The sequence below is a fragment of the Chrysemys picta genome, chromosome 6 (assembly GCF_011386835.1).
Source record: "Chrysemys picta bellii isolate R12L10 chromosome 6, ASM1138683v2, whole genome shotgun sequence".
NCBI lineage: Eukaryota > Metazoa > Chordata > Testudines > Emydidae > Chrysemys > Chrysemys picta.
The window spans coordinates 1,655,117-1,908,622 of NC_088796.1; the positions used below are offsets into that span (position 1 = coordinate 1,655,117).

Genomic DNA, 253,506 nt, shown 5'->3' on the forward strand with positions numbered 1-253,506 from the left:
AGGGAATGAACAGAACAGGAAATCGTCAAGTGATCCATCCCCTGTCGCCCATTCCCAGCTCCTGGCAAACAGAGGCTAGGGGCACCATCCTGGCTAATAGCCATTGATGGACTTATCCTCCATGAACTTATCTAGTTCTTTTTTGAATCCGGTTATAGACTTGTGTCGCGGAGTGTGGGGGAGTCAGGGCCCTGCCCCCCTCTTCCTGAGATTCACTGTGACTCTCAACCAGCCAGTAAAGCAGAAGTTTTATTTAAGGACAGGAACACAGTCTCAAGCAGAGCGTGTAGGTACGACCAGACCCCCTCAATTAGGTCCCTCTGGGAGGTTCAGGGAGCTTAGACCCCAGCTTGGGGTTCCCTGCGTTGCACCACCCAGCCCAAACTGAAACTAAACCCAAAACTCCTCCTGCTGCTCCTCCCTTCCTGCTCCCCCCAGCTCCTCCTCTCCTTTATTCAGTCTCCCGGGCAGAAGGTGTTAATTCTCCCCACCCCCGTTCCTGGCTCAGGTTACAGCTAAGGTAGTTTCCTTCAAGGGAAGTCCCACATCCCCACTGCAACCCCCCTGCAACATTCCCAGGTCAAATCTGCCCTGCTCCCTGCTCCGTCACAACTTGGCCTTCACAACATCCTTTGGCAAAGAGTTCCACAGGTTGACTGTGCGTTGTGTGAAGAAATACTTTATTTTGTTTGTTTTAAACCTGCTGGCTATTAGAACATAAGAACGGCTGTACCGAGTCAGACCAAAGGTCCATCTAGCCCAGTATCCTGTTTACCGACCATGGCCAATGCCAGGTGCCCCAGAGGGAGTGGACCTAACAGGCAATGATCAAGTGATCTCTCTCCTGCCATCCATCTCCATCCTCTGACAAACAGAGGCTAGGGACACCATTCCTTACCCAGCCTGGCTAATAGCCATTAATGGACTTAACCACCATGAATTTATCCAGTTCTCTTTTAAATGCTGTTATAGTCCTAGCCTTCACAACCTCCTCAGGTAAGGAGTTCCACAGGTTGACTGTGTGCTGCGTGAAGAAGAACTTCCTTTTATTTGTTTTAAACCTGCTGCCTATTAATTTCATTTGGTGACCCCTAGTTCTTGTATTATGGGAATAAGTAAATAACTTTTCCTTATTCACTTTCTCCACACCACTCATGATTTGATAAACCTCTGTCATATCCCCCCTTAGTCTCCTCTTTTCCAAGCTGAAGAGTCCTAGCCTCTTTAATCTCTCCTCATATGAGACCCATTGCAAACCCCTAATCATTTTAGTTGCCCTTTTCTGAACCTTTTCTAGTGCCAGTATATCTTTTTTGAGATGAGGAGACCACATCTGTACGCAGTATTCGAGATGTGGGCGTACCATCGATTTATATAAGGGCAATAATATATTCTCCGTCTTATTCTCTATCCCCTTTTTAATGATTCCTAACATCCTGTTTGCTTTTTTGACCGCCTCTGCACACTGCGTGGACATCTTCAGAGAACTATCCACGATGACTCCAAGATCTTTTTCCTGACTTGTTGTAGCTAAATTAGCCCCCATCATATTGTATGTATAGTTGGTGTTATTTTTTCCAATGTGCATTACTTTACATTTATCCACATTAAATTTCATTTGCCATTTTGTTGCCCAATCACTTAGTTTTGTGAGATCTTTTTGAAGTTCATCACAGTCTGCTTTGGTCTTAACTATCTTGAGCAGTTTAGTATCATCTGCAAACTTTGCCACCTCACTGTTTACCCCTTTCTCCAGATCATTTATGAATAAGTTGAATAGGATTGGTCCGAGGACTGCCCCATGGGGAACACCACTAGTTACCCTTCTCCATTCTGAGAATTTACCATTAATTCCTACCCTTTGTTCCCTGTCTTTTAACCGGTTCTCACTCCATGAAAGGACCTTCCCTTTTATCCCATGGCAGCTTAATTTACATAAGAGCTTTTGGTGAGGGACCTTGTCAAAGGCTTTCTGGAAATCTAAGTACACTATGTCCACTGGATCCCCCTTGTCCACATGTTTGTTGACCCCTTCAAAGAATTCTAATAGATTAGTAAGACACGATTTCCCTTTACAGAAACCATGTTGACTATTGCTCAACAGTTTGTTTTTCTCTATGTGTCTGACAATTTTATTCTTAACTATTGTTTTGATTAATTTGCCCGGTACTGACGTTAGACTTACCGGTCTGAAATTGCCGGGATCACCTCTAGAGCCCTTTTTAAATATTGGCGTTACATTAGCTAACTTCCAGTCATTGGGTACAGAATCTGATTTAAAGGACAGGTTACAAACCTTAGTTAATAGTTCCGCAACTTCACATTTGAATTATTTCAGAACTCTTGGGTGAATGCCATCTGGTCCCGGTGACTTGTTACTGTTAAGTTTATCAATTAATTCCAAAACCTCCTCTAGTGACACTTCAATCTGTGACCGTTCCTTGGATTTGTCACCTACAAAAGCCGGCTCAGGTTTGAGAATCTCCCTAACATCCTCAGCCGTGAAGACTGAAGCAAAGAATCCATTTAGTTTCTCCGCAATGACTTTATCGTCTTTAAGCGCTTCTTTTGTATCTCGATCATCAAGGGTCCCCACTGGCTGTTTAGCAGGCTTCCTGCTTCTGATGTACTTAAAAAACATTTTGTTATTACCTTTGAAGTTTTTGGCTAGCCGTTCTTCAAACTCCTCTTTGGCTTTTCTTATTACATTCTTGCACTTAATTTGGCAGCATTTATGCTCCTTTCTATTTGCCTCACTAGGATTTGACTTCCACTTTTTGAAGGAAGTCTTTTTATCTCTCACTGCTTCTTTTACATGGTTGTTAAGCCACGGTGGCTCTTTTTTAGTTCTTTTACTGTGTTTCTTAATTTGGGGTCTACATTGAAGTTGGGCCTCTATTATGGTGTCTTTAAAAAGCGCCCATGCAGCTTGCAGGGATTTCACTCTAGTCACTGTACTTTTTAACTTCTGTTTAACTAACCCCCTCATTTTTGCATAGTTCCCCCTTTTGAAATTAAATGCCACAGTGTTGGGCTGTTGAGATGTTCTTCCCACCACAGGGATGTTGAATGCTATTGTATTATGGTCACTATTTCCAAGTGGTCCTGCTATGGTTACCTCTTGGACCAGCTCCTGCGCTCCACTCAGGACTAAATCTAGAATTGCCTCTCCCCTTGTGGGTTCCTGTACCAGCTGCTCCATGAAGCAGTCATTTAAAGTATCGAGACATTTTAACTCTGCATTTCGTCCTGAAGTGACATGTTCCCAGTCAATATGGGGATAATTGAAATCCCCCACTATTATTGGGTTCTTAATTTTGATAGCCTCTCTAATTTCCCTTAGCATTTCATCATCACTATCACCGTCCTGGTCAGGTGGTCGATAATAGATCCCTAATGTTATATTCTTATTAGAGCATGAAATTTCTATCCATAGAGATTCTATGGAACATGTGGATTCACTTAAGATTTTTACTTCATTTGATTCTACATTTTCTTTCACATATAGTTCCCCCCCCCCTCGCACGACCTGTTCTGTCCTTCCGATATATTTTGTACCCCGGAACGATTGTGTCCCATTGATTGCTCTCAGTCCACCAGGTTTCTGTGATGCCTATTATATCAATACCCTCCTTTATCACAAGGCACTCTAGTTCACCCATCTTATTATTTAGACTTCTAGCATTTGTGTACAAGCACTTTAAAAACTTGTCAGTGTTTATTTGTCTGCCCTTTTCTGATGTATCAGACTCTTTTTTATGTGAATGTTTATCATCTGATCTGGCCCATACATTATCCTCCTCCATCCTCTGCTCCTGACTATAACCTGGAGATTCTCTATCATTAGACTCTCCCCTAAGAGAAGTCTCTGCCCGATCCACATGCTCGTCTGTAGCAGTCGGCTTTCCCCCATCTCCTAGTTTAAAAACTGCTCTGCAACCTTTGTAATGTTCAGTGCCAGCAGTCTGGTTCCACTTTGGTTTAGGTGGAGCCCATCTCTCCTGTATAGGCTCCCCCCATCCCAAAAGTTTCCCCAGTTCCTAATGAATGTAAACCCCTCCTCTCTACACCATCGTCTCATCCACGCATTGAGACGCTGAAGCTCTGCCTGCCTACCTGGCCCTGCACGTGGAACTGGGAGCATTTCTGAGAATGCCACCATAGAGGTCCTGGATTTCAGTCTCTTCCCAGCAGCCTAAATTTGGCCTCCAGGACGTCTCTCCTACCCTTCCCTATGTCATTGGTACCTACATGTACCACGACTACCGGCTCCTCCCCAGCACTACACATAAGTCTGTCTAGATGCCTCGAGAGACCCGCAACCTTCGCACCAGGCAGGCAAGTCACCATACGGTTCTCCCGGTCATCACAAACCCGTTTCTAGTGATCGAATCTCCCAATACTAACACCTGCCTTTTCCTAGCAACTGGAGTTCCCTCCCCCGGAGAGGTAACCTCAGTGCGAGAGGTAACCCCAGCACCGTCTGGAAGGAGGGTCCCAACTATGGGAAGGTTTCCCTCTGCTCCCGTTGACTGCTCTGCTTCCCTGGGCCTTTCATCCTCCTCAACAGTGCAGGGGCTGTCTGACCGGAGGTGGGACAATTCTACAGTGTCCCGGAAAGCCTCATCAACACACCTCTCTGCCTCCCTTAGCTCCTCCAGTTCTGCCACCCTGGCCTCCAAAGCCCGTACGTGATCTCTGAGGGCCAGGAGCTCCTTGCACCGAATGCACACATACGCCACCCGCCCACAGGGCAGGTAATCATACATGCTACACTCAGTGCAATAAACTGGATAGCCCCACTCTGTGGCTGGGCTTCTGCCTGCATTGTCTCCTAGTTAATGAAGGGGTTGTTTAAAGCAAGAAGTTTTGAATGTAGTTTGGTTTATAGGTTAAGGGGAATAAAGGGACCTCCGCTCCCTTCCCAAACTCCCTTGCGAAACTCCCTGTTAGCAGCCCCTGGTCGCAAAAGCTCCCTGGTCGCTTGCGCGCTGCTTTATAAAGCCCTGGTCTGTGTGAATGCCCCGCCCACTGATTAAGGCTCAGCCAATTAAGTTCATTGGGTGACCCCTAGTTCGTGCGTCATGAAGATGAGTAAATAACACTTATTTACTTTCTCCACACCAGTCATGATTTTATAGACCTCAATCATATCCCCCCTTAGTCGTCTCTTTTCCAAGCTGAAAAGTCCCAGTCTTATTAATCTCCTCTCAGATGGCAGCTGTTCCATGTCCCTAATCCTTTTTTGTTGCCCTTCTCTGAACCGTTTCCAATTCCAGTATATCTTTTCTGAGATGCCAGATCCACAAGCAGTGTTCAAGCCGTGGGCGTACCATGGATTTATATAGAGGCAATATGATATTTTTTGTCTTGTTGTTTATCGCTTTCCTTGTGGTTCCTAACAGCTTCCCCAGAGCCCTCCTCTAACCTCCTGACTCACCCTGGCCTCTCCCTCACCGGCTCTCCCGGACCTTTCATCACCCCCAGGTGCTGTCCTGCCCTCTTACCTGGGCACAGGGGAGCAGCTGCTCTGCACAGAGAGCTGGCCCGGCTCCATTTTCTGGGGCCGCCCGCCTGTGACTTCTGCATCCCCGTCGGGAGCGGGAGGATGTTCCGTGTGCAGGGATCTCTGCGTAGGACACAGGACTGGCAGGGACCCTGCTGGGTCATCGAGTCCAGCCCCTGCTATCGCAGGCCAGCCCCTCACATAAACCCCAGGCAGAAGCTTACCTACAACTCATTAGGTGGTTTGCCAGGGGGAGGCTGGTCCAGACCCTCCCTCCGCTGACGGTTAGAAACCTTCCTCTGATTTCCAGCCTCAGGTTACCCAGGGCCAGTTTATCCCCCTAGTTCTCAAGCCAGCGTTGTCCTTCCGCTTCAACTGCTCTGGCCTCCTGAGGAGGGAGGGAGGGAGGGAGGGGTGTGTGTGTGTGTGTGTGTGTGTGTGTGTAAAAGGTCTGACAGCGATCCCGGCAAAGTACTGGGCTGGCTGATCTGGGACTCGATTCATAAAGCTGTAACCCTTCTGCCCATCTGAGTTGGCAGCAACAAGGGCCGGGTTCAGTATCTAGGGGTTCCGTTTTAATAACGCAATGTAAAACCGGCTCGAGCCCCCACCCAGTGACCTGGGACAATTACATACCACCCCCTGGGCGCCTCTAGGAGGCAATACTTCCCCTCTCGCAAGCACGGAGTCTGAGTGTAACAGAAAATGTTTAATAACGTGAGGTAAACGACATCAGCATTAAATTGGAAAAACACCACAAACAGGCTTCATGAGCAAAAAACCCACCCCAGCAAATTGGGCTGTGTCCTTTCCCTTTGGTTCTTGAAACCAGCAACCCAAGAATCACCAAAGTCCCAAAAGTCCAACAACCCCAAAGTCTCTTGGGTCCAGCAACCCAAGGATCACCAAAGTCCCCAAAGTCCAACAACCCCCCAAAGTCTCTGTCCCTGGTCAGTGCAGCCCCAGAGTTCAAGCGGGGGGGGGGAGGCACACAGGGTGTTAAGGGGCACCTTACGTGATCCGAGGCCGACCGGCTGCCTCTCTGTGGAGTTCCGCCACAGCCTTCACCACGAGCCGCTCCACTCCACCAGCTGTCCCGTGAGCCGCTCCCGCCGTCCACGAACTGCTCTGGTAGCTGCTCCGCTCTGCTCACCGACCTGTGAGCCGCTCAGCTCTGCTCCACTTCAGCCGTCCCTTGGGCCACTCCCACAAGGCTCCGCTCTGCTCGTTGCTTCTCCAGCCACTCCACCCTGCTCACCGACCTGGGAGTCGCTCAGCTCTGCTCCGCTCCAACCGTCCCCGTGAGGCTCCTCTCTGCTAGCTGCTCCGCTAGCCGCTTAGCAATATAGCTTCAGACTCCCCCACTAGTTAACACGGCCTCAGTGACCTCAGCTCTTAATAACTTCAGCTCTTAACAATTTTAGCTCATAATAGGGGAGCCCCAGTGCTAGTGCACCATTGGCCCAAAGTGAATTCAGCTCAGCAGTCTATAACTAGACTCAAAGTTAACTCTGACATTCAACAATGGAGAGAGGAGGTAGTACAATGGGTGTTTCAAACCCTCAGAGAGGACCCATACTATCAGGTATAAATCCCTGTCCCCATCCTCTCTCACTTCACTGGGTTGTCAAGTATCAGGGGGTAGCCGTGTTAGTCTGTATCTACAAAAACAACAAGCAACATGCATCCGAAGAAGTGAGGTTTTTACTCACAAAAGCTTATACCCAAATAAATCTGTTAGTCTTTAAGGTGCCACCAGACTCCTTGTTGTTTTCACTGGGTTGTGGAACCTATGTCCCTTGTCTAGCGAGTGCTACTTAGGTGATGGTGAGACACTCTGTTATAAAACGGTTTCATTGTCCTTGATTCACAGAATCAGGGTAACAAAACTTTATTCCTCCTGCCCCAAAAACAGAGAAACTGGGGATCCCACACCATCCAAAGTAACCACTTTCAGTTGCTGTTGTTTCATGCCAGGCAGGTGGGTGTGCCTATGCAAACAAGATCAACCCCTGGAGTTCTTTTCCACACTCGCCACAATTCACCACCAGATGTCAGGGAAGAGCTCATCCTGACTCTGCTTACAAAGCAAACAAGGAGGTGTGACGAAGTGGGACTGTTCTTAATGTGGTCCTTGAATGCTGAGTGGGGAGTGTTGGCCTGGGAAGGTTGCAGGGGAGTTTGGCTAGGACGGTCTGCATTGGGGGACGGGAGACTGGCCTCGAGGGAAGACACTGGAGCATGTAACGTGAGAACCCAGGAAGGGGGTTGGAGGCCAGGTGACATCTCTGCCCGGGAAACTGGACAAAGGCTGGGGGAGGAGCCGGGGAGAGGCTGGGGGAGAGACGCGGGAGGGAGTGAGAGTTTTCAGGAGCTGGGTGGTGTAATGGAGGGGAGCCCAGATGGGGCTCTGACCCCCCAATGGGGCTGTGGTGCCCCTGGGACCCCAAGATGGACCTAACTAGGGAGGTCCTGTTGTCTGTACCTGCAAGACCTGTCCTGGACTGTGTTCCTGTCGTCTAAATAAACCTTCTGCTTTACTGGCTGGCTGAGAGTCATGGTGAATCGCAGGAAGCCGGGGGTGCAGGGCCTTGTCTCCCCCCACACTCCATGACAAGGGGATAGCTAAAGGTGTGGGAGAACAAAGAGATCAGGTGACCTCCTGGCCTGGGAAAAAGGCAAAGGCCAGAAAGGAGGGGCTGGAGAGGTTCAGTCTTGGGCTGGCTGGGGAATTGTAGAGAACCCCGAGGTTGGGGGCTAAGTTCCCTACTACCCAGAAGGGCATGGCTAAGGGGGTCCTGTTTATGCCTACAAGCTCTGGTGTGGATTGTGTTCCTGTCATCTAATAAACCTTCTGTTCTAATGCCTGGTTGAGAGTCACAGTGAATCGCAGGAAGCCGGGGGTGCAGGGCCTTGTCTCCCACACACCCCGTGACAACTGGTGGTAGTGGTGGGATCTGTGCAGTAAGTGACTGGGGAGCAGTAAAACCAAGCGGGATTGACGGGGACGAGGTGTGCTGAAGAATCAGCGAGGAACGGTTTCAGAAGGAGGTTAATCCCTGGGAGTGTGTGACCAGAGAGAAGGACTTTTGCAGTAACAGGGTCCCCCTGGGGATTCAAGAAGGGCTGGCACACTAGGGGATCTCCCGAGAAACTGTGGGGAGCAGTGAGCACTCCGGCCTGTGAGAGGCCAGCAGGAAGATGTATGCCAAGTGGCTTAAGAGCGACCTGGTGGAGCTGTGCAAGCAGAGGGGGCTGCGCATTGGGAGGCTCACCAAAGAACAGCTCATTGCCCGGCTGGAGGCGGGAGATCGCGCGAATGAACTGATCCCTGTGTCTCAGGGAAGCAGCCTGGCAAATGCAGCGCAGGCACCAGTGTCTGTCCCAGCTGGGAGTGGTCAGCCGGCTGCTGAGGGCTTCCCGAGACCCCTCCTTCCTATGCCTAGGGGAAGGGTGGGGAGGAGCCCAGCAAATACCAAGGGCGCCGTGACCCCCCCCGGCCAGCAGGGAATCCTCCCGGTGGAGCTCTCCCCCGGCCAGCAGGGAATCCTCCCGGGGCCCCCCATCCCTGGCGCTGAGACGGCTGGAATGGGAGAAGGAGCTAAAACTGAAAGAGCTGGAGTTGAGGCAGCAGGAACTGATGGAAGAGGAAGCAGAACGAGAGAGACAGAGACAGCATGAACTGGAGCTGGCGAGGCTGAGGGGCAGCGAGCCCCCGGCTGCGGTGAGTGAGGGGGGATCCAGGACTGCACGGAGATTTGATAAGGGCGTCCTGGCCCGGCGTAAGGAAGAGGAGGACATAGATGACTTCCTGAATGCCTTTGAGACGGCCTGCGAGCTGCACAGGGTTGACCCGGCAGACAGGCTCCAGTTTCTCACCCCCTTACTGGACCCCAAAGCCGTGGCGATGTACAGCCGAATGAAAGGGGCGGAGAGAGGGGACTATGAACTGTTCAAACAGTCCCACTTCGTCCCAGGAGGGTAACGTCATGAATGCCAAGCAACAGGGGTGGTAGAGGATAGAGCCTGTGCACCTAACTTGATCTCTTTTTCATGAGGTTATTTGGTAGCTAATGGTACCAGTGGTGATGTAACATACTTAGACTTCTCTAGGGCATTTGACTTGGTACCACATGTCACAGAGTCCCCGGGCGATGCTCTGGAACTGCTCCCCATAAAGCCAGTCAGGACTCTGGGGAGCCTCTTCTCCCTCGGAGCAGACTGTCTCCAGGGCAAGAAGCTCACACGGCTTCACCTTCCTGGGTCTGACCTTGGAGCATTCAGCATATGCCCCTCCGTGTGCTTCCCACAGCGAGTCCGCCCAGGCGGGGTCCTGGGGAAGCCAAAGGGTTCTGCACCCCCACTTTGCAGTCAGACGTGACTCTCGGACAGCCAGTAAAACAGAGGTTTATTAGATGACAGGAACATGGTCTAAACCAGAGCTTGTAGGTACAGAGAACAGGACCCCTCAGCCGGGTCCATTTTGCGGGGCAGTGAGCCGGACACCCACGTCTGCACTCACTCCACATCCCCAGCGAGCCCCAAATTGACTCACCCTCCAGCCCCTCCTCCTCTGGGCTTTGTCCCTTCCCCGGGCCAGGAGGTTACCTGATCTCTTTGTTTTCCAACACCATTAGCTATCACCATGCAGGGGGGAAGGGCCCAGGCCATTAGTTGCCAGGAGACAGAGTGTCGGCCACATATGCACACTGGCCCTCCGCTCTGCAACAATTACACCCCCTTATCCCACCACCTAGAGACTTAAAAAATGCACAGGAGAATGAAGCACCCCTACAGTATTCAGAGGAAACATTAAGAACAGTCCCACTTCATCACACCACACGACATATTGATTAAGAAACTAGAACACTACAAAATGAACGCGGCACACATGAAATGGATTAAAAACTGGCTAACTGACTGGTGTCCAAATGTATGCAGTGTTGTAGCTGTTGGTCCCAGGATATTAGAGCATCCAGGTGGGTGAGGTAATATCTGTTATTGGACCAACTTTCGTTGGCGAGAGAGACAAGTTTTCAAGCCACACTGAACTCTTTGTCAGGTCTGGGAAAGGCACTGCCAGGTGAAACAGATTGTTTAGCGCAAGTAGTTAGCACGTATTGTACGGGGCCATTCAGGGTAGAGTGGCCATTAACACCTCTGCACTCATAGGACAAAAAGGGGGGTTAGCGGGTTTAGATTGCGGTAAGAAGCCATAAATCCAGTGTCTGTTCAGTCCATGATTGTTCGTGTCGAGCAGAGTTAGGAATTGAAGCTCCCAGGCTCGACTTTTGAAAGTGTTGTGCAGGTTTCCTTTGAGGATGAGGACTGAAAGGTCAGATAGAGAGTGATCGCTGGGTGAAACGTGTCCACCCACAGGTGAGAGGGTGGTTTTGTCTTTTATCATTTTCCTGTGTGAGTTCATTTGAGAGCCGTAGCGTCTGTCAGGTTTCACCCACAGAGTTGTTACTGGGGCAATTCATGCACTGAACGAGGTACACCACATGTTGTGATAGGTCTGTGTAGACCCATGGATCTCGAAAGGTGTGTTGTGTGGGGTGTTGATCAGTGTAGCATTGGAGATAGGTTGCAGGTTTTGCATCTGTTGTTCTTGCAGGGTCTGGTGCTACTTTGAGTTGGTGTGTCCTAGTGTAGTGGTCCCTCGCTCTAGAGTGGGGAGGGGACCATTTCGCCTCACTACCGGCAGACAGCAAGTAACCGTCTATAGGGGAAACTCTGGCCATCTGGGCGGGGCAGAGCCACAAAGTCTTTAGCCGGCAGCTACCCAGCAATAAGCCGTCTATGGGTGAATCGGCTGTCACCCCAGGGGTGGGGTTGGTGGTGGGGGGTAGGGATGAGCACTGGGTGAGCAGGGATCCATCCGTAACACGCTGACTCACTCTCTGGCAGCAAAACCAGACTAAAGTCCAGTTCCCCTGGGCTACTTCCTACCACAGTCTGGGTGTAGGGCTCCATAGTCCAAAGGTCCTCTGTCTCCTCAGGGTACTCGGCAGTCCCCACAGCTCCTCGGGCATTCGTCTGATGGCGATCCTGGCTGCTCCTCGAGATACTCATCTGTCTCCTCCAGCCACAGGCCACAGCTCCACTCGGGGGCTAGTCCGGGATCCTGTAGAGATCTCCACTGCCTGGAAGAGACGTCTGCTCCCTCCGGTGATCCAGCACCAACTGAGCTCCAGGGCTTCTCCTTTTACACTTCCTGTCCCGCCCTGGGACTTCCAGTCCTGGAGACAGGGCGGATTCAGCTCCGCCACCCGGGGGAGTGCAGTGGTCCCTGCTTTCCAGTTTGGAGGGAGGCCACTCGACCTCACTCCACCTGGTCTGTGGGGAGCTTGTTTCTGATGATGAGCTTGGAGAGGTTGGGGGGTTGTTTGAAGGCCATAAGTGGGGGTTCAAGAAAGATTTATTTCAAGATGGGGTCCCCACTGAATATGGGTTGTAGTTGTTTGATGATACCCCCTATAGGTTCCATTGTGGGGTGGTAGGTGACAACTAGGGGTGTTTGGTCAGAAGGGGTTTTATTTCTGTCTTGAAGTAGGTTCTCTTGGGGTATCTGGATGGCTTGTTCCATGATGTGATCTACTTCTCTGGGGGAGTGTCCTTGTTTGGTGAAGGCAGTTTTGATTGTGTTAAAGTGTATATCCTGGACTTTCTCCTTGGAGCATATTCTGAGGTATGAGAGCCTGGCTGTAGATAACAGGTTTCTTGGTGTGATTGGGGATCTGGGGCTTTCTTGTATGTAGTTGTCTGTAGAGTTCCATTGTTGACGCTGATCATGGTGTTCAAGATGTTGATGCTAGTGTGGGAGTGTCCAAGAGAGAGTTTATTGGATGGGTGTTGGTGGTGGTTGTTGTGGTGGAACTCTATGAGGGGGTTTAAGCCTCTGTCCAGAGGACGAATATATCATTGATTTATCTCAGGTAGATCATTGGTTTCATGGTGCTTTTGTCCAGAAATTCTTCTTCATGTTGGGGAGCCATCCTAGTACCCCTGGATGCTCCCATGGTTTGGACCCAGTGTTCGCTGTTGAATGTAAAATCGTTATGGGCTGGGATGAAATGGATGAGTTTGGTGATGTGTTTGGAGTGATGTGTGAGGGTTGTCCAGTGTCTTGTAAATATTTGAGGCAGGCAGCTATGCTGTCCTTAGGAAGGATGCTGGTGTATAGGGAGCTGACAACCACGGTGGCGAGGATGTTGTTTAATGTTGTGGTGTTTATGGAGGAAGTCTGTTGTGTCTTGGAGGAAGCTGGTGCTTTGTGTGGTCAGTGGTTTGAGGTTGGTTTCTATGAGTCCCAATACTCCGTCAGTCAGTGTGTCGGGGCCAGATACAATGGGTCTGCCGGGGTTCCCTTGTGTGTATCTTGGGAAGCAGGTAGAAGGTCTCTGGTGTGTGTTCATGGGGGATGAGTTTGTAGAGTTTTTCTTGGAGTTGTTTGGAGAAGGATTTAGTGATAGCCTTAAATTCCTGGATAAATTGTGGTGTGGGGTCTTTGAGTTTTTTACAGTAGGTGGTGTTGGAGAGTTGTTGGTTGGCCTTGTTAACAAAGTCATCTTGGTTGAGGGCTACTGTGGCGCCCCCTTTGTGTGCTGCCTTGATCACTATCTGGTGGTTAGATTTCAGGGACTGTGTGGCTGTCTTCTTGGCGGGGGAGAGATTATGGAGGATGGGATTTGATGTTTGTTAAGAATTTTGCAGTCAATGGGATGATGAAAAGTATGATTTCGTTCACTCTGTGGTCTCCAGTCAGATGGTTCTTTTTTCTTATGATTGCCAGCAGGTATGTGGTAACTGTGGGTGGTGTCACCATTGTGGTGAAAGAGTTCTTTGAGGCTGTGACAGAGGAAGAATTCTTCTAGTTCTCCACATTTTAGTACGGCATCAGGTTCTGTGGTGGCTCAGAAGGTCAGTCCCTTGGAGAGTACAGGTTTCAGAGTAGCAGCCGTGTTAGTTTATATCCGCAAAAAGAACAGGAGTACTTGTGGCACCATAGAGACTAACAAATTTATTAGAGCATAAGGTTTCGTGGGCTACAGCCCACTTCTTCGGATCCATATAGAGTGGAACATATATTGAGGAGATATATATACACACATACAGAGAGCATAAACAGGTGGGAGTTGTTTTACCAACTCTGAGAGGCCAATTAAGTAAGAGAAAAATTTTTTTGAAGTGATAATCAAGATAGCTCAGATTATCTTGATTATCACTTCAAAAGTTTTTTTCTCTTATTTAATTGGCCTCTCAGAGTTGGTAAAACAACTCCCACCTGTTCATGCTCTCTGTATGTGTGTATAAATATCTCCTCAATATATGTTCCACGCTATATGCATCCGAAGAAGTGGGCTGTAGCCCACGAAAGCTTATGCTCTAATAAATTTGTTAGTCTCTAAGGTGCCACAAGTACTCCTTTTTTTTGGAGAGTACAAATAATTCAGCTCCCATGAGGAGTAACCTTGATAAACTGATGATGTTCGGGTGTCATGTAGTGTCCATGTGGTGGGTACTGGAGCCATGGTTTCTCCCAGGGGTGGTGTTCTGTGCATTGTGGAGTAGTTGTAGTTGGTTCCACTTTTTGTTGTTGTTGTTGTATGGTTGTCACCAGGGTTTTTTTGATAGTTCATTTGGATTTCTTGTATGATTTCAAGGTAACTTTCCTGTTTTTTTCCTCCAGTGTGTGGGAGCATGAGATAATTTCTTGTTTGAGGTGGTCTCTTTGGGAAGGTGTGAGGTGCAGTGAGTGGTTCCTCAGTTTCTCTGAAGTTCAGCAGATCTGGAGTTGTAGGTAGTGGTCAGAGAGTTATAGATGGTGAAACCTCTGAGGGGGAGGTTTTGTTTCTTGCATTTGCTCAGGAAGTAGATGTCGCTGTTAAGTTTTGCTTCCTTTTACATCGCCAAACTTCTCCATTTCATCCTCACCCATAACAATTTCACATTCAGAGCTGGATTTATGGCTTATTACAACAATCCGTAGCCCCCAGCCCCCTCTTTCTGTCCTATGACTGCAGAGTGTTAATGGGCCACTCTACTCGAATGGTCCCTTTCCACATGCGCTAAATACTTACGTTAAACAATCTGCTCCACCTGGCATTTAGCTGTGTGACGATGCGGCTCTGGCGGGACCCAACTGAGAGTGCCAATTCAGGACAAATTGCTTAAAACAGGGCAGTTACAGCCCAAGGCTGGGGTTTTTCCACCTCTAAGGCAAACCAAACCAGCCAGACTAGGAGGACTTTGGTCTCACCCCACTGGCTAACCACAAGTCACACAAGCAATTCCCTTAGACACTCCAGTTTCCCAGTATCACCACCAGTGCCACTCATTATGGGGACAAATGGTTATGAAAACCAATACTCCAGTAAAAGAAAAAAGGTTCTCTCGATCCCACAGGACCAAGCCCCAGACCCAGGTCAATATACAAATCAGATCTTACCCACAAATCACGCTGTTGCCGATCCTTTAGAATCTAAAATCTAAAGGTTTATTCATAAAAGGAAAAAGATAGAGATGAGAGCTAGAATTGGTTAAATGGAATCAATTACATACAGTAATGGCAAAGTTCTTGGTTCAGGCTTGTAGCAGTGATAGAATAAACTGCAGGTTCACATCAAGTCTCTAGAATACATCCCCAACTGGGATGGGTCATCAGTCCTTTGTTCAGAGCTTCAGTTGTAGCAAAGTCCCTCCAGAGGTATGAAGCAGGATTGAAGACCAAATGGAGATGAGGCATCAGCCTTATATAGTCTTTTCCAGGTGTAAGAACACCTCTTTGTTCTTACTGTGGAAAATTACAGCAAAATGGAGTCTGGAGTCACATGGGCCAGTTCCTGCATACTTTGCTGAGTCTCAAGGCGTATTTGCCTTCTCTCAATGGGTCCATTGTATAGCTGATGGTCCTTAATGGGCCATCAAGCAGGCTAGGCAGAGCTAACACCAGCTTGTCTGGGATGTCACCCAGAAGCATAGCATAAGTTTGAAATACAGACAGTACAGAGCCAATATTCATAACTTCAACTACAAAACTGATACACACATATAGACAGCATAATCATAACCAGTAAACCATAACCTTGTCTTAGACACCTCATTTGACCCCCTTTATACAAGATTTGGTGCCACTACAGGACCTTGGTTGCAACAATGATCTATATGGTCCCAGATTACATCAATAACGTCACAAGCTGTGAGGCTGGAAGCACTTTTCCTAGACCTGAAGAACAGAGCTGTGTGGCTTGGAAGCCAGTCTCTCTCACCAACAGCAGCTGGTCCAATAATTATTATAATAGGTGTCAAAGTGTAATCATAGAATATCAGGGTTGGAAGGGACCTCGGGAGGTCATAGTCCAACCTCCTGCTCAAAGCAGGACCAATCCCAACTAAACCATCCCAGCCAGGGCTTTGTCAAGCCTGACCTTAAAAACCTCTAAGGAAGGAGATTCCACCACCTCCCTAGGTAACCCATTCCAGTGCTTCACCACCCTCCTAGTGAAAAAGTTTTTCCTAATATCCAACCTAGACCTCCCCCACTGCAATTTGAGAACATTACTCCTTGTTCTGTCATCTGCCACCACTGAGAACAGTCTAGATCCATCCTCTTTGGAACCTCCTTTCAGGTAGTTGAAAGCAGCTATCAAATCCCTCCTCATTCTTCTCTTCTGCAGACTAAACAATCCCAGTTCCCTCAGCCTCTCCTCATAAGTCATGTGCTCCAGCCCCCTAATCATTTCCATTACCCTCCACTGGGATCTCTCCAATTTGTCCTCATTCTTCTTGTAGTGTGGGGCCCAAAACTGGACACAATACTCCAGATGTGGCCTCACCAGTGCCGAATAGAGGGGAATAATCACGTCCCTCGATCTGCTGGCAATGCTCCTACTAATGCAGCCCAATATACCGTTAGCCTTCTTGGCAACAAGGGCACACTGCTGACTCATCCAGTTTCTCGTCCACTGTTAACCCCTAGGTCCTTTTCTACAGAACTGCTGCCTAGCCACTCGGTCCCTAGTCTGTAACAGTGCATGGGATTCTTCCATCCTAAGTGCAGGACTCTGCACTTGTCCTTGTTGAACTTCATCAGATTTCTTTTGGCCCAATCATAGAATCATAGAATATCAGGGTTGGAAGGGACCTCAGGAGGTATCTAGTCCAACCCCCTGCTCAAAGCAGGACCAATCCCCAACTAAATCCTCCAATTTGTCTAGGTCACTCTGGACCCTATCCCTACCCTCCAGCGTATCTACCTCTCCCCGCAGCTTAGTGTCATCCGTGAACTTGCTGAGGGCGCAATCCATCCCATCATCCAGATCATTAATGAAGATGTTGAACAAAACCGGCCCCAGGACTGACCCCTGGGGTACTCCACTCGACACTGGCTGCTAACTAGACATGGAGCCATTGATCACTACCCATTGAGCCCGACGATCTAGCCAGCTTTCTATCCACCTTATAGTCCATTCATCCAGCCCATACTTCTTTATCTTGCTGGCAAGAATACTGTGGGAGACAGTATCAAAAGCTTTGCTAAAGTCAAGATATATCACATCTATCGCTTTCCCCCTATCCACAGAGCCAGTTATCTCATTATAGAAGGCAATCAGGTTGGTCAGGCATGACTTGTCCTTGGTGAATCCATGTCGACTGTTCCTGATCACCTTCCTCTCCTCCAAGTGCTTCAAAATGTGAGGACCTGCTCCATGATTTTGCCGGGGACTGAAGTGAGGCTGACCGGTCTGTACTTCCCCAGGTTCTCCTTCTTCCCTTTTTTAAATATGGGCACTATATTTGCCTTTTTCGAATTGTCCGTGACCCCCCCCCCCAGTCGCCACGAATATTCAAAGATAATGGCCAATGGCTCTGGAATCACATCAGCCATTTCCCTCAGATGCATTACATCTGGCCCCATGGACTTGTGCATGTCCAGCTTTTCTAAATAGTCCTTAACCTGTTCTTTCACCACTGAGGGCTGCTCACCTCCTCCCCATACTGTGCTGCCCAGTGCAGCAGTGTGGGAGCTGACCTTGCCTGTGATGACCGAGGCAAAAAAAGCATTGAGTACTTTAGCTTTTTCTACATCATCTGTCACTAGGTTGCCTCCCTTCATTAAGGGTCCCACACTTTCCCTGACCTGTTTCTTGTTGCTAACGTACCTGTAGAAACCCTTCTTGTTACCCTTCACATCCCTCGCTAGCTGCAACTCCAATCGTGCCTTGGCCTTCCTGATTACACCCCTGCATGCTTCAGCTATATTTTTATACTCCTCCCTAGTCATCTGTCCAAATTTCCACTTCTCGTAAGCTTCCTTTTTGTGTTTACGCTCACCAAAGATTTCACTGGTAAGCCAAGCTGGTCGCCTGCCATATTTGCTATTCTTTCTGCACATCGGGATGGTTTGTTCCTGTGCTCTCAATAAGGCTTCTTTAAAATACAGCCAGCTCTCCTGGACTCCTTTCCCCCTCCTATTAGCCTCCCAGGGGATCCTGCCCATCCGTTCCCTGAGGGAGTCAAAGTCTGCTTTTCTGAAGTCCAGGGTCCGTATTTTGCTGCTCTCCTTTCTTTCTTTTATCAGGATCCTGAACTCAACCGTCTTATGGTCACCGCTGCCCAGGTTGCCACCCACTTCTACTTCCCCTACCAATTCTTCTACCAGGAGGCATTCTGTTGAGCATCTGGTTTTGGGTCTGGGCAAAAACAGATAAGGCCCAATCCACTCGGCCCTTCGGAGCTGTCAGTGTCCAGAACCTCCAAGTCTTCTGAAGAACCATCGCTCAGCTGCTGAAAAATTTACAGTAAGAAATAGGTATAAGGCATCTTTGTACCTTTTCAGAACATGATTTTAAAACCTTTTACACCGTGTCTCAAGAGACCCCTTCGTATGCAGCACAATGGGGTTAGTGCGGAGGGCTGGCTGTGCTCACGTCCCCTGACTGCCCCCCGCCCGCCCGGCCCCGCGAACTGGGCATGGGCCAAAGGGACCCAGGAGTCCTGGCCCAGTGATGAGGAGAAGCAGCAGATTGTGTGTTCCCCTCAGAAGTCTGACAGCTCCCAGAGCAGCGAGGTTACAGGACAGGTCTGGAGGCACGCGGTGCCCCAGCACACCCGGAGAGGAACAAGAGCAGCTCTGACAGGAGTTTCTGTCTCCAAGGAGGAAGCTCTTGCACCACATGCAATTTCTGTGTGTTTGGCTGTTTCCTTTCTTTGCTGGTCTCTGTCGCGCTGAGCTCACACAGGAGCTGAGCTGAGAGGCAGAGCGCGTGGGGCTGAGCTCTGCCCTGGGACTGTCTGGAACATGGCCCCGCAGGTATCGGCTCTGGCCCTTCTCCTGGCCCTGCCGCCCCTGCTGTCTGCCCAGAGAGCAACACCGGCCAGGCCCAGCAGCCCCAAGACATCAGGTAGGAGCCGCCTCAGGCTTTGCTGCTCCCCTGTCTGCAGGTGGCTGCCGGGCTTTGCCCTGTCAGTCTTGCTGCAGTTGCCCCGGGAGGGGGCTGCCCTCTGCGTCCGTGCCAGAGCCTGCGGGGCTCAGCACCAAGCGCCCCTCAGAGAGCTGGGGTGAAAGGCAGCTGGGGGTGACACCGGGGCAGGAAACCGTGTTCCCCTCGGGGGGCCCAAGTGAGAGCTGCAGCCATGCGCCTCTCCGGGAAGCAGGTCCCTCCCCTGCAGGGTTGGCGCTTTCACTAGACCTGGAGCGGCGGGGGGTCCTTCCGCTCCAGGTCTTAGGCGGAAATTCAGCGGCGGGTCCTTCACTCGCTCCGGGACCTGCCGCCAAAGTGCCCCGAAGACGCGGAGCGGAAGGACCCCCCGCCGCCGAATGCTCACAGGAGGAGCGCTGCCGCCTAGTGTGGCAAAAACCCTGGCACCAGCAGACAGGTCAGCGTCTGGCTCTGGACTGGGGAGAAGAAGCCCGGGGAAGTGGCCTTCACACTACCCTACAAATAGTATCACCAGTTCCCTGGGGGGCAGGTGTGAGTCCCACACGTGGGGGGCGGGAGGAACCTGTGGGGTTCTGTTTCTCTTCCGCGAATAACTCTGGTACCAGGAGCAGGAGTCCAGCCAGCCCCCCTGCGCTCCCTGCTCCCTCTGAGCCATGCAGACTCCCGTGGAGCCCCCAGCACCGTGGGCTCATTCCTGTAACGAGTTCATTGCGTTCTCAGTGCCCACTGGAGGGGGGGGTACCGGGTATGAGCGATGGGACCATGCAGCAGGGATTCGTTTCCATGGCAGAGGCACGTTGGCACAGGCGCTGTACTGTGGGGCTGGCAGCTTTCTGCACAGAGCACCAGTAACCCCCCCTCTCTGCCGGGGGAGCCTGAGCTCCGAGTAGCCTCAGCAGAACTTGTATTTTTGTATAATTTCCGTGGATAACAGCAATGCTTATTTCTGAGCATTTTTTCAAATTGATTTAAATGTTCACAGTTGTGGGACGTGCGGAAGGAGGGTCGGACAATGTTAAAGCTTTATAACCATTAAAAACAAACTGTCGACGTAGAGAGTAAATATCCTTCAGTCAAACTTTAGTGAGTTCTCCAGCAGCATTTTACTTCCTTTGCCTAGCCCCATGGATGGAAATAGCTCTTCCGCCAGTGTGAGTGCGGTGAAATCAACATCTACTGACACGTATCTATTAAAACCCGCATCCTTCCACGCCTAGCTCGGAGTCGGTGTCCTGCTGGTAAATGACCTGCTGCGATACCCATCTCTGTTCATGGCGGGGACCCTCCCCTTCTGCCGAGGTGCAGCTTTTCATCCTCCCCTCAGCAGGGCAGAGCGACTGCAGGCATGAACCCGGGCAGGGAGCGTGGCTCACGCCAGCCTGGGCAGGCCCAAGCAGAGGTGTCCGGCAGCAGCAAGAAAAACCACAGGGTCCCTGCTCCTTGCGCTTGTCTAACAATCAATGGTTCCAACCGCCCCATGGTGCACAGCGCCCCCTGCTGACAGCACCAGCCTGCAGTTCACAGAACCTGCCTCACAGCAATAGGTGCAAAGGGCTGTAAACCCTACTCAGCCCCCCAATCTCAGGAAGAGTGAGCCTGTGACGGTGCAGTCTATATGGTTTTAAAAAAATATGATGATAAGTGAATATAATGTAACTGGGATATGCTTCATGCAAAAGGTCTCTTGTAAGGTATCATTACAAAGCTTATAATCTACTGAGTGTGATCATCCTATTTGTATAAATGTATCACTCTTGTATCTAAAACTCAAAATATAACATATAACTCTGAGGGCCTATTGTACTTATGCAAAGTGTGGGCCATTAATGGTGGTTTGGAATCTTGATGACTCCTATTAACTACGACAATTGTCTGTAGATGGCTCTGTTTTACTTGCAAGTCTTCCTGTATATGTGTGTGCTGGCAAGTGGGTAATGAAGTCTTGCAGTGACATGTGATCATGTCACCTGAACTGGAATCCATCTTTAACCTGGTGCTTTTCCAGTGGGGGGGAGGGGGATGGAAACCCAGAGGGACAAAGGGTTCCCACCTTATGCAAAAGATATATAAAGGGGTGGAAGAGAACAAAGGGAGGGAGAGAAGAGCCATCATGAAGAATCCCCTAGCTACCATCTGAGCTGGAACAAGAGCTGTACCAGGGGAAAGAATTGTGCCCAGGCCTGGAAGGTGTCCAGTCTGAGAAAAAAACTTACTGAAGCGTCTCTGAGGGTGAGATTATCTGTATTCAGTTTGATTAGACATAGATTTGCGCATTTTATTTTATTTTGCTTGGTGACTTACTTTGTTCTGTCTGGTACTACTTGGAACCACTTAAATCCTACTTTCTGCATTTAAGAAAATCACTTTTTACTTATTAATTTACTCAGAGTATGTATTAATACCTGGGGGAGCAAACAACTGTGCATATCTCTCTATCAGTGTTATAGAGGGCGAACAATTTATGAGTTTACCCTGCATAAGCTTTATACAGGGTAAAACGGATTTATTTGGGTTTTAGACCCCATTGGGAGTTGGGCACCTGAGTGTTAAAGACAGGAACACTTCTGTGAGCTGCTTTCAGTCAAGTCTGCAACTTTGGGGCAAGTAATTCAGACCCTGGGTCTTTGTTGGAGCAGACGGGAGTGTCTGGCTTAGCAAGACAGGGTGCTGGAATCCTGAGCTGACAGGGAAAACAGGAGCAGGGGTAGTCTTGGTACATTAGGTGGCAGCTCCCAAGGGGGTTTCTGTGATCCAACCGATCACAGAGCCATCCCCGGGGATGCAGAGCTAAGGTTTCTGGGAGTCCCCGGGTGACTGCGGCTGAGAACTTGCTTTGCCTGGGATGGGGTGCAGGTAAGAGACTCAGGGGCTGGGTGAGTGACCAGGAGATGGATAGAGGTGTCTGACGTCTCTCTGTGTAGCCCAGGGGTTGTGGTTGTGAACTTGTGAGCTGGCGCTATTCACCTTTAACAAACTTACCCAGTGTGCATTTGATGTGTTACCTGCTTGTCCTGTCCAGCCCTGATTTGCACCTTGGTTTGGATCATGGGTCTGGAAGCTCCCTCCTCTCCCCGCTGGGGCACTTGCAGGTCTCTGGGTTTTGAGCCATGTGTTGGGCAGCAGTTACTGAGACAGTCTGAGAAGCTGCAGAACCCACCAGCCAGAACCCACCCGGGTGGTACCGGCGCTGGGAATGGTCTGGGGGAAGCAAACAGCTCCTGGTGCCCTGTGGAGTTGCGGGGAGGGAAGTAAAGCTGATTAGCAGAAGCGAGGGAGGCCTGGGAACAGGTGGCTGCCCATGAGAATGCTGATGGGGCTGGATTAGTGAAGGTTGGTTGGCGATGCCAGCAGGGGGGTGCTGGCAGGAACTGGCTTGGCCAGTGGGTCTGGGCAGGGCCACAGGGTGTGGCCAAGTCTCCTGTTATCCTGCTGGGGAAGGACAGAAGAGATGTAACAAATCCTGCTGCTCGCATCCTGTGATCCCTGTCAGGGTGTCTTGTGCCCTCAACCCCAGTCCAGGTCGCCCTGGGAGGGCCACAGCCGCACTCAGGGAAGGACGGAGACATTGGGATGCTGTGGGATGGTTTGAGAAACTGAAACATGGGACCTGTGGGGTCCTGCCCTGGCAAATGGGGAAATGCCAAATGTGATTCCTGGCATAACAGAGAGCGCCGGGGTCTGGTGCTGCTGATTGTGACGTTGTGCAGTCTATATGGTTTTATAAAAAACTTGATAATAAGTCAATATAATGTAACTGAGATAGTTTTAGAGAAAATATGGTAATAAGTGAATGTAAGTAACTGGGATATGCCTCATGCAAAAGGTCTCTTGTAAGGTATCATTACAAAGCTTATAATCTACTGAGTGTGATCATCTGATTTGTATAAATGTACCACTCTTGTATCTAAAACTAGAAATATAAAATGTAACTCTGAGGGCCTATTGTAATTGTGTAAAGTGTGGACCATTAATGATGGTTTGGAATCTTGATGACTCCCATTGTCTGCAGATGGGTGTGTTTTACCTGTGAGTCTTCCTGTATATGTGTGTGCTGGCAAGTGAGTAATGAAGTCTTGCAGTGACATGTGATCATGTCACCTGAACTGGAATCCATCTTTAACCTGGTGCTTTTCCAGTGAGGGGGGGTGGAAACCCAGAGAGACAAAGAGTTCCCGCCTTATGCAAAAGATATATTAAGGGGGGAAGAGAACAGAGAGGAGAGAAGAGCCATCATGAAGAATCCCCTAGCTACCACCTGAGCTGCAACAAGAGCTGTACCAGGGGAAAGAATTGTGCCCAGGCCTGGAAGGTGTCCAGTCTGAGAAAAACTTACTGAAACATCTCTGAGGGTGAGATTATCTGTATTTAGTTTGATTAGGCATAGATTTGCGCATTTTATTTTATTTTGCTTGTGACTTACTTTGTTCTGTCTGTTACTACTTTGAACCACTTAAATCCTACTGTCTGTATTTAATAAAATCACTTTCTATTTAGTAATTTACTCAGAGTATATATTAATACCTGGGGGAGCAAACAACTGTGCATATCTCTCTATCAGTGTTATAGAGGGCGAACAATTTATGAGCTTGCCCTGCATAAACTTTATGCAGGGTAAAACGGATTTATCTGGGTTTAGACCCCATTGGGAGTTGGGCAGCTGAGTGCTAAAGACAAGCACACTTCTGGGAGCTGTTTTCAGGTAAACTTGCAGCTTTGGGACAGGAGATTCTGACCCTGGATCTGTGTCTGGAGCCAAACAGGAGTGTCTGGCTCAGCAAGACAGGGTGCTGGAGTCCTGAGCTGGCAGGGAAAACAGAAGCAGGGGTAGTCTTTGCACATCGGGTGGCAGTTCCCAAGGGGGTTTCTGTGATCCAACCCGTCACACCGATATCCTGGGCACAGTGACTGCAACAGCTACAACGAAGATCCACCCCACACCCCTCCCCGGTGTGCCACCCGATATACTGCGGTACCACTGATCCCACCTGTTCCACCAGCCTGGACTCCCTTTGTCACGGAGTCCCCGGGCGATGCTCTGGAACTGCTCCCCACAAAGCCAGTCAGGACTTTGGGGAGCCTCCTCTCCCTTGGAGCAGACGGTCTTCAGGGCAAGAAGCTCCCACGGCTTCACCTCCTGGGTCTGACCTTGGAGCATTCAGCATATGCCCCTCCGTGCACTTCCCACAGCGAGTCCGCCCAGGTGGGGTCCTGGGGAAGCCAGAGGGTCCTGCACCCCCCACTTCGCAGTCAGACGTGACTCTCAGCCAGCCAGTAAAACAGAGGTTTATTAGATGACAGGAACATGGTCTAAAACAGAGCTTGTAGGTCCAGCGAAGGGGATCCCTCAGCTGGTTCCATTCTGGGGCCCAGCGAGCCAGACACCCCCGTCTGCTCTAACTCCTAGTTCCCAGCCAGCCCCTCTTCTGGCCTTTGTCTCTTTCCTGGGCCAGGAGGTCACCTGATCTCTTTGTTCACCTTTAGCTATCCCCTTGCAGGGGGGAAGGGCCCTGGCCATTTAATTAATGGAGATATCTCATCTCCTGGAACGGACCTTAAAAGGTCATTGATTCCAGCCCCCTGCTTTCACTAGCAGGACCAAGTACTGATTTTGCCCCAGATGCCTAAGTGGCCCCCTCAAGGATTGAACTCACAACCCTGGGTTTAGCAGGCCAATGCTCAAACCACTGAGCTATCCCTCCCCCTTACCAAGGAGACAGTGTGTTGGTGATTTATTCACACTGGCCTTTATCCCACCACCTAGAGACTTAAGAAATGCATAGGGGAAACTGAGGCACCCACACAGTATTCAGAGGAAACATTAAGAACAGTCCCACTTCGTCACACCCTCACACTGTCCTGCTGAGCCAGGCGCTCAAGCCTCCTCCAGCTGCAGACAGACACAGACACTGAAATCAGCTCTGCCTGGGAAGGGTTCAGCTAAGGAATTGCCCAGCACGCAAGTGCTCACCCCCTCTGGGATGCAAACCCCAAACTGTATTGTCTGGCGCGGCCCAGAGACCTGCACAGCGCAAGCTCATGAAAATCCAGGGCCGCCCAGAGGATTCAGGGGCCTGGGGCAAAGCAATTTTGGGGGCCCCTTCCATAAAAAAAAGTTGCAATACTATAGAATACTGTATTCTTGTGGGGACCCCTGTGGGGCCCGGGGAAAATCGCCCCACTTGCCCTCCCTTCCCCCCTCCCCCGCAGCCCTGGGAAAAATAAACATTTAAAAACCTTCCGCATCTCAGCACAAACCCAGTTTTGAGAAAGTTTCTTTTCAAGTCTCCTTTACAAGGTATCACTGGTTCTCAGCATCAGCTACTGCTAAAAGGCACTAAAGCTCATTAAAACGGTTGGACAAATATTTTCCATCAAAACTTTTTTTGGATCGAAAACTAGGGGTTTTTAAAAAGCAGAAAAAATCACGGACAATGTCTGCTTTCCTTCCAAATTTGTTGTGTGTTTTTTTTAATTGAAAAGCTGAAATAAGTCTGCCAAAACCTGAACATGGTTTGGGGTTTCAGAAGTGTGTGGCCAAATATTTGCTGCTTGCTGTGTTTGATTGTTTAAAGAAACAATAAAAAAATTCTGCTTAAAAAAATCCAAAGCTTTTGAATTTTTAATGGAGTTAGATGGCTTGCCTCCTTGATCTTCTCTGGCAAAAGCACACACAACAACAGACAGACAAAGACTTTCCTCCCTCCCAGATTTGAAAGTATCTCGTCTCCTTATTGGTCCTGTTGATCAGGTGTCAGCTAGGTTATGTGAGCTTCTTTACCCTTTACAGGTAAAAGAGGAATTAACCCTTAACTGTATGTTTATGACACACTCAAAAAGCTTATCAGATGTCACCGCTCAATCTGATGGGGGCCCTAGTAAGCCAAAGTCCTTCCAGCCCTTCTGGAAGGGTTGTCTCTTTGGGCAGAAGGACTTGTCTGCTTGCTGAATCAAAAGAAGGCCCTGAGTCAGTTTAAATGCAGACTTTTTGTGCCAAACATCCTTTCTTAGTCCGTTGGTCTCTGGAAAACCTAGTTTGAACCGGTTTATGCAAGCGTCCCCAGGCATGGTACCTCCTGGAGGTCTTTACAACCTGAGTGATTCACCTTAAATCACCATCCACTGCTTTTAGTTCCTGGAGGAGCTGTGGTCTCATTCCCCCTCACTCTCCTCCACTGCCCCAAGTTGCATACAGTCCCTGGCCCACAGTGATACATAAACCATTCATAAGCTTAAGACAGTGTGTATCCCCAGAGATACTGCACAAGGTTGCAACATATGTCATAACAACCTCGGATGATATTAGTCTCTTTTGTAGCTGCATCATATTGTCGACACATTCACTTTGTGATTCACTGTAATCCCCAGAGCCTTTCCAGCAGTTCTATTGCCTACCTAGTTATTCCCCATTTTGTAGTTATGCATTTGATTTTTCATTCCTAAGTGTAGTACTTTGCACTTGTTTTTATTGAATTTCATCTGCTGATTTCAGACCAATCCTCCAATTTATCAAGAGTACTTGTGGCACCTTAGAGACTAACAAATTTATTAGAGCATAAGCTTTCGTGGACTACAGCCCACTTCTTCGGATGCATACAGAGTGGAATAAATATTGAGGAGATATATATACACACATACAGAGAGCATGAACAGGTGGGAGTTGTCTTACCAACTCTGAGAGGCCAATTAAGTAAGAGAAAAAAACTTTTGAAGTGATAATCAAGCTAGCCCAGTACAGACAGTTTGATAAGAAGTGTGAGAATACTTACAAGGGGAGATAGAGTCAATGTTTGTAATGGCTCAGCCATTCCCAGTCCTTATTCAATCCTTCGTTGATTGTGTCTAGTTTGCATATCAATTCTAGCTCAGCAGTCTCTCCTTGGAGTCTGTTTTTGAAGTTTTTCTGTTGTAATATAGCCACCCGCAGGTCTGTCATTGAATGGCCAGACAGGTTAAAGTGTTCTCCCACTGGTTTTTGAGTATTATGATTCCTGATGTCAGATTTGTGTCCATTAATTCTTTTGCGTAGAGACTGTCCGGTTTGGCCAATGTACATGGCAGAGGGGCATTGCTGGCACATAATGGCATATATCACATTGGTAGATGTGCAGGTGAACGAGCCCCTGATGGTATGGCTGATGTGATTAGGTCCTATGATGATGTCACTTGAATAGATATGTGGACAGAGTTGGCATCGGGCTTTGTTACAAGGATAGGTTCCTGGGTTAGTGGTTTTGTTCAGTGATGTGTGGTTGCTGGTGAGTATTTGCTTTAGGTTGGGGGGTTGTCTGTAAGCGAGGACAGGTCTGTCTCCCAAGATCTGTGAGAGTAAAGGATCATCTTTCAGGATAGGTTGTAGATCTCTGATGATGCGCTGGAGAGGTTTTAGTTGGGGGCTGAAGGTGACAGCTAGTGGTGTTCTGTTATTTCCTTAGTTGGGCCTGTCTTGTAGGAGGTGACTTCTGGGTACTCGTCTGGCTCTGTCAATCTTTTTTTCACTTCAGCAGGTGGGTATTGTAGTTTTAAGAATGCTTGATAGAGATCTTGTAGGTGCTTGTCTCTACCTGAGGATTGGAGCAAATGCGGTTATATCTTAGAGCTTGGCTGTAGACAATGGATCGTGTGGTGTGTCCTGGATGGAAGCTGGAGGCGTGTAGGTAAATATAGTGGTCAGTAGGTTTCCGGTATAGGGTGGTGTTTATGTAACCATCGCTTATTAGCACAGTAGTGTCCAGGAAATGGACCGCTTGTGTGGATTGATCTAGGCTGAGGTTGATGGTGGGATGGAACTTATTGAAATCATAGTGAAATTCCTCAAGGGCTTCTTTTCCATGGGTCCATATTGTGACGAACTGGGCCTGTTCTTACTGTGGTGTGTGAATGCTGACAGGGGAGTGTGGCTAGGATAGCCTGCATTGGGGGATGGGAGTCTGAGTCTGCCTGAGGGCGAATACCTGAGCGTGTAACATGAGAACCCAGGAAGGGGTTGGAGGCCAGGTGACACCTTGGCCCGGGAAACTGAACAAAGGCTGTGGGAGGGGTCGCTGAAGGCAGAGTGCTGGAAGCGGGCTGGAGAGATGGCTGGGAGGCAGAGATGGCTCTGACCCCCCAAAGGGGGGTGGGCTGGGATGCCCTGGGACCCCAAGCTGGACCTAACTGAGGGGGGCCCTGTTGTCTGTGCCTGCAAGACCTGTCTTGGACTGTATTCCTGTCATCCAAATAAACCTTCTGCTTTACTGGCTGGCTGAGAGTCATGGTGAATCGCAGGAAGCCGGGGGTGCAGGGCCCTGAGTCCCCCAATACTCCGTGACACATATGATGAAGATGTCATCAATGTAGCGCAAGTAGAGGAGGGGCACTAGGGGACGAGAGCTGAGGAAGCGTTGTTCTAAGTCAGCCATAAAAATGTTGGCATACTGTGGAGCCATGCGGGTACCCATAGCAGTGCCGCTGACTTGAAGGTATAAGTTGTCCCCAAATCTGAAGTGGTTGTGGGTGAGGACAAAGTCACAAAGCTCAGCCACCAGGCTTGCTGTGGCCTCATCAGGGATACTGTTTCTGACAGCTTGTAGTCCATCCTCATGTGGAATATTGGTGTAAAGTGCTTCTACATCCATGGTGGCCAGGATGGTGTTTTCAGGAAGAACATCAATGCATTGTAGTTTCCTCAGGAAGTCAGTGGTGTCTCGAAGATAGCTGGGAGTGCTTGTAGCATAGGGTCTGAGGAGAGAGTCCAAATAGCCAGATAATCCTGCTGTCAGAGTGCCAATGCCTGAGATGATGGGGCGTCCAGGGTTTCCGGGTTTATGGATCTTGGGTAGCAGATAGAATACCCCTGGTCGGGGTTCTGGGGGTGTGTCCATGTAGATTTGTTCCCGTACTGTAGCTGGGAGTTTCTTGAGCAGATGGTGTAGTTTCTTTTGGTATTCCTCAGTGGGATCAGAGGACAGTGGCCTGTAGAATGTGGTCTTGGAGAGTTGCCTGGCAGCCTCCTGTTCATAATCTGACCTGTTCATTATGACTACAGCACCTCCTTTGTCAGCCCCTTTGATGATAATGTCAGAGTTGTTTCTGAGGCTGTGGATGGCATTGCGTTCTGTACGGCTGAGGTTATGGGACAAGTGATGTTGTTTGTCCACAATTTCAGCCTGTGCACGTCTGCGGAAACACTTTATGTAGAGGTCCAGTCTGTCATTTCGACCGTCAGGAGGAGTCCACGCAGAGTTCTTCTTCTTGTAGTGTTGGTAGGAGGGTTCCTGTGGGTCAGTGCACTGTTCAGTGGTGCGTTGAAAATATTCCTTGAGTCGGAGACGAGGAAAGTAGGCTTCCAGATCACCGCAGAACTGTATCGTGTTCGTGGGGATGGTGGGACAGAAAGAGAGTCCCCAAGATAGGACAGACTCTTCTGCTGGGCTAAGTGTGTGGTTGGAAAGATTGACAATGTTGTTAGAGGAGTTGAGGGTACCATTGTTATAGCCCCCAGTGGCAGGTATTAGTTTAGATAGCTTACTGTCCTTTTTCCTCTGTAGAGAAGTGAAGTGTGCATTGTAAATGGCTTGTCTCATTCTTGTAAAGTCCAGCCATGTGGAAGTTTGTGTGGAAGGTTGGTATTGTATGAGAGTCTCCAGTTCTGAGAGCTCATTCTTGATCTTCTCCTGTCTGCTGTATAGGATGCTGATCAGGTGGTTCCTCAATTTCTTTGAGAGTGTGTGGCACAGTCTCTCACTGTAGTCAGTGTAGTATGTTGATTGCAATGGATTTTTTACCTTCAGGCCATTTGGTATGCTGTCCATCTGCTTGCATTTGGAGAGGAAGATGATGTGTGTCTGTATCTGTGCAAGTTTTTTGTTGAGGTTGATGGATTTCCACTCCATACGGCTAAATTTAGTGCCTTGCATGGTGTCAAGTATCACGGGGTAGCTGTGTTAGTCTGTATCTACAAAAACAACAAGGAGTCTGGTGGCACCTTAAAGACTAACAGATTTATTTGGGCATAAGCTTTCGTGGGTAAAAATCTGTTAGTCTTTAAGGTGCCACCAGACTCCTTGTTGTTTTTGTAGATACAGACTAACACAGCTACCCCCTGATACATCTTCAAAGACCTATTGTTCTCCCTAATGGTCTATTGACTTGTCCCCAGCTAGGCAGCCAGACTGATTGCATTCTGTCTGGTGAGCGTTCCCCAGGTGCAAATACTTTTGTGGTACAGATATATAGTCCATATTCCTAACTGTAGATACAGAAATGATACATGCACACAAATAGGATAATCCTATTCAGTAAATCATCACCTTTCCAATGATACCTCACGTGTCTTATCTTATGATTATGACACAATCATATCCTAATATTGCTATGAAAAATATGGGAAACAGTGTCACCCCCTGTACCTCAGGGACAGGCCGTGCCGGGTTCAGGAGTAACTGTACCCTGCACTGTACCCTCCTCAGGCCTGGCACTGGGGACACTCCTCCCATCCCTCTATGTCCTGAAGGCAAGGATGCCCTGGCTGGCACGCACCACCCCACAGAGCTCCTTGCTTTGTGTGAGATCTGGGGCTCATCAGGGCAGACGGATTGGGTCAGGTACAGCCTGGGGAGAGGGCCGGGGGAGCTCGTCTGAATCATTCCCTTGGAGGCAGAGTTTGGATAAATAAACCTGGGATCAGCAGAGGAGCTGCAGCCCGGCACCATACATGGGGAGGCCCTGTGCCAGCCCTGGGGCTCCCTTCTCCTGCCTGGCAGCACAGCTCCAAGGACCCACACGACTCGGACCTCCCTTGGGCACGGCAGCTCCCAGCTAGTGATACACTCTGCAGGGCTGGTGGGGGGCGCTGTGCACCCACCCTGACCCTGGACTGTCCCCACCCAGGGCAGACCCAGCCACTCTCTGCTCCCTGCCCACCCAGATCCCACCCCTCCTCCCAGGGACCCTTCTGCAGGGTGCGGGGTGGGGAGGGTCCCTCCTCTCCTGTGCAGGGCAGGGAGCTCTGTGCACGGAGACCCCCCTGCATACACACGTCCGGGTGGGGCTCTGGGCCAGAGATGCAGATAGAGAGGCTCTGATTTACCCCCTGCAGCCTCGAGAAGGCAATGGGGGTGCTCTGGGTTTGCCCCTGGCAGCTAACGGAGGGGGGCCCTTGATAGGAACAAAGTCCCACTGAACTGGATGCTGCTGTCTGCTCCATGCACTCACCTGGCTTGGGTGGATTTCATCCTCTCCCCTCCCTGTCTGGGTGGCAGCTTGTGGGGCAGGGACCTGCGGGTGCAGCGCCTCTCCCTGCTGGAGCTGGGCGGGTCAGTGAGAGGGAGGAATCCAGCCCTGTTCAGGACCAATCTGGGGCCAGGAAACAACCTGCCCCCAGAGCTCCCACAGGGAACTGCTGAGGACGCCCCCCCTGGGGTCTGTCACCTCTGGGTGCTGGGGCCCTTCTCTGACCTGACCAGTACCCCTAACCTGCCCCATCTGCACCCCTGGGGGCACTGGGAGCAGGTGCTGCTGCTTGGGCCCTTCCCGAGACGGTTCCTCAGGCTCCGGGCAGGCCGTGGTGGTGCTAAGGTGGTGACCAGGCTCCGTCTCCAGCCAGGCCTCAGCCTCTCATTCCCCCCGTCACAGACATGTGCAGGAAGGAGGGATCCTGGACCACGAACGTGACGTTTCCCTCCGAGCCGACGGCGTTTTGGGTGAATGACACGGTGCTGGTGACGTGCACTGCGGAGCCCGAATCCGGCCTGTTCCCTGCAAACTGCACAGAGCTGAAGGACCGCAGGGCAGTCTGGGATATCAGTGGAATCAAGTGTCTCAGTGAGTGTGCGGAGACTGATACAACCCCCGCGCCCACTCCCCGGGCATGGGGCCAAACCTCCCCAGCCAGCCCAGGCATGGGGCTGCAGCCAGTAACGGGCAGGAAATGGCCAGGGAAACCGGGCCAGTGATAACCAGCCATTGGAGCCAGTGACGTGATGCCGGGGGTGGGAGACCTGGGGGTGGGAGTTCTGGGAGGCCGTGACAATGGGCAGAGAAAGGGGGACCCCACTCCCTCAGTCTGCCGAGAAACTGTTGTACTTGAAGTACTGCACAGGATCTTTTCAGGGGGAATAAGGCAAAACGCCACATTTATTAGTAATACATGTATTCATTAACACTGTATTATATGCATGTAACCCTTCTGCCCATCTAAGTTGGCAGCAACAAGGGCCGGGTTCTGTATCTAGGGGTTCCGTTTCAATAACACAATGCAAAACCGGCTCGAGCCCCCACCCAGTGACCTGGGACAATTACATACCACCCCCTGGGCACCTCTAAGAGGCAATACTTCCCCTCTCGCAAGCACGGAGTCTGAGTGTAACAGAAAATGTTTAATAACATGAGGTAAACAACATCAGCATTAAATTGGAAAAACACCACAACTAGAGTTCTTAGACCAAACCATGAGCGAAGACCCACCCCAGCAAATTGGGCCGTGTCCTCTCCCGTTGGTTCTTGAAACCAGCGACCCAAGAATCACCAAAGTCCCAAAAGTCCACCAATCCCAAAGTCTCTTGGGTCCAGCAACCCAAGAATCACAAAAGTCCCAAAAGTCCGACAACCCCCCAAAGTCTCTGCCCATGATCAGTGCAGCCCCAGAGTTCAAAAAGGGGGGGGGGTGAGCAGGGTGTTAAGGGGCACCTTACGTGATCCGAGGCCAACCGGCTGCTTCTCCGTGGGGTTCCACCGCAGCCTTCACCACGAACTGCTCCACTCCATCCGCAGTCCCACTCCTGCTGTCCCACGAACTGCTCTGGCAGCTGCTCCGCTCCGCTCACCGACCTGTGAGCCGCTCCGCTCCGCTCACCGACCTGTGAGCCGCGCCGCGCCGCTCCGCTCACCAACCTGTGAGCCACGCCGCTCTGCTCCGCTCACCGACCTGTGAGCCACGCCGCTCTGCTCCGCTCACCGACCTGTGAGCCACTCCGCTCCAGCCGTCCCTTGGGCCGCTCCCACAAGGCTCTGCTCTGCTAGCTGCTCCTCCAGCCGCTCCGCTCCACTCACCCCCGCTAAGCTAAGTTAGCTTAGCAATATAGCTTCAGGCTCCCCCACTAGTTAACACAGCCTCAGTGATCTCAGCTCTTAAATAGCTTTAGCTCTTTTGTGATTTCAGCTAGTAGTAGGGGAGCCCCAGTGCTGGTGCACTATTGGCCCAAAGTGAACTCAGCTCAGCAGTCTGTAACTAGACTCCTAAGGGAATCAAAGTTAGCTCTGACATTCAACAGTGGAGAGAGAAGGTAGTGCAATTGGTATTTCAACCCCCTCAGGGAGGGGCCATACCATCAGGTACAAATACCTGTCCCCATCCTCTCTCAATTCACTGGGTTTTGTAACCCATGCCCCTTGACAAGCAAATGCTACTTAGGTAATGGTGAATGACTCACTTAGTCCTTCTGTCATACAACAGTTCCACTGGCCTTGATTCACAGAATCAGGGTAACAAAACTTTATTCTTCCTGCCCCAATAACAGAGAAACTGGGGATCCCACACCAGCCAAAGTAACCACTTTGAGTTGCTGTGGTTTCATGCCAGGCGAGTGGGTGTGCCTATGCAAACAAGATCAGCCCCTGGAGTTCTTTTCCACACTCGCCATAATTCACCACCAGATGTCAGGGTAGAGCTCATCCTGACTCTGCTTACATCCTCCCCCCAGCCGAAAATTTGTCGTCCCGACAAATCACACTCCCTATTATAACAACTCACTGGTTCCCTCCAAAGGGCCTCAGATAGCCCACTTTAGCTTCCACAAGCCTGTGTGCTAAACATATTGGTTCCTCACTAGTTACCCCAGGTGCATCATAAGTCAACCGTTTTACTGGTCTTATTACCCTGTCTCGTCTATTGAGAATCTCTGTTGCCATGGTGGGCGGGACAGCCTCTTGAACGATGGATGGAGAGGTTTCCTTTGAGGGTCCCTCGGCTACTGGCATAGGCCCCTGCATTTCTAGTTCTAACAGTGGAGGGTCCAAGGTGCCCAGGACATCCTCCACCTGTATGTGTCCACTGTCCAATAACCTGGGTGTGTCAACACATGGGGGTCCCACCAGTGGCTCAGGGGTGTCAGGAATGGGCCTAAATACTTCTGCCATGGGGTTTAGGGTGCGGTAGTCAATACACATCCGGATTTTCCCATTCTTTTTACGGACCACCACAATGGGTGAGGCATATGGGCTGCGGGACTCTGTAATGATGCCATTCGCAGCCAGCTCCTGAAGATGTTGTCGCACATCTTCCATCTCGGAGAGGGCAATCCTCCTAGATCTCTCCCTGAAAGGTCGAGAGTCATGTAGTCTGATGTTGTGCTCTACTCCTTTTGCACATCCCACATCCCACTCATGCAATGAGAACACCTTGGATCTTTCACAAAGTTTCCTCCTCAGGCGATCTTTCCACTCCTCGGACAACGGTGAATCTCCAAAGTCAAACTTTGCAGGGTCTATTGTCGGAACTTGAGTCTCACACTGGGGTTTTACAATTGATTCAGGCTCAAAGAGATCCGCTATCTTTTGTCCTTGCTTCACAACAACATCTTGACTTGTTTCATTAGCAATCAGTATAGTCACCTTTTCCTGGGCTTCAGCAGGTAGGGTTATGACTCCACTGGGGACCAGCACTCCTTCCGGGAGCTCTCCTTCAACTGGCTGCTCTACCATTGCTAATGCCCCTTTACTGCCTTTCAGCCGAGTACTCATGACAAGCACTTCTTGCTCCGTCCTTGCAGGCACTACTAACGGGGTTGTGCCCATGTACTTCAGCGCCCCAATCGGTAGCTCAGATGTCTCCTTTTTAGCACCCTCAATCTTCCTATAGGCTTCAGCACAAAGCGTATGGATCATCAGGGTATTCAGGTACTGGTCCCCAGCCCGTCGTCTGCAGTAATCCGCGAGCACCTTGAAGAGACTGGAGTTGGTCCCTATCAGCACAGACACATCAGAGGTCCCTTTAGGGTCAGGGCATATTAATGCAGCTGTGTCCACCTCTTCTCTTACCCCAGCAACCTCCTCTGGGAATTCCAGGTGCACTATGACATACCCTTGGTAGGGGTATTCATCCATGCTGAGGCCACACAGACCAACGCCAGTCAGTGGCTGTATAGGCAGGTGCCTAAGCATTTGTTGGTAGAATGACTGAAATATAATAGTCACTTGAGATCCAGTGTCAAGCACGGCTTTACACTCCTCCCCTTCAATCTTCACCATGACCTCTGCTCGAGGCCCTATCAGTCCTGCGGGGATCCCAGCTGGACAGTCTTTTCTGGGGGAATCTTCAAATCCTGCAGGCCTGGGTGGTCCCCGTCCCTGGACTCTCTGGCAGCTACCGGATCTCTCCCAACTGATCCTCCGCTTTCCATACACTAAGGAGGGGTTTTCTTCATTATGGCACTTGGCAGCACTGTGTCCATCCTGACCACATCGGTAGCAGAAGAATTGTCCTTTCCCTCTTCGCCCAGATGGGATGGTGGCTCTAAATGCTGACTTCTCCATCGCCACGGTCAGAGGCTCCTTATTCCCGGAAGTCTTAGCTCGGTCAATGGTGCTTTGCAGTTCAGCTATCCGTTCTGTCAGGACCTGCACTTGTTGGGCAAGTTCCTCTGTGGTGCTCACCATCAGTACACTGGCCATTTGCAGTGGTGTTGTGCCGGCTGGCTCCAATGTTTGGGCTTCCCAAAACTCGCTGGCAGCCTGCCTTTCTTCCTCTTCTCTGACCTCCTTTATCAGCTGGGAATAACTTGGGGGATGTTCCCGTCGTTCTCTTAGCCGGAGATGGAGTAGAATCGAGTTCTGATATTGAGCTCCTCTTACAATTTGAGCCAGTCTGGTCCGATCCATCTGTTCAGCAGTCACTGCACCCCTCATGACAGCTCTCTGAAGCAGTCTTTCCAGCCTCTGTATATAGGCTGAAATCTTCTCGCCAATTTGCTGTCGGGAATTAAGGAACTTACAGTAACTGTCTTCAGGGCCCTCTACACTCCCAAAGGTATGATCAAGGGCCTCTAGGCAGTCCTTCACACTGACCCCAGGGTCAATGAGCTTCAGGGTGCGAATCACATCTAATGCTGGGCCACTAAGGCTCTCTATCAGACATCTTCGCTTTTCTGCATCAGGTACGGCCCACTTCTGCAGCATTTCAGTGGTATGCTCCAACCAAGGTTCGAACTCCTCTGCCCCAGCAAATAACCTTAACTCATGACAAGAGTTTGACCTAGCATGGGACAACACAACCTTTTCCAATATTTGCCCCAGTGCTTTTGCCCAATCATTGGCTGAGGCTGTGGCCCCTGAGCTAGAGGCTGCAGGGCCGGGGCCCAACAAACCCGACATATTAGCCATTATACAAACAGTAATTTCCTCAAAATATAACCACAATTGTTTCCCAATGCAGGGGAACACTCAACAGGTGCTTGCGAGGGGTACTGACCCAGGGGATCCCGGACGAGCCCCCCAAAATGTAACCCTTCTGCCCATCTAAGTTGGCAGCAACAAGGGCCGGGTTCTGTATCTAGGGGTTCCGTTTCAATAACACAATGCAAAACCGGCTCGAGCCCCCACCCAGTGACCTGGGACAATTACATACCACCCCCTGGGCACCTCTAAGAGGCAATACTTCCCCTCTCGCAAGCACGGAGTCTGAGTGTAACAGAAAATGTTTAATAACATGAGGTAAACAACATCAGCATTAAATTGGAAAAACACCACAACTAGAGTTCTTAGACCAAACCATGAGCGAAGACCCACCCCAGCAAATTGGGCCGTGTCCTCTCCCGTTGGTTCTTGAAACCAGCGACCCAAGAATCACCAAAGTCCCAAAAGTCCACCAATCCCAAAGTCTCTTGGGTCCAGCAACCCAAGAATCACAAAAGTCCCAAAAGTCCGACAACCCCCCAAAGTCTCTGCCCATGATCAGTGCAGCCCCAGAGTTCAAAAAGGGGGGGGGGTGAGCAGGGTGTTAAGGGGCACCTTACGTGATCCGAGGCCAACCGGCTGCTTCTCCGTGGGGTTCCACCGCAGCCTTCACCACGAACTGCTCCACTCCATCCGCAGTCCCACTCCTGCTGTCCCACGAACTGCTCTGGCAGCTGCTCCGCTCCGCTCACCGACCTGTGAGCCGCTCCGCTCCGCTCACCGACCTGTGAGCCGCGCCGCGCCGCTCCGCTCACCAACCTGTGAGCCACGCCGCGCCACGCCACTCTGCTCCGCTCACCGACCTGTGAGCCACGCCGCGCCACGCCACTCTGCTCCGCGACCTGTGAGCCACACCGCTCTGCTCCGCTCACCGACCTGTGAGCCACTCCGCTCCGCTCCAGCCGTCCCTTGGGCCGCTCCCACAAGGCTCTGCTCTGCTAGCTGCTCCTCCAGCCGCTCCGCTCCACTCACCCCCGCTAAGCTAAGTTAGCTTAGCAATATAGCTTCAGGCTCCCCCCCTAGTTAACACAGCCTCAGTGATCTCAGCTCTTAAATAGCTTTAGCTCTTTTGTGATTTCAGCTAGTAGTAGGGGAGCCCCAGTGCTGGTGCACTATTGGCCCAAAGCGAACTCAGCTCAGCAGTCTGTAACTAGACTCCTAAGGGAATCAAAGTTAGCTCTGACATTCAACAGTGGAGAGAGGAGGTAGTGCAATTGGTATTTCAACCCCCTCAGGGAGGGGCCATACCATCAAGTACAAATACCTGTCCCCATCCTCTCTCAATTCACTGGGTTTTGTAACCCATGCCCCTTGACAAGCAAATGCTACTTAGGTAATGGTGAATGACTCACTCAGTCCTTCTGTCATACAACAGTTCCACTGGCCTTGATTCACAGAATCAGGGTAACAAAACTTTATTCTTCCTGCCCCAATAACAGAGAAACTGGGGATCCCACACCAGCCAAAGTAACCAATTTCAGTTGCTGTGGTTTCATGCCAGGCGAGTGGGTGTGCCTATGCAAACAAGATCAGCCCCTGGAGTTCTTTTCCACACTCGCCATAATTCACCACCAGATGTCAGGGTAGAGCTCATCCTGACTCTGCTTACATGCATATAATATATTACACTTACACTCACACACACACACACACACAAACCCATTCCGTCTTGTTGTTACCAATTAGTTGCTCCCCTTAACTTCACTGGCCAGGTGAGTTAGATGGGGGAGGGGGTGGAGCCGGGCTTCTGCCAATCCGGATCGATGCTCCCATGTTGACAAGACGAGACCCGGGGTCCTCTGCAAGACACCTCACTTTTATAGCAGCTTTCCTCTTATGCAAATCTATACCAGATTCAAACTCTGTGTCTGTGTCCATTGGTCCTTTGTGCTGCTTTCTTTTGAGTGTTGTCCCAATGCTGCAAAGAGGGTGTTTCCAAAAGAAGGTGCTTGCTTCTAACCCCGGAGGCCGTTGGTATGTCTGCTTGTCTTTAATGAGCCCACTTGACACGTTTTATTGTCCTTGGGTCTGGCTCCCAGCCCCTCTCCAACAGTTGAGGCTGTCTGGAGGTGCTGCCTTCCATGCCTTGCTCATCCACACCTCATTCATTCAACAGGGCAATTGATTAAGAGTGGGGGGGGGGAGAGCTCTTGTTCTACTGCTAGCAAAAAGAAATTTTTCTTCTATCTTATTCTATCCTTAGGGGCTATAATATTATACCAAGGGCAATGCAAAGTTTCTAAAGGAGGCTTTGATACAAAGTCCCATGAAAACAGATGTCACACGTGGGTAGACCCACCACAAGGTTATATGAAGAGGCACAATGTAAAGTCATATGAAAATTATCAGAGATTTATCTACAAAACCCCTCACAGGGCTGTCACCGTGGGCCCTCCCCACAAACACAGGCTCCCCCCCAGTGCACACGGCTCCCCACCAGGCCCTGAGGCGGCTGCTGGCGGCTGTGGCCGCGGCCTGGCAGGAGTCTCAGCCGGGCACTGCTGGGCAGCTCGCGAGGAGCGAAGCTCTGAGGCCTGGGAACTGATCCAGTATTTCTCAGGGTGCTTCTTCCAGCACCGCTTCTGAGAGCAGCCAGGCACGGGCCTCCCAGACACGCGGTCCCCTCCCTGCCCCAGACTCGCTCCCCGAGCCTTCCCCGTGGTCACAGGGCTGTTCATGCCGGGCCGGCCCCAGCACCTGTGCGACCCTGGGGCCGGCTCCCCAGAGCCAGGGGCTGTCAGACCGCAGGGCAGACGCGCCCCCACGGCCGCTCTCCGTTTCCTTTCGCAGGGATGTGCAATGACTGGCTGAGGCAGGTGGATTTTGACCCTGCACAGACGGATTTCGGCGTCGGGGCCGAGGGTCGGGTGACCTGTCGTCAGCAGTTCCAGCAGAACTCGTTCAATGTGACGTGCAGAGAGACGGAGTCGGGACGCTTCGAGTGGGATTTGGGAGCACACACGTGTGTCAGTGAGTGTGGGGAGCCGGCCCTGGGGCTGGCCGGGCGCCGTCTGGCCAGGGAGGGCTCCAGCCAGGCTGCTGAGAAGCCGTGGGGAGAGTCCTGCTGCAGTGAGCAGCTTCCCACCCACGGTGTCCCCGGGGGGGGGGGGGGGCAGACACATGGATCTGATCCCGGCCCCTGACCCTGCTCCCCGTGCAGGAGCAGCAGAAACCAGGAACACCGTTCTCCCCACGGCCCAGTGGGGCTGACTGGTCTGCACTCGCCCTCCCCACGGCGGCCCTGAGCGTGTGAACGGAGTAAATGTACCTGAGCACGTGGGGCCTGATCCTGAGAGGGACTGATCCTTGCAGCCCCCCTGCCCCCTGCTCTTGTGGGTGCCCAGCATGGTTCAGACTCAGCCCATAATACTCAGTGGAGTCTGCCTGGTTCCAGTGACCCCCAATACTCTGCTCTCCTTTACCCACAGGAAAATGTAAAATACCCAAAACCTGGGACCCCAGATTGCAGTTTGCCCCCAAGGGGCCTTTCTACTCCCTGGGTGAATCGGTGACGCTGAACTGCTCTGAGGGGTATCGGCCGTCACCCTCTGTGATCGAATGTGTCAGAAATGGGAACCAGCCTGTCTGGAATGAGACAGCCACCTGCCGGGGTAAGTGTGGGACCCCCCGAGTCACCGCGGGCACAGGGGCCGGGCCGGCAGCCAGACTCCGTGACACTTTGGTATCTCCGGAGCCAGGTGGATTCTCACCCCGGAAGCTCTCTGGTTTGTTTTGGCCTCTTAGCCTCTCATATGGGGGCCTAAACCCTGCTGGAATTACAGGGGCCCTGAGCCAGACCCCAACTCCCCACCCCCACAGGCCCTGGGCCCAGGGGCCAATAAGGAACGGCAGGACCAGCCCAGAGTCTCCCTGTCACCAGCGTGTCCGTGTTCCTCGCCTTTCCCCAGCCCTTTGCTGTGCTGGTTTCTCCCGCACTCCCTTTGGCTCATCTCTGCCCCAGGATCACCCGGGGGCGGCCAGCGGCACCTTTCGCCAGAACAGGATTTGCAGAGACTGGACATTTCTTTCCCTCCAGGGATTTGTACGAGGGCAGGAAACTGGCCCCCGTCGGTCTCTGCTGCCTCCACACAGACAGAGTTTGCCGTTGGCGAGTGGGTTCAGGTGACCTGTCGCCCGGAGCAGTACGAGGGGCGCCCGGCTTGGATGCAGTGTACGGAGACGGCTGGGCACGTGGAGTGGGACACGAGCCGTGTGAGCTGTGTGGGTGAGTTCTGCACAGACGGGCGGCCGGACGGGCTGGGGGCAGGATCCAAACCCTGGGACACCGAGAGCCTCCAAGGGGCCCCACGACTTCCTGGGGGCGTCTTTATGTCTTGAGTGTTCAGCTCGGACCTTCTGAAGGGCGTGAAGTGACAGCGACAGCGAGTGTGTGGGGAAAGCAGCCTGCGTGGGGGGGAGTGTGGTGAGGTTCTAGGCTGTGGTGGAGGCGTGTGTGTGTGTGTGTGTGTGCGTGTGTGTGTGTGCGCGCACATCAAGGCAAACCAAACCAGCCAACAAACAGAGAAAACTTTGGTCTCACCCCACTGGCTAATCAGAAGTCACACAAGCAATTCCCTTAGACACTCCAGTTTCCCAGTATCACCACCAGTGCCACTCGTTATGGGGACAAATGGTTATGAAAACCAATACCCCAGTAAAAGAAAAAAGGTTCTCCCGATCCCAAAGGACCAAGCCCCAGACCCAGGTCAATATACAAATCAGATCTTACCCACAAATCACGCTGTTGCCAATCCTTTAGAATCTAAAATCTAAAGGTTTATGCATAAAAGGAAAAAGATAGAGATGAGAGTTAGAATTGGTTAAATGGAATCAATTACATACAGTAGTTGCAAAGTTCATGGCTCAGGGAGGCTGCGGCTTCAGACCCAGCCAGCGAGAGAGAGCAGGTGGCCATCCCTGTCCCAGCTGCTGAGTTCCAGGCCGAGTTGCAGAAAGATCCCTCCTTGCAGAAGATAAGGGACCTGGCTGACCCCATGTGACAATGCGGTTCTGGCGGAACCCAACTGAGAGTGCCAACTCAGGACAAATTGCTCAAATAGGGCAGTTACAGCCCAAGGCTGGGGTTTTTTCCACCTCTAAGGCAAACCAAACCAGCCAGACTAGGAGGCCTTGGGTCTCACCCCACTGGCTAACCGCAAGTCTCACAAGCAATCTCCTTAGACACTCCAGTTTCCCAGTATTCCCACCAGTGCCACCCGTTATGGGGACAAATGGTTATGAAAACCAATATCCCAGTAAAAGAAAAAAGGTTCTCCTGATCCCAAAGGACCAAGCCCCAGACCCAGGTCAATATACAAATCAGGTATTACCCACAAATCACGCTGCTGCCAATCCTTTAGAATCTAAAATCTAAAGGTTTATTCGTAAAAGGAAAAAGATAGAGATGAGAGTTAGGATTGGTTAAATGGAATCAATTACATACAGTAATGGCAAAGTTCTTGGTTCAGGCTTGCAGCAGCGATGGAATAAACTGCAGGTTCAAATCAAGTCTCTGGAATACATCCCCCGCTGGGATGGGTCCTCAGTCCTTTGTTCAAAGCTTCAGCTTGTAGCAAAGTTCCTCCAGAGGTATGAAGCAGGATTGAAGACCAGATGGAGATGAGGCATCAGCCTTATATAGTCTTTTCCAGGTGTAAGAACACCTCTTTGTTCTTACTGTGGAAAATTACAGCAAAATGGAGTCTGGAGTCACATGGGCCAGTCCCTGCATACTTTGCTGAGTCTCAAGGCGTATTTGCCTTCTCTCAATGGGTCCATTGTATAGCTGATGGTCCTTAATGGGCCATCAAGCAGGCTAGGCAGAGCTAACACCAACTTGTCTGGGATGTCACCCAGAAGCATAGCATAAGTTTGCCATACAGACAGTATAGAGCCAATATTCATAACTTCGACTACAAAACTGATACACACATATAGACAGCATAATCATAACGAGTAAACCATAACCTTGTCCTAGACACCCCATTTGACCCCCTTTATACAAGATTTGGGTGCCACTACAGGACCTTGGTTGCAACAATGATCTATACGGTCCCAGTTTATGTCAATAACGTCACACCCCAGTGTGGTACAGACCATGGGAAGAGGTGGCTGGAAAAGGTTCCTGTGGGAGAAGGGGTTCCTGTACCGAGAATGGGCTCCCCCAGGGAAAATGGAGTCAGGGGGAATCAGGAGGCAGCTGGTGGTACCCCAGAAGTATCGCCGCCAGCTGCTGTACCAGGCCCATGACATTCCCCTCTCAGGGCACCAGGGAACCTGGCGTACCCAGCAGAGGCTGCTACGGAGCTTTTACTGGCCTGGGGTCTTTGTTAGTGTCCGACAGTACTGCCGATCCTGTGACCCCTGTCAGAGGGTGAGGAAGGCCTGGGACAAGCCTATTGGGAAAACGGCTTTAGGACCCTTGCCCAACATAGAGGAGCCTTTCCAGACGGCGGCCAGGGTAAAAAGGGGGGCTCTGAACCAAGAGAGCCCGAATCACCAACCTCCAGACTGGAGCGCTGGGAGAAGACCACAGCCCAGTTGGAACCCCAGGGGTATTGGGGTGGGAAAAGGCACGGGCCGCATAAACCTTCCCACATGAGAACTACAAGTGCCACCGAGCACACCCGACCTAAGGGGGGGGCATGAAACTGGAAGGGCCTGGTGTAATTCTCACCAAGGAATGGGAGGGATGTTGGAGCATCCAGGGGAACGTGGGTAGGTTCGAACTTCCCCAGGTCACTGGCTAAAGTGACCCCGCTCAGTTCGGTCTCAAAGGGGGGAGAGATGTGACGAACTGGGACTGTTCTTACTGTGGTCTTTGAATGCTGACAGGGGAGTGTGGCTCGGATAGTCTGCATTGGGGGATGGAAGACTGGCCGAGGGAGAATACCTGAGCATGTAACATGAGAACTCAGGAAGGGGTTAGAGGCCAGGTGACACCTTTGCCCGGGAAACTGAACAAAGGCTGGAGAGAGAGTTCAGAGCTGGCTGGTGACATGGCTGGGAGGCAGACGGGGCTCTGACCTCCCAAGGGGGCTAGGGTGCCCTGGGACCCCAAGATGGACCTAACTGAGGGGGTCCTGTTGTCTGTGCCTGCAAGACCTGTCTTGGACTGTGTTCCTGTCGTCTAAATAAACCTTCTGCTTTACTGGCTGGCTGAGAGTCATGGTGAATCGCAGGAAGCCGGGGGTGCAGGGCCTTGTGTCCCCCCACACTCCGTGACAGGCTGCTACAGAACTTTTACTGGCCTGGGATCTTTACCAACATCTGACAGTACTGCCGATCCTGTGACTCCGTCAGAGAGTGGGGAAGGCCCGGGACAAGCGGAAAGCGAGACCTTTGCCCATCACAGAGGAGCCTTTCCAAAAGGTGGCCATGGACATAGTGGGACCTCTCAGCAAGACGACCCGGTCTGGGAAGAAATACATCCTGGTGGTGGTAGATTTCGCCACCCGCTACCCCGAGGCAGTGCCCTTATTGTTCATCGAAGCGGACACTGTGGCAGATGCGCTGCTGACCATTTTCAGCCAACTGCGGTTTCCCAAGGAAGTCTTAACAGACCAAAGGTCCAACTTCATGTCGGCCCTACTCCGGTGCTTGTGGGAGAAATGTGGGGTCCGGCACAACTGGGCCTCAGCATATCACCCCCAATCCAACGGGCTGCTGGAGAGGTTCAATGGAAGGCTAAAGATGATGCTAAAAACATTTATGAACCAGCACCCGCAGGACTGGGACAAGTACTTACCTCACCTGCTGTTCGCGTACAGGGAGGTACCCCAGGAGTCTGCCGGTTTTTTGCCTTTCGAACTGTTATATGGAAGGCGGGTAAGGGGGCCCCTAGACCTGATGAGAGACGAATGGGAGGGGAAGGCCACTCCTGATGGAGAGTCGGTGGTGGAGTATGTCCTGACTTTCCGGGAAAGACTTGCCGAGCTCATGGGCCTGGCCAGGGAGAATCTGGCCCGAGCCCAGAGGAAGCAGAATCATAGAATCATAGAATCATAGAATATCAGAGTTGGAAGGGACCTCAAGAGGTCATCTAGTCCAACCCCCTGCTCAAAGCAGGACCAATTCCCAGCTAAATCATCCCAGCCAGGGCTTTGTCAAGCCGGGCCTTAAAAACCTCCAAGGAAGGAGACTCCACCACCTCCCTAGGTAACGCATTCCAGTGTTTCACCACCCTCCTAGTGAAATAGTTTTTCCTGATATCCAACCTGGACCTCCCCCACTGCAACTTGAGACCATTGCTCCTTGTTCTGTCGTCTGCCACCACTGGGAACAGCCGAGCTCCATCCTCTTTGGAACCCCCCTTCAGGTAGTTGAAGGCTGCTATCAAATCCCCCCTCATTCTTCTCTTCTGGAGACTAAACAATCCCAGTTCCCTCAGCCTCTCCTCATAAGTCATGTGCTCCAGACCCCTAATCATTTTTGTTGCCCTCCACTGGACTCTTTCCAATTTTTCCACATCCTAGTGTGGGGCCCAAAACTGGACACAGTATTCCAGATGAGGCCTCACCAAAGTCGAATAAAGGGGAACGATCACGTCCCTCGATCTGCTGGCAATGCCCCTACTTATACAGCCCAAAATGCCGTTAGCCTTCTTGGCAACAAGAGCACACTGTTGACTCATATCCAGCTTCTCGTCCACTGTGACTCCTAGGTCCTTTTCTGCAGAACTGCTACCTAGCCATTCGGTCCCTAGTCTGTAGCAGTGCATGGGATTCTTCCGTCCTAAGTGCAGGACTCTGCACTTGTCCTTGTTGAACCTCATCAGGTTTTTTTCAGCCCAATCTTCTAATTTGTCTAGGTCCCTCTGTATCCGATCCCTACCCTCTAGTGTATCTACCACACCTCCTAGTTTAGTGTCATCTGCAAACTTGCTGAGAGTGCAGTCCACACCATCCTCCAGATCATTAATAAAGATATTAAACAAAACCGGCCCCAGGACCGACCCTTGGGGCACTCCGCTTGAAACCGGCTGCCAACTAGACATGGAGCCATTGATCACTACCCGTTGAGCCCGACGATCTAGCCAGCTTTCTATCCACCTTACAGTCCATTCATCCAGCCCATACTTCTTTAATCCAGCCCATACTTCTTTAGGTCTGGTATGACCGCACAGCGCGGGCCCGCGCCTTCGCCACGGGGGATCAGGTGATGGTTCTCATCCCCATGAGGAAAAACAAACTCCAGGCCGCCTGGGAAGGGCCCTTCAAGGTTGTCAAGCAACTAAACGAGGTAAACTATGTGGTGGAGCTGTCGAACCGGGCACACCACCACCGGGTGTCCCATGTGAATATGATGAAGCCATATTATGACAGGGGGATGTGGTGTTGGCCGTGTGTGAACATTGGGAGGAGCAGGGAGATGACCCTTTAGTAGATCTATTCCCTGGGACAAGAGCTGGTTTCCCCCTGGAAGCAATTCCCCTCTCTGATCGGCTAACCCCTGCCCAGCGAGCTGAGATCGGAGGGGTGCTGCATCTGTACCAACAGCTGTTTTCCAACCAGCCTGGACACACTAATCTGACTGTCCACCGGGTGCAGACATGATCGCACCCGCCTATAAAATGCTCCCCCTTCCGAGTCACAGGGAAAACTGCTCAGGACCTGGAAAGAGAGGTCAGGGACATGCTGGCTTGGGGGGTGGTCCAGCCGTCTTCCAGCCCTTGGGCCTAGCCGGTGGTGCTGGTCCCCAAAAAGGACGGGTCGATCCGGTTCTGTGTGGACTATCGGAAGCTCAATGCCATCACTGTAGCCGATGCCTACCCCATGCCCAGGCCTGACGAGCTTCTAGACAAGCTGGGAGGCGCTCGGTACCTTACCACCATGGATCTTACAAAGGGCTATTGGCAAGTGCCACTGGATGCAGATACCAGGCTGACATTGGCCTTTACCACCCCTCTGGGGCTCTATGAGTTCCTGACCCTGCCCTTCAGCCTCAAGGGAGCGCCGGCCACCTTCCAGCGCCTGGTGGATCAGCTACTGAGGGGGATGGAGAGTTTTGCTGTGGTGTATATTGACGACATCTGTGTCTTTAGCCAGACCTGGGAGGACCATGTGTCCCAGGTTAGACAAGTGCTGGACCAACTCCAGGAGGCCGGGCTCACCGTAAAACCTGAGAAGTGCAAGGTGGGGATGGCTGAGGTATCCTACCTAGGTCACTGGGTGGGGAGCGGCTGCCTAAAGCCAGAACCAGCCAAAGTGCAGGTGATCAGAGACTGGCCTGCCCCCCAAACCAAAAAGGAGGTCCAAGCCTTTATTGGGATGGCGAGGTACTATCGAAGGTTCGTGCCCCACTTTAGCTCCATAGCCGCCCCCATCACTGAGCTGTGCAAGAAGGGGAAGCCAGACAAGGTGGTCTGGACCGAGGAGTGCCAGGAGGCTCTCTGGGCGCTGAAGGAGGCTCTGGTCAGTGGCCCAGTTCTGGCAAACCCAGACTTTGACAAGCCCTTTATGGTGTTCACTGATGCCTCAGACAAGGGACTGGGGGCGGTGTTAATGCAGGAGGATGAAAAGGGGGAGAGACACCCCATCGTGTACCTGAGCAAGAAGTTGCTACCCCGGGAGCAGAACTACGCGGCCATCGAGAAGGAATGCCCGGCCATGGTGTGGGCCCTCAAGAAACTAGAGCCATATCTCTTTGGGCGTCACTTCACCGTGCACACCGACCACTCTCCCCTGACCTGGCTGCACCAGATGAAAGGAGCCAACGCCAAGCTCCTGAGGTGGAGCCTGCTCCTGCAGGATTATGACATGGACGTGGTCCATGTGAAGGGAAGTGACAACCTGATAGCGGACGCGTTGTCCCGGAGAGGGGGCCCTGAACTTTCACAGGTCACTGGGCAGAGTGACCCCGCTCAGTTCAGTCTCCAAGGGGGGAGAGATGTGACGGAGCAGGGATCAGGGCAGATTTGACCTGGGAATGTTGCAAGGGGGTTGCATTGGGGATGGGGGACTTCCCTTGAAGGAAGCTACCTGAGCTGTAACCTGAGCCAGGAGGGGGGTGGGAGAAGTGACACCTTCTGCCCGGGAGACTGAACAAAGGAGAGGAGGCGCAGAGGGGAGGGGGGAGAGAGCTGCTGGAGGAGTTTTGGTTTGGTTTCAGTGTGTGCTGGGTGGTGCAATGCAGGGAACCCCGAGCTGGGGTCTAAGCTCCCTAAACCCCCCAGAAGGACTTGATTGAGGGGTTCTGGTTGTACCTACACCCTCTGCTTGGGTCTGTGTTCCTGTCAACCTTCTGTTTTACTGGCTGGCTGAGAGTCACGGTGAATCCCAGGAAGAGGGGTGCAGGATCCTGACTCCCCCACACTCCGTGACAACCACTTAGCTGGTTTGCTGCTGACTGCCTTTTTATAACAGTCAGGCCCACTCAAGGCCCACCTGGAACAAAGCACTCCCAATTCACACTTTTCAAACAAACAAACAAACAAACAAACAAACAAACAAACAAACAAACAAACAAACAAGCACATGGTCAAACTGACAAACTGTCCCCTGCAACAGACACTCAGGTACTCACCAACACAGCCCCCCTAATGCAGCACTTAGCATACCTCCTCTCTGACAGATCCCAGGCAAACTCCCTCTGTTAGCCTCCGCTGTTCGCCGCTGATTCTTGATGTCTGATTTGTGTCCATTTATTCTTTTGCGTAGAGACTATCCAGTTTGGCCAATGTACATGGCAGAGGGACATTGCTGGCACATGATGGCATATATCACATTGGTAGATGTGTATTTTCCACTGCATGCATCCGATGAAGTAGGTTTTAGCCCACGAAAGCTTATGCCCTAATAAATTTGTTAGGCCTGGTCTACACTACGGGTTTAGGTCGACTTTAGCAGCGTTAAATCGAATTAAGCCTGGACACATTCACACGATGAAGCCCTTTCTTTCGACTTAAAGGGCCCTTTAAACCGGTTTCTTTACACCACCTTCGACGAGGGGATTAGCGATAAAATCGGCCTTTGCGGGTCGGAATTGGGGTAGTGTGGACGGAATTCGACGTTATTGGCCTCCGGGAGCTATCCCACAGTGCTTCATTGTGACCGCTCTGGACAGCACTCTCAACTCAGATGCACTGACCAGGTAGACAGGAAAAGACCCGCGAACGTTTGAATTTCATTTCCTGTTTGCCCAGCGTGGAGAGCACAGGTGACCACGCAGAGCTCATCAGCACAGGTAACCGTGATGGAGTCCCAGGATCGTAAAAGAGCTCCAGCATGGACCGAACGGGAGGTATGGGATCTGCTCGCCATATGGGGAGATGAATCAGTGCTAGCTGAACTCCGTAGCAGTAAACGAAATGGCAAAGTATTAGAAAAGGTCTCCAAGGCCATGAAGGACCGAGGCCATAACAGAGACACACAGCAGTGCCGCGTGAAAATTAAGGAGCTATGGCAAGCCTACCACAAAGCCAGAGAGGCAAATGGAAGGTCCGGGGCAGAGCCGCAAACTTGCCGCTTCTACGCGGAGCTGCATGCGATGCTAGGGGTGCAGCCACCACTACCCCAACCGTGTGCTATGACTCCCTCACTGGAGAAACACACAGGGAAGAGGGTTCGGGGAACGAGGAAGATGAGGATGGAGGAAATGTAGGTAGCTCACAGCAGCAAGGAAGCGGAGAAACCGGTTTCCCCAACAGCCAGGATATGTTTGTCACCCTGGACCTGGAACCAGTAACCCCCGAACTCACCCAAGACCCTGAGGGCACACAGGAGACCTCTGGTGAGTGTACCTTTGTAAATATTACACATGGTTTAAAAGCAAGCGTGTTTAATGATTAATGATTACTTTGCCCTGGCAATCGCAGCCAGTACAGCTACTGGAAAAGTCTGTTAACGTGTATGGGGATGGAGCAGAAATCCTCCAGGGACATCTCCAGAAAGCTCTCCTTCATGTACTCCAGGCCAGTAGCACGTAGTCTGGAATCATTGCATAACAAAAGCATGGCAGCGTATGGTCCCGGTGTTTGCTGGCATGCAGACAACATCCATTCCTTATCTCTCTTTGTTATCCTCAGGAGAGTGATATCATTCACCTGGTTGAAATGGGGTGATTTTATTAAGGGGACATTCAGAGGTGCCCATTCCTGCTCTTCTGAACAGAAATGTTCCCCGCTATTAACCACGCGGTGGGGGGAGGGGTGAAGTGATCATCCCAGAGAATCGGGGGGGTGTGTGTGGGGGGGTGGTTTACTTGGGTTTGTGCTGCATGTTAACCCGGAAACCGCAGCCCCTCCTTTTACATTGAAAACCCATTTTAAATGGACAACCCAATTCATCCTTGATATGGGAAATGCGCTGCTGTTTGAAACCATTCCCACATGTTACGAAGGTTAAAAAAGCCAAAACACTGTGGCTTACCATGGCTGCCTGCAAGCCAAAATCTGTTGCCTGGCACTGCGTGAGTGATCTCTCATACCAAACTGGCAGGCAGAGGAAAAATGCGACCTTGTAACGAAAGAGTGTACCCATTGTTCTCTAAAATGTGTCTTTTTTTAACCACCTCTCCCTTCTCCTCCACCAGCTGCAAATGTTTCTCCTTCGCAGAGGCTCGTGAACATTAGAAAGAGAAAACAGAGGACGCGGGACGATATGTTCACGGAGCTCCAGATGTCCTCCCACGCTGATAGAGCACAGCAGAATGCGTGGAGGCAGTCAATGTCGGACATGAGAAAAGCACAATATGAACGAGAGGAGAGGTGGCGGGCTGAATGGCGGGATGAAAAGAGCAAGTGGCGGGCTGAAGATGATAGGTGGCGGCAGCTTGCAGACAGACGGCAAGAGTCAATGCTCCGGCTGCTGGAGCATCAAACTGATATGCTCGAGCGTATGGTTGAGCTGCAGGAAAGGCAGCAGGAGCAGAGACCGCCGCTACAGCCCCTGTTTAACCAACAGCCCTCCTCCCCAAGTTCCATAGCCTCCTCACCCAGATGCCCAAGAACACGGTGGGGGGGCCTCCGGCCACCCAGTCACTCCACCCCAGACAATTGCCTAAGCATCAGAAGGCTGGCCTTCAATAAGACTTAAAGTTTTAAAATGCAGTGTGTCCTTTTCCATCCCTCCTCCCCCACCCATCCCAGGCTACCTTGGCAATTATCCCCCTACTTGTGTGAGGAATTAATAAAGAATGCATGAATGTGAAATAACAATGACTTTATTGCCTCTGCAAGCGGTGCTCGAAGTGGGGAGGGGAGTGTGGGGGTGGTTGGTTTACAGGGAAGTAGAGTGAACCGGGGGGGGGGGGAGGGGTCATCAAGGAGAAACAAACAGAAGTTTCACTCCGTAGCCTGGCCAGTCACAAAACTCGTTTTCAAAGCTTCTCTGATGCGCACCGCGCCCTGCTGTGCTCCTCTTACCGCCCTGGTGTCTGGCTGCGCGTAATCAGCGGCCAGGCGAGTTGCCTCAACCTCCCACCCCGCCATAAATGTCTCCCCCTTACTCTCACAGATATTGTGGAGCGCACAGCAAGCAGCAATAACAATGGGGATATTCTTTTCGCTGAGGTCTGAGCGAGTCAGTAAGCTGCGCCAGCGCGCTTTTAAACGTCCAAATGCACATTCCACCACCATTTGGCACTTGCTCAGCCTGTAGTTGAACAGGTCCTGACTCCTGTCCAGGCTGCCTGTGTACGGCTTCATGAGCCATGGCATTAATGGGTAGGCTGGGTCCCCAAGGATCACGATAGGCATTTCAACATCCCCAACGGTTATTTTCTGGTCCAGGAAGAAAGTCCCTTCCTCCAGCTTTCGAAACAGACCAGAGTGCCTGAAGACGCGAGCATCATGGACCTTTCCCGGCCATCCCACGCTGATGTTGGTGAAACGTCCCTTGTGATCCACCAGGGCTTGCAGCAGCATTGAAAAGTACCCCTTGCGGTTTATGTACTCGGTGGCTTGGTGCTCCGGTGCCAAGATAGGGATATGGGTTCCGTCTATGGCCCCACCACAGTTTGGGAATCCCATTTCAGCAAAACCATCCACTATTGCCTGCACGTTGCCCAGAGTCACTACTCTTGGTATCACCAGGTCTTTCATTGCCCTGGCAACTTGGATCACAGCAGCCCCCACCATAGATTTGCCCACTCCAAATTGATTCCCGACTGACCGGTAGCTGTCTGGCGTTGCAAGCTTCCACAGGGCTATCGCCACTCGCTTCTCAACTGTGAGGGCTGCTCTCATCCTGGTATTCTGGCGCTTCAGGGCAGGGGAAAGCAAGTCACAAAGTTCCATGAAAGTGCCCTTACGCATGTGAAAGTTTCGCAGCCACTGGGAATCGTCCCACACCTGCAGGACGATGCGGTCCCACCAGTCTGTGCTTGTTTCCTGGGCCCAGAATTGGCGTTCCATGCCATGAACCTGCCCCAGTGACACCATGATTTCCACATTGCTGGGGCCTGTGCCTTGTGAGAGGTCTATGTCCATGTCAATTTCCTCATCACTCTCGTCGCCGCGCTGCAATCGCCTCCTCGCCTGGTCCAGGTTTCGCCTTGGCATGTCCTGGCTCTGCATATACTCCAGGACAATGCGCGTGGTGTTCATAGTGCTGATAATTGCCGCGGTGATCTGAGCGGGCTCCATGATCCCAGTGCTAGCTATGGCGCCTGGTCTGAAAAAAGGCGCGAAACTAGTATCTGACAGACCAGGGGAAGGAGGGAGGGAGGGAGGGCGGGCCGAGTGACGACATGACGTACAGGTACAGGGAATTAAAATCAAGAAAGGTGGCTGTGCATCAGGGAGAAACACAAACAACTGACACACAGAATGGTCCCCCCAAAGATTAAACTGAAAACCCTGGGTTTAGCAGGCCGTTGATTTCACGGAGAGAGGGGAAAGCAAATTAATACAGAACAAATCTATTTTTTACATCTTAAGCTGGCAGCTGACGGTGCAGCATGACTGATAGCCTCTGCAGTACGACAACGATGGATACCAGTCGTAATATACCATCGTCTACCAAAAGGCAAGGGGCTGCTGCTGTGTAGCAATGCAGTCCCACGTCTGCCAGTCCCACTTCTGCCAGCACCCAGATCGCCCTCGGCCTCTTCTGGGTGCTTAGCAGACAATACTGGGCAATTGGCAGAAAATAGTATACTATGAGTGATAACCCTCATCATCGAGACAGTAGCATGTCTGCCCAGGTGCCCAGGATTGACAGCCACTGCAGTATGATGACGACGGATACCAGTCACAATATACCATCTTCTACCAAAAGGCAAGGGGCTGGTGCAATGCAGCCCTATGGCTGCCAGCCCCATGGCTATTAGTCATGCTACCCCATCTACCGCCAAAAGGCAGTTAGCAGCTGCTGCTGTGTAGCAATGCAGTCCCACGTCTGCCGGCACCCAGAGGACATATGGTGACGGTGAGCTCAGCTGAGCTGAGCAGGCTCCATGCTTGCCGTGGTATGTTGTCTGCACAGGTAACCCAGGTAAAAAGGTGCGAATCTATTGTCTGCCATTGCTGTGACGGAGGGGGAGGGGCCTGACGACATGTACCCAGAACCTCCCGTGACACTGTTTTGCATCATCCGGGCATTGGGATCTCAACCCAGAATTCCAATGGGCGGTGGAGACTGCAGCAACTGTGGGATAGCTGTGGGATAGCTACCCATAGTGCAATGCTCCGGAAGTCGACGCTAGCCTCGGTACTGTGGAAGTGGTCCACCGACTAGAGCACTTAGAGCATTTTATGTGGGGACACACACAATCGGCTGTATACAACCGATTTCTATAAAACCGGCTTCTATAAATTCGAACTAATTTCGTAGTGTAGACATACCCTTAGTCTCTAAGATGCCACAAGTACTCCTTGTTCTGATACAGACTAACACGGCTACCACTCTGAAACCTATTTCCAGCTGAGATTCAGAAGACAGAGTCTATGGGGAAGGATGATCCCTTACCTGTTGGAGCTTCTTTTGTTTCCCTTCCTGCTTGAAGCTCCTGTGTACTGCTTAAGTGGAAATGAAGCAGAGTGTGCATTCCTTTGTTTGAGACAGACTTGTTTGCCAATCACAGTTTGGAACATGTGTTAAGAACACCACACACTGGAAACTTATAACTTTACATACAACTTTGCCACACACATTTTATCAGGACAATACTGACCCACAAATTATGAGTTTTCAAATGATCCCTTACAAGGCACACCGACAAAGATTATTGCAATAGTGTGTAGGGTTTGGACACAGGCATAGGTGCTGACTTTGGTTTTTGCTGGTGGGTGCTTTTGAAGAGGTGTGTGTGTTTGGGTAGGGTTACCGTATCTAACAAATAAAAAAAGAGGACCCTCCACGGGCCCTGGCCCCGCCCATTTCCCCAGCCCCGCCCCAACTCCGCCCCCTCCTCCCTCCCACTCCCAGCCACGAGGAAAGGGCTGCCCGAACGCTACCGGCTTCACGGTTTGCCAGGCAGCCCCCAGACCCTGCGTCCCCGGCCGGTGCTTCCCCAGCGCAGCTGGAGCCCAGGAGGGGAAGCGCCCAGCCGGGGGCGCAGGGTCTGGAGGCTGCCCGGCAAACCGTGAAGCCGGTAGCACTTGGGCTTCGGGCAGCCCCTATGCCTCCGGACCCTGCGCCCCCAGCCGGGCACTTCCCCTCCCAGGCTCTGGCGGCGCAGGGTCAGGAGGCACGGGGGGCTGCCCGAAGCCGGTAGCGCTCGGCTCTTAAACAGAGCCGAAGAGTCAGGGGAGGAGCAGAGCTGCCGCAGCCGGAGGCTCTGCTCCGCCCCTGACTCTTCGGCTCTGTTTAAGAGCCGAGCTGCCCCAGCGCTACCGGCTTCGGGCAGCCCCCTTGCCTCTGGACCCTGCGCCGCTGGAGCCTGGGAGGGGAAGTGCCCGGCTGGCGGCTGGGGTCCGGAGGCAAGGGGGCTGCCTGAAGCCCATAGCGCTTGGGCAGCTCGGCTCTTAAACAGAGCCGAAGAGTCAGGGGAGGAGCAGAGCCACCGCGGGAGGGGAAGTGCCCGGCCGGCATTTTCCCGGACATGTTCGGCTTTTTGGCAATTCCCCCCGGACGGGGGTTTGAGTGCCGAAAAGCCGGACATGTCCGGGAAAAAGAGGACGTATGGTAACCCTAGTTTGGGGGAAAGGGGGAGAGGGCATTTTGCCAGTTTTGGGGGAGGCTATTTTCAGCATATTTATACACTTCTTTCATATTCTAGTTATTGAATGTGTCTATCATTGGTATCTTTACTATTTTAATAATGATTTAATTGTTATGAACTACATAATTACATTCTCATGAATTACAGTATATGAAAATCATTGCACTCACCTACAAGCTGTCTTCTCACAGTAGCTGTCTGGATGAAACTGTCAGCCATCTTATTTACATGTGGGTTCCCTGGTATTGTCTTGATGCACGTTAAGGACAGTTACATTATTCAGTTGTGTCTGTCCCATTGGTGACGAGATAATTTTTAAGTCTTCTGAAGCAGGAGAAGGAGTTCAGGATGATACAGGCACAGTGAGAAGGATTCTTATAAATTTGCAGTTCTCTGGACACACAGCGCTTCCACAGTACTGCCAACGACTCCGAGATCTTTCTTGGTGGGTCACAGCTAATTTAGACCCCATCATTTTGTATGTATAGTTGGGATTATATTTTGCCATGTGCATTACTTGGCATTTAACACTGAATTTCATCTGCCATTTTGTTGCCCAGTCTGAGTCACCCAGTTCTGTGAGATCCCCTTGTAACTCTTCGCAGTCTGTTTTGGACTTGACTATCCTGAGTAATTTTGTATCATCTGCAAACTTTGCCACCTCACTGTTTACCCCTTTCTCCAGATCATTTATGAATATGTTGACTAGAACTGGGCCCAGTACAGACCCCTGGGGGACACCACTATTTACCTCTCTCCATTCTGAAAACTGACCATTTATTCCTACCCTTTGTTTCCTGTCTTTTAACTGGAGTGCCTGGCAATGTTTTCAGGATCATCTCACAATCTTTAATTTACTTTAATGACAAGCCTTTCGTTATTTTAATCACCCTGCCTCTCTTTATACCCAAGCTCCCTGTCCCAAGGGCAGACGTTGGTAGCAGCACAGAGCTCATCACATTCCACACTCAGGCTCTGGCTCTTCGGTGCTGAGCACCCACTATATTTTTGCTGTGGGTGCTTGAGCCCTGGAGCACCCACAGAGTCAGCGCCTATGGACACAGGGCACATTCTGCCACAAGCACGTTGTTGTCTCATATGGAATTTGTGATCCACTCTAACCCCCAGGTCCGTTTTAGCAGCACTGCCCCTAGCCAGTTATTCCCCAGTGTGTAGCTCTGCATTTGATTTTTCCTTCCCATTTGAAGTGTTTTGCCTTGTCTTTACTGAATTTCATCTTGTTGGATTCAGAGCAGTTCTCCAATGTGTCAAGCTTGTTTTGAATTTTAATCCTGTCCTCCAAGTGCTTCCAACCCCTCCCGGCCTGGTGCCGTTTACAGACTTTATAAACGTACTTTCCACTCCATTATGCAAGTCATTTATGAAAATATGGAATAGTACCAGACACAGGCCTGACCCCTATGGGACCCCACTAGATACAGCTTCTGGGTTTGACAGTGAACCATTGCTAACTCCTCTTTGAGTATGCGCTTTCAACCTGTTCTGCACCCACCATGTAATAATTTCGTGGAGATCACGTTTCCCTAGTTTGTATATGAGAATGGCAGGTGGGACTGTATCAAAGCCTTACTAAGTCCAAGATCTATCAAGTGTACTGCTTCCCCCCGCTGTAGTAGGAAGAGAGCCTGAGATATGAGCCTTTGTATCAGAGGCCTGGTATGAGGCCTGAGCTAAAGCAGTGGCCAAGCTTTGCTGATATAAAGCCAAGTTAGCAAAAGTCAGGCTGTGAGCAAACGTCAGGCTCTGCTCCATTGCAAGTTCACAGAATCTGGCAAGAACAGGGCTGATATTGCAGAAACGCACATTCCTAAAGAGTGCTAGACATAGAGCGCTCACGCAAACACGTTCCTGAAGAGTGGTACCAGAACATCCCAGTGTCCAGGATGGTAGAAAAACATTCCCCAAGGAGAACAGGAACACACTGACCCCTCCTGAAAGATAAGGTCAGGATGACAGGGTGATGGATAGAGATGTTTAATTGAACTAACATGTACAAGGAGCTGGGTGATAACTAGCCATGTCAGGGAGCAGTAACTATGTCAGAGGGGCCGTTTGTAACTAGTTTGTATCGGGGTATGAAGAGGTATCTCTGAGAGACTGTCTTGGTCCAGCCGAGGTGGAAACAGAAAGTCCCGCCATTCACTGAGCTGGTTCATTGTCACGGGCATACATGTATTAAGTGTACCTGTAGAGTCCTCCAGGTGCTATTACCAAGCTTTGTCCACAATAAACCTGGCCGGGTGCCTTCACACCTTAACGGGTCTTGTGGTCATTGAGCGGTTTGCTCAAGGTCAGCTGTGCCAGCTGTCTGTGCAGAGCTGGGGCAGCACACAGAGAGAACACACACACTACCAAACACCTAACAACACCATCCACTAGGCTAGTGACTCTGTTAAAGAAGGAATTTAGGTTGGTTTGGCATGATTTATTCTTGACAAATCCATGCTGACTGTTCCTTACAACCCTGTCATTCTCTAGGTGCTTTAATGGTTTAATAATTTGTTCCAGTATCTTTCCAGGGCCAAAGTCAGGCTGACTGGTCTATAATTCTCAGAGTCCTCTTTGCTCCCCCTTTTAAAGACAGGCCCTGTCTGTCCTTCTCCAGAACTCTGGGACCTCACCCGTCCTCCTGGAGTTCTGTGAGATAATTGCTAACGGTTCTGACACTGCTTCAGCCAGTTCCTTAGCTACCCCAGGGTGAATCATGCTGAGGTCCTAGGGGCTGTTGCCAAGAAGAAGCCCCCCCTGCTCCCCCCACGGGTAGCTGCACTTGGCTGCTGGCTGACGTGGTCCCTGTGTGTAGCTGGGGTACAGCCTGGGATCCTTGGGGTGAAGCTCTATAGAATTACAGAGACCAGGTGGGTGAGGTCCTATATTTTACTGGGCCAATAAGAGGATTGCCTCACGCACCTCGTCTCTCTAATCTCCTGGGACCAACTCGGCTACAGCAACACTGCAAACAGAACGAGAGAAATATTAACTCCGTTATTTGTCTAACTCCCTTCCTGCCTCCCAACCCTCCGCCCCCAGGGTGAGGTTAGATCAGGGGCTGGAGCCACATTCAAAGTTAACGCACAGCCAGGCCATGAAGTGTTCCCTCTGCCCAGCAGGGGAGTTGTGTCTAACGGCTGAAGATGACACAGAGGGAGCCCGTCAGCCTCCCCCCCACACTGAGTTCCCCAGCCCAGCGCCCGGCGTTGAGTCCTGGGGTGGGTGATAAACGAACTAGTCATGATAATAACGGCCCATGGGTGTGAAATCTGTCAGAGACCAGCCAGCCCAGTCCAGGGCCCAGGCCCTGCGGAGGTGACAGCCGGCAGCCTGTGGTGTAGTTACAACACACGTGGCTCCGCCAAGGTGCCCCGAGAGGCCCCTGTTCAAAGCGTGTCTCAGCCCCTCACCCCCGTCTCACTCCTGTGTACAGAAAAGTGTAAAGCTCCAGACACCCGGGACGCCAGGGTCCGGTTCGCCCTCAAGCAGCAGTTTTACAGCGCAGGGGACGCGGTGACATGGAGCTGCCCTGCGGGGCACCGGCCCTCGCAGCCTGACATCAGATGCACTAGACGGGGGAGCCAGAGTGTCTGGAGTGGGACAGCCGCCTGCATTGGTGAGTGTGAGCCCCGGAGTCACCGCGATCACAGGGCTCCGGCGTCCCCCCCTCTAGCACCTCACAGCTCCCGAGTGACCGGCCTTCGCGCCCCCCCCCCTGCCGCTCTCCCGGCCCAGCCCCTGGCGTCCATGTTGGGGCATCTCAGCCTGTGTCCCAGTGAGGGGTGTCCCCTTGTCTCTGGCCCTGGCAGCCTAATACGAGCCTCCCTCTGCCAACACCCCTGTGGTGTAAACCCCGGGCCAGACCCAGCGAGGGGTGAGCGCAGGGGCCAGGGGAGGGGGGGGGCGGGCTCGTCAGTAGCGGAGGAGGGCAGCAGTGAGATCGGCCAGACCCAGCGAGGATTGAGTGCAGGGTGCGGGGGGGAGGGTGTCACTGGTGGAGGAGGGTGTGACGGCGCACGGAGCGGGGCAGATTTGACCTGGGAAGGTTGCAGGGGGGTTACATTGGGGATGGGAAGGAAGCTACCTGAGCTGTAACCTGAGCCAGGAGGGGGGTGGGAGAGGTGACACCTTCTGCCCAGGAGACTGGACAAAGGAGAGGAGGAGCTGGGGGGAGGGGGGAGGGGGCTGCTGGAGGGTTTTTAGTTTCAGTTTGGTGCTGGGTGGTGGAACGCAGGGAACCCCCAGGCTGGGGTCTAAGCTCCCTGAACCCCCCAGAAGGACTTGACTGAGGGGTCCTGGCTGTACCTACAAGCCATTGGCTGCAGTTCCCCGTTCCCGGCCAATGGGAGCTGCTGGGGGCAGTGCCTGAAGCAAGAGCCACACACAGACGCCAGTGCCCCGCTTCCCCCAGGTTCCGGCCGCGCCCTGCCCCCAGTGCGCACCAGGCCAGAGCCGTCCCCCGAGCCCCTTCTGCAGCTGAACCCCCTGCCATACCCTGCACCCCAACCCCCAACTCCCTGCCCTGAGCCCCCTGCCGCACCCTGTACCCTTCCTGCACCCCGACCAACTGCCCTGAGCCCCCTGCGGCACCCTGCACCCCAACCCCCTGCCCTGAACCCCTCTTGCACCCCAACCCACTGCCCTGAGCCCCCCGCAACACCCCTCCTGCACCTTGACCCCCTGCCCTGAATCCCCTGCCACACCCCTCCTGCACCCCGACCCCCTGCCCTGAGCCCCCTGCTGCACCCCGCACCCCTCCTGCACCCCAACCCACTGCCCTGAGCCCCCTGCCACACCGCAAGCCCCTGCCCTAAGTCCCCTGCTGCACCCCTCCTGCACCCCAACCCTCTGCCCTGAGCCCCCTTCCGCACCCCTCCTGAACCCCAAACCCCTGCCCTAAGTCCCCTGCCGCACCACCCCTGCACCCCACACCCCCTGCCCTGAGCCCCCTGCCACACCCATCCTGCACCCCAAACCCCTCCCCTGAGCCCCCTGCCGCACTCCGCACCCCTCCTGCACCCCAACCCCGTCCTGAGCCCCCTGCCACACCCATCCTGCACCCCAACCCCTGCCTTGAGCCCCCTGCCGCACCCCTCCTGCACCCCAACCCACTGCCCTGAGCCTCCTGCCACACCGCAACCCACTGCCCTAAGTCCCCTGCTGCACCCCTCCTGCACCCCAACCCCGTCCTGAGCCCCCTGCTGCACCCCTCCTGCACCCTAATCCCCTGTCCTGAGCCCCCTGCCGCACCCCGCACCCCTCCTGTGCCCCTTGGGGGCAGGGAGGGGGCAGAGTTGGGGTGGGGACTTTGGGGAAGGGGTTGGAATGGGAGCAGGGAAGGGGTGTGAAGAGGCGTGGCAGGGGCGGTACCTCATGGAAGGGGTGGAGAGGGGACAGGGCTGAGGGCGGGGGGGGGGGAGGTGTCAGTAAGGCGGCCCTCGGGCCAATGTACTAGTCCTCATGTGGCCCGCGTGGTCATTTGAGTTTGAGACCCCTGGTCTAGAGGCTGTCTGCAGACTCAGGCAGACATCACCGCATCACTCATGCTCAGGGCACGTTTTCAAGTTCTTCTTTGCAACCCACAGGGCTAGAAGCAGTGTTTTTAATGAGCATTGGGATTGTCGTCACCCCATGACAGGGCCTTGGGCACATGCCTGTGGTGCCTGGGCCTTAAGCCAGCCCTGCCCCAGGGCATGTCTGGCCCCTCTGACAGGGACCCACGCCCTGGGAGCCCAGCAGCACCCCCTGTTTTCAACAGCCCCTCAATCCACTGTGAGTGGCTCTAGGGTAATATTTAAAACTGGACCCTCCAGCAGGAGTGCTGGAACCACCCCCACTCTTCCCCTTCCCCCAAGACCCCACCCCCATTCGCTCACTGCTGTTCCCCTGCCCGGGTTGGGAGGGACTCGCCGGTGGAGCCACCAATGGGAGCCTGATGCAGGTAGGAGGCAGCCCCGGCTGAGGAGGGGCTGGCGCAGGTGGTGACTCAGTACCTCCCTGCCGCTCCCACCCGCAGTCACTGGACTTTGTGTGTCTGGTCAGTGGATATGACTTTCCGGTTGAAAACCAGGCCCCTGGCCACCCTAGTGGTCTCTGAAGTGGGTAGAGCTTGGCTTGTGGGTGGAGCTTAAATAATACAACCACTCCCCACCCCTCGCAGTTCCAGCTCCAGCTCTGATTATCCCCCATTTTACAGAGGGTGAAACTGAGACAGGGAGGTGAAGTGAGGGTTCCCAGGTCACCCAGCGAGTCAGTTGCAGAGCTGGGATCAGAACTCAGAACCTCCTGACTCCCAGCCCCTGAGCTCCCTCCTCTCTGGCAATAGCTTTGTGGGAAACACAGTGTTCCCGAGTGGGCACGTGAGAGCTGTCTACACAGGGTACTGCTCTGATCCTCTACATTATTAGTTTCAGAGTAGCAGCCGTGTTAGTCTGTATCCGCAAAAAGAACAGGAATACTTGTGGCACCTTAGAGACTAACAAATTTATTAGAGCATAAGCTTTCGTGGACTACAGCCCACTTCTTCGGATGCATATAGAATGGAACATATATTGAGGAGATATATATACACACATACAGAGAGCATGAACAGGTGGGAGTTGTCTTACAAGCTATCAGGAACAGTATCCCTGATAATGTCACATCTAACCTGGTGGCTGAACTCTGTGACTTTGTCCTCACCCACAACTATTTCACATTTGGGGACAATATATACCTTCAAGTCAGCGGCACTGCTATGGGTACCCGCATGGCCCCACAGTATGCCAACATTTTTATGGCTGACTTAGAACAACGCTTCCTTAGCTCTCGTCCCCTAACGCCCCTACTCTACTTGCGCTACATTGATGACATCTTCATCATCTGGACCCATGGAAAAGAAGCCCTTGAGGAATTTCACCATGATTTCAATAATTTCCATCCCACCATCAACCTCAGCCTAGATCAATCCACACAAGCGGTCCATTTCCTGGACACTACTGTGCTAATAAGCGATGGTCACATAAACACCACCCTATACCGGAAACCTACTGACCGCTACACTTACCTACACGCCTCCAGCTTCCATCCAGGACACACCACACGATCCATTGTCTACAGCCAAGCTCTAAGATATAACCGCATTTGCTCCAATCCCTCAGATAGAGACAAGCACCTACAAGATCTCTATCAAGCATTCTTAAAACTACAATACCCACCTGCTGAAGTGAAAAAACAGATTGACAGAGCCAGACGAGTACCCAGAAGTCACCTCCTACAAGACAGGCCCAACAAAGAAAATAACAGACCACCACTAGCTGTCACCTTCAGCCCCCAACTAAAACCTCTCCAGCGCATCATCAGAGATCTACAACCTATCCTGAAAGATGATCCTTTACTCTCACAGATCTTGGGAGACAGCCCTGTCCTCGCTTACAGACAACCCCCCAACCTAAAGCAAATACTCACCAGCAACCACACATCACTGAACAAAACCACTAACCCAGGAACCTATCCTTGTAACAAACCCCGATGCCAACTCTGTCCACATATCTATTCAAGTGACATCATCATAGGATCTAATCACATCAGCCATACCATCAGGGGCTCGTTCACCTGCACATCTACCAATGTGATATATGCCATCATGTGCCAGCAATGCCCCTCTGCCATGTACATTGGCCAAACCGGACAGTCTCTACGTAAAAGAATTAATGGACACAAATCTGACATCAGGAATCATAGCATTCAAAAACCAGTGGGAGAACACTTTAACCTGTCTGGCCATTCAATGTCAGACCTGTGGGTGGCTATATTACAACAGAAAAACTTCAAAAACAGACTCCAACGAGAGACTGCTGAGCTGGAATTGATATGCAAACTAGACACAATCAACAAAGGATTGAATAAGGACTGGGAATGGCTGAGCCATTACAAACATTGACTCTATCTCCCCTTGTAAGTATTCTCACACTTCTTATCAAACTGTCTGTACTGGGCTAGCTTGATTATCACTTCAAAAGTTTTTTTCTCTTACTTAATTGGCCTCTCAGAGTTGGTAAGACAACTCCCACCTGTTCATGCTCTCTGTATGTGTGTATATATATCTCCTCAATATTTATTCCACTCTATATGCATCCGAAGAAGTGGGCTGTAGCCCACGAAAGCTTATGCTCTAATAAATTTGTTAGTCTCTAAGGTGCCACAAGTACTCCTGTTCTTTTTACATTATTAGTGATTGTTATTTGTGATAACTCTGCGTGATCTCCCAGCTGCACGGGCCTTTCTCGCTGCCCCGTCCTATTGCAAACTCACGTCTCGTGCTGTCTGCTCCCCCCGACTCTCAGCCGTTCCTGCTCCCCCGTAGCTGTGCTACAGGTTATTCTCCCCAGCTGCATTAGCTGCATTTCCCAGGTCAACTTTCCTGCTATTTCCAGCCCACGTGTTAATCTCTGCAGATCCCTTTGGCTCATTCTGTTCTCAGCCCCTCCCTACTTAATGGCACCTGTGAATTCCCTTGTGTATGGTCTGTTCTCGCCCTCTCCCCCCTCCTACGTTGCCGTTTCTCACTCTCCTGGTGCCTGAGTGTCTGCTCTGGCCACAGAAACCCGGGATTAAACCAGTGGGTCGGATCCTCCAGCAGCTCGTGGCCATGAAGCGGGTGTGCCCAGCCCCAAAAACGTCGCACGCTGCGAGGGGCCCGTCCCGGGGAGCAGAGCCAGCACAGAGGGCTCGGTTCCAGTGCCCTCCCGGTGGCAGGGCAGGGGCAGGGGCACAGCCGGAGGACAGGGGCGTGGCTGGGAGGCCCCACGCCTGCACCGGTTCCCAGCTGCAGGTCCAAACCCTCGGAGCTGAACCAGTTTGATCCCTGGATGGAATCTCCTGTGTGCAGCCAGCCAGGGCCGGGCCCAGCGCCTGCGGTCAGTTGCACTAACAGGTCCCATGCACCCAGAGGGGAGTCACCGGGTCCCTAGCGGGACACCCGGGGCTTAGACCCGGAACCCCTCACTGTGCGGCTGGCGCCCCGAGGGATGTTACTGTCATGTGGGCGTCAGGGGAGCCGTGTGGTTGGCATCCTCTGTGGCCTTCACGCCAACACCCCCTCCCCTGCACTCTCAGACCTGGCCCAGCCAGGGCACGGTGGGGGCTGGCTGGAAGCCTGGGGCCTGCACCTAATTCACAGCAACTAGAGATGAAATAGATATAAAATCCGTTAATTAAATGCACCCTGATTATTAACAGAGAGGTACGGCCCAGGGAGACTCCAATGCTGGCACCTGTAGTCTCCATGGGCTGCGTCCCTGTCTCGCTGCAGCCTGCATGTCCCCTGGGACAGGGAGCTCCAGATCCCAGCTCCCTCAAAGGGTTGTGTCCTGCTTGGCTGCCGAGCGATGGAGGTACTCACGGGAGCACGGGGGGTGTTTGCAAAGGGGGTGAGTTTGCCTGGAAGAAAAGGGTTGCTGGGTTTGGCCTCTCACCCCACTGAGTGTGGGGAGCAGGGGCTGTTTGACTGGAAGCCTTTGCAGAGCTCTGTGCGTCCGGAAGGGGCAGGAAAGTAACCCTCATGCTGGTGCTTATTCTCTAGTGATCCCCCGGATCATCCCAGGGGCCCTGGAGGTTTCACCCACCACCATCAAACTGCGCTGGACTTGTGAGCCCCCCGAATCCTGCCAGGGCAGCTGGAAGATACGGGCCCAATGCCGGCTGGATGGACCCCGGTCGGGACCCTGCTGGAGACGAGGGCTCACCAGCGAGCAGCCGTTACAGGGACGGGACGGAACAGTAACGTGCAGCTCCCTGCACCCCTTCACCTCCTACAGAGTCACCATCTCTGGGGGCCACCCAGCGACCAGACCATCCAGCACTGTCCTTTATACCCAGCGGGTCACCACGAGTGAAGCAGGTAGGGGAGGGGGGAGTCACCCCGTGGCTGTGAATCCTGGGCTCGGTGCTGAGCATGGGGGCACGCTCTGCAACTCAACCCGCCTGTCCGAGCAAGTGACCAGGCTTAGCTGGTGATCGGGGCCCTGCCTGGGGGCAGAAGGGGGGGCTCAGGAGAAAGGGGTGTGGGGCTCCCCAGAACAAACAGAGTCCCCCAACCCCATCTCCCTCCCCATCTCCCCAGACAGGCCTGTGGGGTGAGCCTGGAACCTGAGCCTCGGGGGTGGGGGTGGATCCCATGGGGAGTTCGGGGCGCTGAAGGCCCAGGAGTGGGACGGTTGGCAGAGGACCCACTAGCTGTCCTAGCCCAGCTGGTCGGCTGCCCACCTTCCCAGCAATCCGTCCATCCAGTCCAGTCCAGGTACCCAGCCCCTCACAGTGGTGTCTGAGCCCCTCGTGCAGCCGGAGCAGGGACAGGAGCTCTGTGTCTCTGCTGCCGGGGACTGCCGGGGAGGAGCTGTAGGACGCTGCCAGCTCCTCGTGCCCAGCCAGGCAGCACTGCCCAGGAGAGGTGGCAGGGCCTAGCCCTCGCCCTCCTGCTGCAGGGACCGCCCAGAGCGCTGACCCCTGTGCCGGGAGCCCCCTCCCAGTGCTCTGCACACGGGGCTCGTCCCCGGGCCCGGTCAGTGACCTGCGATTCCTTCGCTTTCAGCCCCAGACCAACCCGAGATCGAGCCACTGGATCCCAGCACCAAAACCCTCAGGTGGAAGCCGCTGCCGCCCTGCAAAGGGGCAATCGTTGGGTACCAGGTACCGGGGCAAGCGACTCGCAGGGCAGTCTCTGGAGGGCGTCTCAGCCCGGGGCACGGTCTGAGTGGGCAGGGACAGCGAGAGAGGGAGGGAGCATCAGGGGGCATCGTCCAGGTGTCATTATCCATCTCTACTGCCCCTCCCGGAGCGCCGAGCCCTGCCCCAGAGCGAGGGGCACCTCACCCCCACTCTCCAGCTCCTCCCTGACCCTCCCTGAGCTTTCCCCCTTTATGGCCAGTTGGGAGATTAAAACTACCCAATCCCTCCTGTCTGCAGCATTGCATACATCTAGCTGCGTGCCCCTGTGCTGCGTGCTCCGCCCCGGCTCCTGCCCGGAGCAGCATGCGGCTCCGTGCCCCTGTGCTCCGGGCTCTGACCTGTTAGTCTTTGCTGCGATCCAGGGAGTTGCTTTTCACCTGTAATCCCTGTCTGGGTTGGGCCTCGGTCGCTGCCAAGGGGCCGTCTCTCCTAGGAGACCCTGGGGTGGATAAGCTCAGCTGAGGCGCTGGAGTGGGCGCTCCCCAAGGGGATGGGGCCAGGGCATTCTCCCTGAGGGGTCCTTGGCTCTGGAACTCACTGCCCCCGTGTCCACCCCAGCCCACATGGTGTAGACTCTGTGGGGGCCCAGCTGCTCCAGCTGGGGGGGAGAGGGGGAGGGCTCCGGTGGAGCTGAGGGAGGCCGCTCAGATCTCCTGATGCTCATCGACCCGGGTCCAGGCCAGTGTTCGGAGCAGAGCCGGCCCTTGTCGTGGTGACTGAGGGTCTCGTAGCAATGGCAGCGCCCGGGGCCACACGGGTACCCCTCGATGTCTGGCTGCCTCCCCTGTCGCTGGCTCCTCAGGGGTTGCTGGGCTGGCTCGGCGGTCCCTGCTGGGAGCTCCCAGAGGGTAAATGGCTCGTAGGCCAGGGGCACTCGGGTGGGGTTCCCTGCCTGCCTCCCCAGGAGGCTGGTGGGGGCGAGGGAGCAGGCAGCCTGCAGGTGACGCTCGGCTCTGGGTTTTCATCTCCGCTGACCGGCTGAGCTAGAGCCCCTGGGGTAACAGCAGGCGGTGCTGGCAGGATGTTCTCTGGCAGGGCCCTCTGGCTCTGGGATCCCTCCCACCTCCGGTCCACAACAGTCCCGGCTCCTTTCTTCCCCTGGGCTGGGTACAGCCAGGCCGGGGTGTGGGCGTTCGGTACGTGCCGCTGGCTGGCCGGGCGAGCTCGGGACCTGTGTCGGGCACTGTATGCTGAACGGAAAGACAAGCACCCGTTCAGCAGCGCTCTGTTTGCACTCGGCCCCGTCAGCACCTGTGGGGCTGTGGTCGGCTCCTCGGGGGCTGGGCCTGGGGTGCTGGGGGGGCCCAGCTAAACACAGCGAAAGCGATAACAGCCCCGAGCCAGAGCCGGTGCGGGAGGGTTCCGGGCCAGCGGCTCCTGGGTAACATTGACCCCGGTCCAGCCTAGCACTTCCCCGGGGACACTGACAAATGGGGGACCCCTGTGACGGGGAGTGGCCCTGGGCATTCACCTACCTGAGCGGTGCCCGTCCTGCTGCCCAGGTGGCCGTGCCAGCTGCTGCAGAGGAAGGAGAAAGTCCCCGGTGCTGCTGGGCTGGGCAGCTCTGCCGTGCTGTGGGGGAGGGCGGTGAAGTCCCTGCTGGCACAGGGGGGCTCAGGCAATCCCCAGCAGCGTGGGGCTTGTGCCCTATGTATCAGGCGGGGCTGGGGGTCAGAATGGCTCCTCTCCAGAGCCACCTTCCTTTCTCTAGCTGAACATCACGGCCAGGAGAGAGTACGACAGCGATTTCCTCGAGGTCGAGGAGCTGCGGGTGAATCAGTCGGTCACCAAGTACCTGCTGCAGCCCTGGAGACACGGGACCAACTACTCGGTGACAATCCAGGGCCTCACGGCTGCCGGCCTTGGGCAGGCGTCACGCTGGGACTTTGAAACCAACTTCTTTGGTAAGGGCCTCCCTGCTCTAGGATGAGTCTGAGGGGGCTGAGGGGCTGAGGACCAGGGCACGGACCAAAAGCAACTCCCAGAGCTCTCTGCCAGGCACAGCACGGGCAGGAGCAGGGGGGTTTATGCCCAGACAGCCTGGCAGTGCATCTCCAGCACCACTCTCTTGGCGGCAAGAAAACCAGTGTGTGGTGGGTGGGACATTGGGGCATCTGTGAGCATGTTGAATGTCAGTGAGAGCCGCGCCAGCACAGGAAGGGGCGCGGTGCTCCCCATCTGGGGGTTCAGGGAGAGCCTTCGAGGCCCAGCTGACGTTTAGTTGGGTGGGTATGAAAGTGGGCCACTAGCGCTGCCTATTATTAAGGTTGCCCATCACTTCCCATTGTAAGACCCTATTTTCAGTTGGTTACAACTTTAACAACCTAACGGTTTTGGCTGAAGTTTCACATAGTGGGTGTCTGCCACAGACTGAATCTTTGGGGAAAGTTTCAGCTAAGATGGTTGAGGATGGAGGGATAGCTCAGTGGTTTGAGCATTGGCCTGCTAAACCCAGGGTTGTGAGTTCAATCCTTGAGGGGGCCACTTAAGGATCTGGGGCAAAATCAGTACTTGGTCCTGCTAGTGAAGGCAGGGGGCTGGACTCCATGACCTTTCAAGGTCCCTTCCAGCTCTAGGAGATAGGACATCTCCATTAATTTATCACCAGGGTCTGATGAAATGCATCCTAGAATACTTGAGGAGGTATCTGAGCCTCTAGCTATTATCTTTGGAAAATCATGGGAGACGGGAGAGATTCCAGAAGACTGGAAAAGGGCAAATATAGTGCCCATCTATAAAAAGGGAAATAAAAACAACCCAGGAAACTACAGACCAGTTAGTTTAACTTCTGTGCCAGGGAAGATAATGGAGCAAGTAATTAAGGAAATCATCTGCAAACACTTGGAAGGTGGTAAGGTGATAGGGAACAGCCAGCATGGATTTGTAAAGAACAAATCGTGTCAAACCAATCTGATAGCTTTCTTTGATAGGATAACTAGTCTTGTGGATAAGGGAGAAGCTGTGGATGTGGTATACCTAGACTTTAGTAAGGCATTTGATACAGTCTCGCATGATATTCTTATCAATAAACTAGGCAAATACAATTTAGATGGGGCTACTATAAGGTGGGTGCATAACTGGCTGGATAACCATACTCAAAGAGTTGTTATTAATGGGTCCCAATCCTGCTGGAAAGGCATAACGAGTGGGGTTCCGCAGGGGTCTGTTTTGGGACCGGCTCTGTTCAATATCTTCATCAACGACTTAGATATTGGCATAGAAAGTACACTTATTAAGTTTGCGGATGATACCAAACTGGGAGGGATTGCAACTGCTTTGGAGGACAGGGTCATAATTCAAGATGATCTGGACAAATTGGAGAAATGGTCTGAGGTAAACAGGATGAAGTTTAACAAAGACAAATGCAAAATGCTCCACTTAGGAAGAAAAAATCAGTTTCACACATACAGAATGGGAAGAGACTGTCTAGGAAGGAGTACGGCAGAAAGGGATCTAGGGGTTATAGTGGACCACAAGCTAAATATGAGTCAACAGAGTGATGCTGTTGCAAAAAAAGCAAACCTGATTCTGGGATGTATTAACAGGTGTGTTGTGAGCAAGACACGAGAAGTCATTCTTCTGCTCTACTCTGCTCTGGTTAGGCCTCAGCTGGAGTATTGTGTCCAGTTCTGGACACCGCATTTCAAGCAAGATGTGGAGAAATTGGAAAGGGTCCAGAGAAGAGCAACAAGAATGATTAAAGGTCTTGAGAACATGACCTATGAAGGAAGACTGAAAGAATTGGGTTTGTTTAGTTTGGAAAAGAGAAGACTGAGAGGGGACATGATAGCAGTTTTCAGATATCTAAAAGGGTGTCATAAGGAGGAGGGAGAAAACTTGTTCACCTTAGCCTCTAAGGATAGAACAAGAAGCAATGGGTTTAAACTGCAGCAAGGGAGGTCTAGGTTGGACATTAGGAAAAAGTTCCTAACTGTCAGGGTGGTTAAACACTGGAATAAACTGCCTAGGGAGGTTGTGGAATCTCCATCTCTGGAGATATTTAAGAGTAGGTTAGATAAATGTCTATCAGGGATGGTCTAGACAGTATTTGGTCCTGCCATGAGGGCAGGGGACTGGACTCGACCTCTCGAGGTCCCTTCCAGTCCTAGAATCTATGAATCTATGAATTTCCAAAGAACTAGGCTAGAGGAAAATTCATTTTTTTCCATTTAAAAAAAAAAGAGGATTGATTTCTCTTTGAAGAGTTCTAGCACCCCCATGCTTTGGAGCAGGGACTTGAAATTGGCCAGGGGTGGCCTTTATGTCGAAGATGGGCCATTTTTCTTCTCCTGGTAACATCTGCTTAAAAGTTACCACATTATAAATCACTGAAAATCTTCAGTTTGCACAAGCTCAGGTGAGACTTCCTGGAGTTTATTAGCTAAAACCTCCAACCGTCCATCCTCACTGAGCATGCTCCGTCCAGCCCCTCACAGTTCCGGTGTGAGGAGACGGTGCATGTGCAATCCCCCGAGGACCCGGCCATGGGGCGAAGCTGTATTTCCCCTCTAATGGCTGTTGTAGGCTGCGATGGGGCCAGGCTCTTCTGTCTCGTCTGTGCTCTCAGTGACCCCCTGACACCCAGGCAGTGAGCAGGAAGAAGGTGCCTGATTTGACTGCGTGACTTGTGCAGCGGCCAGCGTGGCTGACCCCAGGGCCGCCCAAGCAGCTGGCTCCAGGACCAGTTGCTCAGGTGGCCCCGGGGACAGCCACACCAGCCGCTGCTCCAGTGGCCTCCGGCAGCGGTCCTGGGGCAGCTGGAGCAGCCACGGACTGCGGCCCCAGGCAGTGGGTCCCAGGCAGCTGACTGGAGCAGCCGTGGTCCACAGCCCCCAGCAACTGGTGACACTGGTCCCAGGCGCCCCCTCAGCAGTACCCCCCCAGATGTTCCCCCCCACTCACACCCCAGCAGCAGCCTCCCTCACCGCTCACCCCCAGCACCCCCCCTCCAAGATTTAATCACGGGCATTTTTAATAAAAACAACAAGGAGTCCAGTGGCACCTTAAAGACTAACAGATTTATTGGGGCATAAGCTTTCGTTGGTAAAAAACCCACTTCTTCAGATGCATGGAGTGAAAGTTACAGCAGGTCACGGGCCGTGAATTTTTGTTTATTACCCCAACCTGTCCATGACGTTTACTAAAAATACCCGTGACTAAAATGTAGCCTTAGTTATTAGCACAGCCTTCCCAGGTGGGCAGTGCCACCCCCAGAGCTCAGCCTGCCCCCAGATGGCCCCAAAGGACGTGAGGCTGGAGGGCCAGGGGTGCAAGGTCTGGGTGTAATGGGATGCTAAATTGCATTACATTATTCAGCCACTAGGTGGCACTGTGTGTAAAATACCTTATTTTAATCAAAAAGAAGAACAGGAGGACTTGTGGCACCTTAGAGACTAACAAATTTATTAGAGCATAAGCTTTCGTGGACTACAGCCCACTTCTTCGGATGCATAAGTGGGCTGTAGTCCACCAAAGCTTATGCTCTAATAAATTTGTTAGTCTCTAAGGTGCCACAAGTCCTCCTGTTCTTCTTTTTGCGGATACAGACTAACACGGCTGCTACTCTGAAACCTTTTATTTTAATCAGCGGCTCTCAACCTTTCCAGACAGCTGTGCCCCTTTCAGGAGTCAGGTTTGTCTTGTGTACCCCCAAGTTCCACCTCACTTAAAAACGACTTGTTACAAAACCAGACAAAAATAGGAAAGTGTCACAGCCACTATTACTGACAAATTGCTGATGTTCTTACTTTTACCATATAATTATAAAATCACTCCATTGGAATGTAAATCTGGTACTTACATGTCAGTGTATGCTCTACAGAGCAGTACAAACAAGCCATTGTTAGTTTTATACTGACGACACTGGTACGTTTCATGTAGCCTGTTATAAAACTAGGCTGTCAGGACTGAGATCCCCACTTTGAACTTTAGGGTACAAATGTAGGGGCCTGCATAAAAACTTCTAAGCTTAATTACCAGCTTAGCTCTGGTTCGGCTGCCACCATTTTCAATGGATTCCCTCCCTGGGAAACCTTGAAAAACCTTCACCAAATCCCTGGTGAAAACAAATCCAACCCCTTGGATTTAAAACAAGGGGAAATTAACCATTCCCCTCCTTCCTCCCACCAACTCCTGGTGAATCAAGATCCAAAACCCCTTTGGATCTAAAACAAGGAAAAAATCAATCAGGTTCTTAAAAAGAAGGTTTTTAATTAAAGAAAAAGGTAAAAATCATCTCTGTAAAATCAGTATGGAAATCAACCTTACAGGGTAATCAAACTTAAAGAGCTCAGAGGACTCCCCTCTAGTCTCAGGTTCAAAGTACAGCAAACAAAGAGAAACACTCTAGTAAAAGGTACATTTACAAGTTGAGAAAACAAAGGAAAACTAACACGCCTTGCCTGGCTATTTACTTACAAGTTTGAAATAGGAGAGACTTGCTTAGAAAGATGTGGAGAACCTGGATTGATGTCTGGTCCCTCTCAGTCCCCGAGAACGAACACTCTCCCAAACAAAGAACACAAACAAAAGCCTTCCCCCCCCCAAGATTTGAAAGTATCTTGTCCCCTTATTGGTCCTTTAGGTCAGATGCCAGCCAGGTTACCTGAGCTTCTTAACCCTTTACAGGGAAAAGGATTTTGGAGTCTCTGGCCAGGAGGGATTTATAGTACTGTACACAGGACAGCTATTACCCTTCCCTTTATAGTTATGACACGCCCCCCAAATCACAGATAGTGTTGGATGTTCGGTTCCACACTGGCTGTGATTTCTTCCTGGAGTTCTAGGAGAAAACAGAGTTAATAAGACACATGTACCTTTAGACATACTACTGATTATATAAAAACTAACAATATGTTTCATTCCAAGAACAATTGTTAACCAGTTAACTCTGGGAAACTTTCCCGGGAAAGTGCATCAGCCACTTTGTTAGAAGCTCCCGAAATGTGTTGTATTTCAAAATCAAAATCTTGGAGAGCTAAACTCCACCGAAGAAGTTTTTTGTTATTTCCCTTGGCGGTATGAAGCCACTGTAGCACAGCATGGTCTGTTTGTAGTTGGAAACGCCGTCCCCAAACATATGGGCGTAGCTTTTCCAGCGCGTACACAATGGCGTAGCATTCCTTTTCACTGATTGACCAATGGCTTTCCCTCTCAGACAGTTTCTTACTGAGAAACACGACAGGATGGAATTCTTGATCCGGTCCTTCCTGCATTAAAACTGCTCCCACGCCTCGCTCGGACGCATCTGTGGTTACTAGGAACGGTTTGTCAAAGTCTGGGGCCCTTAGCACAGGGTCAGACATGAGTGTTGCCTTAAGCTGGTTAAAGGCCTTTTGACACTTATCAGTCCACTGAACTGCATTTGGCTGTTTCTTTCTGGTTAGGTCTGTCAGCGGGGCGGCGATTTGGCTGTAGTGGGGTACAAATCGCCTATAATATCCAGCCAACCCTAAGAAGGATTGGACCTGTTTCTTAGACTTTGGAACCGGCCACTTTTGGATAGCATCCACTTTGGCCTGTAGGGGATTTATAGTTCCTTGACCCACCTGGTGCCCCAGGTAAGTCACTCTGTTTTGGCCTATTTGACACTTTTTAGCCTTAACAGTTAGTCCTGCCTGCTGGATGCGCTCGAAAACTTTTTCCAGGTGCTCCATGTGCTCTGCCCATGAATCAGAAAAAATGGCCACATCATCGAGGTAGGCAACTGCAGATTCTCCCAATCCCGCTAGGAGACCATCTACAAGTCTTTGGAAGGTGGCGGGTGCATTTCGCAACCCGAAAGGAAGTACATTGAATTCATACACCCCTGCCTGGGTGACGAAGGCTGACCTTTCCTTAGCGGGTTCATCTAGTGGTACTTGCCAGTACCCCTTGGTTAAGTCCAAAGTAGAGATGAATTGGGCATGTCCCAATTTCTCCAATAGCTCATCTGTGCGTGGCATTGGATAGTTGTCAGGACGAGTTACAGCATTTAGCTTACGGTAGTCCACGCAAAAGCGTATTTCCCCATCTGGTTTGGGAACTAGAACCACTGGAGATGCCCATGCACTCTTAGAGGGGCGGATTATACCCATCTGTAGCATGTCCTGGATCTCCCTTTGTATAGCCGTTTTGGCATGAGGTGACTCCCGGTAGGGTGGGGTTCTAATAGGGTGAGCATTACCTGTGTCAATGGAGTGGTATGCCCGTTCGGTCCATCCTGGAGTGGCTGAGAAAATTGGTGCAAAGCTTGTGCACAGCTCCTTGATCTGCTGTCGCTGCAGACGTCCAAGGGTCGTGGAGAGGTTCACCTCTTCCACGCCACCATCCTTTTTTCCTTCGTAGTAGACACCTTCAGGCCACTCTGCATCATCTGTTTCCTGGGCTGTAAACTGGCAAACGTTTAATTCTCTGGAATAAAAGGGCTTAAGAGAATTAACATGGTATACCTTAGGCTTTATGTTGGAGGTGGGGGAGGCTATGAGATAGTTAACAGCTCCTAGGCGCTCCTGGACCGTGAATGGTCCTTCCCACGACGCTTCCATTTTATGGGCCTGGAGCGCCTTTAAGACCATGACTTGGTCTCCTACCTTGAAGGACCGTTCTCTGGAATGTTTATCATACCAGGCCTTTTGCTCTTCCTGAGCATCCTTTAGGTTTTCTTTAGCAAGGGCCAAAGAATGTCGGAGGGTGTTTTGTAGGTTGCTTACAAAGTCTAGAATGTTTGTTCCTGGAGAAGGCGTAAACCCCTCCCATTGCTGCTTCACCAACTGTAATGGCCCCTTAACCTCACGGCCATACACAAGTTCAAATGGTGAAAACCCTAAACTGGGATGTGGTACAGCCCTGTAGGCAAAAAGCAACTGCTGCAACACGAGGTCCCAATCATTGGAGTGTTCATTTACAAATGTACGTATCATGGCCCCCAAAGTTCCATTAAACCTCTCCACCAGGCCATTGGTTTCATGGTGGTAAGGGGTGGCAACCAAGTGATTCACCCCATGAGCTTCCCACAGGCTTTCCATGGTTCCTGCCAGGAAGTTAGTTCCCGAATCTGTAAGGATGTCGGAGGGCCAACCTACCCTGGCAAAAATGTCTGTTAATGCCTGGCACACACTTTTAGCCCTGGTGTTGCTTAAGGGTACTGCTTCCGGCCATCGGGTAGCAAAATCCATGAAAGTCAGTACGTACTGCTTTCCTCTGGGTGTCTTCTTTGGGAAAGGACCCAGAATATCCACAGCTACGCGCTGAAATGGGACCTCAATTATGGGTAGTGGCTGGAGAGGGGCTTTAACCTGGTCTTGGGGTTTTCCCACTCGTTGGCACACCTCACAAGACCGGACATAATTAGCAACGTCCTTGCCCATTCCCTCCCAGTGGAAGGACTTCCCCAACCGGTCTTTGGTTCTGTTCACCCCAGAATGGCCACTGGGATGATCATGGGCTAAGCTCAAGAGCTTTACCCGATACTTAGTGGGAACTACCAACTGCCTTTGAGGATGCCAGTCTTCCTGGTGCCCACCCGAAAGAGTCTCCTTGTATAAAAGTCCTTGTTCTACAACAAACCGGGATCGGTTAGAAGAGCTGAGAGGCGGTGGGGTGCTCCGCGCCGCCGCCCAAGCTTTCTGAAGGTTGTCATCTGCTTCCTGCTCGGCCTGGAACTGTTCCCTTGATGCTGGAGACATCAGTTCCTCCTTGGACTGTGGACTGTGGCTTGGTCCCTCTGGAAGCGATGCAGGTGCTGGGGCTGTTTCCATTGACTGTGAACCGCTGTCCGCTGGAGCACTATGTGGTAACTCAGGCTCTGGCTGAGCCTCTTGGGTAGGGTTATCTGCTGCTTCTGCCAATTCAGGCTCGCTGGTGCCCTCTGGCGTTGGAGTTGTAGACGGGTTTGCAAGCGCTGGACTCAGGGCTGGCAATGGTTCTGGTGCTGGTTGCGTTGCCAGTTCCGGTTCTGGGACTGGCTTTGGCTGGGTCTCTGGGATTGGATCCACTACGGCTGTTGCAGTCGTTGGCAGGGGATCCAGTTCCACCACCTTTGTCTGGGTCTCCGGTAACACAGACGGGGCCCTGGTGGACGGCTCAGGAACAGGGATGGGGGTGAAAGCTTGCTTAGCCTGGCTGCGGGTGACTATTCCCACCCTCTTGGCTACCTTCACATGGTTGGCCAAGTCTTCTCCCAGCAGCATGGGAATGGGATAATTGTCATAGACTGCAAAAGTCCACATTCCTGACCAGCCCTTGTACTGGACATGCAACGTGGCTGTAGGCAAGGTTACAGATTGTGACACGAAGGGTTGAATTGTCACTGTAGCCTCTGGGTTGATGAGTTTGGGGTCCACTAGGGATTGGTGGATAGTTGACACTTGAGCCCCAGTGTCCCTCCAAGCGGTAACCTTCTTTCCGCCCACTCTCAAGGTTTCCCTTCGCTCCGAGGGTATGAGAGAGGCATCTGGGTTTGGGGATCTTTGGTGTGATTGGGGTGTAATGAACTGTAATCGGTTGGGGTTCTTGGGGCAGTGAGCCTTTATATGTCCCAGTTCATTACATTTAAAACATCGCCCTGCTAAGGTATCACTGGGACGATGTTGGTTGGTGGATACTGCTGTGGTGGGGTGAGAAGGCGTCTGGGGTTTCCCTTGGGATGTGGGTGGGGCCTTGGGTTGTCCCCGGTGGTAAGGTTTTGTTTCGGCTTGCCCCTTCTGATATTCGCTCCAACTGCTACTAGTTTTTTTCTTTTCTGCCACCTCCACCCATTGGGCTCCAATCTCCCCCGCCTCAGTTACAGTTTTGGGCTTCCTATCTAGGATGTACCTTTCTATTTCCTCAGGAACACCCTCTAAAAACTGCTCCATTTTTACTAGGCAAAGCAGATCTTCCAGAGATTTAACATTTGCTCCTGATACCCAGGCATCACAATTTTTGTCAATGTGGTAGGCATGACGGGTAAATGACACATCCGGTTTCCACTTTAGGGCTCTGAACCGCCGACGGGCATGCTCGGGTGTTAGCCCCATTCGGAGTCTGGCCTTGTTTTTAAAAAGTTCATAACTGTTCATGTGTTCCTTAGGCATTTCAGCCGCCACCTCTGCTAAGGGTCCACTGAGCTGCGGCCTCAGCTCTACCATGTACTGGTCTGCAGTGATGCTGTATCCAAGGCAGGTCCTTTCAAAATTTTCTAAGAAGGCCTCAGTATCATCGCCTGCCTTGTAGATGGGGAATTTTCTGGGATGGGAAGTGGTACCGGGAGGGGGGTTGTTAGCATTGGCTGGTGCATCCTGCTTAGCTTTTGCCACTTCCAGTTCATGCTTCCTTTCTTTTTCTCTCTCCTCCATCTCTTTTTCTTTCAACTCCATCTCTCTCTTGTGGGCCCTCTCTTTGGCTTTTTCCAGCTCCATCTCTCTTTCATGGGCCTCCTTTTTGGCTTTTTCTTCTCTTTCTCTCTGCTCTGTCTCGAGTTTTGCTAATTGAAGCAGTCTCTGATGTTTTCTTTCATTTTCTTCTGCTTCTAGTTTGGCCAGTTCTATTTTGTTAGCTACTTCTTTGGTAGTCATTTTCCTGTTTTCTTGTGCTGGGTAACCCCCTCTGCAGTGGGCTGAAACTGGGAAGCTCTCAGCTCTGGCTGCTGCAGAGTTAACAGTAACTTTCTAACTAGCTACTCCCGAGGATGTAAAAAGAAAAAAAAAACAATTCAGCTTGTAAATACCTTTTACCAGTCATTTGCTAATTGAACCCTTCTCTTAACAAAGGACCTGTAAAAAAAAAACTTAACACCTCTGCCTTCAGGCAAGGAGAGATAAGATATGCATCTATCTACTTCCAGCTCGGCTTTCCAAGCAGCTAGAAGGAAAAAAAAATCTCACTGGCTTTTGGGTTTAAAATGATCCCACCGCTATTCACCATGTCAGGACTGAGATCCCCACTTTGAACTTTAGGGTACAAATGTAGGGGCCTGCATAAAAACTTCTAAGCTTAATTACCAGCTTAGCTCTGGTTCGGCTGCCACCATTTTCAATGGATTCCCTCCCTGGGAAACCTTGAAAAACCTTCACCAAATCCCTGGTGAAAACAAATCCAACCCCTTGGATTTAAAACAAGGGGAAATTAACCATTCCCCTCCTTCCTCCCACCAACTCCTGGTGAATCAAGATCCAAAACCCCTTTGGATCTAAAACAAGGAAAAAATCAATCAGGTTCTTAAAAAGAAGGTTTTTAATTAAAGAAAAAGGTAAAAATCATCTCTGTAAAATCAGTATGGAAATCAACCTTACAGGGTAATCAAACTTAAAGAGCTCAGAGGACTCCCCTCTAGTCTCAGGTTCAAAGTACAGCAAACAAAGAGAAACACTCTAGTAAAAGGTACATTTACAAGTTGAGAAAACAAAGGAAAACTAACACGCCTTGCCTGGCTATTTACTTACAAGTTTGAAATAGGAGAGACTTGCTTAGAAAGATGTGGAGAACCTGGATTGATGTCTGGTCCCTCTCAGTCCCCGAGAACGAACACTCTCCCAAACAAAGAACACAAACAAAAGCCTTCCCCCCCCCAAGATTTGAAAGTATCTTGTCCCCTTATTGGTCCTTTAGGTCAGATGCCAGCCAGGTTACCTGAGCTTCTTAACCCTTTACAGGGAAAAGGATTTTGGAGTCTCTGGCCAGGAGGGATTTATAGTACTGTACACAGGACAGCTATTACCCTTCCCTTTATAGTTATGACATAGGCGAATCTCTAGATGAGTTGATGTACCCCCTGGAAGATCTCTGCGTACCCCAGGAGTGCACACACCCTGGCTTGACAAACACTGATTTAAATAATCCTCAGCCATACCTGGCCGAGCATTAAAGGATCTCATGATGAACACGGCTGATGTATAAGCAGCTCTGTAGCCAGCCGGTATCGGGTACAGAGGAACGTGACATGGTGTTAGGGGAAACATTGAGACTGCAGCAAAGTGCCTAGGCCACTGCCCGTAACTGGAATATCGATTATTATGCTTATTGCCAACATCAGCTAAGCTGCCAGGCCTTTGTAGCAGCCTTACCATAACTAGGCAGGCCAGGAGGGGAGGGGGAGTGACCACGAGAATTGAGCATGACCCTGCGCCATCCTGTTGGGCTTTCTTTTAAACCACTGTGTGGATCTTAAAAGACTTAATGAAGCAGTTGTGGGAGAAAAATATCTCCTCCCAACAGTGGACGGCTTCCTCCCCAAGGTGAAAACAGCTACAGTATTCTCCAAGCTGGATGTGTCAAGTGGATTCTACCAAATTCCTTTAGCCAAAGAAAGTGCTAAATATTTATCACACCCTTTGGGAGATTTTGCTTGTGAAGATTACCTTTTGGGAGGACCACTGCACCTGAAAATTTTTCAGAGAAGGATGGCACTAACGGGTGTCTAGTTAGAAACCAAATGTCTCTGAATCGTACTGACAGCGATTGTGAGGGGCAGGAATGTGGATCTTAAAGGGGAGATGGAATGGGATGTAGGATATATTGTACAGTTCGGGCACTACGTGGTGCTGTGCGTGAAACACGTTGGTTAAGCTAACGCCAGCCAAGCCTGGCAGCGCAGCAAAGGATCTGATACTGAACACAGCTGGTGGGTGCCCCGCTTAGAAGCAGGCTCTGTAGCCAGCCCCTAGCTGGGACAGGACCATGACGCCATCCCCCCAGCTTAGTAAACACAGGGAGTTCTCTACATATTCCCCCCAACCTAGCCCCTGCTCATTCCTCATACCCTGTTTGATCTGTCAAGATCTCAAGACAGGCATTAAAGGGTGAATCCTGCTGGGAGGTAGGTGGGTCCATGTCATTAGCCCCATTAGGAATAGGGAGGAACAGACAGAGGGGATGTTACCAGCCTGTGATCACACACCCAGGGTAGATTCAGCCCCAAAGTAACCAGTCAATGAGATGGGGTACGTGTGGTCTCCAGCTGGGAGCAGAGGCAGCATTAGCGCACTCAGCCTCTGGTCCAGGCCCTCTGAACCTCCTGCTCTTTGCACTAGCTTTCCTGGATGGAGGCTCCACTAACGAACTCGCTCTTACAGGCACAGGCGCCGGCTTCCTCATGTCCCTGGGGGTGCTCAGCCCCTGTTCTGCCCTAGGCCCCGCCCCCACGCACCTCTTCCCCCAAGGCCCTGCCCCATTCCACCCCCATGTACGCTCCGCCCTTGCTCCATCCCCTCCCCGCAGCACCTCCGGCACGCTGCTAAACAGCCGATCTGCGATGGGAGGCAGTGGGAGGAGCTGATTTGCGGGGCTGCTGCTGGGTGCTCAGCGCACACTATTTTTTTCCGTGGGTGCTCCAGCCCCAGAGCACCCACTGAGTCAGCACCTCTGCTTGCAGGTGTGGTCACCTTGGCAAGGCTCCCTCCTCTCCCCGTCCACACCTGAGGCCTCTGTGAGATCTCCCAATTGCACTGGCCTTTTTAGCTGCCATGCACTATTGTGCATGCCTGCAAACGTCCCCTCCTCGGCCATGCCTGCTGCCCAGGTCTGCAGCTGGAGTCTTCCCCACAGCTGCCGTGGGTGCATTTCTCCAGGAGGACTCGCTGAGGCCAGGTACTCAGCGTGGGAGAGCTGTCCTGCCCTGCAGTCTGTGGTTAAGCAAGACTTCTCCAGCCCTGCTGGTTGGGGCCTGGAGGCTTTGGGTCCCTGACCCCCAGCACCGGAGAGAGGGAGCAGACACGGGCAGGAGCAGCCCAGCCTGGTGCAGAGACACCAGTCGCAGGAGTCATCCAAGGAATGTAGAGGTGTCTCCACAGGCTGGAGGGGACGGAAAGAAGCTGCATTAGCCAGACAGAGAAGTGACTGGAAAAAGGGACAGATGCTTTTATCCAGGGGAAATTGCACTTGGTCCTTCCTCGGTCTCCAGGCAGGCCATGGAGGTTCTAAGGTGGTGACCAGGCTCCGTCTCCAGCCAGGCCTCAGCCTCTCATTCCCCCCATCACAGACACGTGCAGGAGGCAGGGACCCTGGACCACGAATGTGACCTTTCCCTCCGAGCTGACGGTGTTTCGGGTGAATGACACGGTGCTGGTGACGTGCCCCGAGAAGCCTGAACCCGGCCCATTCCCTGCAAACTGCACAGAGCTGAAGGACCACGGGGCAGTCTGGGATATCAGTGGAGTCAAGTGTCTCAGTGAGTGTGTGGAGAGTGATACAACCCCCGCGCCCACCCCCCGGGCATGGGGCCAAACCTCCCCAGCCAGCCCAGGCATGGGACTGCAGCCAGTTACGGGCAGGAAATGGCCAGGGAAACCGGGCCGGTGATAACCAGCCACTGGAGATCAGTGACGTGATGCCGGGGGTGGGAGACCTGGGGGTGGGAGTTCTGGGAGGCCGTGACAATGGGCAGAGAAAGGAGGACCCCACTCCCTCAGCCTGCCGAGAAACCCCTCACAGGGCTGTCACCGTGGGCCCTCCACACAAACACAGCCCCCCCCCCCCCCCCCCCAGTGCACACGGCTCCCCACCAGGCCCTGAGGCGGCTGCTGGCGGCTGTGGCCGCGGCCTGGCAGGAGTCTCAGCCGGGCACTGCTGGGCAGCTCGCGAGGAGCGAAGCTCTGAGGCCTGGGAACTGATCCAGCATTTCTCAGGGTGCTTCTTCCAGCACCGCTTCTGAGAGCGGCCAGGCACGGGCCTCCCGGACACGCGGTCCCCTCCCTGCCCCAGACTCGCTCCCTGGGAACTTCTCCGTATTCATAAGAATGGCCATCCTGGATCAGACCAATGCTCCGTCCAGCCCAGTATCCTGTCTGCCAACAGTGGCCAATGCCAGGTGCCCCAGAGGGAATGGACGAGTCAATTATCGAGTGAGCCATCCAGTCAGCCAGTTCCAGCTTCTGGCAGTCAGAAATTAGGGACACCCAGAGCAGGGGGCTGTTGTCCCTGCCCATCTTGGCTAATAGCTATTGATAGACCTGTCCTCCAGGAACTGATCTAGCTCTTTTTTGAACCCTGTCATACTTGTGGCCTTTACAACATCCCCGGCAACGATTTCCTCAGGTTCACTGTGCGTGGTGAGAAGAAAGACTTCCTTTTGTTTGTTTTAAACCTTCTGCCTGTTAATTTCATTGAGTGGCCCCAGTACTTGTGTTATGAGAAGGAGTAAATAACACTTCCTTATTTACTTTCTCCACACCAGTCATGATTTTATAGACCTCTATCATATCCCCCCCCCTTAGTCATCTCTTTTCTAAGATGAACAGTCCAAGTCTTTTTAATCTCTCCTCATACGGAAGCTGTTTCAAACCCCTAATCATTTTTGTTCTTCTTCTCTGAACCTTTTCCAATTCCAATTTTTTTTTTTTTTTGAGATGAGGTAACCAGACCTGCTCGCAGTATTCCAGGTGTGGGCGCACCGTGGATTTATAGAATGCCATGATGATATTTTCTGTCTTATTGCCTATCCCTTTCCTAATGTTTCCTAACATTCTGTTCACTTTTTTGACTGATGCTGCACTTTGAATGGTGGTTTTCAGACAGCTGTCCACAGTGACTCCAAGATCTCTTTCTTGAGTGGTAACAGCTAATTTAGACCCCATCATTTTATATGTATAGTTGGGATTATGTTTTCCAATGTACATAATTTTGCATTTATCAACACTGAATTTCATTTTGTTGTCCAGTCACGAGATCCCTTTCTAACTCTTTGCAGTCTGCTTTGGACTTAACTATCTTGAGTAGTTTTGTATCATCTGCAAGCTTCGCCACCTCACTGTTTACCAGTTTTTCCAGATCATTTATGAATTGGTTGAACAGCAGGGGTCCTAGTATAGATCCCTGGGGGACCTTGCTATTTACCTCTCTTCATTATAAAAATTGAACATTTATTCCTACCCGTTGTTTCCTATCTTTTAACCAGTTACTGATCCCTGAGAGGACCTTCCCTCTTATCCCATGACAGCTTACTTTGCTTAAGGGCCTTTGTGTGGAACCTTGTGGCTTTCTGAAAGTCCAAGTATAGTATGTTCACTAGATCCCCCTTGTCCACATACTTTTTAACCCCCTCAAAGAATTCTAGTAGATTGGTGAGGCATGATTTCCCTTTACAAAAAGCATATTGACTCTTCTCCAACAAATCATGTTCATCTATGAGTCTGATCATTCTGTTCCTTACTAGAGTTTCAACTAATTTGCCTGGTATTGAAATTAGGTTTACTGTCCTATAATTGCTAGGATCACCTTTAGAGCCTTTTAAAAAAAATTGGCATCACATTAGCTATTCTCCAGTCATCTGGTACAGAAGCTGATTTAAATGACAGGTTAAATACCACAGTTAGTAGTCCTGCAATTTCATATTTGAGTTCCTTCAGAACTCTTAGATGAATACCATCTGGACCTGGTGACTTATTACTGTTTAGTTTATCAATTTGTTCTGGGGTATTGGTTTTCATAACCATTTGTCCCCATATCGAGTGGCACTGGTGATGATACTGGGAAACTGGAGTGTCTAAGGGAATTGCTTGTGTGACTTGTGTGACAATTCCCTTAGACACTGCAGTTTCCCAGTATCACCACCAGTGCCACTCTATATGGGGACAAATGGTTATGAAAACCAATACCCCAGTAAAAGTAAAACTTCCTCTAATGACACCTCAATCTGGGACAGTTCCTCAGATTTGTCACCTAAAAAGAATGGCTCAGGTTTGGGAATGTCCCTCACATGCTCTGTAGTGAAGACCGATGCAAATAATTCCTTTAGCTTCTACACAATGACCTCATCTTCCTTGAGTGCTCTTTCAGCACCTTGATTGTCCAGTGGCCCCACTGATTGTTGGGCAGGCTTCACGCTTCTGATGTACTTAAAAAAATTTCTTAGTTTTTGTGCATTTTGCTACTTGCTCTTCAAATTCTTTTTTGGCCTGCCTAATTATAGTTTTATACCTGACTTGCCAGAATTTATACTCCTTTATATAGGATCATAGAATTATAGAACTGGAAGGGACCTCGAGAGGTCTCTAGTCCAGTTCCCTGCACTCATTGCAGGACTAAGTATTATCTAGACTATCCCTGACAGGTGTTTGTCCAACCTGCTTTTAAAAATCCTAATGATGGTGTGATGATGCGGTTCTGGCGGGACCCAACTGAGAGTGCCAATTCAGGACAAATTGCTTAAACAGGGTGTGAGGTTATTGACATAAACTGGGACCATATAGATCATTGTTGCAACCAAGGTCCTGTAGTGGCACCCAAATCTTGTATAAAGGGGGTCAAATGGGGTGTCTAGGAAAAGGTTATGGTTTACTGGTTATGATTATGCTGTCTATATGTGTGTATCAGTTTTGTAGTTGAAGTTATGAATATTGGCTCTATACTGTCTGTATGGCAAATTTATGCTATGCTTCTGGGTTACATCCCAGACAAGCTGAGATTAGCTCTGCCTAGCCTGCTTGATGGCCCATTAAGGACCATCAGCTATACAATGGACCCATTGAGAGAAGGCAGATAAGCCTTGTAACTCAGCAAGGTATGCAGGGACTGGCCCATGTGACTCCAGACTCCATTTTGCTGTAATTTTCCACAGTAAGAACAAAGAGGTGTTCTTACACCTGGAAAAGACTATATAAGGCTGATGCCTCTGTTGCGGATTGTGGGGGAGTTAGGGCCCTGCACCCCCGGCTTCCTGCGATTCACCATGACTCTCAGCCAGCCAGTAAAGCAGAAGGTTTATTTGGATGACAGGAATACAGTCCAAGACAGGTCTTGCAGGCACAGACAACAGGGCCCCCCTCAGTTAGGTCCAGCTTGGGGTCCCAGGGCATGCCGGCCCACCCCCCTTGGGGGGTCAGAGCCATCTCTGCCTCCCGGCCATCTCTCCAGCCTCCTTCCAGCCTGCTTCCAGCCCTCTGCCCTCAGCGACCCCTCCCACAGCCTTTTTTCAGTTTCCGGGCCCCGGAGTCATCTGACCTCCAACCCCCTCCTGGGTTCTCATGTTACAAGCTCAGGTATGTTCCCTTGGGCCGGCTCCCATCCCCCGATGCAGACCATCCTAGTCACACTCCCCTGTCAGCATTCACACACCACAGTAAGAACAGTCCCAGTTCGTCACATCTCTCCCCCCTTCGAGACCGAACTGAGCAGGGTCACTTTAGCCAGTGACCCGGGGAAGTTCGAACCTACCCCCGTTCCCATGGATGCCCCCGCATCCCTCCAGTTCCTTGGTGGGAGTTACACCAGCCCCCTTCCGTTCCACGCCCCCCCTTAGGTCGGGGGTGCTTGATGGCACTCGCAGTTCGCATGTGGGAAGGTTTATGCGGCCTGTGCCCTTTTCCCACCCCCATACCTCTGGGGTTCCAACTGGGCTGTGGTCTTCTCCCAGCGCTCCAGTCTGGAGGTCTGTGCTTTGGGCTCTCTTGGTTTAGAGCCGCCCTTTTAACCTTGGCCACCCTCTGGAAAGGATCCTTTATGCTGGGCAAGGGTCCTAAAGCTCTTTTCCCCTTGTCCCGGGCCTTCCTCCCCCTCTGACAGGGGTCACAGGATCCGCAGTACTGTCGGACAGTAACAAAGACCCCAGGCCAGTAAAAGCTCCGTAGCAGCCTCTGCTGGGTACGCCAGGTTCCCTGGTGCCCTGAGAGGGGAATGTCATGGGCCCGGCACAGCAGCTGGCGGCGATACTTCTGGGGTACCACCAGCTGCCTCCTGATCCCCCCTGACTCCATTTTCCCTGGGGGAGCCCATTCTCGGTACAGGAACCCCTTCTCCCACAGGAACCTTTTCCGGCCACCTCGTTCCATGGTCTGTACCGCATTGAGGTCGGCCAGGTCCCTTATTTTCCGCAAGGAGGGGTCTCTCTGTAGCTCGGCCTGGAACTCAGCAGCTGGGACAGGGATGGCCACCTGCTCTTTCTCGCCCGCTGGGTCCGAAGCTGCAGCCTCCCTGAGCCGCGTCCCTGGGCGTTCCCTCCCCACCAGGTTAGGGTCCTGCGCCTCAGGCAAGGCACCCCCCCCAAGGCCAGGGCGCAGGGCCCCTCGCCGGCTCTGACTGCGGGTCACAACCAGTGCCTTTTGGGGGTTGCTTGGCCAGTTCTCCAGGTCCCCCCCCATCAATACCTCAGTGGGCAAATACGGGTGTACCCCCACATCCTTGGGGCCCTCCTTGGCCCCCCACTTCAGGTGTACCCTTGCCACGGGCACTTTGACTGGTGTTCCGCCCACCCCCGTCAGGGTCAGGTAGGAGTTGGGCACCACCTGATCTGGGGCCACCACCTCGGGCCGGGCCAGCGTCACCTCTGCGCCCGTATCCCAGTATCCATTGACCTTCCTCCCATCCACCTCCAGGGGAACAAGGTACTCTCTCCGGAGGGACAGCCCCGCGCCCACCGTATAAACCAAAAACCCTGAGTCTGGGGCATCCAGCCCCCTAGAGGAGCTGGCCTGGGGCCCTTCTCTCTCTTGAGCAGTTGATAAGCTGCCAGCCCCTCTTGCGTGAGAAGCCTGCCCCTCGTCCGTCTGGGCCTCTACCAAGTTAACCCTATGCGGGTTCGGTCTGCTCAGTCTGTCCTTGAGCTTGGGGCACTGGGCCCGAACGTGGCCTCTTCGGCCGCAGTAATAGCAGCTCATGTCCTGTGGGTCCCCTCGAGCCGGTCGGTTGTCCCTGACGCTGGGCATTCCCCGTGGGGGGGGATTCCCCATATTCCCTCTTTGGGAGGTCCCAGGGTGACTCTCTCTCTGCATCGCGGCGGGCCTGTTCCTTTGGGGCTCCTCCCTGCCACCCCCTGACCGGCTCTTTACAAACTCATCAGCCAGCTGCCCGGCGTGTCGCGGGTTCTCTGGCTTTCTGTCCACCAACCACAGCCTCAGGTCGGATGGGCACCGCTCATACAGTTGCTCCAGTACCAGCAGTTTAATCAGGTCCTCCTTCGTCTGGGCCCCACCAGCCCACTTGCTGGCGTATCTTTCCATGCGGACGGCTAGTTGCAAATATGAGATCTCAGGGGTTTTATCTTGACCCCGGAACCTTTCCCGGTACATCTCAGGAGTCAGCCCAAACTCTCGTAGCAGGGCCCTTTTGAATAGTTCGTAGTCCCCTTTCTCTGCCTCTCCCAGTTGGCGGTACAATGCCACGGATTTGGGGTCCAGTAAGGGGGTAAGGACCCGGAGTCTGTCCGCGGGATCCACCCGGTGCAGCTCGCAGGCCGTCTCAAAGGCCTCCAGGAAGTCATCCATGTCCTCCCCCTCCTTGTATGGGGCCATGATGCACTTATCAAAGCTCCGTGCAGTCCTGGGTCCCCCCTCACTCACCGCAGCCGGGGGTTCGCTGCCCTTCAATCTCGCCAGTTCCAGGTCATGCTGACGCTGTCGCTCTTCATGCTGTCTCTGTCTCTCATTCTCCTCCCGTTCATGCTGTCTCTGTCGTTCACGATCCTCCAGCTCTCTCAGTTTTAGCTCTTTCTCCCATTCCAGCCAATTCCGCTCCCCGGATGCCGAACGTCGCCGGGAGGATCCTCTGCTGGCCGGCGAGCTTCGCCGGGGGGACCCCCTGCTGGCCGGGGGGGTCACGGCGCCTTCGGTATTTGCTGGGCTCCTCCCCCCCCTTCCCCTAGGTATAGGAAGGAGGGGTCTCGGGAAGCCCTCAGCAGCCGGCTGACCACTCCCAGCTGGGACAGACACTGGTGCCTGCGCTGCATTTGCCAGGCTGCTTCCCTGAGACACAGGGATCAGTTCATTCGCACGATCTTCCGCCTCCAGCTGGGCAATGAGCTGTTCTTTGGTGAGCCTCCCAATGCGCAGCTGCCTCTGCTTGCACAGCTCCACCAGGTCGCTCTTAAGCCGCTTGGCATACATCTTCCTGCTGGCCACTCACCGGCCTGTGTGCTCACAGCTCCCCACAGTTCCCAGGGGGACCCCTAGTGTGCCAGCCCTTCTCGAGGTCACCACCTCTCTGCCAGGGTCGAGCTGCAGACTCCTCCGCCCCTGGGACCACTCGCTGCGATCCCCCCGGGGGACCCTGTTACTGCAAAAGTCCTTCTCGCTGGTCACACACTCCCAGGGGTAATAACCGTCTCTCTCCCACTCTTCAGCGTGCCTGGTCCCCGTCAATCCCCCTTCGTTTTACTGCTCCCCAGTCACTTACTGCAGGAAGCGCCGTCCACGGGGTGCAGTACATCCCACCGCTGCCACCAGTTGTTGCGGATTGTGGGGGAGTTAGGGCCCTGCACCCCCGGCTTCCTGCGATTCACCATGACTCTCAGCCAGCCAGTAAAGCAGAAGGTTTATTTGGATGACAGGAATACAGTCCAAGACAGGTCTTGCAGGCACAGACAACAGGGCCCCCCTCAGTTAGGTCCAGCTTGGGGTCCCAGGGCATGCCGGCCCACCCCCCTTGGGGGGTCAGAGCCATCTCTGCCTCCCGGCCATCTCTCCAGCCTCCTTCCAGCCTGCTTCCAGCCCTCTGCCCTCAGCGACCCCTCCCACAGCCTTTTTTCAGTTTCCGGGCCCCGGAGTCATCTGACCTCCAACCCCCTCCTGGGTTCTCATGTTACAAGCTCAGGTATGTTCCCTTGGGCCGGCTCCCATCCCCCGATGCAGACCATCCTAGTCACACTCCCCTGTCAGCATTCACACACCACAGTAAGAACAGTCCCAGTTCGTCACAGCCTCATCTCCATCTTGTCTTCAATCCTGCTTCATACCTCTGGAGGAACTTTGCTACAAGCTGAAGCTTTGAACAAAGGACTGAGGACCCATCCCAGCGGGGGATGTATTCCAGAGACTTGATTTGAACCTGCAGTTTATTCCATCGCTGCTGCAAGCCTGAACCAAGAACTTTGCCATTACTGTATGTAATTGATTCCGTTTAACCAATCCTAACTCTCATCTCTATCTTTTTCCTTTTACGAATAAACCTTTAGATTTTAGATTCTAAAGGATTGGCAGCAGCGTGATTTGTGGGTAATACCTGATTTGTATATTGACCTGGGTCTGGGGCTTGGTCCTTTGGGATCAGGAGAACCTTTTTTTCTTTTACTGGGATATTGGTGTTCATAACCATTTGTCCCCATAACGAGTGGCACTGGTGGTAATACTGGGAAACTGGAGTGTCTAAGGAGATTGCTTGTGAGACTTGCGGTTAGCCAGTGGGGTGAGACCGAAGTCCTCCTAGTCTGGCTGGTTTGGTTTGCCTTAGAGGTGGAAAAACCCCCAGCCTTGGGCTGTAACTGTCCTATTTGAGCAATTTGTCCTGAATTGGCACTCTCAGTTGGGTTCCGCCAGAACCGCATTGTCATACAGGGCAGTTACTGCCCAAGGCTGGGGTTTTTCCACCTCTAAGGCAAACCAAACCAGCCAGACAGTGAAGACTTTGGTCTCACCGCACTGGCTAACCACAAGTCACACAAGCAATTCCCTTAGACACTCCAGTTTCCCAGTATCACCACCAGTGCCACTCGATATGGGGATAAATGATTATGAAAACCAATACCCCAGTAAAAGAAAAAAGGTTCTCCTGATGCCACAAGACTAAGGCCCAGACCCAGGTCAATATACAAATCAGATCTTACCCACAAATCACGCTGTTGCCACTCCTTTAGAATCTAAAATCTAAAGGTTTATTCATAAAAGGAAAAGATATAGATGAGAGTTAGAATCGGTTAAATGGAATCGATTACATACAGTCATGGTAAAGTTCTTGGTTCAGGCTTGTAGCAGTGATAGAATAAACTGCAGGTTCAAATCAAGTCTCTGGAATACATCCCCAGCTGGGATGGGTCATTCAGTCCTTTGTGTAGAGCTTCTGTTTGTAGCAAAGTCCCTCCAGAAGTAAGAAGCAGGATTGAAGACAAGATGGAGACGAGGCATCAGCCTTTTATAGTCTTTTCCAGGTGTAAGAACCCCTCTTTGTTCTTACTGTGGAAAATTACAGCAAAATGGAGTCTGGAGTCACATGGGGAAGTTCCTGCATACTTTGCTGAGTTACAAGGCGTATCTGCCTTCTCTCCATGGATCAATTGTATAGCTGATGGTCCTTAATGGGCCATCAAGCAGGCTAGTCAGAGCTAACACCAGCTTGTCTGGGATGTCTCCCAGAAGCATAGCATAAGTTTGAAATACATACAGTACAGAGCCAACATTCATAACTTCAACTACAAAATTGATACACACATATAGACAGCATAATCATAACCAGCAAACCATAACCTTGTCTTAGACCCCCTTTTTACAAGATTTGGTGCCACTACAGGAATTTGGTTGCAACCATGTTCTATATGGTCCCAGATTATATCAATAACGTCACAGATGGAGATTCCACAACCTCCCTAGGCAATTTATTCCAGTGCTTAACCACGCTGACAGTTAGGAAGTTTTTCCTAATGTCCAACCTAAACCTCCCTTGCTGCAATTTAAGCCCATTGCTTCTTGTCCTATCCTCAGAGGTTAAGAAGACCATTTTTTTCCCTCCTTCCAATTTTTAAAGCATGTCATTTTGCCTCTAACCACCGCTTTTACGTTACTTTTACTTGTTTCACCATGGCGGTATTTTTTTTGGCCTTCTTAGTATTTTGTATTTTATTTTGTGTCTATATGTAGTTTGAGCCTCTATTGCGGTGGTTTTAAAAAGTTTCCATGCAGCTTGCAGGCATTTCACTCTTATAACTGTTCCTTTTAATTTCCATTTGATTAGCTTGTGCATTTTTGTGTAGTTCCCCTTTTGGAAGTTAAATGCTGCGTGGTGGGTTTCTCCCCCTACAAGGATGTTAAATTTAATTACATTATGGTCACTATTACCAAGCAGTTCGGCTATATTCACCTCTTGGACCAGATCCTGTGTGCCATTTAGGACTAAATCAAGATTGCCTCTGACCTTCGGAGTTCCAGGACTGGCTGCTCTAAGAAGCTGTTATTAGTGGTGTCTAGAAATGGTATCTCTGCCTCCCGTCCTGAGGTGACATGTTCCCAGGCAATATGGGGATAGCTGAAATCCCCCATTATTATTGGGTTTTCTGTTTTTGTAGCCTCTCTAATCTTCCTGAGTATTTCAGAATCATCATCCTGGTCAGGTGGTTGGTAGAATATGTCTTCTGCTATACTCTTATTATTCAAGCACAGAATCTCCATCCATAAAGATTATATGGTACAGTTTGAGTCATTGTTTTATTATATTTGATTCTACACTTTCTTTCACATGCAGTGCCACACCCCCACGAGCATCACCTGTTCTGCCATTCCTGTCTATTTTGTACCCAGGTATTACCCTGTCCCATTAATTATTGTTGTTCTGCCAAGTTTCTGTAATGCCAGTTATATCCATAACCTCAGTTAATACCAGGCACTCCAGTTCACCCATCTTAGTATTTAGACTTCTTGCATTTGTATAGAAGCATTTACAAACTTTGTCAATATTTACTTGTCTGCCTTCATGTGATGTCATTGATTGGGATTCTTTTCTGTTTCCCTGTTTCTCTTCAGCTCCTACCTGTACGTTAGCAATTTCTATCCTTTCCTCTTTGCTAGGATATAGACAATCCCCTTTAACAGACCCTCCCCTAAAGGATGTCTCTGTCTGAACCGCATGATCCTGCTCACCTGTCGGCTTTCCCACAGCCCTTAGTTTAAAAACTCCCTACGACCTTTTAAATTTCACATGCCAGCAGTCTCGGTCCATTTTGGTTTGGGTGGTGCCCATCCTTCCTGTATAGGCTCCTCCTTTCCCCAGTTCCTAATAAACCTAAGTCCTTCCTCCCTACACCATCATCTCACCCACGCATTGAAACCCTTACACTGCCCTGCTGAGCCAGGCCCTCAAGCCTCCTCCAGCACACACAGGCAGGGACACCCCCCAGCTGCAGAAAGACACAGACACTGAAATCAGCTCTGCATGGGAAGGCTTCAGCTAATGAATTGCCCAGCACTCAAGTGCTCACCCCCTCTGGGATGTAAACCCAAAATTGTATCATCTTGCACTGCACAGAGACCTGCACAGCACAAGCTCATGAAATTCATCCCCTCCCTCACTGTGGCGAGAGATCTGCACAGCTTTTGGCCTCCCCCGCAGTTATGAATTCCACAAACTGGTATTAGAGAAAACACAAACAAGTTTATTAGCTACACAAGATAGATTAAGTGATTAGAAGGGATAGCAAACAGATCAAAGCAGATTACCCAGCAAATAGACCAAAAATGCTATATAAGCTTAGATACTAAAGAAACTGGTTACAAACAGTAATTTCTCATGCTTAATGTTGTTTTATGCAGATTGCAGCTCAAAACTCCAGGTATTTCTTTTACAGACCAGACACCTTCCCAGCCTGGGTTCAGTCCGTTCTTCCCCAGTACAGTTTTAGGTGTTTTCAGCAGTCATCTTGGGTGGGGATTCAGTGAAGAATCAACCTTGATTATCTCACTTCCCTGCCTCAAATGGGTTTTACATATGGCGGGAACTCTTTGTTTTCCAGTGTGGTTACCCCCCGCTCATGGAAAAATACTGGTATTTTATCATGGAGTCCAATACCAGGTGACATGATCACATGACTCTGCAGTGTCAAAGCAGCCATGAGTCAAAGGCCATTTGTAGCATTCCAGGAAAGTGGGAGATTAGTATCTACAAAGACCTATTGTTCTCCCTAATGGTCCATTGACTTCTCCCCAGCTAGCCAGCCAGACTGTTTGCATTCTCTCTGGTAAGCATTCCCCAGGTGCAAACACTTTTGTAGTATAGATGTATAGTTCATATTCCTAACTGTAGATACAGAAATGATACATGCACACAAATAGGATAATCCTATTCAGTAATTCATAATTTACAATGATACCTCACATCAGTAGTATATGGATCGATAGCATTCATCACCATGCATTTTTGACAGGTTTCCACGCCCCATTTAGGGTTTATGTCCCACCTTCCTATCCCACTTCCATTGGCGCCAAAGTTTGGCGCCATCATCCATTTTGAAAAATTTTGTGTGTGTGTGTTTGAATAAGGGAAGTGTTGTCTGTGTTTGTGCTTGGATACACTTAGAGATAAAGGTTGAAAGAATGGTGTGAGAGAGTTTAAAGATGAAAAAAGGAAGTTTGGGTAAGGTTTACAGAAAAAGGGAAAGAAAGGTTATTGGATGTGGTTGAGTAAGGAAAGATGTTTGTAAAGGGCTAGTTTGGCAGGTTATGAAAGAATAGAAATATTTTTGTTTTTAAAGGTCTAGTTTTAAAGAATAAAGATTTTTAGTGAGTTTGAGTAAGGAGAGATGATGTGAAAGGCCTATTTTGTTAGGCTATTAAAGAATTTAAAAAACTGAGATAAATGTAAAAGGTGTATTAAATATCAGGGTGTGTTAAGAAAAAAGTTAAATATTGAAAACTATGTTTAAAAGGGGAATTTACTAAGGCAAAGCCTGTTTGGTAAGCACACAGTAAAAAAGTGAATAAAAAGCATTTAAACTATTCAATACCAGTGTAGGTTAAGAAAAAAGCATTTAAAAACATTAAAAACTAGATTTAAAAAGGGAATTTACTAAGGCAGAGCCTGTTTAGTAAGCACATGGTAAAAAAGTGAATAAAAATGCATTTAAACTATTCAATACCAGTGTAGGTTAAGAAAAAAGAGAGGTTAAAAGAAAGAACAGGGCAAGAAAAGGGGAAAGAGAGCCCCCTTTGCAAAAGGCAAAGATAGACAGCACATGGTTGAATCAGAGAGAGAGAATTCTCACCTTTCAAGTCTTTCCGTAGAATGAGGCAACTTCCCTGGTTCAGACCCTCTCAGACTTGTTATCACCGCCTTTGGATCGGACCAGTCAGAGGTTGTTCTACAACAGCGTTATAGAATTCATTTTCCTGAACCAATTCTAGAGTCCCAAGATTTTAAACAAGAGCCATCTCCCCCCTCTTCCCCTCCCCTCCTCTCTCCCCATCCCTTTTAACTGTTTTATTCTTATCTAAAGAAACAGACGCCCAGCATTTTCCCCGCCATGTAGCCCTTTTACAGAGGGGTTTTTATAAAAATTAAAACCATAAGCTTTTAGTAACAAACATTTTTTAAAATTCCCCCCTAGGTTTTAAACTAACGGGTTGTTTTTTTAGTAAAAACAATGTGAAGCTGCAGCAAAGCTCCTGTTAGCAAAGCAGCATCTGTGAGGCAGTGGATCACAGAGAAGAAGTTTGCTTCTTTACCTGCTTTTTTACAATCACATGTTAAAGTTACATTAAGTTTTGCAAAGGGATAATGACTTGAAAAGACAAACCTAAGACACATCCCTTTGGTATGTGTTGTAATAAAAAAGAGCAGACAGAAGCATCCTAGGTTTAAAACCCCAGGTTTTTAGTAACAGGCAGTTTATAAACCCCTTATTTTATAAACCATTGGATTAGAGAGAAGAAGAGGATTGCTTCTTCCCCCACTTTTTAACAAAGAGAGGTGAGAGTTATATGAAGGCTTTTAAGGGAATAAACACTTGAAAAGACATGCCTAAATGAAGACACAGTCCTTTATTTACAGGAGCGTTTCAATAAAAAAGAGCAGGCAGAAGCATGGCCCTGGCCTGCTTGATAGCCCCGCCCACTGACTAAGGCTCAGCCAATTAACAGAGGCTTCTAGCTATCAAACCTTCCTTTGAAGCTCACAGCTTCCAACTGCCAGCCACAGCACATGGTCCTTCAACCAACCAGCCAACCAAACAGATGGACAAACACAAGCTCAGCACACAGCAAATAACCCCCAAACACAAACAAACACACACTACAGACAGTCACTTACCCCAAAAGGGTGCTGTATTTGCTCCTCCTTCACCTGGAGAACTCCCTTGTGAAACTCCCCATTAGCAGCCCCTGTTCGCAAAGCTTCCTGGTCATTTTTGTTTTATTTGCTGGGTGATCTGCTTTGATCTGTTTGCTATCCTGCAGGGTCATGTGATCATGTCACCTGGTATTGGACTCCATGATAAAATACCAGTATTTTTCCATGGGGGGGGGGGGTAACCACACTGGAAAACAAAGAGTTCCCGCCATATGTAAAACCCATTTGAGGCAGGGAAGTGAGATAATCAAGGTTGATTCTTCACTGAATCCCCACCCAAGATGACTGCTGAAAACACCTAAAACTGAGCTGGGGAAGAACGGACTGAACCCAGGCTGGGAAGGTGTCTGGTCTGTAAAAGAAATACCTAGAGTTTTGAGCTGCAATCTGCTTAAAACAACATTAAGCATGAGAAATTACTGTTTGTAACCAGTTTCTTTATTATCTAAGCTTATATAGCATTTTTGTTCTATTTGCTGGGTAATCTGCTTTGATCTGTTTGCTATCCCTTCTAATCACTTAATCGATCTTGTGTAGCTAATAAACTTGTTTGTGTTTTCTCTAAAACCAGTTTGTGGAATTCATAACTGCGGGGAAGGCCAAAAGCTGTGCAGAGCTCTCTCCACAGTGAGGGAGGGGATGAATTTCATGAGCTTGTGCTGTGCAGATCTCTGTGCAGTGCAAGATGATACAATTTTGGGTTTACATCCCAGAGAGGGAGAGTACTTGAGTGCTGGGCAATTCCTTAGCTGAAGCCTTCCCAGGCAGAGCTGATTTCGGTGTCTGTGTCTTTCTGCAGCTGGGCGTGTCCCTGCCTGTGTGTGCTGGAGGAGGCTTCAGGGCCTGGCTCAGCAGGGCAGTGTAAGAGAGCCCAGGCTGGTGGAACAGGCAGGCTCAGCGGTACCCCAGTACATCGGGTGGCACTCGGGGGGGGGGGGGCAACCTGTCACACCTCCTTCCAGATGATGCCATGGTATCCTCTCGCACTGAGGACACCTCTCCAGAGGAGGGGACCCCAGTTATTAGGAAAAGACAGGTAATAGTTATGGGGGATTCAGTTATTAGAAACATAGATAGGTGGGTTTGCGATGACCAGGAGAACTGTAGGGCGATTTGCTTACCGGGTGCGAAGGTTGTGGCCCTCTCAAGACGTCTAGATAGACTTACGTGCAGTTCTGGGGAGGAGCCGATGGTCATGGTACAGGTAGGTACCAGTGACAAAAGGGAAAGGTAGGAGAGCAGTTCTGGAGGTCAAAATTAGTCTGCTAGGTAAGAGATTGAAGTCCAGGACCTCCATGATAGCATTCACTGAAATGCTTCCAGTTCCACGCCCAGGGCCAGTTAGACAGAACCGCGGGGTCTCAATGCGTGGATGAGATGATGGTGTAGGGAGGAGGGACTTAGGTTTATTAGGAACTGGGGAACCTTTGGGGAAAGGAGGAGCCTATACAGGAAGGATGGGTGCCACCCAAACCAAAATAGACCGAGACTGCTGGCATGCGAAATTAAAAAGGTCATAGAGTATTTTTGGTGCCAACGGAAATGGCGTGGGAAGGCGGGACATAAGCCCTAAATGGGGTATGGAAGCCTGTCAAAAATGCATGGTGATGAATGCTATCGAGCCGTATACTACTCACATTTTATCTTGTAGAAAATACATTATAATTATGACACAATCATTTCATAATAATAATGACAAATATGGGGAGCAGTGTCACAGGATGGTCCCAACTACAGGATTGGTTTCTTCTGTTCCAGTTGGATGTTCTCCTTCCCTGAGACTTTCATCCTCCTCAACAGCACAGAGGCTGTCAGACCGGGGGTGGGACCGTTCTACTGTGTCCCAGAAAGTCTTATCTATGTACGTCTCTGTCTCCCTCAGCTCCTTCGGTTCAGCCACTCTGCTGTCAAGAGCTTATACGTAGCCTCTGAGGGCCAGGAGTTGCTTTCACCGAATGCACACCTGCGCCACCTGCCCACAAGGCAGATCGTACATGCTACATTCAGTGCAATAGCCTGGGTACCGCCCCCCACCCCCCATACACACACACTCTTCTGCTGGACTCTTGACTGCGTTGTATTTTCTTTTGCAGAGTTTGTTTGCAGGAATTTATTGGCCTAAGTTTAGGGAATTTTTGGTAGGTGTGTCTGATTCTCACACTGCTTCTCTAAACTCCCGTTTACTGCTCCTGTTAGCTAGCTTAGGACCATTCATGCAGGACCGGCCCTAACACCTGTGCCACCCTGGGGCCGGCTCCCCAGAGCCAGGGGCTGTCAGACCGTAGGGCAGACGCGTCCCCATGGCCGCTCTCCTGTTCCTTTTACAGGGATGTGCAATGACTGGATGAGGCACGTGGATTTTGACCCTGCACAGACGGAGTTCGGCGTCGGTGCCAAGGGTCGGGTGACCTGTCGTCAGGAGTTCCAGCAGGACTCGTTCAGTGTGACGTGCAGAGAGATGGAGTTGGGACGATTCGAGTGGGATTCGGGTGCACACACGTGTGTCAGTGAGTGCGGGGAGCCGGCCCTGGGGCTGGCCGGGCGCCGTCTGGCCGGGGAGGGCTCCAGCCAGGCTGCTGAGAGGCCGTGGGGAGAGTCCTGCTGCAATGAACAGCTTCCCATCCACGGTGTCCCCAGGGGGGCAGGCGTGTGGATCTGATCCCGGCTCCTGGCCCTGCTTCCCGTGCAGGAGCAGCAGAGACTAGGAACACCGTTCTCCCCACGGCCCAGTGGGGCTGACTGGTCCACGGCGTGTGAACAGAGTAAATGTACCTGATCACGTGGGGCCTGATCCTGAGAGGGACTGATCCTTGCAGCTCCCCCCACCCCACCCTCTGATGGGCGCCCAGCATGGTTCAGGCTCAGCCCATAATACTCAGTGGTGTCTGCCTGGTTCCAGTGACCCCCAATACTCTGCTCTCCTTTACCCACAGGAAAATGTGAAATACCCAGAACCTGGGACTCCAGATTGCAGTTTGCCCCCAAGAGGCAGTTCTACTCCCCGGGTGAACTGGTGACACTGAGCTGCCCAGAGGGACATCGGCCATCACCACCTCTGATAGTATGTGCCAGAAATGGGAGCCAGCCTGTCTGGAGTGACACACCTACCTGCCAGCAGGGTAAGTGTGGGACCCCCCGAGATTCCCACCCACGGTGTCCCCAGGGGGGCAGGCGCGTGGATCTGATCTCGGCTCCTGGCCCTGCTCCCCGTGCAGGAGCAGCCGAGATTAGGAACACCATTCTCCCCATGGCCCAGTGGGGCTGACTGGTCTGCACTCGCCCTCCCCACGGCGGCCCTGAGCGTGTGAATGGAGTAAATGTACCTGAGCACATGGGGCCCAAGGATCTGGGGGGGTTGTGGGAGTATTTTCAAGCTGCAGGAGAGGGGCTCAGGAGCCATCTGACCCACACCCTTTGGGAGCTACCTGCCCCCCCAGCTCTGCAGGGTCCACCCATCCCATGCCTCCGAGTGTGTTCCAGTGAGCATTCGGCAGAGAGAACACCTGACCAGCTGTACCCAGCAAAGCACGAGCCACGGCCGGGGGTCTCTGAGCCCCTCGTTGCCTTGCAGCCGGGCTCAGAGAGCGCCCTGCTGTTGCTGGTGGTGCGCAGGGGCCTACAGCCACGCAAGGTGCCCACCAGTGCACCTCAGGAGCCTGGGGTGGCCGTGTGCCCTTCTGCTGCTCTCCCCGGCCGGCCCCGCAGGGCAGGCTGCGTCTGGGGGGACGTGCTGCTGTTCTCCGCTGCGGGGCCCTGGGTGTCAGTGATGCCAGGCTGACCAGCCTAGCTACAATCTGTCCCGCTCAGCTTCCCAGCCGCTGGCACCGGCTCTAACTCCTGCCATAGGTACTGTGACCCCACAGCCACCGCGGCAGCCCGAGGCCCTGGGGTGGGCCTGCCCCAGCGTGCACAGCAGTCTGGCCCCGGGGAAAGCGGCCAGTGGGTGCTGGGGCCTGGCTCCGACTGCAGCCTGAAGCCGAGGTGTCTGCGAGCCCACGGGCCAGCTGGGCTGCCCTGCCCGAGCTAGCGTGGCCGCAGGGGATGGGGCTGGGTCCCAAGCCACCACAGACCCAGCTCTGCCTCAGAGCAGGCGGGGAGCTCTCTGCTGCACCCCAGGGACGCAGACAGATCCCCACTCCCCCGGGCGGGGGGACACCGCTCCCCTGCCCCCCCAGACAGACCCACTCTGCCAGCACTGCTGGGGGCACAGGGGCTGTGGCTGGGCGCTGGGACCAGATCCTATTTTCTTTCTGACCCTGCTGGTTCTGGTTCTGTTGCTTGCAGGAGAGGCCCAGACGCCCCAGCCCGGGGGCCTGGCGGTAGCCGTGGCACTGCTGGTGGTGCTGGTGCTGCTGGGCGCAGGGGCCCTGCTGCTGTGGTTCGTGCTCACCAGGTCAGTGCGTTCGGTGGGGCCCAGCCTGGCTGGCCTCCGGCTCCGCCCCAGCGCTCTCGGCTGGGGGTTTCTTCCTACCTGGGAGGGGCTTTCCCAACTGCTCATTGTGCCCACTGCTAATCTGTGTAGCCCTCTCCTCCCCTGGCCCACCCTGTCCCCTGCCCACCCCGCCCCTGCCTGGCCCACTTTGCCCCCTCCTGTCCTAGCCTGCCCCCCACCCACCCCGTCCCTACCTGACCTAGACTGTCCCCGCCTGGCCTACCCTGTCCCCACCTGACCTAGCCTGCCTCCACCTACCCACCCTGCCCCCTGCCCCTCACCTGCCCCGGGCATTGTTACACCCCCTGGCCCCTCTGGTCTCTGTGGGGGCTGGGAGCTCTCTGGGGCCGGCCACGTCTCTTGCAGGCTGTGCCCATGCGAGGAGCTCAGCAAGGAGTCCCCGCAGGTGCGGCTAGCGGCTCAGCGCCCCCCAAGACAGCCGGAGCCAGCCCTGGTGTAGACGGGTGTTGGGATTTCGAGCTCTGATGCCTCTAGCTCTGTGCACAGGGGGCCCTACTTCAGCGAGGGCATTTTATGAGCAAGGGGCGAGGCTGGGTCCGTCCCTGTCCCCCACCACAGACCCCGGGGCCACCGGCCGCCCGGCCCAGTGCAGGGACCCCAACGCCCCAGCATGGAGCTGTCACAAAGTGGTATGAAGCAAGCCGGGCCCTTTGCTGAGCTCTGGGAGTGCAGCCCAAAGGCTCCCCCAATGCTCCTTTTCAGCCGGGTGCGTGGGGGGGGGAGCAGCTGGCCCTGTCCCATCCCTCAGGACGTCCCTCTCGCTGTCCCCAGGAAACACCAGGCTGCAGCGAGCCGCCCTGCCAAGGACACCGGGGAGTCACTGTACACAGGTAGGAGCCACCCGCCCCCACCGCGTCCCCAGCTAGGGGCCACCCGCCCCCACCGCGTCCCCAGCTAGGGCGCTGTCACGGAGTATTGGGGGACTCAGGGCCCTGCACCCCCGGCTTCCTGCGATTCACCATGACTCTCAGCCAGCCAGTAAAGCAGAAGGTTTATTTGGATGACAGGAATACAGTCCAAGACAGGTCTTGCAGGCACAGACAACAGGGCCCCCCTCAGTTAGGTCCATCTTGGGGTCCCAGGGCATTCCAGCCCAGCCCCCCCTTGGGAGGTCAGAGCAATCTCTGCCTCCCAGCCATCTAACCAGCCAGCTTCCAAGACTCTGCCTTCAGCGACCCCTCCCCCCGCCTTTGTTCAGTTTCCCGGGCCAAGGTATCACCTGGCCTCCAACCCCTTCCTGGGTTCTCATGTTACACGCTCAGGTATTCTCCCCCCGGGCAGTCTCCCATCCTCCAATGCAGACTATCCTAGCCACACTCCCCTGTCAGCATTCACAGACCACAGTAAGAACAGTCCCAGTTCGTCACAGGCGCCACCCGCCCCCACCGCGTCCCCAACTAGGGGCCTGTCCCCGGGCTCCACCGGCGGAGCTGAGCTGCCTGGGGAAGGCGTGCGAGTCCCTCCCAGCCGGACTCGGCCACATGGCGGTGGGGGCCCTGGCAGCAGGCAGGCGGACGTTCGTAGCATCCCACGAGTTGCCCATATGGCGGTGGGGGGCCCTGGAAGCAGGCGGGCGGGCAGACGTACGTAGCACTCCACGGGTTGCCCACAGGACGGTTTCCTTGTGGAGGAGCCGGTTGGGCTGGGCGCCCTGCAGCGCGGTCTGGTCTGTGTCAGACTCGCTGGGGCTTGGGGGCACACAAGGCTCTTACACCCTTGGCCTTAGCTGCAGCCGCCCCCAGTTTTCAGGGCTCCGGAGTTTTTACAGCTGTTCCCCAGGAAACCCCGGGCAATGGAAGAGCAGGAGCCAGGCTGTGCATCCCTCCCGCCTGCCCTGGGCCGGGAGTCCAGCCCCCCATGGGGAGGGGGGGTCAGGGGAGGTTACAGCTACCCCTGAGCCGTCTGGCCGGTGCCCTAGGCAGCAGCCCCGGAGCATGTCAGCCACGGTGCGGCTCCGTCACCCTGCCTCAGCTCCCCCGACCCAGGATTTAGTAACATGGGGCTCCCCGGGGGGGGAGCTTTGCCAAGGCCGCTCTCGCCCCTCCCTGGGGGGCTCTGCCTAGGGCATTCCCACCCCACACCTCTCTGGAGGAACCTTTGCCCAGCCTCGGGACTCAGACTCCTGCCTCGGCCAGGGTCTCCACAGCCCTCCTCCCTGAGCCTGGGTGGCGTCCGCACCCGCTGCATCCAGGGTCTATCGCGGGCTCTTCCCTGCAGGTCCCTGCTGGCTCCAGGCTCCCCTGACTGAGTGTTATAACCCTCAGCGCGTGGTCCCCTGGCTTAGGTGCCTGGCCCCCGTGCCAGCTGGGTCTGGGATCCTTCCCTGAGCTCCCTGCTTAGGGGCCAGGCCTTGGAGCAGGGCGGGCTGGCCCTGGCCTCCCCCTGCCCTGCGCTGCCGGGTTACTGGGCGTGGGTGGTAGCTAAGGGCCAGACCCAGGCCACGGATCCTCTGAAGACCCCCATGCCCTGGTGCATCTGGAGGGCACCCGCTGGAGCGTTCCCTGGCAGCACAAGGCTAACGCTGACTAGCCCGTGGCCACCCTCGGTGCCTGTCCCTGGGGCGGCCGGCTGGTCGATGCTCCTGGCAGGAGCTCTGGGTGTCTCCACTGGGCCGGGAGCTGGCTGCCAGGGTCGCTGCTCCAGGCAGCTCCTCTCCCCAGGCTTCTCCCAGTGCCACCAGTATTAGCTCCCAGCAACACCAGGGACCATGGGGAGCAGGGGCTAATCTCCCCCCTCCAAGGATGGGCACCAGCCACACACTGCCACTGAGTCTCGCCTCTCCTGTCTGGGTCCTGCTCCGGCCCCCTCCTGCCAGCTCAGCGCCGTGAGTGTGCTTCTGTGTCTCCCACCCCCAGAGCTCCAGCCCCGGGACACCCCAGATATTTACTGCACGATCCAGACGCCAGAACACGGAGCTGCAGGTAGGAACGGCACAGCCTCTGGCTGGCATGCGGCACCCAGGGCCCGCTGTGACAGTATTAATATCAACTGGGACCGTATAGATCATTGTTGCAACCAAAGTCCTGTAGTGACACCAAATATTGTATAAAAGGGGTCAAATAAGGTATCTATCACAAGGTTCTGGTTTGCTGGTTATGATGATGCTGTCTGGGTGCATGTATCATTTTTGTATTTAAAGTTATAAGTATTGGCTCTATACTGTCTATATTTCAAACTTGCGCTGTGTTTCTGGGTGACACCCCAGACAATTTGGCATCAGCTCTGCCTGGCCTGCTTGATGGCCCACTACGGACCATCAGCTACAATTGACCCATTGAGAGACAGCAGATACACCTTGTGACTCAGCAAGGCAGGGACAGGCCTATGGACAGAACTCAGATTTTTCCAGGCCATGTGCTGGGCAGCTTGTAGTTGGAACAAAGAGAGCAGAGGCCACATGGCAAGAGACTATAAAAGGCTGCTGCATCTCCTCCATCTTGTCTTCAATCCTGCTTCTTACTTCTAGATGAACCTTGCTACAAACCGAAGCTCTGAAAAAAGGACTGAATGACCCATCCCAGCTGGGGATGTTCCAGAGACTTGCTTTGAACCGGCAGTTTATTCTATCGCTGCTGCAAGCCTGAACCAAGAACTTTGCCATTACTGTATGTAATTGATTCCATTTAACCAATTCTAACTCTCATCTCTATCTTTTTCCTTTTATGAATAAACCTTTAGATTTTAGACTCTAAAGGATTGGCAACAGCGTGATTTGTGGGTAAGATCTGACTTGTATATTGACCTGGGTCTGGGGCTTGGTCCTTTGGGGTCAGGAGAACTTTTTTTCTTTTACTGGGGTATTGGTTTTCATAACCTTTTGTCCCCATAACGAGTGGCACTGGTGGTGATACTGGGGAAACTGGAGTGTCTAAGGGAATTGCTTGTGTGACTTGTTGTCATAACTATAAAGGGAAGGGTAACAGCTGTTCTGTGTACAGTACTATAAAATCCCTCCTGGCCAGAGACTCCAAAATCCTTTTCCCTGTAAAGGGTTAAGAAGCTCAGGTAACCTGGCTGACACCTGACCCAAAGGACCAATAAGGGGACAAGATACTTGCAAATCTTGGGGGGGGGAAAGGCTTTTGTTTGTGCTCTTTGTTTGGGAGTCGTTCGCTCTTGGGACTGAGAGGGACCAGACGTCAATCCAGGTTCTCCACATCTTTCTAAACAAGTCTCTCCTATTTCAAACTTGTAAGTAAATAGCCAGGCAAGGTGTGTTAGTTTTCCTTTGTTTTCTCAACTTGTAAATGTACCTTTTACTAGAGTGTTTATCTTTGTTGCTATACTTTGAACCTGAGGCTAAAGGGAGGTCCTCTGAGCTCTTTAAGTTTGATTACCCTGTAAAGTTATTTTCCATACTAATTTTACAAAGATGATTTTTATCTTTTTCTTTAATTAAAAGCCTTCTTTTTAAGAACCTAATTAATTTTTCCCTTGTTTTTAGATCCAAGGGGGTTAGATCTGTATTCACCAGGAGTTGGTGAAAGGAAGGAGGGGGGATGGTTCATTTCTCCCTGCTTTAAGATCCAAGGGGTTTGGATCTGTATTCACCAGGGAATTGGTGAAGGTTTCTCAAGGCTTCCCAGGGAAGGGAATCCACTTGGGAATGGTGGCAGCGGACCAGATCTAAGCTGGTAGTTAAGCTTAGAAGTCTTCATGCAGGCCCCTACATTTGTACCCTAAAGTTCAAAGTGGGGAAGCAGCCTTGACACTTGTGGTTAGCCAGTGGGGTGAGACCGAAGACTTCTCTGGCTGGCTGGTTTGGTGCCGTAGAGGTGGAGAAACCCCAGCCTGGGACTGTCACTGCCCTGCTCTGAGCAATTTGTCCTGAATTGATACTCTCAGTAGCGTCCCACCAAAGGCAGCATCGTTACACCCTGTGACGAACTGGGCCTGTTCTTACTGTGGTGTGTGAATGCTGACAGGGGAGTGTGGCTGGATAGTCTGCATTGGGGGATGGGAGTCTGAGTCTGCCCGAGGGCGCATACCTGAGTGTGTAACATGAGAACCCAGGAAGGGGTTGGAGGCCAGGTGACTCCTTGGCCTGGGAAACTGAACAAAGGCGGTGGGAGGGGTCGCTGAAGGCAGAGTGCTGGAAGCGGGCTGGAGAGATGGCTGGGAGGCAGAGATGGCTCTGACCCCCCAAAGGGGGGTGGGCTGGGATGCCCTGGGACCCCAAGTTGGACCTAACTGAGGGGGGCCCTGTTGTCTGTGCCTGCAAGACCTGTCTTGGACTGTATTCCTGTCATCCAAATAAACCTTCTGCTTTACTGGCTGGCTGAGAGTCATGGTGAATCGCAGGAAGCCGGGGGTGCAGGGCCCTGAGTTCCCCGATACTCCGTGACACACCCGCTTGCAGCGCCCCCGGCTGTGCGGGGGGGATGGGCACCGACCCTGATTCTGCTGGTCCCACTGGGTGCCCCAGGTCCCAGAACACCCCCTGCTGTCCCATGCGTGGCAGAGACGTGGCCACAATTTCCCTTCAGCCAGGGCCGTCCCTAGCCATTTTGGTGCCCTACACAGGCTGTGTGGGGACCTTAGGCCTCCGCGGGGGGGACTGTGTGGGGCTGGCAAAGGGGCTGGAGTGAGGTAGCTCACACGCAGCAGCTCCCAAGCGACGGCTCTTTAAGAAAGCCGGCTGCACAGTGCCATGTACGGAGCGGGGTGAATGAGGCAGGGCTCCGTGGGGGATGCAAGCCAGGACTCTGGTCTGCCCCAGTGTGACGAAGTGGGAATGTTCTTAATGTTGTCTCTGAATACTGTGTGTGCCTCGGTTTCCCCGGTGTGTTTCTCAAGTATCAAGGTGGTGGGATAAGGGTGTGTGATCATTGCAGCCACCCCTAGAGGGCAGGTGTGAATGCGACTGGCTCCCTGGGCACAGAGAATGGCTGACAACCTGTCCTGGCAGCAGATGGTGGGAGCCCGTCCTTTGCAAGGAGCCAGCCGGAGGTGTTGGAGAACAAAGAGACCAGGCGACCTGTTTGCCCGGGAAAGAGACAAACCCCAGAGGCGGGGCAATAGGGCCTGACAGAGGCTGGGCTGGTCAGTCTCCTGTTTTGGGACTCAGAGGTGGGGATGGGGGGTGGGAGCCCTGGGTCCCCCCAAGATGGACTTTGCTGAATGTTCCTGGTTTCTGAACTAACAAGCTCTGCTCTACGCTGGGGTCCCGACGACTAATAACGCGTCTGTGTCACACACTGGCTGGGTCACTGCTGGCTGCGGAGTGGGGGCAGGGCCCTGTGGGGGGCGTGAGGCTCCCCAGGGGTCCCATCCAGGGGGACTTGCTGCGGGGAGCTCCCGGGGTGAGCAGGGAGATGAACGCTCCGAGGTCAGACCCAAGAGGTGCCGACACCGAGCAGGCTCCTTGCCCTGGTGAAGGTGCCCTGAGGGGGGACGCTGCCCCAGAGTCCTGGCTGACTTCATCCAGAGCCGTTCCCGCGGTGACTCCGTGACACCCAGACCTGTCTCTACACGCAGCCCCCAGCACGGCTGCCCATTGCAGAGCAGCACCAGGACCCCCTCCCCTCGGCACTGTTGGCAAAGCAGCCGGGGCCCACCCCAGGGATCGGCGGATGAACAGAGCCCCTGAGCCCCGGGGGGGATGGGAAGTTCTGCTCGCCCTAAAGGGCCCACGGCTCAGTGCTGGCGCTTCCTCACGCCAAGCCGGGCACCGAGGAAACGTCTGAGTAGAGAGAGGAAACGCAGGAGCTGAGGGAGCTGGGAAGGGGATACGGGGCCTTTCCCCTCCAGGGCGCTGGCTCCCGTCCCATGACTGTGTCTGGCCGCCTGCTGCGATGTCGCGCTGCCGCAGCAAAGGCACCGCGTCCCTGAGTGCGAGAGGCCGGTCACTCATGCAGCTGCACCCAGGCTACAGGCCCCAGTGCGGGGCCGGCTACTGGGGCGAGCCGGGGAGCAGTTAGAAGAAGCGAGATGCACGGGGAGCTGGAGCAATGGCTTGTGGAGTGAGTTGGGCCCAGCGTGGTGAAGCGAGGTGAGGAGCGTGCGAAGGAGAGGTGTCAGAACCGCTACTGCCGCCTGTCTGTAGCGACTACGCTTGCCAGCACCCCCCCCCCTCACCCCGCTTCCCATGCACGTCCCAAACTGGTCGCTGCCTGGAGCTAGAGGCCATGAGGTGCACTAGTCCCATCCCGCCGGGCGGGCATCTCGCGTGGGAGCATTGACTGCGCTAAGGTTCAAACACACCGTTCCCTGGTCCTGTCTGGGGATCCCCCAGCTGTGAGCTCCTCCCTCCACTGCCTCCACAAGTCACGTGTGGGGCAGCCTCCCGTCTCTTGGACCAGCTACTGAACAGCCCTGCGGACCCCAGGCAGGACTAACTGCCCCTTTTCCTGGGCCCGGTGCCCTGTTGTCTCCCGTGCGAATGCAGGGCCAGGGCTGAGTATGGGACTATGGGCGTGTGACGTTATTGATATAATCTGGGACCATATAGATCATTGTTGCAACCAAGGTCCTGTAGTGGCACGCAAATCTTGTATAAAGGGGGTCAAATGGGGTGTCTAAGACAAGGTTATGGTTTACTGGTTATGATTATGCTGTCTATATGTGTGTATCACTTTTGTAGTTGAAGTTATGAATATTGGCTCTGTACTGTCTGTATTTCAAACTTATGCTATGCTGCTGGGTGACATCCCAGACAAACTGGTGTTAGCTCTGCCTAGCCTGCTTGATGGCCCATTAAGGACCATCAGCTATACAATGGACCCATTGAGAGAAGGCAAATACACCTTGTAACTCAGCAAAGTATGCAGGGACTGGCCCATGTGACTCCAAACTCCATTTTGCTGTAATTTTCCACAGTGAGAACAAAGAGGGGTTCTTACACCTGGAAAAGACTATATAAGGCTGATGCCTCATCTCCATCTTGTCTTCAGTCCTGCTTCATACCTCTGGAGGGACTTTGCTACACTGAAGCTCTGAACAAAGGACTGAGGACCCATCCCAGCGGGGGATGTATTCCAGAGACTTGATTTGAACCTGCAGTTTATTCCACCGCTGCTGCAAGCCTGAACCAAGAACTTTGCCATTACTGTATGTAATTGATTCCATTTAACCAATTCTAACTCTCATCTCTATCTTTTTCCTTTTATGAATAAACCTTTAGATTTTAGATTCTAAAGGATTGGCAACAGCGTGATTTGTGGGAAAGATCTGATTTGTATATTGACCTGGGTCTGGGGCTTGGTCCTTTGGGATCAGGAGAACCTTTTTCTTTTACTGGGGTATTGGTTTTCATAACCATTTGTCCCCATAACGAGTGGCACTGGTGGGAATACTGGGAAACTGGAGTGTCTAAGGAGATTGCTTGTGAGACTTGCAGTTAGCCAGTGGGGTGAGACCGAAGTCTTCCTAGTCTGGCTGGTTTGGTTTGCCTTAGAGGTGGAAAAAACCCCAGCCTTGGGCTGTAACTGCCCTATTTGAGCAATTTGTCCTGAGTTGGCACTCTCAGTTGGGTTCCGCCAGAACCGCATTGTCACAGGGCGTTAAACCACCTGCCAATAGCTTGCAGTGAGACCCAGAAAAGTGAAGGTCAAATGGGGCAAATGCCCCTTACCCCAAGAAATCCAACCCTCCCCCCATTCACCCAACCCCTTCATTGGGCTGGCTTGTGAACCAGCGCTCCAGCGCTCCCTCTGGCTCAGCTCTTGGTCCTCCCCCGGCCCGTGTGCCCACTGGCGGGGGGTGACATTAAAGGGACTGGACATAATGGGGGTAGGAACTAGAGGGGATCTGGGTTTGGTGTCTCGCGCAGCGACCGGTGCACAATAGAGGAGGCAGGAATTGTTCTGCACCGGAGGGGAAAAGACGATTCCCTGGCTCTAGAAGGGACCTCCTGGCTCACTGAGCATCGAAGAATCTCAGCAGCGACCCAGCGTGTAACTTGGGAGCATTACGAGACATTGCTGGAAAGGGGGGTCCCGGTGCTGGGCTGGGCGAATTCTCACCCACAGCCCAGGGAACGAGCTCACCCTCCCGGCTAGACGACGCGGTGAGGAGATTTGTTGCCCACCGACACCTTCCACTGGACCAAGCGGAGCAGCAGAGAACCAGCGCGCTGAGAGCTGCACGCCGGCTGGTCAGTGCCCAGCACGGAGCTGCCTCCACCCACGGACCCAGACAGGCCAGAGCCCCGCTGGCACTGTGCAGATCTCTGAGCTTTGCTGACGCCCTCCCCTCCCCTGGGTCACAGGACTATGGGCACATGCTCGGCCCAGCCCCGTGCCCAGACCTCCCCTCCCCCTGGGTCACAGGACTACGGGCACATGCTCGGCCCAGCCCCATGCCCAGACCTCCCCTCCCCCCGGGTCACAGAACTAAGGGGACATGCTCGGCCGAGCCCCGTGCCCAGCCCCAGGGCTGGCTCCAGGCACCAGCTTCTCAAGCAGGTGCTTGGGGCGGCCGCTTGGGAGAGGGGCGGCAGGTCCAGGTATTCGGCGGCAATTCGGTGGACGGCCCCTCACTCCGGCTCGGAGTGAAGGACCTCCCGCCGAATTGCCGCTACAGATCACGATTGCGATCGCGGCTTTTTTGGGGGGGGGGGGGGGATTGGCTGCTTGGGGCGGCCAAAACCCTGGAGCCGGCACTGCCCAGCCCTCCCCTCCCCCTGGGTCACAGGACTAAGGGCACATGCTCGGCCCAGCCCCATGCCCAGCCCTCCCCTCCCCCTGAGTCACAGGCCAAAGGAGGAGCAGTGAGATTTCAGGTCAGAGCTCGGGTTTCTCTGGCTTGTTCCCAGCAATAACTGAAGGTTGACGTGTGCAGGCGAGACCCAGGTCGGATTTGAACTCAAGCCGGGGGTGTGCTCGCCCGGTGAGCCCAGGCAACGTGGCCCAAGAGAGCTTTAAACTGCGCTTTAATCGGCTGCTTTTGATGTTTAAACTTGTCCCATTTATAGCAAGTTGTTCAATGGCAGCGCCACCCTCTGGGCAGGGCCTTGGAGACAAGGGCAACCGTAGTCCCCGGCGCAGCCTGGAACCGTGTTAATGTGTCTGAGCTTTGACAGAATCCATAACTAATGACGAGAAGTTTCAGAGTAGCAGCCGCGTTAGTCTGTATCCGCAAAAAGAACAGGAGTCCTTGTGGCACCTTAGAGACTAACACATTGATTTGAGCATAAGCTTTCGTGGACTACAGCCCACTTCATCGAAGGCATAAAATGGAACATATAGTGAGGAGATATATATACATACAGAACATGAAAAGGTGGAAGTTGCCATAACAACTCTAAGAGGCTAATTAATTAAGATGAGCAATTATCAGCAGGAGAAAAAAAACATTTGTGGTGATAATCAAGATGGCCCATTTCAGAAGTTGACAAGAAGGTGTGAGGATACTTAACATGGGGCAATAGAGTCAATCTGTGTAATGACCCAGCCACTCCCAGTCTCTAGTCAAGCCCAAGTTGATGGTATCTAGTTTGCAAATTAATTCCAGTTCAGCAGTTTCTCATTGGAGTCTGTTTTTGAAGCTTTTCTGTTGCAAAATTGCCATCTTCAGCTCTGTTACTGAGTGACCAGAGAGGTTGAAGTGTTCTCCTACTGGTTTTTGAATGTTACCGTTCCTGATATCAGATTTGTGTCCATTTATTCTTTTATGTAGGGACTGTCCGGTTTGGCCAATGTACATGGCAGAGGGGCATTGCTGGCACATGATGGCACATATCACATGGGTAGATATGCAGGTGAACGAGCCCCTGATGGCGTGACTGATGTGATTAGGTCCTATGATGGTGTCGCTTGAATAGATATGTGGCCAGAGTTGGCAACAGGGGTTTGTAGCAGGGTTTGGTTCCTGGGTTGGTGTTTTTGTTGTGTGGTGTGTGGTTGCTGGTGAGTATTTGCTTCAGGTTGGGGGGCTGTCTGTAAGCGAGGACTGGTCTGCCTCTTACAGTCGGTAGGGCATCTTCCACCTTTCCATGTTCTGTATGTATATATATTTCTTACTATATGTTCCATTCCATGCATCCCATGAAGTGGGCTGTAGCCCACAAAAGCTTATGCCCAAATCAATGTGTTCGTCTCTAAGGTGCCACCAGGACTCCTGTTCTCATGACGATAAGGCGACAAACAGGAATTTGGGGATTGGGTTTTCCTTGGTACAGGTGCTGCCCCAGCACTGGGCCGTGCTCCTTGCTCACAAGACGACAGGCTGGGCTGCACCTAAAATGTGGGTTGAACCGAGGTGAAGCTGCTACACTGAGGCGCCGTTTCCACAGGGCAGCAGATCGGTGTGTGTTGCTGGGGTCCAGGAGACGCAGGATCAGGTCCAGGAGTGGAACAGGGCAGGGCGTGTAAATGACCAGCCTGCAGAGGGAAGGCACAGGGCTGGCGGAGCCCGGAGTGGAGAGCTCGTGTTGTGGCAGCCGGGACTCTGGGAGAGTTTTCCTGGTGGGCATGGCCAGGGCTCCCTCCTGCTGTGAGCGGCGGTAGTTACCGCCCAAGTCCCTGGCTGGGCAAAGTCTGGGATCAACCCACGCCCTGGAAATGATCCCAGAGGATATCGTCTGCTTCAGCCAGCTGTGTGGGCTCCAGGGTATGGAGCGTCAGGAGTGCAGAGCGTCCCAGCCGGCACCACCAGGACCCTCCTCGTCTCTGCCAGGTTCTGTGGCCCCGGCTCGCTCCCCAGGACAGGGCGTCTGCCCGGGCACAGAGCAGCACGGAGGTGCCACGAGAAGCAGGAGCAGTGGCAGGTCCTGACTCGAGACGGTCCCTTGCTCGCCTCTATTTGAAATTCCCATAGATTTTGACTGAGTCCAGGTAGCTCAGGGCTAACTCGTAGCAGAACGTGTACTGCGCCTGGGGAGAGAAGCCGCACGTGAGCCCCCGGGTGACAGGCCCTGACCCACCCGCACATGCCCCTGCTCTCACCCCTCAGCGTGCAGGGCCGGCTGTGGGTCTCGCAGCTCCTGAGTGAGCCATGCGCGAGTGTGTCCTCCCAACCAGATCTAGGGTCAGAAACCCAGCCTCCATCAGGAGCCCGGCCCCCGGCCGCAGCCCCGCGAGCCAGACATGGCAGGAGCCCGGCCCCCGGCCGCAGCCCCGCGAGCCAGACATGGCAGGAGCCCGGCCCCCGGCCGCAGCCCCCCCGAGCTGGACATGGCAGGAGCCCGGCCCCCGGCCGCAGCCCCCGTGAGCCTGTCTTGGCTCTAGTGGAGCCCATCACCGTAGCCTCTGACGTGAAGCACAATCCCCAGAGGCCGCAGGTCTCACTCCCCCCATCACCCCGAGGCAGCTGGGGCTGGGGCTTGTTTCCCTCTCTGGGGGTCTGGAATCAGCCTGGGCCAAAGGAGCGGGGGAGGGAGGGAGGGACTGAGAGCAGCGGACGGGACACCGGGACGCCAGGACCTTTGATCGTGTGACTGTCCCCGGGGCGATTGGGGCAGTCACCGGCGCTGCCTGAGACGTGGCTCCCGGCCTTGGGGCTGGCAGCAGGAGCACCGGCCTGTCTGGGCCAGGCTGGGGCACTTACCACGTCCTTGATCATCTGCCGGCGCCGGCGCTTCAGCATTCTCACCGCCTGCGAGACGTCCAGCAGCGCCTCGCTGCGGATCTGCTCGCACACGAAGCTGGCGGCACAGAAGAGTCCGCAGCGGCTGGCACCGTCCCTGCGGGGGAGAAGGGAAGTGCAGATCGGCGCAGGCCAGGGGTCGCCCAATGGCACCGAGCTGCGAGCGGCCAGACCCGGGGCTGTTCTACGGGGCTGGTGCGCCAGGGAGCTGCAGCCGGGCTATGGCTGGGGGGGGCAGCCTGGGCTGCTGCAGCTCGGACAGGGGTGTCCGGTCCGCCTGCTCCCGCCAGCCGGTCAGTCGGGGGCTCGCAGCCGCACGCTCCCGCCAGCCGATCAGTCGGGGGGGGGGGGCTCGCAGCCACCTGCTCCCACCAGCCAGTCAGTCGTGGGGGGGCTCGCAACCGCATGTTCCCACCAGCCGGTCAGTCGTGGGGGCTCGCAGCCGCCTGCTCCCGCCAGCCAGTCAGTCGCGGGTTCTCGCAGCCGCCTGCTCCCGCCAGCCGGTCAGTCGGGGGTTCTCGCAGCCGCCTGCTCCCGCCAGCCGGTCAGTCGGGGGTTCTCGCAGCCGCACGCTCCCACCAACCCGTCGGGGGGGGGGGGGGGCTTGCAGAAGGCAGCCCGGGGCACTGCGCTGGGCGGTTTGGGTGCGAGACCCAGGGGAGGGGGCAGAGATGGCTCTGCTGTAGTGAGGCCGTTCCAGCTGACGAGGACCTGGAGGCTCAAGGGTCTATCAACTGTCAGCAGGATCTGAATGAATTCTCCCCTGACAGCTCGGGGGGGGGGGGGGGCGGCGGCAGACTTCAGGACCAGACTGTATTTACATGAACACACCTGCTCTGCCTAGGTACCCAGCTGTGATAGGATAGTCTGCATTGGGGGATGGGAGACTGGCAGAGGGAGGATATCTGAGCGTGTAACATGAGAACCCAGGAAGGGGTTAGAGGCCAGGTGACACCTCTGCCCGGGAAACTGAACAAAGGCTGTGGGAGGGGTCGCTGAAGGGAGAGTTTCAGGAGCTGGCTGGTGGAATGGCTGGGAGGCAGACGGGGCTCTGACCCCCCAAGGGGGCTGTGGGGCCCTGGGACCCCAAGATGGACCTAACTGAGGGGGATCCTGTTGTCTGTGCCTGCAAGACCTGTCTTGGACTGTGTTCCTGTCGTCTAAATAAACCTTCTGCTTTACTGGCTGGCTGAGAGTCATGGTGAATCACAGGAAGCCGGGGGTGCAGGGCCTTGTGTCCCCCCCACACTCCGTGACACATCCCAGCTGGGGATGTTCCAGAGACTTGATTTAAACCTACAGTTTATTCCATCACTGCTACAAGCCTGAACCAAGAACTTTGCCATTACTGTAGGTAATTGATTCCATTTAACCAATTCTAACTCTCATCTCTATTTCTTTCTTTTTATGAATAAACCTTTAGATTTTAGATTCTAAAGGATTGGCAGTAGCGTGATTTGTGGGTAAGATCTGATTTGTATATTGACCTGGGTCTGGAACTTGGTCCTATGGGATCAGGAGAACCTTTTTTATTTTACTGGGGTATTGGTTTTCATAACCATTCATCCCCATAACAAGTGGCACTGGTGGTGATACTGGGAAACTGGAGTGTCTAAGGGAATTGCTTGTGTGACTTGTGGTTAGCCAGTGGGGTAAAACTGAAGTCCTCTCTGTTTGGCTGGTTTGGTGTGCAAAGGACCCCCAGCCTTGGGCTGTGACTGCCCTGCTCTGAGCAATTTGTCCTGAATTGATACTCTCAGTAGTGTCCCGCCAGAGGCCGCATCGTTACACCAGCAGACAGAGGTGTGTTGCTCAAAGTGATCACCTTTGGCTGGTGTTGGGTTACAAATCACTTTAGTACTGACTGCAGGGGAGTGAAACGTCGTTATCCATGTTGTTGTCTTTATTGTAGGAGTCTAGGGGGGCAGGGCTGTGCTTAACCTGCCCCAAATGAGGGGGTCGCCCTCAGCTGAAAGGACCTCATTAAGCCAGGGGCTCGAATGCCAGAGCCCCGTGACAGGAAGAGGGGTGGGGACAGGTGTCCCAGCCAGCGGGTGTGGATTCTCCCTGAAGGTCCGTAGACTGGTATAACCTGTTCCCTCCACTGTTCAAAGAAAGAGCTAACTAGGCTTCATTAGGAGTCTTTTTGTTATGTTAAATGCCCAATCAGAGCTGGAACCGGTTGTGGTAGGACTGGGTTCCTGCCCTGCCTGCTAAGAGCTAAAAATCCCTGAGAGTTGCAATCACTCCAGAGGGGGCAGTCTCTGCCCAGCCTGCACAGAGCTGTCAGTCACTGAGAGACGGATGTGCCAAGGTCCCAGCAGAGCGGCAGGTGGCAGCAGAAGGCGACTGACCGTCAGCTGGTGACCAAGTGGCTGGTGCGGTGGTGAGCAGAACGAGTGGCTGGCAGGGTAGCCAGCAGAGAGGAACCGCGGCTGGCGGCGCGACCGGACAGAGAAAGTGCTCAGAGGCCGGAGCAAGCCAGGTGCCTTCTCCCCCGGGTGGGAGGGGAACTCACCCAGCTGCGCCTCTGAGCCCTGGGTCCTCACTGACCCAGGACACCCCCTGTGAGTGGGGAGCGGTGGGGGGAGCAGAGGGGGGCACAGAAAAGGAACGGTCGGTTGTAGGACGGAAGAACACGAGGCGGAAGCTCTGCCCCACGCACTCTGGGTGGGCGTCCTGCTCACAGTTTGTTTCTGAATCCTGCTTGTGGCATTTTCCCTAATTAACGCAGGGTGACTTCCCTCCTTTCTTTACAAGTTTCTTTCTACACTCAGACTCTGTGCTTGCGAGAGGGGGAGTTTGGCCTCTCAGAGGTGCCCGGGGTGGGGGGTGTAATTTTTCTGGGTCACTGGGTGTTGGCTGGAGCCGGCTCTGTGATGTATCGATGGAAAGGGACCCCCAGATATTGAACCCGGCCCTGCCTGCGGTTGCTGCTGGTTCCCCAGCCATCGACGGTCCCAGTCTACGCCAGCCTCCACCCGGGAGAGTCTGTGCCAAGCGCCCGCTGCGCTGAGCCACCTTCTGCTGCAGGGATGGGAGTGAGCTCCAGCTCCGCACCGGGCAGAGACAGCCTGTCGCGCCGGGTGCTGCTGGAGCCGGTGTGACGTTATTGACATAAACTGGGACCGTATAGATCATTGTTGCAACCAAGGTCCTGTAGTGGCACCCAAATCTTGTATAAAGGGGGTCAAATGGGGTGTCTAGGACAAGGTTATGGTTTACTGGTTATGATTATGCTGTCTATATGTATGTATCAGTTTTGTAGTCGAAGTTATGAATATTGGCTCTATACTGTCTGTATGGCAAACTTATGCTATGCTTCTGGGTGACATCCCAGACAAGCTGAAATTAGCTCTGCCTAGTCTGCTTGATGGCCCATTAAGGACCATCAGCTATACAATGGACCCATTGAGAGAAGGCAGATACGCCTTGTACCTCAGCAAAGTATGCAGGGACTGGCCCATGTGACTCCAGACTCCATTTTGCTGTAATTTTCCACAGTAAGAACAAAGAGGTGTTCTTACACCTGGAAAAGACTATATAAGGCTGATGCCTCATCTCCATCTGGTCTTCAATCCTGCTTCATACCTCTGGAGAAACTTTGCTACAAGCTGAAGCTTTGAACAAAGGACTGAGGACCCATCCCAGCGGGGGATGTATTCCAGAGACTTGATTTGAACCTGCAGTTTATTCCATCGCTGCTGCAAGCCTGAACCAAGAACTTTGCCATTACTGTATGTAATTGATTCCATTTAACCAATTCTAACTCTCATCTCTATCTTTTTCCTTTTATGAATAAACCTTTAGATTTTAGATTCTAAAGGATTGGCAACAGCGTGATTTGTGGGAAAGATCTGATTTGTATATTGACCTGGGTCTGGGGCTTGGTCCTTTGGGATCAGGGGAACCTTTTTCTTTTACTGGGGTATTGGTTTTTATAACCATTTGTCCCCATAACGTGTGGCACTGGTGGTAATACTGGGAAACTGGAGTGTCTAAGGAGATTGCTTGAGAGACTTGCGGTTAGCCAGTGGGGTGAGACCGAAGTTCTCCTAGTCTGGCTGGTTTGGTTTGCCTTAGAGGTGGAAAAAACCCCAGCCTTGGGCTGTAACTGCCCTGTTTAAGCAATTTGTCCTGAGTTGGCACTCTCAGTTGGGTTCCGCCAGAACCGCATTGTCACAGTGGCGTAGTCGTGCTTGGATCCACAGAACCAGGTCAATTAAGCTTTGGGTCAGAACCCCGCGCTGTCCAAATTTGAATTTTGGGATTGAGAGTTTTGTTGGTTAAAGAGCTGCTGCAATGGCTGAGCAAAGAGCATATGAGGGACTTGGCAAAAAAGCCCTGGAAAATTTGTGTTCAGAAAAGAGGATAAGTTTTAGAAAGAAAGCTACAAATCAAGAACTGAGAGATCTGCTAATAGCCAGGGATCAGGGGGCAAGAGCACAGCCCTTACCTGAGGCTACAGAAGATGCAGAAAAGATTAGGATGCAAAAGGCAACAAGTAAACTGCAATTTGAGCATGAACAGAAACTAGCAGATCTTCAATTGCTGGAGAAGCAAAAAATAGCAGAATTAGAGAAGGAAGCCGATCAAAGAAAGAAGGAGGCTGCTGAGAGAGAAGAGAGAGCTCGGAAGGGACGTCTAGAGCTGCTCGCTGCTGAGCAGGAGACTCACAAGATGGAACAGGAGACGGCCAGACTTCAGCTCCAAGTAATGGAAGAGCGGAGAAAATCATCCCCACCTGGTACTCCACTTCCCCCCCGCCATGAGAAAAACTGGGAAAGGATGTGTCCCATTTACAATGATACTGAAGATATAGAGGAGTTTTTGTCTACCTTTGAACGCCTCTGCAATCTGTACCAGATCCCTGAGGGTCAGTGAATGCCTGTCCTGCTGACCAGACTGACTGGAAAAGCCAGGGAGGTGTTTAATGACTTGGGGGAACAAGAAGCCTTAGATTATGAGCGGTTTAAGGATTCTGTGTTAAGGCGGTTCAAGGTTACTCCTGAATCTTACAGAGTTAAGTTTAGAGAGTTTAAAATGTCTAAGGATTGTACTTTTGTAGAATGTGCTCATAAGCTGATGGGTTTTGTTAAAAAGTGGGTTATGGGAGCCAAGGCGCATGGGAGTTTTGAAAAACTGCTGGATTTAATAACTTTGGAACAGTTCTTAGACATTGTGCCTGACAATGTGAGAGCAGCTGTGTGTGACAGGGACCCTGAGTCAGTCCTACGGGCAGCAGAGATTGCGGATGCCCATACCCAAAACAGGGCTCGAGAAGGGTGTAAAACCCCGGGGAAAACTGATCACCATTCTCCCCAGTTCAAGAGGAGGGAAGGATTTAAAAATAAACCTGACTCTTCTAAAGGAGTTCAAGGGGGCCCGGAGGGTAGGAACTCACATCCCAGGATGGAACAGGTTACATGCTATCACTGTGGTATCCTGGGCCACATGAGACCAGACTGCCCGACATTGAAGGGCAGCCCAAAACCAGCAACCCCAAATGCCACGGCCAATGCTAACCCTGTTGTTGTAAACTCACAGGCAAGCCACACAGAGCCCAGCATTGGTGCCCTGTGTGCAAATGCTGTTTCTGTGGTCTCTGAAGAATTTGACCTTAAAACTCACATTAAAGCTAAATATGGGGGAAATAACGCAGAGTTTATTAGCAGTGCAGAAGTGAATGGAGTGAGGTGTATGGCATGGAGGGACACCGCAGCAGATATCACTTTGGTTAAAGCAAGTCTTGTCAGGAAGGAAGATTATTTGCCAGGTGAAGATGTAACTGTTGTAGCCTTATCTAAGTATTTTGTCAGGGTGCCTTTGGCTACAATCCACCTGAAATGGAAGGGATTGGAGGGCACCATGGTTGTGGGAGTAAAAGACATAATCCCTAAGGATATTATGATTGGAAATGATATTAAGTCTATGGTCAGTCAAGTTAATACAAACCAGGCACAAGAGAGGATTGATCCTAAGGTTGTGCCTATGGAGGGTTTCTCCAAAAGTTTGTCTTTGGAAAGTAGCTGTTTGGCTGTGAATGAAGTTTCTGAATATCTATCTAATGTCTCAGAAGTAAATCTGGAATTAGATCAAGCGAAGGGAGAGGAGAACAAGGAGATTTTGGATGAGCCTAGGCAGTCTTGTGAGCTGATGGCTTTATCTAGTCAGCAGTTTGGGAAGGCAAGGAGAGTGGAAGATGAGTGTCCCTATACCTTACCTGTTTCCTGTGCAAAGAATAGTGACAATGAAGGAAATGTGCCTGTGTCTGTCAGGGGTATTGACTTGCCTATGGAGGAAGCTACCCCAGTCTCCAAGCAGTTGTCTGTGAACAGCCCGGTGTGCTGGGACAAGGGAAATGAAATCCCAAACCGTATGTCTAGTAAAGGAAAATGCGTCTCCAACTCTTTTTTGTCTGTGGAGCAGACAGAAGGTGCCTTTCGGCCTGTGATGGTTGAGAGTAATTTAGTTGTCTCAGAGTTGGTTCTGGATTCAACTAAAGCCCAGGAAGGGAATGGTCCTAAGTTTGCATCTGCTGGGGAGAATGGCACCGTAACTAGGTTGCATCCAATTAGTGTCTTAGCTAAATCCCAGAGATCAGACAATTCTGGTGCTTGTATTTTGCCTGTTGCTCATGTGTGGTTGGAAAAGGATGTAGCAACTCTGTCTGACCAGGGTGATACCCTAGCCAGGGCACAAGGAGAGCAGAAAGGTAATTTGGTTGTGTTACCTACGGACAGTTTAACAACTTGTAGCAAAAAGGAAAAAATTCCTAAGCTTGTGTGTGGCAAAGAGAAGGGAAATATTTCTAACCTTTTATCTAGGAAGTCTATGGGTTCGCCTGAAAGGGGATTGTGTAGAGATCTGCCTGATGGGCCAAAGGTGATCCTGAATGTAAGTAAGACCCAGACAGAGTCTGTTGTTGCTCAGGAAAGTGTGCCTTTAGAGCAAGCCCTAGGTGAAGAGGGTAAGGGCAGAATTTCTGTGAGGGGTGAATTGCTGCTTAGAAAAGCTCCAGGGGAAAGGAATCCTCATGGTACTCGGTGCAAGCAGTTCCCTGCAATTGAAGGGTGTGAGAGTGATTTAATCAAGGAAGTTTCAGTTCCTAGCAGCCAAAAATTGTCTGTTGTGAATGGATCCACTGACTGTCCTTTTAAAAGATCCAGTGTGGGTAGCTTTGAGAAGGTCTCAGAGGAGGTAAAAGTTGTTAAGGAACTGAGGCATCCCTACAACCAAGTGGCTGTGTGGGGCCAACTTGTTGGGGAGACAATGGGGTTGGAACAGGAATGTCTCCTTTCTGATTCTTTAGATGAGCAGTCTGTGCTTCAGGGTTTGAGGACAGATTTGGTTACTGAGGTGTCAGAGCAGAGCAGTTTTACGGCTAAATGCTTGAGCATGCGGGGGAGAGCAAGCAAACTCTCACCCGCAGACTCTTTGGATTTGTGTGGTATCTCTTTAAGACAGAGTCCAGCCTTGGAAATGATAGCAGTTACGAATATGAAAACTGGTGGGCTGGCTCTGGTCTGGGGTAGTGCAAATTACTTGCCTGGCTGGGAGGGGAAGGACTTGCTAATAGCTGTTAGCACAGAGGGCCCACCCCATCAGCCAATGAATTCTGTTAAGCAAGAGAAATCAGGGTTTGATCCTGCAGGACAAGGAGGAAAGAGAAAACTGAATTTTGCAAAGGGAAGCCACAGGTTAACCCTAAAATGCCCAAACTCCAATGGTATTGAGCCAAAGGGGTGGCATGACAAACATGACTGTAGATGGACACTTGCAATGAACTTGTTGTTATTGCTAAATTTTGTAATGAATGTGTTGCTATTGCCACAAACTGTAAAAATGTACAATGTGCCTAATCTTTGGGAGAATCCCTTGAACATGTTAAAAGGAATACATGAAAACACACGTTATGTTAAAAGGCCTTGTTACACTGGGGTTTCACAGGCAATGCCTATAAACAATATGGGAACTTTTCACAGGGGAAAAGACATTCCAGACCTAATGTGCTGTATGAAAAGGAAGACTGAGGCACACTACCATATTGCTTTCATGGCTAAATGCCAAGATTCCTGTACTATGAAGAACATTAATATCTGCATTTATTCGATGTTAATTGGGTTCCAAACATTTGCCCGAGCTGGTATGGATAAAGTAGCGGTTTTCTGTAGCTCTTGGAAAGATCACATGAGACATACAGGGACGATGCTGCCAGAGCAGATCCAATCCACTATTGTTCTAACTAAGTTTTACCTTGGGTTTGTAAAGAGGTTCAATCATGTGGTTGAACATGATTTTGATAAACCATTTCTGTTATACACGGGTATGGCTTCTAACCCAATACTAGCTGCAGTGAGACAGAACCCAGGATGGGGAGCTCTTGGGATGCAGTCAGTGATGTTTGGGTCATCCCTTCCTGCATCAATTTTGCGTTGGGGGTGTGACGTTATTGACATAAACTGGGACCATATAGATCATTGTTGCAACCAAGGTCCTGTAGTGGCACCCAAATCTTGTATAAAGGGGGTCAAATGGGGTGTCTAGGACAAGGTTATGGTTTACTGGTTATGATTATGCTGTCTATATGTGTGTATCAGTTTTGGTAATTGAAGTTATGAATATTGGCTCTATACTGTCTGTATGGCAAATTTATGCTATGCTGCTGGGTGACATCCCAGACAAGCTGAGATTAGCTCTGCCTAGTCTGCTTGATGGCCCATTAAGGACCATCAGCTATACAATGGACCCATTGAGAGAAGGCAGATACGCCTTGTAACTCAGCAAAGTATGCAGGGACTGGCCCATGTGACTCCAGACTCCATTTTGCTGTAATTTTCCACAGTAAGAACAAAGAGGTGTTCTTACACCTGGAAAAGACTATATAAGGCTGATGCCTCATCTCCATCTGGTCTTCAATCCTGCTTCATACCTCTGGAGAAACTTTGCTACAAGCTGAAGCTTTGAACAAAGGACTGAGGACCCATCCCAGCGGGGGATGTATTCCAGAGACTTGATTTGAACCTGCAGTTTATTCCATCGCTGCTGCAAGCCTGAACCAAGAACTTTGCCATTACTGTATGTAATTGATTCCATTTAACCAATTCTAACTCTCATCTCTATCTTTTTCCTTTTATGAATAAACCTTTAGATTTTAGATTCTAAAGGATTGGCAACAGCGTGATTTGTGGGAAAGATCTGATTTGTATATTGACCTGGGTCTGGGGCTTGGTCCTTTGGGATCAGGGGAACCTTTTTCTTTTACTGGGGTATTGGTTTTTATAACCATTTGTCCCCATAACGTGTGGCACTGGTGGTAATACTGGGAAACTGGAGTGTCTAAGGAGATTGCTTGAGAGACTTGCGGTTAGCCAGTGGGGTGAGACCGAAGTTCTCCTAGTCTGGCTGGTTTGGTTTGCCTTAGAGGTGGAAAAAACCCCAGCCTTGGGCTGTAACTGCCCTGTTTAAGCAATTTGTCCTGAGTTGGCACTCTCAGTTGGGTTCCGCCAGAACCGCATTGTCACAGCCGGGACCACGGGCCGGCTATCGCGCCAGGGCTGCCCGGCCCAGAGCCCTCACTCACCAGCAAGTGACGAGCACGTGGCTGTCCTGGCTTGTCCGCTGGCTCCGCTCCACCTCCCCCAGCAGGCTGATGATGGTAGCAGGGCGTGGGGGGAGCTGCTGCTGCATGGGCCAGTCGTCTACTTGCCACAACCTGATCTCCAGCGCGGCCTTCTTAGGCTAGTGAGGAGGGAGGAACCGCAGCAGAGTCAGCCTCGGGCAGAGAAGAAACCCTCGCGCGAGGCCGGGGGGAGATTCAGGGAAGGCTCACGGCAGAAAGGGGGCAGCCCCGGGGCGGGGGGGGGGGCTACTTGCCATCAGACCCTTCCACAAGCTCAGCCATTGGCTCCCAGCCCGAGGACGAGCTATGGGACAGGGACAGGGCCCTAGGTCGTGCCAGACCCTCACGCAAACCTGGGGGAGCGACCGTCCCAATGGTGACAGCCTGCGTCTCCGAACAGCCTGGCTCCGGCCCCCCAGAGCCACAAACCCAACTCTGGGAAATGCGGGGCTGGAAGGGACCTCGAGAGACCAAGTCCAGCCCCCTGCGTGGAGGCAGGGCCAAGGAACCCTACACCAGCCCTGACAGGGGTTTGTCCAACCTGGCCTAGGACCCTCCAGTGACGGGGATCCCACAACCTCCCCTGGGCGCCTCTTCCAGAGCTGAACTACCCTGAGAGTCAGAAAGTTTTTCCTAGTCGCTAACGGACAGCTCCCTTGCTGCAGATTACGCCCACCACTTCCTGTCCTACCTCCATGGCCACGGAGAACACTTGATCCCCATCCTCTGTGGAACAGCCCTTAGCATCTGAAAACTGTTCTCAGGTCCCCCCAGGCCGTCTTCTTTCCCCAACCCTGAACGTGCCCTGTTCTTTGAACCTTCCCCCCACCAGCCAGGTTTTCTCAACCGTCTCTCCTTTGTGTTGCTCTCCTCTGGCCTCTCGCCAGCTTGCCCCCCTTTCCCAAAGCGTGGGGCGCCCAGGCTTGGGCACAGGACGGCAGCCGAGGCCTCACGCGGCTGAGTAGAGCAGGACAGATGGAAGTCAGGACACCGTGGGGGCCCTGCCTTCTCTCCAGCCTGGCTGCCGGGCTGCCTTTCGCAGAGGACGGTTCTGAAAGGCAGCCGGACTCACCAACACCCTCCCCGCGCACAGACCCATCCTCTGGGGGAGAGTAATCGCCCTCTAGGCGGGCGAGGGCCCAGCCCTGCTCCGAGGGTCCCACCTGGAGTCCCCCAGGGCCCTGGCCAGGCGAGGGTCACCCTCTCAGGGCAGCGATAGCGGCTCTGATCTCTGTGGTTGGATCAGTAGTTAGCCCTGAATCTTAGCTCTGAGCTGGGTCTCTGTTGAACTGGGAGCCCTGCAGGGCCACCCACGGCTCTCCTGGGGGGCAGGGCCCTGAGGGCTGACCTCAGAGGAAGACCCAGGACCATCCCAGGCACCCCACTCTGGGGCAGGGCCTACCTGTTGCCTGTTGGTTACAGCGAGTGTGCGGATGGTGAAGCCAACTCCCGGCTCCTCCGAGATCAGCTTGACGTGGAAACGGCCGTAAGAGGCCTCTCCGTGCGCAGGCCAGAACGCCAGGTATGTCTGGGGAGTGAACACACGGACCTGCTCACAGACGTGTGCTCACAGGGTACACACAGAACCATGCATACGCAGTCACACGCCTAATGCCAGCACGTACAGGAACCACTCAGACCCCACACACGGGCCTGCTTACAGACGTGTGCTCACGGGGCATACACGGAACCATGCACACGCACAGACACAGACCTAACGCCAGCACACGGGAAGCGTTCATAGCAGTGTTCTGATGTACAAAGCATCCCCCACCCCCTCGCGTGCCCACACACTGGCCCGGCCAGAGACAGGGCACACGCACCTAGTGTCCTCACGCATGTACACTCATACCGCTACGGGAACCACTGGCGCCAGGGTCCACGCGTGCAACTGCGCCCCCAGCAATCCAGCCAAGATGAGCACCCCCAGGCCTGCATCGCCTGTCTCTCAGCCAGCCCCTGAGTCCCACTCCACCGGCTGGGACTGCACCTGGCAGACGCCCTGGGCAAGCCGGGAGGGACTCGGGTTACGCAGGGCAGCGGGGAAGCAGTACCAGGGAGCTGCAGAACAGGCGATGGATGGGGTGGGGGAGCCTGGGCTGCCGCTGCTAGGACAGGGGTGCCCGGTCCGCAGCTCCATGCCAGGCTGTGACGAACTGGGACTGTTCTTAATGTGGTCTTTGAATGCTGAGTGGGGAGTTGGCCGGGGAAGGTTGCAGGGGAGTTTGGCTGGGACGGTCTGCATTGGGGATGGGAGACTGGCCTTGAGGGAAGATACCTGAGCATGTAACGTGAGAACCCAGGAGGGGGCTGGAGCCAGGTGACACCTTTGCCCGGGAAACTGGACAAAGGCTGGGGGAAGAGCCGGGGAAGGAGGGGTGAGAGACACTGGAGGGAGTTGAGGTTGGTCAGGAGCTGGCTGGTGGAATGGCTGGGAGGCAGACGGGGCTCTGACCTCCCCAACAGGCTGTGGTGCCCCTGGGACCCCAAGATGGACCTAACTGGGGGGGTCCTGTTGTCTGTGCCTGCAAGACCTGTCTTGGACTGTATTCCTGTCGTCTAAATAAACCTTCTGCTTTACTGGCTGGCTGAGAGTCATGGTGAATCGCAGGAAGCCGGGGGTGCAGGGCCTTGTGTCCCCCCACACTCCATGCCAGGCACCCTGCCGGCGGGGGGAGCAGAGCGGGAGGTGGCACAGCACCCCCCTGAACTGGGAGGCTGCAGCCGCCCGACGCACGGACACGCGGCGTAGCCCCAGTCTCTCTGCAGAGGGTGCCAGTGTGTGATGGTAAGAGGAGTAAGCTGCAAAGCCCCACAGACAGACAGACGCCGCCCCCAGCCCCACTCCACACACGAATGCACCCACCCCCCTGGAGGCACCCAGGCATCCCTAGCACCCGCCGCTGCCTGGCCTGGCCGGGCGGCTCCGCCGGAGGCTCTGTCCCCCCGGGAGTGAGAAAGGCAGCTCTGGGGGTTACAGCGTGGGCAGACAGCCCCGTGGCTGGGACGGAAACCCCGTCACCGTGGTGAGGAGGGGAGGTGGGGGTTCTCCTCCACCCCCCGTTTGTGCTACGAGCCCGCAGCGGGCCACCCCGAGCCTCAGGAGGGTGTGCCAGGGCCCTGCTGCGAGCTGCTCATGCCCCAGGGCTGGCAGAGCCCGGGAAGGCCCCGTGCGGGCAGGGGAGATGGCGCAGGGCTCGGGAGATGGCTCAGGGCTCACCTGGTCCAGCTCCTCGAGGCGGTTCAGCATGACCAGTGCGGTGCAGGTGTAGTCCCAGAGCAGGGCCCAGAAATCCACCAGCGTCTCCCTGAGCGGCAGCTGGGTGACGATGATGTTGTCTTCTTCCACGTACGTCTGCAAGACAGACGGAGCCAGTGAGAGCCACCAGCCATCGCCCCTGCTTCGGGCACCACCCAGAGCCTTCACCCGCCAGCCCTGCCATGGAGGGGAGCAGCCGGGGCTCTGCTGAGCGGAAGCGTGGCCCACACACAGGCTGAGCTACTGCCCCGGACCATCTCCCCCCAGCCCAGCTTCAGGCTCTGGGTCCCTCCTGCCCCCAGCCGGAGCCGCCAGGGTCCCCAGCCCCGACACAGCGACAGGGCTCACCCTGCGGGGCAGGGCCGCTCCAGCAAGCCAAGGGCAAAGGGGGGGATGCAGCACAGCTGGGCTGTGGGGGAGGAGGGGGAAGGGGAAGCGTCACAGCTGGGCTGTGGGGGAGGGGATGTGGCACAGCTGGGCTGTGGGGGGAGGGGAGGGGAGGGATGTGGCACAGCTGGGCTGGGGGGGAGGGAGGAGGGGATACGGCACAGCTGGGTGTCTGGCGGAGGGGGAGGGGACGCAGCACAGTTGGGCTATGAGAGAGTGGGGGAGGGGACGCGGCACAGCTGGTCTGGGGGGGAGTGGGGGAGGGGACGCGGCACAGCTGGGCTGTGGGGGGGGGAGGGGACACGGCACAGCTGGGCTATGGGAGAGTGGGGGAGGGGACGCAGCACACCTGAGCTGTGGAGGAGGAGGGGGGAGGGGCCGCGGCACAGCTGGTCTGGGGGGGAGTGGGAGAGGGGCCGCGGCACAGCTGGTCTGGGGGGGAGTGGGAGAGGGGACGCGGCACAGCTGGTCTGGGGGGGAGTGGGGGAGGGGACGCGGCACAGCTGGGCTGTGGGGGGGGGGGACACGGCACAGCTGGGCTATGGGAGAGTGGGGGAGGGGACGCAGCACACCTGAGCTGTGGAGGAGGAGGGGGGACGGGACGCGGCACAGCTGGTCTGGGGGGGAGTGGGAGAGGGGACGCGGCACAGCTGGTCTGGGGGGGAGTGGGGGAGGGGATGCGGCACAGCTGGTCTGGGGGGAGTGGGGGAGGGGATGTGGCACAGGGAACCGAGGCTGATCCTCGGGGACCATCTCCTGGTCTGAGGCCGGTGTCTGGGGGAGTCCCCAGGGCAGACTGGTGCTCGGAAGCCCCCTCGCTGGGCACTGCCAGCGGGAGCAGACCACGCCCTGGCAAACAGACCCAAGGGCTGGGGAGCTCCTGGGCTCGGTGCTCGCGCCCACGCTCGGGACAGAGGCAGCCTTACGCTGACAAAGACCGCGTTGATGTAGCCAGGCGAGCCGTCCGCTTTCAGGGAGGACATCAGGATGGGGCGGCTGCAATCCGCTGGGAGGGGATGGAAGGAGAGAGGTCGTGTCTGAGCCAGGCTGTCTGTACCCAAGCCCCTCACACGGGCGCGAGCCCCCGGCCTGGGCCGACAAGTGCCACGTGCAGCTGCGCCCAGCCCCCCAGAGCTCACAGCCTGTGCCTGGCGCCTGGCCCAGCGGGGGAGCAGACCCCTTCCGTTTCCAGTGTCCCGGCCCTCGGCGCTCGGGGGGTGCTGGCGGCACGGGGCGGGGGTACCAGCTGGTGGATGCCGGGCGGGGCTAGGCCATGAACACAGGACAGAGGGATTTGGACAGAGAATAAAACCCTCCTGGGCCGGGGCCCTTGGCGCAGCACTGGCTGGGAGCTCTCCAGCTGGGGACAGGGGCAGGGAGGGCTGAGAGGCAGGGCACTCCCTCGGCAGCGAGTCTCCACAGACCCCTGCCAGGGCCTCGGGAAAGCCAGGTCCCTGAGGCGTCCCAGGGCATGGTGCCCACCCAGTCGCCCCAGGCTAGGCCCGGCCCCGCCGTGTTACCTGGCAGGATCGCCGGCTTGCGGTTCTTGGGCTGGTTGCTGGGCTGCTGGGCCTCCTTGCATGGGGAGAGCGTGGAGAGTTCGGAAAACTTCTGCAAGGCCTGCAGGGCGGGAGGGTGGAGCAGAGTCAGGTCCCAGCCGCGGCTCCCTGCTCCCACCCCAGACCCGATAGCGCCATGCCCACAGCCCGCCTCCACGCCGCACCTCAGCCACCGCTGGGCTCATGCCACGGAGCAGATCCCACCCACGTCTCCAGGGGCCAGGAGAGGGACTGCCAGAGTGGCCCCTCCGCACTGCACACAGCTGCCCCCAGGCAGCCCAGAGAAGTGCAGGGTGGGTCCATCTCGGGCAGAACTGGATTCCACTGCGTCAGCGCCAATCCCACTGCAGGATCCTTGTAATAAACAACAGCCTGGGACCCTGAGCACCTGACACGTCCCCACGACCCGGTAAAACGCTGCTCCCACACGACACTGAGCACCTGACGTGTCCCCACAGCCCAGGAAACGCTGCTCCCACATGACACTGAGCACCTGACGTGTCCCCACAGCCCAGGAAACGCTGCTCCCAGACAACACCGAGTACCTTACAAGTCCCCACAGCCTGGGAAACGCTGTTTCCAGATGACACAGAACACCTGACATGTCCCCACATCCCGGGAAACGCTGCTCCCAGACAACACCGAGAAACTGACATGTCCCCACAGCCTGGGAAACGCTGCTCCCAGATGACACAGAGCACTTGACACCTCCCTACGTCCCGATAAAACGCTGCTCCCAGATGACACTGAGCACCTGACACATCCCTACGTCCCAACAAATGCTGCTCCCACACAACACGGAGCACCTGACATGTCCCCACGGCCCGGGAAACGCTGCTCCCAGACGATACCGAGCACCTGACACGTCCCTACGGTCCCTAAAACGCTGCTCCCAGATGACACCGAGCACCTGACACATCCCTACGTCCCGGTAAAACGCTGCTCCTAGACGACATGGAGCACCTGACACGTCCCCACGGCCTGGGAAACGTTGCTCCCAGACGGCACGGAGCACCTGACACATCCCCACGTCCCGGGAAACGCTGCTCCCAAACGACACCGAGGACCTGACACGTCCCCACAGCCTGGGAAACGCTGCTCCCAGATGACATGGAGCACCTGACACGTCCCCATGGGCCAGGAAACGCTTCTCCCAGACGACACCGAGCACCTGACATGTCCCCACGACCCGAGAAACGCTGCTCCCAGACAACACCGAGCACCTGACGCGTCCCCATGTCCCGGTAAAACGCTGCTCCCAGACAACACCGAGCACCTGACGTGTCCCCATGTCCCGGTAAAACGCTGCTCCCAGACAACACCAAGGACCTGACACATCTCCACGGCCCGGGAAACGCTGCACCCAGACGACACGGAGCACCTGACACGTCCCCACAGCCTGGGAAACGCTGCTCCTAGACGACACTGAGCACTAAGGCACAAATGGGTGGTGACTTGTCCAATGTCACAAAGCAAGTTGAGGGCAGCCCAGGGAGTAGGACCCAGAAGCCCTGGCTCCCAGCTCCCTGCTTTCCTGGCCCAGGGGAGAAGGCAGAGTCCCACCCCTGGACCCACCCCGTGGTTCCTCCCACAGGTACCTTGAACTCCCGCGAGAACCCGTTGATCTGCGTCTGGGCGTCGGGCTGGCGTAGGCGGCTGACGTGGCTGGGGGCGCTCTCCGCCAGGACCCCGGTGTTCCCGCACAGCAGCCCCTCCAGGAGCACCTCGTAGAGGAAGATGTACTGCTCCTGGAGAGGGGAACACAGGCGTTGGCCCCATAGCCCAGCCCGCAGCAGGGGGCCGGCACATGGGGCCAAACGGTGATGCCACGTGCTGGGGGGAGCCCAGATACCACGTGCTATCAACTGCACCCTGAGGGCAGGCTGGAGACCCACCCCTACACCAGGCACTCTCAAACCAAGGAACAGACTCCTGGCACATTTCTCTTGGGGGGAGCCCCATCCGCAGCCACACCCCCTCCAGGGAGCCGAACCAGCAGATCTGAGCCCCCGGTGACCTGTGGGACAGGCTCATCTCATGCTCCAGAGGAAGGAGACAATCCCCCAGCCCCTAGCCCCAGCCGGGTGATCAGTTCCCTGCAGGCACATGTGTGAGGGTTCCCATCCCAGGAGCACCTGTGGGAGCCGGGGACCTGTCCAGGTGCTCTCAGATCCCAGCATGGGGGTTCTGCCAGCACCCCGGGACTCAGACCTCCCCTCAGAGACAGCATCCCAAAATCTAGTCTCTGGGCAGCTTCAGTGCTGGCTCCCTGCATCTGGGCCTCATGGCGCGTGGCCGGGCTGGCTTTGCAGGGCCAAATCCATGCGGGGGGGGGGGGGGGGGGGGGGGGGAGTAACTGGCCTGACCCCAGGACCCAGGAGCTGAGGTCAGCGGCCAGGGGGTGGTACCCTGAAAGTACCTGCCCTTTGAACTGAGCACTATGGGCCGGGCGGGCAGCAAACACCTGCTCAGGTGGCCCCATCGGTGGCCCTGGGCACCCAGCTCAGCTCCTCACCTTTGTCTGCACCATGCTGACCCGCTGCTCCCGCAGCCTCTGCACGCAGCGGAAGACATCCACGCTGCCCTCGGCCCGCGCCATCTTCAGGAGGAAGTCCAGGGCGATGAAGGTGCCTGTGCGGCCGATCCCTGCACTGGGGACATGGGAAGGGAGTGAGGCGCTCGCCGGGCCCTGGGCCTGTCCCCCCTCCCCCCCCCCAGCCCTTTCTGCCCAGTACCTGCAGTGCACGAGCACGGGGCCGGCAGGCGCCTCCGACACCCTCTCATTCACCATCTCCACCAGCTGCAGGAGCCGGGCCGCGTTGCTGGGGACCCCGTGGTCTGGCCACAGCAGGTAGTGAAACTGCTGTATGTGTCTCGGGAGAGGAGAACCGGCCTGAGGAGAGGGCAGACAGGAGACGTGGGGGAATTGAGCAGGGGATCCCAGCACTCAGAACTCCCTGCGGCACTAGCATCGCCTGTGGCCAGGCTGTCGGGAGCCCCAGCGCCCTGAGAACATGGAGCTGCAGGAGACTGCCCGCACGAGGAGGGCTGGGGCGATGGAGTGGGGCTGGCTGGCAGGTACAGGCCAGTTTCAGGGCCCAGCCGGGCTACGCTACACAGGCTGTTTGGATCTAGAGCAGGGTCGGCAGCCTCTCAGAAGTGGTGCGCCGAGTCTTCATTTATTCACTCTGAGTTAAGGTGTCGTGTGCCAGTCAGACATTGTAACGTTTTTAGAAGGTCTCTTTCTATAAGTCTATAATATATAACTAAACTATTGTATGTAAAGTAAATAAGGTTTTTAAAATGTTTAAGAAGCTTCATTTAAAATTAAATTAAAATGCAGAGCTCCCCGGACCGGTGGCCAGGACCCAGGCAGTGTGAGTGCCACTGAAAATCAGCTCGCGTGCCGCCTTCGGCACCCGTGCCAGAGGTTGCCTACCCCTGCTCTAGAGCCACCAGGGCCCAGCCACGCTGCACGGGCCGAGACAGCCTCCCTTGCCCAGCTGTGCTGCAGTGTGACGAACTGGGACTGTTCTTGCTGGGGTGTGTGAATGCTGACAGGGGAGTGTGACTAGGATGGTCTGCATCGGGGGATGGGAGCCGGCCCAAGGGAACATACCTGAGCTTGTAACAGGAGAACCCAGGAGGGGGTTGGAGGTCAGATGACTCCGGGGCCCGGGAAACTGAACAAAGGCTGTGGGAGGGGTCGCTGAAGGCAGAGTGCTGGAAGCAGGCTGGAAGGAGGCTGGAGAGATGGCTGGGAGGCAGAGATGGCTCTGACCCCCCCCCCCCCCAAGGGGGTGGGCTGGCATGCCCTGGGACCCCAAGCTGGACCTAACTGAGGGGGGCCCTGTTGTCTGTGCCTGCAAGACCTGTCTTGGACTGTATTCCTGTCATCCAAATAAACCTTCTGCTTTACTGGCTGGCTGAGAGTCATGGTGAATCGCAGGAAGCCGGGGGTGCAGGGCCCTGAGTTCCCCAATACTCCGTGACAACTGGTGGCAGCGGTGGGATCTACTGCACCCCGTAGACGGCGCTTCCTGCAGTAAGTGACTGGGGAGCAGTAAAACGAAGGGGGATTGACGGGGACCAGGCCTGCTGAAGAGTGGGAGAGAGACGGTTATTACCCCTGGGAGTGTGTGACCAGCGAGAAGGACTTTTGCAGTAACAGGGTCCCCCGTGGGATCGCAGCGAGTGGTCCCAGGGGCGGAGGAGTCTGCAGCTCGACCCTGGCAGAGAGGTGGTGACCTCGAGAAGGGCTGGCACACTAGGGGTCCCCCTGGGAACTGTGGGGAGCTGTGAGCACACAGGCCGGTGAGTGGCCAGCAGGAAGATGTATGCCAAGCGGCTTAAGAGCGACCTGGTGGAGCTGTGCAAGCAGAGGCGGCTGCGCATTGGGAGGCTCACCAAAGAACAGCTCATCGCCCAGCTGGAGGCGGAAGATCGCGCGAATGAACTGATCCCTGTGTCTCAGGGAAGCAGCCTGGCAAATGCAGCGCAGGCACCAGTGTCTGTCCCGGCTGGGAGTGGTCAGCCGGCTGCTGAGGGCTTCCCGAGACCCCTCCTTCCTATGCCTAGGGGAAGGGTGGGGAGGAGCCCAGCCAATACCGAAGGCGCCGTGATCCCCCCGGCCAGCAGGGGGTCCCCCCGGCGAAGCTCGCCGGCCAGCAGAGGAGCCTCCCGGCGACGTTCGGCATCCGGGGAGCGGAATTGGCTGGAATGGGAGAAAGAGCTAAAACTGAGAGAGCTGGAGGATCGTGAACAACAGAGACAGCATGAAGAGAGACAGCATCAGCGTGAAGAGAGACAGAGACAGCATGAACGGGAGGAGAATGAGAGACAGAGACAGGAGAATGAGAGACAGCGTCAGCATGACCTGGAACTGGCGAGATTGAAGGGCAGCGAACCCCCGGCTGCGGTGAGTGAGGGGGGACCCAGGACTGCACGGAGCTTTGATAAGTGCATCATGGCCCCATACAAGGAGGGGGAGGACATGGATGACTTCCTGGAGGCCTTTGAGACGGCCTGCGAGCTGCACCGGGTTGATCCCGCGGACAGACTCCAGGTCCTTACCCCCTTACTGGACCCCAAATCCGTGGCATTGTACCGCCAACTGGGAGAGGCAGAGAAAGGGGACTACGAACTATTCAAAAAGGCCCTGCTACGAGAGTTTGGGCTGACTCCTGAGATGTACCGGGAAAGGTTCCGGAGTCAGGATAAAACCCCTGAGATCTCATATCTGCAACTAGCCGCCCGCATGGAAAGATACGCCAGCAAGTGGGCTGGTGGGGCCCAGACGAAGGAGGACCTGATTAAACTGCTGGTACTGGAGCAACTGTATGAGCGGTGCCCATCCGACCTGAGGCTGTGGTTGGTGGACAGAAAGCCAGAGAACCCGCGACACGCCGGGCAGCTGGCTGATGAGTTTGTAAAGAGCCGGTCAGGGGGTGGCAGGGAGGAGCCCCAAAGGAACAGGCCCGCCGCGATGCAGAGAGAGAGTCACCCTGGGACCTCCCAAAGGGGGAATATGGGGAATCCCCTCCCACGGGGAATGCCCAGCGTCAGGGACAACCGACCGGCTCGAGGGGACCCACGGGACCTGAGCTGCTATTACTGCGGCCGAAGAGGCCACGTTCGGGCCCAGTGCCCCAAGCTCAAGGACAGACTGAGCAGACCGAACCCGCACCGGGTTAACTTGGTAGAGGCCCAGACGGACGAGGGGCAGGCTTCTAACGCAAGAGGGGCTGGCAGCTTATCAACTGCTCAAGAGAGAGAAGGGCCCCAGGCCAGCTTCTCTGGGGGGCCAGATGCTCCGGATTCAAAGTTCTCCGTTTACAGGGTTGGCGCGGGGCTGTCCCTGCGGAGCGAGTGCCTTGTTCCCCTGGAGGTGGATGGGAAGAAAGTTTATGGATACTGGGACACGGGCGCAGAGGTGACACTGGCCCGGCCCGAGGTGGTGGCCCCAGATCGGGTGGTGCCCAACACCTTCCTGACCCTGACCGGGGTGGGCGGGACCCCATTCAAGGTTCCCGTAGCGAGGGTACACCTGAAATGGGGGGCCAAGGAGGGCCCCAAGGACGTGGGAGTGCACCACCATTTGCCCACTGAGGTGTTGATGGGGGGGGACCTAGAGGACTGGCCAAGCAGCCCCCAGACCGCCTTAGTTGTGACCCGCAGTCAGAGCCGGCGAGGGGCACTGCGCCCTGGCCTTGGGGGGGGTGCCTTGCCTGAGGCGCAGGACCCTAACCTGGTGGGGAGGGAACGCCCAGGGACACGGCGCAGGGAGGCTGCAGCTTCGGACCCAGCGGGCGAGAAAGAGCAGGTGGCCATCCCTGTCCCAGCTGCTGAGTTCCAGGCCGAGTTACAGAGAGATCCCTCCTTGCGGAAGATAAGGGACCTGGCCGACCTCAATGCGGTACAGACCATGGGACGAGGTGGCCGGAAAAGGTTCCTGTGGGAGAAGGGGTTCCTGTACCGAGAATGGGCTCCCCCAGGGAAAATGGAGTCAGGGGGGATCAGGAGGCAGCTGGTGGTACCCCAGAAGTATCGCCGCCAGCTGCTGTGCCGGGCCCATGACATTCCCCTCTCAGGGCACCAGGGAACCTGGCGTACCCAGCAGAGGCTGCTACGGAGCTTTTACTGGCCTGGGGTCTTTGTTACTGTCCGACAGTACTGCGGATCCTGTGACCCCTGTCAGAGGGGGAGGAAGGCCTGGGACAAGGGGAAAAGAGCTTTAGGACCCTTGCCCAGCATAAAGGATCCTTTCCAGAGGGTGGCCAAGGTTAAAAGGGCGGCTCTAAACCAAGAGAGCCCAAAGCACAGACCTCCAGACTGGAGCGCTGGGAGAAGACCACAGCCCAGTTGGAACCCCAGAGGTATGGGGGTGGGGAAAGGGCACAGGCCGCATAAACCTTCCCACATGCGAACTGCGAGTGCCATCAAGCACCCCCGACCTAAGGGGGGGCGTGAAACTGGAGGGGCCTGGTGTAATTCTCACCAAGGAACTGGAGGGATGCGGGGGCATCCATGGGAACGGGGGTAGGTTCGAACTTCCCCGGGTCACTGGCTAAAGTGACCCTGCTCAGTTCGGTCTCGAAGGGGGGAGAGATGTGACGAACTGGGACTGTTCTTGCTGGGGTGTGTGAATGCTGACAGGGGAGTGTGACTAGGATGGTCTGCATCGGGGGATGGGAGCCGGCCCAAGGGAACATACCTGAGCTTGTAACAGGAGAACCCAGGAGGGGGTTGGAGGTCAGATGACTCCGGGGCCCGGGAAACTGAACAAAGGCTGTGGGAGGGGTCGCTGAAGGCAGAGTGCTGGAAGCAGGCTGGAAGGAGGCTGGAGAGATGGCTGGGAGGCAGAGATGGCTCTGACCCCCCCCCCCCCCAAGGGGGTGGGCTGGCATGCCCTGGGACCCCAAGCTGGACCTAACTGAGGGGGGCCCTGTTGTCTGTGCCTGCAAGACCTGTCTTGGACTGTATTCCTGTCATCCAAATAAACCTTCTGCTTTACTGGCTGGCTGAGAGTCATGGTGAATCGCAGGAAGCCGGGGGTGCAGGGCCCTGAGTTCCCCAATACTCCGTGACATGCAGGTGCTGGTGCCCTCGCCTTTGGGATCTGCCCATAAGCAGCTCTCCCGTCTGCGCAGGCTAGAGACAGGGCAATGGCTGGAGCTGACTGCAGGACGGGCTAACGCGCAGGGTGGTGTTCTCCAGGGGCTGCCTGCATGTCCCGGGCACAACAGCAACATGGGGCATGTCCCGCATCCAGGGGGGCCAGGGTCCCCAGGCGAGTGACGGCTCAGCAGCTCCTCCCAGCCGGCTGCTGGGCCCTGGGAAACGCCCGCACCAGGAAACACCCACACCAGGAAACGCCCACACCAGGAAACGCCCACGCCCCAGCACTGAGAGTTTATACGTGCTGCAACAGCTGCTCCGGGTTAGGTTTGCTTGTGAGTTTGCTGCAGAGGGCGCTCTGAGCCCCTGGAACCTCCAACCCTGCCCCCCCACCCGCATTGCCGCCTCACCCCCTCCCCCCAGCTCTGGGGAGTCCCTGGGGCCCTGGAGGGGCAGGGCTGCCAGGCTGTCGGTGAAGCCCAAGGAGGCTCTGCCCCCCACCTTACCCTCTGCAGGCGGAAGGTGCGTGTGACCAGGCCCGTGGTTATCCAGGTGTTGCTGAGTGTCACCGTGAAGTCCCCGTACACCTGCTCGCCCTCTGGCCAGTACTGCTCACACTTGGTCTGTTAACAGCGGGTGACACCTGAGCACTCTGCACCCCCACCCTCCGCTAGGGCTGTGCTGGTGATGGGGAGGGGAGCCCCTGGCAGGGAACGACCCTGGCCTGGCCTCTGGGGCTGGGCATGGCCAGGACACCGGCCATGGGAAATGTCTGGCATCACCACGGTGTTACCGGTGCTCCCTACACGGCACACGCCTGTGATCCCACCATCCTCCTCCCAGCATCCAGGCCAGCCTCCGCACAGCTCCCCGGCCCTGCAGAGAGTGGGGAGGGGAATGGCCCCGTCCCCTTCCCATCCACTGGCGCAGGGATCACCCCAGGCCAGGCCCAAGGATCGCTGGCCCCTGACTGGCGCTGGGAAGTTGGTCTGGAATTTCTTCTCCCCGCAGCTGCCGGGGGCACTGCCTTTCTCCACCCCCGGCTCCATCTCTCCACCCAGGACCTGGGTTCCTCTCAGTGCACTATTCCCTTAGCCTCCCCTTTGTTGCTGGTCCGTGTAGGACTCTCCACCTCTCGTGTCTCTGCTCAGTTCCCCCTTGGTGCCCCAGGACAGGGCTCCCTCCCAGAGCACGTCTCACCCTGGGCTGGGCTGGCCTTCCCCAGTGGGGACAGCTAGGCAGAAGGGAAAGCAGCAGCCTGGGTCCCATGTGGCCTGGCCGGGCTGGCTGAGGCCCCGGCTGAGCGTGGAGCCCGGCTGGGAGGGGCTGGGCTGTTGGAGGACCTGGGCCCCAAAGGAAGCTGGGTTCTCTACCTTGTTCTGCTCCACCAGGCCCGTTAACATCACAATGGCCGAGGTCTTCTCCTGCCAGATCATCTGCCAGAAATCCACCACGGTGCCAGGCAGCGGGCCTGGGGAGAGGAACATAGCACGTCAGTATTCGCATGCTCCTGACCCAGCGCCACGCCCGTCCTAGGGCTCAGGGAGGGACTGCGTGGGTGCACCACCGGGTAGCCTGGAAGCTGCCGTGCTAATGAACCAGGAAGCCCAGTTACTCTGCCCATGGCCTGTCCTCTAAGGACTCCAGCTCAGAGCAATGCACAGCAGCGGGGCAGCCCAGAGAGCGCAGTGGCTGAGGTCAGAGGTGCCAGGGCCCAGTGTGGGGGCCGCCCAGCTGCGGGGCACAAGCAGGGCAGGGTGGGGGTGAGGATGAGCCAGGCACCGGGGGGGTCAAGGCAGATGCTGCTCTCAGCTGTTTCCCACAGTCCAGTGACCGAAGTAGCACCTGATTTGGCTCGGAGCTCAGTGCCAGGCTGATGCCATGGGCCGGGGGGCCTCACGCTGGGGCGTCTCCTATCTGCACAGGAGCCTGGAGACCCAGACCCGGGTGCTGCACAGAGCCAGGAGGCTGGGGGGATTCAGGGGGTGGCATCTGGAGTGGGAAGCTCCCAGCACTTTCAGTGACGAGCCCCGTGAGCCCCTGGGCACGTGGGAGCCGTCTGCGCCTGTCTGCTGTTAGAAGGGATCAGGGCTCTGGCCGCAGGGTCACGGCAGGAGCAGTTCAGTCTCTGTTGCTTAGTGCATCGTGCTCCCTCTCCTCCAAACTCCTCCGGAGCCTTCCAGCTGCGGTCGCCCCACTGAGCAGACCATGACTGGGACAGAGGGGCTCAGACAGAGGCCCCTATTCGCCCCGTCTCAGAACCCAGGAGCAGGGCCATGGCCCCTGGAAGTGAGCGGCTGCATGTTTGAAACCGATCAAAGGAAATCCTTTTTGTGCACGACACGTAAGGAGCCTGTGGAACTCACTGCTACAAGGGATCACTGAGCGCAGCAGTCAGCCAGGGCTCAGAGCGGCGTGGAGGGTGAGAACCGCCGAGGGCATAACGCCATAGCAGGGTCTCACACCTGCTGCCTTGGGCATGAGCCAGCCCCCAGTGGATGCAGGTTAGGAAGAGACGTCTCCTGTGGCCACTAGGCACTGGCCACTGCAAGAGGTAGGAGCCCAGCCTAGATGGGCCCTGGGCTAGGCTGGCTGGCAGTCCGTGTGTCAGCTCCACACCTCTTGGGAATGGCTGGACTGGGCGCGCCCCAGAGCCGGGACTGACTGCCCTGGCCGTGGACAGGGCCACGCACTGGACTAAGCAACACCTCCCCCCCCCCCGCCATTGTCCCAGCCGGGAGCACTCACCCTGGGCAGCGATGAAGAAGCGGGGGCTCCTGTAACTCTGAGAGGGAGGGGAGACAGCAAGTGTTAGTCACCTGATCTCAACACTTAACCAATCAGGAGTATGAGATGAAATACCCAGGGCCAGCCCTGAGCTGGGCCATGTGCCTGGGTCACAGGGCAGGGCCAGTTCCCACAGCCCCCACCCCCCACACGGTAGCCAAACCCTCTGCCCGCTAGGAGCTACGCCCGGCTCTCTGGGCCCACGTGCGCTTCACCTTGACAAGGAGATCACTGCTCCGGGGCCCCTCAAGTCGCACGCAGGGGCTCAGGTGGAGCATGAGACTATCCAGCGCCTGCCGTATCTGGCATCCTCGGGGGGGGAATGTCTCCAGTGTGTGAGCAGGGGGGGAATGTCTCCAGTGTGTGAGCAGGGGGGGAATGTCTCCCGAGTGTGTGAGCGGGGGGGGGAATGTCTCCAGAGTGTGTGAGCAGGGGGGGAATGTCTCCCGAGTGTGTGAGCGGGGGGGGAATGTCTCCAGAGTGTGTGAGCGGGGGGGGAATGTCTCCCGAGTGTGTGAGCGGGGGGGGAATGTCTCCAGAGTGTGTGAGCGGGGGGGGAATGTCTCCAGAGTGTGTGAGCAGGGTGACCGGCCGTCCCAATAACAGGGGCTTTGTCTTACATATGCCGCTATACCCGCCCCCCCATCCCCAGGGAAAAAAATCCCCATTTTTCCCCCTGCTACCAGGTCTCTCTCTGTGAGAGACGCTGCCCAGGCCCGGTGCACCCTGGAGGGCCCCGTTGTGCAGCCGCTGCCCAGTACCCATGTGACTGGAGCAGGGCTGAGGGAGGGCGGCTGTCGCTCAGAGCAGGGGGGTGTTTGTTCCTGTGGTGCCAGGAAGGTGGGGCTGCCCCGTGTGCCCAGAGCCTCCCCTGCCCCCTCTCCCCACACGGAGCAGCAGCAGCGCGCCCCTCGCTGCCTGGGTACCTACATCGACGTAGCTGGCATTGATGTAATCAGCTCCCGGGCTAGCGGACTGCAGCACCACCCGGCAGTGATCGTCTGAAAGACAAAGGGGGCCGATCACTGACCAGACAAGTCCAGTCGAGGGGGAGGCTCCTGCCAATGCTCCCTCCCTCCAGACAGACATTGCCAGGCCCACAGCCCGGAGCCAGGGCCTCTGGCAGCGCCGGGCCCAGCTTCGCCATGACCCTGGAGTTCTCAGGACAGCCCTGCTTCGACTCCCTGTGTGATCTTGGGCAAGTCCTGTAGCCTCTCTGTGCCTCAATTCCCCACCTGCACATGGGGACAGCAGCCCTGCCCCACCACACAGGGCAGCCACCTCTGGCAGGGGGGGTGGCAGCTGCATAGCTACATTGCAAATCTACGTAGGGCAAGAATGAGGAGAGACTCATACGTGCAAGGAAAGGTGCCGGCGGGTGAATGTCGGGCGGCAGAACAGAATTATCTGAGTCAATATTTGATCGGGACAGCAGGTCGACCCCCTGACTCTGGGGAAATGTGCCATGAGATCTAGAACGACCACGAGAGGTGAGGGGCTCCATGTTACGCAGCAGCCAAATGACGGCACCTCCAGCAACACAAGGCCCTCAGCACCGCATGGGGGTCAGCATGGACTTGGAGGGGACAGTGACTGAGTCACCCGCCCCGCTCCCCGCTGCACAGCGCCCCCTAGTGCCAAGCCAGGGCACTGCACCCAGCGCTCACTCCTAACGGAGAGCACCCTACTGAGTCATCCGCCCCGCTCCCCGCTGCACAGCGCCCCCTAGTGCCAAGCCGGGGCACTGCATCCAGCGCTCACTCCTAACGGAGAGCACCCTACTGAGTCACCCGCCCCGCTCCCCGCTGCACAGCGCCCCCTAGTGCCAAGCCGGGGCACTGCACCCAGCGCTCACTCCTAACGGAGAGCACCCTACTGAGTCCCCCGCCCCGCTCCCTGCTGCACAGCGCCCCCTAGTGCCAAGCCGGGGCACTGCACTCAGCGCTCACTCCTAACGGAGAGCACCCTACTGAGTCCCCCGCCCCGCTCCCCGCTGCACAGCGCCCCCTAGTGCCAAGCCAGGGCACTGCATCCAGCGCTCACTCCTAACGGAGAGCACCCTACTGAGTCATCCGCCCCGCTCCCCGCTGCACAGCGCCCCCTAGTGCCAAGCCGGGGCACTGCACCCAGCACTCACTCCTAACAGAGAGCACCCTACTGAGTCCCCCGCCCCGCTCCCCGCTGCACAGCGCCCCCTAGTGCCAAGCCGGGGCACTGCATCCAGCGCTCACTCCTAACGGAGAGCACCCTACTGAATCACCCGCCCCGCTCCCTGCTGCACAGCGCCCCCTAGTGACAAGCCGGGGCACTGCACCCAGCGCTCACTCCTAACGGAGAGCACCCTACTGAGTCCCCCGCCCCGCTCCCCGCTGCACCTAGGTTTCCGTGTCAGTCTCCCCTCTGCAGCAGCACCCAGGCCCAGCATTGCCTGGCTTCTGTGCTCTGCTGGGATCCCAGCCCAGGTGGCCTGGCTGCAGCGTTTACACAGTGCTCAGCAAAGATGCGAGAAGAGGCTCTGCTCACATGGGATGACGCTCTTGTAGCGGTTCTTGGCCTGGTTGCAGGGCTCCTTGCCAGCATAGCCTGGGTGCAGCAAACCCGAGACCAGTTTCTGCGGGGGAAGAGAAGGGACTTAGGTTAGGCATGCCCAGTTGCCAGCCCTATCGGCACAGGGGCCAGCCTGAGGGCACCACACCCGCCAGGGCGCTGGGGCCAGAGCGCGACCAAGGCGGCCAGCACAGCTCAGCCAGCACGGCTGATAGAGGCTTGTCTACACGGCGGAGTCATTCCAGAAAAGACAGTTACTCACCGTTGTAACTGTTGTTCTTCGAGATGTGTTGCTCATATCCATTCCATTAGGTGTGTGCGCGCCGCGTGCACGATCGTCGGAAGATTTTTACCCTAGCAACACCGGCGGGTCGGCTGTGGAGCCCCCTAGAGTGGCGCCTTCATGGCGCTGAATATATACCCCAGCCAACCCGGCGCCCCCTCAGTTCCTTCTTGCCGGCTACTCCGACAGTGGGGACGGGGGGCGGGTTTGGAATGGATATGAGCAACACATCTCGAAGAACAACAGTTACAACGGTGAGTAACCGTCTTTTCTTCTTCGAGTGCTTGCTCATATCCATTCCATTAGGTGACTCCCAAGCCCAACTTAGGTGGTGGGGTCGGAGTGAGACATTGCTGTGTGCAAAACCGCTGATCCGAAGGCAGCATCGTCCCTGGACTGCTGCACTAGTGCATAGTGTTCTGTAAACGTGTAGACTGATGACCAAACCGCAGCTCTACAAATGTCCTGGATCGGAACTTGCGCCAGGAAAGCAGTCGAGGAAGCTTGGGCCCTCGTGGAGTGAGCGGTGAGATGCGGTGCTGAGACACCTGCCAAGTCGTAGCAAGTCCGGATGCAAGACGTAATCCAGGAGGATAGGCGTTGTGATGAGACCGGTGAGCCTTTCATTCGGTCGGCCACTGCAACGAAGAGTTGCGTCGTCTTTCTAAAGTGCCTTGTGCGGTCAATATAGAAGGCCAGGGCCCTGCGTACGTCCAGAGAATGCAAACGTTGATCCTGGCGAGTAGCATGTGGTTTAGGGTGAAAGACCGGGAGAAATATATCCTGGTTGATATGAAAAGGAGAAACCACCTTAGGGAGAAAGGCAGGATGTGGATGAAGCTGCACTTTATCCTTATGGAAAACCGTGTAAGGGGGCTCGGATGTAAGCGCCCTGAGTTCAGAAACGCGCCTTGCTGAGGTGATGGCTACGAGGAAGGCTATCTTCCAGGATAGGTACAGAAGTGAACAGGTGGCCAGTGGCTCGAATGGATGACCTGTGAGCTTGGAAAGAACCAGGTTGAGGTCCCACGTCGGAACGGGCTGACGTTGTTGTGGGTACATCCGGTCTAAGCCCTTGAGGAATCTAACGACCATCGGGTTAGAGAATACCGAGGACGCGAGTTCCCCTGGGTGAAAGGCCGATATAGCGGCCAGGTGAACTCTAATTGAAGATATCGCCAACCCTTGCTGTTTTAGGGAGAGGAGATATTCCAAAATGAGAGGAATAGGTGCCTGCAACGGGGACGTGGCTCGTTGTTCGCACCAACAGGAGAACCGCTTCCACTTGGCCAGGTACGTGGTCCGTGTTGAGGGCTTCCTACTGCTCAGCAGAATCTGTTGGACAGAGTGCGAGCACTGCTGCTCTGCCTGGGTGAACCATGGAGCAGCCACGCCGTGAGGTGGAGTGATTGCAGGTCGGGGTGACGCAGGCGACCGTGGTCCTGAGAGATGAGATCCGGGCACAATGGAAGCGGGATCGGTGTCCGAACCGAGAGTTCCAACAGCGTGGTGTACCAATGTTGTCTCGGCCACGCTGGGGCGATCAGAATCACCTGTGCCTGGTCTCTGCGCAATTTGAGCAGTACCTTGTGGACCAGAGGAAACGGAGGGAAGGCATAAAACAGGTGGTCCTTCCAGGGAAGGAGAAACGCATCCGAGAGGGAGCCGGGAGCTCGACCTTGCAGGGAGCAGAACACGTGGCACTTCCTGTTGTCTCGAGATGCAAACAGGTCTATCTGGGGAAACCCCCACTTCTGGAAAACGGAATGTATGATGTCCGGACGGATAGACCACTCGTGTGTTTGAAAGGACCTGCTGAGTCGGTCCGCTAAAGTGTTCTGGACTCCAGGGAGGAACGATGCCGTGAGAAGGATTGAGTGGGCGATGCAGAAGTCCCACAGGCGAATGGCCTCTTGGCATAGAATTGACGAACGTGCTCCTCCCTGCTTGTTGATGTAAAACATGGCCGTGGTGTTGTCGATGAGAACTAGCACACAGCGGCCACGTAGGAGATTGAGAAATGCCTGGCACGCCAGGCGCACCGCCATCAGTTCCCGAACATTGATGTGCAGGGCTAGCTGAGGTGCAGTCCACAGGCCCTGGGTATGGTGCTCGTTGAGATGGGCGCCCCAACCCAGAGATGAAGCGTCTGTGACCAGGTGCAGAGAGGGTTGTGGGGCGTGAAACGGCATCCCCTCGCAAACCACATTGTGATCTAGCCACCATGTGAGGGAGGTCAGGACCGAGTTCGGGACTGTGACCACCATATTCAGGCTGTCCCGATGTGGGCGGTATATTGATGACACCCAGGTCTGGAGTGGGCGAAGCCGAAGTCTGGCATGCCTGGTTACGTACGTGCAGGAGGCCATGTGACCCAGCAGGGTAAGGCACGACCTCACCGTGGTAGTTGGGAAGGCCTTGAGTCCTTGAATGAGGCTCGTGATGGTGCAAAAGCGGTTGTCTGGCAGGATGGCTTGTGCGCGTCTGGAGTCTAGAACCGCACCGATGAATTCTATTCTCTGGGTAGGTTCTAGAGTGGATTTGTCCTTGTTGAGTAGGATACCCAACTTGTTGAATGTGCGCACTATTATGTGGACGTGATCGCGAACTTGTTCCTTGGTGCGACCGCATACCAGCCAGTCGTCTAGGTACGGGAACACCTGTATCCCTTGCCGACGAAGGTACGCTGCCACGACAGCCATACATTTCGTGAACACCCGTGGGGCCGAGGATAGGCCGAAGGGAAGGACTGCAAATTGGTAGTGCACCCTGTTTACCACGAATCGCAGGAAGCGTCTGTGAGGCGGGTAAATAGCAATGTGAAAGTATGCGTCTTTCATGTCGAGGGCGGCGAACCAGTCTCCAGGATCGAGGGAAGGGATAATGGCCCCCAGAGAGACCATGCGGAACTTCAACTTTACTACGAATTTGTTGAGTCCGCGCAAGTCCAAGATGGGTCGCAGACCTCCTTTGGACTTGGGAATGAGGAAGTAACGGGAATAAAATCCCCTGCCCCTTAACTCCACTGGAACCTCCTCTATGGCCCCCATAGCGAGGAGCGTAGAAACTTCCTGTATAAGAAGTTGCTCGTGAGAAGGGTCCCTGAAGAGGGACGGGGAAGGGGGGTGGGAGGGGGGGATTGAAGAAAACTGGATAGCGTATGTCACGGAGTATTGGGGAACTCAGGGCCCTGCACCCCCGGCTTCCTGCGATTCACCATGACTCTCAGCCAGCCAGTAAAGCAGAAGGTTTATTTGGATGACAGGAACACAGTCCAAGACAGGTCTTGCAGGCACAGACAACAGGGCCCCCCTCAGTTAGGTCCAGCTTGGGGTCCCAGGGCATCCCAGCCCCCCCCTTTGGGGGGTCAGAGCCATCTCTGCCTCCCAGCCATCTCTCCAGCCTCCTTCCAGCCTGCTTCCAGCACTCTCTCTTCAGCGACCCCTCCCACAGCCTTTGTTCAGTTTCCCGGGCCCCGGAGTCATCTGACCTCCAACCCCCTCCTGGGTTCTCATGTTACAAGCTCAGGTATGTTCCCTTGGGCCGGCTCCCATCCCCCGATGCAGACCATCCTAGTCACACTCCCCTGTCAGCATTCACAGACCACAGTAAGAACAGTCCCAGTTCGTCACATCCCTAGTCACACTCCCCTGTCAGCATTCACAGACCACAGTAAAAACAGTCCCAGTTCGTCACATCTCTCCCCCCTTCGAGACCGAACTGAGCGGGGTCACTTTAGCCAGTGACCTGGGGAAGTTCGAACCTACCCCCGTTCCCATGGATGCCCCCGCATCCCTCCAGTTCCTTGGTGGGAGTTACACCAGGCCCCTTCCGTTCCACGCCCCCCCTTAGGTCGGGGGTGCTTGATGGCACTCGCAGTTCGCATGTGGGAAGGTTTATGCGGCCTGTGCCCTTTTCCCACCCCCATACCTCTGGGGTTCCAACTGGGCTGTGGTCTTCTCCCAGCGCTCCAGTCTGGAGGTCTATGCTTTGGGCTCTCTTGGTTTAGAGCCGCCCTTTTAACCTTGGCCACCCTCTGGAAAGGATCCTTTATGCTGGGCAAGGGTCCTAAAGCTGTTTTCCCCTTGTCCCAGGCCTTCCTCCCCCTCTGACAGGGGTCACAGGATCCGCAGTACTGTCGGACAGTAACAAAGACCCCAGGCCAGTAAAAGCTCCGTAGCAGCCTCTGCTGGGTACGCCAGGTTCCCTGGTGCCCTGAGAGGGGAATGTCATGGGCCCGGCACAGCAGCTGGCGGCGATACTTCTGGGGTACCACCAGCTGCCTCCTGATCCCCCCTGACTCCATTTTCCCTGGGGGAGCCCATTCTCGGTACAGGAACCCCTTCTCCCACAGGAACCTTTTCCGGCCACCTCGTTCCATGGTCTGTACCGCATTGAGGTCGGCCAGGTCCCTTATCTTCCGCAAGGAGGGGTCTCTCTGTAACTCGGCCTGGAACTCAGCAGCTGGGACAGGGATGGCCACCTGCTCTTTCTCGCCCGCTGGGTCCGAAGCTGCAGCCTCCCTGAGCCGCGTCCCTGGGCGTTCCCTCCCCACCAGGTTAGGGTCCTGCGCCTCAGGCAAGGCACCCCCCCCAAGGCCCGGGCGCAGGGCCCCTCGCCGGCTCTGACTGCAGGTCACAACCAGTGCCTTTTGGGGGTTGCTTGGCCAGTTCTCCAGGTCCCCCCCCATCAATACCTCAGTGGGCAAATACGGGTGTACCCCCACATCCTTGGGGCCCTCCTTGGCCCCCCACTTCAGGTGTACCCTTGCCACGGGCACTTTGACTGGTGTTCCGCCCACCCCCGTCAGGGTCAGGTAGGAGTTGGGCACCACCTGATCTGGGGCCACCACCTCGGGCCGGGCCAGCGTCACCTCTGCGCCCGTATCCCAGTATCCATTGACCTTCCTCCCATCCACCTCCAGGGGAACAAGGTACTCTCTCCGGAGGGACAGCCCCGCGCCCACCGTATAAACCAAAAACCCTGAGTCTGGGGCATCCAGCCCCCTAGAGGAGCTGGCCTGGGGCCCTTCTCTCTCTTGAGCAGTTGATAAGCTGCCAGCCCCTCTTGCGTGAGAAGCCTGCCCCTCGTCCGTCTGGGCCTCTACCAAGTTAACCCTATGCGGGTTCGGTCTGCTCAGTCTGTCCTTGAGCTTGGGGCACTGGGCCCGAACGTGGCCTCTTCGGCCGCAGTAATAGCAGCTCATGTCCTGTGGGTCCCCTCGAGCCGGTCGGTTGTCCCTGACGCTGGGCATTCCCCGTGGGAGGGGATTCCCCATATTCCCTCTTTGGGAGGTCCCAGGGTGACTCTCTCTCTGCATCACGGCGGGCCTGTTCCTTTGGGGCTCCTCCCTGCCACCCCCTGACCGGCTCTTTACAAACTCATCAGCCAGCTGCCCGGCGTGTCGCGGGTTCTCTGGCTTTCTGTCCACCAACCACAGCCTCAGGTCGGATGGGCACCGCCCATACAGTTGCTCCAGTACCAGCAGTTTAATCAGGTCCTCCTTCGTCTGGGCCCCACCAGCCCACTTGCTGGCGTATCTTTCCATGCGGACGGCTAGTTGCAAATAGGAGATCTCAGGGGTTTTATCTTGACTCCGGAACCTTTCCCGGTACATCTCAGGAGTCAGCCCAAACTCTCGTAGCAGGGCCTTTTTGAATAGTTCGTAGTCCCCTTTCTCTGCCTCTCCCAGTTGGCGGTACAATGCCACGGATTTGGGGTCCAGTAAGGGGGTAAGGACCCGGAGTCTGTCCGCGGGATCCACCCGGTGCAGCTCGCAGGCCGTCTCAAAGGCCTCCAGGAAGTCATCCATGTCCTCCCCCTCCTTGTATGGGGCCATGATGCACTTATCAAAGCTCCGTGCAGTCCTGGGTCCCCCCTCACTCACCGCAGCCGGAGGTTCGCTGCCCTTCAATCTCGCCAGTTCCAGGTCATGCTGACGCTGTCTCTCATTCTCCTGTCTCTGTCTCTCTTTCTCCTCCCGTTCACGCTGATGCTGTCTCTCATTCTCCTCCCGTTCATGCTGTCTCTGTCGTTCACGATCCTCCAGCTCTCTCAGTTTTAGCTCTTTCTCCCATTCCAGCCAATTCCGCTCCCCGGATGCCGAACGTCGCCGGGAGGATCCTCTGCTGGCCGGCGGGCTTCGCCGGGGGGACCCCCTGCTGGCCGGGGGGGTCACGGCGCCTTCGGTATTTGCTGGGCTCCTCCCCACCCTTCCCCTAGGCATAGGAAGGAGGGGTCTCGGGAAGCCCTCAGCAGCTGGCTGACCACTCCCAGCTGGGACAGACACTGGTGCCTGCGCTGCATTTGCCAGGCTGCTTCCCTGAGACACAGGGATCAGTTCATTCGCGCGATCTTCCGCCTCCAGCTGGGCAATGAGCTGTTCTTTGGTGAGCCTCCCAATGCGCAGCCGCCTCTGCTTGCACAGCTCCACCAGGTCGCTCTTAAGCCGCTTGGCATACATCTTCCTGCTGGCCACTCACCGGCCTGTGTGCTCACAGCTCCCCACAGTTCCCAGGGGGACCCCTAGTGTGCCAGCCCTTCTCGAGGTCACCACCTCTCTGCCAGGGTCGAGCTGCAGACTCCTCCGCCCCTGGGACCACTCGCTGCGATCCCCCCGGGGGACCCTGTTACTGCAAAAGTCCTTCTCGCTGGTCACACACTCCCAGGGGTAATAACCGTCTCTCTCCCACTCTTCAGCAGGCCTGGTCCCCGTCAATCCCCCTTCGTTTTACTGCTCCCCAGTCACTTACTGCAGGAAGCGCCGTCCACGGGGTGCAGTAGATCCCACCGCTGCCACCAGTTGTCACGGAGTATTGGGGAACTCAGGGCCCTGCACCCCCGGCTTCCTGCGATTCACCATGACTCTCAGCCAGCCAGTAAAGCAGAAGGTTTATTTGGATGACAGGAACACAGTCCAAGACAGGTCTTGCAGGCACAGACAACAGGGCCCCCCTCAGTTAGGTCCAGCTTGGGGTCCCAGGGCATCCCAGCCCCCCCCTTTGGGGGGTCAGAGCCATCTCTGCCTCCCAGCCATCTCTCCAGCCTCCTTCCAGCCTGCTTCCAGCACTCTCTCTTCAGCGACCCCTCCCACAGCCTTTGTTCAGTTTCCCGGGCCCCGGAGTCATCTGACCTCCAACCCCCTCCTGGGTTCTCATGTTACAAGCTCAGGTATGTTCCCTTGGGCCGGCTCCCATCCCCCGATGCAGACCATCCTAGTCACACTCCCCTGTCAGCATTCACAGACCACAGTAAGAACAGTCCCAGTTCGTCACATCCCTAGTCACACTCCCCTGTCAGCATTCACAGACCACAGTAAAAACAGTCCCAGTTCGTCACAGCGTATCCCCTCTCCACCGTGCGAAGGACCCAACGGTCCGAAGTTATAAGGCACCAAACACGGTGGAAGTGGGAGAGGCGATCCCGAAAGGAGGGGGCTGGATCCTGGGGGATGACTGGGGCGCCGTCCTCGACCGCACCTTCAAAAGTTCTGCCTAGGGCCTGAAGGTGGTCTAGGTGGCCCCTGGTTCTGACCAGGTTGAGGGCCGGTCCACCTTCTTCTACCACCTCGCCCTCGCCTCCGGGCCGAGTCCTGTCTCTGACGAGGCGGGGGGGGGGTAGAAGCGCTGAGGCTGCGGTCTAAATGGCCTGCGCTGAGGGCCCACAACATGCATCCCCAAGGAACGCATGATCGTCCTGGAGTCCTTGAGGCTCTGCAGGCGAGAGTCCGTCTTTTCAGAAAACAACCCTTGACCTTCGAAGGGTAGATCCTGCAGGGTTTGCTGCAGTTCCTGAGGCAGACCCGAAACCTGGAGCCAGGAGATCCTCCGCATAGCGATACCTGAGGCCAGGGTTCTCGCAGCAGAGTCCGCTATGTCTAAGGAGGCCTGTAAGGAGGTCCGAGCCACCTTCTTACCCTCCTCTACCAGGGCTCCAAACTCCTCCCTGGACTCTTGGGGAACCAACTCCTTGAACTTCCCCATAGAGTTCCAGGAGTTAAAACTATAGCGGCTCAAGAGCGCCTGTTGATTAGCCGCTCTAAGTTGCAGCCCCCCGACTGAGTAAACTTTACGGCCGAATAAATCGAGGCGCTTAGCCTCCTTTGATTTGGGCGCTGCGGCCTGCTGGCCGTGGCGCTCCCTTGCGTTCACTGATGCCACCACCAGAGAACACGGCTGGGGGTGGGTATACAAGTACCCGTAGTCTTTAGACGGGACAAAGTATTTCCTTTCCACCCCTCTCGCTGTGGGCGGGATAGAGGCAGGAGTCTGCCATATCGTAGAAGCATTGGCCTGAATCGTGCGGATCAGGGGTAACGCCACCCTCGATGGGGCATCCGCTCCGAGGATATTCACGATCTGGTCGTGCACCTCCACTATCTCCTCCGCCTGCAGGTCCATGTTACGGGCCATCCTGCGCAGAAGATCCTGGTGAGCCCGAAGATCTATTGGGGGTGGGCCTGTGCATGATGTGCCCGCCACTGCCTCATCCGGAGAAGAAGAGGAAGATGCCTCCGGTGGAACAGGATCCAAGGGCTGGTCCTGTTCTCCCTGTTCCTGGGCTGGAACGTCACCTGCGCCTGGGTCCAGGGCGTCCGGTGGTGTGGACACAGAAGCCTCCATGCCCCCTGGCGGAGGCCGAGAAATGGTGGACTCCGGTGCCCTTCTGACGGAGTGACCGGAGCGAGAGGTCGAAGCAATTGGAGCCCCTTGCGCCTGATGGTACGCCCACGGGGTCCAAAACGACCAGTGAGATGGGCCATGAAAATGGTCCCCTGTGTCCTGCCAGTGTCCTAAGTCCTGTTCCTCGGCTTGCCCCTGAGGGGGGTATGCCGATCTCGAGAGGTCCTCCGAGGAGCGGGACACCGATCTCGATGGCCACGGCGGTGCCGAGAGCGTCGAGACGATTCCTGTGGGCTGCGGTGCCGCACGGTGCCGGTCCGGAGATGATCTATCTCTACGCGGTGCCGGCGATCGGTGCCGGGACCGCGACCGGTTCCGATGACCTCGTCGGTGCCGGGAGTCAGATCTGGACCTCGACGAGGACCTGGAGTATGCCCGGTGCCGGGAGCGGCCTCTCGACGTCGAGCGTCGACCGTAGCGGTGCCGAGAACTACGTCTCGACGTTGATCGGTGCCGACGATCATAGCGGTGCCGAGACGTAGAGCGGTGCCACGAAGAAGATCTTGGCCGCGAGTACGACCGGTGCCGAGGCGATATTCGGTGCCGGGACTGCGAGCGGCGTGGGGACCTGCTTCGGGACCTGGATCGGTGCCGAGGTTCCAGCCCTTGCGATGGAGGGCGCATCAAGGCAGGTTTCCCCCTCGACTGGACCGGGCGAGTCAACGGTGCCGTCGGTGCCGGTGGTTGGGGTGGTGCCGGCTCCGTGAGAGCTATTAAGTCTCTCGCCGCCGCGAAGGTCTCTGGAGTCGACGGGAGGCACTGTATCACCGCCGGCCTCGGTGGAGACGCTATCTGCACCGGACTCAACGGCCTCGGTGCCGGAGTCGACGGTGCTGGAGGCACCTGTTTCCGGTGCTCCACAGGCGGACGCGGCTCTACCCCCGGCACTGGAGGAGCCGGCGTCTTCGGCACCGAGGTCCCCGTCTTATGGGCTTTATTATGCCCCGGGGATAATGACCGGCGCCGAGGCACTTGCTGTACTTGCGGTGCCGACGAGGTTCGGTGCCGGGGAGGCTTGTCCGACGCCACTCGCGTGGTCGTCATAGCCGGTGCCGCCGGGGCACTGCGCACCGAGGCGCTAGGTGCCGGGGCCTGACTTGTAGACGGAGCGTCCGGACTAAGTGCCGCCTCCATCAGGAGTTGCCGGAGCCGAAAGTCCCGCTCCTTCTTGGTCCTTGGTCTGAAGGCCTTACAGATCTTGCACTTATCTGTTTGATGGGACTCTCCCAGGCACTTCAGACAGGAGTCGTGCGGGTCGCTCGTGGGCATAGGCTTAGCGCAGGAGGCGCACTGCTTGAAGCCGGGAGCGTTGGGCATGAGCCCGGCCCCGCGGTCGGGGGAGAAAGGGGGGGAGACGACCCCCCTAATCCCCTGAACTACAATAACAACTAAACAACTTTAAACTATTTAACTATTTAACTATAAACACTAGAACTACAACTATAACTATAACTGCGAATGACTAACTAAGCTAGGGAGAGTGGAGAACAGCTAAGCAGCGCTCCACAGTTCCAACGACCGTCAGGGGCGGTAAGAAGGAACTGAGGGGGCGCCGGGTCGGCTGGGGTATATATTCAGCGCCATGAAGGCGCCACTCTAGGGGGCTCCACAGCCGACCCGCCGGTGTTGCTAGGGTAAAAATCTTCCGACGATCGTGCACGCGGCGCGCACACACCTAATGGAATGGATATGAGCAAGCACTCGAAGAAGAATAGGGTTAATCGCTATAGCTGTGTAGCTCCAGCTAGTCTGGAACAGCGCCCCGTGAGGCCATTCTGGAATGGCACCCCATGTTGTTGGGATCTGTATATATATATTTATATAGACAGTAACGCCTCACTTAACGTCGTCCTGGTTAAAGTTGTTTTGTTGTTATGTTGCTGATCAATTAGGGAACATGCTCGTTTAAAGTTGCGCAATGCTCCCTTCTAACGTTGTTTGGCAGCCGCCTGCTTTGTCCATGGCTTGCAGGAAGAGCAGCCTGTTGCAGCTAGCTGGTGGGGGCTTGGAGCCAGGGTGGACTGGCAGCCCCCTATCAGCTCCCCGCTCCCCTAAGTTCCCTGTGCAGCAGCTGCCCAGCAGGCTAGCAATTGCCGGCAGTTCCTCCCCCCCCCCACTGTCATGTGCTGCTCCTGCCCTCAGCCTTGGAGCCGCTCCTGGGAGCCTCTTGCTTGCTGTGCGGGGGGCAGGGAGGGAGGAAGAGGGGAGCTAATGTCAGGGTGTCCCCTTCCCTCCTGCTCCTGCACCCCACTCACCCCATCTTCCATAGAGCGGGGGGGGGGGCACCAGGGCTCAGGATGGAGGGAGCTGGCAGCAGCTGCGGTCTCAGCAAAGCTGATCTAATTAACAAGGCAGCGTACTTAAAGGGAAATGCCCATATCTCTCTCTAACACATACCCTCCATTCCTGCTGCCTTGCAGAGTGAGAGAGTTAACCCTTGAGGGCTCAGCCAATTGCTAGTTCATCATTTAGCAGTAAGTGAAATATCCCACCCTCTGACTCCTCCACCACAACCAAGCTTCACAATCATCATCACTGTGTACCAGTATTACATTGTTTTTTTAAAACTTGTAGAGTGTGTGTGTGTGTGTGTGTGTGTGTGTGTGTGTGTGTGTGTATGTATATTATATATATAGTCCTTTTGTCTGGTAAAAAATATGTCCCTGGACCCTAACCCCCTCATTTACATTAATTCTTATGGGGAAATTGGCTTCACTTAACATCATTTCGCTTAAAGTCGCATTTTTCAGGAACAGAACGACACCGTTAAGTGAGGAGTTACTGTATATATCTCCATGTAATGTGTTATAGGCTATTAAGGCCCAGTGTAAATGAAGTATACTTACTGAAGTAGGTGCATTACGTGTTAACAACAAAATCAAAAAACTAACGTCCCAAAGTAAATTATAAATGAAGGCTTCACACATTGGCCATTTAAAGTCATTTATTAATCCAAAGCCCAGTTTAAATATGGTGTGGTATTTGCAAACTCCCCGCACCTTGTAATTAATAAAACCTCAACTAACCATCGGAACTTCTAACTACGAACTCTGGGGTAGAATGCTTGGGGTATAAATGTGAAGTAAGTAAGGTTTATTTTGTAAGCAATAAAAAGCACTTAAAGTATTATATATCGACACTGTGTCCGGATCTGCCTGCTCCCCCATCCCGTAAAAAGGCCCCTGGTGCGGGTCTAACCAAGTGGCCACTCTGGAATCAGAGTGTCCCAAAGGGGAGCATTTCCCCATGTAGACATGCCCTATAGCTCCACTGCAGCTTAGTGAGACTGAAACGTGCAGTGAGTTCTGGCACCGACCTGGTACTCCGCATTGCGCCCCACTGGGGGCCGTTCGGGATTTGCGTCGTCCTCGGCCCCCTCCTCCTCCAGTTCCGCTTTCTTAAACCGCTTCAGAGACTCCAGCAGTTCAGCCACCGGGATCTGCGTGCGCAGCCTGCTTGCACCTGCTGGGATCCGGGAACCAGGGGTTAGCCTGTCCCTGGGGCCTAGCTGCTGCCATTCGAACTGGGCTGGGGTCACCAACCCTTCTGGCCAGGGCCCCCGTCCCTGTAAGGGTGTCAGCACCCCCTTCTGGCCAGGGCCCCCCATCCCTGTGAGGGTGTCAGCACCCCCTTCTGGCCAGGGCCCCCTGTCCCTGTGAGGGTATCCCTCCCCCCACTGGCCAGGGCAGCCCCTGGTTCCAGGGAGGGCATCACCCTCCCCGCCGGCCAGGTCCCGTCCCAGGGAGGGCATTAGGAGCCCTCGGCCTGTGCACTGAGACGCCAGCACATCCAGACAAGGCCAGGGTTGGCCTTGCTCCGCCCACACCTCCTCGGTTCCTCTTCAGGGGAATTGCCCCGTTGCTCTTGTGGTCCTTTGAGTCGTTCCGCTTCTTCCTGCGGATTAGCAAGGTGAGACCCGGGATGAGCGGCGGAGAGCCTGAGAGGGGAAAGCATGTCCCCCGACGCCCCGGGAATGCCCCCCAGCTGGCCGCGGCTTCTCCTGGGGCCTGCAGGCTAAAGGCAGCCCATGTACCAGCCCCTGCTGTCACCACCGTCGATCAGCCTGGCCCGTCCATGGAGAGACGCCTCAGCCCCCGGCATGCAGCGCTCTGCCTTGCTCCGAAGAGCCTGGCCCCCAGTGCCCAAGCCTCACCCCCAGGCCCGCGCTATGCAGGATACGGGGCTAGGCCAGACGCCCCGGAGGTGCCTGGGCCTTTGGGTGACTGTGGCTCTGCTGCCCAGGCAGGGGCACGCTGTGCAGTGCCGGAGGCCGTTCCGGCGGGCAGGGCAGGCCGCCTGCGGAGCCGTGCCCAGGGAGGGGCTGTACTTTGTGAGTTACAGTCGCTCTGGTGCTGCTGAAAGCAGCCAGCTCGCAGCCCTGCAGCCGACCTGGCAGCCTTGTTCATGCCCAGCTCCGCAAGACACCCGTCCCCCACAGCCCCTGCCAATGTGCCCACCGGGGCCACCCTTAGGGGCGAACGGGGCAGTTGGATTGCATGGCTGTTCAGCCCTGGGGCACTGCACTGAGAGGGCCAGCAAGGGGCAGACCCGTGTTCTCCGGGACGGCGGGTTTGGGATGTCGCTGTCTGTGCATTAGGCAGTGCTTCATTTCTGCCAGGGCTTGGCAGGGCTGAGCCCCGGCACCTCCGGGCCTGGCAGGCCTGAGCCCGGCACCTCCGGACCTGGCAGGGCCGAGCCCCATCAGTTATGAATGTAAAATGTTGCTTGAGCCTGGCATCGGTTTCATTACAAATTAAACGCTGGTGCTAGGAAGTGGGCTGCTGCCACCCCCACTGGGTTTTCCGCGCCGTGGGGAGGTCACTGAAGGGCCGGGGACACCGGTGACTCGGTCACTTCCCCCTGGAGCTGGAGTTTATTCAATATCAGAGGCTCTGTCCCACTGCCCAGCCAGCAGTGCCGGGTGCTCAGTCCTCAGGCACATCAAGGCCTGTTACCAGGCTAATGACACGGGGCGCCACCAGCAGGCGTGTCTGGCTCAGCCATGGGCCAGGTGAAAAGAAACGTCCGGACACCGATGCCCCTTAGCAGCTTTCCGGTGAGCGAGAGAGTCGAGGGACTCAGAGACACGCTACCCCAGGCGCTGTCCGTCACACCCCGTGGGATTTGCCGCCTGGCACTACCAGCCCTACAGCCTGCGGAGCCGGTGCAGGATGTGACCCCGGGGCCCACTCAGTCACACTGACCTGGCGACCACGAACCACAGCAGCAGGGTCCCTGCGGCCAGCAGCACCAGCACCACCAGCACTGCCACGGCTACCGCCAGGCCCCCGGGCTGGGGCGTCTGGGCCTCTCCTGCAAGCAACAGAACCAGAACCAGTGGGCACGTGATAGACTCCTGCCTAGTCGCTGAGCCGGGCCCCTGGCAGACCCACGGCACGCACAGTGCACAGCTGCCATGGGACTTCAGCCAAGCGCCCAGGACAGACACTGGCACCTGCCGTTACCCTAGCTAGGGCAGGGACCCAGGTGTGACCCATACGGCCACTCCCAGCCCTTTGAGACTGGGTCTGGGCCCCGCTGCGCTAGGTGCTGCACGCACACATGCAGGGATGCAGCCCCTGCCCCGAAGCGCTTGCACTGGAATAGACAAGGATGACGAGGGGGAGAGGGAGAGAAGTGAAGTGATTTGCCCGAGGTCACACAGACGGTCCGTGGCAGAGCTGGGCCGAAACCCAGTTCAATCTGTGTGCCGGTGCAGCATGCAATGCATCACCTTGGCCCACACCGCCAGGCTGAAGCCAGTGCTGGGACGGGTGGTCTCTGTGGCACGACCGTCAGACCAAGCCTGAGCACAGCATGCTGGGACGGCTGGTCCCTGTGGGCAGCAGCTCCGTGTTCGAGTCGAGGGGGGCTGCAATCTGCCCCCTTGTGCCCAGCTGAGTGGCCCTGGGTTCCAGGTGATTTCCGCACTGCTGGGTGCCCAGGCTAAGTGCCACGGTGGGGCTGGCTCTACCCACCCCGGGGCCCTGACCTCGTCTGCCAGGTTCGGGGGTGAGCCGCCTGTCCCCAGCATGGCAGAGCCCGTTTGTCTGGGTCCAAGCTGGTTCTACTCTGCGGTAAACGAGAGTTCCTAGTAAAAGGAAGGGGGTGGAGGGGATTTCTCCCTGGCACTGGGTCAAAGCCAGGGCACAACGGGCTGCTTACCAACGGAGAAGTCATAGCGCACACAGCTGGATTTCTCCACCTATGGAAGAGACAGAGAGGGATGAGTCTGAAGTAGCCATTTCTATCAATGCCTTGTGATCCCTGAGCTAAGGGCTCCAGGCACGGATCGCTGTGTGCTTCACAAACATCACTTCTAGGGCTGTCAAGCCATTAATCGCACTAGTTAAACAATAACAGAATACCTTTTATTTAAATATTTTTGGATGTTTTCTACATTTTCAAAACATTTATTTCAAGTACAACACAGAATACAAAGTGTACAGTGCTCACTTCATATTTATTTTTATTACAAATATTTGCACATAAAAAAACAAAAGAAATAGTATTTTTCAATTTACCTCATACAAGTACCACAATGCAATCTCTTTGTTATGAAAGTGCAACTTACAAATCTTGTTTTTTTGTTACATAACTGCACTCAAAAACAAAACAATGTAAAACTTCAGAGCCTACAAGTCCACTCAGTCCTAATTCATGTTCAGCCAATCACTCAGACAAACAAGTTTGTTCACATTTGCAGTAGATAATGCTGCCCCCTTCTTGTTTACAATGTCACCTGAAAGAGAGAACAGGCGTTCGCGTTGCACTGTTGCAGCCGGCGTTGCAAGATATTTACGTGCCAGATGCGCTAAAGAGTCATGTGTCCCTTCATGCTTCAACCACCATTCCAGGGGACATGCGTCCATACTGATGACGGGTTCTGCTCGATAACTATCCAAAGCAGTGCGGACCAATGCATGTTCATTTTCATCATCAGAGTCAGATGCCACCAGCAGGAGGTTGATTTTCCTTTTTGGTGGTTCAGGTTCTGTAGTTTCTGCACCAGAGTGTTGCTCTTTTAAGACTTCTGAAAGCTCCACACCTCGTCCCTCTCAGATTTTGGAAGGCACTTCAGATTCTTAAACCTTGGGTCGAGTGCTGTAGCTATCTTTAGAAATCTCACATTGGTACCTTCTTTGTGTTTTCTCAAATCTGCAGGGAAATTGTTCTTAAAATGAACAACATGTGCTGGGTCATCATCCGAGACTGCTATAACATGAAATAGATGGCAGAATGCGGGTAAAAGAGCCGGAGACATACAATTCTCCCGCAAGGAGTTCAGTCACAAATTTAGTGAACGCATTTTTTTTTTAAACGAGCATCATCAGCAGGGAAGCAAGTCCTCTGGAATGGTGGCCGAAGCATGCAGGGCATCCAAATGTTTAGCATATCTGGCACGTAAATATCTTGCAATGCCGGCTACAGAAGTGCCATGCGAACGCCTGTTCTCACTTTCAGGTGATATTGTAAATCAGAAGCAGGCAGCATTATTTCCCGTAAATGTAAACAAACTTGTTTGTCTGAGCGACTGGCTGAACAAGAAGTAGGACTGAGTGGACTTATAGACTCTAGAGTTTTACATTATTTTGTTTTTGAGTGCAGGTTTTTTTTGTACATAGTGCTACATTGCGGGGAGGGATAGCTCAGTGGTTTGAGCATTGGCCTGCTAAACCCAGGGTTGTGAGTTCAATCCTTGAGGGGGCCACTTAGGGATCTGGGGCAAAATCAGTACTTGGTCCTGCTAGTGAAGGCAGGGGGCTGGACTCAATGACCTTTCAAGGTCCCTTCCAGCTCTAGGAGATGGGATATCTCCATTAAAATTTAAAAAATGCGTAAGTTTAACTTTCATGATAAAGAGATTGCACTACAGTACTTGTATGAGGTGAACTGAAAAATACTATTTCTTTTGTTTATCATTTTTACAGTGCAAATATTTCTAATAAAAAATCATAATATAAAGTGAGAACTGTACACTTTGTATTCTGTGTTGTAATTGAAATCAATATATTTGAAAATGTAGAAAAACATCCAAAACTATTTAATAACTTTCAATTAGTATTCTATTGTTTAACAGTGCGATTAAAACTGCGATTAATCGTGATTAATTTTTTGAGTTAATCACGTGAGTTAACTGCGATTAATTGACCACCTTAATCATCTCCCTATAAGATATTGTCCTGACTTTATGGATGGGGAAACCGAGGCAGAGCCGGGCTCAGTGACTTTGCACCTGGATATTACGGGGATTGGTGCCCTAAAATCCTAAAGCTTAGCTCAAATTAGAGAGAATAAATTCTATTACTTCAGCTTTGCCCAGGACACACAGCAAACCATCAGCATGGCCTGAAATAGAACCCAGGAGTCCTGGCTGCCAGGCTCTTGCTCTAACCATTAGACACACTCCCCGCACTGTCTCGGCCTGTGGATGGGCTCCCAAGGGCAAGTGTTGGAAGCCCCATCTCAGGAGTTAGCTTTGGGCTGGACAAATCCTAACAAAACGAACCAGTGGAGCATGGGGGGTGGGCGAAGCATGGACTAGATGTGGCCCAACAGGCCGTTCTCAGCCTCCACAGTGCGAAGGGGCGGGAGCAGTATCCCACCCACAGGGGCCATCCCGCCGCACTGCTTGGAGACGGGCATGGGGTGGGCAGCCAGGTCCTCCCCGTCTCTGATACCCCAGCCTCGGCTGCCACCTGCCAGCCTGCCCGCTGCAGTATGGGCAGCCCTGAGCGAAGCCACTCCTGGCCTGGGAGGAGCCGAAGCCCAGGGGAGCGGTCAGCGTGCCAGGGGAATGGAGAGCTACCTGGTTCCAGCGGCTGACGACGCGGACGAAGGCCGTGTAGTTCCTGTGGGGGCGGAGGGGAGCATTGTAGTACCCGTCGTGACGGGTCCCGTCGCCCAGCACAAAGTCAGTCGGGCCTGTGAGGTTGTGCGCGGGGACCACGGCAGCCAGGTACACGTCGTGCTCCAGGCTGGAGTTGAACGGCTGCAGACCCGGTGAGCGGCAGGCGTCCGCTTCGCTGCCGTTCTGCAGCATAGATACAATGATCTGATACTCCCTGCAAGGGAGGAGTTAGCCAGACGGGGGGGTGATGGGGAACTGAACGGGGCAGGGGAGGGGTGTGACGAAGTGGGACTGTTCTTAATGTTTCCTCTGAATACTGTGTGGGTGCCTCAGTTTCCCCTATGCATTTCTTAAGTCTCTAGGTGGTGGGGAAAGGCCAGTGCGCATAAATCACTGACACTCTGTCTCCCAGGCAACAAATGGCCAGGGCCCCTTCCCCCCCTGCAAGGAAATGGCTAAAGGTGAACAAAGAGATCAGGTGACCTCCTGGCCAGGGAAAGAGACAAAGCCCAGAGGAGGAGGGGCTGGAGGGGGTTTCAGTTTGGAGCTGGCTGGGGACGAGGAGTGAGGGCAGACTGGGTTGTCTGGCTCTCTGAACCCCATAATGGACCCGGCCGAGGGGTCCCGTTCGCCGCTGTACCTACAAGCTCTGTTTTAGACCATGTTCCTGTCATCTAATAATGTTTTAGACCATTCCTGTCCTCTGTGTTACTGGCTGGCTGAGAGTCACGTCTGACTGGGAAGTGGGGTGCGTGCAGGTCTTCTGGCTTCCCCAGGACCCTGCCTGGGCAGACTCACTGTGGGAAGCGCACGGAGGGGCATATGCTGAATGCTCCCAGGAGAGACCCAGGAGGTGAAGCCATGTGAGCTTCTTGCCCTGAAGACAGTCTGCTCCGAGGGAGAGGAGGCTCCCCAAAGTCCTGACTGGCTTTGTGGGGAGCAGTTCCAGAGCATCGCCCGGGAACTCCGTGACAAGGGGTTAACCAGACGGGGGCTGACGGGGAACAGGGGAACTGAACGGGACAGAGGAGGGGTTAGCCAGACGGGGGCCGAGGGAACTGAACGGGGCAGGGGAGGGGTTAGCCGGATGGGGGCCGAGGGGGAACAGGGGAACTGAACGGGGCAGGGGAGGGGTTAGCCGGATGGGGGCTGAGGGGGAACAGGGGAATTGAACGGGGCAGGGGAGGGGTTAGCCGGATGGGGGCTGAGGGGTGATCGGGGAACTGAATGGGGCAGGGGAGAGGTTAGCTGGATGGGGGCTGAGGGATGACAGGGGAACTGAACGGGACAGGGGAGGGGTTAGCCGGATAGGGGCTGAGGGGTGATGGGGGAACTGAATGGGGCAGGAGAGGGGTTAGCCGGATGGGGGCTGAGGAGTGATGGGGGAAACGCAGGGTGACTGTCAGGGAAAATTCCTGCCACAGGCTGGGCCAGGCTGGGGAACCCTCCGGGAATGGGGGAGCCCATCGCTGGGTGTTTATCACCAGACTGGACAAAGCTGTGGAGAACAAACCTTCCCCAGCCCATCCCCCTACTGCTAGTCACCCCACCCGCCGGGGCTGCTCAGAGGTTTCGGTGAAAGCTCCATGGGGAAGGGGCCCGGGCGTCCCGTTCCCTCTGGGAAGTGCCTCGCACCCCTTTGGGCGCTATACGATACTCACATACTAATAATGACCGGCAGCACCTCCTGACACCTTTCAGCCACGTGACCGCAGCCAGGGGGGCTGGCGCCCAGGCCGGGGCGAGGTGAGCTAAGCACACCCCCGGGCATGGTGTCGTGCTGTGCGCGGCTGAGGCCTATGGCTGATTCCAGGGGGTGTTTTCCTGCGGGTAGCAGCAATAGTCCCTGCTGAGCTGCACGTACCTGATGGGTCCATGGAGCTCAGAGAAGGGCTGCAGGGGGAGCAGAGCCGTCCCGCTCGACAGGGAGATGCTGTAGACGCTCAGGGCGGTGATGTTGGCGGGGATGGCCGGCTCTGCAGGGATTAACCAAAGGGCAAAGCGTCAGCGGGCAGCATCGCACGCTGTCTGGGAGACAGGAAGGGCCCCTCTGACAGCCAGAGGCACAGAACTGCCCTGTCTGTACCGGCCCCTTTTGGGGGTGCTGCCAAGAGAGTGGTGCTGGAGACGCGCTGCCAGGCAGTCTGGGCATAAACCCCCCTGCTCCTGCCGTGCTGTGCCTGCCCTGGGGTGAAGGGAGTGCACAGCATGGAGGTGAGCGCCACGCCGCACCCGGCTCAGCTGGGCGCGCTGGGCCTGTGCTCTCCTGGGACACAGCACCGGGGGAAAGGAGAGGGGCCGGGAGCCAGGCCAGAGAGATCTGGGAGTGGCTTTTGGTCTGTGCCCTGGTCCTTGGCCCCCTCAGACTCATCCTGGAGCAGGGAGGTTGTAACGATGCTGCCTCTGGTGGGACACAACTGAGAGGATCAATTCAGGACAAACCGCTCAGAGCAGGATAGTCACAGGCCCAGGCTGGTGGTTTTCCACCTCTAAAGCACCAAACCAGCCAGTGAGGACTTCGGTCTCACCCCACTGGCTAACCGGAAGTCACCCAAGCAATTCCCTAAGACACTCCAGAAGTAAGAAGCAGGAGTGAAGACAAGATGAAGGAGATACAGCTGCCTTTTCTAGTCCTTTTGCCATGTGGCTTGTGCTTCCTCTGTTCCAAAGACAAGCTGCCCAGCACCTGGCCTGGAAAAACCTCACAGTTCTGTCCATAGGCCTGTCCCTGCCCTGCTGAGTCACAAGGCGTATCTGCCTCCTCTCAATGGGTCAGTTGTGTAGCTGATAATGGTCCCCAATGGGCCATCAAGCAGGCTAGCAGTGCTGATGCCAAATTGTCTGGGGTGTCACTGTGACAGGTTCTCTGCCCCGCCCCTCTTCCAGAGCCCGCTGGCTGTCCCAGTAAAGTGCAGAGAGATTTCCAGCTATGCAGCACCCGTGGCTTTATTTACACACACAGGATTCTCCCCCCACCAGTGTTGAGCTATAGACCAGGCTGGCAGGGTTAGTTCCCTCTTTCCAAGCAATCAGCCCACAGCTCAGAGACTGACCTTTCCCTGGCTGGGCTTTTCTCCTGGCTCCAGCCCTTGTAACTGCTGGCTTGTCAGGCCCGCAAGTGGAGCCAAGCCCCAGGCCAGGCATCAGGTCTGTCTCACCAGCCCCGATCTATTGATTGGAGCTGGCTGGGCAGGGGTAATTAGGTGCTTTTGCTACAGTCACCCAGAAGCAGAGCACAAGTTTGAAATACAGACAGTACAGAGCCAATACTTACAACTTTAAATACAAAATGATACATGCATCCAGACAGCATCATCATAACCAGCAAATCATAACCTCCTCATAGACACCTTACTTGACCTCCTTTGTACAAGATTCGGTGCCACTATATGACCTTGGTTGCACCAGTGATCTATACGGTCACAGTTCATGTCAATAACGTCACAGAGGCCCTTACCAGAGATGTTGGTTTCAAAGTCCCAGCGCGACGCCTGCCCAAGGCCGGCAGCTGTGAGGCCCTGGATTGTCACCGAGTAGTTGGTCCCGTGTCTCCAGGGCTGCAGCAGGTACTTGGTGACCGACTGATTCACCCGCAGCTCCTCGACCTCGAGGAAATCGCTGTCGTACTCTCTCCTGGCTGTGATGTTCAGCTAGAGAAAGGAACGCGGCTCTGGAGAGGAGTGGTTCTGACCCCCAGCCCCGCCTGATACACAGGCCACAAGCCCCACGCTGCTGGGGATTGTTTGAGCACCCCTGTGCCAGCAGGGACTTCACCCCCCTCCTCCCCCAGCACCGCAGAGCTGCCCAGCCCAGCAGCACCAGGGAGTTTCTCCTTCCTCTGCGGCAGCCGGCACGGCCATCTGGGCAGCAGGACGGGCACCGCTCAGGTAGGGTGAATGCCCAGGGCCACTCCCCGTCACAAGGATCCCCCATTTGTCAGTGTCCCTGGGGAGGTGCTGGGCTGGACCAGAGTTAATGTTACCCAGGAGCCGCTGGCCCAGAACCCTCCCGCACCGGCTCTGGCTCGGGGCTGTTATCGTTTTCGCTGTGTTTAGCTCGGCCCCTCCAGCACCCCAGGCCCAGCCCCCGAGGAGCCGACCACAGCCCCACAGGTGCTGACGGGGCCGAGTGCAAACAGAGCGCTGCTGAATGGGTGCTTGTCTTTCCGTTCAGAATACAGTGCCCGACACAGATCCCGAGCTCGCCCGGCCAGCCAGCGGCACGTAACGAACGCCCACAGCCCGGCCCTGGCTGTACCCAGCCCAGGGGAAGAAAGGAGCCGGGACTGTTGTGGACCGGAGATGGGAGGGGATCCCAGAGAACATCCTACCAGTGCCGTCGGCTGTTACCCCAGGGGTTCTAGCTCGGCTGGTCAGCCGAGATGAAAACCCAGAGCCGAGCGTCACCTGCAGGCTGCTGCTCCCTCGCCCCCACCAGCCTCCCGGGGAGGCAGGCAGGGAACCCCACCCGAGTGCCCCTGGGCTACGAGCCATTTACCCCAGGATCTCCTAGGAGAGACGGCCCCTTGGCAGCGACCGAGGCCTAACCCAGACAGGGATTACAGGTGAAAAACAACTCCCTGGATCGCAGCAAAGAGTAACAGGTGAGAGCCCAGAGCCCAGGAGCACGGAGCCGCATGCTGCACCAGGCAGGAGCCGGGTCGGAGTCTGCAGCACAGGGGCACGGAGCCAATTGCTGCACCAGGCAGGATCTGGGTGTGACGGTGCAGTCTATATGATTTTATAAAAATATGCTAATGAGTGTGAATATAATGTAACTAGAATATGCTTCATGCAAAAGGTCTCTTGTAAGGTATCATTACAAAGCTTATAATCTACTGAGTGTGGTCATCCTATTTGTATAAATGTATCACTGTTGTATCTGAAACTAGAAATATGAAATATAACTCTGAGGGCCTATTGTACTTACGCAAAGTGTGTGGGCCATTAATGGTGGTTTGGAATCTTGATGGCTCCCATCAACCAGGACAATTGTCTGTAGATGGCTCTGTTTTACTAGCAAGCCTTCCTGTATACGCATGTGTTGGCAAGTGGGTAATGAAGTCTTGCAGTGACATGTGATCATGTCACCTGAACTGGAATCCATCTTTAACCTGGTGCTTTTCCAGTGAGAAGGAGGGGATGGGAACCCAGAGTGGGACAAAGGATTCCCACCTTATGCAAAAGATATATAAGGGGGTGGAACAGAACAAAGGGGGCTGCAGTTATAAGAAATCCCCTAGCTACCACCTGAGCTGGAACAAGGGCTGTACCAGGTGAAAGGATTGGGCCAGACTAGGAAGACGTCCAGTCTGTGATAGAAGCTTATTGGAACATCTCTGAGGGTGAGATTTACCTGTATTCAGTTTTCTTATTGTATTAGCCTTAGACTTCTGTGTTTCTTTCTGTCTGTTATTACTTGGAACCACTTAAATCCTACTTTTTATATTTAATAAAATCACTTTTTACTTATCAATTAACCCAGAGTATGTATTAATATGGGGTGGGGGAGGGCAAACAACTGTGCATATCTCTCTATCAGTGTTCTAGAGGGCGAACAATTTATGAGTTTACCCGTATGTGTTTTATACAGGGTAAAACGGGTTTATTTGGGGTTTGGACCCCACTGGGAGTTGGGCATCTGGGTGCTGGAGACAGGAACACTTCTTAAGCTGTTTTCAGTTAAGCCTGCAGCTTGTGGGGGACGTGGTTCAGACCTGGGGCTGTTTTTGTAGCAAGCAAGCGTGTGTGGCTCAAACCAGGCAAGGGACTGAAGTCCCGAGCTGGCAAGGCTCAGAGGTAATCTAGGCACATCGGGCAGCAGTTCCCAAAGGGGTTTCTGTGACCCAACCTGTCACACGGGGTCAGAGCCCGCAGCACAGGGGCATGGAGATGTGACGAACAGGGACTGTTCTTAATGTGGTCTTTGAATGCTGAGTGGGGAGTGTTGGCTGGGAAGGAAGGGAGGGGAGTGTGGCTAGGATAGTCTGCATTGGGGGATGGCAGACTGACCGACGGAGAATACCTGAGCATGTAACATGAGAACCCAGGAAGGGGTTAGAGGCCAGGTGACACCTTTGCCCGGGAAACTGAACAAAGGCTGGGGGAGGAGACGCTGGGGAGAGGGTTGCAGGAGCTGGCTGGTGGAATGGCTGGGAGGCAGACGGGGCTCTGACCTCCCAAGGGGGCTGTGGTGCCCTGGGACCCCAAGATGGACCTTACTGGGGGGGATCCTGTTGTCTGTGCCTGCAAGACCTGTCTTGGACTGTGTTCCTGTCGTCTAAATAAACCTTCTGCTTTACTGGCTGGCTGAGAGTCATGGTGAATCGCAGGAAGCCGGGGGTGCAGGGCCTTGTGTCCCCCCACACTCCGTGACAGGAGCCACCTGCTGCGCCGGGCAGGAGCCGGGTCAGAGCCCGCAGCACAGGGGCACGCAGCAAGATGTATGCCATGCTGCACACAGGAGGGATTGGGTATTTTTAATCTCCCAACTGGCCATAAAGGGGGAAAGCTCGGGGGGGGCAGGGAGGAGCTGGAGAGTGGGGGCGAGGTGCCCCTCGCTCTGGGGCAGGGCTCGGCGCTCCGGGAGGGGCAGCAGAGATGGATAATGACACCTGGACGATGCCCCCTGATGCTCCCTCCCTCTCTCACTGGCCCTGCCCACTCAGACCGTGCCCCGGGCTGAGACGCCCTCCAGAGGCTGCCCAGCGAGTCGCTTGCCCCGGTACCTGGTACCCGACGATCGCCCCTTTGCAGGACGACAGCGGCTTCCACCCGAGGGTTTTGGTGCTGGGATCCAGCGGTTCGATCTCGGGTAGGTCTGGGGCTGAAAGCGAAGGAATCGCAGGTCACTGACCGGGCCTGGGGACGAGTCCCCGTGTGCAGAGCACTGGGAGGGGGCTCCCGGCACAGGGGTCAGCGCTCTGGGCGGTCCCTGCAGCAGGAGGGCGAGGGCTAGGCCCTGCCACCTCTCCTGGGCGGTGCTGCCTGGCTGGGCACGAGGAGCTGGCAGCGTCCTACAGCTCCTCCCCGGCAGCCCCCGGCAGCAGAGACACAGAGCTCCTGTCCCTGCTCCGGCTGCACGAGGGGCTCAGACACCACCATGAGGGGCTTGGTACCGGGACTGGACTGGATGGACGGATTGCTGGGAAGGTGGGCAGCCGACCAGCTGGGCTAGGACAGCTGGTGAGTCCTCTCCCAACCGTCCCACTCCTGGGCCTTCAGTGCCCCAAACTCCCCATGAGATCCACCCCCGAGGCTCAGGTTCCAGGCTCACCCCACAGGCCTGTCTGGGGAGATGGGGAGGGAGATGGGGTTGGGGGACTCTGTTTGCTCTGGGGAGCCCCACACCCCTTTCTCCTGAGCCCCCCCTTCCACCCCCAGGCAGGGCCCCGATCACCAGCTAAGCCTGGTCACTTGCTCGGACAGGCGGGTTGAGTTGCAGAGCGACAGGGCCCGTCTGCCCCCACGCTCAGCACCGAGCCCAGGATTCACAGCCACGGGGTGACACCCCCCCCTACCTGCTTCACTTGTGTTGACCTGCTGGGTATAAAGGACAGTGCTGGGTGGTCTGGTCCCTGGGTAGCCCCCAGAGATGGTGACTCTGTAGGAGGTGAAGGGGTGCAGGGAGCTGCACGTTACTGTTCCGTCCTGTCCCTGTAACGGCTGCCCGCTGGTGAGCCCTTGTCGCCGGCAGGGTCCCGACCGGGGTCCATCCAGTCGGCATTGGGCCCGTATCTTCCAGCTGCCCTGGCAGGATTCGGGAGGCTCACAAGTCCAGTGCAGTTTGATGGTGGTGGGTGAAACCTCCAGGGCCCCTGGGATGATCCGGGGGATCACTAGAGAATAAGCACCAGCATGAGGGTTACTTTCCTGCCCCTTCCGGACGCACAGAGCTCTGCAAAGGCTTCCAGTCAAACAGCCCCTGCTCCCCACACACAGCGGGGTGAGAGGCCAAACCCAGCAACCCTTTTCTTCCAGGCAAACTCACCCCCTTTGCAAACACCCCCCGTGCTCCCGTGGGTACCTCCATCGCTCGGCAGCCAAGCAGGACACAGCCCTTTGAGTGAGCTGGGATCTGGAGCTCCCTGTCCCAGGGGACATGCAGGCTGCAGCAAGACAGGGACGCAGCCCATGGAGACTACAGGTGCCAGCATTGGAGTCTCCCTGGGCCGTGCCTCTCTGTTAATAATCAGGGCGCATTTAATTCACGCATTTTATTTCTATTTCATCTCTAGTTGCTGTGAATTAGGTGCAGGCCCTGGGCTTCCAGCCAGCCCTGACCGTGCCCTGGCTGGGCCAGGTCTGAGAGTGCAGGGGAGGGGGTGCTGGCATGAAGGCCACAGAGGATGGCAACCACACGGCTCCCCTGACGCCCACACGACAGTAACATCCCTCGGGGCGCCAGCCGCACAGTGAGGGGTTCCGGGTCTAAGCCCCGGGTGTCCCGCTAGGGACCCGGTGACTCCTCTCTGAGCTGCATGGGACCTGTTAGTGCAACTGACCCCAGGCACTGGGCCCGGCCCTGGCTGGCCGCACACAGGCGATTCCGTCCAGGGATCAAACTGGTTCAGCTCCGAGGGTTGGGACTGCAGCTGGGAACTGCTTCCCGGCTCTTTGAGCTCTGGTCAAGTGAAAAATTCTCTAAGCTCCACCCACAAGCCAAGCTCCACTCACTTCAGAGACCACTAGGGTGGCCAAGGGCCTGGTTTTCAACCGGAAAGTCATATCTACTGACCGGACACCCAAAGTCCAGTTACTGTGGGTGGGAGCGGCAGGGAGGCGCTGAGTCAGCACCCGCGCCAGCCCCTCCTCAGCCGGGGCTGCCTCCTACCTGCATCAGGCTCCCATTGGTGGCTCCACCGGCGAGTCCCTCCCAACCCGGGCAGGGGAACCTCAGTGAGCGAATGGGGGTGGGGTCTTGGGGGGAGGGGCAGAGTGGGGGTGGTTCCAGCACTCCTGCTGGAGGGTCCGGTTTTAAATATTACCCTAGAGCCACTCACAGTGGATTGAGGGGCTGTTGAAAACAGGGGGTGCTGCTGGGCTCCCAGGGCGTGGCTCCCTGTCAGAGGGGCCAGACAAGCCCTGGGGCAGGGCTGGTTTAAGGCCCAGGCACCTCAGGCGTGTGCCCAAGGCCCTGTCACGGGATGACGACAATCCCAACGCTCATTAAAAACACTGCTTCTAGCCCTGTGGGTTGCAAAGAAGAACTTGAAAACGTGCCCTGAGCATGAGTGATGCGATGATGTCTGCCTGAGTCTGCAGACAGCCTCTAGACCAGGGGTCTCAAACTCAAATGACCATGAAGGCCACATGAGGACTAGTACATTGGCCCGAGGGCCGCATCACTGACACCTCCCCCCTGCCCTCAGCCCCGCCCCCTCTCCACCCCTTCCATGAGGCACCGCCCCTGCCCCGCCTCTTCACACCCCTTCCCTGCTCCCATTCCAACTCCTTCCCCAAAGTCCCCACCCCAACTCTGCCCCCTCCCTGCCCCCAAGGGGCACAGGAGGGGTCCGGCAGGGGGCTCAGGGCAAGTGGTTGGGGTGCAGGAGGGGTGTGGCAGGGGGCTCAGGACGGGGTTGGGGTGCAGGAGGGGGTGAGGAGTGCGGCGGGGCTCAGGGCAGGGGGATTGGGTGCAGGAGGGGTGTGGCAGGGGGCTCATGACAGGGGGATGGGGTGCAGGAGGTGGTGTGGAGTGCGACAGGGGGCTCAGGGCAGGGGGTGTGGGGTGCAGGAGGGGTGCGGCAGGGGACGTAGGGCAGGGGGTCAGGGTGCAGGAGGGATATTGCAGGGCAGGGGGTCGGGGTGCAGAGTGCAGCAGGGGGCTCAGGGCAGGGAGTTGGGGGTCGGGGTGCAGGGTGTGGCAGGGGGCTCAGGGCAGTTGGTCGGGGTGCAGGAAGGGTGCGGGGTGTGGCAGTGGGTTGGGGTGCAGGAGGGGTGCGGGGTGTGGCAGGGGGCTCAGGGCAGGGAGTTGGGGGTCGGGGTGCAGGGTGTGGCAGGGGGCTCAGAGCAGGAAGTTGGGGGTCGGGGTGCAGGGTGTGGCAGGGGGCTCAGGGCAGGAAGTTGGGGGTCGGGGTGCAGGGTGTGGCAGGGGGTTCAGGGCAGGGAGTTGGGGGTCGGGGTACAGGGTGTGGCAGGGGGTTCGGCTGCAGGAGGGGCTCGGGGGGCGGCTCTGGCCTGGCGCGCACTGGGGGCAGGGCGCGGCCGGAACCTGGGGGAGGCGGGGCACCGGCATCTGTGTGTGGCTCTTGCTTCAGGCACTGCCCCCAGCAGCTCCCATTGGCCGGGAACGGGGAACCGCGGCCAATGGCTTGTAAGTACAACCAGGACCCCTCAGTCAAGTCCTTCTGGGGGGCAGGGAGCTTAGACCCCAGCCTCGGGGTTCCCTGCGTTCCACCACCCAGCCCAAAACTGAAACTAAAATCCCTCCAGCAGCTCCCCCCCCCTCTGCTCCTCCTCTCCTTTGTCCAGTCTCCCGGGCAGAAGGTGTCACCTCTCCCAACCCCCTTCCTGGCTCAGGTTACAGCTCAGGTAGCTTCCTTCCCATCCCCAATGTAACCCCCCTGCAACATTCCCAGGTCAAATCCGCCCCGCTCCCTGCACCGTTACACCCTCCTCCACCAGTGACACCCTCCCCCCCCCGCACCCTGCACTCACCCTCGCTGGGTCTGGCCGATCTCCCTGCCTCCCTCCTCCCCCACTGACTCCCCTGGCCCCTGCGCTCACCCCTCGCTGGGTCTGGCCCGGGGTTCACACCGCAGGGGGTGTTGGCGGTGGGAGGCTCGTATCAGGCTGCCAGGGCCAGAGACAAGGGGACACCCCTCACTAGGACACAGGCTGAGATGCCCCAACATGGACGCCAGGGGCTGGGCCGGGAGAGTGGCAGGGGGGGGGGGCGCGAAGGCCGGTCACTCGGGAGCTGTGAGGTGCTAGAGGGGGGGACGCCGGAGCCCTGTGATCGCGGTGACTCCGGGGCTCACACTCACCAGTGCAGGCGGCCGTCCCACTCCAGACATTCTGGCTCCCCCGTCTAGTGCATCTGATCGCAGGCTGCGAGGGCCGGTGCCCCGCAGGGCAGCTCCATGTCACCGAGTCCCCTGCGCTGTAAAACTGCTGCTCGAGGGCGAACCGGACCCTGGCGTCCCGGGTGTCTGGAGCTTTACACTTTTCTGTACACAGGAGTGAGACGGGGGTGAGGGGGCTGAGACACACTTTGAACAGGGGCCTCTCGGGGCACCTTGGGGAGCCACGCCACAGGATGCCGGCTGTCACCTCCCAGGGCCCTGGGCTGGGCTGGCTGGTCTCTGACAGATTTCACGTCCATGGGCCGTTATTATCATGACTAGTGCGTTTATCACCCACCCAGCCCAGGACTCAACGCCGGGCGCTGGGCTGGGGAACTCAGTGTGCGGGGAGGCTGGCAGGCTCCCACTGTGTCGTCTTCAGCCCTTACACACAATTTCCCTGCTGGGCAGAGGGAACACTTCATGGCCTGGCCGCGCATTAACTTTGAATCTGGCTCCAGCTCCTGATCTAACCTCACCCTGGGGGCCGGGGGCGGAGGGTTGGGAGGAAGGAAGGGAGTTAGACAAATAACGGAGTTAATATTTCTCTCATTCTGTTTGCAGTGTTGCTGTAGCCGAGTTGGTCCCAGGAGATTAGAGAGACGAGGTGCGTGAGGCAATCCTCTTATTGGCCCAATAAAATATAGGACCTCACCCACCTGGTCTCTGTAATTCTGTAGAGCTTCACCCCAAGGATCCCAGGCTCTACACCAGCTAAACACAGGGACCACTTCAGCCAGCAGCCAAGTGCAGCTACCCGTGGGGGGAGCAGGGGGGGCTTCTTCTTGGCAACAGCCCCTGGGACCTCAGCACGATTCACCCTGGGGTAGCTAAGGAACTGGCTGAAGCAGTCTCAGAACCGTTAGCAATTATCTCACAGAATTCCAGGAGGACGGGCGAGGTCCCAGAGTTCTGGAGAAGGGCAGACAGGGCCTGTCTTTAAAAGGGGGAGCAAAGAGGATTCTGAGAATTATAGACCGGTCAGCCTGACTTTGTCCCCGGAAAGACACTGGAACAAATTATTAAACCATTAAAGCACCTAGAGAATGATGGGGTTGTGAGGAACAGTCAGCATGGATTTGTCAAGAACAAATCATGTCAAACCAACCTGATTTCCTTCTTTAACAGGGTTACTGCCTAGCAGATGGTGTTGTTAAGTGTTTGGTTGTGTGTGTGTTCTCTCTGTGTGCTGCCCCAGGTCTGCGCAAAACAGCTGGCACAGCTGACCTCAAGCGAACCGCCCAATGACCACAAGACCCGTTAAGGGGCGAAGGCACCCAGTCAGGTTTATTGTGGACAAAGCATGGTAATAGCACCTGGAGGACTCTACAGGTACACTTAATACATGTATGTCTGTGACAATGGACCAGCTCAGTGAATGGTGGGACTTTCTGTTCCCCCCTTGGCTGGACCAAGACACTCTCTCAGAGATACGTCTTCATACCCAGATACAAACAAGTTACGTAGTACCCCTCTGACATAGTTACTGCTCCCTGACGTGGGTAGTTATCACCCAGCTCCTTGTACATGTTGGTTCAATTAAAACATCTCTATCCATCACCCTGTCATCCTGACCTTATCTTCAGTGTGTTCCTGTTCTCTTTGGGGAATGTTTTTGTACCATCCTGGACACTGGGATGTTCTGGTACCACTCTTCAGGAACGTGTTGGCGTGAGCGCTCTATGTCTAGCACTCTTTAGGAATGTGCGTTTCTGCTACATCAGCCCTGTTCTTGCCGGATTCTGTGAACTTGCAATGGGGCAGAGCCTGACGTTTGCTCACAGCCTGACTTTTGCTAACTTTGCTTCATATCAGCAAAGCTTGGCCACTACTTTAGCTCAGGCCTCATACCAGGCCTCTGATACAAAGGCTCATATCTCAGGCTCTGTTCCTAGTACAGCTGGGGGAAGCAGTACACTTGATAGATCTTGGATTTAGTAAGGCTTTGATACAGTCCCACCTGCCATTCTCATATGCAAACTAGGGAAACGTGATCTCCACGAAATTATTACATGGTGGGTGCAGAACAGGTTGAAAGCGCATACTCAAAGAGGAGTTATCAAGCGGAGTGCCCCAAGGGTCGGTCCTGGGGTTGGTTTTGTTCAATATCTTCATTCATGATCTGGAGGATGGCGTGGACTGCACCCTCAGCAAGTTTGCAGATGACACTAAACTGGAAGGAGTGGTAGATACGCTGCAGGGTAGGGATCGGATACAGAGGGACCTAGACAAATTAGAGGATTGGGCCAAAAGAAACCTGATGAGGTTCAACAAGGACAAGTGCAGAGTCCTGCATTTAGGACGGAAGAATCCCATGCACTGCTACAGACTAGGGACCAAGTGGCTAGGCAGCAGTTCTGCAGAAAAGGACCTAGGGGTTACAGTGGATGAGCAGCTGGATATGACCTGACAGTGTGCCCTTGTTGCCAAGAAGGCCAACGGCATTTTGGTCTGTATAAGTAGGGGCATTGCCAGCAGATCAAGGGACATGATCATTCCCCTCTATTAGGGTTACCATATTTCAGCAAGCAAAAAAGAGGACGGGAGGAGTCCCGCCCTAGCCCCGCCCCTGCCCCTCCCACTTCCCGCCCCCCTCAGAACCCCCAACCCTCCCCCCGTTCCTTGTCCCCTGACTGCCCCCTCCTGGGACCCCTGCCCCTAACTGCCCCCCAGGACTCCACCCCCTACCTAAGCCTCCCTGCCTCTTGTCCCCTGACTGCCCCAACCCTTATCCACACCCCCAGACAGACCCCTGGGACTCCCACGCCCCATCCAACCACTCCCCACCCCCTGACAGCCCCCCCCAGAACTCCCAACCCATCTAAACCCCTCTGCTCCCTGTCCCCTGACTGCTCCGATCCCTCTCCCCACTCCTGCTCCCTGACAGCCCCCCCAGAACTCCCAGCCCCCCACCCCCCCGCTCCTTGTCCCCTGACTGCCCCCTCCTGGGACCCCTGCTCCTAACTGCCCTCCAGAACCCCACCCCCTACCTAAGACTCCCTGTTCCTTGTCCCCTAACTGCCCCCTCCTGAGACCCCCCCCAACTGCTCCCCAGGACCCTACCCCCTACCTGTACCCTGACTGCCCAAAACTTTCTCCACTCCCCCCAAAAAGCCCCCCCCCCGTTTCTTGACTGCCCCCTCCAGAACCTCCCTGCCCCTTCTCCTGCCCCCCCTTACCCTGCTGCTCAGAAAAAGGGTGTTGGGCTCTGTGCGAGCCGAGCCGGACACGTGGCTGCGCTCCCCAGCACAACAAAACCCGGTCCCTGGCCCTGCACAGTGCTGCTGGACCGGGCTGCAGGGGAGAGCTGCCGGCTCAGAATGCAGGGCGGATCCGGCTCCTCTACAGCTGCTCCGGAGTCCAGCCCGGGACTTTCCTGCAGCCCTCCCAGCCGCTCGCTCTGCTCTGCCGGGGGAGGGGGGAAATCCCGGACATTGTGAGTGATTTACAAATTCCCCCCGGACGCTATTTTTAGCACAAAAAGGAGGACATGTCCGGGTAAATCCGGACGAATGGTAACCCTACCTCTATTTGACATTGGTGAGGCCTCATCTGGAATACTGTGTCCAGTTTTGGGCCCCACACTACAAGAAGGATGTGGAAAAATTGGAGAGAGTCCAGCGGAGGGCAACAAAAATGATTAGGGGTCTGGAGCACATGACTTATGAGGAGAGGCTGAGGGAACTGGGATTGTTTAGTCTCCAGAAGAGAAGAGTGAGGGGGGATTTGATAGCAGCCTTCAACTACCTGAAGGGGGGTTCCAAAGAGGATGGAGCTCGGCTGTTCTCAGTGGTGGCAGATGACAGAACAAGGAGCAATGGTCTCAAGTTGCAGTGGGGGAGGTCCAGGTTGGATATTAGGAAACACTATTTCACTAGGAGGGTGGTGAAGCACTGGAATGCGTTACCTAGGGAGGTGGTGGAGTCTCCTTCCTTGGAGGGAGAATAGTTCACTGTCAAACTGGGAAGGTGTATCTGGTGGGGTCCCATAGGGGTCAGTCCTGGGTCTGGTACTACTCAATATTTTCATAAATGACTTGGATAATGGATAATTGCATCTGAAGAAGTGAGGTTCTTACCCACGAAAGCTTATGCTCCCAATACTTCTGTTAGTCTCAAAGGTGCCACAGGACCCTCTGTTGCTTTTTACAGATTCAGACTAACACGGCTACCCCTCTGATACTTGGATAATGGAGTGGAAAGTACATTTATAAACTTTGTAAATGACACCAGGCTGGGGGGGATTGGAAGCACTTGGAGGACAGGGTTAAAATTCAGAACAACCTTGACACATTGGAGAACTGCTCTGAATCCAACAAGATGAAATTCAGTAAAGACAAGGCAAAATATTTCAAAGGGGAAGGAAAAATCAAATGCAGAGCTACACACTGGGGAATAACTGGCTAGGGGCAGTGTTGCTAAAACAGACCTGGGGGTTAGAGTGGATCACAAATTCCATAGGAGACAACAACGTGCTTGTGGCAGAATGTGCCCTGTGTCCGTAGGCGCCGATTCTGTGGGTGCTCCAGGGCTCAAACACCCACGGCAAAAATATAGGGGGTGCTCAGCACCGAAGAGCCAGAGCCTGAGTGTGGAATGTGATGAGTTCTGTGCTGCTACCAACGTCTGCCCTTGGGGCCGGGAGTTTGTGTATAAACAGAGAACCATAGACTATCAGGGTTGGAAGGGACCTCAGGAGGTATCTAGTCCCACCCCCTGCTCAAAGCAGGACCAATCCCCAACTAAATCATCCCAGCCAGGGCTTTGTCAAGCCGGGCCTTAAAAACCCCTAACAGAGGGAGAGTGATTAAGATAACGAAAATCTTGTCATTAAATTAAATTAAAGTAAAGATTGTGAGATGATCCTGAAAGCATTGCCAGGCAGTCCAGTTAAAGGACAGGAAACAAAGAGTAGGAATAAATGGTCAGTTTTCAGACTGGAGAGAGGTAAATAGTGGTGTTCCCCAGGGGTCTGTACTGGGCCCAGTCCTATTCAACATATTCATAAATGATCTGCAAAAAGGAGTAAACAGTGAGGTAGCAAAATTTGCAGTTTCTTTTCAGGAAAGATGTGCACCAGTTGGAGAGAGTCCAGAGGGGAGCAACAAAACGATAAAAGGTTTAGAAAACCTGACGTGTGAGGAGGGTTAAAGTACTGGGCGTGGCTACGCTTGAGAAAAGGAGACTGAGGGGACCCGATAACAGTCTTCAGATATGCGAAAGACTGTTATAAAGAGGACAGGGATCAAGTGTTCTCCATGGCCACTGGAGGTGGGACAGGAAGTGATGGACGTAATTGGCAGGAAGGAAGATTTCGTTAGCTATCAGGAAAAACTTTCTAACTCTCAGGGTAGTTCAGCTCTGGAGCAGGCTCCCAGGGAGGTTGTGAGATCCCCGTCACTGGAGGTTTTTAAGACCAGGTTGGACAAACACCTGTCAGGGCTGGTCGAGGGTTCCTTGGCCCTGCCTCAGTGCAGGGGGCTGGACTAGGCGGCCTGTCGAGGTCCCTTCCTGCCCCACATTTCTCTGAGGCCATGACAGAGAAGTCAGTGCTGGTCTGGGCTGCGGCTGCAGGGGTCTCTCTGTAGGTAGTTACAGATTCATAGGTGTTGAGGCCAGAAAGGCCCATTCTGACCATCCAGTCTGACCTATTGCCTAGCCCAGGCCAGAGACCCGCCCCGGGGTCCCTGCAGGGGGATCTTCTCCCCTTCTGCCAGCGACTCTGTTGTGCTCAGTAACTGGTGGTTGAATTAGAGTGAATCTTTAGAAAGGCAGCAGCCACCCTCGATGTAAACGCTCCATATGTCAGAGACCCCACCCCGTCCCTGGGGCAGCTGTTCCCCTGGGGAATGACCCTCACCGTTAAAAAGTTGCACATTATGTGGCCCCACCCCCATCGTGTCCGCGGGACTGGCAAAGCGACAGCGGTTGCAGCTCCGACTCCTGGGGGCGGCTCTCAGAGTCTCAGTAGAACAGAGCCTCAGCTCCTCCTGCCCCCGAGCTCTGCCTATCTGCCTAGGGCCCTGTACAGCTGTGACGAAGTGGGACTGTTCTTAATGTTTCCTCTGAATACTGTGTGGGTGCCTCAGTTTCCCCTATGCATTTCTTAAGTCTCTAGGTGGTGGGATAAAGGCCAGTGTGCATAAATGGCCGACACTCTGTCTCCTGGCAACTAATGGCCGGGGCCCTTCCCCTCTTGCAAGGGGATGCTAAAGGTGTTGGAGAATAAAGAAATCAGGTGACCTCCTGGCCCGGGAAAGAGACAAAGGCCAGAAAGGAGGGGCTGGAGGGGGTTTCAGTTTGGAGCTGGCTGAGGACGCGCAGTGATTGCAGACGGGGTTGTCTGGCTCGCTGGGCCCCAGAATGGACCTGGCTGAGGGGTCCTGTTCTCTGTACCTACAGGCTCTGTTTTAGACCATGTTCCTGTCATCTACTAAACCTCTGTTTTACTGGCTGGCTGAGAGTCACGTCTGACTGCAAAGTGGGGGGTGCAGGACCCTCTGGCTTCCCCAGGACCCCGCCTGGGCGGACTCGCTGTGGGAAGCGCACGGAGGGGCATATGCTGAATGCTCCTAGGTCAGACCCAGGAGGTGAAGCCGTGTGAGCTTCTTGCCCTGAAGACAGTCTGCTCCGAGGGAGAGGAGGCTCCCCAAAGTCCTGACTGGCTTTGTGGGGAGCAGTTCCAGAGCATCGCCCGGGGACTCCATTGTACGGGGAGACTTTGGCAAACCAGTAAAGTGCCCAAAACCACTATGGCTTATTGTTAAAAGCAAACTGTTAAAAACAAGTCTCAGCTTGACCAAGGCAGGAGGGGAGGGGTTTTTGGGTGCCTCGGAAAGGGCAGCTTGACCCCGCGTCCTTCCTGATAAGAATTGTGTTGAAGTTGCTGACACATGCATTTTAAAAGAGCAGGATGTGCCCCAGGAATGTCTATTGGGGTCTCAAGGCTCCAAACTCTGGAAAAACCCACACCTGGTTAATCAATAATCAGAAGGAACCTCTTGCTTGATCATTGAAACTGCTTACTTAACAAGGTTTCTTTAAGGGACATGTCAATCTATTACTAGTGTATTAATAAGGGGAAAAAGCTTGAGATAGTGGGACTCGTTTGCGGACTCTTTTGGACTCTTTTTGGACTCTCCCTCTGGATACATCTTGCGGTCCCCACCGATAGACGGAAGATTTGGCCACCGGAAGCCTGCCGCTGTGTCACTCGAAAGCCACTCTCAGCTTTGGTAATTATCAAGGGTTGGGGGTGTTTTACTAATCTTGTCGCGGACGTGTGTAAGTGCTTGAGACTAGTAAAGTTTAGCTGTAAGTGAAAGCACTCTTGTGTTGTCCTGTTTGTGCCAGCCAGCTATCGGTCGGACGGCCGTGTCTCCCCTGATTCATTTCCTGACACCTCCTCACACAGAGTAAAAGTTACCAAGAGCTTTGGGTGGAAAGAACCCCGGATAACACCGTGACAATGGCACATCCCCGTAGTGCCTGAGCTGGTCCACTGCTCTGATGTGGGACAGCAATTCCTTCCTCCCTACAGTATCGAAGGGTCACGGAGCATCTGGCACCAGGCCAGGCCCCTGGGATCACGGTGACCCATGTGGGGGGCTCACACTAACCCAGGCAGGCAGCAGTCTGATTCCAGACGCTCCGGTTCCCCTGTCTGGTACACGTGATAATGGGCTGTGAGGGTTCGAACCCCTCAGGGCAGCTCAGGGTCACTGGCTCCTCCCTGCTATAATATTTCTTGTCCGGTTCGAACCGCAGAGCTGAGGCCCAGCTGGGTTTGCGGCACTTTTCTGTTGGGAGAACAATCAGGTTTGGGGCCATTAGAAAAGGGCGAGATTCCAGTCCCCACATTAGACTGTCAGTCCCTGCCCCCAGGAGCTGTCTGTGTGTCCAGCATTTGTACAGCGCCTAGCACCAGGGGGTCGGGGGCCATGGCTGGGGTTCCTAAGGGCTATCGGTGATACAAATAAATAACCACAACAGGCCTTACCCATGAACCCATACACTGATACACACCGGGAGGGACAGCTCAGTGGTTTGAGCATGGGCCTGCTAAACCCAGGAGTGTGAGTTCAATCCTTGAAGGGGCCACTTAGGGATGTGGGGCAAAATCAGTACTTGGTCCTGCTAGTGAAGGCAGGGGGCTGGACTCAATGACCTTTCAGGTCCCTTCCAGTTCTATGAGATAGATATATCGCCATGTTTTATTTATTTTATTTATTTTTATGTACAGGCACCGACATCCCCAGACACTGACTCACCCCCTCATGTACAGGCGCTGACTCCGTGGGTGCTCTGGGGCTGCTCAGCACCCACTGAAAGCCCCACGGATCAGCACCTCTCCCTCCCCCACAGCACCTCCCGCCCGCCGCTATCAGCTGTTCAGCCGTGTGCAGGAGGCGCTGTGGGGGAGGGGTGGAGTGGGGCAGGAAGAGGCAGGGCAGGGTGGGAAGAGGTGGGGCAGGGGTGGGGACATGGGGGAAAGGGTGGAGTAGGGGTGGGGCCTGGGGAGGAGTGGGGGTCGTGCACCCCCCCCAGAACTGAGGAAGTTGGTGCCTATGCCCTGCTACACAATGACACACCCCAACACCGCCTACATCGCATAGACACAGCAATACACACCGTTACAAGCTAACACACATCTCCCACCCCCTTACAGACACCTGGTATATCCTCAAGCCCCTATTCACACAAGAACACCACCCGACACCCTATACACAACCCCCTACACACACACACACACACACACACACACACACACACACACACACACACACACACACACACACGACAGACATCCCCTCACACCCCTCCACCACAGCCTAGAACCTCACCACACTCCCCCGCATGCAGGCTGCTTTGCCCCACACACTCGCTGTCACTGTCACTTCACGCCCTTCAGAAGGTCTGAGCTGAACACTCAAGACATAAAGACGCCCCCAGGAAGTTGTGGGGCCCCCTTGGAGGCTCTCGGTGTCCCAGGATTTGGATTCTGCCCCCAGCCCGTCCGGCCGCCTGTCTGTGCAGAACTCACCCACACAGCTCACATTGCTCGTGTCCCACTCCACGCGCCCAGCCGTCTCCGTACACTGCACCCAAGCCGGGTTCCCCTCGTACTGCTCCTGGCGACAGGTCACCCAAACCCTCTCGCCAACGGCAAACTCTGTCCGTGTGGAGGCAGCAGAGAGCGATGGGGGCCAGTTTCCTGCCGTCGTACAAACCCCTGGAGGGAAAGAAATGTCCAGTCTCTGCAAATCCTGTTCTGGTGACAGGTGCCGCTGGCCGCCCCCGGGCGATCCTGGGGCAGAGTTGAGCCAAAGGGAGCCCGGGAGAAACCAGCACAGCAAAGGGCTGGGGAAAGGCGAGGAACACGGACACGCTGGTGACAGGGAGACTCTGGGCTGGTCCTGCCCTTCCTTATTGGCCCCTGGGCCCAAGGCCTGGGGGAGAGGGGGGGTTGGGGTCTGGCTCAGGGCCCCTGCAATTCCAGCAGGGTTTAGGTCCACATACGAGAGGCTGAGAGGCCCAAACGAACCAGAGGGTTTACGGGGCGAGAATTCACCTGGCTCCGGAGATACCAAAGTGTCACGGGGTCTGGCTGCCGGCCTGGCCCTGTGCCCGCGGTGACTCAGGGGGTCCCGCACTTACCCCGGCAGGTGGGTGTCTCACTCCAGACAGACTGGCTCCCCTTTCTGACACATTCGATCACAGGCGGTGACGGCCGATACCCCTCAGGGCAGCTCAGTGTCACCGAGTCACCCAGGGCGTAGAATGGCCCCTCGGGGGTAAACTGCAGTCTGGAGTCCCAGGGTTTTGGTATTTCACATTTTTCTGTGTATCAAAGAAATAAGGGGAGACTCTTGAGGGTTATTGAATCATGCGGCTTCCCCCAGCCATTATGGGCCTGATCCTGAGCCACGCTGGGCACCCACACTGTAGTAGGGGTTGCCGGGATCAGCTCCTCTGTGATCAGGTCTGTCTCCCCCGTTTCTCTCTACAGGATTCACACGTCCTCAGGGGGGTGGGGGGAGTGAGGTGAGGGTAGGCGAGTCAGCCCCACTGAGTCGCGGGGGGAGGACGTATTTTCCTGGGTGTCCAGGCTAGAAGGGCCCATTCTGACCATCCCGTCTGACCTATTGCCTAGCCCAGGCCAGAGACCCACCTGCAGGGTGGATCTTCTCCCCTTCCGTCAGCGACTCTGTTGCTCTGAGGCCTGGTCTACACTGAGGGGGATCAATCTAAGATACGCAACTTCAGCCACGAGACTAGCGTAGCCGAAGTCGATGTATCTTAGATCGACTTAGAATTACTAACTTCGCGTCCTCGCGGCGCGGGATCGACGGCCGCGGCTCCCCCATTGACTTTGCTTCCGCTTCTCGCCAAGCTGGAGTTCAGCAGTCGACGGGAGAGTGATCGGGGATCAATTTATCGCGTCTACACTACACGCGATAAATCAATCCCCAATAGATAGATCACTACCTGCCGATCCGGTGGGTAGTGTAGACTAGCCCTCAGTAACTGGTGGTTGAATTTGACATAAACTGGGACCGTATAGATCATTGTTGCAACCAAGGTCCTGTAGTGGCACCCAAATCTTGTATAAAGGGGGTCAAATGGGGTGTCTAGGACAAGGTTATGGTTTACTGGTTATGATTATGCTGTCTATATGTGTGTATCAGTTTTGTAGTTGAAGTTATGAATATTGGCTCTATACTGTCTATATGGCAAACTTATGCTATGCTTCTGGGTGACATCCCAGACAAGCTGAGATTAGCTCTGCCTAGCCTGCTTGATGGCCCATTAAGGACCATCAGCTATACAATGGACCCATTGAGAGAAGGCAGATACGCCTTGTAACTCAGCAAAGTATGCAGGGACTGGCCCATGTGACTCCAGACTCCATTTTGCTGTAATTTTCCACAGTAAGAACAAAGAGGTGTTATTACACCTGGAAAAGACTATATAAGGCTGATGCCTCATCTCCATCTTGTCTTCAATCCTGCTTCTTACCTCTGGAGGGACTTTGCTACAAACTTAAGCTCTGAACAAAGGACTGAATGACCCATCCCAGCTGGGGATGTATTCCAGAGACTTGATTTGAACCTGCAGTTTATTCCATCGCTGCTGCAAGCCTGAACCAAGAACTTTGCGATTACTGTATGTAATTGATTCCATTTAACCAATTCTAGCTCTCATCTCTATCTTTTTCCTTTTATGAATAAACCTTTAGATTTTAGATTCTAAAGGATTGGCAACAGCGTGATTTGTGGGTAAGATCTGACTTGTATATTGACCTGGGTCTGGGGCTTGGTCCTTTGGGATCAGGAGAACCTTTTTCTTTTACTGGGGTATTGGTTTTCATAACCATTTGTCCCCATAACGTGTGGCACTGGTGGTAATACTGGGAAACTGGAGTGTCTAAGGAGATTGCTTGTGAGACTTGCGGTTAGCCAGTGGGATGAGACCAAAGTCCTCCTAGTCTGGCTGGTTTGGTTTGCCTTAGAGGTGGAAAAACCCCAGCCTTGGGCTGTAACTGCCCTGTTTTAGCAATTTGTCCTGAGTTGGCGCTCTCAGTTGGGTTCCGCCAGAACCACATTGTCACAATCGCGTCTACACTACACGCGATAAATCAATCCCCAATAGATAGATCACTATCTGCCGATCCGGTGGGTAGTGTAGACTAGCCCTCAGTAACTGGTGGTTGAATTAGGCCTTGTCTACACTTGCAAGTTAGAGCGCATTAAATCAGCCCCGGGCGCCCTGACTCACCACGTGTCCACACTGGCAAGACACGTAGAGCACCCGGACTCCCCGGCTGGAGCACTCCTGGTAAGCCACCTCCACGAGAAGTGTAATGCTCGCTGCGCCTTGGCTGAAATGCCCCAGCATCAGTGTGAATGCCCTGGTCTGTTAATGCGCTCTGATTGGCCTCCAGAAGTGTCCCAAAATGCCTGTTCTAGCCACTCTGGTCATCACTTTGAACTCTACTGCCCTGCCCTCAGGTGACCAACCATCAGACCGGCCCTTTAAATTCTCTGGGAATTTTGAAAATCCCCTTCCTGTTTGCTCAGCCAGGCGTGGAGTGCTCTCAGCGCATCTTTCCAGGTGACCATGCCTCCACGCGCCAGGCGAGCCCCAGTATGGAGCAATGGCGAGGTGCTGGACTCATCAGTGTTTGGGGGGAGGAAGCTGTCCAGTCCCAGCTGTGCTCCAGCCATAGGAATTACGATTCCTATGGGCAGATATCAAGGGACATGATAGAAAGGAGCCATGACCGGGATGCACAGCAGTGCAGGGTTAAAGTGAAGGAGCTGCGGAATGCCTACCGCAAAGCCCGCGAGGCAAACCGCCGCTCCGGCGCTGCCCCCGCAACCTGCCATTTCTACAAAGAGCTGGACACGATACTTGGGGGCAACCCCACCTCCACTCCGAAGACCACCATGGACACTTCAGGGGCCGTAAGCAGTACAGAGTTCCACAAGGCAGGAGGAGGAAAGCAGGAGTGAGCGTGCTGTGGAGGAGGGGGACCCAGAGGACAGCCCAGCATCCATAGATGCATGCAGCAAGGAGCTGTTCTCAAGCCAGGAGGAAGGTAGCTAGTCGCAGCGGACGGTGCTTGGGGAAGAACAAACAGCGGAGGAGGTGCCTGGTAAGCGGCTTTTATTTTGGGAAGGAAATTGTTCAGTGTGGGTGTCACGTTATTGACTTGAACTGGGACCATATAGAACATGGTTGCAACCAAGGTCCTGTAGTGGCACCAAATCGTGTATAAAGGGGGGCAAATGAGGTGTCTAAGACAAGGTTATGGTTTGTTGGTTATGATTATGCTGTCTATATGTGTGTATCACTTTTGTAGTTGAAGTTATGAATATTGGCTCTAGACTGTCTGTATTTCAAACTTATGCTATGCTTCTGGGGGACATCCCAGACAAGTTGGTGTCAGCTCGGCCTAGCCTGCTTGATGGCCCATTAAGGACCATCAGCTATACAATGGACCCATGCAGAGAAGGCAAGTACACCTTGTAAGTCAGCAAAGTATGCAGGGACTGGCCCATGTGACTCCAGACTCCATTTTGCTGTAATTTTCCACAGTGAGGACAAAGAGGTGTTCTTACACCTGGAAAAGACTATAAAAGGCTGATGCCTCATCTCCATCTGGTCTTCAATCCTGCTTCTTACCTCTGGAGGGACTTTGCTACAAACTGAAGCTCTACACAAAGGACTGATGACGCATCCCAGCGGGGGATGTATTCCAGAGACTTGATTTGAACCTGCAGTTTTATCTATCGCTGCTGCAAGCCTGAACCAAGAACTTTGCCATTACTGTATGTAATTGATTCCATTTAACCAATTCTAACTCTCATCTCTATCTTTTTCCTTTTATGCATAAATCTTTAGATTTTAGATTCTAAAGGATTGGCAACAGCGTGATTTGTGGGAAAGATCTGAGTTGTATATTGACCTGGGTCTGGGGCTTGGTCCTTTGGGATCGAGAGAACCTTTTTCTTTTACTGGGGTATTGGTTTTCATAATCATTTGTCCCCATAACGAGTGGCACTGGTGGTGATACTGGGAAACTGGAGTGTCTAAGGGAATTGCTTGTGTGACTTGTGGTTAGCCAGTGGGGTGAGACCAAAGTCCTCTTAGATTGGCTGGTTTGGTTTGCCTTAGAGGTGGAAAAACCCCAGCCTTGGGCTGTAACTGCCCTGTTTTAGTAATTTGTCGTGAACTGGCACTCTCAGTTGGGTCCCGCCAGAACCGCATTGTCACACTCATCCTGTGGAAAATGTGGGGACAGTGCTCAGTATAGGGGCCCCCTTCAGCTGTTGGCTCTCCCCAAGGCACAGAACCAACCCCAGAGGACACTATCGCCCTGAAACAATCAGTCCCCCTTGCCCCTGTGCTTACTCACCATTTTGGGGCTCCCATGGGTTATGTGCGCTCGCTGGGATGGGCAAATTCTGCTATTGTGTAGACTGTACTTGTCTTTACGTACGGGCGAATCATTGCTCTGTCTGGTGTGAACAATGCTGCCTCTGTTAAGTGTTGCATTTTGGCTTTACAGATGCAACCTTGAGATCCCAGCCATCCTTGTTATCAACGGCCGAAAGACTCTAAAGAATCAGGAAGTGTTGCGAAGAACCAAAGAGAAAATCAAAAAGTGCAGGAGTGGCGGGAGACTGAAAGGAGGCTCCGCCAGCAGAATGCGGATCACCAGCAACAAGCCACAGAGTGGCTTGTAAGCATTATGGAGCGCCAAGCGGACTTGATACAGGCGCTCACGGCCCTGCAGACGGAGCAGATCTGCCCCCCCCCCCCGCCCCACAGCCCTTGTCCCAAAACTCTTTCCCTTGTGTTCCCATGTCACCACCAACCCACTTCCCCCAACATCCGGGTTCTTACCGACACCAGCTGCCTCCAACACCTGTAGCTTCACCACCCAGCCCTGCAAACTACAACCCTTACCCACTGACTCAACCCCCATCACCATGCAGTACAGCCAGCCTGAAGTGCAGCACTCATTGCACGGCACTCCAGACAGAAATGATAACAGGACACACGCAAATCTGTGATTGTCCCGTTCCCTACCCACCCCCTTCCCTCCTCCCACACAACACAGATGTGTCCTGCCCTTTCTGTTTCCCCAGCAGTTGTGTTTCTTTTCATTAAATGGATTTTTTTGCTTTGAAAACGTTCTTTATTATTGCATAACGTAAAAGATCCCGTAGCCCAGGAAAGCAACAGGCACTGCAAGGCAGTGCATCATATGTAGCAAACACAGATGCCTATTAGCATTGGAACCACTGCACTTCGCTCCCGTGAAGAGCACCAGACATTACCGGTGGCTTTCAGCCTCAAATTGCTCCCTCAAGGCATCCCTGATCCTTGCAGCCCCGCGCTGGGCCCCTCTAATAGCCCTGCTCTCTGGCTGTTCAAATTCAGCCTCCAGGTATTGAACCTCCATGGTCCATGCCTGAGTGAATCTTTCACCCTTCCCTTCACAAATGTTAAGGAGGGTTGTGACGCAGTAGGGAGCGGGGCGGATTGACCTGGGAATGTCGTCTAGTTTTACTGGACTGTCTGCATGGGGGATGGGAGAGCAGGGGATGACTTTAATTAAGGGACAGAACCTGAGCTGTAACCTGAGCCAGGAAGGGGGTGGGGCCAGGTGACACCTTTGCCCGGGGAAACTGGACAAAAGGAGAGGGGGAGAGAAGAAGGGGGAGAGAGCCTGCGGGAGGGGTTTTGGTTTCAGTTTTGGGCTGGCAGCGAAGAGGCAGGGAACCCCAAGTCTGGGGTCTAAGATCTTTGTCCCCCAGAGGAACCTGACTGAGGGGTTGTTGCGGAGTGTGCGGGAGTCAGGGCCCTGCACCCCTCTTCCCGAGATTCACTGCGACTCTTAACCAGCCAGTAAAGCAGCAGGTTTATTTAAGGACAGGAACACAGTCTCAAGCAGAGCGTGTAGGTACGATCAGACCCCCTCAATTAGGTCCCTCTGGGAGGTTCAGGGAGCTTAGACCCCAGCTTGGGGTTCCCTGCGTTGCACCACCCAGCCCAAACCGAAACTAACCTCAAAACTCCTCCTGCTGCTCCTCTCCTTTGTTCAGTCTCCCGGGCAGAAGGTGTTAATTCTCCCCACCCCCGTTCCTGGCTCAGGTTACAGCTCAGGTAGTCCCCCCTCCTCACTACAATCCCCCTGCAACATTCCCAGGTCAAATCTGCCCTGCTCCCTGCTCCGTCACAGGGGTCCTGGTTGTACCTACAAGCCCTGCTTGGGACTGTGTTCCTGTCGTCTAATAAACCTTCTTTTGTACTGTCTGGCTGAGAGTCACGGTGAATCACAGGAAGTGAGGGTGCAGGGCGCTGACTCCCGCACACTCCATGACAACTGGTGGCAGAGGTGGGATCTACTGCACCCTGTGGACGGCGCTTCCTGCAGTAAGTGACTAGGGAGCAGTAAAACAAAGGGGGATTGACGGGGACCAGGCGTGCTGAAGAGTCAGCGAGGGACGGTTTCAGGGAGCGATTACACAGGGTTAACTGGGTAGAGACCCAGCCGGGCGAGAGGCAGCCTTCCCAGGGAAGGGGGGCTGGCAGCTTACCAACTGCTCAGGAGTGAGGAGGGCTCCAGGCCAGCTCCTCTGGAGGGCTGGATGCCCTGGACTCAAGGTTCTCGGTTTATAGGGTGGGCGCGGGGCGGTCCCTGCGGAGCGAGTGCCTTGTTCCCCTGGAGGTGGACGGGAGGAAGGTCAATGGATACTGGGACACAGGTGCTGAGGTGACACTGGCCCGGCCCGAGGTGGTAGCTCCAGATCAGGTAATGCCCAACACCTAACTAACCCTGACGGGGGTGGGCGGGACTCCATTTAAGGTGCCCGTGGCGAGGGTACATCTGAAATGGGGGGCCAAGGAGGGCCCCAAGGAAGTGGGGGTGCACCATCATTTGCCCACTGAGCTCTTAAATGGGGGGGGGACCTGGAGGACTGGCCAAGCAACCCCCAGGGTGCCCTGGTCGTGACTCGTAGCCCGAGCCTGCAAGGGACACTGCATCTTGACCTCGGGGAGGGTACGTTGCAGGACCCTAACCTGGTGGGGAGGGAACGCCCAGGGGCACGGCTCAGGGAGGCTGCGGCTTCAGACCCAGCCGGCGAGAAAGAGCAGGTGGCCATCCCTGTCCCAGCTGCTGAGTTCCAGGCCGAGGTGCAGAAAGATCCCTCCTTGCGGAAGATAAGGGACCTGGCCGACCTCAGTGCGGTACAGACCATGGGGAGAGGTGGCCGGAAAAGGTTCCTGTGGGAGAAGGGGTTCCTGTACCGAGAATGGGCTCCCCCAGGGGAAATGGAGTCAGGGGGGATCAGGAGGCAGCTGGTGGTACCCCAGAAGTATCGCCGCCAGCTGCTGTACCGAGTCCATGACATTCCCCTCTCAGGGCACCAGGGAACCTGGCGTACCCAGCAGAGGCTGCTACGGAGCTTTTACTGGCCTGGGGTCTTTACCAATGTCCGGCAGTACTGCCGATCCTGTGACCCCTGTCAGAGGGTGGGGAAGGCCCGGGACAAGGGGAAAACGGCTTTGAGACCTTTGCCCATCATAGAGGAGCCTTTCCAGAAGGTGGCCATGGACATAGTGGGGCCTCTCAGCAAGACGACCCGGTCAGGGAAGAAATACATTTTGGTGGTGGTAGATTTCGCCACCCGCTACCCCGAGGCAGTGCCCTTATCGTCCATCGAAGCAGACACTGTGGCAGATGCGCTGCTGACCATTTTCAGCCGAGTGGGGTTCCCCAAGGAAGTCCTGACAGACCAAGGTCCAACTTCATGTCAGCCCTGCTCCGGTGCTTGTGGAAGAAATGTGGGATTCGGCAGAGCTGGATGCAGATGCCAGGCTGAAATCGGCCTTTATCACCCCGCTGGGGCTCTATGAGTTCCTGACCCTGCCCTTCGGCCTCAAGGGAGCGCCGGCCACCTCCCAGCGCCTCGTGGATCAGCTACTGAGGGGGATGGAGAGTTTTGCCGTGGCGTATATCGATGACATCTGTGTCTTTAGCCAGACCTGGGAGGACCACATGTCCCAGGTTAGACAAGTGCTGGACCGACTCCAGAAGGCTGGGCTGACCGTAAAACCGGAGAAGTGCAAGGTGGGGATGGCTGAAGTATCCTACCTAGGCCACCGGGTGGGAAGCGCCTGCCTAAAGCCGGAACCAGCCAAAGTGGAGGTGATCAGAGACTGACCCGCTCCGCAAACCAAAAAGCAGGTCCAAGCCTTTATTGGGATGGCAGGGTACTATCGAAGGTTTGTGCCTCGCTTTAGCTCCATAGCCGCCCCCATCACTGAGCTGTGCAAGAAGGGGAAGCCAGACAAGGTGGTCTGGACCAAGGAGTGCCAGGAGGCTCTCCGGGCGCTGAAGGAGGCTCTGGTCAGTGGCCCAGTTCTGGCAAACCCAGACTTTGACAAGCCCTTTATGGTGTTCACCGATGCCTCAGACACGGGACTGGGGGTGGTGTTAATGCAGGAGGATGAAAAGGGGAGAGACACCCCATCGTGTACCTGAGTAAGAAGTTGCTACCCCGGGAGCAGAACTACGCGGCCATCGAGAAGGAATGCCTGGCCATGGTGTGGGCCCTCAAGAAACTAGAGCCATATCTCTTTGGGCGACACTTCACCGTGCACACCAACCACTCTCCCCTGACCTGGCTGCACCAGATGAAAGGAGCCAACGCCAAGCTTCTGAGATGGAGCCTGCTCCTTCAGGATTAGGACATGGACGTGGTCCATGGGAAGGGAAGTGACAACCTGATAGCGGACGCGTTGTCCCGGAGAGGGGGCCCTGAACTTCCCCCGGTCACTGGTCAGAGTGACCCCGCTCAGTTCAGTCTCCAAGGGGGGAGAGATGTGACACACTAGGGAGCGGGACGGATTGACCTGGGAATGTCGTCTAGTTTTACTGGGACTGTCTGCATTGGGGATGGGAGAGCAGGGGATGACTTTAATTGAGGGATGGGAACCTGAGCCTGTAACCTGAGCCAGGAAGGGGGTGGGGCCAGGTGACACCTTTGTCTGGGAAACTGGACAAAGGGAGAGGGGGAGGGAAGGAGGGGAGAGAGCCTGCGGGAGGGGGTTTTGGTTTCAGTTTTGGGCTGGCTGGGAAGACGCAGGGAACCCCAAGTCTAAGATCCTTGCTCCCCCAGAGGGACCTGGCTGACGGGTCCTGGTTGTACCTACAAGCTCTGGTTTAGACTGTGTCCCTGTCGTCTAATAAACCTTCTGTGTTACTGGCTGGCTGAGAGTCACGGTGAATCGCAGGAAGTGAGGGTGCAGGGCCCTGACTCCCCCCTACTCCGTGACAAGGGTACAGCACGCGGCTATAACCCTGGGGATTCTGTCATCGGCCAGGTCCAGCTTCCCATACAGACAGCACCAGCAGCCCTTTAAACAGCTAAAAGCACACTCCACAGTCATTCTGCACCGGCTCAGCCTGTTGTTGAACCGCTCCTTGCTGCTGTAAAGGCTCCCTGTGTAGGGTTTCATGAGCCACGGCATTAAAGGGTAAGCAGGGTTTCCAAGGATCACAATGGGCATTTCGACTTCCCCTACCGTGATCTTCTGGTCTGGGAAAAAAGTCCCGGCCTGCAGCTTCCTGAACAGGCCTGTGATCCGAAAAATGCATGTGCCATGCACCTTTCCGGGCCAGCCTGCGTTAATGTCAATGAAACGCCCATGGTGATCCACAAGCGCCTGGAGAACCATAGAGAAATACCCCTTCCGATTAACGTACTCGGAGGCTCATGGTCTGGTGCCAGAATTGGAATATGCGTCCCATCTATCGCCCCTCCGCCGTTAGAGAAACCCATTTGTGCAAAGCCATCCACAATGTCCTGCACGTTACCCAGAGTCACGGTTCTTCTGAGCAGGATGCGATTAATGGCCCTGCAAACTTGCATCAACACGATTCCAATGGTTGATTTTCCCACTCCAAACTGGTTAGCGACCGATCAGTAGCTGTCTGGAGTTGCCAGCTTCCAGATTGCAATAGCCACCCGCTTCTCCACCGGCAGGGCAGCTCTCAATCTCGTGTCCTTGTGCTGCAGGGTGGGGGCAAGCTCCTCACACAGTCCCATGAAAGTGGCTTTTCTCATCCGAAAGTTCTGCAGCCACTGCTCATCATCCCAGACTTCCATGACGATGTGATCCCACCACTCAGTGCTTGTTTCCCGAGCCCAAAAGCGGCGTTCCACGGTGGTGAGCATGTCTGTGAATGCCACAAGCAATCTCGTGTCATAAGCATTATGCAAGTCGACATCACCGTCAGACTCTTCACTGTCACTTTGTAGCTTAAGGAGTAACTCGACTGCAATTTGTGACGTGCTGGCGAGACCCATCAGCATATTCCTCACAAGTTCAGGATCCATTCCCGCAGACCGAAAGGCAAGACAGAGCGCGCAGTACAAAAAACGTTGAAAGATGGCGCCAAGTGTGGATGGAAGCACAGGGATTGCTGGGATGCGAAGCGATGCATCACAGAGCATTGGGACAGGACCAGGGCTGGCTCTGGCTTTTTGGCTGCCCCAAGCAAAAAAAAAACAAAAAAAACGGGGCGGCCAGAATGGCAAAGCAAAAAAAAAAAGCGGCCGTGCCGCCCTAGGATTGGGCCGAATGCCGCCTCCAACAATCTGCCGCCCCAAGCACCAGTTTGCTCAACTGGTGCCTGGAGCCGGCCCTGGACAGGACCCAGAATGCCCTGTACCCTCCCGCCCCCCCCCCACAAGCCACAGCGCCAGAATGGGAAGAGGTGCTCTGTGGGATAGCTGCCCATAATGCTCCACTCCCAATGCCGCAAATGTGGCCACACCAGTGCGCTTGCAGCTGACAGTGTGAACACACGGCAGCGCTTTCCCTGCTGCGGTCTCCGAGGGCTGGTTTAACTCACAGCGCTCTACATCTGCAAGGGAGATCAGAGCGAATCTTTGGAAAGGCAGCAGCCACTCTCAATGTAAATGCTCCATGTGTCAGAGACCCCACCCTGTCCCGGGGGGGCTGTTCCCCTGGGGAATCACCCCCACTGTTAAAAAGTTGCACCATAAATGGCCCCACCCCCACAGTGTCCGAGGGACTGGCACAGCGACAGAGGCTGCAACTCCGGCTCCGAGGGGCGGCTCTGGGAGTCTCAGTAGAACAGAGCCTCAGCTCCCCCTGCCCCCGAGCTCTGTCTCTCTGCCTAGGGCCCTGTACGGCACGTCCCCCAGCGCCTGAGCTGGGCCATTGCTCTGATCTGGGACAGCAATTCCTTCCTCCCTACAGTATCGAAGGGTCACGGAGCATCCGGCACCAGGCCAGGCCCCTGGGATCACAGTGACCCATGTCGGGGGTTCACACTTACCCAGGCAGGCAGCAGTCTGATTCCAGACACTCCGGTTCCCCTGTCCGGTACATCTGATCACGGGCTGTGAGGGTTCGAACCCCTCAGGGCAGCTCAGGGTCACTGACTCCTCCCAGCTATAATACGTCTTGTCCGGTTCGAACCGCAGAGCTGAGGCCCAGCTGGGTTTGCGGCACTTTTCTGTTGGGAGAACAATCAGGTTTGGGGCCATTAGAAAAGGGCGAGATTCCAGTCCCCACATTAGACTGTCAGTCCCTGCCCCAAGGAGCTGTCTGTCTGTCCACAATTTGTACAGCGCCTAGCACCAGGGGGTCTGGGGTCATCGCTGGGGTCCCTAAGGGCTACTGGTAATTGTGACGAAGTGGGACAGTTCTTAATGTTTCCTCTGAATACTATAGGGATGCCTCAGTTTCCCCTATGCATTTCTTAAGTCTCTAGGTGGTGGGATAAAGGCCAGTGCACATAAATGGCCAATACTCTGTCTCCTGGCAACTAATGGCCGGGACCCTTTCCCACTGGAAGGGGATGCTAAAGGTGTTGGAGAACAAAGAGATCAGGTGATCTCCTGGCCCTGGAAAGGAACAAAGCCCAGAGGAGGAGGGGCTGGAGGGTGAGTCAGTTTGGAACTAGCTGGGGAAGAGGAGTGAAGTGCAGAGGTCGTTGTCTGGCTCACTGCCCCCCAAAATGGACCCGGCTGAGGGGTCCTGTTCTCGGTACCTACAAGCTCCAGTTTAGACTGTGTTCCTGTCATCTAATAAACCTCTGTATTACTGGCTGGCTGAGAGTCACGCCTGACTGTGAAGTGGGGGTGCAGGACCCTCTGGCTTCCCCAGGACCCCGCCAGGGTGGACTCGCTGGGGGAAGCACACGGAGGGGCAGAGGATGCTGAATGCTCCAAGGTCAGACCCAGGAAGGTGAAGCCATGTGAGCTTCTTGCCCTGAAGACAGTCTGCTCCAAGGGAGAGGAGGCTCCCCAGAGTCCTGACTGGCTTTGTGGGGAGCAGTTCCAGAGCATCGCCCGGGGACTCCGTGACAGTAATACAAATAAATAATCACAACAGGCCTTACCCATGAACCCACACACTGATACACACTGTTATGTACAGGCGCTGACCTCCCCTCACACCCCTCCACCACAGCCTAGAACCTCACCACACTCCCCTCCACGCAGGCTGCTTTGCCCCACACACTCGCTGTTGCTGTCACTTCACGCCCTTCAGAAGGTCTGAGCTGAACACTTAAGACATAAAGACGCCCCCAGGAAGTTGTGGGGCCCCCTTGGAGGCTCTCGGTGTCCCAGGATTTGGATTCTGCCCCCAGCCCGTCCTGCCGCCCGTCTGTGCAGAACTCACCCACACAGCTCACATTGCTCGTGTCCCACTCCACGCGTCCAGCCGTCTCCATACACTGCACCCAAGCCGGGCGCCCCTCGTACTGTTCCTGGCGACAGGTCACCAGAATCCTCTCGCCAACGGCAAACTCTGTCTGTGCGGAGGCAGCAGAGACCGACGGGGGCCAGTTTCCTGCCGTCATACAAACCCCTGGAGGGAAAGAAATGTCCAGTCTCTGCAAATCCTGTTCTGGTGAAAGGTGCCGCTGGCCGCCCCGGGGTGATCCTGGGGCAGAGCTGAGCCAAAGGGAGCGCGGGAGAAACCAGCACAGCAAAGGGCTGGGGAAAGGCGAGGAACATGGACACGCTGGTGACAGGGAGTCTCTGGGCTGGTCCTGCCCTTCCTTATTGACCCCTGGGCCCAGGGCCTGGGTGGGGGGGAGTTGGGGTCTGGCTCAAGGCCCCTGCAATTCCAGCAGGGTTTAGGTCCCCATACGAGAGGCTGAAATGCCAAAACGAACCAGAGGGTTTATGGGGTGAGAATCCACCTGGCTCCGGAGATACCAAAGTGTCACGGGGTCTGGCTGCCGGCCCGGCCCCTGTGACCACGGTGACTTGGGGGGTCTCACACTTACCCTGGCAGGTGGGTGTCTCACTCCAGACAGACTGGTTCCCATTTCTGACACATTCGATCACAGGCGGTGATGGCTGATACCCCTCAGAGCAGCTCAGTGTCACCGAGTCACCCGGGGCGTAGAACGGCCTCTTGGAGGCAAACTGCAATCTGGGGTCCCAGGTTCTGGGTATTTTACATTTTCCTGTGGGTAAAGGAGAGCAGAGTATTGGGGGTCACTGGAACCAGGCAGACGCCACTGAGTATTATGGGCTGAGTCTGAACCATGCTGGGCGCCCACAAGAGCAGGGGGCAGGGGGTCTGCAAGGATCAGCCCCTCTCAGGATCAGGCCCCACGTGCTCAGGTACATTTACTCCGTTCACACGCTCAGGGCCGCCGTGGGGAGGGCGAGTGCAGACCAGTCAGCCCCACTGGGCCGTGGGGAGAACGGTGTTCCTGGTCTCTGCTGCTCCTGCACGGGGAGCAGGGCCAGGAGCCGGGATCAGATCCACGCGCCTGCCCCCCCCGGGGACACCGTGGGTGGGAAGCTGTTCATTGCAGCAGGACTCCCCCACCAGGGCCGCCTCCAGCATTTCTGCAGCCCCAAGAAAAAAAGAAAAAAAAAAAGTCGCGATCGGCGGCGGCAATTGGAAAAAAAAAAAAAAGCCGCGATCGGCGGCGGCAGTTCAGCGGCAGGTCCTTCGCTCCTAGAGGGAGCGAGGGACCTGCCGCCCCCGAATTGCCACAGGTGCCGCTCCTCTCCCTTGGCCGCCCCAAACACCTGCTTGTTAAGCTGGTGCCTGGAGCCGGCCCTGATCCCCACGGCCTCTCAGCAGCCTGGCTGGAGCCCTCCCCGGCCAGACGGCGCCCGGCCAGCCCCAGGGCCGGCTCCCCGCACTCACTGACACACATGTGTGCACCAAAATTCCACTCGAAGCGTCCCGACTCCGTCTCTCTGCACGTCACATTGAACGAGTTCTGCAGGAACTGCTGACGACAGGTCACCCAACCCTCGGCCCCGACGCCGAACTCCGTCTGTGCAGGGTCCAAATCCACCTGCCTCATCCAGTCATTGCACATCCCTGCGAAAGGAACAGGAGAGCGGCCGTGGGGGCGCGTCTGCCCTGCGGTCTGACAGCCCCTGGCTCTGGGGAGCCGGCCCCAGGGTCACTCAGGTGCTGGGGCTGGCCCGGCATGAACGGCCCTGTGACCACGGGGAAGGCTCGGGGAGCGAGTCTGGGGCAGGGAGGGGACCGCGTGTGCGGGAGGCCCGGGCCTGGCCGCTCTCAGAAGCGGTGCTGGAAGAAGCACCCTGAGAAACGCTGGATCAGTTCCCAGGCCTCAGAGCTTCGCTCCTCGCGAGCTGCCCAGCAGTGCCCGGCTGAGACTCCTGCCAGGCCGCGGCCACAGCCGCCAGCAGCCGCCTCAGGGCCTGGTGGGGAGCCGTGTGCACTGGGGGGGGGCTGTGTTTGTGGGGAGGGCCCACGGTGACAGCTCTGTGAGGGGTTTCTCGGCAGGCTGAGGGAGAGGGGTCCCCCTTTCTCTGCCCATTGTCACGGCCTCCCAGAACTCCCACCCCCAGGTCACCCACCCCCGGCATCATGTCACTGGTCTCCAATGTCCCGGTTATCACCGGCCCGGTTTCCCTGGACATTTCCTGCCCGTAACTGGCTGCAGCCCCATGCCTGGGCTGGCTGGGGAGGTTTGGCCCCATGCCCGGGGGGTGGACGCGGGGGTTGTATCAGTCTCTGCACACTCACTGAGACACTTGACTCCACTGATATCCCAGACTGCCCCGCGGTCCTTCAGCTCTGTGCACTTTGCAGGGAACGGGCCGGATTCGGGCTCCGCAGCGCACGTCACCAGCACCGTGTCATTCACCGGAAACACCGTCAGCTCGGAGGGAAACGTCACGTTCGTGGTCCAGGCTCCCTCCCTCCTGCACGTGTCTGTGATGGGAGGAACGAGAGGCTGAGGCCTGGCTGGAGACGGAGCCTGGTCACCACCTTAGCACCTCCGCAGCCTGCCCGGAGCCCGAGGAACCGTCCCGGGAAGGGCCCAAGCAGCAGCACCTGCTCCCAGTGCCCCTGGAGTGGCAGATGGGGCAGGTTAGGGGCAGTGGTCAGGTCAGAGAAGAGCCCCAGCACCCAGAGGCCACAGAGCCCAGTGGGGGGCGTCCTCAGCAGTTCCCTGTGGGAGCTCTGGGACCAGGTTGTTTCCCGGCCCCTGCTCCAGATTGGTCCTGAACAGCCCTGTTTGGATTCCTCCCTCTCATTGACCCGCTGTCGCGGAGTGTGGGGGACTGAGGGCACCCCAGCCCCTTGCGAGGTCAGAGCCCCGTCTGCCTCCCAGCCAGCTCCCCAGCCAGCTCCTGAAACTCTCCCTTCAGTGACCCCTCCCACAGCCTTTGTTCAGTTTCCCGGGCCAAGGTGTCACCTGGCCTCTGACCCCTTCCTGGGTTCTCATGTTACACACTCAGGTATTCTCCTTCGGGCAGACTCCCATCCCGCAATGCAGACTATCCTAGCCACACTCCCCTGTCAGCATTCACAGACCACAGTAAGAACAGGCCCAGTTCATCACATCACTCCCCCCTTCGAGACTGAACTGAGCAGGGTCACTTTAGCCAGTGACCCGGGGAAGTTCGAACCTACCCCCGTTCCCGTGGATGCCCCAGCATCCCTCTCATTCCTTGGTGAGAATTACACCAGGCCCCTCCAGTTTCACGCCCCCCCTTAGGTCGGGGGTGCTCGGTGGCACTCGCAGTTCGCATGTGGGAAGGTTTATGCGGCCTGTGCCCTTTTCCCACCCCCATACCTCTGGGGCTCCAACTGGGCTGTGGTCTTCTCCCAGCGCTCCAGTCTGGAGGTCTGTGCTTCGGGCTCTCTTGGTTCAGAGCCCCACTTTTAACCTTGGCCACCCTCTGGAAAGGCTCCTCTATGCTGGGAAAGGGTCCTAAAGCCGTTTTCCCCTTGTCCCGGGCCTTCCTCCCCCTCTGACAGGGGTCACAGGATCCGCAGTACTGTCGGACAGTAACAAAGACCCCAGGCCAGTAAAAGCTCCGTAGCAGCCTCTGCTGGGTACGCCAGGTTCCCTGGTGCCCTGAGAGGGGAATGTCATGGGCCCGGCACAGCAGCTGGCGGCGATACTTCTGGGGTACCACCAGCTGCCTCCTGATCCCCCCTGACTCCATTTTCCCTGGGGGAGCCCATTCTCGGTACAGGAACCCCTTCTCCCACAGGAACCTTTTCCGGCCACCTCTCCCCATGGTCTGTACCGCACTGAGGTCGGCCAGGTCCCTTATCTTCCGCAAGGAGGGATCTTTCTGCACCTCGGCCTGGAACTCAGCAGCTGGGACAGGGATGGCCACCTGCTCTCTCTCGCCAGCTGGGTCTGAAGCCGCAGCCTCCCTGAGCCGTGTCCCTGGGTGTTCCCTCCCAACCAGGTTAGGGTCCTACGCCTCGGGCAAGACACCCTCCCCAAGGCCAGGGCGCAGCGCCCCTTGCCGGCTCTGACTGCGGGTCACAACCAGGGCACCCTGGGGGTTGCTTGGCCAGTCCTCCAGGTCCCCCCCATTAACACCTCAGTGGGCAAATACGGGTGTACCCCCACATCCTTGGGGCCCTCCTTGGCCCCCCACTTCAGGTGTACCCTCGCCATGGGCACTTTGACTGGTGTCCCGCCCACCCCCGTCAGGGTCAGGTAGGTGTTGGGCACCACCTGATCTGGAGCCACCACCTCGGGCCGGGCCAGCGTCACCTCTGCGCCCGTATCCCAGTATCCATTGACCTTCCTCCCATCCACCTCCAGGGGAACAAGGTACTCTCTCCAGAGGGACAGCCCCGCACCCACCGTATAAACCGAAAACCCTGAGTCTGGAGCATCCAGCCCCCCAGAGGAGCTGGCCTAGAGCTCTCCTCCCTCCTTAGCAGGTGGTGCTCTGCCAGCCCCCCTTCCCTGGGAATGCTGCCTCTCGCCGGGCTGGGTCTCTACCCAGTCAACCCTCTGTGGGTTCGGTCTGCTCAGTCTGTCCCTGAGCCTGGGGCACTGGGCCCGTATGTGGCCTCTCTGGCCACAGTGAAAGCAGCCCATGTCCCGTGGGTCCCCTGGAGCGGGTCGGATGGACCTGACGCTGGATGTTCCCGTTTGGTGAGGGTTCTCCCTATTTCCTCGCTGGGAGGTCCCATGATGACTCTCTCTTTGCGTTGTGATGGGCCTGTTCCTTTGGGACTTCTCCCTGTTATCCCCTGCCCGACTGTTCACAAACTCATCGGCCAGCTGGCCTGCGTGCTGCGGGTTCTCTGGTTTTTGGTCCATCAACCATCGCCTCAGGTCGGATGGGCACTGCTCATACACGTGCTCCAGTACGAATAGGTCAAGCAGGTCCTCTATAGTTTGGGCCCCAGCTGTCCACTTGCGGGCATACCCCTGCGCCCGGTTGGCCAGTTGTAGGTATGTGACCTCACGGGTTTTACGCTGACTCCGGAACCTTTCCTGGTACATCTCAGGGTCAGCCCAAACTCGCGGAGCAGGGCCTTTTTGAACAGTTCGTAGTCCCCTGTCTCCGCCCCTTTCAGTCAGCTGTACACCTCCCTGGCTGTGGGGTCCAGTAAGGGGGTGAGAAACTGGAGCCTGTCTGCAGGGTCAACCTGGAGCAGCTCGCAGGTATTCTCAAAGGCCGTCAGGAAGGTATCCATGTCCTCCCGCTCCTTACGCTGGGCCAGGAAGCACTTATCAAAGCTCTTTGCAGTCTTGGGTCCCCCCTCGCTCACCGCAGCCGGGGCCCCACTGCTCCTCAGCCTGGCCAGTTCCAGCTCATGCTGACGTTGGTCCCGCTCATGCTGACGTTGTTTTTCCCGTTCTTCCTGTTCTTCCTGCTCATGCTGACGTTGTTTCTCCTTCTCTTCCCGCTCCTGCTTCAGTTCTTGCTGCCTTAACTCGAGCTCTTTCAGTCTCATTTCCCTGTCATATTCCAGTCGCATCCGCTCCCGGGTCGTGGAGCTCCGCTGGGACGATCCCCTGCTGGCCGCCGGGGTTAGGGTGTCCTCGGTATTCGCTGGGCTTCCCCCAACCCCTCCCCTAGGCATAGGTAGGCAGGGTCTCGGGATGTCCTCGGCAGCAGTCTGACCCCTCCCAGCCATGTCAGGCCCCGGGGCCCACGCTGCATCCGCCGGGCGGCTTCCCTCAGGGACAGGGCTCGGTTCATCCAAGCGATCCCTCTCCTCCAGCTGGGCAATGAGCTGTTCTTTGGTGGACCTCCCAATACGCAGGCCCCTCTGCCTGCACAGCTCCACCAGGTCACTCTTAAGGCGTTTAGCATCCATCCTCCGGCTGGCCACTCGCCGGCCTGTGCTCTCCGCTTTCCACCGTTCCCGGGGGACCCCTAGTGTGTCAGCCCTTCTTCAGGTCACCCCCTCTCTGCCAGGGTCGAGCTGCAGACTCCTCCGCTCCGGGACCACTCGCTGCGACCCCCCGGGGGACCCTGTTACTGCAACAGTTCTTCTCACTGGTCACACACTCCCAGGGATGATAACCGTCTCTCTCTGATTCTTCAGCCCACCTGGTCCCCGTCGATCCCCCTTCGTTTTGCTGCTCCCCAGTCACTTACTGCAGGAAGCGCCGTCCACGGGGTGCAGTAGATCCTGCCGCTGCCACCGGTTGTCACAGAGTGTGGGGGACTCAGGGCACCCCAGCCCCTTGCGAGGTCAGAGCCCCGTCTGCCTCCCAGCCAGCTCTCCAGCCAGCTCCTGAAACTCTCCCTTCAGCGACCCCTCCCACAGCCTTTGTTCAGTTTCCCGGGCAAAGGTGTCACCTGGCCTCCAACCCCTTCCTGGGCTCTCATGTTACATGCTCAGGTATCTTCCCTCAGTCAGGTATCTTCCCTCCCATCCCCCAATGCAGACTATCCTAGCCACACTCCCCTGTCAGCATTCAAAGACCACAGTGTGACGAACTGGGACTGTTCTTGCTGGGGTGTGTGAATGCTGACAGGGGAGTGTGACTAGGATGGTCTGCATCGGGGGATGGGAGCCGGCCCAAGGGAACATACCTGAGCTTGTAACATGAGAACCCAGGAGGGGGTTGGAGGTCAGATGACTCCGGGGCCCGGGAAACTGAACAAAGGCTGTGGGAGGGGTCGCTGAAGGCAGAGTGCTGGAAGCAGGCTGGAAGGAGGCTGGAGAGATGGCTGGGAGGCAGAGATGGCTCTGACCCCCCCAAGGGGGTGGGCTGGCATGCCCTGGGACCCCAAGCTGGACCTAACTGAGGGGGGCCCTGTTGTCTGTGCCTGCAAGACCTGTCTTGGACTGTATTCCTGTCATCCAAATAAACCTTCTGCTTTACTGGCTGGCTGAGAGTCATGGTGAATCGCAGGAAGCCGGGGGTGCAGGGCCCTGAGTTCCCCAATACTCCGTGACAACTGGTGGCAGCGGTGGGATCTACTGCACCCCGTGGACGGCGCTTCCTGCAGTAAGTGACTGGGGAGCAGTAAAACGAAGGGGGATGGACGGGAACCAGGCCTGCTGAAGAGTGGGAGAGAGACGGTTATTACCCCTGGGAGTGTGTGACCAGCGAGAAGGACTTTTGCAGTAACAGGGTCCCCCGGGGGGATCGCAGCGAGTGGTCCCAGGGGCGGAGGAGTCTGCAGCTCGACCCTGGCGGAGAGGCGGTGACCTCGAGAAGGGCTGGCACACTAGGGGGCCCCCTGGGAACTGTGGGGAGCTGTGAGCACACAGGCCGGTGAGTGGCCAGCAGGAAGATGTATGCCAAGCGGCTTAAGAGCGACCTGGTGGAGCTGTGCAAGCAGAGGCGGCTGCGCATTGGGAGGCTCACCAAAGAACAGCTCATTGCCCAGCTGGAGGCGGAAGATCGCGCGAATGAACTGATCCCTGTGTCTCAGGGAAGCAGCCTGGCAAATGCAGCGCAGGCACCAGTGTCTGTCCCAGCTGGGAGTGGTCAGCCCGCTGCTGAGGGCTTCCCGAGACCCCTCCTTCCTATGCCTAGGGGAAGGGTGGGGAGGAGCCCAGCAAATACCGAAGGCGCCGTGACCCCCCCGGCCAGCAGGGGGTCCCCCCGGCGAAGCTCGCCGGCCAGCAGAGGATCCTCCCGGCGACGTTCGGCATCCGGGGAGCGGAATTGGCTGGAATGGGAGAAAGAGCTAAAACTGAGGGAGCTGGAGGATCGTGAACGACAGAGACAGCATGAACGGGAGGAGAATGAGAGACAGCATCAGCGTGAACGGGAGGAGAAAGAGAGACAGAGACAGGAGAATGAGAGACAGCGTCAGCATGACCTGGAACTGGCGAGATTGAAGGGCAGCGAACCCCCGGCTGCGGTGAGTGAGGGGGGACCCAGGACTGCACGGGGCTTTGATAAGTGCATCATGGCCCCATACAAGGAGGGGGAGGACATGGATGACTTCCTGGAGGCCTTTGAGACGGCCTGCGAGCTGCACCGGGTGGATCCCGCGGACAGACTCCGGGTCCTTACCCCCTTACTGGACCCCAAATCCGTGGCATTGTACCGCCAACTGGGAGAGGCAGAGAAAGGGGACTACGAACTATTCAAAAAGGCCCTGCTACGAGAGTTTGGGCTGACTCCTGAGATGTACCGGGAAAGGTTCCGGAGTCAGGATAAAACCCCTGAGATCTCATATCTGCAACTAGCCGCCCGCATGGAAAGATACGCCAGCAAGTGGGCTGGTGGGGCCCAGACGAAGGAGGACCTGATTAAACTGCTGGTACTGGAGCAACTGTATGAGCGGTGCCCATCCGACCTGAGGCTGTGGTTGGTGGACAGAAAGCCAGAGAACCCGCGACACGCCGGGCAGCTGGCTGATGAGTTTGTAAAGAGCCGGTCAGGGGGTGGCAGGGAGGAGCCCCAAAGGAACAGGCCCGCCGCGATGCAGAGAGAGAGTCACCCTGGGACCTCCCAAAGGGGGAATATGGGGAATCCCCTCCCACGGGGAATGCCCAGCGTCAGGGACAACCGACCGGCTCGAGGGGACCCACGGGACCTGAGCTGCTATTACTGCGGCCGAAGAGGCCACGTTCGGGCCCAGTGCCCCAAGCTCAAGGACAGACTGAGCAGACCGAACCCGCACCGGGTTAACTTGGTAGAGGCCCAGACGGACGAGGGGCAGGCTTCTAACGCAAGAGGGGCTGGCAGCCTATCAACTGCTCAAGAGAGAGAAGGGCCCCAGGCCAGCTTCTCTGGGGGGCCAGATGCTCCGGATTCAAAGTTCTCCGTTTACAGGGTTGGCGCGGGGCTGTCCCTGCGGAGCGAGTGCCTTGTTCCCCTGGAGGTGGATGGGAAGAAAGTTTATGGATACTGGGACACGGGCGCAGAGGTGACACTGGCCCGGCCCGAGGTGGTGGCCCCAGATCGGGTGGTGCCCAACACCTTCCTGACCCTGACCGGGGTGGGCGGGACCCCATTCAAGGTTCCCGTAGCGAGGGTACACCTGAAATGGGGGGCCAAGGAGGGCCCCAAGGACGTGGGAGTGCACCACCATTTGCCCACTGAGGTGTTGATGGGGGGGGACCTAGAGGACTGGCCAAGCAGCCCCCAGACCGCCTTAGTTGTGACCCGCAGTCAGAGCCGGCGAGGGGCACTGCGCCCTGGCCTTGGGGGGGGTGCCTTGCCTGAGGCGCAGGACCCTAACCTGGTGGGGAGGGAACGCCCAGGGACACGGCGCAGGGAGGCTGCAGCTTCGGACCCAGCGGGCGAGAAAGAGCAGGTGGCCATCCCTGTCCCAGCTGCTGAGTTCCAGGCCGAGTTACAGAGAGATCCCTCCTTGCGGAAGATAAGGGACCTGGCCGACCTCAATGCGGTACAGACCATGGGACGAGGTGGCCGGAAAAGGTTCCTGTGGGAGAAGGGGTTCCTGTACCGAGAATGGGCTCCCCCAGGGAAAATGGAGTCAGGGGGGATCAGGAGGCAGCTGGTGGTACCCCAGAAGTATCGCCGCCAGCTGCTGTGCCGGGCCCATGACATTCCCCTCTCAGGGCACCAGGGAACCTGGCGTACCCAGCAGAGGCTGCTACGGAGCTTTTACTGGCCTGGGGTCTTTGTTACTGTCCGACAGTACTGCGGATCCTGTGACCCCTGTCAGAGGGGGAGGAAGGCCTGGGACAAGGGGAAAAGAGCTTTAGGACCCTTGCCCAGCATAAAGGATCCTTTCCAGAGGGTGGCCAAGGTTAAAAGGGCGGCTCTAAACCAAGAGAGCCCAAAGCACAGACCTCCAGACTGGAGCGCTGGGAGAAGACCACAGCCCAGTTGGAACCCCAGAGGTATGGGGGTGGGGAAAGGGCACAGGCCGCATAAACCTTCCCACATGCGAACTGCGAGTGCCATCAAGCACCCCCGACCTAAGGGGGGGCGTGGAACGGAAGGGGCCTGGTGTAATTCTCACCAAGGAACTGGAGGGATGCGGGGGCATCCATGGGAACGGGGGTAGGTTCGAACTTCCCCGGGTCACTGGCTAAAGTGACCCTGCTCAGTTCGGTCTCGAAGGGGGGAGAGATGTGACGAACTGGGACTGTTCTTGCTGGGGTGTGTGAATGCTGACAGGGGAGTGTGACTAGGATGGTCTGCATCGGGGGATGGGAGCCGGCCCAAGGGAACATACCTGAGCTTGTAACATGAGAACCCAGGAGGGGGTTGGAGGTCAGATGACTCCGGGGCCCGGGAAACTGAACAAAGGCTGTGGGAGGGGTCGCTGAAGGCAGAGTGCTGGAAGCAGGCTGGAAGGAGGCTGGAGAGATGGCTGGGAGGCAGAGATGGCTCTGACCCCCCAAGGGGGTGGGCTGGCATGCCCTGGGACCCCAAGCTGGACCTAACTGAGGGGGGCCCTGTTGTCTGTGCCTGCAAGACCTGTCTTGGACTGTATTCCTGTCATCCAAATAAACCTTCTGCTTTACTGGCTGGCTGAGAGTCATGGTGAATCGCAGGAAGCCGGGGGTGCAGGGCCCTGAGTTCCCCAATACTCCGTGACACACAGTAAGAACAGTCCCAGTTCATCACACCCGCCCAGCTCCAGTAGGGAGAGGTGCTGCACCCGCAGGTCCCTGCCCCAAGAGCCACCCAGACAGGTAGGGGAGAGGATGGGAATCCCCCAAGCCAGGTGAGCGCATAGAACAGACAACAGCACCCAGTTCAGTGGGACCTTGTTCCTATCAAGGGCCCCTCTCCGTTAGCTGCCGGGGCAAACCCAGAGCACCCCCATTGCCTTCTCGACGCTGCAGGGGGTAAATCAGAGCGGGATTCAGCCCTCTCTATCTGCATCTCTCTGGCCCAGAGGTCTCCATGCACAGAGCTCCCTGCCCTGCACAGGAGAGAAGGGACCCTCCCAGCCCTGGACCATGCAGAAAGTCCCTGGGAGGAGGGATGGGATCTGGGTGGGCAGGGAGCAGAGAGTGGCTGGGCCTGTCCTGGGTGGGGACAGCCCAGGGGCAGGGTGGGTGCACAGCGCCCCCCACCAGCCCTGAGGAGTGTATCACTAGCTGCGTTGCCAGCTATGCTAGGACCCCTTTCAGAAGGAGCTGGGGGCTGCCGTGCCCAAGGGAGGTCCGAGTCGCGTGGGTCCTTGGAGCTGTCCTGCCAGGCAGGAGAAGGGAGCCCCAGGGCTGGCTCAGGGCCTGCTGTCAGTCACACTAGGCCAGGGGGCAAGGCTTTCTCTCCTAACGCCACGGCACACACTTAGCAAACCAGTGGGGGTGGCAGTGGCAGGAGGGGTGTGGGGGGCCCCAGAGCTGGGAAAAATTGGCAGCAACAAGAGATCCTAAAACTTCACACGAAAAAATAACATGGTAGAGTCCAAGTGTAATGCCGACAAACCCCAGTCGCCAGCGGGCAGAATCAAACCAGGGACCTCTAAAGCTTAGTGCATGAGCCTCTACTGTGTGCAGGGCTGGCTCCAGGTACCAGCCAAGCAAGCTGGTGCTTGGGGCGGCAGCCTGTAGGAGGCGGCATTCTGCCCAATACTAGGGCGGCTCGGCCGCTTTTTGTTGTTGTTGTTGTTCCGCTCCGGCCGCCCTGTAGGAGGCGGTAGCGTGGAGGACGGAAGCGCCCTACAGCAAGCCCAGCAGGGCAGCCCGCGTCCTTCCCTCCCAGCCAACCGGAGCGGTGCGGAGCCCTCCCGGCAGGGGGCACGGCGGGAGGGGCCGCGTGGCAGCATGTGCTTGGGGCGGCACCTGGAGGGAGGCGGTGCTCAGGGTTGGGTTTTTTTTTTTAAACATACTGGGGCTGTTGGGGCACCCGGCGGTGCTCCGGCCCAAGAGCGGGGGACGGCGGGAGGCTTTTTTGCCTGGGGCGGCAAAAAAGCCAGAGCCGGCCCTGTGTACAGGACTGGGCAGAGACAGGCGCCCGCGACTGCGAAACACAAAGCCAGCACGAATGGTAGCGAGCCGCTAAAGCCAGCCAATGGGCAAAGCCAAACAGCAGGGAGGGGTGCTAAGCCCCACCCCCTCACGGACAGAGGTGTCTGTCTAAGTCCCGTGAGCTGTCAGCTGGGGGCACAGTGACTGCATGGTGCGGGCAGTTGTAACAAGCATGTTACAAATCATGCACACGTCTATTTTCATACACTGCTGGGCACAGGCTGTTCGGAACGTGGTCGTGTAACTTTATGGAATTTTTGAAATGGCACCTTCATTTCTACTGGCTTCATCTTCCTTCTTCTCCAGCCTGCTCTGTGCCAGCCCCCGAGGAATGTGCAACTGCCTTCGCTAATGAAGCTAGCAGGACTGGCGCTGTCCTTGCCTAGGGTGACCAGATGTCCCGATTTTATAGGGACAGTCCCGATTTTTGGGTCTTTTTCTTATATAGGCTCCTATTACCCCCCACCCCCATCCCGATTTTTCACACTTGCTGTCTGGTCACCCTATCCTTGCCTCGGCTAGTGGTGCTGGAGTGCAGGGTCTCTTTTCTCTGATATTTGAACAGGGCTTTGGGGGGTGATATTACGGCCCTAGGACCTTGGGGAGGTCTGCCAGCAGGAGCTAGTAAAGTGATGGGTGCTATAGAAAAAAAGGCAGAGAACCTCTTCTCACACCACTGCTATGGTAATGCAGGTGTGTTTGGATCTCAGCCCTCGGCTTTCTCATTTCTCTGAGCCATGGGGTTCATTGGGGTGTTGGACAGGTGTTCTGTAGGGCTGTGCAGAGCTGGTGGGACGCTGAAGAGACCCAGCAGGGGACTGAACAGAGAGGGGCCCAGAGGGAATTCTCTGGACACAGCCAGCTGGCAGCCTAAGGGGCAGGAGCCTGTGGACGGCTATTGCGGCTAAGGTGCCCCAGACACGGGGGATGAGCCTGGGAAGGGGCAGCGTGCTCAGTCTGGGGCTGAGTCCGGGAGAAGGGGCTGCTGTACAGGTTATATACACCCAGCAGGGACTGTGCGGGGCTTGCATCCTGCTAGCCGGAGCTAGGCAGGGACACATGGGGGGGGAGCTGTAATTGTACACACATAGATTGATCCCAGCCAGGAGACCCGCTGCCGGCTGATGGCCTGTAATAGAGGACCCCGGCGAGGGCTCCCAGGCACGAGGCTGGAGAAGCCAAACCCCTCTGTTGGACAGCCCTAGGGGCCAAGGTAGGAACTGCAGTGCTGGACCTTGAGGTGTAGGCTATTGGCAACCTTTCCTTTGGGCCAGCCCTAGCAAAGGCCCCTTCGCTGTAGCTGGGGTCCGAGTGGTCGCGGGAACCCAGCAGGGTGAGCTCGCACAGGGCCCAGCAGCTGAAGCACCTTCAGCACTTGCCTGCACGCTGTGGGGTGCTTGGTGCTGCTGGGCACCGTACGAGCTGGTGTCGTGCAGCACAGAGCAGCCAGGCGAACCACCAGGTGCCCTTGGGTGTTGCTGTGGCTCCGATAGGCATTGAGGGCAGAGGCTGTGGAAATCTCTGCTTCCCTTGCTGCAGGACTGGAAGTCTCAGACTTCGTCTCTCTTTGGGTAGGTCTATACTGGAGTCGTTTTCAGCTTGAGCAGACGTACCTGTGCTAGATGTGATGGGGTAGTGTGCTAAAAACAGGAGTGTAGTCGTGGTGGCACGACCGGTGGGACAGCTGAGCCGCCCCGAGTGGTCTCCCGCCTGCCTGAGACCCGGGGCATGTACCCAGGCGGCTAGCTCCTCCTGCTAGTGCTACTCTGCTACCTTTAGCATGTCAGCTTGCTCAGATCTAGCACAGGCATGTCTGCTCGAGCTGAAAATTACACCTCAGCCCCAGTGTAGATGTGCTCAGAGTCTCAGTGGCATCCCTGAACGGAGCCAGGCAGCTCATCCTTCATTCCTTGGTAAAGCTGGGAAAATGGGAACTCCGGTTTTGAGGAACTCCCTCTCACTTGCCTTTTGACCCGAGACTCTACGTCTATTATTCTTATTATTTGTATTGCTGCAGCACCTAGGACCCTTCGTCATGGACCAAGAGCCCATTGTGCAAGGCCCTGTACAAACACTGAACACAAGATGGTCCCTGTCCAAGGAGCTTCCAATCGAAGTTGTACGACAAGTGACAGTGGATGGACGGATACAACGATGAAAGGTCTAGAAAACATGACCTCTGAGGGAAGATTGAAAAAATTGGGTTTGTTTAGTCTGGTGAAGAAAAGACTGAGAGGGGACATGATAACAGTTTTCAAGTACATAAAAGGTTGTTACAAGGAGGACGGGGTAAATTGTTCTCCTTAACCTCTGAGGATAGGACAAGAAGCAATGGGCTTAAATTGTAGCAAGGGCGGTTTAGGTTAGACATTAGGAAAAACTTCCTAACTGTCAGGGTGGTTAAGCACTGAAATAAATTGCCTAGGGAGGTTGTGGAATCTCCATCATTGGGGATTTTTAAGAGCAGGTAGGACAAACACCTGTCAGGGATGGTCTAGATAATACTTAGTCCTGCCTCGTGTGCAGGGGACTGGACTAGAGACCTCTCGAGGTCCCTTCCAGTTCTATGATTCTATGATTCTAAGACTGCATTTGTCAAGGCCAGAGAGAAGGATGTTGCAATGCTGAGATGATGAGACCCTGGAGGAGAGCTGTAGCTATGTGGATGGATAGCAAAGGCCCGGAGGAGAGGTGTAGCAGTGTGGATGGATAGCAAAGGCCCGGAGGAGAGCTGTAGCAGTGAGGATGGATAGCAAAGGCCCGGACGAGAGCTGTAGCAGTGTGGATGGATAGCAAAGGCCCGGAGGAGAGCTGTAGCAGTGTGGATGGATAGCAAAGGCCCGGAGGAGAGCTGTAGCAGTGTGGATGGATAGCAAAGGCCCGGAGGAGAGCTGTAGCAGTGTGGATGGATAGCAAAGGCCCGGAGGAGAGCTGTAGCAGTGAGGATGGATAGCAAAGGCCCGGAGGAGAGCTGTAGCAGTGTGGATGGATAGCAAAGGCCCGGAGGAGAGCTGTAGCAGTGTGGATGGATAGCAAAGGCCCGGAGGAGAGCTGTAGCAGTGTGGATGGATAGCAAAGGCCCGGAGGAGAGCTGTAGCTATGTGGATGGATAACAAAGGCCCGGAGGAGAGGTGTAGCACTGAGGATGGATAGCAAAGGCCCGGAGGAGAGCTGTAGCAGTGAGGATGGATAGCAAAGGCCCGGAGGAGAGGTGTAGCAGTGTGGATGGATAGCAAAGGCCCGGACGAGAGGTGTAGCAGTGTGGATGGATAGCAAAGGCCCGGAGGAGAGGTGTAGCTGTGTGGATGGATAGCAAAGGCCCGGAGGAGAGGTGTGGCAGTGTGGATGGATAGCAAAGGCCCGGAGGAGAGCTGTAGCAGTGTGGATGGATAGCAAAGGCCCGGAGGAGAGCTGTAGCTGTGTGGATGGATAGCAAAGGCCCGGAGGAGAGCTGTAGCAGTGTGGATGGATAGCAAAGGCCCGGAGGAGAGGTGTAGCAGTGTGGATGGATAGCAAAGGCCCGGAGGAGAGCTGTAGCAGTGTGGATGGATAGCAAAGGCCCGGAGGAGAGCTGTAGCTATGTGGATGGATAGCAAAGGCCCGGAGGAGAGCTGTAGCACTGAGGATGGATAGCAAAGGCCCGGAGGAGAGCTGTAGCAGTGAGGATGGATAGCAAAGGCCCGGAGGAGAGGTGTAGCAGTGTGGATGGATAGCAAAGGCCCGGAGGAGAGCTGTAGCTGTGTGGATGGATAGCAAAGGCCCGGAGGAGAGCTGTAGCAGTGTGGATGGATAGCAAAGGCCCGGAGGAGAGGTGTAGCAGTGTGGATGGATAGCAAAGGCCCGGAGGAGAGGTGTAGCAGTGTGGATGGATAGCAAAGGCCCGGAGGAGAGCTGTAGCTGTGTGGATGGATAGCAAAGGCCCGGAGGAGAGCTGTAGCAATGTGGATGGATAGCAAAGGCCCGGAGGAGAGGTGTAGCTGTGTGGATGGATAGCAAAGGCCCGGAGGAGAGCTGTAGCAGTGAGGATGGATAGCAAAGGCCCGGAGGAGAGCTGTAGCTATGTGGATGGATAGCAAAGGCCCGGAGGAGAGCTGTAGCAGTGTGGATGGATAGCAAAGGCCCGGAGGAGAGCTGTAGCAGTGTGGATGGATAGCAAAGGCCCGGAGGAGAGCTGTAGCACTGAGGATGGATAGCAAAGGCCCGGAGGAGAGGTGTAGCAGTGTGGATGGATAGCAAAGGCCCGGAGGAGAGGTGTAGCAGTGTGGATGGATAGCAAAGGCCCGGAGGAGAGCTGTAGCACTGAGGATGGATAGCAAAGGCCCAGAGGAGAGCTGTAGCACTGAGGATGGATAGCAAAGGCCCGGAGGAGAGCTGTAGCACTGAGGATGGATAGCAAAGGCCCGGAGGAGAGCTGTAGCACTGAGAATGGATAGCAAAGGCCCGGAGGAGAGCTGTAGCACTGAGGATGGATAGCAAAGGCCCGGAGGAGAGCTGTAGCAGTGTGGATGGATAGCAAAGGCCCGGAGGAGAGGTGTAGCTGTGTGGATGGATAGCAAAGGCCCGGAGGAGAGCTGTAGCAGTGTGGATGGATAGCAAAGGCCCGGAGGAGAGCTGTAGCAGTGTGGATGGATAGCAAAGGCCCGGAGGAGAGCTGTAGCAGTGTGGGTGGATAGCAAAGGCCCGGAGGAGAGGTGTAGCAGTGTGGATGGATAGCAAAGGCCCGGAGGAGAGGTGTAGCTATGTGGATGGATAGCAAAGGCCCGGAGGAGAGCTGTAGCAGTGTGGATGGATAGCAAAGGCCCGGAGGAGAGGTGTAGCAGTGTGGATGGATAGCAAAGGCCCGGAGGAGAGCTGTAGCACTGAGGATGGATAGCAAAGGCCCAGAGGAGAGCTGTAGCAGTGTGGATGGATAGCAAAGGCCCGGAGGAGAGCTGTAGCAGTGTGGATGGATAGCAAAGGCCCGGAGGAGAGCTGTAGCTGTGTGGATGGATAGCAAAGGCCCGGAGGAGAGGTGTAGCACTGTGGATGGATAGCAAAGGCCCGGAGGAGAGCTGTAGCAGTGTGGATGGATAGCAAAGGCCCGGAGGAGAGCTGTAGCTATGTGGATGGATAGCAAAGGCCCGGAGGAGAGCTGTAGCAGTGTGGATGGATAGCAAAGGCCCGGAGGAGAGGTGTAGCAGTGTGGATGGATAGCAAAGGCCCGGAGGAGAGCTGTAGCTATGTGGATGGATAGCAAAGGCCCGGAGGAGAGGTGTAGCACTGAGGATGGATAGCAAAGGCCCAGAGGAGAGGTGTAGCAGTGTGGATGGATAGCAAAGGCCCGGAGGAGAGGTGTAGCAGTGTGGATGGATAGCAAAGGCCCGGAGGAGAGCTGTAGCAGTGTGGATGGATAGCAAAGGCCCGGAGGAGAGCTGTAGCAGTGTGGATGGATAGCAAAGGCCCGGAGGAGAGCTGTAGCTATGTGGATGGATAGCAAAGGCCCGGAGGAGAGCTGTAGCAGTGTGGATGGATAGCAAAGGCCCGGAGGAGAGCTGTAGCAGTGTGGATGGATAGCAAAGGCCCGGAGGAGAGCTGTAGCAGTGTGGATGGATAGCAAAGGCCCGGAGGAGAGCTGTAGCAGTGTGGATGGATAGCAAAGGCCCGGAGGAGAGCTGTAGCAGTGTGGATGGATAGCAAAGGCCCGGAGGAGAGCTGTAGCAGTGTGGATGGATAGCAAAGGCCCGGAGTAGAGCTGTAGCTATGTGGATGGATAGCAAAGGCCCGGAGGAGAGCTGTAGCAGTGTGGATGGATAGCAAAGGCCCGGAGGAGAGCTGTAGCAGTGTGGATGGATAGCAAAGGCCCGGAGGAGAGCTGTAGCAGTGTGGATGGATAGCAAAGGCCCGGAGGAGAGCTGTAGCAGTGTGGATGGATAGCAAAGGCCCGGAGGAGAGGTGTAGCAGTGTGGATGGATAGCAAAGGCCCGGAGGAGAGGTGTAGCTGTGTGGATGGATAGCAAAGGCCCGGAGGAGAGGTGTAGCAGTGTGGATGGATAGCAAAGGCCCGGAGGAGAGCTGTAGCAGTGTGGATGGATAGCAAAGGCCCGGAGGAGAGGTGTAGCTGTGTGGATGGATAGCAAAGGCCCGGAGGAGAGCTGTAGCAGTGTGGATGGATAGCAAAGGCCCGGAGGAGAGCTGTAGCAGTGTGGATGGATAGCAAAGGCCCGGAGGAGAGCTGTAGCAGTGTGGATGGATAGCAAAGGCCCGGAGGAGAGGTGTAGCAGTGTGGATGGATAGCAAAGGCCCGGACGAGAGGTGTAGCAGTGTGGATGGATAGCAAAGGCCCGGAGTAGAGGTGTAGCTGTGTGGATGGATAGCAAAGGCCCGGAGGAGAGGTGTAGCAGTGTGGATGGATAGCAAAGGCCCGGAGGAGAGCTGTAGCAGTGTGGATGGATAGCAAAGGCCCGGAGGAGAGGTGTAGCAGTGTGGATGGATAGCAAAGGCCCGGAGGAGAGCTGTAGCAGTGTGGATGGATAGCAAAGGCCCGGACGAGAGCTGTAGCAGTGTGGATGGATAGCAAAGGCCCGGAGGAGAGCTGTAGCAGTGTGGATGGATAGCAAAGGCCCGGAGGAGAGCTGTAGATATGTGGATGGATAGCAAAGGCCCGGAGGAGAGCTGTAGAAGTGTGGATGGATAGCAAAGGCCCAGAGGAGAGGTGTAGCAGTGAGGATGGATAGCAAAGGCCCGGAGGAGAGCTGTAGCAGTGTGGATGGATAGCAAAGGCCCGGAGGAGAGGTGTAGCAGTGTGGATGGATAGCAAAGGCCCGGAGGAGAGCTGTAGCAGTGTGGATGGATAGCAAAGGCCCGGAGGAGAGCTGTAGCAGTGTGGATGGATAGCAAAGGCCCGGAGGAGAGGTGAAGCAGTGTGGATGGATAGCAAAGGCCCGGAGGAGAGCTGTAGCAGTGTGGATGGATAGCAAAGGCCCGGAGGAGAGCTGTAGCAGTGTGGATGGATAGCAAAGGCCCGGAGGAGAGCTGTAGCAGTGTGCATGGATAGCAAAGGCCCGGAGGAGAGGTGTAGCAGTGTGGATGGATAGCAAAGGCCCGGAGGAGAGGTGTAGCACTGAGGATGGATAGCAAAGGCCCGGAGGAGAGGTGTAGCACTGAGGATGGATAGCAAAGGCCCGGAGGAGAGCTGTAGCAGTGTGGATGGATAGCAAAGGCCCGGAGGAGAGCTGTAGCAGTGTGGATGGATAGCAAAGGCCCGGAGGAGAGCTGTAGCACTGAGGATGGACAGCAAAGGCCCGGAGGAGAGGTGTAGCAGTGTGGATGGATAGCAAAGGCCCGGAGGAGAGCTGTAGCACTGAGGATGGATAGCAAAGGCCCGGAGGAGAGCTGTAGCACTGAGAATGGATAGCAAAGGCCCGGAGGAGAGGTGTAGCAGTGTGGATGGATAGCAAAGGCCCGGAGGAGAGCTGTAGCACTGAGGATGGACAGCAAAGGCCCGGAGGAGAGGTGTAGCAGTGTGGATGTATAGCAAAGGCCCGGAGGAGAGCTGTAGCAGTGTGGATGGATAGCAAAGGCCCGGAGGAGAGCTGTAGCTATGTGGATGGATAGCAAAGGCCCGGAGGAGAGCTGTAGCAGTGTGGATGGATAGCAAAGGCCCGGAGGAGAGCTGTAGCAGTGTGGATGGATAGCAAAGGCCCGGAGGAGAGCTGTAGCAGTGTGGATGGATAGCAAAGGCCCGGAGGAGAGCTGTAGCAGTGTGGATGGATAGCAAAGGCCCGGAGGAGAGGTGTAGCAGTGAGGATGGATAGCAAAGGCCCGGAGGAGAGCTGTAGCAGTGTGGATGGATAGCAAAGGCCCGGAGGAGAGGTGTAGCAGTGTGGATGGATAGCAAAGGCCCGGAGGAGAGCTGTAGCTGTGTGGATGGATAGCAAAGGCCCGGAGGAGAGGTGTAGCACTGAGGATGGATAGCAAAGGCCCGGAGGAGAGGTGTAGCAGTGTGGATGGATAGCAAAGGCCCGGAGGAGAGCTGTAGCTGTGTGGATGGATAGCAAAGGCCCGGAGGAGAGCTGTAGCAGTGTGGATGGATAGCAAAGGCCCGGAGGAGAGCTGTAGCAGTGTGGATGGATAGCAAAGGCCCGGAGGAGAGCTGTAGCAGTGTGGATGGATAGCAAAGGCCCGGAGGAGAGCTGTAGCAGTGAGGATGGATAGCAAAGGCCCGGAGGAGAGGTGTAGCAGTGTGGATGGATAGCAAAGGCCCAGAGGAGAGCTGTAGCACTGAGGATGGATAGCAAAGGCCCGGACGAGAGCTGTAGCAGTGTGGATGGATAGCAAAGGCCCGGAGGAGAGCTGTAGCAGTGTGGATGGATAGCAAAGGCCCGGAGGAGAGCTGTAGCACTGAGGATGGATAGCAAAGGCCCGGACGAGAGCTGTAGCAGTGTGGATGGATAGCAAAGGCCCGGAGGAGAGGTGTAGCAGTGTGGATGGATAGCAAAGGCCCGGAGGAGAGCTGTAGCTGTGTGGATGGATAGCAAAGGCCCGGAGGAGAGGTGTAGCTGTGTGGATGGATAGCAAAGGCCCGGAGGAGAGCTGTAGCAGTGTGGATGGATAGCAAAGGCCCGGAGGAGAGCTGTAGCAGTGTGGATAGATAGCAAAGGCCCGGAGGAGAGGTGTAGCAGTGTGGATGGATAGCAAAGGCCCGGAGGAGAGCTGTAGCTGTGTGGATGGATAGCAAAGGCCCGGAGGAGAGGTGTAGCTGTGTGGATGGATAGCAAAGGCCCGGAGGAGAGCTGTAGCAGTGTGGATGGATAGCAAAGGCCCGGAGGAGAGCTGTAGCAGTGTGGATGGATAGCAAAGGCCCGGAGGAGAGGTGTAGCAGTGTGGATGGATAGCAAAGGCCCGGAGGAGAGGTGTAGCAGTGTGGATGGATAGCAAAGGCCCGGAGGAGAGCTGTAGATATGTGGATGGATAGCAAAGGCCCGGAGGAGAGCTGTAGCAGTGAGGATGGATAGCAAAGGCCCGGAGGAGAGCTGTAGCAGTGTGGATGGATAGCAAAGGCCCGGAGGAGAACTGTAGCAGTGTGGATGGATAGCAAAGGCCCGGAGGAGAGCTGTAGCAGTGTGGATGGATAGCAAAGGCCCGGAGGAGAGGTGTAGCAGTGTGGATGGATAGCAAAGGCCCGGAGGAGAGCTGTAGCAGTGTGGATGGATAGCAAAGGCCCGGAGGAGAGCTGTAGCAGTGTGGATGGATAGCAAAGGCCCGGAGGAGAGGTGTAGCAGTGTGGATGGATAGCAAAGGCCCGGAGGAGAGCTGTAGCAGTGAGGATGGATAGCAAAGGCCCGGAGGAGAGCTGTAGCAGTGTGGATGGATAGCAAAGGCCCGGAGGAGAGGTGTAGCACTGTGGATGGATAGCAAAGGCCCAGAGGAGAGGTGTAGCAGTGTGGATGGATAGCAAAGGCCCAGAGGAGAGCTGTAGCAGTGTGGATGGATAGCAAAGGCCCGGAGGAGAGCTGTAGCAGTGTGGATGGATAGCAAAGGCCCAGAGGAGAGCTGTAGCAGTGTGGATGGATAGCAAAGGCCCGGAGGAGAGGTGTAGCTGTGTGGATGGATAGCAAAGGCCCGGAGGAGAGGTGTAGCAGTGAGGATGGATAGCAAAGGCCCGGAGGAGAGCTGTAGCAGTGTGGATGGATAGCAAAGGCCCAGAGGAGAGCTGTAGCAGTGTGGATGGATAGCAAAGGCCCAGAGGAGAGCTGTAGCAGTGTGGATGGATAGCAAAGGCCCGGAGGAGAGGTGTAGCAGTGAGGATGGATAGCAAAGGCCCAGAGGAGAGCTGTAGCTGTGTGGATGGATAGCAAAGGCCCGGAGGAGAGCTGTAGCAGTGAGGATGGATAGCAAAGGCCCGGAGGAGAGCTGTAGCACTGAGAATGGATAGCAAAGGCCCAGAGGAGATCTGTAGCAGTGTGGATGGATAGCAAAGGCCCGGAGGAGAGCTGTAGCACTGAGGATGGATAGCAAAGGCCCGGAGGAGAGGTGTAGCAGTGTGGATGGATAGCAAAGGCCCGGAGGAGAGCGGTAGCAGTGTGGATGGATAGCAAAGGCCCGGAGGAGAGCTGTAGCAGTGTGGATGGATAGCAAAGGCCCGGAGGAGAGGTGTAGCAGTGTGGATGGATAGCAAAAGCCCGGAGGAGAGCTGTAGCACTGAGGATGGATAGCAAAGGCCCAGAGGAGAGCTGTAGCAGTGTGGATGGATAGCAAAGGCCCGGAGGAGAGGTGTAGCAGTGTGGATGGATAGCAAAGGCCCGGAGGAGAGGTGTAGCAGTGTGGATGGATAGCAAAGGCCCAGAGGAGAGCTGTAGCAGTGTGGATAGATAGCAAAGGCCCGGAGGAGAGCTGTAGCTATGTGGATGGATAGCAAAGGCCCAGAGGAGAGCTGTAGCTGTGTGGATGGATAGCAAAGGCCCGGAGGAGAGCTGTAGCAGTGTGGATGGATAGCAAAGGCCCGGAGGAGAGCTGTAGCAGTGTGGATGGATAGCAAAGGCCCGGAGGAGAGCTGTAGCAGTGTGGATGGATAGCAAAGGCCCGGAGGAGAGCTGTAGCAGTGTGGATGGATAGCAAAGGCCCGGAGGAGAGGTGTAGCAGTGAGGATGGATAGCAAAGGCCCGGAGGAGAGCTGTAGCAGTGTGGATGGATAGCAAAGGCCCGGAGGAGAGGTGTAGCACTGAGGATGGATAGCAAAGGCCCGGAGGAGAGGTGTAGCAGTGTGGATGGATAGCAAAGGCCCGGAGGAGAGCTGTAGCAGTGTGGATGGATAGCAAAGGCCCGGACGAGAGCTGTAGCAGTGTGGGTGGATAGCAAAGGCCCGGACGAGAGCTGTAGCAGTGTGGATGGATAGCAAAGGCCCAGAGGAGAGCTGTAGCACTGAGGATGGATAGCAAAGGCCCGGACGAGAGCTGTAGCAGTGTGGATGGATAGCAAAGGCCCGGAGGAGAGCTGTAGCAGTGTGGATGGATAGCCAAGGCCCGGAGGAGAGCTGTAGCACTGAGGATGGATAGCAAAGGCCCGGACGAGAGCTGTAGCAGTGTGGATGGATAGCAAAGGCCCGGAGGAGAGGTGTAGCAGTGTGGATGGATAGCAAAGGCCCGGAGGAGAGCTGTAGCTGTGTGGATGGATAGCAAAGGCCCGGAGGAGAGGTGTAGCTGTGTGGATGGATAGCAAAGGCCCGGAGGAGAGCTGTAGCAGTGAGGATGGATAGCAAAGGCCCGGAGGAGAGCTGTAGCAGTGTGGATGGATAGCAAAGGCCCGGAGGAGAACTGTAGCAGTGTGGATGGATAGCAAAGGCCTGGAGGAGAGCTGTAGCAGTGTGGATGGATAGCAAAGGCCCGGAGGAGAGGTGTAGCAGTGTGGATGGATAGCAAAGGCCCGGAGGAGAGCTGTAGCAGTGTGGATGGATAGCAAAGGCCCGGAGGAGAGCTGTAGCAGTGTGGATGGATAGCAAAGGCCCGGAGGAGAGGTGTAGCAGTGTGGATGGATAGCAAAGGCCCGGAGGAGAGCTGTAGCAGTGAGGATGGATAGCAAAGGCCCGGAGGAGAGCTGTAGCAGTGTGGATGGATAGCAAAGGCCCGGAGGAGAGGTGTAGCACTGTGGATGGATAGCAAAGGCCCGGAGGAGAGCTGTAGCAGTGAGGATGGATAGCAAAGGCCCAGAGGAGAGGTGTAGCAGTGTGGATGGATAGCAAAGGCCCAGAGGAGAGCTGTAGCAGTGTGGATGGATAGCAAAGGCCCGGAGGAGAGCTGTAGCAGTGTGGATGGATAGCAAAGGCCCAGAGGAGAGCTGTAGCAGTGTGGATGGATAGCAAAGGCCCGGAGGAGAGGTGTAGCTGTGTGGATGGATAGCAAAGGCCCGGAGGAGAGGTGTAGCAGTGAGGATGGATAGCAAAGGCCCGGAGGAGAGCTGTAGCAGTGTGGATGGATAGCAAAGGCCCAGAGGAGAGCTGTAGCAGTGTGGATGGATAGCAAAGGCCCAGAGGAGAGCTGTAGCAGTGTGGATGGATAGCAAAGGCCCGGAGGAGAGGTGTAGCAGTGAGGATGGATAGCAAAGGCCCAGAGGAGAGCTGTAGCTGTGTGGATGGATAGCAAAGGCCCGGAGGAGAGCTGTAGCAGTGAGGATGGATAGCAAAGGCCCGGAGGAGAGCTGTAGCACTGAGAATGGATAGCAAAGGCCCAGAGGAGATCTGTAGCAGTGTGGATGGATAGCAAAGGCCCGGAGGAGAGCTGTAGCACTGAGGATGGATAGCAAAGGCCCGGAGGAGAGGTGTAGCAGTGTGGATGGATAGCAAAGGCCCGGAGGAGAGCGGTAGCAGTGTGGATGGATAGCAAAGGCCCGGAGGAGAGCTGTAGCAGTGTGGATGGATAGCAAAGGCCCGGAGGAGAGGTGTAGCAGTGTGGATGGATAGCAAAGGCCCGGAGGAGAGCTGTAGCACTGAGGATGGATAGCAAAGGCCCAGAGGAGAGCTGTAGCAGTGTGGATGGATAGCAAAGGCCCGGAGGAGAGGTGTAGCAGTGTGGATGGATAGCAAAGGCCCGGAGGAGAGGTGTAGCAGTGTGGATGGATAGCAAAGGCCCAGAGGAGAGCTGTAGCAGTGTGGATAGATAGCAAAGGCCCGGAGGAGAGCTGTAGCTATGTGGATGGATAGCAAAGGCCCAGAGGAGAGCTGTAGCTGTGTGGATGGATAGCAAAGGCCCGGAGGAGAGCTGTAGCAGTGTGGATGGATAGCAAAGGCCCGGAGGAGAGCTGTAGCAGTGTGGATGGATAGCAAAGGCCCGGAGGAGAGCTGTAGCAGTGTGGATGGATAGCAAAGGCCCGGAGGAGAGCTGTAGCTGTGTGGATGGATAGCAAAGGCCCGGAGGAGAGGTGTAGCAGTGAGGATGGATAGCAAAGGCCCGGAGGAGAGCTGTAGCAGTGTGGATGGATAGCAAAGGCCCGGAGGAGAGGTGTAGCACTGAGGATGGATAGCAAAGGCCCGGAGGAGAGGTGTAGCAGTGTGGATGGATAGCAAAGGCCCGGAGGAGAGCTGTAGCAGTGTGGATGGATAGCAAAGGCCCGGACGAGAGCTGTAGCAGTGTGGGTGGATAGCAAAGGCCCGGACGAGAGCTGTAGCAGTGTGGATGGATAGCAAAGGCCCAGAGGAGAGCTGTAGCACTGAGGATGGATAGCAAAGGCCCGGACGAGAGCTGTAGCAGTGTGGATGGATAGCAAAGGCCCGGAGGAGAGCTGTAGCAGTGTGGATGGATAGCCAAGGCCCGGAGGAGAGCTGTAGCACTGAGGATGGATAGCAAAGGCCCGGACGAGAGCTGTAGCAGTGTGGATGGATAGCAAAGGCCCGGAGGAGAGGTGTAGCAGTGTGGATGGATAGCAAAGGCCCGGAGGAGAGCTGTAGCTGTGTGGATGGATAGCAAAGGCCCGGAGGAGAGGTGTAGCTGTGTGGATGGATAGCAAAGGCCCGGAGGAGAGCTGTAGCAGTGTGGATGGATAGCAAAGGCCCGGAGGAGAGCTGTAGCAGTGTGGATGGATAGCAAAGGCCCGGAGGAGAGCTGTAGCTGTGTGGATGGATAGCAAAGGCCCGGAGGAGAGGTGTAGCTGTGTGGATGGATAGCAAAGGCCCGGAGGAGAGCTGTAGCAGTGTGGATGGATAGCAAAGGCCCGGAGGAGAGCTGTAGCAGTGTGGATGGATAGCAAAGGCCCAGAGGAGAGGTGTAGCACTGTGGATGGATAGCAAAGGCCCGGAGGAGAGGTGTAGCAGTGTGGATGGATAGCAAAGGCCCGGAGGAGAGCTGTAGCAGTGTGGATGGATAGCAAAGGCCCGGAGGAGAGCTGTAGATATGTGGATGGATAGCAAAGGCCCGGAGGAGAGCTGTAGCACTGAGGATGGATAGCAAAGGCCCGGATGAGAGCTGTAGCAGTGTGGATGGATAGCAAAGGCCCGGAGGAGAGGTGTAGCAGTGTGGATGGATAGCAAAGGCCCGGAGGAGAGCTGTAGCAGTGAGGATGGATAGCAAAGGCCCGGAGGAGAGCTGTAGCAGTGTGGATGGATAGCAAAGGCCCGGAGGAGAGCTGTAGCAGTGTGGATGGATAGCAAAGGCCCGGAGGAGAGCTGTAGCAGTGTGGATGGATAGCAAAGGCCCGGAGGAGAGGTGTAGCAGTGTGGATGGATAGCAAAGGCCCAGAGGAGAGGTGTAGCAGTGTGGATGGATAGCAAAGGCCCGGAAGAGAGGTGTAGCAGTGTGGATGGATAGCAAAGGCCCGGAGGAGAGCTGTAGCAGTGAGGATGGATAGCAAAGGCCCGGAGGAGAGCTGTAGCAGTGTGGATGGATAGCAAAGGCCCGGAGGAGAGGTGTAGCACTGTGGATGGATAGCAAAGGCCCGGAGGAGAGCTGTAGCAGTGTGGATGGATAGCAAAGGCCCAGAGGAGAGCTGTAGCAGTGTGGATGGATAGCAAAGGCCCGGAGGAGAGGTGTAGCAGTGAGGATGGATAGCAAAGGCCCGGAGGAGAGCTGTAGCACTGAGAATGGATAGCAAAGGCCCAGAGGAGATCTGTAGCAGTGTGGATGGATAGCAAAGGCCCGGAGGAGAGCTGTAGCAGTGTGGATGGATAGCAAAGGCCCAGAGGAGAGCTGTAGCAGTGTGGATGGATAGCAAAGGCCCGGAGGAGAGGTGTAGCAGTGTGGATGGATAGCAAAGGCCCAGAGGAGAGGTGTAGCAGTGTGGATGGATAGCAAAGGCCCGGAGGAGAGGTGTAGCAGTGTGGATGGATAGAAAAGGCCCGGAGGAGAGCTGTAGCAGTGTGGATGGATAGCAAAGGCCCGGAGGAGAGGTGAAGCAGTGTGGATGGATAGCAAAGGCCCGGAGGAGAGGTGTAGCAGTGTGGATGGATAGCAAAGGCCCGGAGGAGAGCGGTAGCAGTGTGGATGGATAGCAAAGGCCCGGAGGAGAGCTGTAGCACTGAGGATGGATAGCAAAGGCCCAGACGAGAGCTGTAGCTGTGTGGATGGATAGCAAAGGCCCGGAGGAGAGCTGTAGCAGTGTGGATGGATAGCAAAGGCCCGGAGGAGAGCTGTAGCAGTGTGGATGGATAGCAAAGGCCCGGAGGAGAGCTGTAGCTATGTGGATGGATAGCAAAGGCCCAGAGGAGAGCTGTAGCAGTGTGGATGGATAGCAAAGGCCCGGAGGAGAGCTGTAGCAGTGTGGATGGATAGCAAAGGCCCGGAGGAGAGGTGTAGCAGTGTGGATGGATAGCAAAGGCCCGGAGGAGAGCTGTAGCAGTGTGGATGGATAGCAAAGGCCCGGAGGAGAGGTGTAGCAGTGTGGATGGATAGCAAAGGCCCGGAGGAGAGCTGTAGCACTGAGGATGGATAGCAAAGGCCCGGAGGAGAGCTGTACCTATGTGGATGGATAGCAAAGGCCCGGAGGAGAGCTGTAGCTGTGTGAATGGATAGCAAAGGCCCGGAGGAGAGCTGTAGCTGTGTGGATGGATAGCAAAGGCCCGGAGGAGAGCTGTAGCAGTGTGGATGGATAGCAAAGGCCCGGAGGAGAGCTGTAGCTGTGTGAATGGATAGCAAAGGCCCGGAGGAGAGGTGTAGCAGTGTGGATGGATAGCAAAGGCCCGGAGGAGAGCTGTAGCAGTGTGGATGGATAGCAAAGGCCCGGAGGAGAGCTGTAGCAGTGTGGATGGATAGCAAAGGCCCGGAGGAGAGGTGTAGCAGTGTGGATGGATAGCAAAGGCCCGGAGGAGAGGTGTAGCACTGAGGATGGATAGCAAAGGCCCGGAGGAGTGGTGTAGCAGTGTGGATGGATAGCAAAGGCCCGGAGGAGAGCTGTAGCAGTGTGGATGGATAGCAAAGGCCCAGAGGAGAGCTGTAGCAGTGTGGATAGATAGCAAAGGCCCGGAGGAGAGCTGTAGCTATGTGGATGGATAGCAAAGGCCTAGAGGAGAGCTGTAGCAGTGTGGATGGATAGCAAAGGCCCGGAGGAGAGGTGTAGCAGTGTGGATGGATAGCAAAGGCCCGGAGGAGAGGTGTAGCAGTGTGGATGGATAGCAAAGGCCCGGAGGAGAGGTGTAGCAGTGAGGATGGATAGCAAAGGCCCGGAGGAGAGCTGTAGCAGTGTGGATGGATAGCAAAGGCCCGGAGGAGAGCTGTAGCACTGAGGATGGATAGCAAAGGCCCGGAGGAGAGCTGTAGCACTGAGGATGGATAGCAAAGGCCCGGAGGAGAGGTGTAGCAGTGTGGATGGATAGCAAAGGCCCGGAGGAGAGCTGTAGCAGTGTGGATGGATAGCAAAGGCCTGGAGGAGAGGTGTAGCAGTGTGGATGGATAGCAAAGGCCCGGAGGAGAGCTGTAGCAGTGAGGATGGATAGCAAAGGCCCGGAGGAGAGCTGTAGCAGTGAGGATGGATAGCAAAGGCCCAGAGGAGAGGTGTAGCACTGAGGATGGATAGCAAAGGCCCGGAGGAGAGCTGTAGCAGTGAGGATGGATAGCAAAGGCCCGGACGAGAGGTGTAGCAGTGTGGATGGATAGCAAAGGCCCGGAGGAGAGGTGTAGCAGTGTGGATGGATAGCAAAGGCCCGGAGGAGATCTGTAGCACTGAGGATGGATAGCAAAGGCCCGGAGGAGAGGTGTAGCAGTGTGGATGGATAGCAAAGGCCTGGAGGAGAGCTGTCGCACTGAGGATGGATAGCAAAGGCCCGGAGGAGAGCTGTAGCAGTGTGGATGGATAGCAAAGGCCCGGAGGAGAGGTGTAGCTGTGTGGATGGATAGCAAAGGCCCGGAGGAGAGCTGTAGCAGTGTGGATGGATAGCAAAGGCCCGGAGGAGAGGTGTAGCTGTGTGGATGGATAGCAAAGGCCCGGAGGAGAGGTGTAGCAGTGTGGATGGATAGCAAAGGCCCGGAGGAGAGGTGTAGCAGTGTGGATGGATAGCAAAGGCCCGGAGGAGAGCTGTAGCAGTGTGGATGGATAGCAAAGGCCCGGAGGAGAGCTGTAGCTATGTGGATGGATAGCAAAGGCCCGGAGGAGAGCTGTAGCAGTGTGGATGGATAGCAAAGGCCCGGAGGAGAGCTGTAGCAGTGTGGATGGATAGCAAAGGCCCGGAGGAGAGCTGTAGCTATGTGGATGGATAGCAAAGGCCCGGAGGAGAGGTGTAGCAGTGTGGATGGATAGCAAAGGCCCGGAGGAGAGCTGTAGCAGTGTGGATGGATAGCAAAGGCCCGGAGGAGAGCTGTAGCTATGTGGATGGATAGCAAAGGCCCGGAGGAGAGGTGTAGCAGTGTGGATGGATAGCAAAGGCCCGGAGGAGAGCTGTAGCAGTGTGGATGGATAGCAAAGGCCCGGAGGAGAGGTGTAGCAGTGTGGATGGATAGCAAAGGCCCGGAGGAGAGGTGTAGCACTGAGGATGGATAGCAAAGGCCCGGAGGAGTGGTGTAGCAGTGTGGATGGATAGCAAAGGCCCGGAGGAGAGCTGTAGCAGTGTGGATGGATAGCAAAGGCCCAGAGGAGAGCTGTAGCAGTGTGGATAGATAGCAAAGGCCCGGAGGAGAGCTGTAGCTATGTGGATGGATAGCAAAGGCCCAGAGGAGAGCTGTAGCAGTGTGGATGGATAGCAAAGGCCCGGAGGAGAGCTGTAGCAGTGTGGATGGATAGCAAAGGCCCGGAGGAGAGGTGTAGCAGTGTGGATGGATAGCAAAGGCCCGGAGGAGAGGTGTAGCAGTGAGGATGGATAGCAAAGGCCCAGAGGAGAGCTGTAGCTGTGTGGATGGATAGCAAAGGCCCGGAGGAGAGCTGTAGCAGTGTGGATGGATAGCAAAGGCCCGGAGGAGAGCTGTAGCACTGAGGATGGATAGCAAAGGCCCGGAGGAGAGCTGTAGCACTGAGGATGGATAGCAAAGGCCCGGAGGAGAGGTGTAGCAGTGTGGATGGATAGCAAAGGCCCGGAGGAGAGCTGTAGCAGTGTGGATGGATAGCAAAGGCCTGGAGGAGAGGTGTAGCAGTGTGGATGGATAGCAAAGGCCCGGAGGAGAGCTGTAGCAGTGAGGATGGATAGCAAAGGCCCGGAGGAGAGCTGTAGCAGTGAGGATGGATAGCAAAGGCCCAGAGGAGAGGTGTAGCACTGAGGATGGATAGCAAAGGCCCGGAGGAGAGCTGTAGCAGTCAGGATGGATAGCAAAGGCCCGGACGAGAGGTGTAGCAGTGTGGATGGATAGCAAAGGCCCGGAGGAGAGGTGTAGCAGTGTGGATGGATAGCAAAGGCCCGGAGGAGATCTGTAGCACTGAGGATGGATAGCAAAGGCCCGGAGGAGAGGTGTAGCAGTGTGGATGGATAGCAAAGGCCTGGAGGAGAGCTGTCGCACTGAGGATGGATAGCAAAGGCCCGGAGGAGAGCTGTAGCAGTGTGGATGGATAGCAAAGGCCCGGAGGAGAGGTGTAGCAGTGAGGATGGATAGCAAAGGCCCGGAGGAGAGCTGTAGCAGTGTGGATGGATAGCAAAGGCCCGGAGGAGAGGTGTAGCTGTGTGGATGGATAGCAAAGGCCCGGAGGAGAGGTGTAGCAGTGTGGATGGATAGCAAAGGCCCGGAGGAGAGGTGTAGCAGTGTGGATGGATAGCAAAGGCCCGGAGGAGAGCTGTAGCAGTGTGGATGGATAGCAAAGGCCCGGAGGAGAGCTGTAGCTATGTGGATGGATAGCAAAGGCCCGGAGGAGAGCTGTAGCAGTGTGGATGGATAGCAAAGGCCCGGAGGAGAGCTGTAGCAGTGTGGATGGATAGCAAAGGCCCGGAGGAGAGCTGTAGCTATGTGGATGGATAGCAAAGGCCCGGAGGAGAGGTGTAGCAGTGTGGATGGATAGCAAAGGCCCGGAGGAGAGCTGTAGCAGTGTGGATGGATAGCAAAGGCCCGGAGGAGAGCTGTAGCTATGTGGATGGATAGCAAAGGCCCGGAGGAGAGGTGTAGCAGTGTGGATGGATAGCAAAGGCCCGGAGGAGAGCTGTAGATATGTGGATGGATAGCAAAGGCCCGGAGGAGAGCTGTAGCACTGAGGATGGATAGCAAAGGCCCGGAGGAGAGCTGTAGCACTGAGGATGGATAGCAAAGGCCCGGAGGAGAGGTGTAGCAGTGTGGATGGATAGCAAAGGCCCGGAGGAGAGGTGTAGCTATGTGGATGGATAGCAAAGGCCCGGAGGAGAGGTGTAGCAGTGTGGATGGATAGCAAAGGCCCGGAGGAGAGGTGTAGCAGTGTGGATGGATAGCAAAGGCCCGGAGGAGAGCTGTAGATATGTGGATGGATAGCAAAGGCCCGGAGGAGAGGTGTAGCAGTGAGGATGGATAGCAAAGGCCCGGAGGAGAGGTGTAGCAGTGTGGATGGATAGCAAAGGCCCGGAGGAGAGGTGTAGCAGTGTGGATGGATAGCAAAGGCCCGGAGGAGAGGTGTAGCAGTGTGGATGGATAGCAAAGGCCCGGAGGAGAGCTGTAGCAGTGTGGATGGATAGCAAAGGCCCAGAGGAGAGGTGTAGCACTGAGGATGGATAGCAAAGGCCCGGAGGAGAGCTGTAGCAGTGAGGATGGATAGCAAAGGCCCGGACGAGAGGTGTAGCAGTGTGGATGGATAGCAAAGGCCCGGAGGAGAGCTGTAGCACTGAGGATGGATAGCAAAGGCCCGGAGGAGAGGTGTAGCAGTGTGGATGGATAGCAAAGGCCCGGAGGAGAGCTGTAGCAGTGTGGATGGATAGCAAAGGCCCGGAGGAGAGCTGTAGCAGTGAGGATGGATAGCAAAGGCCCGGAGGAGAGGTGTAGCAGTGTGGATGGATAGCAAAGGCCCGGAGGAGAGGTGTAGCAGTGTGGATGGATAGCAAAGGCCCGGAGGAGAGCTGTAGATATGTGGATGGATAGCAAAGGCCCGGAGGAGAGCTGTAGCAGTGAGGATGGATAGCAAAGGCCCGGAGGAGAGCTGTAGCAGTGTGGATGGATAGCAAAGGCCCGGAGGAGAGCTGTAGCAGTGTGGATGGATAGCAAAGGCCTGGAGGAGAGCTGTAGCAGTGTGGATGGATAGCAAAGGCCCGGAGGAGAGGTGTAGCAGTGTGGATGGATAGCAAAGGCCCGGAGGAGAGCTGTAGCAGTGTGGATGGATAGCAAAGGCCCGGAGGAGAGCTGTAGCAGTGTGGATGGATAGCAAAGGCCCGGAGGAGAGCTGTAGCACTGAGGATGGACAGCAAAGGCCTGGAGGAGAGGTGTAGCAGTGTGGATGGATAGCAAAGGCCCGGAGGAGAGGTGTAGCAGTGTGGATGGATAGCAAAGGCCCGGAGGAGAGGTGTAGCACTGAGGATGGATAGCAAAGGCCCGGAGGAGAGCTGTAGCAGTGTGGATGGATAGCAAAGGCCCGGAGGAGAGCTGTAGCAGTGTGGATGGATAGCAAAGGCCCGGAGGAGAGCTGTAGCAGTGTGGATGGATAGCAAAGGCCCAGAGGAGAGGTGTAGCACTGAGGATGGATAGCAAAGGCCCGGAGGAGAGCTGTAGCAGTGTGAATGGATAGCAAAGGCCCGGAGGAGAGCGGTAGCAGTGTGGATGGATAGCAAAGGCCCGGAGGAGAGGTGTAGCAGTGAGGATGGATAGCAAAGGCCCGGAGGAGAGCTGTAGCACTGAGGATGGATAGCAAAGGCCCGGAGGAGAGGTGTAGCAGTGTGGATGGATAGCAAAGGCCCGGAGGAGAGCTGTAGCAGTGTGGATGGATAGCAAAGGCCCGGAGGAGAGCTGTAGCTGTGTGGATGGATAGCAAAGGCCCGGAGGAGAGCTGTAGCTATGTGGATGGATAGCAAAGGCCCGGAGGAGAGCTGTAGCAGTGTGGATGGATAGCAAAGGCCCGGAGGAGAGGTGTAGCAGTGTGGATGGATAGCAAAGGCCCGGAGGAGAGCTGTACCTATGTGGATGGATAGCAAAGGCCCGGAGGAGAGCTGTAGCAGTGTGGATGGATAGCAAAGGCCCGGAGGAGAGGTGTAGCAGTGTGGATGGATAGCAAAGGCCCGGAGGAGAGGTGTAGCAGTGAGGATGGATAGCAAAGGCCCGGAGGAGAGCTGTAGCAGTGTGGATGGATAGCAAAGGCCCGGAGGAGAGGTGTAGCACTGAGGATGGATAGCAAAGGCCCGGAGGAGAGGTGTAGCAGTGTGGATGGATAGCAAAGGCCCGGAGGAGAGCTGTACCTATGTGGATGGATAGCAAAGGCCCGGAGGAGAGCTGTAGCAGTGTGGATGGATAGCAAAGGCCCGGAGGAGAGGTGTAGCAGTGTGGATGGATAGCAAAGGCCCGGAGGAGAGGTGTAGCAGTGTGGATGGATAGCAAAGGCCCGGAGGAGAGGTGTAGCAGTGAGGATGGATAGCAAAGGCCTGGAGGAGAGGTGTAGCAGTGTGGATGGATAGCAAAGGCCCGGAGGAGAGGTGTAGCTGTGTGGATGGATAGCAAAGGCCCGGAGGAGAGGTGTAGCAGTGTGGATGGATAGCAAAGGCCCGGAGGAGAGGTGTAGCAGTGTGGATGGATAGCAAAGGCCCGGAGGAGAGCTGTAGCAGTGTGGATGGATAGCAAAGGCCCGGAGGAGAGCTGTAGCTATGTGGATGGATAGCAAAGGCCCGGAGGAGAGCTGTAGCAGTGTGGATGGATAGCAAAGGCCCGGAGGAGAGCTGTAGCAGTGTGGATGGATAGCAAAGGCCCGGAGGAGAGCTGTAGCTATGTGGATGGATAGCAAAGGCCCGGAGGAGAGGTGTAGCAGTGTGGATGGATAGCAAAGGCCCGGAGGAGAGCTGTAGCAGTGTGGATGGATAGCAAAGGCCCGGAGGAGAGCTGTAGCTATGTGGATGGATAGCAAAGGCCCGGAGGAGAGGTGTAGCAGTGTGGATGGATAGCAAAGGCCCGGAGGAGAGCTGTAGCAGTGTGGATGGATAGCAAAGGCCCGGAGGAGAGGTGTAGCAGTGTGGATGGATAGCAAAGGCCCGGAGGAGAGGTGTAGCACTGAGGATGGATAGCAAAGGCCCGGAGGAGTGGTGTAGCAGTGTGGATGGATAGCAAAGGCCCGGAGGAGAGCTGTAGCAGTGTGGATGGATAGCAAAGGCCCAGAGGAGAGCTGTAGCAGTGTGGATAGATAGCAAAGGCCCGGAGGAGAGCTGTAGCTATGTGGATGGATAGCAAAGGCCCAGAGGAGAGCTGTAGCAGTGTGGATGGATAGCAAAGGCCCGGAGGAGAGCTGTAGCAGTGTGGATGGATAGCAAAGGCCCGGAGGAGAGGTGTAGCAGTGTGGATGGATAGCAAAGGCCCGGAGGAGAGGTGTAGCAGTGAGGATGGATAGCAAAGGCCCAGAGGAGAGCTGTAGCTGTGTGGATGGATAGCAAAGGCCCGGAGGAGAGCTGTAGCAGTGTGGATGGATAGCAAAGGCCCGGAGGAGAGCTGTAGCACTGAGGATGGATAGCAAAGGCCCGGAGGAGAGCTGTAGCACTGAGGATGGATAGCAAAGGCCCGGAGGAGAGGTGTAGCAGTGTGGATGGATAGCAAAGGCCCGGAGGAGAGCTGTAGCAGTGTGGATGGATAGCAAAGGCCTGGAGGAGAGGTGTAGCAGTGTGGATGGATAGCAAAGGCCCGGAGGAGAGCTGTAGCAGTGAGGATGGATAGCAAAGGCCCGGAGGAGAGCTGTAGCAGTGAGGATGGATAGCAAAGGCCCAGAGGAGAGGTGTAGCACTGAGGATGGATAGCAAAGGCCCGGAGGAGAGCTGTAGCAGTCAGGATGGATAGCAAAGGCCCGGACGAGAGGTGTAGCAGTGTGGATGGATAGCAAAGGCCCGGAGGAGAGGTGTAGCAGTGTGGATGGATAGCAAAGGCCCGGAGGAGATCTGTAGCACTGAGGATGGATAGCAAAGGCCCGGAGGAGAGGTGTAGCAGTGTGGATGGATAGCAAAGGCCTGGAGGAGAGCTGTCGCACTGAGGATGGATAGCAAAGGCCCGGAGGAGAGCTGTAGCAGTGTGGATGGATAGCAAAGGCCCGGAGGAGAGGTGTAGCAGTGAGGATGGATAGCAAAGGCCCGGAGGAGAGCTGTAGCAGTGTGGATGGATAGCAAAGGCCCGGAGGAGAGGTGTAGCTGTGTGGATGGATAGCAAAGGCCCGGAGGAGAGGTGTAGCAGTGTGGATGGATAGCAAAGGCCCGGAGGAGAGGTGTAGCAGTGTGGATGGATAGCAAAGGCCCGGAGGAGAGCTGTAGCAGTGTCGATGGATAGCAAAGGCCCGGAGGAGAGCTGTAGCTATGTGGATGGATAGCAAAGGCCCGGAGGAGAGCTGTAGCAGTGTGGATGGATAGCAAAGGCCCGGAGGAGAGCTGTAGCAGTGTGGATGGATAGCAAAGGCCCGGAGGAGAGCTGTAGCTATGTGGATGGATAGCAAAGGCCCGGAGGAGAGGTGTAGCAGTGTGGATGGATAGCAAAGGCCCGGAGGAGAGCTGTAGCAGTGTGGATGGATAGCAAAGGCCCGGAGGAGAGCTGTAGCTATGTGGATGGATAGCAAAGGCCCGGAGGAGAGGTGTAGCAGTGTGGATGGATAGCAAAGGCCCGGAGGAGAGCTGTAGATATGTGGATGGATAGCAAAGGCCCGGAGGAGAGCTGTAGCACTGAGGATGGATAGCAAAGGCCCGGAGGAGAGCTGTAGCACTGAGGATGGATAGCAAAGGCCCGGAGGAGAGGTGTAGCAGTGTGGATGGATAGCAAAGGCCCGGAGGAGAGGTGTAGCTATGTGGATGGATAGCAAAGGCCCGGAGGAGAGGTGTAGCAGTGTGGATGGATAGCAAAGGCCCGGAGGAGAGGTGTAGCAGTGTGGATGGATAGCAAAGGCCCGGAGGAGAGCTGTAGATATGTGGATGGATAGCAAAGGCCCGGAGGAGAGGTGTAGCAGTGAGGATGGATAGCAAAGGCCCGGAGGAGAGGTGTAGCAGTGTGGATGGATAGCAAAGGCCCGGAGGAGAGGTGTAGCAGTGTGGATGGATAGCAAAGGCCCGGAGGAGAGGTGTAGCAGTGTGGATGGATAGCAAAGGCCCGGAGGAGAGCTGTAGCAGTGTGGATGGATAGCAAAGGCCCAGAGGGGAGGTGTAGCACTGAGGATGGATAGCAAAGGCCCGGAGGAGAGCTGTAGCAGTGAGGATGGATAGCAAAGGCCCGGACGAGAGGTGTAGCAGTGTGGATGGATAGCAAAGGCCCGGAGGAGAGCTGTAGCACTGAGGATGGATAGCAAAGGCCCGGAGGAGAGGTGTAGCAGTGTGGATGGATAGCAAAGGCCCGGAGGAGAGCTGTAGCAGTGTGGATGGATAGCAAAGGCCCGGAGGAGAGCTGTAGCAGTGAGGATGGATAGCAAAGGCCCGGAGGAGAGGTGTAGCAGTGTGGATGGATAGCAAAGGCCCGGAGGAGAGGTGTAGCAGTGTGGATGGATAGCAAAGGCCCGGAGGAGAGCTGTAGATATGTGGATGGATAGCAAAGGCCCGGAGGAGAGCTGTAGCAGTGAGGATGGATAGCAAAGGCCCGGAGGAGAGCTGTAGCAGTGTGGATGGATAGCAAAGGCCCGGAGGAGAGCTGTAGCAGTGTGGATGGATAGCAAAGGCCTGGAGGAGAGCTGTAGCAGTGTGGATGGATAGCAAAGGCCCGGAGGAGAGGTGTAGCAGTGTGGATGGATAGCAAAGGCCCGGAGGAGAGCTGTAGCAGTGTGGATGGATAGCAAAGGCCCGGAGGAGAGCTGTAGCAGTGTGGATGGATAGCAAAGGCCCGGAGGAGAGCTGTAGCACTGAGGATGGACAGCAAAGGCCTGGAGGAGAGGTGTAGCAGTGTGGATGGATAGCAAAGGCCCGGAGGAGAGGTGTAGCAGTGTGGATGGATAGCAAAGGCCCGGAGGAGAGGTGTAGCACTGAGGATGGATAGCAAAGGCCCGGAGGAGAGCTGTAGCAGTGTGGATGGATAGCAAAGGCCCGGAGGAGAGCTGTAGCAGTGTGGATGGATAGCAAAGGCCCGGAGGAGAGCTGTAGCAGTGTGGATGGATAGCAAAGGCCCAGAGGAGAGGTGTAGCACTGAGGATGGATAGCAAAGGCCCGGAGGAGAGCTGTAGCAGTGTGAATGGATAGCAAAGGCCCGGAGGAGAGCGGTAGCAGTGTGGATGGATAGCAAAGGCCCGGAGGAGAGGTGTAGCAGTGAGGATGGATAGCAAAGGCCCGGAGGAGAGCTGTAGCACTGAGGATGGATAGCAAAGGCCCGGAGGAGAGGTGTAGCAGTGTGGATGGATAGCAAAGGCCCGGAGGAGAGCTGTAGCAGTGTGGATGGATAGCAAAGGCCCGGAGGAGAGCTGTAGCTGTGTGGATGGATAGCAAAGGCCCGGAGGAGAGCTGTAGCTATGTGGATGGATAGCAAAGGCCCGGAGGAGAGCTGTAGCAGTGTGGATGGATAGCAAAGGCCCGGAGGAGAGGTGTAGCAGTGTGGATGGATAGCAAAGGCCCGGAGGAGAGCTGTACCTATGTGGATGGATAGCAAAGGCCCGGAGGAGAGCTGTAGCAGTGTGGATGGATAGCAAAGGCCCGGAGGAGAGGTGTAGCAGTGTGGATGGATAGCAAAGGCCCGGAGGAGAGGTGTAGCAGTGAGGATGGATAGCAAAGGCCCGGAGGAGAGCTGTAGCAGTGTGGATGGATAGCAAAGGCCCGGAGGAGAGGTGTAGCACTGAGGATGGATAGCAAAGGCCCGGAGGAGAGGTGTAGCAGTGTGGATGGATAGCAAAGGCCCGGAGGAGAGCTGTACCTATGTGGATGGATAGCAAAGGCCCGGAGGAGAGCTGTAGCAGTGTGGATGGATAGCAAAGGCCCGGAGGAGAGGTGTAGCAGTGTGGATGGATATCAAAGGCCCGGAGGAGAGGTGTAGCAGTGTGGATGGATAGCAAAGGCCCGGAGGAGAGGTGTAGCAGTGAGGATGGATAGCAAAGGCCTGGAGGAGAGGTGTAGCAGTGTGGATGGATAGCAAAGGCCCGGAGGAGAGGTGTAGCAGTGTGGATGGATAGCAAAGGCCCGGAGGAGAGCTGTAGCTATGTGGATGGATAGCAAAGGCCCGGAGGAGAGCTGTAGCAGTGTGGATGGATAGCAAAGGCCCGGAGGAGAGCTGTAGCACTGAGGATGGATAGCAAAGGCCCGGAGGAGAGGTGTAGCAGTGTGGATGGATAGCAAAGGCCCGGAGGAGAGGTGTAGCAGTGTGGATGGATAGCAAAGGCCCGGAGGAGAGCTGTAGCTATGTGGATGGATAGCAAAGGCCCGGAGGAGAGCTGTAGCAGTGTGGATGGATAGCAAAGGCCCGGAGGAGAGCTGTAGCACTGAGGATGGATAGCAAAGGCCCGGAGGAGAGGTGTAGCAGTGTGGATGGATAGCAAAGGCCCGGAGGAGAGGTGTAGCAGTGTGGATGGATAGCAAAGGCCCGGAGGAGAGGTGTAGCAGTGTGGATGGATAGCAAAGGCCCGGAGGAGAGCTGTAGATATGTGGATGGATAGCAAAGGCCCGGAGGAGAGGTGTAGCAGTGAGGATGGATAGCAAAGGCCCGGAGGAGAGCTGTAGCACTGTGGATGGATAGCAAAGGCCTGGAGGAGAGGTGTAGCAGTGTGGATGGATAGCAAAGGCCCGGAGGAGAGCTGTAGCAGTGTGGATGGATAGCAAAGGCCCGGAGGAGAGGTGTAGCAGTGTGGATGGATAGCAAAGGCCCGGAGGAGAGGTGTAGCAGTGTGGATGGATAGCAAAGGCCTGGAGGAGAGCTGTAGCAGTGTGGATGGATAGCAAAGGTCTATCTTAGAGATGCTATTCAGAAAGAATTGGCAAGTTTTTGCCGTGGGCCCTAGATCCTCACATCCAGGCTGAGTCAATGATGACGTCCCGGTTATAGGCCTGAGTGAGAGGCATGATGGTGGTGTTGTCCATAATGATAGAAAAGAGAGGCAGCAGGGAGGGCAGATTAGGAGCTGGGTTTTAGCCATGCTGAGATCAGGCTGCTGGCTAGACCTCCAGGAGGAGATGCCAGAGGGACAGGTTGAGGTTCTAGGTTGGAGAGAAGGAGACAGGTCTGGAGCACAGAGGCAGATCTGTGAGTTGTCAGCATAGAGATGGTAGCTGAATATGTGTTTGCAGATGAGATTATTCAATATAAACTGCCGGGAAATGTGCACACTGGGTCTACGTTAGTCAGACTGTAGCTGGCAGAGTCATCTCAGTGTCAGCCGTCTGGAATTCACCAGTCATGCAAAAGGAGATGGACTCCCCTGAGTCTCCAAGTGTCATTGTAGCTGGAGCAGGAACGGTGCTCAGTCAGAACGGGGAAAGTCACAAGGAGGCATTCAGCAGGGCTGGGCACAGCAGTGACTAACAGGAGCTAGGGGAGGGAGAAAACTGCCCCCAACTCTCTTTCGGTTACCCCTGCACCACAGCAGAAGTCCTTTCCATCCTCAGCAGCACGTGCCAAGCCCCCCACAACCAGCTGTGGACAGTGGTTATCAGACCCAAGGGTGTTTCAGCACTGAAAACAGGTTTTAGATTTGATGAAACAGGCAGATTTTATAACATGTAAGTAGGGGAGGTAAACGGAAAATGCTGAATGCTACATTCCTAGCCAGGGATTATTGTAAAATGTATTGATAAGAGATTCATCCATTTGCCTGATGCAATCAGAGATCGTTATACTTTCCCTTATTTAATTTTATTATTATTATTTTGTGACACTCTCAGCTGGGCTAAGAATTCTACAGAAAACATATGGAGCTTTGGGCCCTGCCCCCAAGAACTTACAGTCTAAATGATGGGCTTAGTCAGTCTCTAACCTAGCCTAGGACCGGGAGGCAAGGAACAGTAACAGAAATCAGATGTCCTGCTACTCATCCTGGGTGCCTGAGTGTCTTGGGCCCTGTCCTCACGAGGAAAAGAGGCTTGTTCTTACCTGGTGTTAGCTGACACGTGGTAACTGACATGAGGGAAAATGCTAGTGAAGACAAGGCAATTTGTAGCTTTAACCCAAGGGATCAGGTCGAGGTAAGCGCTGCGCTCCCTTCAGGCCCGGCACACTCCCCGTTGCTGAAGTGCAATGCCCAGTACTTCCCTCCCCTGGAGCACATGCACACACCCCGGGCAGTGTGAAGAGAGAAGTGCCGCTCCAGTTCACAAATGCATCATGCACAGAGACCACATCCTGTCCCTGCAGCTGCTCTTCACTCTCTGGCGACCTCACCCTCGGAGCAAAACCCCTCCCCGCGCTTGGTATATGCAGCACATGGTGCCCCCAGCGCTGTGCAGATGTCACGCTGTGCTGCACCTAGTGCTTTTCAGGGAGAGCAGAGCTCCTCTGGCCCCAGCTACGCTGCCCCAGAGCCTCACCCCCAAGGGGCACAGTGACCTGAATTGCTTTTCAAGAATCAATATTGATAACAACCAGGACTGGGATGAAAGACCTGTGTGAATATAAGCCCCCCCCACACTCCCACCCCCCAAAGCCAGGGGAGGGTTTCCCCCAAGGGATCCCAGGCACAGTTTGCTTCAAGAAAGACTAAGGCAGCAGCCACACTCAGGAAATGCCCCTTGATTGAGAAACGGCATCTGCCATGGCAGATATTGGCATAGAAAGTACGCTTATTAAGTTTGCAGATGATACCAAACTGGGAGGGATTGCAACTGCTTTGGAGGACAGGGTCATAATTCAAAATGATCTGGACAAATTGGAGAAATGGTCTGAGGTAAACAGGATGAAGTTTAATAAAGACAAATGCAAAGTGCTCCACTTAGGAAGGAACAATCAGTTTCACACATACAGAATGGGAAGAGACTGTCTAGGAAGGAGTACGGCAGAAAGGGATCTAGGGGTTATAGTGGACCACAAGCTAAATATGCGTCAACAGTGTGATGCTGTTGCAAAAAAAGCAAACATGATTCTGGGATGTATTAACAGGTGTGTTATGAGCAAGACACGAGAAGTCATTCTTCCGCTCTACTCTGCGCTGGTGTGACATTATGAGTGTAATATAATATCTCATTGAAAGATGACAGGGCCAGAAAGAGTTAATTAACTCACAGACTGACTGACCCATGGCCGAACTTTAGAAACTAGTTAGAAAGATATGTAAAGGAATAGAGCTTTGAAATACAAGTCTGCATTGTTAGAGGTAGAAGGGTAGATGTTTGCTCAGGTCTTGTGATGTAAGCAAACAAGTCTTGTTTATTGCTATAGTTTTGATTCAAAGATCAAAAAAAGAAATATTTAACATTTAGGAAGATACTTGAGTGAAATAGTATTATTGTCTCTATGTCTCTTTGAAGGTTGTGGTAACCTGTATCTGAACTGTTTAATGGATGAATTACCGTGTGCTAATTGCCAGAATGTTTGGAAGGAGAGTTAAGCCTATTGTTTTCTCAGGCCGAAAGGCTGCTGGAAATGTATAAGAACCTTGGGACAGGATCCTTCTTCATCTCAGATCTGCTTTGGGTTTCAAGTGGAGGAAACCTTAAGCCATAAGGATTGAGATCCCCAGTCACTGACTGGAGTCACCCTGAATATGGACATTGGACTATAACCTATGGACTATTTCTAAAAGGACTTTTGGCAACTACAAACTCACCATCTCTGCTATGTATCTGGACCTCAAGAATTGAATTCCAGTCTGTCTGTAAATTGATCTTTTAACCAACACTCTCTCTCTCTTTCCTTTTTAAATAAATTTTAGCTTAGTTAATAAGAGTTGGCTATAAGCATGTATTTTGGGTAAGATCTAAGTTATAATTGAACCTGGGTATGTGGCTGATCCTTTGGGGTTGGAAGGTCCTTTGGGGTTTTTTTATGATGAAATAAGATTTTCAGTAATCATCATCATATCTGACGTGTGTCTGGACGGAGGCCTGAGGCTGGGCACTTTAAGGGAACTGCGTTGTTTGGACTCTGAGTAACCAGTGAGGTACTATAGAAGCTGTTTTGTGCTGGTTGGTAAATCTAAGTATTGGAATATCCACCAGCTTCTGGGGTTTGTCTGTCCCATTTTGTTTGCAGTTCACCTTAAATGAGTGACCTCAGCTGGCTCCCACAGGCAGAACCATCACAGCTGGTTAGGCCTCAACTGGAGTATTGTGTCCAGTTCTGGGCACCGCATTTCAAGAAAGATGTGGAGAAATTGGAAAGGGTCCTGAGAAGAGCAACAAGAATGATTAAAGGTCTAAAGAACATGACCTATGAAGGAAGGCTGAAAGAATTGGGTTTGTTTAGTTTGGAAAAGAGAAGTCTGAGAGGGGACATGATAGCCTTTTTCAGGTATCTAAAAGGGTGTCATAAGGAGGAGGGAGAAAACTTGTTCATCTTAGCCTCTAAGGATAGAACAAGAAGCAATGGGCTTAAACTGCAGCAAGGGAGATCTAGGTTGGACATTAGGAAAAAGTTCCTAACTGTCAGAGTGGTTAAACACTGGAATAATCTGCCTAGGGAGGTGTGGAATCTCCATCTCTGGAGATATTTAAGAGTAGGTTAGATAAATGTCTATCAGGGATGGTCTAGACAGTATTTGGTCCTGCCATGAGGGCAGGGAACTGGACTCGATGACCTCTTGAGGTCCCTTCCAGCCCTAGAATCTATGAATCTATGGCTGACCCTGGCCAGCCCCTGCTTCACCAGTGCTGAAAAGGGCCTGGCCCCAGGCTGCCCAACGCCCATTACAGAAAGGCTGCGAGACCCTCATTCCACCATCACGCTGCCAGAGGTCCTGCCCAGTGCCCTCTGAAGCCATGTCCCACATGGGATCCATCATGCCCGGGTGGGTGCGGATGGTGCTCGTCTGCCCTCCTACTGCCCTACATGGGTCCAGCCCTCTTGCCAACGTCAGTCTGGCCTGGGGGAAAACCCTCTCTGCCTGCCCCACTGCATACCTCACAACAGGCCCGAGTTTTGTGGGACTGTCCTGCTTGGCCCCCAAACCTCCTGGCTTGGTTGAAGTAGAACATTTCCCACATTAACCTTGCTACCTTAAAGGTGAATCAATTACCATGGGTGAACGCAAATACCGTTACACGTATTGAGTGTGCACGTGTAGCCACAAAACTGTATTTCATTTCTTGTGCAGAGTCACAACTCTGTATTTCTCTCTCTCGGGTGATTACTCTCACTGTTTGTTTAAATGACTCTCACCCTCAGTGTTATTAAAAACCCCATACCCAGCTCGAACATCATGTCCAGCAGTAATTGTGTGAGAGTTGTAACCCGAGAAGTAGTTCAGAAAGCCACAACACCCGAGTGTTAAACAAGGAACAGTAGGGACAGGCCTATCGTAGTGGTAGTGCAGTCTCCAATAACGAAACATTCAAGTTGCAGATAGTTGAGAAATCGAAAGATTACCAAGAAAAGCAAAGACTCAACGGCAGTAATGGTGGATGACGACACCCAGGCTCCACCAAAGAAAAACATGAAAAGTCTTTATCAGTTTAACAACAAGGAGTCTGGTGGCACCTTAAAGCCTAACAGATTTGTTTGGGCAGAAGCTTTCGTGGGTAAAAACCACTTCTTCAGCATCTGCAGCTTATACCCAAATAAATCTGTTAGTCTGTAAGGTGCCACCAGACTCCTTGTTGTTTTTGTGGGTACAGACTAACACGGCCACCCCCTGATACTTTATCAGTTTAAAGACTCGTGGCAGGCACAAGACCGTTTCCTACAGAAATCAAGGCGAGGGCTAACACTGGCAGTCCTGGTGGATACAAGGATATTTCACGCCATATTGCTACAGAGAAACGTGCAAGCTGTGCCATGGCTCCCACGGTCAAAATCAGCAGCAGCTTTTTCCCCACCTGCCGGGTCAAACCTGCGTGATGGTGTAACCAAAGCTGAAGTTTGAGAGGTTTCTTCTTGTGCTAGCAGTCAAGAAAATGTTCCCAGACTCCAAAATTGCCAAGAGCTATGATCATGCTTCCCCCAAAGCAACCCATGTTACACAAGGGGAAATCGCACCTAACACCAGAAAATGGACAATGTGGGACTGAAGGCCATGAACGACGGTTTGGCACTGGATGCTAGTTTAGACAAGTCTGAGAAGCGTTTTCCAGTCTTGGTTACATATGAACACCCAGAAATCAGCTGTACAGTGACAGAGTTTTTAGCTATGGTTTCTTAGAATCATAGAATATCAGGGTTGGAAAAGACCTCGGGAGGTCATCTAGTCCAACCCTCTGTTCAAAGCAGGACCAATTCCCAACTAAATCATCCCAGCCAGGGTTTTGTCAAGCCTGACCTTAAAAACTTCTAAGGATGGAGATTCCATCACCTCCCTAGGTAACCCATTTCAGTGCTTCACCACCCTCCTAGTGAAATAGTGTTTCCTAATATCCAACCTAGACCTCCACCCACTGCAACTTGAGACCATTGCTCCTTGTTCTGTCATCTGCTACCACTGAGAACAGCCGAGCTCCATCCTCTTTGGAACTCCCCTTCAGGTAGTTGAAAGCAACTATCAAATCCCCCCTCACTCTTCTTTTCTTCAGACTAAATAACCCCAGTTCCCTCAGCCCCTCCTCGTAAGTCATGTGCCCCAGCCCACTAATCATTTTTATTGCCCTCCGCTGGACTCTCTCCAATCTGTCCACATCCTTCTTGTAGTGTGGGGCCCAAAACTGGATGAAATAGTCCAGATGTGGCCCTACCAGTGCAGAATAGAGGGGAATAATCACTTCCCTCGATCTGCTGGCAATGTTCCTACTAATACAGCCCAATATGCCATTAGCCTTCTTGGCAACGAGGGCACACTGCTGACTCATATCCAGCTTCTCGTCCACTGTAATCCCCAGGTCCTTTTCTGCAGACCTGCTGCTTAGCCAATCAGTCCCCAGCCTGTAGTGGTGCATGGGATTCTTCCTTCCTAAGTGCAGGACTCTGCACTTGTCTTTGTTGAACCTCATCAGGTTTCTTTTGGCCCAATTCACTTGTCCTTGTTGAATTTTGTCACAGAGTCCCTGGGCGATGCTCTGGAGCTGCTCCCTACGAAGTCAGTCAGGACTCAGATGAAGTCTCCCCTCTGTGAGCAGACTGTCTTCAGGGCAAGGAGCTCACATGGCTTCCACCATCCTGGGTCTGACCTTGGAGCATTCAGCATATGCCCCTCTGTGCACTTCCCACAGCGAGTCCGCCCTGGCGGGGTCCTGCACCCCCACTTCGCAGTCAGACGTGACTCTCATCAGAGGTTTATTAGATGACAGGAACAGGGACTAAAACAGAGCTTGTAGGTACAGAGAACAGGACCCCTCAGCCGGATCCATCCTGGGGGGCAGCGAGCCAGACACCCACATCTGCACTCACTCCTGGTCCCCAGCTAGCTCCAAAACTAACTCCCCCTCCAGCCCCTCTTCCTCTGTGCTTTGTTCCTTTCCCGGGCCAGGAGGTCACCTGATCTCTTTGTTCTCCAACACCTTTAGCATCCCCTTGCAGTGGGAAAGGGTCCCGTCCATTAGTTGCCAGGAGACAGAGTGTCGGCCATTTATGTGCACTGGCCCTTTGCTCTGCAACAATCTCACCCTCTAGAGACTTAAGAGATGCATAGGGGAAACTGAGGCACCCACACAGTATTCAGAGGAAACATTAAGAACAGCCCCACTTCGTCACACACCTCACCAGATTTCTTTTGGCCCAATCCTTTATTGCACACTGAATAACTCTCAGGAATTGTTTGATGCAACCAATGTGCTACCAAAACACAACGCTGACTGGATTAAATGTGCTACATATTCAGCGGATAATGCTGCAAGCATGCAGGGTAAGCACACCAGTATATTGTCTCAAATTAAAGCCAAGCAAACAACGAACGAGGGAGTGTGTATGCAGGGGGGTGCCTCTGCCACCCTGTGCACCTAATGGCCAAGCATGCCTCAACATCACTGCAGATGAATGGTGAGCATTTGATACTGACATTTACTACCACTTTCAGAGACGTGTCAAAAGAGCGGCCTCACTGAATGAACACAGGGCATTTTGCAATACTAGTGTGAAGAAAATTGAAGCATATGAAAAAGTGCTGGCTGTCTTTGGAGGGATCTACTGAACGCACCTTGGCTACTCGCGATGGGCTCCACTCCTTCTTTGTCAGCGGTTTGGACGAGGAAGAGCCAAGAGCTGCTGTTGGACCACAGGAACTAAGAATACTTTGATAAAGGTGTACTTAGGGTTTTTGCATGCAGTGCTGCCCACATTTAACAAGTTAAACGTTCTCCAAACCGAAGCACCAGTGATTCTCCTTTTGAACTCTGCAGTGATGACGCTACACAAAGTTATTATTTTGAGATTTGTGCAGTCCGCTGTGCTAGCCACAAGTGAAAATGTTATGGAACTAAATGTCGAAGACTCTTCTGTGTGGTTACTAGCACCTGAACTATTTGTAGGCTTTGAGATACGTAACTGTGCAAGAAAGGAAAACATGATTAATACAAAGCCATGTAACAACAGTCTTGGCTGAAGCTGTGGGGTTTGTTCTTTTTTTCTCTTTTTTTTGCAAATAGCACTGGTTACAAAAAGAAGGCACTGCATCTAGAAGACCCTGTACTTAAGAGTCTGATTTTGTTAACCCAACCAGTTGTTTATCAGTATCTTTCTGAGATATGGAGTTGACGATTGATTTCCTGGACCTGATGTGATCAGCATGCAACAAATGGAACCTCTGCTTTCCAAATGTAGGGATTATCAAGTCTGCGAGGCACTTCCTGAACATGACAGCCCTATGAGAACTGATGGGTTTTGGCATACAAGTCGAGAGGCGAGAGGCAAGAGTCTCTGTGCTTTGAAAACTTGTAACATCAAATGTTTAATCTCCCACCGCAGCACTTCATGGAAAGACTATTCAGCATAGCTCAGAAACACTAACCAGCATGAGAAGTTCCTTGGGGGCGGGAGGGGAGAAACACAACTCACCCAGCAACCTGGGCCCAATGTGTAGGAAGAGGCAAGGGTGGGACACACTACATGCTATGCTGGCAGCAAAAATCAATCTCTTTTCCCACATGAGATGTCACCAGTGGCAGCCTTCTCCTGAACTGTGTGAAAAGGCAAAGTCTGCCACGTGTACCAGTTTGTTCAGACAAAAGGAAACACTCTGCAGAGTAACGGAAGCAGGCACTTTTATGTACATAAATACTTACTTTTGTTCTAGCCAAAACCAGCAGTAAAAATGAAAAAAAATCCGATAGCTCACAGTCTTTTCAAAATTTGTCTGTCAGTCATGAAGACAGATAGAGAAACGTTTGCCTGTCTTAGTTTCTTTCATTATTTTGAACCTGTCATTGTTACAGGCGTGACACCAAACTTTCCCCAGGAATGTCATCACTGTATGGAGTTGATTGCATTGCATCCCGCTGTGGCCACCTGAAATGTTGGGAGGTACGCCACTGCCCCGCCTCCCGAGGAAGGGCAGCCAATCCGGGCTGCTGCAGGAGGCAGGCAGAGCTGCCCCCACTTCCCCTAGGAGGCAGCACTGGTCTCATAGGAAGGGTGGGAGGAGCAGAAAGAGCCCAGCAGCTCAGGATGGCTCCACTACCCCCTCTGCCCCATGAGCACTAGGGATAGCTCCTCTGTTCCTCCCCTCCCCACTGTCACAACTGGGTCTTGGGCAGTCTGACCTAGTGGACGGAGCAAGAACCAGGCCAGGTCAGCTACCAGGAGAGCAGAGCCCAAGACAGGCCAGAGGGCAAACGGAGAGTCAGGTGTCAGGCAGGGTCAGGTTACAAGGAGAGCAGGCACACCTAGTGCAGGGGAAGCAGGCCTGAGCAGGGAGAACTCAGTTGCATCATCAACTTCCTGGTCCTGCGCTTGGATTAAATCGAGGCTGGGGACCAGTCCCGACCCGCAGGATTTCACCAATCAGGTCCCAGACCGGCGTCTTCTGTTAGAGTTCAGCTGCTATTCTAGCACGTGTTAGCAGATCAGCGGCGGCAGGCTGGGGCTGCTTAGCTCTTAAGAGCTACATAGACTAGGACTCAAGACCCAGAGTCCCTGATATCACCTCCCCCTCCCTCAGGGTGATGGGGGGCCAGGCTGTTCGGCTGAGTGCTTGCACAAGTGTGGGCAGGTATATATTTTCTGCAGGCTCCCAGGTGTGCTCCGTAGGACCGTACCCCTCCCAGTCAATAAGATACCAAAGCCTGCCACAGTTATGTTTAGGGTCCAGGATATTGCGAACCACGTACCCCTCATGGCCCTGTACCTGTACTGGAGGAAGAGGCGGTTGGGTCATGTGAGGGAAAAGGTTTTTTGTGTAGGGCTTCAAAAGCGATATGTGAAATATTGGGTGTATCTTCAGAGAGCGGGATCGCTGAAGTTCAAACCTGACTGGATTAACCTGTTGCAGGATCTTCAAAGAGCCAAGAATGGAAAGTCCAGCTGTGAGTGGGTCTGTTGGTATGGAGATGCTCCGTAGAGAGTCATACCTTTTGTCCCACAGAGTAGGTGGGACCTCGCTGTTGATGCTTGGCTGCATGCCACTTATAGTCTGCTCTTGCTTTTTCCTGGTGCTTATTCACTTCTTCCTGGGCCAGACAAACCTGCTGCACTGGGTCTGAGGCGGCCAGATTGGGAAAGAACGTGGATAATTGCAGGTGAATCAGGGGTGGTGCCCATAGGTGGTAAAAAAGGGGCTTTGACCTGTAGATGTATGGTCTGCGATGATGGGTAGGCAAACTGTGTGTAAAAGGGAAATTATCCTGGTGATGACTGATGTAGCATTGCAGATACTGCTCAAGAATTTGGTTGGCCCTCTCCGTCTGGCTTTTGGACTGGGGATGGCCGGCAGAGGAAAGACATGTGCGGACCCCCAGCAGAACCAGGCTGTGAACTGAGACCCTCGATTGGAGGTGATGCATTCCAGAAGGCCGTGGAGCTGGTCTGTATGGCTAATCCATAGCAGGGCTGTCTCTTCAGCTGAGGGGAGGCCTGTGCAAGCGATGAAGTAGGCCATTTTGTACAGTGGTCTGCTACCATCAAAACTGTTGCAAATTTGTTGGACGCTGGTAATTCTACACTAAGGTCTATGTGATGGCCCCCGGGTCAAGATGGGGTGTCCAAGGGCTGGAGGAGACCACAGGACTTGTGGCGTGGTGTCCTGGTACAGGCACAAACATCACAGGAGACAATGAATGACTGCATCATTGGTCACATCCCGGGCCACCAAAAGGAGCAGAATATTATTCATTGGGTCTTGAAGCACTCCAAGTGTCCTGCTAGGGAAAATCATGGCATAGATGCAAGACTGCAACTCTTGTGGGTCCAGGGGGAACAGAGATCACGTATGTGATCCCTTCCTGGGAGTCATGCGGTTGCTTGTGGATAATAGCTTGCTCATCAGGTGGAATTCCTGAGGCTGAGTGTATCAATCTGAGAAATTCTGGTGACGAATGGCACTGAGAAAGTTATGGGATTGGAGAACGCGGGTTGTTCCTGGCTGAGGCCTCATGAGTTGATATTGTGTCTTTGGGGCAGGGCGTTGGCCTTGCCATTTTTGGATCCAGGGGGGTATGTGATAATGAAATTGAATCATCAGAAGAACAGGGCCCACTGAAGCTGCCATTGATCGAAGGGTTTTTCCCTACATAGGTATTCCAGATTTTTATGATCAGCGAATACCTGGACTGGGTCGCGAGCTCCTTCCAGGTACTGCTGCCATTCTGCAAAGGTGGTTTGTGTCGCCAGGAGTCCCAGTCTAGTTCTGCAGGAGTGAGCTTCCTTGAATAACAAGTACATGGGTGTAACAACTGTTTGGGATCAAGCCGCTGGGAGAGGACAGCCCCAAGTCACCTCACTCTATACACTTGGGAGCGCTGGTGACACTACTTGCCACCCACACACTGGGGAAGGGGGAGTCACGAGTCCGAACAAAACAACCACTTCATCCTTAAAATGTCTCATGATTTTGGGGTCTGGCTTGTGATTTTTTAACCTTTGGGGTTGGCAGTGCTGCAAGTGTGTGTGGGCAACGGGGCCCTGTCCGCTCTCTCGCCCCTCTGGGTGGGGGGTCTCCCTGTCCATTCTCCCACCCCTCTGAGCAGGGGGACCCTGTCTGCTCTCCCATCCTTCTGGGGGGTCCCCGTTTCTCCTCAGGAGAAACCCCATTTAAAATTGCCCTAGGCGTAGAGCCTTCCCTCCTTGAGGCCCTATTGGAGGAGCAGGATCCTGCGTTGGCCTCGCCACCAATTAGATTCCTCCTGCACCAAGGGGGCGGGGCTTACAGGGCCCAGCGTTCTATGGGGTGACAGTTGGAGCCCAACTGCCATGGAGCCTTCTGACCCCAGAATCCCCCTGCCCCACTGGCTCCGGAGTGGGGCTGCCCCGGGCAGCTCCTGGGGTGGGCTTGGCCGGGCCCTGGGGAGATGGTTCATGTTTCCGAGGGGGGCCCGGCCACGTCCCTCGGCCGGGCTTGGGGAGATGGTTCGTATCTCTGAGGGGGGCTGACCACATCTCTTGACTAGGTTTGATTGCCGAAAAGCCAGACATGTCCGTGAAAAACCGGACGTATGGTAACCCTAGTTCACATCTCCGCCCGGGGCTGGCCACTCCCCTCGGCCTAGCTTGGCCCTGTCGCGTTGCTGGGTGGGGCTGGGGTTGTTTCTGCACGGTTCCTCTTTTCACACACAGCACAACTTTCAGCTCAGCCTCAGCGAGAGCGATCAGGGCGGCCCCTCCCGCTTCTACCTGGGCACCGTTCATGCCAGCAGTCCCTCATGCCACACCCAAGGGGAGATGGTCCTGACTGCTGGGGTGCCGGGCTCCTTTTCCATTCACTGGCATGCGTTTGCTGCCCTGTGTGAGGGAGTTGGTGCCACCGTGGGTACCATGCCCCGGCCGGGAGCCGTCTCACAGGCTGCGCAAGTGGTTTTACTCAGTACAGCACTGCCAGCCTGAGGCCCCAGGGACAGGAAGCCTCCGTTTCTCCTCGGGGCAACTCGAACCCAGACAGCGCCAGCTTCCCCGAACGAACGCTGCCTGGCCTGCCCTGAGCTAGAGGAAGCTGGAGTGGGGGAGGGGAGCTGAGCCTCCATGGCTGTGTGCGGTAGTGTGGACACCTGTGCACTACGAACCCGACTGAGATGTTTCACACGAGCCCGGACAGCTGTCAGGTCAGGACTGTGCCTCCTCTTGGGCTGAATGAAAGCCAGCAGCCTGCGTGCGGGCCACAGGCCCGTCTCCATTCTCTTGAGCCAACCTGCAGGGCCCTTAAAGCACCAGCGCTTTTAAACGGGTGCAGCCCAGAGCCAGCTCTGCCAGCCACGTGACTACCATGCAAACTGCTCCTAATTTACCACGCTTCTCACTCTTTCCAGACAGACCCATTTCAAGAAACAACTGATTTAAGAAAGATCTTGTCAAAAGCCGTTGATCTGCAGGGTCGGGTGCTACAGCCTCCGTGGAAACAAACCGCAGCAGCTAACAAACAGAGGTTGAGGCAGTCCCACTCTGCTCCAACCCAAACGCCCTCTCAGAGCCATGTTTCCACTGACCCGTGACTGGGCTGGCACAACAATGCAGGACACAAGCCGGGCTCTGCCCAGGCTGGCGTGAGCCATGCTCCCTGCCCGGGTTCATGCCTGCAGTCGCTCTGCCCTGCTGAGGGGAGGATGAAAGCTGCACCTCGGCAGAAGGGGAGGGTCCCTGCCGTGAACAGAGATGGGTATCGCAGGCCATGTGACGCAGGGGAATTGTTATGGCAAGACACTTCTGTACCACATTTCCTACCACAGACAGTGACTCGGAGCTCAGGCTCCCCCGGCAGAGAGGGGGGGTTACTGGCGCTCTGTGCAGAAAGCTGCCAGCCCCACAGTACAGCGCCTGTGCCAACGTGCCTCTGCCATGGAAACGAATCCCTGCTGCGTGGTCCCATCGCTCATACCAGGTACCCCTCCCCTCCCAGTGGGCACTGAGAACGCAATGAACTCGTTACAGGAATGAGCCCACGGTGCTGGGGGCTCCACGGGAATCTGCATGGCTCAGAGGGAGCAGGGAGCGCAGGGGGGCTGGCTGCTCCTGGTACCAGAGTTATTCGCGGAAGAGAAACAGAACCCCACAGGTTCCCCCCCACCCCCATGTGTGGGACTCACACCTGCCCCCCAGGGAACTGGTGATACTATTTGTAGGGTAGCATAAAGGCCAATTCCCCGGGCTTCTTCTCCCCAGTCCAGAGCCAGACGCTGACCTGTCTGCTGGCGCCAGGGTTTTTGCCGCCCTAGGCGGCAGCGCTCCTCCTGTGAGCATTCGGCGGGGGGGGTCCTTCCGCTTCATGTCTTCGGGGCACCTTGGCAGCGAGTCCTGGAGCGAGTGAAGGACCCGCCGCCGAATTTCCGCCGAAGATCAGGAGCGGAAGGACCCCCCGCCGCCGAATTTCTGCCAAGGACAGCAAAATGCCGCCCCCCAAATCCTGCCGCCCTAGGCGACTGCCTAGGGTCGCCTAGTGGAAGCGTCGGCCCTGCAGGGGAGGGACCTGCTTCCCAGAGGGGCGCATGGCTGCAGCTCTCCCTTGGCCTCCTCAGGGGAACACGGTTTCCTGCCCCGGCGTCACCCCCAGCTGCCTTTCACCCCAGCTCTCTGAGGGGCGCTTGGTGCGGAGCCCCGCAGGCTCTGGCACGGACGCGGAGGGCAGCCCCCTCCCGGGGCAACTGCAGCAAGACTGACGGGGCAAAGCCCAGCAGCCACCTTCAGACAGGGGAGCAGCAAAGCCTGAGGCGGCTCCTACCTGGAGTCTTGGGGCTGCTGGGCTTGGCCGGTGTCGCTCTCTGGGCAGACAGCAGGGGCGGAAGGGCCAGGAGAAGGGCCAGAGCCGACACCTGCGGGGCCATGTTCCAGACAGTCCCAGGGCAGAGCTCAGCCCCACGCGCTCTGCCTCTCAGCTCAGCTCCTGTGTGAGCTCAGCGCGACAGAGACCAGCGAAGAAAGGAAACAGCCAAACACACAGAAATTGCATGTGGTGCAAGAGCTTCCTCCTTGGAGACAGAAACTCCTGTCAGAGCTGCTCTTGTTCCTCTCCGGGTGTGCTGGGGCACCGCGTGCCTCCAGACCTGTCCTGTAACCTCGCTGCTCTGGGAGCTGTCAGACTTCTGAGGGGAACACACAATCTGCTGCTTCCCCTCATCACTGGGCCAGGACTCCTGGGTCCCTTTGGCCCATGCCCAGCTCGCGGGGGCAAGCAGGCAGGGAACTTGAGAGCAGCTGGGCCTTAGCGTTATAACGCAAGCCATGGACCAGAGCTCCAGGAAGGATGTGGGCTTCCAGGGTGCCAGCGGTTGCCAGGTCATGGTACAGCTTGTGAATCCTGGGGTCCCTAGGGCAGGACTGACAAGGGTTTATGAACCCTCCCCTCATCAGACAAGATGGCTAGGTTGTGCTAGGGTTGTGCTAGGGAGCTGGTTTAGGATGGGTGCTCTGGAGAGCCCCATGGAGTCGCTGCTCGGATGTTGTGGTGCCCCCGGAGTAAAGTGTCTCCCTCCTGCCCTAGAGTTCACAGAGAGAACCCCATGATTTAGGGGCGTAAGGCCTTCCACACTCAGGAACAAAGTTCCCCACCTTTTTACTGCCACGAAATGCTGGGTCGAAGATACTCCTTCCCCCTTGCATGGATGACGGTCTTCATCAGCCAGTGAAGTCAGAGCCTGTCCCCCACGGGACCGGGCTAGGAAAAGTTAAAGTACAAGCAGATATTGGCATGAACGAGAGGACAGTCACAGGACATCTGACGCTGGACGCCATCATTGGCTGAGGCTTCTGAGAGCAATTGGCAAGAACCAGGAAAAAACTGGCCAGAGAGTTGTGGGGAGCAGGAGTCCCTGGAGCACAGTTCTACTGAATTGGATCTGCCCCAGCGATTTCCCGGGCGTGGGAATGAACAAGGGGTGTGGTTAACGCACGGGGCTTTGGAGAGAGAGCTTTGCCAAGCACCTGCTACCAAGGGGTCTGTGGGGTCGTGTGGAGGCCTCGGGAGGACTCCTCAGCGCCCCCTGCCGTGCCCAGTGTCCAGAGGCTTGAGGAAGCGCTCAAGAAAGGAGGCACAAGCCCAGCGTGCCCAGGAGGAGAAGGCCTCAGGATGAAGGCCGCAGAGTGACTGCGGAGCAGAGGGGAATGTGGGATTCCCCCAACCCTTTTCTCTCTCAGGCAGGTGAGGTCTGGAAGCACCGGCAAAGCTGACCCCTCAGAGCCCACCTATGGCAGAGGTGGAGTAACTCATCCTGTGTCTGACTCCGGGCGGGGGTCCGAGCCTGTCGTGCACTCCCTCCCCCTCACGTGGCGCTGCAATGTGCAGCTGGGCTCGGGGAGGAAGTGAAACTCTTCAGCATCTGGAGCCCTGAATTGTCTCCCTGTCATTCCCTGCGCCTTGCGCTCAGCTTCCTCTTTTCGGTGCCATTGGAGACTGGCCTGGGACTCCCCAGCCTGGAGCCTGACCTCGCTTTCTGCTGATTCAGCCAGTCCTCTCCACTGTGCATTTCCTGACCTGCACCTGCCTCCGTATGATCCAGATCGGGGGGGGGGGGGGGGGGGACGGGACACTCAACTTTTCCATAAAAAAATTAAACAAAAATCGTTTTATTAGGACATGCTGCCACAATGCCTCATGGGAGTTGTTCTCATAGATTCATGGATTCCAAGGCCCGAAAGGACCATTGTGATCATCTAGTCTGACCTCCTGCATAGCACATGCTTCTCTACAGGCTGGGCTCCCTAGTCATATTACGTGTCCCGTGATTAAGGCTCCGTGTTTGTCACGGAGGTCACGGACTTCTGCAGCGGCCCATGCGGCTGGCCTGGGAACCACCTGAGCAGCTTGGGCAGCCCCTGGGCCATCGCACCGGCAGCTGCTGGGGCAGACTCGGGCCCCCCACCCCCCAGCAGCAGGAGTTTGGGTGTGGGGGGACTCAGGACTGGGGGGCAGTGCTTACCTGCAGGAGGGCTCCCTGGAAGGGCAACAGGAACTCCCCTCCCAGCTGCACAGGCTGCCTCCATCTGCATGCCAGCTCCGCCAGCAGCCTCTGCATGCTGGTGGCTGAGTGATCACAGCACCTGGAGGGGTTTGCTGCTTGTCGCTGGCATAGCATTGTGTGAGAGAGCCCAGGCTGGAGAGTTAAGGGGGCACAGTGATTCCACAGTCCCAGGCTGCCCCCTGGGGATCCCATCACTCTTATCAGTTAAAAAGTGTGTTTTATCTGGGTTCCTAGAAAGCATCTCTCTGTACCTCTGCATTACGGTTAACACTTCTGCTCTCCCTACTGGTATAAACTCAACGTAGACAGTAATGTTTTCCAGTATCTTGGCATCCAGCCATCAAGCAATGAGGTGGTGTGCCTCAGTTTCTCCTTCCACACAGCACATCACATTTATTATGATTTCTTGGCTGTGACAAGCTTTAAGTCTGTTTACAGGTGATAGCTGAGAAGCAGCATTACCATAAGGCTTCTTGACATTACATGTGTTTCCAGTTACCTTCAGAGCATGTCCACAGACTTTTTCCAGAAATTGTACATGTGTCTTCTCACAAGGTTTAACCTTAATACCAATGTTTTATAACAGATTGGCATTTTACAAGTATCTTTATCATCCCACACCTTCTGTTCAGGCAGTTTGGTTCTGAGGTCGCTTTGGTCACGTAGTGGGGCAACTGCCCCACTCCGAGAGGCAGGGGTTAAAAGCAGCCAAGCCAGGCTGATTGGGGAAGCAGCCACAGATGTGGCCAGCTCAATTTGGGCCCAGCTGGCCCTGGTAAGAGGGCTGTGGGCCAGAAGCTGGAAGAGTCTCTCTCCAGGCCCGGAAGAAGAAGGCCAGCTGGCCTGCGCGGAAGATACCTGAAGTGGAGCAGTGCTGGAGAGCTCCAGCCTGGTAAACCCCCGGGCTGTAGGCCTTGTTGAAGGCCTACAGAGATACTGGGGCTACAGAGGGGATAAGCAAAGGCAGCAGGTCCTATCCCATTGCCCATGATGAGTGGCCTTTACACTGCCGTCTGCCCCAGGGCACGGGGACTAGATGGTGACTGGCAGTAGCCACTGAGGCAAGGTGGATGTAGAGGGTTGGGGGTTCCCCTGGGAGAGGAGACCCAGAGGGTGGGGTACTGCTGGGGCAGAACCCTGAGGTAAAAGGGCACCGGGGTCCGGGAGGGACATGGGCCAGCGGCAGGTGAGACCCCAGCCTGCAGAGGGCGGTCCGTATGCTGGAAAAGAGCTAATTCCAAGACCGCCAGCAGGAGTACCGGTAAGCCTTGCTTTGCTACAGGTCAATACCCATTGTGTCTCTTCCTTCTTCTTGAACCTTTGCATGTAATAATTTATTGGCTTTCCTTTCACTAGTGTCCCCTTCTGTGTGGGTTCCTAATCTATTCCTGTCTCTGGGATTCTGGTCCCTCAGGGTCTGGTGAGATAAGGGGGATCCTGCATATTGGCTGGCACTTTGTGGAGCTGTCTCCCAACGCCAGGACTGTACATATGCAAAAACTCCATCTCCTCTCCCGGGGTTACCCTGTGTTCCCCACTCCCAGCACTGGGTCCTTCCCTGCCCCTTTTCCGAGAGCGTTGGGATCGGTGGTCTCTGGGTTGAGTGCTCGCTCTGTTCCGGGAACTTCTGTTCCCAGCAGCTTTCTGTGTTGTACCAGCCTGGGGGAAGTCCCCTTCCCCTCTGCCAGCTGGGTCATTTGCATGCTGACAGACAACTGCTTCCTGGAAGCCTCCGGGACTCAACTTCCTGCATCTTGACTTAAAGAGACAGGACCAGCGTTATGACAAGGTTCTGGTTTGCTGGTTATGATGATGCTGTCTGGGTGCAGGTATCATTTTTGTAGTTAAAGTGATAAGTATTGACTCTATACTGTCTGTATTTCAAACTTGCTCTGTGTTTCTGGGTGACACCCCAGACAATTTGGCATCAGCTCTGCCTAGCCTGCTTGATGGCTCATTAAGGACCATCAGCTAATACAATTGACCCATTGAGAGACGGCAGATACACCTTGTGACTCAGCAAGGCAGGGACAGGCCTATGGACAGAACTCTGAGGTTTTTCCAGGCCAGGTGCTGGGCAGCTTGTAGTTGGAACAAAGAGAGCAGAGGCCACATGGCAAGAGACTATGAAAGGCAGCTGCAGCTCCTCCATCTTGTCTTCAGTCCTGCTTCATACCTCTGGAGGGACTTTGCTACAAACGGAAGCTCTGAACAAAGGACTGAATGACCCATCCCAGCTGGGGATGTTCCAGAGACTTGATTTGAACCTGCAGTTTATTCCATCGCTGCTGCAAGCCTGAACCAAGAACTTTGCCATTACTGTATGGAATTGATTCCATTTAACCAATTCTAGCTCTCATCTATATTTCTTTTTATGAATAAACCTTTAGATTCTAAAGGATTGTCAACAGCGTGATTTGTGGGTAAGATCTGACTTGTATATTGGCCTGGGGCTTGGTCCTTTGGGATCGGAAGAACCTTTTTTCTTTGCCTGGGGTATTGGTTTCATAACCATTTGTCCCCATAAGGAGTGGTGCTGGTGGTGATACTGGGAAACTGGAGTGTCTAAGGGAATTGCTTGTGTGACTTGTGGTTAGCCACTGGGGTGAGACCAAAGTCCTGTCTGGCTTGTTTGGTGCCTTAGAAGTGGAGAAACCTCAGCCTTGCGCTGTAACTGCCCTGCTCTGAGCAATTTGTCCTGAACTGGCACTCTCAGAAGTGTCCCACCAAAGGCAGGATTGTTACACCCACCTACTAATAAAAGCTCTGCCCTTTGTCCTGGCAATATGTCACCTTCTTGAATTACACTCTGCTTAACCTGCACCTTTATCTTGCCATCCTAAGTATTCCCAGCCATTAATTTGACAACCTTTATTTGCTCCATGTTTGGTTCTGTGGAATCCAATCCTACAAAAACCAATGTACATTTCAGGGGCCTCAGGGGCTTCTGTGCTGAGGGCAGCAGCATTAACATGGGTTACTTGTTGCCTGCTTCCTTTCTGCACAGAGCGTTTATCCCCCAGGTGATCAGAGGAATTAGCGATAGCACCGGATGGGAATTGGACGAATGGCTCTGTGGAGGTGAGTTTCCCACCCACCCTCCTTTCTCCCAGGAGTAAAACAGGAACCTCCCTTCCCTCAGGCTTAAACTCCTGTCTGCGGTTTACTTTCAATAGATGCCAGGGTCTGCTCAAAGCCACCAGCTAGAGATGTCATCGCCTCCAGTCTTCACATTTTTATCCCACAAACACTGTTTTACATCATCTTTACATGTGCTTAAGAAACGTACTTGACCAATGAGATCAGTCAGGGGCTCAAGATTTTCAATGTCTTTTCCCCTCACCCACTTTCTTATCCGGTCATTCGGCCTGTTTACATAGTCCCATTACTCAGACCAGCAACCCGCTTAAGATTTCTAAATTTCACCCTCTATGTCTCAGGTAATTTGAAATCTTTGCAAAAACAGTATTTTAAATGTACCGTGGTTTAAAGCAGCCTCAATTGCCATTTCACTGACTATATGTAGAGCTTTACTTTGCAACCAGGGACTCTCTTGTTAGCAGGAATTTCAAGAAGCTGTGTGTGCCGTACATGACAGCAGTAAAATATTCTGTGATCTGGTCTGTTTCCTTGTATGTAACTGGCCCCAAGTGTGGATGGGAACCGCTGGGCTCGGTGGTTTCTGGTTCTCCTTCTCTAGCACGGCCAGTTGGTGGTTTTTGTTCTTTCTCAGCCTCTCTGGCTTTCACCTCTAGGACCCACTGATCTGCTGCCTCCTCCCTGGCGGCCTCTTCAGCCTTTAGCTCCAGTACTTTAATGTCCAGCTGACACTCATGGGGTCTCTCTTTTTCTGCTGCCTGTAATCGGCACATCTCTAACTTTGCAGCGGTTTCACTCTGGCTCATCTTTATGCCTTTCTGTTCCTATTTCCTTTCCCTGAAATAAGCAAATAGAAAATAACAAACTCGTAATCTTCTGTGACAAAGTGGGACTGTTCTTAATGTTTCCTCTGAATACTGTGTGGGTGCCTCAGTTTCCCCTATGCATTTCTTAAGTCTCTAGGTGGTGGGATAAAGGCCAGTGTGGCTCAACCCTGGTAAAGAGGTGGTGACCATGAGAAGGGCTGGCACACTAGGGGTTCTTCCTGGAAACCGTGGGGGAGCTGAGAGCACACAGGCCTGTGAGTCCAAAGCAACTTGGGAACAGTGGAGTGATGGCCTATCACCATCTCCATAAGAAGGACATTGTAATCATGTGCAAAAAGAGAGGGTTACGCATTGGGAAGTTCACCAAGGCCCAGTGAATCGAGCAGCTGGAGGACGATGACCACTCTAAGGAGCAGATTCCTGACCCAGACGGGGCTACAAGAGGATCTGGGACCAGCTGGAGCAGTAGCCAGGCATCCCCAAGAGTCTGGTCCCCGACCGGACAAGGGTCTTCACGATCGGGTTCCCCATCAGGGGATTGGAGATGGATGGGATTGGAGCTGAGTACGAAAGCGAGAGGACCGTGAGAGAGAGCAAGAGCCCAAGAAAGAGCTGCAGGAGAAGCAGCGGCAGCATGGACTGGCGCTGGTGGAGCGGAGAGGCATAGGGGGCTCCCCAGGGGTGAGTGGGGATAGACCCCGGGCTGCCAGTTCCGCATAGGGGCAGGGCCGGGGCCCTGTGGAGTGTCCTCTTTTTGGACACTCAAAATATGGTAACCCTATCGGAAGCTTAAAGCCGTCACCGTGTCCAAGGCCTACCCCACGCCTAGGCCTGGGGAGATTCTAGACAAGCTGAGGGGATGGAGATCGTGGCCCTGGCGTACATCAATGACATGTGTCTTTAGCCAGACCTGGGAGGAACACGTCTCTCAGGTGAAGAGGGGGCTCGGCTGCCTGAAGGAGGCAGGACTGACGGTAAAAGCCGAAAAGTGCAAGGTGGAGATGATCAGAGATTGGCCCATTCCCCAGACCAAGAAACAAGTCTAGGCCTTTATCAGGATGGTGGGGTGCTACTGGAGGTTTGTACCCCAGGTTAGCCCCCGAGCTGCCCCATCCCTGAGCGATGTGAGAGGGGTAAGCCAGACGAGGTGGTCTGGACCGAGCAGGGCCAGAGGGCTCTCTGTAGACTGAAGGAGATTCTAATCCAGGGCCCGGTAAATCTGGTAAACCCAGACTTTGCCAAGCCTTTTGCAGTGTTCACCGATGCCTCAGACACAGGGCTGGGTATGGTGCTGATGCAAGCCGATGCTGAGGGGGGGGGGGAACACCCCATCGGGTACTGGAGCAAAAAACTGCTGCCCCGGGAGCAGAACTATGCGGCCTCAGAGGAGAAACGCCCGGCCGTGGTGCAGGCCCTTAGAAAGCTGCAGCTGTATCTTTACTGTGTATACTGACCACTCTCCTCCAACGCGGCAGCGTCAAATGCAAGGGGCTGAGGCCAAGCTGCTGGGGACAGAGACACCTGTTCAGAGGGTGGCCAAGGTCCAGATGGGGACTCTTAACGAAGAGAGTCCGATTTGCAGCCCTCCAAACTGGAGCGCTGGGAAAAGACCCAATCCCAGTTTAAACCCCAGGGGTATTGGGATGGAAAAAGGGCACAGGCCGCATAAACCTTCCTACACGCAGCCTGCAAGCGCCATCAAGCACAACAGACCCATGCGAGGGTGTGAAACTGGAATGTCCTGGTATAACTCCCACCAAGGAATGGGAGGGATGATGGGGCATCCATGGGAACGTTGGTGGGTTCGAACTTCCCCAGGTCACCGGGTAAAGTGACGTCGCTCAGTTCAGTCTCGAAGGGGGGAGAGATGTGACGAAATGGGACTGTTCTTAATGTTTCCTCTGAATACTGTAGGGGTGCCTCAGTTTCCCGTATGCATTTCTTAAGTCTCTAGGTGGTGGGATAAAGATCAGTGTGCATAAATCACTGACACTCTGTCTCCCTGGCAACAAATGGCCAGCACCCTTCCCCTCCTACAAGGGAATAGCTAAAGGTGAACAAAGAGATCAGGTGACCTCCTGGCCCGGGAAAGAGACAAAGGCCAGAAAGGAGGGGCTGGAGAAGTTCAGGTTGGAGCTGGCTGGGGATGGGAAATGAGTGCAGACGTGGATGTCTGCCTCACAGGACCCCAGAATGGACCCGGCCTAGGGGTCCCGTTCTCTGTACCTACAAGCTCTGTTTTAGACCGTGTCCCTGTCATCTAATAAAACCTCTGTGTTACTGGCTGGCTGAGAGTCACGTCTGACTGGGAAGTGGGGGGTGCAGGACCCTGTGGCTTCCCCAGGACCCCGCCTGGGCGGACTCGCTGTGGGAAGTGCACGGAGGGGCATATCCTGAATGCTCCAAGGTCAGACCCAGGAGGTGAAGCCGTGTGAGCTTCTTGCCCTGGAGACAGTCTGCTCCATGGGAGAGGAGGCTCCCCAAAGTCCTGTCTGGCTTTGTGGGGAGCAGTCCCAGAGCATCGCCCGGGGACTCCGTGACAACTGGTGGTAGTGGTGGGATGTACGGCACCCATAGCATTGCCCGGGGACTCCTTGACACCTTCTCTTTGACTATTCTCAGCCACCACACTTAAAATCATTACACCAGTGCCTAAAGTGTAAATCTCACTCAGTACAACAGCTGTGCAACCCTGCTGGCTGGGCCACTCTGATGGGATCCCTGGGGTACAACCTGTGCCCCTAACTCTCAGAAAGCTAGGCCAGCAACAAGCAGCAAACCGCTGCAGGTGCTGTGATCACTCCGCCACCCGCAGGCACAGCACACCCAGCTAAGTTGTAGGAATACTCTCCGAGCAACTCCTGGGACTGGACTAGATGGTCCCTTCCACGCCTATGATTCTGTGAACTATACACAGGGGGACCCCAGCAAATCTCCCAAGCCCCAGCCTTGCACCCCAGTAATATACTGTCTTACACGGCGCAAAACCTTCCGGTGAACAGTGCGAGCTTAGTAAGTGGCTCCCCACTTCATCAAAGGACAGCGGACGAGCACCAGCCTTTGTAACCGGAGCAGATTCCCCACGCACTTAGGACAAACTCACTGGTAAAGATAAAACATTCAAATAAGTTTAACTGCAGAAGGATGGATTTTAAGTGATGGTATGTGGTAGGCATAAGGGTCAGAGATCGTTACCTTAAAGTAAAACGTAAACACGTATGCTAAATCCTAAACTTTTAGACAGGCAAGTGTTGAATCAAACAGTTTTTCTCACCCCACTGGACGTTGCAGGTAGGTGACCGCTCTTAATGCACAGGCTGAATTTCCTCCTCAGTTCGAGTCTGTCTTGCAGCGTTCTTGTTGCCTTCAGCAGAGGTGGGAGAGGAGGACGATGTTCTCAGGATGCCAGTGTCCCTGCTCCTGGAGAGATCCTGGCCCAGGCATGTCCTGGTGGGCCCCGCTGAGTCAGAGTTGAGTAATGAGAGCCACTGTCTCTTATGGAATTGCAGATCTCGTGTTTATAGGTCCCCTGCTGGCCAGTGGTTGTTTAAGACCTGCCTCGGGGTGGGTCACCTTCTTCTTCCCACTCATGTCCCTTTTCCTATCTCTCTCTCTCTATTTCCCCCCTCCAGGTGGCTCTAGGCTAGGGGCTGGCCCACTCATGCACTCAGAGCGCAGAGGAGGCACCCCCTCCTTGGGGTAGGAAGGGTGGCCTAGTGGTTAGGCACAGGCCTGGGGGGCAGGTGTTCTGGGTTTGGTTCTCTGCTCTGCCACAGACTCCCTGCTTAACCTTGGGAAAATCACTTCACATCTGTGTGCCCTAGATCCCACCTGCCAAATGGGGCTAATACTGACCCTGCCCCCTAGGCTAAATCCATTCATGGCTGTGTCATGATGGGGGAAATGAACATACCCAGGTTGGTAGATTTGGGCTGAATTTCTCCACAGCCTGAGAATGAGCCAGCTCCCCATGGGGGGGAATGGGAGAGAGGGGCTCAGGCCAGCTCCACATGGGGGGGAATGGGAGAGAGGGGCTCAGGCCAGCTCCACATGGGGGGGAATGGGAGAGAGAGGGGCTCAGGCCAGCTCTGCACAGAGAGGGGTCAGGGCTTCAGTCCTGCAGCTTCTGCCACTAGGGCAGCTGGGGGCTTCAGCGCTGCATCTCCTGCCGGGTCAGGGCTTCTCCTCCCCCTAAACCGCCACTGCACCCACCAGCCCTAGGCTAGCTGGGCTCACTTGCGTCACCTGATGGCTGCTGTGGCCGGAGTGGAGCCTGAAACCTACAGGTGGATGCCATGGCCACCAGCCAATGAGGTTCAGGGCGGTTCCTGGTGAGCAGGGGTGGAGCTGGGATGGAGCAGGGGTAGGGGCTTTGGGGAAGAGGCGGGGCAAGGGCAGAGCAGGGGTGGGGTCAGCTTTCTGAGTCTGGGCCCGGCGCCATGGTAAACCCGGTACTGAATATAGTGCCCATCTTTATAAAAGAGAAGAAGGAGAATCTGGGGAACTACAGACCGGTCAGCCTCACCTCAGTCCCTGGAAAAATCATGGAGCAGGTCCTCAAGGAATCCATTTTGAAGCACCTGGAGGAGAGGAAGGTGATCAGGAACAGTCAGCATGGATTCACCAAGGGCAAGTCATGCCTGACCAACCTAATTGCCTTCTATGATGAGATAACTGGCTCTGTGGATGCGGGGAAAGCAGTGGACGTGTTATATCTTGACTTTAGCAAAGCTTTTGATATGGTCTCCTGCAGTATACTTGCCGGCAAGTTAAAGAAGTATGGGCTGGATAAATGGACTATAAGGTAGATAGAAAGCTGGTTAGATCGTC

General features: G+C 54.9%; 2 protein-coding genes across 4 annotated transcripts; one reads left to right on the top strand and one right to left on the bottom strand.

The window, feature by feature from the left end:
• Positions 1-18,725: 18,725 nt before the first annotated feature.
• Positions 18,726-102,781, top strand: LOC122173047 (uncharacterized). The gene is made up of 16 exons (XM_065598599.1): positions 18,726-18,912; positions 31,564-31,752; positions 39,169-39,348; positions 39,807-39,989; positions 40,415-40,603; positions 57,926-58,108; positions 64,055-64,372; positions 65,063-65,160; positions 66,911-67,103; positions 80,135-80,323; positions 96,234-96,413; positions 96,840-97,025; positions 98,191-98,299; positions 99,131-99,189; positions 101,215-101,280; positions 101,826-102,781. Exons 1-16 carry the CDS (start codon positions 18,810-18,812, stop codon positions 101,852-101,854), a joined length of 2,454 nt encoding a protein of 817 aa, XP_065454671.1. The 5' UTR covers positions 18,726-18,809; the 3' UTR covers positions 101,855-102,781.
• Positions 102,782-108,213: 5,432 nt separating this feature from the next.
• Positions 108,214-242,766, bottom strand: LOC101946009 (receptor-type tyrosine-protein phosphatase kappa-like). Of its 3 annotated transcripts, none has more exons than XM_065598601.1 (33): positions 242,515-242,766; positions 192,133-192,321; positions 191,275-191,454; positions 190,394-190,576; positions 189,781-189,969; positions 188,429-188,608; positions 177,199-177,381; positions 176,585-176,773; positions 167,465-167,647; positions 163,997-164,314; positions 163,205-163,302; positions 159,935-160,127; positions 158,342-158,453; positions 156,436-156,691; positions 153,792-153,831; positions 152,831-152,939; positions 151,453-151,520; positions 150,943-151,088; positions 138,639-138,726; positions 137,046-137,116; positions 136,077-136,113; positions 134,702-134,799; positions 133,835-133,951; positions 128,447-128,604; positions 128,227-128,362; positions 127,310-127,459; positions 125,673-125,772; positions 125,079-125,158; positions 123,727-123,861; positions 121,909-122,034; positions 120,468-120,625; positions 110,846-110,981; positions 108,214-110,172 (listed from the first exon to the last, which is right to left on the bottom strand). In XM_065598601.1, the coding sequence occupies exons 1-33, from the start codon at positions 242,615-242,617 to the stop codon at positions 110,098-110,100; spliced, it is 4,584 nt and encodes a 1,527-aa protein (XP_065454673.1). In that variant the 5' UTR covers positions 242,618-242,766; the 3' UTR covers positions 108,214-110,097. The 3 variants fall into 3 exon arrangements, with proteins under 3 accessions (XP_065454673.1, XP_065454672.1, XP_065454674.1); XM_065598600.1 differs by having other exon boundaries at positions 150,943-151,091; positions 242,515-242,765; XM_065598602.1 differs by lacking the exons at positions 176,585-176,773; positions 177,199-177,381 and having other exon boundaries at positions 150,943-151,091; positions 242,515-242,764.
• Between the last annotated feature and the right edge of the window lie 10,740 nt (positions 242,767-253,506).

Coding starts and splice junctions, on each gene's coding strand:
- LOC101946009 (XM_065598600.1), bottom strand. CDS start 242,617: ATGGCCCCGCAGGTGTCGGCTCTGGCCCTTCTCCTGGCCCTTCCGCCC. Junction 134,800..136,076: donor CTTCTTCATCGCTGCCCAGG/GTGAGTGCTCCC, acceptor TCCTCTCCCCAG/GCCCGCTGCCTGGCACCGTG. Junction 128,363..128,446: donor CCCGTGCTCGTGCACTGCAG/GTACTGGGCAGA, acceptor CCATGTCCCCAG/TGCAGGGATCGGCCGCACAG.
- LOC122173047 (XM_065598599.1), top strand. CDS start 18,810: ATGGCCCCGCAGGTATCGGCTCTGGCCCTTCTCCTGGCCCTGCCGCCC. Junction 31,753..39,168: donor CAGTGGAATCAAGTGTCTCA/GTGAGTGTGCGG, acceptor TTCCTTTCGCAG/GGATGTGCAATGACTGGCTG. Junction 39,990..40,414: donor TGAGACAGCCACCTGCCGGG/GTAAGTGTGGGA, acceptor CTTTCCCTCCAG/GGATTTGTACGAGGGCAGGA.